This window comes from Malaclemys terrapin, chromosome 4 (assembly GCF_027887155.1).
Source record: "Malaclemys terrapin pileata isolate rMalTer1 chromosome 4, rMalTer1.hap1, whole genome shotgun sequence".
NCBI lineage: Eukaryota > Metazoa > Chordata > Testudines > Emydidae > Malaclemys > Malaclemys terrapin.
In genome coordinates this window covers 143,673,115-143,923,769 of record NC_071508.1, presented here as the reverse complement: position 1 = coordinate 143,923,769, position 250,655 = coordinate 143,673,115, and the positions used below count along the sequence as shown (strand labels likewise).

At 45.1% G+C, this 250,655-nt stretch overlaps 3 protein-coding genes across 14 annotated transcripts; 1 reads left to right on the top strand and 2 right to left on the bottom strand.

Annotated features, from left to right (window-relative positions):
• Nucleotides 1-2,989: 2,989 nt before the first annotated feature.
• Nucleotides 2,990-28,755, bottom strand: ATG14 (autophagy related 14). Its single transcript, XM_054027252.1, has 10 exons — nucleotides 28,546-28,755; nucleotides 20,036-20,098; nucleotides 19,851-19,893; nucleotides 19,357-19,438; nucleotides 15,188-15,425; nucleotides 13,183-13,412; nucleotides 12,594-12,711; nucleotides 11,472-11,562; nucleotides 11,281-11,366; nucleotides 2,990-6,182 (listed from the first exon to the last, which is right to left on the bottom strand). The coding sequence occupies exons 1-10, from the start codon at nucleotides 28,749-28,751 to the stop codon at nucleotides 5,873-5,875; spliced, it is 1,467 nt and encodes a 488-aa protein (XP_053883227.1). The 5' UTR covers nucleotides 28,752-28,755; the 3' UTR covers nucleotides 2,990-5,872.
• Nucleotides 28,756-35,102: 6,347 nt separating this feature from the next.
• Nucleotides 35,103-58,350, bottom strand: TBPL2 (TATA-box binding protein like 2). Of its 2 annotated transcripts, none has more exons than XM_054027754.1 (7): nucleotides 58,275-58,350; nucleotides 50,545-50,963; nucleotides 49,437-49,524; nucleotides 47,566-47,657; nucleotides 44,269-44,436; nucleotides 40,826-40,920; nucleotides 35,103-35,546 (listed from the first exon to the last, which is right to left on the bottom strand). In XM_054027754.1, the coding sequence occupies exons 1-7, from the start codon at nucleotides 58,293-58,295 to the stop codon at nucleotides 35,467-35,469; spliced, it is 963 nt and encodes a 320-aa protein (XP_053883729.1). In that variant the 5' UTR covers nucleotides 58,296-58,350; the 3' UTR covers nucleotides 35,103-35,466. The 2 variants fall into 2 exon arrangements, with proteins under 2 accessions (XP_053883729.1, XP_053883728.1); XM_054027753.1 differs by lacking the exon at nucleotides 58,275-58,350 and adding an exon at nucleotides 57,894-58,014.
• A 31,273-nt stretch (nucleotides 58,351-89,623) lies between these two features.
• Nucleotides 89,624-200,288, top strand: KTN1 (kinectin 1). Of its 11 annotated transcripts, none has more exons than XM_054025039.1 (44): nucleotides 89,624-89,872; nucleotides 126,101-126,683; nucleotides 128,872-129,009; nucleotides 131,441-131,617; nucleotides 133,930-134,069; nucleotides 136,456-136,572; nucleotides 141,155-141,295; nucleotides 143,828-143,934; nucleotides 145,562-145,694; nucleotides 147,110-147,197; nucleotides 147,532-147,692; nucleotides 148,403-148,471; nucleotides 149,934-149,971; nucleotides 150,567-150,657; nucleotides 155,681-155,749; nucleotides 156,468-156,505; nucleotides 156,648-156,738; nucleotides 159,611-159,679; nucleotides 162,445-162,479; nucleotides 162,622-162,712; nucleotides 164,184-164,252; nucleotides 167,132-167,169; nucleotides 168,043-168,133; nucleotides 168,285-168,353; nucleotides 171,344-171,381; nucleotides 172,044-172,134; nucleotides 172,226-172,303; nucleotides 173,914-173,951; nucleotides 175,563-175,653; nucleotides 175,760-175,828; nucleotides 176,256-176,293; nucleotides 177,486-177,576; nucleotides 179,641-179,727; nucleotides 181,722-181,811; nucleotides 183,489-183,569; nucleotides 184,866-184,955; nucleotides 185,047-185,139; nucleotides 186,732-186,803; nucleotides 187,354-187,437; nucleotides 187,635-187,718; nucleotides 190,687-190,770; nucleotides 193,446-193,538; nucleotides 198,209-198,328; nucleotides 199,796-200,288. In XM_054025039.1, the coding sequence occupies exons 2-44, from the start codon at nucleotides 126,161-126,163 to the stop codon at nucleotides 199,823-199,825; spliced, it is 4,125 nt and encodes a 1,374-aa protein (XP_053881014.1). In that variant the 5' UTR covers nucleotides 89,624-89,872; nucleotides 126,101-126,160; the 3' UTR covers nucleotides 199,826-200,288. The 11 variants fall into 11 exon arrangements, with proteins under 11 accessions (XP_053881014.1, XP_053881013.1, XP_053881012.1 ...); XM_054025038.1 differs by having other exon boundaries at nucleotides 89,625-89,872; nucleotides 126,139-126,683; nucleotides 147,532-147,698; XM_054025037.1 differs by having other exon boundaries at nucleotides 89,625-89,872; nucleotides 147,532-147,698.
• The last annotated feature ends 50,367 nt before the right edge of the window (nucleotides 200,289-250,655 follow it).

Below are 250,655 nucleotides of genomic sequence, written 5' to 3'. Positions count from 1 at the left end.
TCCTCTCTCTGAGTACCACCTCCTGGGGAGCTGGATTAACTATACCGCTGGGAGCACGTCTCCTGGCAGCGTTTTCACTAAAGTGTTACAGCAGCCAGCTGCAGCACTGTACAGGAAGACAAGCCCTGAGAAAATTCAGGTCCTGTTACACATGAGGGATTGAGTCTGGGCACTGGAGTCAAAGCCTCCATTGCAGATGTGTTCAAAGCCAGGACTGGGATCAGCCCTGTCGGTGAAGAAGCTGCTGGAAATACATTACAAATACAAAACTGCAGTTGTTTCCATGATTTTTAATGAGATCTTAATTTTCTTAACCTTAAGCTGCTGGCTCCAGCCCCAAACCCTCAATATCTCCCATGCTATCCCTCCTCCCCCTTCCACTCAAGTATTCCACTGCAATGCTCTCCTCTCTGAGGGGCCAGACACATAAACCCTCTGCTCCCCATGAAATGTCGCTGCTAAATGCGCTCTCTCCTTTGCATCCTTCTAGTGCCCCCCGCTCTCCCACCATCTGCTGGTGCATAGGGTTACCATATTTCAGCAAGCAAAAAAGAGGACGGGAGGAGCCCCGCCCTAGCCCCGCCCCTGCCCCTCCCACTTCCTGCCCCCCCCCCCAGAACCCCCAACCCTGTCCCCTGACTGCCCCCTCCTGGGACCCCTGCCCCTAACTGCCCCCCAGGACTCCACTCCCTATCTAAGCCTCCCTGCCTCTTGTCCCCTGACTGCCCCAACCCTTATCCACATCCCCACCCCCAGACAGACCCCTGGGACTCCCATGCCCCATCCAACCACTCCCCACCCCCTGCCAGCCCCCCCCCCCGAACTCCCAACCCATCTAAACCCCTCTGCTCCCTGTCCCGACTGCTCCGATCCCTCTCCGCACTCCTGCGCCCTGACAGCCCCCCCGAGAACTCCCAACCCATCTAAACCCCTCTGCTCCCTGTCCCCTGACTGCTCCGATCCCTCTCCGCACTCCTGCCCCCTGACAGCCCCCCCAAGAACTCCCAAACACCCCCCCCCGCTCCTTGTCCCCTGACTGCCCCCTCCTGGGACCCCTGCTCCTAACTGCCCTCCAGAACCCCACCCCCTACCTAAGACTCCCTGTTCCTTGTCCCCTAACTGCCCCCTCCTAAGACCCCCCCCAACTGCCCCCCAGGACCGTACCCCCTACCTGTACCCTGACTGCCCAAAACTTTCTCCACCCCCCCAAAAAGCCCCCCCCCCCCCCGTTTCTTGACTGCCCCCTCCAGAACCTTCCTGCCCCCGGTCCCCCTTACCCTGCTGCTCAGAACAGGGTGTTGGGCTCTGTGCGAGCCGAGCCGGACACGTGGCTGAGCTCCCCAGCACAACAAAACCCGGTCCCTGGCCCTGCACAGTGCTGCCGGACCGGGTTGCAGGGGAGAGAGGCCAACTCAGAATGCAGGGCGGATCCGGCTCCTCTACAGCTGCTCCGGAGTCCAGCCCGGGACTTTTCTGCAGCCCTCCCAGCTGCTCGCTCTGCTCTGCTCTGCCGGGGGAGGGGGGAAATCCCGGACATTGTGAGTGCTTTACAAATTCCCCCCGGACGCTATTTTTAGCGCGAAAAGGAGGACATGTCCGGGGAAATCCGGACGAATGGTAACCCTACTGGTGCATCAAGTTTAACCTCCCATTCCCCTCCTTCACGGCTCATTCTAGAATCTGCCCTTCCCTGACTATCCTTCCTTACCCCCCTGCTCTTGTCTGCCTCTCACCCAACCACTTCCATACATTCAGTCACATGGTCACCTATGAATGGCACCACCCCAGTGTAAGCTCACCTGTAAGGCCCCTGCCCTCTCCACTTGTAAGTCCCTCTTGCAAACACCACTGTTGTAGTGAATCAATCTGTAGCCAGTTGCCTTTTGAGTTCCTTGAGTTACCTGCCTGTCCTGTTCACTGGAGCAGGGACTATCCCTCTTTGGATGGCTGGAACACACCCAGGGCATCACAGGTGTGATTACAAACAAAAGGCTGGAACAGTAAGAGTGCAACCCTTACTGATTAGCAACAATGCACCCATTCACGGAACCAGGCACCTCAAAGCTGGGACTGGCCGTCAGGCATTTCTGGTTCAGTTCTGTCTCAGACACCCCTCCCTAAGGTTTTTATGGTGAGTTACTGACCTGTGGCGGCACTGCCTTGCGGCAACATGCAGCCAGGATCTTTGGTGCCATCTTTGTTCTTACTCAATCAGCTTCTTGGGGTTGGAGAAGATGGAAGCTGATGGATGTTGGTCTTTCTTGTCAGGCACAGATAAAGAAAACCTGAACTGGGCCGAGCTAATCTTTAGACTCACCTTTGACTTCAGTAATTTTCATATTGGGATAATCCACCAATCTAAACTATAACCGCTCAATGGCAGGGACCAGCTCTCTCTGCTTATGCTGATTCTAGCATAATGCAGCCCCTATCACAGTTGGGGCTTTACATGTTAGCATAGTAACAATAAATGCAATTTAAAAAGGTACCTACACAAAGAGTATCTGCTTCAAGTTACCTGCTAATATAGGGGAGTATTCTCATGGACGAAAAGAAAATAAACATTCATGAACAGCAATTGGCAATGTGACATATTTACCCAACATGTAAGATAGCAGATCAAAACCAGGCCTACATGAGAAACTTCCCAGAATAGTAGTGTCAACTAGGGAGGAGTTTTTTTCTTGGCAACATTTTTATGCCAGAGCCTCAGTGTAAACAAAATTAAACTGGCAAAAAAGTGCTTCTGGCAGGATAGCGCATTTTGCTCGTTAGTAGGCTATAACAATAAAAGCACTTTTTTGCTAATATAATTGTGTCTACACTAGGAGGGGTTTGCCACTCTAGCTATACCAGCAAACCATTTCTATGATAGACCTGACCCAAGTGCATAAGGTACATTTAAATTCTATAAACACTGATGCTCTTTCCCCATATTTATGAACAAAACACACAACAAATTTAAAAAAAAAAATACACCTTTGGAAAATGACTGTTAAAGATTTATTGCAGTAATACAATAAAATTTAGATAAAACATTTGTGTTTAGTTACACCAGTTTGGAAGTTGCAGAGGAAGGCCCAGCTTTTCAAAAATGACTAGTGATTTTTAGGTGCCCAATTTGAGACACCTGAAAGGGGCCTGGTTTTCAGCTGGTGGGTTCTCAGCCCTGTCCCTAAAAATCTTGGGTTGGGCACTTAAGATCACTAGTTGCTTTCAAAAATCATGGCCTAAATGGAAATTCCTGCATTGATGCTACCGTAAATCATTTAATAAATTCTCCATTGGCTGCCTTCAAATAGAATATGCATAATTGAAGGGTGTTTTCCCCCTCACGACCCCTGGAAAAAACAAACAGTCGATCTATAAACTAATCCAGTCAAGTGCACTCAAGTTTTGGACACATACCATCCCCCACCCCCCAAACTACATACGTGCAAAACACTTTTTTTTCTTTTCATTTTTTTTTTAAGAAAAAAATTCTGCATTCTGTTACAAAAGCATTTCTTGAAAAGATATTATATCCCATCTCATTTTAACAATCTTTTGGTGCCTTTGCGCACTTTGAGTGAAATGACATGTTTGCAAAGAAATTATTTTAAAATACGGAAAACATGATGTTTATGACGGTCTATGGCTTAAAGATTTTTTTGTCAAGTACCTAATTAATTTTAGTGTATAAAAGTGAATGAGGGTTCTTGCATTTACATGAAAAGAGTTTTAATAAGTAGCACATAAAATGGTGGTAGAAATGTGTACAGAAAAGGATATTTACATGGCGGGGTCCAGTGCAAAATAAATGGAGAACCGAGTAGTATCAGAAGTGACACGAAGAGCCCGAAATACAGTACTTGTGAGCACGCGCTGGTTGCTCACACACACCAAGGGATCTGATCGGTTGCAACTAGTAAAGTGCCTTTACTTAAACAGTAATGGAACCCTAGCTTCCCCTGTCCTTGGACAGAGTTCTAGTCTTATCCTAACTAGGAGTCTCTAGGGACCTGGCAGTCTTAATTCAGACTATATTAGACCAGGATTCTTGACTATTCTATTAACTCAACTGTTCCCTTTCCCAAAATGAACCCAAGTCTTGGGTTTCAACCAAAGCAGTTGTATGGACTGAGGATCAATCCCATCTAAAAGTTTACGTTCCAACATTATGGATTTAAGGGTCTTTGGTTTAAAAAAAAAAAAATCTCCCAAGTTACAAGATAGGAAAAAATAAAAGGAAACCCATATCCCCCGAGGGTTCCTTGTCACATCCTCACCCCTGAGGCCACGTGGAAAGAGCTGCCATACAAAAGAGGGAAAAGGGAGAGAGAAGAGCTTGTGAGTGGTGCCCTTGGGTAAAAGAGCCCGTCACCGTGTGTAAACCTGCGTGGAAGTATTACAAGTTGCCCTTCTTCCAGTACTCCTTGCTGGAGCGATGTGAGCCAGCACTCAGGAAGTCACACATCTCATTCTTCTGGCTAGAAGAAAAATCACTACAGAGGGAAAGGAAGAGTGAGGTGAGCAAGCCCCAGAGCCAACCTCTGACGAGTGCACACGCACAGCGATGACGAAGTAATCCCCCATAAGCATTAGCTCATCGCAATCTAACACCCACTGTTTGTACAGGAACAGAAGTGTCACCATAAGAGACCAAGAAGGTAGAATGGCTGAGATCTTCCATTTGAGGGGAACGCGAGGGGGACATGTGTTTATGCCATTTACCCCATGATGAAGTAAGATCATCTCACCTGGATAAAATGTAAACCATGTGTTTCTGAAGCCTCGCTGAGAAAAAACATTTGTAAGCAACCTAATACGTATCTGCAAGGCAGGAGGCTGCAGAGGGGTGCTTGCTAATGAAAGCATCTGCCCGTACCACACCTTCCTGTGGTTTTACAAGCAGGCTGACTGCACCATAAGCATTTCTGCAGTGAAATGGACTTCTCAGTATTTAGTGAGCAAGATAAATACAAAATAAAATAGCTTTTCAAATGCACGTAGCGTGGAGAACACACAACTTCATTAAACTAGCTTGAAGTGAAAACCGAGACCATGGCGATGTTGTAATCGATGGGTATTATTGCAGCAATGTCATCCTTCTGTATTGGCGAATGTGGGTCCAGTGAAGAGAATGTCCAGTGTTTCTTTGGTGTGTGTGTATTAATATTACAAACCCTGGGTGCTTTGAACAGCACAACATGAAACTTTTAGACAACCTGCTGATGAAAACAGAGTGAAATGAACCAGCTTTCTACCAGAAGAGCATAACCCACAACCCAATTTTAAACAAAGCAATCCGCTTCGTAAGTCACCATCCAGGCTGCTTTCTATTAAAAATATGGCAACAAAGATGAAAAACCACATTAAAAATGTTCATATCCTGAATGAGCAAAAAAGGATTTCGAAATGTACAGTTGTGCAGTAAGTTTTCTATGCGTTATGTGACACAGATCTAAACACACACAAACAAAACCCTGGTGGGAGTTTAACCAAATGTGAATCGTGTTTGCGCACCACTGTCCCGTCTGAATTTTTAGCAGCTTTCTCCCCATCCTTGCCCCTGATCCAAGTATTCCAAATCTACATTAGGAAGTAAAAATCTGGACAGTGCTGCAGGGTCCTTTTTCTTCACTATTCAACAATGTAGACCGAATTCAGAGGCAGCAAGTGCCCTTATGGAATAAGTCAGAAGTGTAGATCCAGCTAATCTACAAAATGTCACCATCACCGTCATCTTGGGTAAATAAAAAGGTTCTTCCGGTTTACAAAATTAAAGTCTGACCGTTTGCGCTCCAGGCCCTACTTAACTCAGCGTGTGAGGGTTACTACAGCATTGCTGGGGGAGATTCCTTCCGCGAGGCCTGGGACCCCGCCTAGGCGCTCAGTAGCGGTGTCCAGTGTACGCCTTGAGCCAGGACGTCACGGAGGCCGCAGCAGAAGAGATCATTCCGCCTGCGCTGCTGCTGGCGTTAGGCTGGGAGGCCTGCGTGCTCTGGCTCTGTGACAGCTCTGCCGGCTGAGAGGGGATATCGCAGAATCTAGGGCTTGGCAGGTTCTCCCAGTCTGTCCCTAGGTCAGTCTCTTCATCGCTGACGTGCTCGTCTCCGCTCTCATCCGTTTCACCAGCAGCACCGGGATCCACAAACTCCATGGAGTCTTCGAGATCAGCACTTATTTCAAATGGCCCAGACCTGTGAATGCATCGACACAATCCCATCAGCCCCCACAGTGGAAAACAGCAGCGGAACTACATCTTGGGTACATTGGGAAGCAGATCACGGCCAAGTAAGAGTGTAAATCAGCTATATTACATGGTTACCATGTCTCTTTATTAGTTGGCTGAGAGAAATACTCAGTGATGACAGTGTATGCTGAGGAAATGGTACGTGATATTTAAGTTTTGGTCTACAGAGCAATGAAGAGGGAGGAATTGCTAACAGTGCTCTGCTTTGGACTCTGAAACATTAAAAAACCTGCACAGTAATTATTCACCAACAGCCATGATGGTGGAAGTCTCTGACTGCTACAGAACAGCCTGTTTTAATTTTTAAAGCTAGCTCAGTATAAAATTAAATATACTGGGATGTGTCCAATATGAAATTACCCACTGTAGATCTCCACCTTGTACAAGAACTAGGACAAACTCATAGGTGGAACTCAGGAGCCCGTATTTATAAATGTATTTGCTCAGCCTGATTGTACTGTTCCGTGTGGCCACGCAAGAAGCATGGGTTTATTTTCTGCCCCCATCTTATAAGAACATACATAAGAATGGCCGTACCGGGTCAGACCAAAGGTCCATCTAGCCCAGTATCCTGTCTACCGACAGTGGCCAATGCCAGGTGCCCCAGAGGGAGTGAACCTAACAGACAATGATCAAGTGATCTCTCTCCTGCCATTCATCTCCACCCTCTGACAGACAGAGGCTAGGGACACTATTCCTTACCCGTCCTGGCTAATAGCCATTAATGGACTTAACCACCATGAATTTATCCAGTTCTCTTTTAAACTCTGTTATAGTCCTAGCCTTCACAACCTCCTCAGGTAAGGAGTTCCACAAGTTGACTGTGCGCTGCGTGAAAAAGAACTTCCTTTTGTTTTAAACCTGCTGCCTATTAATTTCATTTGATGACCCCTAGTTCTTGTATTTTGGGAATAAGTAAATAACTTTTCCTTATCCACTTTCTCCACATCACTCATGATTTTATATACCTCTATCATATCCCCCCTTAGTCTCCTCTTTTCCACGCTGAAGAGTCCTAGCCTCTTTCATCTCTCCTCATATGGGACCCATTCCAAACCCCTAAACATTTTAGTTGCCCTTTTCTGAACCTTTTCTAGTGCCAGTATATCTTTTTTGAGATGAGGAGACCACATCTGTACGCAGTATTCGAGATGAGGGCGTACCATCGATTTATATAAGGGCAATAATATATTCTCAGTCTTATTCTCTATCCCCTTTTTAATGATTCCTAACATCCTGTTTGCTTTTTTGACCGCCTCTGCACACTGTGTGGACATTTTCAGAGAACTATCCACGATGACTCCAAGATCTTTTTCCAGACTTGTTGTAGCTAAATTAGCCCCCATCATATTATATGTATAGTTGGGGTTATTTTTTCCAATGTGCATTACTTTACATTTATCCACATTAAATTTCATTTGCCATTTTGTTGCCCAATCACTTAGTTTTGTGAGATCTTTTTGAAGTTCTTCACAGTCTGCTTTGGACTTAACTATCTTGAGCAGTTTAGTATCATCTGCAAACTTTGCCACCTCACTGTTTACCCCTTTCTCCAGATCATTTATGAATAAGTTGAATAGGATCGGTCTGAGGACTGACCCTTGGGGAACACCACTAGTTACCCCTCTCCATTCTGAGAATTTACCATTAATTCCTACCCTTTGTTCCCTGTCTTTTAACCAGTTCTCAATCCATGAAAGGACCTTCCCTTTTATCACATGGCAGCTTAATTTACATAAGAGCCTTTGGTGAGGGACCTTGTCAAAGGCTTTCTGGAAATCTAAGTACACTATGTCCACTGGATCCCCCTTGTCCACATGTTTGTTGACCCCTTCAAAGAATTCTAATAGATTAGTAAGACACGATTTCCCTTTACAGAAACCATGTTGACTATTGCTCAACAGTTTATGTTTTTCTATGTGTCTGACAATTTTATTCCTAACTATTGTTTCGACTAATTTGCCCGGTACAGACATTAGACTTACCGGTCTGTAATTGCCGGGATCACCTCTAGAGCCCTTTTTAAATATTGGCGTTACATTAGCTAACTTCCAGTCATTGGGTACAGAAGCCGATTTAAAGGACAGGTTACAAACCTTAGTTAACAGTTCCGCAACTTCACATTTGAGTTCTTTCAGAACTCTTGGGTGAATGCCATCTGGTCCCGGTGACTTGTTAATGTTAAGTTTATCAATTAATTCCAAAACCTCCTCTCGTGACACTTCAATCCGTGACAGTTCCTCAGATTTGTCACCTACAAAAGCCAGCTCAGGTTTGGGAATCTCCCTAACATCCTCAGCCGTGAAGACTGAAGCAAAGAATCCATTTAGTTTCTCTGCAATGACTTTATCGTCTTTAAGCGTTCCTTTTGTATCTCGATCATCAAGGGGCCCCACTGGTTGTTTAGCAGGCTTCCTGCTTCTGATGTACTTAAAAAACATTTTGTTATTACCTTTGGAGTTTTTGGCTAGCCGTTCTTGAAACTCCTCTTTGGCTTTTCTTATTACATTCTTGCACTTAATTTAGCAGTGTTTATGCTCCTTTCTATTTGCCTCACTAGGATCTGACTTCCACTTTTTAAAGGAAGTCTTTTTATCTCTCGCTGCTTCTTTTACATGGTTGTTAAGCCACGGTGGCTCTTTTTTAGTTCTTTTACTGTGTTTCTTAATTTGGGGTATACATTAAAGTTGGGCCTCTATTATGGTGTCTTTAAAAAACACCCATGCAGCTTGCAGGGATTTCACTTTAGTCACTGTACCTTTTAACTTCTGTTTAACTAAACCCCTCATTTTTGCATAGTTCCCCCTTTTGAAATTAAATGCCACAGTGTTGGGCTGTTGAGATGTTCTTCCCACCACAGGGATGTTGAATGCTAATATATTATGGTCACTATTTCCAAGCGGTCCTGCTATAGTTACCTCTTGGACCAGCTCCTGCGCTCCACTCAGGACTAAATCTAGAGTTGCCTCTCCCCTTGTGGGTTCCCGTACCAGCTGCTCCATGAAGCAGTCATTTAAAGTATAGAGAAATTTTATCTCTGCATTTCGTCCTGAAGTGAAATGTTCCCAGTCAATATGGGGATAATTGAAATCCCCCACTATTATTGAGTTCTTAATTTTGATAGCCACTCTAATTTCCCTTAGCATTTCATCATCACTATCACCGTCCTGGTTAGGTGGTCGATAATAGATCCCTAATGTTATATTCTTATTAGAGCATGAAATTTCTATCCATAGAGATTCTATGGAACATGCGGATTTGCTTAAGATTTTTACTTCATTTGATTGTACATTTTTTTTCACATATAGTGCCACTCTCCCCCCCCCGCACACGACCTGTTCTGTCCTTCCGATATATTTTGTACCCCGGAATGATTGCTCTCAGTCCACCAGGTTTCTGTGATGCCTATTATATCAATATCCTCCTTTATCACAAGGCACTCTAGTTCACCCATCTTATTATTTAGACTTCTAGCATTTGTGTACAAGCACTTTAAAAACTTGTCACTGTTTATTTGTCTGCCCTTTTCTGATATATCAGATTTTTTTTTTATGTGAATGTTTATCATCTGATCTGGCCCCTACTTTATCCTCTTCCATCCTCTGTTCCTGACTGTAACCTGGAGATTCTCTATCATTAGACTCTCCCCTAAGAGAAGTCTCTGTCCGATCCACATGCTCCTCTGCAGCAGTCGGCTTTCCCCCATCTCCTAGTTTAAAAACTGCTCTACAACCTTTTTAATGTTTAGGGCCAGCAGTCTGGTTCCCCTTTGGTTTAGGTGGAGCCCATCCTTCCTGTATAGGCTCCCCTCATTCCAGAAGTTTCCCCAGTTCCTAATGAATGTAAACCCCTCCTCTCTACACCGTCTCATCCACGCATTGAGACTCTGAAGCTCTGCCTGCCTACCTGGCCCTGCGCGTGGAACTGGGAGCATTTCTGAGAATGCCATCATAGAGGTCCTGGATTTCAGTCTCTTCCCTAGCAGCCTAAATTTGGCCTCCAGGACATCTCTCCTACCCTTCCCTATGTCATTGGTACCTACATGTACCACGACCACCAGCTCCTCCCCAGCACTACACACAAATCTGTCTAGATGCCTTGAGAGATCTGCAACCTTTGCACCAGGCAGGCAAGTCACCATACAGTTCTCCCAGTCATCACAAACCCAGCTATCTATGTTTCTAATGATCGAATCTCCCAATACTAATACCTGCCTTTTCCTAGCAACTGGAGTTCCCTCCCCTGGAGAGGTAACCTTCGTGCGAGAGACAACCCCAGCACCGTCTGGAAGGAGGGTCCCAACTATGGGAAGGTTTCCCTCTGCTCCCATTGACTGCTCTGCTTCCCTGGGCCTTTCATCCTCCTCAACAGCGCAGGGGCTGTCTGACCGGAGGTGGGACAATTCTACAGTGTCCCGGAAAGCCTCATCAACATACCTCTCTGCCTCCCTTAGCTCCTCCAGTTCCGCCACCCTTGCCTCAAGAGTCCGTATGTGGTCTCTGAGGGCCAGGAGCTCCTTGCACCGAATGCACAGATACGCCACCCGCCCACGGGGCAGGTAATCATACATGCTACACTCAGTGCAATAAACTGGATAGCCCCCCACTCTGCAGCTGGGCTTCTGCCTGCATTTTCTCCTACTTAATGAAGGAGTTGTTTAAAGCAAGAAGTTTTGAATGTAGTTTGGGCTATAGGTTTTAAGGGGAATAAAGGGTATAAGATAGAACCGGCAAGGGACCCATGCTCTCTTCCTGCTCCCCTTCCAAACTCCCTGTTAGCAGCCCCTGGTCGCAAAAGCTCCCTGGTCGCTTGTGCGCTGCTTTATAAAGCCCTGGCCTGGGTGAATGCCCCGCCCACTGATTAAGGCTCAGCCAATTACCAGAGGCTTCTAGCCTTCAGACCTTCCTTTGAAGCTCACAGCTTCCAACTGCCAGCCACAGCACACGGCCCCTTCTAGTGATACTAACCATGATAAGTCAAACCTTTCGAATTTAAAAAGAAATTCTACATTATGGAGACAAGACACAAATGTTCCATCTATTTACCTGCCCAAGTTTTCAGTGTCTGGACTGACCAGGTACATAAGGTTCCTGAGCGTATGTAGTGGATGCAATAAATCTAAATTTACATGCTAGAAAAAGGGAGAGAGAGGAAAAAAAACTAGTTACTGGAGGATCCTTATAACTCCAGTTATTTTAAAATATATTCAAAGAATCTAAATATGTATTCACCCGACCTGAGAAAAACAAAGATAAAGGATATTGGCATTCAGCTTCTTCACTGCCCGAGTAAACTTCCGCCTGCTGAGGTTCTCGCTACAGAACTCACTGTTAAAAAAAGAAAACACACACAAACTGAAAAGCTGTTCATATTGTTTTGAGTCAGGAATTTGATCTTTATTTCATAGCACTCTGCCTTGGCTTATCACCACATGCTTACACATAAACACCCCCATGTTAAACATTTGTTTAAATCAATCATAGCACCAGTGTCTAGAGCATTTGTGAGAACACACATCCTCACCTTGCAAGCTCACTATTTTTTACCAGACAACACCCATTGGTTGTTGGAATCTGGCTGATTCCATTGGGGGCCAGATTCTGCCCAGCTTATTCCCGTGAATACTGCCATTGGCTTCAATGGGGGTAAGTTAGGACAACAGAAAGGCCCATTTCTCTTAGCAGCCTAAACCTCTAGCTTTAAATACTGAAAACGTCTCTGTAGCTTTTGGTTCAGACCTCTGCAGGGTTGACTGGGCCCTCACCGGCCTAGGTAGATAAACTGAACTCCATACAGTCTGCTGGATATGGAGCCCATCTGCTCTGCACAGACATTAAAGACTCAATGGCACTTTTGAAAAAATGTGGAGTTTGCATAGTGCTTCCCATTGGTTTGGCTCCCCACCCCAGAGATGGCTGCATTGTAGTGGGGCAGTGCGTATTATCCAGCTCCATGCTGCAGCCCTTTCTCAGCATGACTAGTACAGAGTCACATGACTAAGTTGTTGAATTGGGCCATAGAACTGAAGCTCTGTGGGTTCCTTTAGGATGAGAAGTACTATATTAATTCTATGTCATATTTCATTCCTAAATTGAAGTCACTGAATGCTTGTAGTGAAAAGCTGCAAATCCGACCGATCCCGAAAACTCTGGGCTCTCAAAAACATTAACTGGGCTCCAAGCTCCTATTACCCTCCCAAAGACAAGTAAGCTGCACAAAAACGTAAACGTAAAGCCATTACAAACCAGCCAGCCCAGGTAACGGCTTCCTGTAGGATCTACTCACAGAACAAGAGTGAACTAAAGTCAGGTCTAAAGTAGTCAGGGATTCAGCTTCTTAAAAATGTGGAACTACTTGCCTGTTACACAACTTCTTGGGAAGATTTACATCAAGTATATGAGACAAAATGTTAACGAGTTGAGTTGCATAGCACAATGCAGCACTGATGGTATAGGCAGGATTATTATGCTCCATATCTAAAAGAAATCAAGAAATCATTCCAATATGGCTTTAATCATATCCAGGTTGATCTGTTAATGAAACAGACCCAAGACAGTGTCATTTATGGGTATTCAGAACCTCGGGAATCCAACTCTCGGTCACAACAAGGCTGCCAGGAGTTGGTAGAAAACAGTAATTCTTGGAATAATTGTTACAATTGCTCTACAGCATGTAAACCACGTTAACAACAACTGACATTGCTTTTCTTCTATGACGTATCTCACTAGTGTCTCCCCACCAGACGAGAATTACAAAGATTTGATCCCTTTATGAGCAATCCTTCATCTCTTTAGGACTAAGGTGAAATGGCTCATTTGCAGCTACAAATCTACACAAAACAATCTGGGGAGGTCTCAGTCCTGAAGTGCCTTCTGCTGGCTGCACAACTTAAAGTTCTACAGACTGAGCCAGATCACTGAGAAAGTCAATAAGACTTTGCTTCTTACCTGGTCCTTGTGTAGTTTTTTTCTCTTCCACCCAATTGTAATAAGCTGAATAGTCTCCATTATTAGGAAGACTTATCCAAGGCCCTGCAATGCTGATGCTGGTGTCCCCATTGTGGTCATCACACACCCATCTCCCAGAGAGATACGTAGTTCTCCTGGCTTCTGCAAGCTTGCTCACAGTGCTAGAGGTCATGGCATTGTCACACTCAGAAGAAACATCTGCAGGGTCTCTGAAAAAACACATTGTTACACAGGGTTTGTAGAGCCCTTTAATACAGGCAATGGGTTTGGCAGCCATTTAGCCACATATCAAAGACAGCAAAATTCCTGAAACAATAACTTGCAAAAAATCTCTGCTGCCAGGATAACTTTTCCTTGCATCTTCTGATCAAAGATCCCAGTTTTTGGTTTATTTAAATCTTCCAGTATGTTTTATTTGATCGCTCAATAACGTTTCCTTTTACACAGTTTCAACTTTCCTTATTTTGTTCAACAGATCTACTGCAACAAACACAGTCAAACTCTTTGGGTGAACATGGGAACTTGTAGCGGCCAGCTTTGCAAAGGCTGTACTGGCCATTCCGCAACCCAGCCCATGCCTCCAGTTCAGCATGTCACTTAAGTACTTGCCGGACTAATTACATGGGTCCTCTCATTGATGGAACTATTCATGTCCTTTGGGCACATGCTTAAATACCTTGCCGAGTTGGGGCCTATGTGATGACTTCCTACTAAGGGGCGAAGCGTTCATAACTGGACAAGTATTAAAATATACAATAAGTTGTTTTGGAAAAGAAAGAAGTTTAGAATGTAATGTTAGAAAACAGTGTTACAATAGTGTACAATCCACTTACTATTTATGTTCCTGTGATGCATGGCTAGAAAGGGTTAAACATCCTGCAAAACAAATAACCCTCAAAAAGACATGTGGGGAGATAATGTTTGTGGTTTTGTGTATTTACATATGTATGAGTAGGGTGGACAATGTAATCAACAGTTCCTGTCTATGCTGTATTCTGATAATCAGAGGTCAAAAGAACATCCTATCATGTAAATGAATTGTAAACACAGGATATCTCAGTATTCATCTCTCTTTGACATGTACTGTGAATGGTGGAGGAATAAGCAAATGGCCTTATGTTAATTCGTCTAGCTAAATACCGGTGATGGACCTCCTTCAAAGTCAATTAATTTTTGTTCCCTGAGGAATTCCAACTTGTCAAAAGACATGAAATTGTATAAAAGATCCTGGGGTCCTGATTCTGTAATCTCAGATCTGCTTAGACTTCATCAGGGGAAGTTTGAGTCGCAAGACTGAGGTCCCAGTTATGCTGGTATGCCCTGAATGAGAGATTTGGAAATTGGACTATAACCTATAAACTATTTCAGAACTCTTTGCAACTACAAAGCTCACCATCTCTGCTATGAATCTGCACCCCCAATGGATTGAACTCATGTCTGTAGGTATATTGATCTTTTAGCCATACTCTCTCTCTCTCTCTCTTGTTTTTTAATAAATTTTAGTTTAGTTAATAAGAATTGGCTGTAAGCGTGTATTTGGGTAAGATGTGGAATATTCAGTAACCTGGGCGGTAATGTGTCTGATCCTTTGGGATTGGTAGAACCTTTTCTTTTATATGATGAAATAAGATTTACAGAATTTTTCATCATATTTGAAGTGGGTACGTGGATGGGGCCTGAGGCTGGATCACTTTAAGGGAACTGTGTTGTTTGGACTAAGTAAGGTAATAAAGAAGTTGTTTTGTGCTGGTTTGGTGAATACTGGAATATCCACCAGCTTTATGGGGACTGTCTGCCCCGTTCTTTGCAGTTCACCCCAATTGAGTGACCACAGCTGGCTCCCCACTAGGACCCCGGTCACAGTCCCCAATATGCCAGTTTGGTTTATTAGGACCACAAGATACAGACCAATACTTAGAAAGCAAATCTATCAACTTGGGTTCAGTTTTGTATCCTAAAAAAAAAAAAATTCTGTATTCCATACCTCATGCCAGTCTTCACTTCCTCAATGGGAAAAATGACAGACGTTAGCTCCAGTATGTGTGACCGTCGAAGATTTGCCAAGTGTTCACGTTGGCTTCTCAAATCGTAATTTTTTTTCTCCACCAGGTCTCCCAGCTTGCGGTTATGTCTCTGGATCTTCTCTTTCTTCTCCTGATGCCTCTGAGCCCTGCGGTAAAGCTTCTGGTTCTCATCTTTAATTCTGAGAAGCCCCTCTGAGTCTATGAGAATAACAGCAGGCATTATCCTTGGAAAATGAATGATGTAATGTAGCTCGTATGGAAGGTGAGTCAGAGTTTAAGGCCAGAAGTGACCACCCAATTATCTTGTCTGATCTCCTGTATATCACAGGCCACCAACGCCAGTCAGCACCAGAACACTAACCCAACAACCGAAATTACACCAAAATATTATCGCCCACAGGAGACTGAACTATTATTTGTCACAGGCAGAGAATAGGAGGGACTGAGGTGAACCAATGCCTGAGGCCAGGAATTGATTAAGTGAGATACACCCAGATAATCCCAGTAAGTGTCCCATGCTCCATGCTGCAGAGGAAGGAGAAAAATTCCTAAAGTCACTGGCAATCTCAGCTGGGGGGAAAATTCCTTCCTGGGCCCACATATTATGATCAGTTAGACGCTGGGCATGTGAGCAGGAGCCAGCCTGCCAAACACGTGAGAGAGAGAATGCTCCGTGTTACCTTAGAGCACTGGTCTACACCATCCAGTGTCCTATCTCCGATGCTTCAGAGACCAAACCCCCCGAGAATACACAGGGGCAAGGGGATCCCTTCCTGATATTTATAGAAAACCAGATATATGACAGCTTATTTTTCAAATTCTTTAACAGTTTCCCCCCTGCTAAGTGGTACAACCTATCAGTGGTACAACTTTTCCAAATGTCTATAAAGAATAGATTGAAATTGACTCTGAGCTTCTTCTATACCTTCTGTCCAAGTATTTTCTGGACTTTGAGCAGGAATGTCACGCTCTCCCAATTTAACTAATGAGCTAGTGTAAACATTTTTACTTATGTAGATTAAATGTAGAAATTAGCATGACGCTGGCCAAAATGGTGCAAACTGCTGCATGCAAAATGAGTGCGGATCACATCTTTGTTTAGAGTTTGTGCCATCCACCTTTGCATTGGTACCTATTCTTTGGCTTGTCACAGTGTGTATGCTCGCTCAGGATATGTGGATCCCAACACAACAAGCCTTTATTACTGCAAAGGATAGCACTGAACACCACCGTATACTGTCAAATTAGAACATGCTAGCATCCTCAATTACTATAGCTGCCTGTATTCAGCGTGTGAATCAGACACACCATGCCTCAGAAACTTGACTTCATGAACGCCTGTTAACAAAATCATTCACTGCAGAAAAGAGCTTTCACAAACATATGGTGATGGCGACTTAGTGATGATTATCACAATCTTTAAAGAAGAGGCTTCTCAGACATGTTTAAATTAGCTTACTAAAGGAAAAGCCTTTAATATTTAAAACAATAGCCCTCAGATGACAATGAATTTCACTGTCTATGGTCTCATTAGCAATAACATCAGCCAGGTTTTCTTTATACTGAAGCACAGTATTCATTTTTTAGTAATTTAAATAATTTTGGAGACATTTCTTAGTTTCTTGGGGAATGCTATCCTGGCGCAGGATAGTTATTTGGTCAGGACTGAGTCCTGACATCATTTTATTATAATTTATGTTGCTTGTGAAGCACAGAAGATTCTGGAGTGATAATACCGTGGGAAAAGAACAGATTCCCGATGGTGTTTATTACTAAAATTAGCTGCATTGTATTATTTAAAAAACTCTGTGTGTTAGAAAGATCATCACAAAAATATCTGAACAGACCAGTCAAACTGCTGACCTATAGAAAAATTAGAGCACAAAACAAGCAATGAGTCCAATCTTTGGAAACTATGGAATTAATCTTCACTTGGCCATCCAGTCTAGAGTGCTTTCAGCTTTACAAAATGGTGAAAAATGGACTTCTGACTGAATTGTGGGAAAACTGACTTTTTGCTCCACCAGTGCAGAAAATCTTTATTCACCACCATAGACAGTTTCCTTCAAACATTCTCATACCATCAACACAACCTCTAATAACAATTTAGATCAGATCTCTCAAACGCACCTTTTAAATAATAATAAAAACAGATGGAGAAAAAATTCCACGTTTACATATGTGCACTGCATTTTGAGAGCTACTTTCTTGTTACAAATTCAGCCTTTGTCTTGCACTAGAGTCAACAGTAAGACGTGAAAGAGAGAAGGAGGGGGATGTACCAATGTTTTTTTAGCTATTCCAACATTGAAAAAATATAAACGTTCAAAAGTTGTTAAAATGACCAGCTATAATGACTTAAGGGGAGTATCTGACTGAGCTTGGTAAGTTTATGGAGCAGATGGTGTGATGAGATTGCCCACAATGGCACATGGCCTAGCCACAACTGCTATTAGCAAATATGGCCAAAGATGGGACACTAGATGGGGAGGGCTCTGAGTTACTACAGAGAATTCTTTCCCATGTGTCTGACTGGTAGGTTTCACCCACATGCTCAGGGTCTAACTGATTGCCATATTTGGAGTCAGGAAGGAATTTTCCCCCTGGTCAGATTGGCAGAGACCCAGGGAGGGGGGATCGCCTTTCTCTGCAGCTTGGGGCCTAGGTCACTTGCTGCTTTGATAAATGATGAATTCTATGTAACTTGAAGACTTTAAATCAAGATCTGAGGACTACAGTAACTCAGCCAGAGGTTATGGGCCTATTCCAGGAGTTAGTAGGTGAGGTTGTGTGCTCTGCGATGTGCAGGTCAGGCTAGATGATCCCGACTGTCCCTTCTGGCCTTAAAGTCTATGAGTCTGTCTGTCACCTCCTGAGCCAGGTTTATACAAACATTAAAAAGTGTCCCCCAAATTATGTCAGACTAGCATGACGCCCCATGTTTGCCCTGCTTGACCAATGTAAACACAGCCACACTAGTAACTGTCCCATAGAATGTGTGTCAGGTATTTGAGCCTCCTATGACACTTGCCATCCTGACCTCCCCTCATGGGCAGATGGTCCCTGCAGATATTTTAAAAGCGTAGGGCCTGATTTTCGGAGGGGCTGATCACCCCAGTCTATCACAGTCAACGGGAGAGACAGATGCTCAGCATCTCTGAAAATTAATGTTCATTTCTGAAAACTTGAAGAATTTCATGTTCCAAGGTCAAAAGTACTTCAAATTCCGTAAGAGGCCGTGAGGACTCTCTTCCATCTGGGAGGGATTTCAAGATGGGTGCTAGATTTCATTAATAGCCCCCTGAATGAGATCCTCTGGGATCTGCGTGCAAGAATAGGTGTCAAGTTACTAATTTAGGGGTGACTATGCAAATGAGGTTATGTTAGTACAGCAGTGACTATGCTAATACGTTTTTTTAAATCTGAGCACGATCTGTGAGCTAGACATTTAGAGAAGCCTCGAGCAGACTAAAACTGAGGTGAGCACTCATAAATGTAAACAGTGTTTCACGCGGTCTCCTGAAACCTGACACACTGCAAATCTCCCATCTGCATCAAATCATGAAAATGAAAGATACAGAAGGCTAAAGTGCAGCTTTTACTCTGGCAAAATCCCCTTTGACTCCAGTGAGAGGTGTACCACCCAAGTAAGGACTACAGGATTTGGCTATGAATCAGGCACCTGATGTGGGCTAATGTTCACTGATAACTACACGAAATTTAGAGCAGCTCACGAGCTGTTTGATACTCTTTATCATAGTGGCAATGGTCAGGAGTACCAAGCTCGGGAAGCAGCCATTCTTGGAGATACAGCTGAAAGATGGAATAGGTTGCTAAACATTTACTCCATTCAAGCTGTCCCAGAAGGATTTTAACATCCACCCCGTTGAATAATACAGATCTACTTTAATTAAAACCCAAACATAAAAGTGATTAACAAAGATCACCCCACTTCCAATAGACCTTCCTGTATTGATCTCCCAAATAAGATCACACATCAGGTTTAAGAGGGGAGGGTTTGGCAAGTCACTTTTTTCTTTTAAGCTAAAACTCAATATTACATTGGTTGATGCTCTCTCTTCAAAACAATACAGGTATTACAATTGGCAGATACATAGACACTACTTACTTCTTGTCATTTCATCATTCTCTTTGCAAATGGTTTGTTTCAGCTGCTCAATCCTCATCTTGCAAGACATTATTTTCCATCTCTGAAAAAGAACATGCAGTGATTGCATGACAAAAACTAAATTGAATCCATCACCTTGATATTAACAACACCGACAGCTATAACTCAGACGGACTGGGATATTTTTAACAAAGTCAGATCCCAAGAATTTCAAATAGTCTCATCTCTGTACAGAAGAATGCCGTAAGCAAACAGAACCTTCCTACAGTAAAGTCAGGCAAAATCAAACGGTTACTGACTAAATACATAACCAGAAATGATGAATACTGGTAGTTTTGAAAATTCTGTGCGTCCAAAATCAATTTCAGTTTTGTTAGGATCACACTTTTCAGGCAGGCAGTACAACACCATCTCCAAGTTAAAATGAAATAATAATCTGAAAGATCTAGGAATACAAAGAGTTAGAAAACTACTGTAGACTTCAAATAACTCACCAGCTGATCAGTTATCCTTTTCCCTTCCATAGCCTTTAAAACACTATGGGAAAAAGATCATAATTGAAGATTAGCTGACAGTCATGATTACATGTGGCAAATAAAAGAGGTTGGAGAGAATGTTTTATCTAAAATTGTTGTAATCAACCAATGACAACACTACCAAAAACTAAACTATAACTTACTGGTTTTGGAATTCACTCTGTTTGTTTTTAAGATGCTTTAACCTCTCTTTCTTGTCTAAAAACCTGTAAGAGAATAGATTAATTTGTTTACTGATGTTATGAACAAAGTATTTTATACAATGAGATAATGCAAGGTGTCTGAAACATTAATAAGAGACCTGAAGTTTAAGAGCACCTAAATCCCAATTGTTTGTCTTAATCTCAGGAAGTTATGGCTAAATTCATATGAAATCTTACAGAATTCTAAGAGTAGGTCTACTCTGCAACCATGAGATGCAACCGCAGCTCATGCAGACATACCTGAGCTAGCTTTAATCTAGCTAGCCAGGGTACTGCAGTAGCATGTGCTTCAGCATGGGTTGTACTAGCTCGCCTGGAACTCTAGGTAATTACTCGCAGGGCTAGAGCCCACATTATTACCCAGGTTTCCGGGCAGGCTCTTACAACCCGCTCTGAAGCATGTCGCTTCACTGCTTCAGTATGCCAGCTACCTAGGTTAAAGCTAGCTTGGGTAGGTCTACACACCCAGTGATTACAGTGTAGACATATCCTAGGACACACTGTAATATGAACAGAACCCATACACTGCAGAAACATCTGCTAGTTTGCCATCGAGCCCTGTCAGCATTATCCTTAATGACAACTATTCTCAAAGGTTTATTACTCAGCAATAAGTTTTGTTAAAAAAAAAAAAAAAAAAAAAATAGAAATTTCAAAAACTCTCCAGTCACTTAAGATATAAATGGAACTCGAAGTCTTTCTGAAATTTTGAACTTAAAAAGAACACCGTTTCATAGGCCTTGAGTGAATTAGTTAAGCAAGTCTATTCTGATATTAAAAGGCTATATATGAAAAGCAAATTTTCATACCTTATGCCTACAACAACCATGAAGACACAGAACCGAGAGTTAATAGGGGAGTAGCAAGAGCAATAACTAGGGGAGTTACTAAAAAAAAAAGGGGACGGGCGGGGGGTTTAATCTCTAGTTTTCAGTTCGTGTGCAGATATTGGACTTATTCCCAGGTATCTGATTTGGCATTGTACCCATCCTGCCCCACACCACCACTGGGCACCATACGCTAGCATTCCAATCTGAAGATAATTCCATAGAGGATCAGACGTTTTCTATGTGGCCTGGGCCACCTCTCCTCCCCCTTGTGTTGGTATTTCATTGCTCTGGCAACTTCAGCAAACACATACATGGAAAAGTAATATTACTAAGCTCTTGGTGTAGATTAGCTGTCTTTAAAGCTTGGGCCTCTTCTTCTTCTCTCACCCCGTCCTTTCTTCTCTAAACACCGTATCCAGCCTCCTCCTGCTATACTACCTGATTGCCTCATTCCATTCTACCTTAAATATTCTTCTCCTGCTGGTGCCTGGCACCTTCATTCTTACTGATGTGTCCAGATCTGAGGGAGGTTCCTGTTTCCTCTCCTGCTCTTCCACAGCCCTATCCCCAATCAGAAGACTTAGATGCCACCCTCTCACAGCCAGCTGGCTTGAGAGGCCTTCTTCCTCGCCTTTACACTGAAGAATCTGGACACCTGCAGAGGCTTCTTGGAACAAAGGGAGGAGCCAGTACCATGCATCCAGACAGCTTTCTATGGCCCACAGACCACAGTTTGGGAGCCAAGGATTTATAGTAGAAAAGCAACTTTTTACTAGTTTGAGGGGAAAAAATTATGTATCAGAGGGGTAGCCGTGTTAGTCTGGATCTGTAAAAAGCAACAAAGTGTCCCGTGGCACCTTATAGACTAACAGAAGTATCGGAGCATAATCTTTCGTGGGTGAAATTCACCCATGAAAGTTTGTGCTCCAAAACTTCTGTTAGTCTATAAGGTGCCACAGGACACTTTGTCGTTTTTTAAAAAAAAAATTATGGTTACTGTTTCCAACATTGTAGTCAGGTTTCCAAGCTAGTGACAGACCTCACCTACACTTCACAAAGCTGCCCTGGTCTAAACATAGGCTAAGCACTCAAAGGATCAAGGACCAAGGGCAAGTTAATCCTTGACAGGTTAGAAAGTTGGGGTGTTTCTTTGCCTGACTACGTGGATTTGATTTGAGACAAAGGATCCGTGTAAGGCTTGCTTTAAAATGCTGAGGGTTGAGAGCTCACAGATATAGTGTAACTATGGGTTTAGATAGAGTTTATTCAGCATTCCTACTGACTCACACAGTAAAATGGCAGCAGAAATATTTTTAGTCAAACAAATATGTGTTATACTCTAAGAAAAATACGGGAGGTGCTACGGAAGCTAGAGGCAGATCATGAGTTTGAGGAATGTGGTATTACTGGCATTCAACCTGCACAACTCAGCACATTCATCCTTTCTGAACATTCCCAATCTACTAGAGATCATAAAAAATTACACAAGGTGCATTGGACTAGATTTATGTTTACCCTGGAGAAATATACAGGCCTACTGTAACTCTGACTTTTGGCTATAACTAAATGTAACTTGTCCAAGGACATGCTGCCCAGCAATCATGCATAGAGGGCTTATGGCAATTCTGTATTTTTTGTAACTAGATTAACAGGTGATGGAAAAAGGAAAACAGTGCTGGAAATCTGACAAAACTCATTGCCCTAATCATGTGTTTCACTTTAGGGAAAATGAAGACAAATGGTTAAGTATTTGGAACCAACTTCAGAGGGGAACTAACAATAGGAGGGGAATGAACAAAATGTAAGGCAGCAAAAATTGTAGACTACCACACCCACTCCATCAGTAATGTCAAGGAGCTCACACAGATTTATTTAGCAGGTTTCTTCAAAACACAAAGTGCCATCCCTTTAATATGCTCCTAATTTTAATGTATATAAAGAAAATCAGTTATATATATATACACACACACACACACACACACCACATTTTAGTTTAGAAGGAGACAAGTGTAACTTTGAATGAACAGTTATAGATATTCCTATTACATGTAACTGAGAAGATGTAGAATACCTAAAGTTGTACATTAAATCTGTAAGCAAAGGAAGGTTTTTCTAGCTTCAAGTATCAACAGACAGGTCTCTCTACGTATACGTTCCTCTGAATTATTTCTCTAGTGTCAGCAATCATTAGAAAGAAACAACTGGAAAAGAGCACTTATTAATTGGTAAGTGCTCAACAGTAATGACAAAAGTGGGAATTGATAGGGAGAGCTGTCACTGTATCCATCTGTTATAATAAAAACCTACAGTTTATAATTAGTGTGTACATCTGATTGTATCCCTCTTCATATGTCACTTTTCTTCAGGGCAAAGAAGATATTTTTGTATGTATTTTATGGCGCCTAGCACAATAGAACTCTGACCCGGATTGGCACCCACAGATATTACAGGCCCTGATCCTGTATGCACACACATATATGCTTAACTTTGTGTGCACAAGTAGTCCCACTGAAATATGCAAAGTTAAGCATGTGCAGGTTTACAGGATTGGGGCTCTAAGTATTAAATAAATAAGTAATAGACTCTTTTTACTTAATAATGACTAAGTTATACCACTAACTTCTGATGTGGACAAAATCTAATTCTTTACCTCTACTTCAACTACTGGGAAATGTACTCTCCTCTTGTTGCATGCATCCTGGAAGAAGACTATACCTACCAACTCCATATTTAATATGAGAAAAGGAAAAAGCTTTTTTGTTCCAGTCAAAAAATGTAATGCACATTTTCATTATGTTTCAGTTTTTGTATTTTCGACCAGAGCCTGTAAGTTTCCAGTAAATAGCAAATGAATACCTGCAGAATTACTGTCATAAGAGAATTTTTTTTTAAAACAAATAAACATACATTGCCCTTATTGTTTCCAAGTCAGGTAATGATAGATTATTTGACAAGCTGGCAAACAAGCATTCTAGGCTGCCAAATAGATGGTGTAAAATGAAAGGTCTCTTTTGCCAGAAAGCAATGATCATTTAGTTTCCAAAACAACAGTCAGTTGGTTGACCTATCTGCTTATTAAAGGAACTGTATTTTGAATACAAGTACAGTATAAATATTGACTGCCAGATCAGAATGGAGGAATGGCTCATCTTACTTGAGTTTCCTCCTTCTAACCATGAAACACTCATTACTTCCAAACATGCACTGTATCTGACCATAATAAGGCTGTGAGTTTGTCACGGAGGTCACGGATTCTGAGACTTTCCAGAACCTCTGTGACTTTTGCAGCAGCTGGTGCAACTGACCCAGGGGCTGCCTGAGGAGCTTGGGCAGTTCCTGGGCCAGCCTCACCGGCCACTGCCGGGGCAGTCTCGGGCCACCGCCCCCCACCCAAACAGCAGCAGGAGTTTGGGTATGTGTGGGAGGAGGCTCAGGGCAAGGGGCTTGGGAAGGAGTGAGGGCTTTGGGCGGCGCTTATCTTGGGAGGCGCCCCGGAAGCAGTGACATGTCCCTCCCTCTCAGCTCCTAGCACCGCAGGAGTACTTGTATATAGTATAAGTCATGGACAAGTCAGAGGCCGTGAATTTTTGTTTACTGCCTGTGACCTGTCCATGTCTTTTACTAAAAATACCCAGGACTAAAATGTGGCCTTAACCATAAACCATGACTTACAGAAAGTGTACTTGCTTAAGACACCCAAGTTAATTCTTGGCTTTGGCATTTGTCATCTGTAAACAGCATTGCAAAGCTATCTGATTGACAGGTCTGGTTAACTCCCAGAAAAATTAATCATCCATGCTCAAATGTAAAGGTGTTGGCATGGATTTAAAACATGCCAAGATGCCCTATGTGAATAATGGAAAGAAGGACGGTGGTGTTTATATTACTGGAGGACTTCCGGACACATCAGTCTTAATTATGATTGCACTTTAGTAATTAACCTACATAGAGTTTCAGACTCACACTCAAAATTAGGTATGACAGTTCCCATCAAGGATGAGCATTATCTTCCAGGGTGAGCTACCATTATATGTAATTTTTGCCAGACATATGAGCAACTTCAATCTTATTATAGTTTAACAATTAGTGTATAATATTCTCCAGCACAAAGCAGTCTAAAATGATATGAAGCTCAGTGCTGGAATATGAAAAGTGACTAACAGCTCATAATGCTAAATACTCTAGAGTATAGGAAAACTAATAATAATTCCACAGTCTGGAATGAATAGCGATACATTTATTTTTTAACTTCTACCCCACCAGCCCTCCCCCCGCCCCAAAAATCTCCACTAATGTGTTTAATCAATACAAACGGTGGGCCCAATCCTACTCCAGTTGAAAAGAATAGGAAAAGTGTCACCAACTTCATGTAAAGCAGGTCTGGAGCTTGTATGAGGTACACTTCTCCTCTCTCTTTCATTACACGGGTAATCCTGAAGTTGAATTACCCAGGTCATGCATAGGACTGATAGGATCAAGGCAAGGGCCATCTGTGTGTCTTGTATGGCACTGAACAAATTGCTGGCGCTACACTAATCTAGGCACTACTTCAATATAGATGATAAATTAATAATTAATAATAATAAAGGCTATGGTGACCAGATAGCAAGTGTGAAAAATCAGGACAGGAGGTGGTGGGCAACAGGCACCTATAGAAGAAAAAGCTCCAAGTATTGGGACTGTCATGATAAAATTGGGACAGCTGGTTATCCTAAAAAAGGGACACGAATTGAAATCTAGTCAATTAAAAAAAAAAAAAAAAAAGTTAAAAGTACTTCCAGTGACTGCACTGCTCTGGAGTATCTCTGCCAATTTATGTGATCACATTTTTTTAAAATCCTTCTCGCGCCACCCCATTGCTGTGTGAAAGACTCACACAAACAGCAAAAACTGAATAAAAAGAGGAAACAATGAAAGAAACAATCCACAAAATGCTCTCAATTGCAGAAATTAAAATAAAGCCTGCTTTTCTAGAATATTTCAGTTAGTCACCTTAGGTGTTACTTGTAACAATAGTAGGTACAAATTTTCAGACAGAAAAGTGTGATTTTTTTGCAGTTGATGGTGTCCCACTAATCTTACAATAAAAAAAGAATGACACAAGAATTAAGTTACATTCACACCCTTCAGTCTCCTGCTACAGAGGTGAATTCACATTAATGCTATGTAATGGATTAAGAAGAAGCTGTTGTATGGTGGCCCTATGGCTACACAAATCCTGGATTGTGAGCTCAGTGTTTGTGTAAATAGACTGGATTTATCTAAAGAACAGCTGCCACTCAGAACCTTGTGCACAGCAGTTAAACTCGAGAGTCATGCTGGTGTCTGGTAAAGCTACAAGCAGCCATAGACCCTGGGGGTATTCAGCAGGGAAGGCGGCCCCCAAAATGGAGGCTGCTAGAGGAGTAGAGTAGTGGAGATCTCTCCAGAGATGCAACTAGAAGGCAGTGAGAGAGAAGAGGAGACAAGACAAAACTCCTCCTCACTTCCAGCAGTTGGAAGGACATAGCGCAAATTTATAAGACTCTGTCTGGCCAAAGATGAATGAGGAAGATGGAACTTCCAAGTAAGGTCCAGAGAAAGCATTAGGGCAGAAATCTCAGCACCCATCATATCAAATGGGAATGGAAAGGACAGCTGGGCTTTTCATCAGAGCATTGGCTCTAGAACATCCAAAAGGGCTCCCCCCCACCTTTGTTTCTCATAGCCACTTTCAAAGAGACTGGTATCCGATAAACCTCTGAAGCCTTAGCAATTATGGAAGGACAGCCATCACTCTATAGTAAAGGCTGCAGCTGAGTTTCCTGGTCTTGGTCGAACTCTTGATGCTAGAAAAAGGATAGAAGCCCCCAAATGCCCATTTAAGTTCCAGACTCACAAAATGAGATTAATCACAGAAGCTGTGGGTAACCCCTACACAGCCTTAAACAAATGTTAGTTTCCATCTATTTTGGGAAAGCTAAAATATAGTCAGTTTGTAGTTCTATGACACTAATAAGAGCAGAGATCAGACTAAAGCCCCAGTCCTTCAAGATGGTTAACACGGGGCTCCCTGTAACCCATGCCCCACAGAATTCATTACGACTAAATGGCATACGGGTTCCATTATGTGGATCAGTTTGCAGACCAGGTCATAAGCGGACTTTCTACATTTAAGTTATATTGGAGAAAGGGTCACTTTTAGCTACATGAAAGGTCCAGCATATGATTATGCGCTAGTACAAACCTAGGTGAGTCAATATCTACAGAAAATTTTTTACATTTAAAACGTCAGTAAAACATCCTGAGTCAAGTGGCAAGTAGTGACATGATTGTGATTTTAAGATCAGTCGGCTAAGAAGAGATGCTAATTTCCTTGACCAGTTTTACATTAAATGTACTTGGTATCCTTCAGCCAAAAGTAAAGACCCAAGCATACAAACCTGTTCCCCACCTTCCCAAAACAGTTCAAGAAATCACACACAGCAGCTGCTAATGAAGCCTCAGCTAAAAAAGACAAAAATTGGGACAATTCTTCAGACAGACAGTGCTGTGCAGACTATTTCTCAGGAATCTCAGATGGTCATCTTGTAGCAGGTAGGATGCCTCAATAGTTGAAAATATATTATGGAACCATAGTTAAACCAGAACATTGTTTGCAGCCTTAATAGTTATTCAAATAACCTTGCCATCCAGCCAGCTCTTTGCAGGAAGGAACTATTGGGTCTGAATTTTTTTTTAAGTGAACAGTACAATATTTGGACAATTTAAAAACATGTAAGATAAGAACAGTTTCTATGGAAAGGGATAAATATAAGGCTCACACAAAACAAGGTGTCTGATTTTACCAGTTTACGGTAGAATTTTGAAACTCCACACATGTGTGCATTTCAAATAGGCTACTATACTTTTGTTTCCACCTCTGAATATTTTAAAATAGATTTCCATTTGTCTTAGTTTCGTAGTGGTATGTCATGGCATTTGTTAGCAGATGCATTTGTTGACAAATGTTTCACAATCTCCGCAGCGGGCGGAAGGAAGGAACGCAAGACCCCGGACACAGCCCCATCTCTCTGCAATCCCTCCCACTCTGACCCCCCCCCCCCCAATCTCCTGAGTGGGGGAAGGAAGTTCAAGATCCCAGCTGGCGTGGAAGCTGAAGAGCCCCCAGACCTCCCCCCAAATCTTCCCAGCCGGGGGAAGAGCAACTCAACGTCCTCCAACCCTATCTCCCGACCCGTGGGGAGCTCAGACCCCCACCTCCCATTGTCGCTGGCCGGGAGGGGGCAGCTCAGGACCCCCCCCCCCCGCCCATCTCCCCAGCCTGGGGAGAGCTCAGGACCCTCCCCATCTCCCCGGCCTGGAGGGGGCAACTCAGGACACGCCCCCCCCACCGCCCATCTCCCCAACCTGGGGAGAGCTCAGGACCCCCCTCCCCATCCGGGACGGGGGGAGCTCAGGACCCCGCCCCCCATCTCCCCGGTCGGGAGGGGAGAGCTCAGGACCCCCGCCCCGGGGGGAGCTCAGGACCCCGCCCCCCATCTCCCCGGTCGGGAGGGGAGAGCTCAGGACCCCCGGCCCGGGGGGAGCTCAGCCCCCCCCCCCCCATCTCCCCGCCGGGCCGCGCGGCGCCGCCGCTACCTCTCGGAGTCGCGCCCGTCGAAGAAGACGAAGTCCCCGCCGCGGACGCACTTGGCGCAGGTGAGGCGGCGGCGGGTGGTGTTACACAGCGGGCACCGCTCCACCGCCACGTACAGCCCCTCGGCGTCCTCCTCGCCCAGCGCCCCGGGCCCGGCCCCGGGCCCCCGCCAGCCCGGCTGCGGCCAGCAAGCGCCGGGAGACGCCATGACGGGCCCGCCGCGCCGCCGCTCACGTGGGACTTTGTTTTCAAGCGCGGGCATGCTGGGAACCGGGGGCGGGGCCGAGGGGAGGGGGCGTGAAGCAGGCGGGGAGGGGGAGTGAGAGTGGGGCAAGCGGGGGGGGGAGGAGTGAGAGTGGGGCAAGCGGAGGAGGGGGGGAATCAGGCAGGCAGAGGGAAGGGGGCAAGCAGGCAGGCTGTGGGGGGAGGGGGAGTGAGTGTGGGGCAGGCCAGGGGGGAGGGATGAGTGGGGCAAGGGGGAGGGAGGCAAGCAGGGAGGGGGAGTGAGTGGGGCAAGCAGGGAGCGGGGAAGGAATCAGGCAGGCAGAGGGAAGGGTGAGTGGGGTAACCGGGGGAGGGGAAGGGGGTGTGAACATGGGGCAGATGGGGGGAGGGATGAGTAGGGCAAGAGGGAGTCAGTGGGGCAGACAGGCAGGTGGGGGGAGGAGTGAGTGGAGCAAGCGGGGATGGGGGAAGGAATCAGGCAGGCAGAGGGAATGGTAAGTGGAGAGGGGGGGAGAGGAAGGGGAAGTGGGCAGGCAGGCAATGGGGGGAGGGGAGTTGGGGACTGCCAGGGATAAGGGGCAAGCTTGAGTAGGGTTACCATACGTCCGGATTTTCCCGGACATGTCCGGCTTTTGGGGGCTCAAATCCCCGTCCGGGGGGAAATCCCCAAAAGCCGGGCATGTCCGGAAAAATCGGGAGGGCTGGGTGGTGCTCGGCCGGGGCCGGCGGTGCGGGGCCGGGGGCATGGTGCCGGGCCGGGAACCAGGGGCGCAGTGCAGGGCCGGGCGCGGGGCCGGCCGGGGAGCCGGGGGCGCGGTGCCGGGCCGGGGTCCGGGCGGGGAGCCGGGCCGGCCGGGCCCGCGGGTCGGCCGGGAGCCGGGTCGGGGGTGCGCCGGGCCCCGGCAGTGCTGGGCGGGCCGGGGGTGGTGGGCCGGGGCCGGCACCCCAGGGCCCGAGCCGACCCAGGCTGGAGCCGCTGGGGGGGCCAGCCTGGGCTGCGCCTCCTCCCCCCCACACCCCCCTTACCTGCTTCAGGCTTCCCGCGAATCAAATGTTCGCGGGAAGCAGGGGAGGGGGCGGAGACTTTGGGGAGGGGGCAGGGTTGGGGAGGGGGTATGGGCGGGGCTGGGGGCGGGGCCGGGGGCCGTGGAGTGTCCTCCATTTGGAGGTACAGAATATGGTAACCCTAAGCTTGAGGGCAGCAGTCCTGTGGGGCAGGAGTGTTGGAGCAAAGGGCCCCCATAAAGGAAGGAAGGGAGGGGGGAATGGAGAGAGGGGGCTGCAGGGCACATGGGTTAGGACTCAGGCTTGGCCTTGACTAGGGGCAGTTTAGGCAACAACATGCACAGGCCAAGCCAGCTCCCTCAGTGTGATCTTAGGACCACACACTTTCCCCCTCAATGCCCCAGCTCCCGCTAGCCTTTGATTATACAAAGAATCTGTTTCCGTCAGCAACAGAACAGTTTAGCCATGCTGGTTGTGGGAGACTTACTTGAAAACATGAACACCCACAGCTGTGCCAGTGGTAGACAGAGAACCCAATGTGGTTTTTTTGAAATGTAATGGCGGCTGAACGGTGGGACTTACTGAAAGGCAGTGGGGTTAGCAATACTGGTGTAAGATACCTGTATCCGCACCAACTGGAGAATGCTCTCCCTTCCTCCATGAAAACAGAAGCCCTGTATTTACTGTTCTGCAAGTTACGTAGCCACCCCTCCCTTCCCATAACAGACTTCTCCTTTTATACCCAGGAGTTTAGTATGTGTCACGGTAGCTTAAGCCAGTGTAGGAGAGAGTCCCTTAAATTAACTTTTACAGTTTTCACACTCCATTCGCTTTGAATTGGAGCAGCACAGTCACCCTCATTGCATTACATACACCCACCTCCTTATTAAAAATAAGATGACCAGTTACAAAGGTTGGGGGTGGGGAAACGAAGAGGACTACTCTGTCTGCCCTAAGCCTCTAAAAACAGCATGATTAGAAGCATAAACTGCCCCTTTAATAAAGGTAGAACACACAGGAGTGCTGCTTACAAGTTGGTCTTTGTTTCTTAGCCCTGTTCACAACATAGCTCAGGCTTACAAAAAGTTATTTCCCTGGCCCCTGACAGATCAATACCACCACCCCACCTCATTCACTACTACTGCGGCATCCCCTTTTTATTTTAAAAATATAGTATAAATAAACCTCACTATCTTTCCTAACTTTCTGATCAGCCAGCTGCTTGTCAAAAAGAGCTCCTTCAGCAATAGCCTTTTCTGGCCTCTGGGATCCCCCCTGGAAGGCCTGCATTTGCTGGAAAATAAGTGACAGTGAGTTTGTGCATTCTGGATAGCCCCAGAAAAGCAGAGCCATCTTTGGTTTTGTTGATATGGTTTCTATCCCTGCTGTATGAACTTGATGCAGACAGTTTAGCATCAAGAGTGCCAGCCACTGGCTTGAAATCTAACTCTTGCATATACACCTAGGTTAACTATTTGGCAATTCTGTCTTCTATTCCAGTTAGGGTGACCAGACAACAAGTGTGAAAAATCGGGACAGGTGGTGGTGGTGGTGGGGGAAAATAGGATTCTATATAAGACAAAGCCCCAAATATCAGCACTGTCCCTCTAAAATCAGGACATCTGGTCATTCTAATTCCAGTTTCCTAGTTTATATAGTTCTTTTGCAACTACTGCAGGGTTACAAATCTTTGGTGCAAGATACCTTTGCCAATTTCCAGTGGGTATTTCCCCCCTGGGTCAAAGCCTCTAAAACGGGTGACCCCACTACGACATTTTGCAGTGTAATGATAGTCTAACAGTGGTCAGCATGAATCTCTTATAGTCAACAGTTCTTTTGTTTCAAGCGGTTTGAAATAAGTACTACTTTTCTGGTAACACAGTTGACTGTACATAGTAAAGTCTTGATGGGGAGTACTTGTCTTGATATAATAAAAAAATTGCCCAAATAAGTCAATCATGAATTATGGACCAGCTCATCTAAAATCCCATGACAAGCAGTTAATTTTTTTTTTTAAATAAATGGAACCACCTGTGTCCACTCACTGGACTTTCCCTCATCTAGTTCAAGCAGATTAGCACCAGCATTGGATCAGGAATCTCATTTAGTTTCAGTGGTTCTTCTCCATTCTGCTTCTCGAGTTGATTGCAGAGTTCACACTAATATTTTTTCTTCAGCATCATTCACACCTGCCCAAAATAGGACACCATGAGCTCTGTTGTATACACTTCTCAATGCAGAGCACATGCCTGGGCACTAGGCTTATTTCTGACCTAGTACTATATGGTATCATGACAGCATCCAGAACCCCCCTCATGCACCAATTTCATCTCTACAATCCCTGTATGTTTTGAGGTACCAGGGCTTCTCCCTTCCAAGCCAGCCATTCCATCTAGAATCACTCTAAAGTTCTCTAACTCAATTTTTCAAGTTAAGTGACTCAGTACTACCCAAACACAAGTGACCTTTCCAAAACAAAGTCTAACAGACTCCTCTTCCGGCCATTTTGTTGCACTATTTATAGGCATTCTTGAAAGTATTTCCTTGCTCAGGTTACAGGACATGAGTCAGGGCTACAAAAAGTTTTACCATTTCACCTGACACTGCACAACCTATCGTCCCCCCCCCCCCCCAATAGCTACTGTCATAACCAGCATGCAAATAGTGATCCATAGTAGTAATCTCAGTCAAAATCCACATACATTTCCTCCTCCACAAAACATTAAGATTAAGAATGAAACAAAAAAAAGAAAATATCAACTGCTCTGAATTAAAGATCATTCCCAAGACAGAACTTAAATAAAATTCAGTGTACAAGGCATTGGGAGGGGAAAATAAAGCCTATTGAATTGCTACAAATCCCTACCAGAACCTGGACACTAATATACTGCTTCATAAAAACAAAATAGGTAGAACCAAGACAAACTTACTAAACTTTTTAAAGACAAAAGCCGGACAATATCAAGAATTAAAGAAAACAACATACCAATTAGGCCTAATTCTCATTTATGAGGTACCTTGTCTACACCTTAAAGTTTTGCTGCCTTAAATATACGGCCATAGTTAAAGCAGTGAACACACCCTCATGTAGATAGTTATACAGATATGAAAGCGTTGCTGGTATAACTGTTGGAATAAAACTAACTATAGACCAGGACTGGGGCTGTTTTTCACTTTCAAACTCAGAATGCTTCTCCCAATGCAAACTAATTTGTAACTACTTTAAAGCTACCAGAACTTCACAAACTGGCTTTAGTGCAACCAAGAATCAGGCCTATAGTTTTAAAGATTATTATTAGAGAGAGCCAGGAAATTGTAAGCTAAGGTTAAACGGGAGAACATTTAAAGTATGGAAATTCACAATTCAAATATTGCTCCTAGAATGGAGATTTGTCACAAGGAATGGAAGAAAGATTTCATCAAGTTATCAAGAATGAGATGATTTTTCCATTAGCGATCAAAAAAAACAACAACTAACTATGCATGACTCTAGGAGATAGGAAAGGCTTCAGAAATAGCATTGTACTACATGGCAACTTGACAATCCAAATTAGACAAGTTGAAATGGAAGATAAAACTCCCAGACATGATTGTTAAGTCTTATCATGGGCAGAGGCTTGATATACTGCATCTGCTGTCTGATACAAGGGGTGAAGGGAGAGACACAGAGGGAAGGGTAGGGAAAGTTTCTTGGCAATGGGTTATGCTTTTCTTCATTTCACAAGAAGGCACTCAACAGTGACCTCTAGTGGCTCCGTAGTGTGAAAGCTAATACCAGCACAGCTTTATTCTCTTGTGGGGTTTATCCTAGTTGCAGTTCAATGAAAGAAACAGATAAAAACTCCAGTCTCTGAAACTCTATCCTGAGGGGAGCATTGCTATATTGCCTTTACCTCTGACATATAGACAAGGAGCTGACTTTTGCACTTTGATAATGCTGCTTCACCATTCCTCATGAATGAGTGTTGCCAGTTTGTATGGGGACAAGACTTGTAAATTTGCATGAAACAAAAAGTAGTAATATTTAAAAAAAAACAATGACAGAAGAGGAAAGAAGGGGCATAAAATAGATTACCTACTTGGGAAGTTATTGAATCATGAGCAAAAAGTAGTTTGACGGTGTGTGAAATGTCAATCTTGCAGAGATTGGGCCTTCCTTCAGTCACTCATTACATTTAAAAGCAGTGTTGCAGGCTCTTTGGCCATGTTGCCAGGACGGACAAAAACAACTCAGCAGACTGTGCTCTTAGATTCTCTATTGACACACAAAGGAATGCACCCCCTGACCCTACTTGGTACCACTGTAGGCCCACCCCACAGATTTGTGGATTTGCAGGATTAAACCAGATCTGGGAGCTTCACTACACAGTACCAGTGCAATGCCATCAACTGTGGTCACACTGCCTGGTGCAGTGATCTTGAGCGGACTACGCGTGTTTGATGTTGAAGTTATCGAATGTCTCAAGGATGGTGGTGGGATCTCAGCTCTGGCTAAGCCTCGACTGGTTCTCTAGCTACTTTAAAATAAATAAATAAACCCTAATAAAGTTTGTATTTTTTCTATGATTTAAAGTAAGATGGTAAAGTCAGTATATTAAAGTAGTTTTCTAAACTAAGTTGAGAAGTTTTGTTGGTTCAGACCCGATTGTACTTACATACCCTGCACTTCGAGAGAGCTGTGATAATGCAAATGGAAACATCAGATTTTAGGTTTCAGAGTAGCAGCCGTGTTAGTCTGTATCCACAAAAAGAACAGGAGTACTTGTGGCACCTTAGAGACTAACAAATTTATTTGAGCATTAGCTTTCGTGGGCTGAAGCTTATGCTCAAATAAATTTGTTAGTCTCTAAGGTGCCACAAGTACTCCTGTTCTTTTCATCAGATTTTAGGTTACCCTTTACTTGTCCAAACCCAACTCCAGATACTTCGTAGAACCCGTGTCCACTATGGCTGGTGATTTTAAGATAACAGGTAGCTTGTCAGTTTTCAGCTGACACTCACACTAGCCCTCATTGACAACTTTACCCTGACCCAGTGCCACCAAGAGTCTTCACTTATTGTCAATGAGGGGAGTGTCAACAGCACCATATGGCATAATTCACCTGATCTTGTATCATTCTCTGAGCCAGAGAATGATACAAAGATCATTTGTGAACTCATGTGTCTGGATGTTTGACAGTAAAAAGGCTCGCATTAAATTTTGTAAGATATATTATACACAAAAATAAGGTCTCAATTAACATGAAATTAGCTGTCAGAGCTACAAAATATTGATCAAAACCTTACGGATTTTAACCAGACTGATCTATGGACTAACCTCCATGGATACATCCATTCTACTGCAGAAAAACAGATTTCCATTAATTGTACTGTAAAATATTTTTTAGTGCAATAATGGTGCTAATTTACATTCCTGTTCAAAAGTAAATGTACTTTTGCTTATTGTGAATTCTTTAACAGAACTTGATACAATGACCAAACTCATTAGAAACATCAAGTTTTACAGCAAAATTGTTTCATGCTACTTACAAAAGAAAGCATCTATCTAGTCATAATTTATAGTGTGTTCAAAATGGCTTTATAGGCCTAGTAATCCACAAATCTGTATTTAGGTATAGGAATACTATTACATTGGTTCTATGCATAAACATACAAACCTATATATTCCTCTTGATTTTTTTTTGAAAGAAATTTTAAGATGCTTTCTTGAAACCCTTTAGAATAGGATAGATGTTTTCAAATGCCTCATAGATTTCAGAACGCTCCTTGGCACCTAGAAAAAACAGTTAAAAACAGTTTAAGAACTAAGACAATATTAAAGATGGCTCACAAGGTCTCATTCATTACTATTAAGTCAACACCAATAAGTACTAGTATAATAGATGATAAAAGCATTCCCAAAGATGGAAAAAAAAGGTTCTTATTTAAAATCTCTTTTAGGGGCATAGTCAAAATTAGATATAATTTAAGAAGCAAGATTCCTTTCCATGATACCATCACCACCTTATATTCTTAAAACAGTAGGTTTTTCCCCCCTTGTTCTCATCTTCGGGAGGAGGAGAGGAGGGGGGGAGCTAGACTAGTCAGTATCTGATCTTTCGTTTTGGGTTCTTGTAGTGGAATACTGCTGTGATTTTTGGAGTGGCTTATACCATAAAGGAATACTACATGTTTAAAAAAAAAAAAAAAAAAAAAAAAAAAAGAATACAATGCCCCAGGGAGCTTTTTAAAATTCCCTGGAATGGTTTCTACTAGTTAGTATTAGTCTTTTTTTTTATTATTATTTAATAGAAGAGTGTATGAATCCCATAATTTTTCAGATCAAATTTGGATGCAGCATCCCCATCACTATTAGTTGTAGGACTGACTAATTAGTCAGCAATTAATGTACAGTTACGTTATGAAACATTCAAAAGAATAGCCACAGTGGGTCAGACTAATGGTCTATCTAACTCAGTATCCTATCTTCCAACAGTGGCCAATGCCAGATGCTTCAAAGGGAATGAAAAGAATAGGTCAATTATCAAGTGATCCATCCCATTGTCCACTCCCAGCATCTGGCAGTCAGAGGTTTAGGGACACCCAGAGCCTGAGGTTGTGTCCCTAACCATCTTGGCTAATAGCCATTGATAGACCTGTCATTCATGAATTTAATTTTTTCGAATCCAGTTATACTTTTGGCGTTCACCACATCCCTGGCAACGTGTTCCACAGGTTGACTGCTATGTGTGAAGAAGTATTTCTTTTTCTTGGTTTTAAACCTGCTGCCTATTAGTTTCAGTGGATGACCCCTGGTTCTTGTGTTATATGGAGGGGTAAATACCACTTCCTTATTCACTTTCTCCATACCATTCATGATTTTATAAACCTCTCTCATATCCCCCCACCTTAGTTGGGTCTTTCCCAAGCTGAATAGTCCCAGATTTTTTAATCTCTCCTTATACGGAAGCTGTTTCACACCCCTAATCATTTTTGTTGCCCTTCTCTGTACCTTTCCATTTCTAATTTATCTGTTTTGAGATGGGGCAACCAGAACTGCACTCACTATTCAAGGTGTGGGTATACCATGTATTTAGATACTGACATATGTTCTATCTTTCCCTTTCCTAATGGTTCCTAACATTGTTAGCTTTTTTGACTGCCACGGTACATTGAGCAGATTTTTCCCAAGAACCATCCACAACGATTCCAAGATCTCTTTCATGAGTGCGACTGCTAATTTAGACCCCATCATTTTGCATGGATAGTTGGAAATGTGTTTTCCAGAGTGCATTGCTTTGCATTTGTCAACATTCAGGAGAATAGAAAGAGACTGATCAAGAGAAGTCCAGTGTTGACAGGTTAATGGGACATTCTAGTTAGAGTCAAAAATGGTACAAAATACGAGGGTAGGCAGGGCTAATCTCCCCTGGTTTTGCATTCAAGTACTCAGTATTATGAATATTGACCAGCAGCGTTTCCCAACTCTAGAGCATTTCTCCTACCCCTCAGTGCCTTGATTAAGTTTTTATTGTCTCTTGCATCATTCATATAGAATCAGCCGGCAGTCTCTAATCCAGTGACATCTCCACTACCATACTAACTTTTTAATTAACAAAACCATGGAGGCCAAGAACATTTGTTGCGGACATTAACATTAGCATGGAGGAGCAACCAGCAAACACTAAAAATAAGCAATATGCACTGAAATGGACCTCTAGCCAGACTAAGACACGCCAACATGTGTGCCTTGTCATGCTGGCAGACTAGGTGCCAGCTCATACCAAGGTCCCCCTCCCTCAACTGAACAATGCCAAATACACAGGTGAGCCAGACTGATTTCAGCTGCGTGTCAGTAATTGTCAAATACGTACAATTCTAAGAATGTGCTTAGTGTTTAGATTTTGAGTTGCTGCAGGCATTATTCTCACTTATTACATCCATATCCCATGTTGTAAGGCAGTATTTGAGCATTTGCATTGTAAGCCTTTGTAACGGTGTAAGTCACCAGATAGGAAAGGGGCTGGGACACATGACTTACAAGGAGAGGCTGAGGGAACTGGGCTTGTTTAGTCTGCAGAAGAGAAGAATGGGGGGATTTGATAGCAGCCTTCAACTACCTGAAAGGCGGTTCCAAAGAGGATGGCGCTAGACTGTTCTCAGTGGTAGCAGATGACAGAACAAGGAGCAATGGTCTCAAGTTGCAGTGGGGGAGGTTTAGGTTGGATATTAGGAAAAACTTTTTCACTAGGAGGGTGGAGAAACACTGGAATGGGTTACCTAGAGAGGTAGTGGAATCTCCATCCTTAGAGGTTTTTTAAGGCCCGGCTTGACAAAGTCCTGGCTGGGATGATGTAGTTGGTGTTGGTCCTGCTTTGAGCAAGGGGTTGGACTAGATGACCTCCTGAGGTCCCTTCCAACCCTGATCTTCTATGATTAACTATCAGAAGCTGTTAACAGAAGCTGTTATGTCCTGCCTGACAAGGAAGGCCCATCAACACCTGACAGACATTAAAGAGGACAAAACACTTTACTCTCCCCCTCCAACCACAGGAAGATGAGTCCTGCAAGTGAATTCCTTCCATCAGCTGTGTTTGCAGCTCACAGCAGAAGCGTGCCGGGGCAGGGGGGGCGGGCGGCACAGAGAGAAAAAAAAGAGGGAAAAGAAAAGCCTCACAAAATGGAGAAAGTGTATTTCATTGCTGCTTGGACTCTGGGGGGCAAGGTTTCTAGGCATAAAGCAAGGGACCCCCAGCTGCTTAGCTGAGGTTAGCTCTACAGGATATATAGAGCTTGCCTATTATAGAACCTTACCTTTTGAAACTTAAGACTTAATTTGTGGATGTTATGTTTACCTACATTAACCTTGTAAAAGAACTCTTATTTCAGTTTCCTGTTAATAAATTTGTATAGTTTATTATAGGATTGGCTACAAGCATGGTCTTTGGTGTGAGATCCAAGGTGTACGTGACCTGGGTAAGTGACTGGGATGCTGGAACAATTTTTATAGTGGGGGTGCTGATGAGGGAAGCCATGTATTTGGTGGTGGTGATCACTACTTCAAGCCAGGGAGTGCAGTAGCATCCCCCAAACCTCTCATTCCAGCACCACTGTAAGTGACGGGTCCTTTGGGACTGGAAGTAACCTGAACAGTGCTCTGCTTCATGGTGTAAGGGGCCATCTACCACAAAGCCAGACAAGATAGATTGGAGTAGCCAATGGGACTGTCCGTGACTCCATGTTTAGGCTGTTGCAGTGCCTGAGGAGTTTACACGGAGGCTATGTCTACAATAGCACTTTTGTTGCTCAAATTTGTCGCCCAGGGGTGTGTGTGGAGGGAAAGACACCCTCCCCGCCCCCCAACATACACTGACAGAAGCGCTGGTGTGAACAGCACTACATTGGTGGGAGATGCTCTCCCACCAACATAGCTACCGCTGCTCATTGGGGGTGGTTTAATTATGCTGACAGGAGAGCTCTCTCCTGCTGGCATAGAGCGGCTACGGAGGATACCTTACATCAGCGCAGCTGCATTGGTACAGCTCTGCCACTGCAAGGTCTCCAGTGGAGACATAGCCTTAGATTTCACCAACTAATCATCGAAGTATAGAACTCTCAGCCAATTTGGGGTTTGTGCCCTGGTTCTCAGTCTGCCTTGAGGTTGGTACGCATGTTCCTGAGCACTGCAGGACAGCATGATATCTCAAACCTTTTTAGTTTCCCCCTCCATCGAAAGATAAACCTCACATCACACACCCATTGACTCTGCTCCAAAACATTATTTCATGATGTTTGGATCACCAGAAAATTCTGGATCAGCCAGGGGACCATAGGAGCTCAGTAAGTCTTGATTTAGAATTGCAGTAAGGCCCAGCTTTCAAAACGGGACTTACCTGAGCTCTTATGGGCCTGCTGTATGCCTCAGCAGAGTGTGTTTTTTGTTGTGTGGTTTGTGGTTTTTTGTAGTTATGACATCCAAAAATGTATTCTGGAGGCATCAATGGAGTGTAGATGGCCAGGATGACGTCATGGGACCTAAGGAGGAGGAGATGTTTTAGCTTTCTGTCCTGAATGCCCAGTTAATTGAGCTCATTCATAATTATGATGGGAAGATCCTTTGGGCAAAGGCATGTAATTTTATTTGCCTTTAAAGTACCATCTACCCCCATGTTGGTACATTGGCACCATTCAACCTGTATGTCTGATAGAGAAACAGTTTGCCTTTTTAGTCAAGTTGAATAAGGGGAAGTTTTCCCAAGATGGTAAATGTTCCAGAAAGAATGCTCGGAAGTATTCATCCAGGAATGTTAATGTTTACTTACAGACTTGGATTCTAGGTTATTGACAAGTGTTCTGATTCTTCAGAGCACTTAATTTTAAGTGCTTTGCTGAACACGGGCCAAGATTAGGACCGACACCTTCCTTTCCCATCAGCAACTACTATGCTAACCATAAAGAAATTTTCTAATTGAGGAGGGAAAGTATGACCAGGTTTTGTTGCAGTAAGATTGAGTTCCCTGAGAGTATCAGAATACATTACAAATAGGCTTCTAGTTATGGTGCTTATTAAAACAGCATGCTCATGCGTTTGATACCTTGACATAAGTGGAGAATTTAAAAAAAAACCCCACAGGATGCACAAGTTTAGTGATGTGTAGGATTTCTTTTGAGTGGTTATTTGAATGCCTGTGGAGTGTTCTAGTAGTACACAACTATGGTACTTTTGTATCCTCAATGTTTTGCTGAAAGGGATGCCTCTAGATTTTGCTAGTGTTTGCACTATGCAAGAAACATCAGCGTAGCTTAAATGTCATCCTACTATACAGAGTGCTCCGAGTTACTGCTGTACATAAAGGGCTGGTCTACACTGGGGGTGGGGGAAATCGATCCAAGATACGCAACTTCAGTTACGCTGTGCTACCGCCGCTCGCTCTGGTGGAGTTCCGGAGTCGACGGGGAGCGCGTTCGGGGATCGATATAGCGCATCTTAACGAGACGCGATATATCGATCCCGGATAAATCGATCGCTACCCGCCGATATGGCGGGTAGTGAAGATGTACCCGATCACTTACCAGTCAAAACAACTTTTCCAGACACGAAGATAAGCAACACAATCCTTGGTTTGACCATTCTATAAATAAGGCCAGGAAATAGTTCTGGTTCATAACTGTTGAAAGAAACAAAACGGGAAAAAGGGTTAGGAGCACTCCTTGGCAATTTGATTTTTACCACCAGTTTATTTGATGAAATATAAACTGCTCCTTTATGTTCGAATTTTGTTAGTTAAGCCAATGTTTTTGATGACCTATGATTAGATCCCTGACTAAGTAGCCCAATTTTCAGATGTACCGAGCACCTGTACCTCCTACTGAAGCCTTATAGCATCTCACCTCTTGCAGCCAGTAAGGACTGTGGATACGCAGCACCTTTAAGATCTGGGCCACTTTCAAATGTGAGTGACTGAAGGTAGGTTCCCAAGTAAGTGTTGGCATTACTGTCTTAGAACAGTCCAAGGAAGGATTCTTGGGGACAACACACAAAGCTTCAGTTACAAATGATTTATAAAAATACAGCAAAGAAGAAGATAACCAAGTAGTTCTACAATCCACACTAAGCCAAGATGGCCCAAGATAACAACACATAGGGTATTAAGCCTAATTCAAACAGAGACCCAATTTGAACTTTTTAATTTCTGTTGCATTCAAGCTTCACTCTTTTCCAAGCATCCTGTGGTGTCCTTTGTGGTGACTAAATTTTGAACAAATGCATCTTAAACACGCTAAGTCAGTCACCCCGCCATGAGGTTACACATGTACTACACGTTCACTTGAAATAGTCCAGAGCATAGATCAAACCTTGTACAAGAATACGCATACAAGAACTTTTCACTTGTGTATTGTCCACCAATAGGAAGTGTTCTGTATTTCCTTCAATATTTCTCTCTCCACACAGGATTAGACTACCTACTTCAGTGCTTCTAGAGGCACATTATCCCTGTGTACACACAATTCCCATCACACCAGAGGTTTTAAGACTAGCTTAGTAAGACTGGTTCAGGCTGCTGGAACTTGATCTACACCGTGGCTCCAAGGGTTTTAAAGAGTTGGTTCAGCTGAACCAACTACGAGATTGGTTAGAATTGGAGGAAGTTTCTCCATTCGTTACAGACTTGGTCCATGGGACCAAAACCTCACCATGACGATGTGCCACATAGCAGTGGCGAGTGCCAACCTGAGACCAGTCCAGTATTATCTTGGATATGAATGTTGTTCAATCTTACTGAACACCTCTGGCATGTCAAAATTCTTTGTACACAGCAAGTATGCTGCAGCAACATTGGATATTGCCATTATCTTGCCATACATGCTCCCCAGTCAGCAGGAAAGCTGTTTAAAGAGAAGCAGTTCTCTAACCGTGAGCAAAGGAACCAAGAATCAGAATCGTCAGACTGGAAAGGACCTTGAGAGGGCATCTAGTCCAGTCCCCTGCACTCACGGCAGGACTAAGTATTATCTAGACCAGAGGTTCTCAACCTTTCGAGACTACTGAATCCCTTCCAGGAGTCTGATTTGTCTTGCAATCCCTCAAGTTTCACTTCACTTAAAAAACAACTGGTTTACAAACATCAGACATAAAAATCAAGAGTGTCCCCCAGCACACTACTACTGAAAAATTGCTTGTGCTCTCTCATTTTTACCATATAAAGTAAATCAACTGGAATATAAAAATTGTACTTACATTTCAGTGAATAGTACAGGGGTGGCCAAAGTTACTGACCCTCCAAGTCACATACGAACATCTTTAGAAGTTTGGGAGCCGGAGCGCACCTGCCGGGGCTCCAGCCTTGCAGGGAGGGAGGTCTTGGGGCTTCAGCCCCGAGACCCTGCTGGGCAGAAGCCAGAGGTGATGCATTGGGGGGGAGGGAAGGGGCACATGGAGTCGTGTGTCCCCCCTGATTTTTGCCAGGGTCTGCTGACCCCACTCGGTCACATGATGCCACCAGGCCCCCTCCCTGCTGGCGCTGGCAAGCTGGGAGCTGCAGCCATGGGGAGAGGCAGTGGCAAGCAAGTGGGAGAGCCACTGCTTTTGCTGCTGCCTCTCCCTGTGGTGCTAGAGCAGCGGCCCCTCCCTGTAGTTCCCAGCTGTTTGCCACTGCCTCACCGCAGGGAGCTAACACCTGGGAGCTGCAGGGAGGGGCCCCTGAGGGTATGGGAAAGGATGACTCAAGCTGTTGGGGGTAAAAAAAATTAAATTGTGCCCTCCTCTGCCTCCCCCCCCCCCAGGCAATCTCTGGCAGAGACCCTGAGCACTACCCCCCAACCCAGTGTGGTAGGCTCAGGAACAATTTGTATAGTGGAGGTGCTTAGAGCCATTGAACCAAACTGTAAACCCTGTATGTGATGGAAACCACTTCAAGCCAGGGGGTGCGGCAGCACCCCTAGTTCCAGCACCTATGGGTAGAAGGAGAATGGGGGAGGGCATGGGGGGCTCCGCGAACTGCACTTTAACTGTAAAAGAGCCGCATGCGGCTCGCGAGCTGCAGTTTGGCCACCCTGGTATAGTACATGGAGCAGTATAAACAAGTCATTGGCTGTATGACATTTTAGTTTGTACTGACTTCGCTAGTGCTTTTTATGTAGCCTGTTGTATAACTAGAAAAATATCTAGCTGAGTTGATGTACCCCTGGAAGACCTCTGCATACCCCCAGGGGTACTCGTACTCCTGGTTGAGAACCACTGATCTAGACCATCCCTGACAGGTGTTTGTCCAACCTGCTCTTAAAAATCTCCTACACTTGAGATTCCACAGCCTCCCTCGGCAATTTATTCCAGTGCTTAACCATCCTGACAGGAAGTCTATTTACACTTAGATTTACTACTCTCCTGTCCTTCATTCTAACTGGATCTAATATACATAAAAATTAGTCCAGAAAAAACCCTCTAGCAGGGCAAAGCATGCTTGTAACACTTTGAGAAAACCAAGCTAAGAAAATACAACGTTGAATATTTAAGTACCGAATTCCTACGACGAGAGAACTGCCAAGCACAACACTTCTCTTCCTAAAGATACTCAGGAGTGTACTTTTAAATAGCCAGCCACTAACTCGCTGAGTTAGTCACTCTCCTAGAGCGGTGGACGTTCCTGCCAACATCAGTCGTGCTGACGCACAAGCCATATTGACTTTTACCACATTAGAAACAAACACGCTGCGGAAGGTTTATCAATAGGCGTTACTGCAAAAGACAATCAAAATGTTATGGGTCTAGTCTAGTGTATGTGAAACAGACGACAGATGGCACAGAGACAGGGGTGCAGCAGACCAAGGGTATGCTATGGCAGTTAATTGCTCACTGGTACGCAGTACACAACTTACCATGCTAGCCCAGTATCAACATTTCTTCTCTTATGTCCTTTTACACATCAATTCATCCCTGTGTTATTCATAACTGAACCCTCTCTATGATAGGAGCCTGGTACCTCTCTCTATCAGTCACCACCCCCTTGCCCACATACCTACTGAATTGCTGATGAGTTAGAACCAATCCTTCCAGCCTGATGGGGAACCTCACATCACAACTGCCCACCATATTCTGTATTTTGAAGTCCAGGAACTTGGCAGGGAACCCAAGCTTCTGCACCACACGTGCATACTTCCTAGCCGCAAGCCGGGACTGCTCTTCACTGCAGGGAGCACAGAGATGGAAACAGGAATTTGAGGTCTAATGGTTTCTGGATGTACAGCCTTATCCTGAAATTTAAATTAAAACCCCCCACGCCTTGTTGGCTGTAGTCACATTCTGGCCTTGATCAATCCCATCTTGTGTATAGGAGAGTTTGGTGTCCTCAACTCAGAGAGCAGGCCAGACTCAAGATCCTGAATAGGTATAGTGTCCTTATGGTCCAGCAGCTGGAATTTACATGGGTGTTTGCTTTAAAGTGCCACAAAGATTGTGTGTTGCAACCAGTTCCTACAGATCCAGGAATGGGATCAGAGGTAAAGAGGAAGGCCTTGGATTGCTGCAGCACTAGGTTATATGACAAGTTTCAGAGTAACAGCCGTGTTAGTCTGTATCCGCAAAAAGAAGAACAGGAGTACTTGTGGCACCTTAGAGACTAACAAATTTATTAGAGCATAAGCTTTCGTGGACTACAGCCCACTTCTTCGGATGCATATAGAATGGAACATATATTGGTCAATATATGTTCCATTCTATATGCATCCGAAGAAGTGGGCTGTAGTCCACGAAAGCTTATGCTCTAATAAATTTGTTAGTCTCTAAGGTGCCACAAGTACTCCTGTTCTTCTTTTTACTAGGTTATATGGAGGGCCTTACCAAATTCACAGTCCGTTTTGGTCAATTTAACGGTCGTAGGATTTTTTTAAATCGAAGTGTCATGATCTCAGTTATTTAAATCCAAAATTTCATGGGGTTGTAATTGTAGGGGTCCTGACCCAAAAAAAGGAGTTGTGGGAGGGTTGCAAAGGTTATTGTAAGGGGGGGTTGCAGTATTACTACCTTTACTTCTGTGCTGCTGATGGCAGCACAGAAGTAAGGATGGCATGGTGTGCTATTGCCACCCTTGTATCTCCCTGCAGAGCTGGGCCCTCAGTCAGCAGCTGCCACTCTCCGGCTGCCTAGCTCTGAAGTCAGCGCCGCAGAAGTAAGGGGTGGCATGGTATTGTATTGCCACCCTTAATTCTGTGCTGCTGCTGCTGGCAGGGCACTGCCTTCAGAGCTGGGCGCCTGGCCACTAGCCACCGCTCTCTGGCCACCCAGTTCTGAAGTCAGCACAGAAATAAGGGTGGTCATACTGCAGCCCCCCTAAAATAACCTTGCAACCCCCCCCCCACAACTCCCTTTTGGGTCAGACCCCCCCAATTTGAGAAACGCTGGTCTCTCCCTGTGAAATTTGTATAGTATAGGGTTAAATATCTATATCACAAAAGACCAGATTTCACAGTCCATGATGCGTTTTTCATGACCATGAATTTGGTAGGGCCCTAGTTATACGGCATCACAGATGTGCACCGTTCCTTATGAACTTCCTCCCAGATGAGTTTACAAAGTTCAACAACAAGAGAAGAAAGGATAGGGTTAATTTTTTTGGACAATTTTTTTTTTTGGCCAAAAAAGTACATTCAGCAAGAAAGCATTTTGCAAAATCATGTTGGTTTCACGGAATTCTCCCATCCAAAAAAGCAAACATTTAGAAAATGTCAAACCAAAATATTTAAACATAACATTTCAATTTTTTTGGTTCTAAATGAGTTTAGAAATTTCATTTCATTTTAATAATAAAAAAATGTTACAAAGGCTCAGAATCTACACAAAATGTTGCGTTTGAGCTTGAACAAAAATGAACTTATTCACACAGCTCTCACCAGGTCTCTCTGCTATGGGGGTTGATCCAGAGCTAGCTTATGCTTCCCAAGAGCAGCAGCAGAATTTAGGACAGGCTGATAAAAGCACCCAGGAGCCTTTGTACTGTCCCAGGATTTTTGGAACACAAGGCACTCCTATTACACCTCCTGCACTGGAAGGGGGCACCAGAAACAAGTGGCTGTATAGGTGAATGCTAGAGCCATGTAGCGGGACTCCACAGGTCCAGCAAGACCACTGCTTAATAGCCGGAGAGGGTAAAATGTACTTTGTTGCAGGCAGGATTGGGTGGGACCCCCCACTCAAAAAAAAAAAAAAAAAAAAAAAGGTCAGACTGTGGAAATTTGCAGAAAAACGCTCATCTCATCAGTTTGCTGATATTCTATTTATGACAATGTAAAGTACATTTTTGTGTTTTTTTAAATAAAGGTTTTAATACTTAATGTGAAGTGAGGGATAATAGACATTTTCTAGCAGGAGTTAAAGTATTTTCTGCATGGTTTAAGCCAGATTTGTTTTTATTCTTTTAGTAGTAAAAATTGTGTCTGGAATTCCATTATATATATATATTTTAACTAACCTTTTAAAAATAGCATGGGGGGAATCTGTCTCTTGTGGGATCTGCGGATAGGAGCAGGATTAAAAATGCAAGAAAATGTGGGAGCGGATTGGAGTGCGCATTGTGGGGTGGGATGGGAGTGGATTTAAAGACCAGTCCCGTGCAGGGTTCTAGTGTATGCCACTCATTCCCCTGTGCAGGAGGAAAACTCAGTTGGCCATTTAAGCCAGTTTCCCCATCTCTGTGCTGGAGTAGCACTGATGATCTGGCCCAGTAAGATTAGGAAGCCCTCCGGGAAACCAATCTAGCACCTTGGTGGTTAGAGATATTACAGGGTGTAAATTATGAGTTAGAGTTTAAAGTAGAAAACAGCAATGCTTGTTCTGAAGTAAGACCCAGCGATTCCCCTCAGGAAAGAATAGGATAACAAGGGGGAGAGAAGGGGGAGAGGGAAGGGCTTAAGGACCAAGAGCATGAACTACAGAGGGCAAGGATTAAAAAAACACCCAAAACAGGCAGAATATTTGTGCTATGAGGGCACCTCAGCTAGACTTGAGCACATCTACTTAGAGACACTAGACAGCCACACAGGTTACATTGAGGCAATGTTTGGACTGAGTGGGAAATGGAAGTTACCAGTTATTAGTGATTTTCTATTAATAGCGGCTCAGCTCAATTTATAGTTCAGAACAGCAGCGTGCAGTTTAGCAATCACGAGAGCTCCCGTTACCGATGGGTAAACATGTTCAGTGACAACTCCCCGCCTTTTTGGTCTTGGGATGTTGTGTTTTGTGGAACAGGCAGGTAATGTCACAATTTGTCCCAGAATGCCATCTGCTGTTAGAGCCAGACAGAAGAAAAGTTTCCTACCTTTTTGCTCCCGTGCAGACCATTTTGCCGGAACTGAATATAAGGGCCGTTGTTCTTGGTTCTCTGATTCTCATTATCACAGCAGCAAACCTCTAGAGATCAGAAGTCAAACAAGAATACTAGTGGGGGCCTGGTTCATGACTGGGGCGCTGGCTACTACAGTAATACAAATTAGAATATTAACTTGGTACCAACTTGACACAAGCTTGGTTACAAGTTTCATAGTAAATAATACAAGCTTTAAGAGGGTTTTATTTAAAACCTTCCCTTTATATCAAAGACAGCTTCAAACATTGCTCTGAATACTACAAGTGCTGTTATGCTTAATTCTTTGTTGTGGTGCACACTTGGTAAGAAGTATGTTATTTACTTAAGTATCCCTTCCTCCAAATTAAGGCCTCCATTCTGAAACTTCAGGGGAAAACGTTGCTATAAATCTGCTGGCTTATCTACATGTGTAATTTAAGATCATGAAGAAATGCTTCTCAATAGGGAAGTCTCATCCCTCTGTGCTTAGCCCACAGTGAATTAAGTTAAACAGGAACAAGGTATTTATAATCTGGAATAAGCGTGTCCACACAGAGTTGTTCCTGATCATCGAGCCCCTTATTGGGAAGTGGAGTCTCTACTCATGATTGCAATAGGGGAAATGCAGGGGCGCAGGAACAATTTTTACAGTGGGGTTGCTGAGAGCCATTGAACCAAATTATAAACCCTGTATATAATGGAAACCAGTTCAAATTGGGGGTGCTGCACCACCCCCTGCATCCCTAGTTCCAGCACTATGGGGAAAAGAGCTGTTTTCAGTGCCGTTACAACTATCAAACATACTGTACCACTTTAAGAAATTCACACCTGAGACAGTCATGTGTTTGTTTAGCACTGAAAAATTCAACTCTAAGGGTACGTCCAGACTATCCGCCGTATCGGCGGGTAGCGATCGATTTATCAGGGATCAATATATCCCGTCTCGTTAAGACACGATATATTGATCCCTGAACGTGCTCCCCGTCGACTCCGGAACTCCACCAGAATGAGCGGCGGTAGTGGAGTCGACGGGGGAGCCGCGGCCATCGATCCCGTGCCGTGAGGACCCAAGGTAAATCGATCTAAGATACTTTGACTTCAGCTATGTTATTCATGTAGCTGAAGTTGCGCATCTTAGATCGATCCCCCACCCCTAGTATAGACCAGCCCGAAGAAGCAGCCTCAAGGGACCTATAAGCTGCGGGCCTGTCCCCTCAGCAAGGAAGGAGTGACAACACCCCCTACAGGCTGATTCAGGCCTTGAGCTTTGTTTCTTCCACATAAATCAGCATAGCACATCAGTCATCCATTTTCCCCCTGCCAACCTGGGGTCTTCTGCATTTCTACTGTACAAGCCACTTGTCTGACAGTTCTACCCTGCTCCAGGGCCTCACAGGAGCCAGCCTGCTTTCTGGAGCTCCCCTTTGACCCAAGTGCTTCCTGCCAGAGCCTCCATGCTTCTAGCAGCTCCCCCCTCCCACCTGGCCCATTTGCTGACTTTTAGCCTCAACCTGACCCCTAGCTCATCAGTGGCAGGTGAGGCCAGGCCCCCAATTCCCTTTAAAGGGCCAGGCCTCCTGTGGCAGGATCCTTCCATAAATGCTTTATTCAGCACATAGCAAGACAGAACTGCAAGGATATGAAAAAAGGCAACAAAGATGTTTGACCTTCACGGACTATATCTGAGTCTGCAAAAGCTTTTACTGACTTGAATTCAACTCATTTCTTTTTTAATGAGCTGAGTGTGCTAGTAAAGAAGGGACAATCAGGTGATTAAAAAGTGTAAACTGGAATCCATGCCTTCAAGTATAAACTCCCAACGAAATGGTTCTTTAAAATCTCACCTTTGGATTATATTCTGCATTTCTGGCATGCAGAGCTATATTCTTCAGATCTAGTTTACAAGCCAAGTTTACAGTGGACACTATATTCCTAAAGGAATAAGAAAGCGGATACATGTTTTTAGAAAATCATAGCTCAAAGTGATCTATTTTTAAAAGATAATCTGAAATCACAATACATTTAATTGTTACCTCCTATTACTTTCCTGACCATTCAGTGACTAGTCCACCACAAAACTCATATATAGCAAATTATTTGTTGAAAGTCAGTAATATAAGCGGTCTAATGCCAAAAGCAAGATTTTAAGAGGAAGTGTAAAAAGTGCCCTACTGCTGCAACCACGGAATATGCTAGTTTTTCCTCCAGTACGACAGCTGCATAGGCTTGTGTGTCTTTAACCTGTATTATTATAGCTAAGAACATTGACAGAATTACAGTTGCACTCTGGAAGTAGTCAGTGAACTACCCTCATGTCACCCTGGCCTAGAGTCTAATAGGATAGAACAGCTCAGGATTCTTTCTGCTTCTGCAGCTGTGCCCTTCCCTTCCCCACACCACCGCTGGGGTCACAGAGAGACTATTTCAGCTCCCTCAATAGAGCACTGCAGCAGTTAGACCAAACAGGAGCCTCACCAGCCAACTGGTGGCTACGCTGTAGACCCCTATGGTGACAACAGGTACTGAACACCTGTCTGGCTAAAGAGTTCCTACTTTTCAAGTACTGTTACTTTGGTTCCTGCAGTCTAGTGTGTGGGCCGTGGCTGAGGGCCCTTGGAAATTTAACTAACATTAAACTATTGTTTTCTCAACAGGAGTTTGCACAGCAGAGGAGGGTTGCAGCACCTTCAGAGGCAGGAGTTACACACAGCGCACGTGAGGAGGTCATTTGAGTCTTCCCAATGCTAAGCCAAGGACACGGCTTGCCTGGAGACCACGTGACCTCTTTTGCCTTGAGAAGCTTTCACTACTGAAGCCTGAACCACACTTCACTTATTTGTTTATGAACTATTTATATTTCTACAATTCGCTCCCTTTTCATTTTAGTCTTTAGCCCTTCTTCATGTACATGGTACCACCTCCCCCCACACCTCTAAGCTTAAGTTTACTTACTGTAACTGAGGAACTATGCCAGAGCTTTCCGAAACGGGTGTCATTGGGGTGATAGGAGTCATAGGTGTCAAAGGGGGACAGGCACCAGATGTTTCAGGTGAGGGCTGAGTTGCGTCCGCATAGCTCAGTTGTGACAAATTGCTGTCATTTAAGAACCCACTGTCCTGCTCTGTCAACTGTGACCTGTATTGCTCTCTCTGCACTTCATGACCGTCTTCCGAATGAGTTTGTTCTCCATTTTCTTGGTTAAGATCATCTGGAAGAAAGCTGAGATCCACAGAAGAGAAGTCTGTAGAAAGTTCTTTGGATTGGTCAAGATGAGAATCGAATGATGCACTTTGAGCGGCTTGAATCGGTAGGTCTGTGTCAAAGGGGCTCATGGGAGTGTATAGTTGAGGACCAGTTGATGAAAGGTCATCCTTCATTTAAAAGAAAAGATTATAGCATGTTTTAGAAGACAAGATCTCATTTACTTCAAATGACTGTGCTCAAGAAATGCATTTTCCATTCAATGAATTCAAAGAAGATATTCCTCCCCATCACGACTCCATCGTCACACAGAGCACTTCCAAGTTAAAGTGTGAAAGTTTGTCAAAAATAGCTTTACAGGCTCATACTTCAGTGACTTCTCTCCCTCTCCTCTCACAGAGGTCAGTGTGTAAGAGCCAGAGGATTTCTATGGTTTTTTCCAAACTGTTTTGTTATTACACAAGCTAGATCGAGCTACACCATAACACCAAGAGGTCAGCATTCATGAACTGTGTGTGGTGGCCAGAGGAAGACATTTATTTCAAGGGGTTATTGTGAAGACAAAAGATTTAAGGCTGCAAAGCACACACTGGACAGCAGCCTTTCAAAATTGCACTCCCACCCCCCACCCAACAGCTTCTCCGATGGATTTAAACTTGAGAAGAGTTCTCAGCTGGCAAGTTAAGTCACCGCAGTAAAGAAATACCATGTAGTTGGATTCTATTTACCTTCTTATCTTTAAGACTTTAGGGTTCACACTGGGAGGGATGACACACCCCTACCTCCCCACCCCCCAGGGAGATGACACCCCCCCCCCCAATAACCCCCTCTCACACAGCAGGGATGGGGAGGGGGTGTGACTGACCCTATCTGCCCAGTGCTCTCTGCCTCCAGGCCTAATTGGGCCCCCGGGATGGACCTGCCTCTCCTGGTACCTGGCACATATCTTCCTGAGGCAATGTGTGCGGGCGGGGGGGGGGGGGGAGGGAAGAGAGAGACATGGTCACATTCCACCCCCCGCCCAGATTTCTGCCAGGCATCAGATTCACATCAGAATTTGGCCGCCAGCAGCAGCCTTTTGGCACTGTGCAGGAGGAGAGGGAAGGGACAGGAGCTGCTTCCAGCCGCAGGGGAGCAGGCCGGGGGGGAGAGATGGCCTGGCCCAGCTCTTTGCAGAGCTCATCCCTTCCTGCCTGCACAGCGTTCAAAGGCAGCTAACACCTCCAAGCTGCTGGCCATGGACATAACCCAGCCACCTCCTGTCCCCCCCAGCTACAGTGCCCGCAGGAAGGGGTTAAGCCCTAAGGATGCATTGTGCACCAGGGCCCAGGGAACCCAACTGCAGGGGCTTTGGTGAACCGGGCCAGAGAAGTGGCTCAGCAGGGGAGGGTGCCTAGGGGACGGAGCAGGACCCAGGGTGGTGCGGGGAGAGGAGGGAAGAGGGTGCTAAGCCCCTGCCCGGGGTGCTGCTGTGGAACCTGCAGGTTCAGGGGAGAAACAGGCTGGAAATCGCTTTCCCCGCCACTACAGAGCTGGCACACAATGGGGGCTGTGCTGATCCCAGCAGGGTGCTGCAGCTTTGCCCCACCACCAGCCTTGCACCCTCACCCCCCATCATCTGCCACTGGACCCAGCCCCCACCCTCCTCACTGCTGGTGGGCGGACGGTTGGCAAGCAGGGATCCAGCCAGCAGCAGGACCCACCTGTACTGATAGTACGGGGAAGCATTTTTAAGAACGAGTTAGGACACCTGCAGGGCGGCTTAAATACTGGACTGTCCCGTTAAAAATGGGGCGTCCGGTGATCCTACTTACTGCGCAAGTTTTAGGAGTTCAGTGATAAAGTGAAGCTCCTATACTACTAGCCGAATAGGTGATCGCTTGGCTAGAAGTTTTAAAGCTAAGCACTGTGGAGTGCAGAAATAACTTCTTTCCTCAGCATCGTCTCAGTTACGCACATTTGGTACCTGGCACTAGACAAGGGTCTGTATATGTCCCATACAGCCTTTGTTTATTGAATGTAAGGGCAGATCAAGTCCAGTAGATGGCAGGGATGACCTTTTAACTGATCAAAGGGACCACTCACTGTCTTTTCACCTGTTACACGAGCTTCAAGACTTGCTAGTGATCGGGGGTCTCGGGAAACAAGGCAATGGATTTTCACAGGCGCTGAGCACCCACCCCAGCAGCTGCTTAGCACTTTGGAAAACCAGGGCCAACATGTGCTGAGCCCTGCAAGCACCCATAAAAATAAGTGACCTGATCTCCCAAGAAGATGCTCTTCCTTGACGCTTCTCACGAGGCTTTATTTAGACAGACGTTTAAACGTATTAACGTCTGTTAGAGCTGATCAACTTATTAGAAATAAATTTAAGTGAAAACTGGCTTTTTTTACTAAATTAAAAATGGTCAAAAATTCTTATTTGGGTCAAAATGTTCTGGTTTGGGGGCTGGGTTTCTCTACAAATCCTTTCTAGTATTTTTGATAACTTTTGGGGGGAAAAACCTCAAACGTTTTTCAAAGTTGCTCCATGGAAGACAATTGGCATTTTTTGACTAGCTCTAGTCTCCATTCAGTATAGATAATCTAGGAATCCATCTTCAGGTTTTCCCTGAACAGCTCACAACTGAATAAATAAATGTATTGGCCTGTGTATCACTGCTCTCTATTACACAGTACCTGATAGGCTCCACCGGCCATGTATTTGAATCTATGACTAATTTATGAGAAATAAATGCCTGAATGCTACCATAGCTAGCATTCTCCTTTAGATCAAGTGGTAAAGGCCTACGGCATTTCCTAATCACAAATTCCTGAGTTCTAGCCCTGTCCTCCATCGCCATTTGTTTGGCTTTGTATCACAAATGTATAATGCCTTATAATATTAAAAAAGGCAACAGTTTGGGGAGGAATTTAAACCCTCTTGCCTCAGCATGTAACCAACTGCTAGTTAACGAGGGCTAGGAACACACTTTCTCTAGGGGCAAGTTATTAAATAACAGCCCTCTGCACCATCCTCTGAAACAACGAATATTAGCAATTGTTGGAGACAGACAATACTGACTGAACCGGACCACTGGTCTGATCCAATACGACACATCCTGCATAATAACATATACACTTTGAATGTCAACAGGACTTACGCATCCAAGTCACTTAGACCCTTTCTGGAAATTTTACTCAATCAAAAAAAGTAGACAGGTGCCCTTTATTAGCTTTGCAGGTACAAGCAGGAACTGTGATACACTCATTAAAGGTGCCATAGGAGCTATTTTTAGAGCCTTATGAATACTTAGGGCTAAGTACAGTGTACCTAGAACTGTCCTTTAGAGATAAAAACCCCACATTCAGGTTCTGCACAAAGTTTGACAACTCATGCAAAAGTCTAGGCATTATTACACAAGGCCCTTTGCACTCTGTATCTGAGGTCCTGCCTTAAAGCAAGAGACCAGCTGTATTTAACACACCTTAGCATCATGGACTTGGGCGGCATGCAAACTATCTGAAAGTGATAAGACATAAGCAGGCATTTATACAGGAGAGCCCCTAGCAGGTTTGGCATTAGTCTCTCAATTTAAAATACATATTGTTTCATATTAGCCAGGGGGAGGGGAAGTCTTAGATTGCTACAACACCCTAAGCAGGCAGTATAAAGAGGACTCTCAGAACAGAAAGATAGCTTCCACAAAAGAACTGACACACTGCAGCAAGATTGCATACTTTGGTGATACCAGCTAAAAGTCTGTGAAAAAGCCCAGAATTAGTCACACAAAGAATATCTGCTTACTAGTGTAACCACTTATACAAGTCTGTGTCTCCACAAAAGTGAATGAACAATTTCCTGGTTATTTGCTTCTAACATTCAGGCCCATCCCGAAAATGGGACAAAGTTGTGCCCAAAATGACATACTGCCAGACAAAATGAGGCCCAGAAGTTAGATGGCAACCATACCTCTTAACCCAGTTATTCCTCTTAACCTAGTTATGTGTCAGTTCATTAATACCACCACAGCTGCTACTTGTTGGAGAGGAGAAATCAACACAAGGAACTTTAGATGCAATGCTCTTTCCTTCCCTATAGAGCATGGGAGACATTTCAGCTCCCCCACATAAGGTGAATCAAAGCAGACACTCTCAGAATAAAGTCAATCAATTAGAGGCTTAGATGGATGAGAGGAGTTAGTGGAATGTGAGAACCACAGGGAAGTATAAAGTGTGTTTTTTTGTTTGTTTTTTTTATTAAAGGGGGACAGAAAATAATGGGGTAAAATAAATGAGAGGAAAGCAATTTCATGAGAAAGGAGGATTCAAAGAATGAAATTCTTTAAGGAAAGAAGACCGAAAATTAAAGATGCATTAAATAGAAAGCTGGCCTCCATGTGTGGGGGGAGACAGACTAAAAGCACAGGGAAAGACATCCCATGCTGTGGAAGAGAAGAGGGAAAAGCAGCACAAGACAAGTTTTATACTTAACTGGCTGCCAAGCCTTACGCAATGTACTCTAGGTTAGCTGACTTGATTGATGATTATCTCTGCCATCAGCAATGCATGTTTGGAGCGTTTCCTATTGCCTCCCTGAAGAAATGAAAGCTTGGCACCTATACCCTGTCCGAGAGATCACTACAATTTAAGGCAGTTTGTTGGTAGTAGAGGGATATTGTCCATGTACAGTGTAATGGGGACAAGACTGATTTAGACCCCAGATAGGTTTGGGGGGGGGGGCTTTTTTTAGCCACAATATACCCCCAAACAATTGCTGCCATGAGTTTATCATTTGTATTGTAGTACCATCACACATAGGCCAAAAATCGAGATCAGGCCCCAGATGTTAGGCACCGTTCAGACACGCAGGAAGATTTGGTTTGTGCGGCAGAAAGTTTATAGTGTAAATCCCCCAACACTGCAAATGGATTTCTCTGCAACTGGGCAGAAGTTTATGATTTCAAAGGGGTTCTGCCTGGGCAGGAGAGGTCCTCGGGTGCAGGGGTTCAAACTGCATGGATCAGTGTGCGGATTGAGGACTAGCTTAAGACCAGACAATGAATTAGTGAGAAACAACAGAAGGAGGACTGAGAAACAACAGAAGACACATTCCATGGGTTAAATATATGCCCAGCTCTGCGATTCCAGGCCATTTAGTTTTTCCTCCTCCAGTATAACTATCAGGAGCACCTACTGGCCCGCTCCCTACCCATTATCTGTCGCCATAATTACTTCATTTAGAGCAGGGGTGGGCAAACGGTTTGGCCCGAGGGCCACATTGGGGTTGCAAAACCGTAGGGAGGGCTGGGTAGGGACGGCTGTGCCTCCCCAAACAGCCTGGACCCCGCCCTCATCCAAGCCCTCCCACTTCCCACCCCCGACTGCCCCCTCAGAACCTCCAACTCCCCCTCCCCCGCTTCTTGTCCCCTAACTGCCCCTTCCCGGGACCCCCCACCCCTAATCATCCCCGGGACCCCACCCCCCTATTCAACCCCCCTGCTCCCAGTCCCCTGACTGCTCTGACCTCTATCCACAGCCCCTGCTCCCTGACAGGCCCCCTGGGACTCCCACACTTATCCAACCCCTCCCTCCCATCCCCTGACCACCCCCCAGAACCTCCGCCCCCTCCAACCACTCCCTGTCCCCTGACTGCCCCCTGGGAGCCCCCACCCCTTATCCAACCCCTCAGCCCCTGCCCCTTACCATGCTGCTCAAAGCAACATATCTGGCAGCCGCGCCACCCGGCCGGAGCCAGACACGCTGCCCAGAGCGCTGCCAGCATAGCTGCGGGGGAAGGAGGGACAGCAGGGGAGGGGCTGGGGACTAGCCTCCCCGGCCCGGAGGTCAAGGGCCAGGCAGGCCGGTCTTGTGGGCTGGATGTGGCCCGCGGGCCGTAGTTTGCTCACCTCTGATTTAGAAGGTTAGATTTAGGTCCTCTCCACATTACAATGAGGTGTCTGTCCAAAAACCACTTGCCAACAGTGGGAGGACTATTAGAACAGTTGATGAACAGTTGAACATAGTTTAAAAATGGTGTTCGACTACCATTAAAAAAAAAAAAAATCTGAACCTTTGCAGGCACCATTACAAAACATGGAACCTGCCCCTCTGCCTGATTAGCACAGGCCAGACTCAACCTACTACCTGAACAGAGCTCGGTTCTTCAGGAGAGCTTCTTAACACAGGCCACGCTGCAGCCCAGGCAGGTCCTTAAAAACCTGCAGAACCCCGCTACAGTGCGTGAGACTTCAAAAGGGCCTCTCTAATCCTAAAGAGATTTCCTAGATGTTTTCCACCTGTTCAGTCTCACAGGTGTTAGTGGTGAGGAGGAGAGCCCTCCTGGGGGCCCCAGCACCTTGAGTAGACCTAGGCAGAGTTAGAGGACAAGGAATTAAGACACCAGCTGCTCCTCTGCCGTAGGGCTCTTGTCCCACAGCGTGGAAGTTTTAAAGACGAGCTTTTGGGAACAGAGAAGGTGAGGGTGAATCTCACTCATTTGTTTTCATTGTTGGAGCTGACTGAAGCCCAGAAAGGAGCTGGAGACTGTCTAATCCTACAATGGGATTATTTGTATGGGTGGGATGGCGTTGTTACCCAGGAGCCCCCATCACAGGCCAGCACGGCAGTGTGCTAGGCGCTGTACAAACAGAACAGATAGGCCCTGCCCTGAGGAACTTGCAGTCCAAGTGTTAAATGACACCACTCGCTGAGGACAGAATGCTCTGGGCAGGCCCCAGCTGGCAATACAGGGGCAGCCCCTTAGGTCCCTGGACCAGCTCCGGAGGGAAGGGCAAAGGACTGAAAGGGCAAAGGACTGAAAAGCCATAGCCCCCCCCCCCCACTACTGCAGTAGGGCAAGGAAACCCTGCAGGGGCTCAGTGCCAGCTAGAGGGCTCAGCCCAGCCCCTGGGTGCTCCAGGGAGCTTGGAGAGGAGCCAGATTGGGGGAGAGAAGGAAAACAAGGGAGGGAGTTGCTAGCATAGCCAGTTCTGGGCCAGCTGGGGGAGCAGCAGGGTCCCAGAGCCCCCAAACAAGGCCCCCACCCTCCAGCAGCAACTGGCTGGGGTGCTGGGCTCTGCCACTGCTCTAGCAGGGCTGGGGGGCCGGAGCGCACCCACCTGGCCCGGGCTCTGGTCCCAGTAGTTCTCCAGCGAGGGCTCCATGCGGGGCCGAAGCGGGCAGCGTCCTGCCGGGGCGACCGGGCGGGGGCATTTCGGGGGCCGCGCTCGGGCAGGCGCGATCCAGGGCGCCGCTTTCGCACCTGGCCCTGATTGAGGGAATGAAGTGACCAGCTGGGGCCGGGCCGGCAGGTGCAGGAAGGGGGGGGCGTGTCCTCTTTAAACTGGGGCCTGGGGGCCCTTCCCCCAGGCGATAAAGCGAGCCCCCGGCTGCAAGTAAGGCTCCCCCTACTTGGCTAATTGCAGGGAGGCTGGAGAGTTTCCCAGCCCGCTGCAGGTGTGTGGTGGGGGGCAGTGCCGGGGCCTGATTACAGCGCCTACCGGTCCTGCATCCAGCTGCATCAGGGAAAGGCTCCTGTCTGCAACCTTTCCAGTCCCAGCCAACGCTTCCCCTTGCGGTCTGCTTCCCCGGAGATCGTCCCATTCCAACGGGCTCTGAGGACTGGCTTGCCCCTGTAAACAGGAGTGTATGTAAATGCAACAATGCAAGCACAATTGGACAGGGTCTGGCTACTGCCTACTGAAACGTGCAGCCCCCCCTCAAGCTGATGGCTCATGTCTGGGTGCAGCAGCCCAGCGTAAAGGTGCTGCCTCTCTGTGGGAGACGCTGTGCATTTATGCAATGGTGAACCCAAGCCAGACGTTGGTCTGCCCAGCCACTCAACAAGCTCTTTAGATAACGGGGAGTAGGGTTGAATTTCTTCAAGCCTAGGCCATGTACAGCTTTGCTTTGGTGTTAAGGGGAAAGTGTCTTTTTCACATGGTAGACTTGGATTTCATGGCTGAACCTTTACACGTGGATCCCTCTAACAGAGCTAGATGCAAAAAGAGGCGTGTTGAATTCCAAGGCTTTTCACAGCCATGGGTCTAGGGCACCTTTCCATAGAGTGCTTTTAACTTAATGACCAATAACTAACGCTTCAAATTTTCTGTATCGTTTATTTTTTTTTAAATATTCTCTAATAAAATTTAAATTTGTTACCATTAGTATTCTAAAGGTAAATTGAAGATGAAGTTTCCTTAATGGGGGTGAGGTGGTCTAGACTGAAAGCTAGCATTTACAGCAACTTTCCTACCAATTAGTTAAGTGTGAAAATGTTATTCCTGTCTTTCACTGACGGGCTTTCATCAGCGGCATTGCAAGATCATTCTCTTTAGATGAAGCAGGGCTGGGGAAAACAAGCATGATTAAAGGTGTGTTTAATTGGCCACAATTAACCATCCCTCCCAGTCCGGCTGGGTTAATTAACCAGAACTGTGGATTCTAATGAGGCTTTGATGAATTGCTTACAGGTTTGTTGGGAGTGCAAGGTTCAGGTCAAGCAGGAATGGTGTATTTCAATATGGTTTAGAACCTTCTTTTCAGTGGGATGTCTGGGAACAGCAGACTGCTATCAGGAAAGTGGAGATAACTAGAAAATAGACAGCAGATTCATAGTAAAGCTGTCTGAGACCACATTATGGTCTCAGTCTTAATGAAAAATAGCTGTCTGTTAACTCCAATTTAATACCCGGGCAATCCTAGAGTCCACGGACATTTTGGGCTTGAGTTAGCATTAAGAGTTTTAATCTCCTCTCAGAACAATGTTTATAACCTATCCTGGTGCACTGAGTATCTGAGATCTTCAGGTGAAAATCATGAATAGCTATGGGGGTTTCAAGAGCTGAATCAGAGTTGGACTCTCTGGATATATTATTTTTTTTCTATTGAATGTATGTCAGTTCTGAGGCCGATTTTCATTTCAATGGAAGCAAGCATGCATCCTTGATTCCCTAAGGTTCTTCTGCTGATTTTAAGGGGCGCAACATTCTTGATCCATTAAATGTCAGGGTTGGATTAAGGCAGACGGGGATCCCATGCACCCCTTCACATGGCTCTGGCCTTATTTGATGTGAGCATGACAAGGGCCCAGGTCCACAAAGGTATTTAGGCTCACCTCACTTAAAAACTACTTGCTTACAAAATCAGACATAAAAATGTCATAAATTTCATTGAAATCAAGGGCCCCCTACACAAGAGTTGGCTGCTGGGTGGCTCATCCTTTTTGTTGGGCAGGCTAAACCCTTCCCATGTCCAGGACTACCACTCATTGCCTCCAGGCAGGCTTGTGCCTATCCCAGAAGAGGGAGGACTCAGCCGTTATCCACCCAGGCAGACAACACTGTTGGACAGGTGAGCTACTGACACCACTGCAGCAGAGCTCCCCTCCTCAGTCCAGAGGAGAAGAGCAGTAGGTTTCAGCATTACTATCTGTGACAAAGTGGGAATGTTCTTAATGTTTTCTCTGAATACTGTGTGGGTGCCTCAGTTTCCCCTATGCATTTCTCAAGTGTCTAGGGGTGTGTGATTGTTGCAGAGCCCTAGGGTGCCAGTGTGATCCTGTCTGCCCAGAGAATGGCTGACACCCTGTCTTCTGGCAACTAATGGCCTGAGCCTCTCCCATGCAAAGTTGCCAGCTAAAAGGTGTTGAAGAACAAAGAGATCAGGTGACCTCCTGACCCGGGAAAGGGACAAAGGGAGAGGAGAGGTTGGAGAGTTTTCAGTTTGAAGCTGGCTGGGAAAATGGAGGGGAGGCCAGACAGGGCTCTGGCCTCCCTGGCCCCCCAAGATGGAACTAACTGAAGGGGTCCTGTTGACAGGTCTTGCAGGTACAGACTTGGACTGTGTTCCTGTCATCTAAGTAAACCTTCTGTTTTACTGGCTGAGAGTCATGGTGAATCGCAGGAAGCCGGGGGTGCAGGGCCTTGTCTCCCCCAAACTCCGTGATGCCATCCCATTGAGATGTCTGGGACAGTTTATATCTCACAGTTATTGTTTCATGATATTGGCAGATGTTACTGTGTTGGTTACACCTGAGTCACATTTCCTATCTTTTTTTCCCAATCATGAGGGCTACAAACCTTTTTTTTTTTTTTTAAATGAAAACTTAGATATTGATATAACCACATAACTCCAGGAGCGGAGACCCTAGGCATGTTTCTGTGCCTTAATTGACTCTAGTAAATATATATGCACAATAGCGATCTGTTCAAGTTCATTTATTGGTCATGTGGAAAGACACCAACTCAAACTAAGGACCTGCCAATTTTTTGTTTTAAAAATAATCTTTTTTTTGTTTTGGTAGAAGGGAACAGTTCACTCTTCTGCTCATAGCAGGGAAGTGCTGGACTTCTTTAGTCAAACAGTATGGATCTAAAGCTGAAAAGCAGTGCTCCAGTTTTCAGCCAAAATGGAAAAGTTTGGGTCCGAAAGTAAGGTTGAATAACTGAAGTATATTTAAAAGGCTGTGATTGTTTTTTGTCATTTTCTGCTCACTGATCTAGCATAACTGTATAGATCCCTGACACTGAAATACATTTCTTTACTTACCCTGAAAACATGTATGCACCTGCTTAACTTTACCCATGTATAGTCCTGCAATGGAACTATGCACATGAGTAAAGGTAAGCAGAGATTGAAGACCTTGATCCTGCAAAGTCTTTAACTTGACTTACAAGGTACGACTCCTATTTATAATGTTAGGCATGTGTGTAAGTGTTTGCTAGATCAGGGTGTAAGTGTGTGTGGTCTTGAGGCTTATATTTTACACTAATAAACTGATCTTATGTGCAAGTCTGCTAGTGAATTAATTTCCTCTGTTAGGCAGAAAAAATTCAGCATAAAAGATAAGGGGGGAAAAAAAATCTTAAATCCAGCCCCTTCTTCCTAGCAAACAAGTAGAACCTCCCCTTGTTTCCCCTCCCCTTAAAACAAATAAACAGAGTGGGTCATTATCAATTTAACATAAAGAAGGGTCCAAGCTGTGCACTTCAGATCCCAATCTTTCCCTCCCCAGAGCTCAGGAGCACTGAACAGAAACGGCTCATTCATAACCCAGCAGGCTCCATCGGCATCACTAATACTGTGTCTAGGAGTGTGGGAAAGCAGGGCCTGGAAATGCTGCTGCCCGAGCCACAGTGTCTTTTTGTCTTTGTGCTCTTTTCCCCTGCAGATGGTGATGTAAGAACGAATCCCTCCGCTGTCCACCTGGTCTCCCTTAATAGCAACATCCATATTGTTGAGAGCACAAATAGCTGAGCAGGTGTGAAACAGATAGTGCAAAAAAAACTCTGCCATGCTTTTGAGATGGATTTCCTTGTTGTGTCTGTTAGTACTAATTGAGACTCAGAGAGTCTGACACTGCAGACACAGCTCTGCTAGGGCAGTTCTTGACTTGAAGTTGGCATCTGTTGGTACTGTTAACTTGTTCCTTTTCTCCTTGTTCTGTCCCTGCATGTTGATGAATAGATTCCCATGAAGGCACAGGTGGGGAATATGCCGTGGAGGAAGTACTGCATGATAGAATAATTCATTCACAGAACAATTTAATAAACCTGACACTTCGCCAGAGAAGTCTTTGCCTTTTGAGTTTAGATTTGGTTTCTGCTGTGAATGCACACAAATAGTTCTACCAACAGCTGGCTGTGCTGAAGAAATCCTTTGGAAGAGCGTGTCAGAGACACTGCATGCAGCTTGCCTTCTAGCAGCGAAACAGCCTGTTCCTCTTGCTCGCTAGCCCATGATAGCTGCTCTACATCAGTGGCTCTCAATCTTTCCAGACTACTGTACCCCTTTCAGGAGTCTTTGTCTTGCATACCCCAACTTTCACCTAACTTAAAAACTACTTGCTTACAACATCAGACATAAAAGTGTCACAGCACAGTATTACTGAAAAATTGCTTCCTTTCTCATTTTTACAATATAATTATAAATAAATCAATGGGAATATAAATATAATACTTACATTTCAATGAGTAGTACATAGCACAGTATAAACAAGTCATTGTATGAATTTTTAGGTTTGTCCTGACTTTGCTAGTGCTTTTTATGTAGCCTCTTGTAAAATTAGGCAAATATCTAGATGAGTTGATGTACCCCCTGGAAGCCCTCTGTGTGCCCCCAGGGGTACACGTATCCCTGGTTGAGAATCAATGCTCTAGATAACAAGAAAGGTTCTAGTAGGCTGCTAGTTTTGTGTCACTTATACTTTTTGTACTTTCTGGGTTGAGTACACAAGGATCCTTTTCTCCAAGAACCATGCTACCATTTTGGTTTGGTAGCACTTCACATCCACTTTGACTCACTTTGCCCAGGTGTTTTATAGATTTTTAGGGCTGGAGGGGACCATTCAAGACATACAGTTTCACATAGGAATTCCTGCATCTAGACCAACAACATGTGATTGGTCATCAGAGGGTTGAGCATAATGTCTCAACTAAAGAGGAAATCAAGTGACAAAGAGTTGGAGGAAAGGAAGCTTAGAGTGGTGGCATCTGTGATTCTGGGAGCCCCACAATGTCAACTGGCAGAGGGCCCCCCAAACAGTAACACCCATCAGTCCTGACACACTCATTGCCCCCAACACACTGTTGTCATTATATATCTATAGCCCAAGGGTGTTATATAAGATATCATATGTAAACTGGTGACGCACTGTTCATGAGTACCATTGACTAAAGCATGGATGGATGGTTACATATCTGTGCTGGAAATATGTTATGGGGCAGACTTGATAAACACACTTGGCTTAGACAGAGGTATGTGGATCTACCTGTCTGAGTCAAGCTTTGTAAGTCAGAGGACAGTGGAGAATACATTTACATATAAGGTAAACAAAGCCATCAAGCTAAATAAGTGGGGGAGAAGACTGTTTAACAATCATGCCGGGGTCAGAATCTGCAGCCCAGGAAGCCTTTCTGGATCTTGAGGCAGAGACAATGGACTTTGAGTAATAAAAAGGGACCAAAAAGACTTTTTGGCTATCCAACACTGAGGGGACATAGGGTACAGTACCCTTCGAGCCTGTGAATGTTGGATCCCCTAGTCCAGGGGTTCTCAAACTTAATTGCACTGTGACCCCCTTCTGACAACAAAAATTATGACACGACCCCAGGAGGGGGGACCAAAGCCTGAATCCACCCAAGCTCTGCTGCCCTGGGTGGGGGGCCAAAGCCCTGGCCTGGGCGGGGCAAAGCTGAAGCCCAAAGGCTTCAGCCCCATGGCAGGGGGCCTGTAACTTGAGCCCTGCCACCCAGGGTGGAAACCTCAGGCTTGGGCTTTGGCCTGGGGTGGTGGGGCTCAGGCTTTGGCCCTGAGGCCCAGCAAGTCTAAGCCAGCCCTGGTGACCCCATTAAAATGGGGTCGTGATCCAATTTGGGGTCCTGTCCCACAGTTTCAGAACCACTGCCCTAGTCTGAAGGGCTAGGGATGCTGGTAACTTGAGGTAAGTAAGAAAACTACTTAGGCAAAGATTATAACGTGCTAAAATTACATTTTAGTCACTGGAAAATGTGTTTTTGTTTTGTTTGTAATCATACCTGTGTCTTTTATTCTTGCTTAGTGTAGTAAGAGGAGGCCCTGAGATATAAACCTTGGTATCAGAGGCCCGGTATGAGGCCTAAGGCCTGAACTAAAGTAATGGTCAAGACTTTGCTCACATAAAGCAAAGTTAAGCTGTGAGCCAGAGGCAGGCCCTGCTCACAGAAGCTGGCAAGGAAAGGGCTGATGCTGCAAAAAGAGACATACCTAAAAGGTACTGGACACCAGATATCAGAACATTCGCACACTTGTACATTCCACACACAACAAGGAACAGGCTGACCCATCCCAATGACAGGGCCAAAAGGGTAATATGATGGATAGAGCTGTTTTGTTCGAACCAACATGTGCAAGGTAAGAGGTGGCACCTTACTACGTAGAGGGGTTGTACCTTGCTACGTAGAGGGGTTGCACCTCAATACGTCAGGAGTGATGTGTAACTTGTTGGTACCTCTGTATAAGAATGCATCCCTGAGTGGGTGTCTTCGTCCAGCCTCGGGGGCAGTGGAAACTCCCGCCACTGACTGAGCTGAGTCCATTGCCGGGGGCACATATACATAGTACGTCCTGTAGAGTAAAGTCTAGAGGGAACTATTACTGTGCTTCGTTGGACAATAAACCTGGCCGGGTGCCTTTGTGCCTTACTAGAGTCTATGGTCATTGGGGGTTCTCTTGGGATCTGCTGGGTCAGTGATCTGCACAGAGCTGGGGCAGCACACAGAGGGAACACACGCACGCAGCCAAGTGATATCAACATTGAACAGAGCAGAGCACCACACTGGGAGCGTCTGACAACACTTAGTATCACTTAAATCTCTGTTCTTTGCTAATACGCTTATTCGTGTTTTATTACAAAACCATCTCAGTGCTGTGTATTAAAGTGAAGTGTGAGACTTCAGCTAACCTAACAGGCTGATGTGTGCTCTGTCTCGTCGGAAGCGGCGAACTTAATAATTTCTGTGAGTGTCCCGTGAGAGGGACTGGATGCTGCAGGGAAAAGTCTCTGAGGTTCACTGATTGTTACGTGCAAGGCAAGGTTTGGCCTGGCAGCGTCTTGAAGAGTTTGCTGGCCAGGCAGGCGGGTTGGTGTGACAGGGAGCTGACACCCATCTTAGCAGCGGCAAAGCTCTCACACATGCTAAGGCACAGTTGTAACCATGGCTCAGAGTTCTCTGTGTCCTGAGCACGACTCTATAGTGGGTGAACCTAAAGTGTAACCATTTTTAGACAAGATGCAGAACAGCATGATAAAGCTGAGATGTTTGTTTTATCCCAGTGATGAAAGACCACGGTAATAGACCACAGCAGTGACACCAGTGACTGACCTGGGGGAAGAGAAGGCATAGGTGCTTATGGCAGATGCTCACTTCTCATTGCTGTGGTTAGACAAAATTGGAGCATTCCCTTGCTTCTTAGGGGTACAATTATATTTTCCCCTGCCTACATTAAGGCAATTCACACCACAAAACTACCCCAATGTAATTAACCGCTAGTGTTGACAGTCTGCATTAGTGCAAAGCAGGACAAGCGGAGCCCTAGTGAGATAAGAGAGCGATGCTGATTGACAGCAGCTGAGGATTTGATCCACTATCTCCATTTCACATATGAAGAAATGGAGGTAGAGAACTGAAGTGAGTTGCTTAAAGCAACGCGGGGGGCAATGTCAGATTTAAGGAATTCCTGTGCATAATTCTCTGTCAACTGAGGGGTAGCTTCTTGTACTGGAGGAGGGACATCCCACAGTTCTGACGGGGGCAGTTCTTCCTGATGTCAGTGTGACTATTCGTAAGAGTCAGGACAATTTGTCTGAGGAAAGGTTGCAGGATCAGTCCCTCTGACAACACTACCTAGAGTAATAGTGCATTAAAAGTATAGAGGATAAATAGGTCTGTGTGTGTATTTATTTTTACATGCTCGAGTTCATGGCAGCATAAATCAAAAGAGGTTCGTTCTGAATCTTTTCCAGCCATCTCCACATCAAACACACCTTCCTAAAAAAATGCCCTACTTGCCCAGTCATGTTTGCCAGCACTTACCGGATGAGTTTCTGGTATCTTTTTCTTTAAAAGCTACTTTTCTGCACATGCAGTGGGGGGGGGGGGGGGGGGGAGGAGAAAGCCAAAGCTACAACACTGATAAATATTAACCCCTATAAACACTTGGGTATCATTGTGTTTCTTTGACCCAGCAATTTTGAAAAATTAGAGGCCAAATCCTGCTTATTTTACCCATGTAAATGAGGCTGCCCTTGGGACTGAGGTGAGCAGGGTTTGGCCCTACAATGCTACTTCTATTCATTTCTCTTCAGGTCCTCTTTTTTAAGAAGGATGGTCCAGTAGTTAGGGCACCAACTTGGGCTATAGGGAACCTAGGTTCAATTTTCTGTTCTGCTAGAGCAGCGGTCCCCACATTTTTGTGAGTCGTGCCCCTCCCTTACCCCAACCATGCTCCCCTGGAGCTGGGAGTGGGGACGTGGCTCTGGGGGGTGTGTGTGTGTGGACAGGGATAAGGGGGCCAAGGCTGGGGCCACAGCTGGGAGTGGGGCTGGGGCCATGGCCAGGGGTGGGAGCGGAGCCGCAGCCAGGCCTGCGGCCAGGGCTCTGCTCCTGGCCTTGCTCCCAGCTTGGGAGCAGAGCTGCAGCCAGAGTGCAGTACAGGCCGGCAGCCGGGCCTGCGGTCAGGTACGGCTCCACTCCCGGCCTTGTCCCCAGCCTCGGCCCTGGGCTGGGAGCAGAGCTGCGCTGAGGCTGGGGCCGGGTGCAGGGCCGGGAGCTGGGGATGGGGAGAGGCTGGGTGGTGCTCCCTCTCCGCCCATGTGGGGACTGGCCCAGGCCCCACTGCGCCCCCCAGATGTTCCTCGATGCCCCCCCAGGGGACGTGCCCCACACTTTGGGGACTCTGTGCTACAGACTTCCTGTGTGACCTTGGGCTAATCACATAGTCTCTCTGGCCTGGATCCACACCAGGATGTAGGTGTTGTGTTGCAACATCTAACTTTTAGGCATCTAGAAAAATCACTGCGATCCACAGAGTCTGAATTAGGTGCCTAGACTGCTATACAATGAATGGAGAGAGATAAGCACCTCAGAATGTGATCACAAAAGCCAGCGTGCTAGGCAGGGAGCCTAAGCTAGCCAGTGGCAGATGCCAACGAGAGGGTATGTCATAAGCCCCACCCCTCTTGTGGAGATAGGCACCTAAGTCCAGGCTGTAGGGAGACACCTATTGCAACTAGCAATCCACAGCCAGGGACCCCTCTCTGGGAGTCAGTTAGCTTAGGCACCTAAGCTGTTTCTTGTGAGAATGAGTTAGGCACCTGTCTCTCTCCCCACAAAACGGCAGGAGGAAGAGTTGTAGCCCAGTGGTTAAAGCACTCACCTAGGATGTGGGAGAGCCAGGTTCAATTCCCTCCTCTGTTGGCTGGGGAGAAAGAATTGAAGGCAGCTCTCAACCCTGAGCTCTGGGATATTTTGAGGTGGGGCTCCCTCAATCTCTCCTGGTGAAGGTATTCAACTTTGAGTAAATACTTGAGTTGTTGGGCCAGGCATAGCAAGAGAAAGGGAATGATGCTATGGCCTGATGTCTAGGACACCCAGGTGGGAGACCCACAGTCCAGTCCCGCTGCTCCAAGAATTCAGTAGAACAGCTTCAACAGGAGAGATTGTAGGAGTCCCAGATTAGCTGTTCCCACAGCTCAGTGGTTGGCACCCGCTCCTGAGAGGTAAGAGACCCCTGTTCAAATCCTGTCTTCCCCTCTGCCTGAGGGAGGCAATTGAACCTGACTCTCCCACACCCCAGGTGAGTGTCTAACCTTTGGGCTTGGCAGTTCATAGCCCCAGTAACTCTGGGCCAGAAAGTAAAGAAATTGCTTGAGTCCCGGCACCTCTTTCATTACAAATTAAGCACTGCCTCTGCTTCCCACCAGACGTTGGATGGGACCTGATCTGCAAGATGGCTTCTGAGCACACCTATTAGATCGGGCCTCTCAGGGGAGAAAGGCGCTCCTCTGCCTGTCTTCCCCCCAGGTTTGTGGATCACTCTGGGGCTTAGGTGGGAGATAGGCATCCAGACGCCTAGAGGGAGGCTGAAGTGTGCATGTCCAGAAGCAGAAACGTAGGTGCATAGGGAACGTTTACCCTGATAATGTAGGCACGGGGTGAGTGTAGTTGCCTCCTGGGTTAGGTGCATCCAAGTCGGGGGGTTTGTGGATCGCAGGGGTGTCTAAAACTGGGACTATGTCTGGGGTTTAGGGGCTTAAGTACCTTTGGGATCTGGGCATCTCTGAGTCCCCATCTGTACAATGGGGAGAATATCCCTGCCCTGCCACATAGGATAAATACATTAAAAATTGGGAGGTGCTCAGATGCTATGGTGGGGAGCACATAACTACCTTACCTAGATAGGTTATGCGGTATACTTGTTCTATGGGCGTGTCCTATAGAAATGGTATGTGAGGTGGCAGGTATGCTGGGGCATGGAGAGCTTTTTTTCCCAGCAGCCCCCTCCCCCCCCCGCCCCTCCTGTAGTCGGAAATTTCAAAGTCTCCACTTGTGTCTACTGCAAGACATTGCTGCTCCTTCTTCAGCGGGAGACAGTGATCCCTGCTATGAACAGGACAGGAATTAATTTGAAATACACAGCTAAGGATTCGACCTTGCTCATGAAACTTGTCATCATCTGTTCAGCTTCTGTTTAACTTCTGACATCCCACGTTGAATCCTTTTAGATAGGGCCACTATTTCTCTCCTCTTCCCTTTTTTAAAAATAAATATTGTCCCTAAGGCCTACTTTTTGGAAAGCACCAGCAACGTGGTGCACAGGCCAAGCTGAGCCACAACTAGCTACAACTAGCCACCGTCTGCTGAGAGCATAAAACATGCTGTGTTCTGCGACTGCAGAGTGCAGCCAACAATTACACACACTCTGTGAATGGTGCAAGCCAATTAATAGCATGATGAATCATGTGAAGCGCATAGTTACCATAATGATGAATTGTCATGTGGCCCTAATTATCAAATCGGTTAATTTTATTTTGAAAGTTGATGATTAGAGCAACAATGTGGCTTTGTGCATTGTTTAAATGGAGTGATTCAATATCTGTCGTGGCTCTCCCTCCCCCAAGTAGTATTGCTGGAGAAATGTAGTAAGGAGCTTCTGCTAAGATATCTGTCTGAGGTTTTACTATAGCACTCGTCACCACAGTATCTAAGCACTGAACAAATTTAAATCTGGATAGTGTTGTCCATAGAAGATTTTGTTGTGGATTTTGCTCTTTGCCACTTTTGGGTTTTAGGAAGTTCTGCTTGGTTTTTGTTCCACCCCACCCCGGTCTTCTGTTATAGTTGGAAGCATTTGGTAAACAGGTGGGTCTTGCTTCATGTTCTCAAGATGGCGAGGGTTTGGCTTAGTCTCATCTTCTTCAGGAGTTCATTCCACAGTTAAGAACCCTTGACTGAGAATGTGCTGTCTTCTGTTCTCATTAACATTGTCCTAAGTTTTGATATCTGACTTGCCCCAGAAAAGCACAGCTATCTCACCTGAGAAATGGTCTCTGGTGTAGGTGGGACCTTGAAGTTCAACACCACGTCTATGGAGGGTGAGGTGTTCTGTTCTCAGTGATTTATCCTGCTGAAGAGGAGAGCCATTGTGATCTGCCCAAGATGTCTCCTAGTGCTACATCTTTCAAATACCCCATGGCACTGGCTTTTGTGCCATTAAGCATTTATCCCAGTGCATTCTCAGGTATACAGATAAGAACAATGTTTGAATTAAAGTGACTCACTCAATTTGATTTAGCTCTAGATTTGCCCCCTGCCTGGTGTTTGGGGTCAGATTCTGCTCTAAATCATGGGCTAGGCTCTGAGGACAGAAGGTGGCCACAAATCTTTCTTTCTTGATTTTAAAAATGCTACATTCCAGGCCTGACCAAATACCCATTGATTTAAATAGACATTGGCCCTAGCCCTGTGTCACTAAGGAATTAAAGAAATTACAGCAGCCATTAATGACATAAACTGCAAGTAATTCCACTTAAAATCATGACGTTCCATGGAGGTAAGTAAGAACAGAATTGTGCCCATTAGATCTGATTCTGATCTCACTTGCACCAGTATAAATCAAGAGTAATTCCTCCAACTTAAGTGAAGTCACACTGGTGTAGAACTGGAATGAGATCAGAAGTGGACCCATTGTCCTTGGCTTTCCTGGGCCCAAAATGACAATAATGAGAGAGCTCCCCATTCTTTGATGACAACAACATCCATCAGCTAGCACACTCTTCTCCCATGCTTACTCATGCAATCTCCAGTGCACAAGCAAGGTAGCAATCAGAACAGATTTCAGGCCTGATTCTAATCACACTGGTTTTAAAGCCATGTAACTCCACTGCCTTACATTGGAACTACTTCTGATTGGCACCAGTGTGAGGACAGAAATTGGCCCAAATTGGCTTCTATACCATGAAAAATACAAGGAACAAAAATCAATGTTTGCCCAATGGAAAGGTACAAAATCATCTGGAAAAGAGAACTCTTATTTTCTGGCTTCTCTCCACAGGTATTGCATAGATCAGAGAGTCAGATCCAACAAACAGTTCACTGCTTGATTATGTTGCCCTTAAATGTTCTCTGACCACCTCCCTCATCTCATAGCAAACAATAAGGGAAACAATGGAAGTGCAAGCCATCTGTCTTTCTACTGTCTATTTCTACAAGTCTCTCAGGCCTGGTCTACACTAGAAAATCCACACCCCTGAGCCATGTAGTTAAGCCTAAGTCCCTGTGCAGACAGTGCGAGGTCGACAGAAGAATCCTTCCACCAACCTAGCTACCATCCCTCAGAGAGGTGGAGTATCTATGCCGGCAGGGACAGCTGTGCCCCTGTAGCTCTTCAGAGTAGACAAGGCCTCACATTGAAGAGCACCATTGAAACTATACCTGAGCAAATAAAGTGTCATGAATTTTCACAGGTGCCGACTTTCTGATGTGCTGCGGGGGATCGACCCCCGGCTCTGCTCCAGGCCCTGCCCCCCTCCATCCCTTCTCTCAAGGCCCCATCCCGCCTCTTCCCACCGCACTCCAACCCCACCCCCACCCCCACCCCCACCCCCACTCTTTCTGCCCCATTCCGCCCACTTCTCCAAGTGTGCTGCGTTCTCGCTCCTCACCTTCCCCCCCTCCCCGAGCCTCCTGCATGTCGTGAAACAGCAGTTTGCGACAGGCGGTAGGCGCGGGGATGGAGGGGGAGGCGCTGATTGGCGGGATCTGCCGGCAGGCAGGAGGTGCTGGGGGGAGGGGGAGGTACCGATAGGGGGCCTGCCAGTGGGTGCTCACCCACCACTTTTTCCCATGAGTGCTCCAGCCGCGGAGCACCCACGGAGTCGGTGCCTATGGTTTTACCCCCCTTTCCTGTTTGCGAGCGGCCATGAGACAAAGGGATCAGATCAAAACCTTCTTTCTCTTGCTTGACAGATATTTACTTGCACTGGCCCAGTCATGCCTTCCAGACCCGAAGAAGAGCTCTGTGTGGCTCGGAAGTTTGTCTCTCTCATCAAGAGAAATTGGTCCAGTAAAAGATATTACCTCACCCAGCTTGTCTCTCTAATGCCTTTAAGGGAACAGTCTCACATTGCAGGCAGTATGGAGGGAAAAAAAACATATCAGTCCATTTTTATTTGTCTTTAAACATCACCTTTAAAAGCAGGTCCATAAAAAGTCTTCCTAGCAGCACACTCACTTACAAGCTTGAAACAGCTCTCATTGGCTGATGCCCTCAAGCTGAGGGCAAGACATTGTTACCTAGCTATTACTGGGAGCTACAAGCTTTTATAGCGGAACCTGTTCATGAGTTTCACAAACATGTCCCGGGCTTTAGGTCAGAAATATTCTTTCTGTGCCGAATTTTGTAAAATAAGTTTTTCCATACTTTTTTTGTCAAATGATCTGCCTGAATCTAATTGTCTTTGATCCATGTGAGTGTGAACCAAAGCAGCCTAGTGCAGACACGTTCCTTAAAAAGAACAGGAGTACTTGTGGCACCTTAGAGACTAACAAATTTATTTGAGCATAAATTTGTTAAGTCTCTAAGGTGCCACAAGTACTCCTGTTCTTTTTGCGGATACAGACTAGCACGGCTGCTACTCTGAAAACTTTCCTTAAAGTTTCAGGTAAAGCTAGGGTTACCATACGTCCGGTTTTTCCCAGACATGTCCTGCTTTTCGGCAATCAAACCCCCGTCCGGGGGGAATTGCCAAAAAGCTGAACATGTCCGGGAAAATGCCGGCCAGGCACTTCCCCTCCCGCGGCTGCTCTGCTCCTCCCCTGACTCTTCGGCTCTGTTTAAGAGCCGAGCTCCCCGAGCGCTGTGGGCTTCAGGCAGCCCCCTTGCCTCCGGACCCCAGCCGCCGGCCGGGCACTTCCCCTCCCGGGCTCCGGCGGTGCAGGGTCCGGAGGCATGGGGGCTGCCCGAAGCTGGTAGCTCTCGGGCAGCTCGGCTCTTAAACAGAGCCGAAGAGTCATGGGAGGAGCAGAGCCTCCGGCCGCGGCGGCTCTGCTCCTCCCCGACTCTTCAGCTCTGTTTAAGAGCTGAGCGCTACAGGCTTTGGGCAGCCCCCCTTGGAGGGTCCTCTTTTTTTATTTGTTAAATATGGTAACCCTAGGTAAAGCTCTATAAAACAGATACAGCATTAACTGCACCTCATTGCACTTCAAACTTGCTGCTACAGTGAAACACTGATAATTGAATCTTATCTGGAAAAGAAATGCAGCGATTATAATTCTCTGGGCATTGTGCTATTATTTTGGTAAAGAAAAGGTAGAAGAGTCTTATGCAAATCATATTAAAGAGTTGGAGCAGTAGAATATAGCTTGGTTTTCCATAGAATCCAATATTTTAGTCTATGATAGAAGATTAGTGCAATAATAACCACTAACAAAATTACAGGAGTCCTTTATATTTTAGCAGATAATTCCACTCTTATTTTGGTTATAGAACACTGAAGAAATAGCCAATTTTTTATATATAATAAATAATGTTCTTTCTTTTCAAGCTATCACATTTGCTTTTTTCCCAGTCCATTGGTACTATCCCACTTGTCTGTGACTTTTCAGAAACATTTCAGGGGATTGATCATTTTGGCTACATGCCCACACACATTTACGCATCTACTTATCTTTACTCAGGAGCTCAGTCTATTTCCAGTTGGCAAACTCAGTGGGATGCAGGTAATTTACGCGCATGTGTAAATGTATGCAGAAAAGTTAAGGACCCAAGTAAGTGTGTGCAGAGGCGGGTCCTGAGTTAGCCATTTCCTGGAACAAGATGCATGTTATCCAGATCCATTAATTTCTATATGGCCACATTAGTAAGTATCCTTTTATCCTCTGTTATTGATAGCTGCTTTTTACAGCTTTAATTACTCCCTAATTGCCCGTATTCTTGGCTTTATTTTTCTTTTTTTAATTTGTGAAGATGAATTGTAAAAGGAGTTCAGCATCTCAGGCATTTTAGTCATTAAATTTCAGCCCAAGCCTCAACTAATACGGCTGCTTTTTTCTGCAGAACAGCAATACTTTTTGCTCTGACATTTGTAAAGGACTTCCTGATTTCCTTTAGCCCTTTGGGTAATAGCAAAACAGTTTGTTTTTTCCCCGCCTTTATATTTTCCCTTCAAACTTTAACTGATTCTTAGCACTTTTCATCCTCAAAGATACACTGGTACTACTCATCTGTAGGACAGTAGCACCTAGACACCCCATTGGTGCTGGGCACTGCACACGCAGCAAGAGGCCATCCCTGCCCCAGAGAGCTTACTTACACAAGTCAGGAAAAAGATGGGAGAAAGGATGGGGAACAGAGACACAGACAGATTCAGTGGTTTATACAAAACCACACAGTGAGTTTGTGGGCATGGCAGAGCTGGGAATTTTACCTAGATCGCCTGGGTCCCGGTCATGGCTATTGTATGTTCTATGATATTTATGGGGCATCTTAGAGTGAATGATGATCAAGCTCTTTACATACATTACTTAATAGAGCCTCACATCAACCCATATTTAATGGGGACCACATCCTGAAAGAAATCTTTCCCAAATCCCCTCTTCTGGCCTTCATACAACCCCCCAACCTCATCATCAAAAGCAAGCTTTCCACAGACCCGAACATGCCAACTCAAAGCAGCACCAGACCCTGCCAGAACAACAGATGCAAAACCTGCAGACATATCTCCACTGCTTCGATGATCAATAACCCACACAACACACCTTTCAAGATCCAGGGGTCCTACACATGCCTATCATAACATATGGTGTACCTCTTCCAGAGCATCAAATGCCCCAGTAACAACCATGTGAGTGAAACCAGACAATCACTACACTCTCGAATGAACTCACACAGGAAAGTGACACAAGACAAACACACCCCATCACCTGACGGTGAGCTACAGACTAGGGACCGAGTGGCTAGGCAGCAGTTCTGCAGAAAAGGACCTAGGGGTTACAGTGGACGAGAAGCTGGATATGAGTCAACAGTGTGCCCTTGTTGCCAAGAAGGCTAATGGCATTTGGGCTGTATAAGTAGGGGCATTGCCAGCAGATCGAGGGATGTGATCGTTCCCCTCTATTCAACATTGGTGAGGCCTCATCTGGAGTACTGTGTCCAGTTTTGGGCCCCACACTACAAGAAGGATGTGGAAAAATGGGAAAGAGTCCAGCGGAGGGCAACAAAAATGATTAGGGGGCTGGAGCACATGACTTATGAGGAGATGCTGAGGGAACTGGGATTGTTTCGTCTGCAGAAGAGAAGAATGAGGGGGGATTTGATAGCTGCTTTCAACTACTTGAAAGGAGGTTCCAAAGAGGATGGATCTAGACTGTTCTCAGTCGTAGCAGATGACAGAACAAGGAGTAATGGTCTCAAGTTGCAGTGGGGGAGGTTTAGGTTGGATATTAGGAAAAACTTTTTCACTTGGAGGGTGGTGAAGCACTGGAATGGGTTACCTAGGGAGGTGGTGGAATCTCCTTCCTTAGAGGTTTTTAAGGTCAGGCTTGACAAAGCCTTGCCTGGGATGATTTAGTTGGGGATTGGTCCTGCTTTGAGCAGGGGGTTGGACTAGATGACCTCCTGAGGTCCCTTCCAACTCTGATATTCTATGATTCTATGATTACTCCCCATTAGACCCCTTTGTCCTCATCCTCAAAGGAAACCTTCACAACCCCTTCAAAAAGACAGGCCTAGGACCCTAAATCCCTAACTCCACTAGACACCAAAAATCATGGGCTCAACAACAACACTGGTTTTATTTCTCATTACAACAATCTGTAACCCGCTAACCCTCCTTTGCCCTAAAACCGCAAAGGTGTTAAATGGCCCACTTCACTTTAACCAGTCTCCTGCAACATCACAATCTGTCCCACATTGTGTTTAGCTATGACACTCTCATGAATTTTTCCCATTCTGTGAAGCTTGAAAGCTTTCCACCAGTAGATGTTGGTCCATTAAAAGATATTACCTCACCCACCTTGTCTCTCTAACACCCCTGAGAGGCAGGTACGTGCTACTGACAACATTACAGATGGGTAAACTGAGGCACGGAGCAATTAAAGTAATTTTCCCAGTGTATCAGAATGGCTGCACACAGACAACTGCTGAAGTAAGCATCCCACAGGTAGTTGTGGATACAGTGCTAAATGTTAATTTGATCTGTAATGGTATTAAGTTGAATGCTAGCCAGGATATTCCCTACTCTCTTAACAGTTAAGTTTTACCTTTGATTTGTAAAAAGAGCAGAACAGGTTAAAAGGATGTTTGCTGCACATTTCATTAGAAATTCGTTACAACAAGAAGCCCAATCATTCCCATGATGCCTTGCTGGGGTGGGGGGGTTAACAGAACACAGTCAATTACCTTCTTATTCAAAGGCAAAAGTCAAATATGCTGAGACAGCCTCATAAGTTACTTCAGAAATGGAATACGTTACCTTGATAATTGAAAGAGCTCTTTGAACAAGAAGATCTGCTAGATTGTGTTTGTTGTTCCTGTCTGATAGTAATCCTATTACATTTCAGGTGAGTTAGGGCTGCATGTTAGGAAGGAGGTAGAACATTCCCCGGTTAAAAATGCACATTTTGTGCAAAGGAAAATGTCTTCATGGTTTAGGTACTGAATGAAGATAGGCAATCATTACAAAGGGATTGGGTTAAATAAATAGGTGCTTATAGATTATTTTACTCTTTTATATAACCACTGAGATTGTGGAAAGTGAGTAGGAGAAAAGTGATTTGAGCTATTTATCATGTCATACAGAAGCAAAATATAATGACTACACCACCATAGGGAATTGTTAAGGGAGACAAGATTTTTTTTCTGCATTTCCTAATTTTCTTAGCTTTAAAGGGACCCCCCCTTTTAAAAAATTCTCTTCTTTTCACCATTATACCACCAATGAAGGGAAAGGAGAAAAGGGGAAAATATGTTAGACACATTTTTCTTACCTCTGATCTTACTATCACTCAGCACAATGCTCGTGATATGTTCTTTCCCTTTACCCCCTCCATGGTCATCTTTAGCAGGATCTGATCAAGAATTGGGGGGGAGGGATAGCTCAGTGGTTTGAGCATTGGCCTACTAAACCCAGGGTTGTGAGTTCAATCCTTGAGGGGGGGCCACTTAGGGATCTGGGGCAAAAATCAGTACTTGGTCCTGCTAGTGAAAGCAGGCGTCTGGACTCAATGACCTTTCAAGGTCATCAAGTCCAATTCTAGGAGATGGGATATCTCCATTTATAAATAAATAACTCAGCAGATCAGAAATCTGATTTCACTTCTACCATATTCCATTACTAACAACCCTTTAGAACTGGTTTTCCTTGCAATGAACTCTTTCAGCTGAACGGGATGCATCTGAGTCAAAACTAAACTCTTTCCAAATAAACCCTAATTTAGAGCAGCACACTATAGATGTAGGAAAGAATCATCAGAGAGTGTGATGATAAGATTAAGGATTTTTCTATAGAGAATGATAACGGGCCCCAATCCAGCAAGGATTTATGCACATGAATGTACAAGAAGTCAATGAGGCTCCTCTCTTGTTTACAACGAAGCACGCCCATAAGTGTTAGCGGGATTGGCCTAGTGTTCTGATGGCCCAATGTGCTTGTTCACCTTTTTGAAATCATATTTCACCTGGTTTTTACTTCATTGATTGCAACTGGTCCTCCTTTAACCATAGTGAAAGTGTACAGTATACCCTTAAAAATCCTCTGCTTTGCAAAATACTTCTAACTGGCCTGTTACAGAGATTGTGGAATGGACGGGATCTGGAAATGAAAAGCTAACCTGCAGTTTGTTAAAAATATGTCAGTTTTTCCTGGTATCTCTAACATAACCTATAACATATGCAGAATATTACTAGCTATATCACCTGAATTCGCTCCTCTGGCTTTCTGGACCTCAGGACTATTACACACCAAACGTCTTTTAATTGAAGATAAATTGTGTGTATACAGATGTATATTCAATACGATAATGCAAAGTGTTATACTGATTGTCTCAGCTTAATGATAAAAAACAGAACTAACTTCTTCTAGGAGAGGAACTAGCTACAAATGGTAAAATTCCTGATGCAGTTGTACATCAATGCCTCATGATACTTTATCTTACTAGAACACATTTTTTAGATTTTATTTTTTTAATTGATGGCAAGAATTGTGTTTATGACAAATGCTAGCTAAGAGGTGTGTAATATTATTTTTACATATGTCTGGGCTTCATTCTGATCTCTCTTGCCTGTGTAACTCAAAAGACTTCAGTGAGATTACTCCTGATTTACCACTGTAGTTGAGATCAGAATCAGGCCCAGTTGTTTCTACAATGTTAATTTTTGTGGCTTTTTTTCTAACAGGAGTCGATACAGTTTTTCATGTGTGATATGTTCATTATTAGTCAATTCCTGCATTTTGGAAGAATGCATGCTTGTAACTATTTCTAAAGCTTAATAAGAACAAATTAAACAAAAACAAACAAACAAAACCCCCTAATCCTTTCTTGTAACCATTACATGAGACTGAATCAGAGATGGGCTAAGCCAGTGAAAATATTGGGGGCATTTCTTCAATATTAATAAGGATCTCCTATATCACCTCTATGTGTGTATAATTTTTAACTAATGTATAATTAGCTCCCATGGCTTAGAACATGTTTTGACTAGTAGAGCCAAACTAAACACATGACTTGTTTCTCCCTATGGATTCTCTGGCTTCCCAGATCTAAAGACTCCTTCACTGTTTGTCAGCAGAATTCCATGCTAAAATTACGACATTGATGCTTTGGGCCCCATTCGATGTTTGAAAAGAGTTTGCCCCCTGAGTAGCAGGCTTGTATTGCTGACATGAAACAGGTCTAATTGGGTCTTTGCATTTTTTCCTCCATAAATTTGGAAATATGTGTCAGCACTACAGGCATTTCGTCATGCTGGCTGGTCTACAGAGCAATAAAGCTCAAATGGTTCTTTCACAAAGCTTCTCAATCTACTTAATTTAGATTTCTTTTTTTGTCTTCCGCTTGGACAATGGTGCATGAGGCATGATTTTAAAAGCTCTCATTTAATAGCTTTTTCATGATGTCCTATATTGTGGGGTCATGGCAAGTGCATAATATACTTTGGTGAGGACCAGAGATAGCAGAAGCCATACTAAATGACAAGATATTCTTTCCTTTCTTAGACCATAGGGATTGATATATCAGAACAAACCAGTGGACCATTTAATCCGGCATCCTGTCTCTGGGCAGTCAATGCTGGATGCTTCAGAGGAAAGCATAAAGGTCCCATAATGCACCTAATTCTGCATCACTATACTATGGGGGAAAGTTCTTGATCCCAACCAGTGATCAGCATACATCCTAAAATTTGGGGCACTGTAGCCCTTACGATGTTTGTTCTAATTAATGTAACCGCAAAGGCTCTTCCATCTAATATTTTTTAAAACAACCATTTAATCACAATATTGTTTTGCAGCAGGGAGTTCCGCTGTGTTAACTATAATTGTTCACGTCATACTGTAGTTCAAAATGTAGATGATGATGTGAGATCCTGATAGGGGCCTGGATTGTGCCTGCTAGATCCACTCACAAAGAAGACCCCCTGTGAGCTGCTTCTACAGCACCTGCCCCCGGTCCCAAATGCTGAGGTAGGCCCCATAACTTTTATCCCCCTGCCACTCAAAGTGAATAAGCCTGACAGCACTGTGTTATGGCATGGGGTCTTGGAGCCAGTGTCAATAGACCTGGCCTCCGTGGGGATTCCAAGATCCATGAGTTCTGGGTATTGAGCTATCTGTCTGTTCCCAAGGAGAGTGGGGACAGATTTCATGTACACCCCCTACCTTCCCAAGCCCCCGCCACCAACAGATCACTTTGAGCAAAAAAATATTTAGATTGGGGTTTTCAATGGGCAATGCTGCTAACTGAAGTTTTTTTTACAGTGCAACTATGTAAACACTGGGTACAGGGCCGGCTCCAGCATTTCTCCCAATGATTTCAGTGAGACCAGGATTGGTTCAGTGGCAGCGAAAGTTGCATTCTAACGAATAAAGGGAGCAGAGCGTGTGTCAAACTCGACAACTGATTTTCTGCAGTGAGGACAGTAAAAATAAACAATGGCAATTCAATTGGCTGGGGTGGGAGCTTGGTAATAGCTGCCAGTGGGAAATTCAGGTTAGGGACCAAACTTGGCACTGCTACCTTACTCATTTAGGTAGTCCCACTGAAGTCACTGGGCACAGTGAGTAAAATGAACAGATATTGGCATTAAACTTGTAGCTATCAGAGTGCTATTTTGGAAATAACATGCTAAAGCATGCGGCGCGGACGATGCTGATTACGTCACTTTTCGGGAACCCTAATGGTTGGCTCATGCAGCAGCATTCCTGATGATATCCTTGGAAGAAAGAACAGTTCAGTCAGAGGGAGACAGCACAACAAGGACAGCAACCCGGCTGAGACATGCAAAAAAGGCCAGCTCCAGAACGGAACGGCGAAATGCTGTCTCTCCAATTGATGGCAAGCTTCACATTTAGTCGGCTGAACAGCTTTGTGACTGTAGGTGCCCACGTACAAGGGCGCTGACTCAAGCCCTGCTTATCCTTGCCTATAAGACACGGAGTCTCACGAACATTAGTCTCGCACTGTTGCCGGTGTTTGCTGGAGATATCCTGCAAATCCATCAGAAGCCTGGAGTGACAAATGCAGCTGGTGAATAGGCTAAGAATGAGCCCTCAGAGAGAGATTCTATGCAAATCCCTCGCTGATACCTAAAGCAGTTGAGTTGCTCATTCCTCAAAGACTCCTTTGTTGGGAACAAGTAAACAAACTGGGTTAGTTACATGTGACGGCCTGAAAAATATAATATAGCAGGCATCTACTAGCCAGAGGCCAATAGGACCCCCCATTGTCAATAATGGTTAATTTGTGGGTATCGATAAGTCTAGTGTCAGAAGCCTAGTTCATGCTTTACATACTCAGCTCCTAGGAAGGTGAGTGTACAGGGATTTCTACTAGGGTGCTGTCCCTAACCAAACAGTTCAGATCTTTTACCAGGGTGGATTTGATTTAAATCACTAGTCAGGAAGACTCGATTTAATCCTGGTTTTCTACATAAATGTGCATTCTTGTTGGTTGTTATAACCTTAATACATATTTTTCACAACTCAGAGATAGATGTAGATTTCATTTTTAGAAGGTACACACTATATATTTTTAAACAGTGATTTATTTTGAAAACTTTTCAGATTACTTTTACAGCTATATCAGAAAATGAATGATTGTTTGGTTATTTCATTTACCACAGGTAATTGAAGCAGATATTTATGAAGTCACTGGGAGGTGAACTATCTCCAATTCAACAGGTTAATCATTAATATTTGGACGATTTTCTTGCCATCCTGTATTAGGAGGAGAACATCACCAGACAGGCATTGAAATTGTTTTATTTAACTAAAACAATAATGTTATGTAGTCTGGATTTTTTTCTTCAACAGCAAACATATAACAAGCATATGTCCCTTACTTCTCACATTTATCTCCAGATTTCTTCTCCTTGTCCAGATTTATTCCGCCCCCAACAATCTTCTATTCATTGAACTTTCTGAAACTTTGCACTTTTAGAGAGAGGTAAGGGATTGACTCTGTGTACACAAATTTGCAGAGGATCAATAGAATTGAGGTCTGTTATTTCTCACCTCTATATATTATTTATTTAAAAACATTTTTGCTGTTAACAAGCATGTTACCTCTGGAGACACAAATCCACAGTTTGAGAACTGCAAAACTAAGCATCTTTGATGGTATCTTCTAGACTGAGCCCCATTGGGTAGATAGAAAGATTAACCTAAATAATCTATAAAAAGCTTGTGGAACCCCATAAATTTGGGGCCCTAATCCATGAACTATTGGAACTCATTTACAAAACTTTTCTTAAACATTACATGAATATATTATCTTATACTACAGATTTAGCATTTATAATCCCTAGTCCATGATGAGATATCTTTGAGGTATAATGTATCTTAATTAAAACTATCTTTAGATGGTTTTTTTTTCCTCAAAAAGCGTTTTACCAAAAATTCCGATTTAAATAAAAAAAATCAGATTTTTTTTTTTAAATAATTGATTTGTATCCACCCTGCCTTTTACTGATGAAACAGATTGGTAGTTGGTGCCCCTTTTGCAACATCTCAGCAGTTGCCACATCTGTACAGTTTCCTCTCCATTCTTTCCTTTTCCCCTCCCATTTTGTCTTCATTCTCTCTTTCCCTCCCCACCCCCTGTATTTGGTTTCTTTCCTTTATTTTTATTCATTGACTCTTTTTTCTTGATTGTTTTTGGCTCCTCTCGCCTTTCCTTGCACTCCAGAAGGTTATGGGCTTTTTAGGGTGGAGACATCATCCACAGCGGGGCCAGGACCCATGCTTTCACTTGGCTGTGTGTTGTGAGAGCAGAGATACAAGCTCCGGTAGGCAAGCGGCTTCCTGAGCCTGTAGTCCTGGACACGTCAGCTGCTCCTGTGTCCAGCTATATGATTCTTGCTCATTTCCCTGCTGCCCACAGAATTCTGAATGACAGCAGTGAAAAAAAGATTTTGGTAATTTCACCCAATTGTTACTTGGTAAAGCTACAGGAAACAGCTGATGTTCTGGAGCTGGCTGCAGATGGAGACAGACAGCACTGTATGGGTTCACATCTGGAAAACATCAGAGCCCTGTCTACACTATAACTTCCACTGGTGGAGGAGAATCACAGATCATCTTCTAAAGGAGATGAGACCTTAGAGCAGTGATACCCAGGCTGAGACTTGCAAGCCGCAAGTGGCTTTATAATATATCTCCTGCGGCTCTTTGCAGCATGATATTAAAACACTGTGAGATTTAATTATTAACCAATCTAAGTTTTTAACCAATCAGGATGCTTTTACTATGTTATTAACCAACTGTAGTTGATAAAATAATAATACTTGGCTATATATATACACAAACTAAATATTTCCCCTGTTACACTGTTTAAATATGAATATATAGTATGATAGTAAATGAAACAATGAATTCACACTACTGTGGCTCTTTTGGGTAATGTTGATCCCTAATTTGGCTCCTGAACCTCAGAAACAACAAGGAGTCTGGTGGCACCTTAAAGACTAACAGATTTATTTGGGCAGAAGCTTTCGTGGGTAAAAACTTCACTTCTTCAGATAGTGATGCATATGCATCTGAAGAAGTGAGGTTTTTACTCACGAAAGCTTCTGCCCAAATAAATCTGTTAGTCTTTAAGGTGCCACCAGACTCCGTGTTGTTTTTGTAGATACAGACTAACATGGCTACCCCCTGATACTTGAACCACAGAGTATCACTGCCTTAGAGTCTTGTAGTAATGTGCAGAGCTCACATGCAGTGGTCATAACCTCTGGCTAATTGGTTAGATACATGGGTGATGCGTGAGCCCCTCTTCGGGGAAGCTATCCATGTGGCCCAGCCCCTTGTGTCCAAGGCCCCACTCCTACCCCCCGTCCATTGGAGCCCCAAGCACCCTTCCCCGCAGTTCAATTATTGGCTCTGCCACTGACCTGTGGGTGACCTTGAGCAAGTCACTTTGCATCTCCATGCCTCAGTTTCCCCATCTGTAATGTGGGAATAATGATACTTGCCTCCTTTGTAAAGCACTCTGAGACCTACTCATAAAAAGAGATATATACAAGCTGGACATAAATATTATACCAGTATAGGGGCATCCACACTAAGGCCTGGTCTACACTATGACTTTAATTCGAATTTAGCAGCGTTAAATTGAATTAACCCTGCACCCGTCCACACAACGAAGCCATTTATTTCGAAATAAAGGGCTCTTAAAATCGATTTCTGTACTCCACCCCGACGAGCGGAGTAACGCCAAAATCGATATTGTCATTTCGAATTAGGCTTAGTGTGGCCACAATTCGATGGTGGCCTCCGGGAGCTATCCCACAGTGCACCATTGTGACCGCTCTGGACAGCAATCTGAACTCGGATGCACTGACCAGGTAGACAGGAAAAGCCCCGCAAACATTTGAATTTTATTTCCTGTTTGCCCAGCCTGGAGAGCACAGGTGATCACAGATAGCTCATCAGCACAGGTAACCATGCAGGCCGATAATTGAAAAAGAGCACCAGCCTGGACCGTATGGGAGGTACTGGATCTGATCGCTGTATGGGGAGAGGATTCAGTGCTAGCAGAACTTCGTTCGAAAAGACGAAATGCCAAAACTTTTGAAAAAATCTCCAAGGGCATGATGGAGAGAGGCCACAATAGGGACTCAGATCAGTGCCGCGTGAAAGTCAAGGAGCTCAGACAAGCCTATCAAAAAACAAAGGAGGCAAACAGTTGCTCCGGGTCAGAGCCGCCGACATGCTGCTTCTACGCCGAGCTGCATGCTGTTCTAGGGGGGTCCGCCACTACTACCCCACCTCTGACCGTGGATTCCGAGGCGGGGGTAATCTCATCAGCTACACCTGAGGATTCTGCGGACAGGGAAGAGGAGGAGGAGGAGGACAAGCTTGCGGAGAGCACACAGCAGTCCGTTCTCCCCAACAGCCAGGATCTTTTTCTCAGCCTGACTGAAGTACCCTCCCAACCCAGTATCCAAGACCATGACCCCATGGAAGGGACCTCAGGTGAGTTTACCTTTTAAAATATAAAACATGTTTTAAAAGCGTTTTTTAAAGATTACTTTGCCCTGAGGACTTGGGATGCATTCGCGGCCAGTACAGCTACTGGAAAAGTCTGTTAACGTATCTGGGGATGGAGCGGAAATCCTCCAGGGACATCTCCATGAAGCTCTCCTGGAGGTACTCCAAAAGCCTTGCCACAAGGTTTCTGGGCACTGCAGCCTTATTCCGTCCTCCATGGTAGGACACTTGACTACGCCATGCTAGTAGCAAGTAATCTGGTATCATTGCACGACAAAGCCAGGCAGCGTATGGTCCTGGTGCTTGCTGGCATTCAAGCAACATCCGTTCTTTATCTCGCTGTGTAATCCTCAGGAGAGTGATATCGCTCATGGTAACCTGGTTGAAATACGGGAATTTAATTAAGGGGACAGAGGTGGCCGTTCCTACTGGGCTGTTTGCCTGTGGCTGAAAAGAAATCCTTCCCTGCAGTTAGCCAAGCGCGGGAGGGTGGGGGGAATTGGCCCTGAGCTTTTCGCGTTTGGCTAGCAGGGATCTTCCCTGATACCAGCCACACGGTGGGGGTGGGATAAAGCTATCATCCAGAGAATTGGAGGGGGGGGGTTACTTTGTTTTCTGCTGCTGAAGGTTAACAGGAAAACCGCAGCACTCAACGTGCTTTGCTTGGTATGTGGGAAAGGAGGACGCAGAAGCCAAAAGACAACGGCTTACCATGGCCGCATGCAAGCCGAATTCTGTTGCCCGGACCTGCGTCTGTGATCTCTAGCAGCAAAGCCACAGGCACTCAATATTAAGAGGCAAAATGCAACCTTGCACAGAAATCACATGTGCTATGTAATGTGAATAGTGTTGGTCACCGTGAAAGAGTATAAGCATTGTTCTGTAAAATGTATCTTTTTAAATACTTCTCTCCCTTTTTTCCCTCCCTCCAGCAGCTGCAAATTTTTCAAGCCTCCCTCCTCCGTCCCGAAGGCTATCTCAGATAAGGCGTCGGAAAAAGAAGATGCGAGACGAGATGTTCACGGAAATCATGGAATCCACCCGCAGTGAAAGAGCTCACCTGAATGAGTGGAAGGACACGGTTTCAAAGTATAGGAAAGATGCCAGTGAACATGAGGACAGGAGGGACCAATGTGAGGACAGGAGGGACCAACGTGAGGAGAGGAGAGACGCTCGAGATGAGAGGTGGCAGCAGGAAGATCAGAGGAGGCAGGATGCAACGCTGGGGCTGCTGTGTGAGCAAACAGACATGCTCCAGCGTCTGGTGGAGCTTCAGGAACGGCAGCAGGATAACAGAGTGCCGCTACAGCCCCTGTATAACCCCCCTCCCCATGTTCCATAGCCTCCTCACCCAGAAGTGTAAGAATGTGCGGGGGCAGGGGAGAGGGAGGCTCCGTACACCCTCCCATTCCACCCCAGTGGATAGCCCAAGCAAAGGGCAGTCATTTTTTTAACCTTTTTTTAGTGGTCTTTTCCTTCCCGCCGATCCTCCTCCCAAACCCCACCCGGGTTCTCTCCCTCTTTTTATAATCAATTAATAAAGAATAAATGATTTTTAAACGATAGTGACTTTATTTCCTTTGAAAGCAAGCTGGGGGAAGGGGGTGGGTGGGTTCCTTACAGAGAATGAGTCTATAAAGGGGGCGGGTTTTCATGAAGGAGAAACAAACAGAAATTTCACACTGTAGCCTGGCCAGTCATGAAACTGGTTTTCAAAGCTTCTCTGATGCACAGCGCTTCCTGGTGTGCTCTTCTAATCGCCCTGGTGTCTGGCTGCACGTAATCAGCAGCCAGGCGATTTGCCTCAGCCTCCCACCCCGCCATAAAGGTCTCCCCCTTACTTTCACAGAGATTGTGGAGCACATAGCAAGCAGCAATAACAATGGGGATATTGGTTTGGCTGAGGTCTGAGCGAGTCAGTAACGATCGCCAGCGACCTTTTAAACGGCCAAATGCACATTCTACCACCATTCTGCACTTGCTCAGCCTGTAGTTGAACAGCTCCTGACTCCTGTCCAGGCTGCCTGTGTATGGCTTCATGAGCCATGGCATTAAGGGGTAGGCTGGGTCCCCAAGAATAACTATTGGCATTTCAACATCCCCAACGGTTATTTTCTGGTCCGGGAAGTAAGTCCCTTGCTGCAGCCATTTAAACAGATTAGTGTTCCTGAAGACGCGAGCGTCATGAACCCTTCCCGGCCAGCCCACGTTGATATTGGTGAAACGTCCCTTGTGATCCACCAGTGCTTGCAGCACCATTGCAAAGTACCCCTTGCGGTTTATGTACTGGGTACCCTGGTGCTCCGGTGCCAAGATAGGGATATGGGTTCCATCTATCGCCCCACCACAGTTAGGGAATCCCATTGCAGCAAAGCCATCCATTCTGACCTGCACATTTCCCAGAGTCACTACCTTTCGTAGCAGCAGCTCAGTGATTGCTTTGGCTACTTGCATCACAGCAGCCCCCACAGTAGATTTGCCCACTCCAAATTGATTCCCGCCTGACCGGTAGCTGTCTGGCATTGCAAGCTTCCACAGGGCTATCGCCACTCGCTTCTCAACTGTGAGGGCTGCTCTCATCTTGGTATTCTGGCGTTTCAGGGCAGGGGAAAGCAAGTCACAAAGTTCCATGAAAGTGCCCTTACGCATGCGAAAGTTTCGCAGCCACTGGGAATCGTCCCACACCTGCAACACTATGCGGTCCCACCAGTCTGTGCTTGTTTCTCAGGCCCAGAATCAGCGTTCCATGGATAGAACCTGCCCCATTAATAACATGATCTCCAAAGCACCAGGGCCCGCAGTTTGAGAGAATTCTGTGTCCATGTCCATGTCCTCATCACGCTTGTCGCTGCGCTGCCGTCGCCGCCTCCTCCTCGCCTCGTTTTTCTGGTCCTGGTTCAGCATAAACTGCACGAGAACGCACGAGGTGTTTACAATGTTCATGACTGCTGTCTTGAGCTGAGCAGGCTCCATGCTTGCCGGGGTATGGAGTCTGCAGTGTTCACCCAGGAAAAAAGGCGCAAAATGGTTGTCTGCCGTTGCTTTCATGGAGGGAGGGGTGAGGCTGTACCCAGAACCATCTGCGACAATGTTTTTTGCCCCATCAGGCACTGGGATCTCAACCCAGAATTCCAATGGGCGGGGGAGACTGCGGGAACTATGGGATAGCTATGGGATAACTACCCACAGTGCAACGCTCCGGAAATCGACGCTAGCCCCGGTACATGGACGCACACCGCCGAATTAATGTGCTTAGTGTGGCTGCATACATTCGACTTTATACAATCTGTTTCCAAAATTCGAATTCTGTAAATTCGGATTAATCACGTACTGTAGACATACCCTAAGAAGGGATGTAACTATACTGGTATAGTTAAAGCATTACAACCTCTATGTGCAGACAAGCCAAGGCAAAGAGTATTGAGAGCCACGCTCTTTCCTCGGAGGAGGTGGGGTTGGGTAGAAGGTCTTGGCAGAGAATAGCATCCTTAATCTGCTGAAGCTCAGTGAAACAGTTTAAATGTGCTTCTACAGGCCTCTGATTCCCCAGGGTTCGGAACTCCAACCCTCTCACTCTGCGGCTCTCTCCATCAGGGAAAGATCCTTCCAGGGGCCACATGGCCTGACAACATCTCACCACGTTTATTCTGTGGACACAGATATGGCTCTGCAGAACACTGGGGCCCACATATGCCATAGCATGGGAATGACATTATGGGGGTGTCAGACTGGGGGATCCCTGGGAGAATCTCAGGCTGTGGGATTCCCATGGGGGTGTCTGGGGGAAATCCCCACGGGTGGGGTCTGAGGCCGTGGGATCCCAGGGGTGTCTGGGGGGGAATACCTGTATGGGGTGTCTCAGGCTGGGGGGTCCCCCCGGGCAGGCATCCAGGGAGGTATATGCGGAGAATCCCCACAGGCAGGGGCTCAGGCTGGGGGTTCCCATGGGGAGAGTCTGGGGGAATCCCGGTGCAGGGGTGTCTCAGGCTTGGGGTCCCTGTGGGGAGAATCACAGTAGGGGGAGGGTCTCAGGCTGGGGATCCCTGTGGGAGGGGTCCAGGGGGAATCCCGGTGGGGTTGTCTCTGGCTGAGGGTCCCCGTGGGGAGTGTGGCTGGAGGGAATCTCGGTACAGGGGCGGTCTCAGGATGGGAGTCCCCTTGAGGAGAGTCTGGGAGGAATCCTAGTGCAGGGGGGGGTCTCAGCCTGGGGGTCTCCGTGGTGGGTGTGTTTGGGGGGAATCCTGGTGGGGGTGGTCTCAGGCTGGGGGTCCCCATGGGGGGCATGTCTGGGGGGAATTCCAGTGGGGGGTGTGTCTCAGGGTGGGGATCGCCATGGAGGGAGTGTCTGGGGGGAATTCCAGTGGGGGGGGTGTCTCAGGGTGGGGAGCGTGTCTGGAGGGAATCCCGGTGGGGGGTGTCTCAGGCTGGGGGGGTCCCCGGGGAGGCATGTCTGGAGGGAATCCCGGTGGGGGTGTCTCAGCCTGGGAGTCCCCGTGGGGAGCGTGTTGGGGGAATCCCAGTGAGGGGGTGTCTCAGGCTAGGGGGTCCCCATGGGGGCGTGTCGGGGGGGAATCCCGGTGGGGGGGGTCTCAGGCTGGGGGTCCCCCGTGGGGGCGTGTCGGGGGGGGAATCCCGGTGGGGGGGTCTCAGGCTGGGGGGTCCCCTCAGGGTGTCGGGGGGAATCCCTGTGGGGGGGGTCTCAGGCTGGGGGGGTCCCCTCAGGGTGTCGGGGGGAATCCCGGTGTGGGGGGGTCTCAGGCTGGGGGGTCCCCTCAGGGTGTCGGGGGGGAATCCCGGTGGGGGGGTCTCAGGCTGGGGGGTCCCCTCAGGGTGTCGGGGGGGAATCCCGGTGGGGGGGGTCTCAGGCTGGGGGGTCCCCTCAGGGTGTCGGGGGGAATCCCGGTGGGGGGGGGTCTCAGGCTGGGGGTCCCCGTGGGGGCGTGTCGGGGGGGAATCCCGGTGGGGGGGGTCTCAGGCTGGGGGTCCCCGTGGGGGCGTGTCTGGAGGGAATCCCGGTGGGGGGGTCTCAGGCTGGGGGGTCCCCTCAGGGTGTCGGGGGGAATCCCCGCGGGCGGGGCCCCGGGAGGACGATCCGGATCCCGGCGGGCCTGGTCCCAGGCGGCGGCTCTCGGGGCAGGCGGTGCCCCCGGCCCGGCAGCCCTGCGCCTTTAACGGGCGGCGGGAGGGGGCCGGCAGACGCCGTGGACGTGCCGGTGCCGCCTCCTCCTCCCCGCCCCGCGCTCCCCTTCCTGCCAGGCAGCCTCCGCCGCCGCGCACGGACCGGCCCGGCCCGGCTGCTCCGCCTCCTCCGGCCGCCGCTGCGGGTTTCGCGGCTCCGCTCGGGCCCGCCGCAGGGTGAGTGGCCGGCCCGCTCCGCTCCGCTCCCCGCCCGGTGCCGCGGGGCTGGCGGGAGCCGCCGGCCGGGCTCGCCCGGGCAGCCGCACGCGCAGCGCCCGCCCCGGCTAGGCCCCGGCGTGGGGACGGACCCTGCCCCGCTCGGGCCGGGCTGCGGGGGGATCCGCGGGGCGGGGCGAGGGGAGCCCTGGTGTGGGGGGGAGGCAGCTCCCACCCCCTGCCGTGGGTTGAGCCTCTGGGGGAGGGGCGCGTGGGAGGGATCTGCCCTGGGGGTGCCAGGGAGAGGGATCCTTTTGGAGTGGGTGTGTGGGCCCCTGTGTGTGTGTGTGTGGAAATCCCATGGGGAAGGGGTGTGTGGGGGAGCCCTGTGGGGGGCTGTGAGTGTGGGGGTCTCTGTGTGGGGTTGTGTGTGGGGTGGATCCCATGGGGAAGGGATCTGGGGGATCCTGTGGGGGGGCTGTGTGTGTGTGGATCCCATGGGGAAGGGGTGTGGGGATCCCATGGGGAAGGGGTGTGGGGGGCCTTGTGGGGGGCTCTGTGTGGGGATCCCATGGGGAAGGGGTGTGTGTGTGGGGGGGGGGCTGTGTGAGTGTGCGGATCCTATGGGGAAGGGGTGTGGGGGTCCCTGTGTGGGGATTGGGGGCTATCCCATGGGAAGGAGATATGGGAGGTGGGCTGTGAAGGGGAGAGTCTCTGTGTAAGGAGCCTCATAGTTATGTGAGGAGGCCCCGCCTGTGGAGAAGGGAGGCCCCTGGGGGGATGAGGGGAGGATTCCCTAAGATTATGGGGGTAAAGGGTTGGGGCATGGGACTGAGGGGACCGAAGTCTGGCTCCAGACCTGCCCTTGTCTGTCGCACTGGGAGGAGGGGTGCTCTCTCAGCGGGGCTGTGGGGTTTAGGGTGGGGGTGGGTTAGGTGTTCCTCTAGGGATGCCATGAGGTTTTGCTGTGTGATTCAGTGATGTATTTACTAGTTCCCCCGCTCCCTGGTTGGGTGTATGGGGAGCCTGGTGTTGGGCATGTGGTCTTGTACTCTGTTGCTATTTCAGGGTCTTAGCTATGATCTCTGATGCTGTTCGTACTAGAGATTGGGGATGTAAAGTTTCCAGTCACCCAAGAATAGAGTCCCTCTGGGCCTGTGAGATGCACTGTAGCTTGGGAGTTGAGGGAGCTCAGCACCTCACATGTTCAGGCCCGAAGAGGCTGCTGTTCTGATTTTTTTGGGGAGCTTAATTTTAAAGTAACTTGCTCCTTAAAACTTGTTGAAAATGTGTTAAAAGTGTTGAAAATGAAGGGAATGTGGGGAGAAAAGGAGAGATTTCCTTGCCTCTGCCAGTGGTGCTGGAACAATTTATATAGCATGGATGCTGAGAGCCTTTGAACCAAACTGTAAACCCTTTATATGATGGAAAGCACTTCAAGCCAGGGGGTGCGGCCACACCCCTAGTTTCAGCGCCTATGGCCTCTGGATACAGTCGTTTTTGGCTATTACAAAACCATCCTTGCTAGGGATGACTTTTTGCCTTTGGAAAATACTACATTGACCCAAACATCATGTTTCAAGAAAACGTTTCCTTGGGTCCCTGAATCTCCCTAAAAGATGTTACCTGCTTCCCTTGTAAATATTTAGTTCAAGTATGGACATCTTGCTTATGAATGCCAGGGCTGTGGATAACGTGTTGTTTTTCCCTCATATCAAGAACAGCTATAGTAACAAAATTTAATGAGAGAAAGGAAACCTTTCTTGTACTAATGTAAGGAATAAATGTGATCATCTACTTAAACTGCAGGAGTAAGCTGCATAATCACCAGGTACAGGAGTGACTTTAAATGAAAGAGCGTGTGTTACTTTCTGCCTTTGTAATTCCTTATGTAAAGGAAGGAAGGGGAAACTGAGGCTTAAGAATGTCCAGCCTAAACTAAGAACTACTATTATGGGGCTCTAGCAGTAATTTGACTAAATTCAGTTTCAGATAAACTGATGAGCATATGATTTATTACAAGTAGGTGTCACTGCCATCGATTGGGGTGCACAATATAGGAAGTTTTGGAGAACATGCTGGCTAGCTGCTCCTTAAAGTTAGACTTCAAAATGCAAACACTCTGCACTTATGTTTTGCTGTATGCATAATATTATAAGGAAATCTAAAAAGCTTTTTATTCTTCAACAATAGTACACTTAGGCCTGGTCCACACTAACCCCCCACTTCGAACTAAGATACGCAACTTCAGCTACGTGAATAATGTAGCTGAAGTCGAAGTACCTTAGTTCGAACTTTGCCGCTTCCGGACCCGCGGTAGGCAGGCTCCCCCGTTGATGCCGCGTACTCTTCTCGCCGAGCAGGAGTACCGGCGTCGATGGTGAGCACTTCCGGGATCGATCCTGGAAGATCGATTGCTTACCTCCAGGTCCGGCGGTAAGTATAGACCTACCCTTAAGTAATTTTTCTAAGAAGATACTTTGAATTAGGAATTAGTGAACTAGTACAAAGTTTCAGAATCACAGATTTAAAAATAAACTTGATGTTAGAGGTTCTGGAAGCATATTTAAAGGTCTGAGAAAAACAGAAAGCTACTCTGCTGTATATTTTGGAAATAACTCTTTCTATAATGGGTCCATCTCTTGATTTGCACTGACAGCTGTACGACAAGCATGCTATGTACAGAATTCATCATAGTTTAGTCACTACACTAACATTGATAAAACTCTGCTTTAAGAACTGATGATCTTGGAGAGCTTTATAAACTGCCTGTTGTTTCTTCATAACATCAGAAGAAAGTTTAGCGTACATTCCCTCAGAAAAAGAGAAAGTCATTGTCTTAAACAACAATGACTTTAAAAATCCCTCCTCCTTTAACAATTAGCCAGCAAAGCAGTCTGGAATGCAAATCTATGGAATTAAAAAAAAAAAAAAAAATCAAAGTAAATTGAATTTTTTGTAACAATTTAAGACTTAATGTTTTTAAAAGGACACTCTTAAATCAGATTTGTGCCAAACTCATTTCAAAAGAATTTGCATAATTTTGAAAAAAAAATCCCATGGATTAACTAATACGTTGTTTACAAAATAAATAATTCCCTTGCAGTGCTAGCAACCGAAGTGCTGCAGCATTTTGCTAGTTTTGAGAATCTTATTGAATTAGACTCTATATGTGAAATAGACTAGTCCGTTTCCATTGAATAAGTTGAGAAATGCAAAATGTACTGCATAGTGAAATATAACTAATTATAATTAACTCTGGAGAGGTACAAACTACTTTCATAATCTGAGTATCAGAGGGGTAGCTGTGTTAGTCTGTATCCACAAAAACAATGAGAAGTCCGGTGGAACCTTAAAGACTAAGATTTATTTGGGTATAAGCTTTTGTGGGTAAAAACCCCCACTTCTTCAGATGCAACAATAATCTGACTGGTGCATCCAATTTCATTTTTATTCTTTTTGCACAGGGAAGTACTTTTAAAATGGAAAAGGAAGATAGGGGTTGAGGAGGATATCTTCGGTATTTTTTAAAAAAGCAAATAAGTTAGGGATGCTGTGTGACAATATACTCTTGCCTATAAAACATTTTTACTAACTCAGTTGTTTAAAAGCAAGACATAAAGAGTTAAGGACATCTTACACCTTATTGTGCACAAAATGAATGCATTTCTCTTAAAGAAATGCATATTTCATTACAGTATAACAACCTTAACTCTGTCCCATACGTTGTTGGTTTTATGTTGTAATTTTTGTCTTGATAGTGATATCGGAATACTCTGTATGTACTAGCAAATGGGAAATATCAGTTAACATCAACTGACAGTAGGGTACCTTAGAAAAATACTTACTGCTTTTTCTTTAGAATAATGTATATGTAATTGTATAGGAAAAGTGCATATATTATGAAAGTGCACTTGCATTTTAGGCTGGAGAATATATTATTACATTTCTTTTCCATATTTTGAGATCAGCAATGATTATTGGGAGGTCAGAGTACAGGCTGTTTTGTGATATACTTTTCTTTATAAAAATATTTATAATGGGCTGTGTAAGGACCTTAGTCTTAACTGTTTATCTTGTCTGAAGTGCTTGAGCTCTGTGTGATGGGCATCTGTCTGGGTTTTTTTTTTTTTTTTCCTTAGGATTTTGTAATGCCACCCATCACTGTGTTATCAGAGCACCTTCCCCATAGGCTACATTGTTGCCATTTCACATTCTAATTGCTTTTAACTTTTGTATTTATGTATAAGAATACCCCCCTTTCAGTTTAGTAAATGTTTGAAACAGATCAAGAAAAACGTTGCTCAAAAAGCTTAAGTGTTTGCCATGAAAATCAAGAAAAAGATTTGGTTGGTACACGACACCTTTCTTCAAATCTTGTTTGTGTTCCAGTTTTCTCAAAGTAGATCCCTAACATTACGTGGGTTTGAGTTGGAAGTGATTATCTGCCTTGTAGAGCTCCTGTGCCTAAATTTGGTTGCCGTTTCCATCCATGAGCAGGCTGTATAACTCGCTTTACCACATTTTTGCTGTTACATTTTATGCTTATGTTGCTTTTTGTGTGCTATGATTCAAATATAGCTTTTGCATATAACTCATGGTGAGGAAAAGTTGGGTTTGAATGAAAATGACCTGAGGATTTGTTAACTATACAATACTTTTATTATAGCTTTTTTTTTTTTTACTTAACTGTCTAGTCAGTCTTTAAAATATGCTTTAAACTCTGCTTAAAAGGTGAGGAGGGAAGAAATCTTAAATAAAGAAATCCTCAATTTTATCCTTTCCCCTCCTCCTTTCCCCCCACGCCACACAAACAATTAAGAAATGTGCAGATAATGCAGCTGGGCAGGCTAAGTTTTGTTAAAATTATTGGAAGGGAAGGGCAAGACTTGCTCAAGCCTGCATACACAGTGTGATTATTCAGTTAACTATATAACAGCTTTTTTTTAACATCATTCCTTACTCCACCTATTTCTGAGATTAGATGATCATAGGTCAAAATACTTGAATCACTGCTCAAACCTGGTTACCATGCAATAATTGGTGCTTAATAAAGCTTTTTAGAAGCTGCAATTCTTTACGGAGTTCAGTGACTGTGTGGGAAAAGTTCTGTTTAGGTCTCTGCTTTAAATGTAAGACTGTTTCTGTGCTGGAGAAAGCTGAAGAGTGAAACTTTTACACTGGCAAAGAAGTTAAATAGTTAACATATATACAACGTAGAAACTTATAAAATATTCCAAAGGAGGATAGATGAGAAATATAAAGCAGTTACATTGAAATCTGGCAACTTTTCACTCCATCAGGGTGCTTGTAGCTCCAGTTGTGGGGCAGATAATACAGTAGTAAATATTTAGCAAATCAAGTAAAATCATACTCCTGCATGTGATATATCCAAAGCGTTATCATAAATATTATGCTCAGGTAGTGGCAAAAAGTAGCAGAACTGAGCTGTTTAAAAACTGACAGTATGGTATAATTTTTGAGGGTCTCTGTAAAGTCACATGCCCACCAGGTGAATGGGGCCCTAAAAATAAATATTTCTGACTTAACAGTGCGATTGTTGAGGCCAGTAAGACTGTGAATTGCTGATCTAAATATCTGCTCCAGACAAATCAAACTTTGCTATTAATTTGTATTCATAGAATATCAGGTTTGGAAGGGACCTCAGGAGGTCATCTAGTCCAACCCCCTGCTCAAAGCAGGACCAATCCTCAGATTTTTACCCCAGTTCCCTAAATGGCCCCCCTCAAGGATTGAACTCACAATGCTGGGTTTAGCAGGGCACTCACTGCTCAAACCACTAAGCTATCCCTCCCCCAGTTGTAGAATGGGACTTCATTGTGCAAGGCACTGTACAAACCTGAACAAAGATTGTTCCTGCCCCAAAGAACTTACAAACTAAGTGTTGATTGTGTTAAATTGTGCTGGTGTGGTGAGAGGGAGGGCGGAAATTACATGAAGATCATGTTTGACAGCATTTTCATGCTTCTGTGTGCTTGTTTGATTGCTGTAAAAACAGCATCCAGCAGAAATAAATCTGCTCTTTCAGACTAGCACTGTCTTCTTAGAAATAGTTCTCGGCCACATTAAAATGCACAAGTTGATAGAAAGTAGGATTCAGAGGAGAGTTTTTCCATCCTAGATCACTCTGATTCAGGCAGAGCAGAGACTTGAGTCTGGGACTCCCACATCCCAGGCCAGTGCCCTAACCACCAGACTGTAGAGCAGGGGTAGGCAACCTTTGGCACGTGAGCTGATTTTCAGTGGCACTCTCACTGCCCAGGTCCTGGCCACCGGTCCGGAGGGCTCTGCATTTTAATTTAATTTTAAATGAAGCTTCTTAAACATTTTAAAAACCTTATTTACTTTCCATAAAACAATAGTTTAGTTATATATTATAGACTTAGAGAAAGAGACCTTCTAAAAACGTTAAAATGTATGACTGGCACGCGAAACCTTAAATTAGAGTGACTAAATGAAGACACTTCTGAAAGGTTGCCGACCCCTGCTGTAGAGTATGGTTTCAAAAGATAGATCTATTCCCCTGTCTCTCCGCCCATCCCCTTCCTGCTGAAACACGTGGTGATTGTCTTGTTTCCTGTTGGTCTAGGTTGAATGAATGACACATGCTACATTGAAATCACCTTGTACTTCTCCATGCAAAATTAAGAATCAGTTTTGGGTTGGGGAAGTGGAGTGGCAGATGAGATCCTGGCCCTGCTTAAAACAAATACAGGAAGTGCTCCTGCCTGTATCTTACCTCTAATTCCTCTATTGTGAGTTTGCTTCACTGGGGAACTAGAAGTAACTTCTGTGTTGGTTTCTTTGCACATGAACACTGGCCAGCACAATAATTGCTTCACTGCTACTGGCTGTACTCAGGAGTGCTGTGATTTAATTAGATTATATTTGAATGAATACATAAATCTTTATAAATGAGCTTAAAGGGACACTGTCAGGTCAACTGAGGCCCTAAAGATAGGTGTTAGGCTTTGTAAAAGCTTGTTTCGACAAGTACAGCATTAATAAAATCTTAAATGGAGACCCTCTGTTACTGAAGGAATTACTCTCCCTTGTAGTGTTCTCCACCCAAACATTGCAGCATCCTGTTAGTGTGTGAAATAACAGAAAGTGAAACTACAAAGAGGAATGACTAGTCTATTTTTGCCCAAGGTCACTGGAATACAAAGGGGGCGGTGGGGAGAGAATAGGTGTATGGGAAGAGGTTCTGGTGATCTAAGTTGTTAATAATATAGGTATTATGTGTCTATTAAAATTAACTTTAAACCTCCTGGTCCTTTTATTGCTCCTTCTGACCCTTAAGTGTAGGATTTTGATATTTGTAATTTCCGTTAAGGTGCCACACAAAGGGAGGTATTTGGAGTTGCTTTGTGGTGGGTGTGTGGAAAGTCTGGAAGGTTTCTTTTCTGCTTGTTTTTATACCTGAGAAATATCAAGTCTTTCCAGTCTTTGCTTGTGGTCTTTTTGGAGTACCCAGGGAAATAGACTGGGAGCTACCTCAGCCCTTATTTGTGGTGGGTTGGGGGCTTATGTGTGGTGGTTAGCTTTTGATTTGAAGTTTTAAACAGTTTCATTATAAATCACTTCCTTGCTATCTGTGATATCATAAACCTCATAATTCTGCAGTTCTCTATCTCTGCCCTGCTTATCCTAGAGGGCTAAGATCTGAATCCCTGATATTGTGGGGGAAAGAGGAGAGAAGCACGTGAAGTCTTTTTCCCACAGAAGACTTCTAAAGACTATGAAAGACAAATGAGACAAACCCCGTGTTTTTCTTTGTAGGTCATTTTGTGGGTCACTGTGCATGTTTCCTTCTGTAGGTTGTAATATGTCTATAAACTTGTAATGCTTGCAAGCCACACTTCTTATTGTGGTGTTAATCCCTTTTACCTATAATAATGTCCTCCAGCAGCATTTACAGTTAACACCCTTGCTTTCATTGACATGCCAGCAGGATTTTCCAATAAACTTTGTTAGGGTTGGTAAATAACAGTAAATCAAGCAGTGGCATTTCTAGTTGTCAGTCCTGATGACTCTTTCCAATGGGCTCTTCCCAGGGATAATTTAATAATCTGAAACTTGGTCTACACCATACTTTTTTCTTTAAACTTCCCACCACTGGTACCACTGGTGCAGCTTCATCTTAGGAGCATTAGTGGACACCAGCCTCCAGGGTTCTAGACACCCTGTATCCAGATCTACTCTGAACAGGATTATTTGGATTCATTTGTAATGCCTACATTGTCAACACCCATCCCTCAGAATCAGCAACCCTCTATTTTTCTGTAGAAAATCCATTTTAAAATATCCCTGTGAAATGTCTCATGTGATTTCCACCCCTCCCCAAATACTCTCCTTAAAGTATACAGGTGTTGCGGATGCTACAGAACCTAGTCTGAGTGTAGCTGTGTTAGTCTGTATCAGCAAAAAGAACAGGAGAACTTGTGGCACCTTAGAGACTAACAAATGTATTTGAGCATAAGCTTTCGTGGGCTAAAGCCCACTTCATCAGATGCATGCAGTGAAAAATACAGTAGGAAGATATATGTACACACACACACTCCGTGAAAAAATGGGGGTTGCCATACCAACTCTAATGAGACTAATCGATTAAGGTGGGCTATTATCAGCAGGAGGAAAAAAAACTTTTGCATCACTGTGAGGAAGCTGGGTTTGTGTTTTTCCTCAATCTTTCATGAACTTCAGCTCCTTTCTGTTCTGGATCGTACATATTAACGAAGTGGATGGGTTGAGAAGGCGAATCTGTGTAATTCAGGCCATTGAATGTATGTCCGCTAACCCAAAGAAAACAAAGCTTGACTTAGAAGCCTCTGGAACACCCATATCATTTCTAAGGACAGTTGGGAAATGAGGTCCTTTCATCTAGGTATATATGCACCCAGGATTCATGCTGCTTTCCCCCGTGCAATGAATGTGGACTGGATTGTTTCTTGGTGGCTTTCTGGAAGCAACTTGAGTAAGTTACTTACAAGCTACATTCATAAGCTTTTTCATAGGTTAGATCAATAGAAATACAATTATGCATGTATTTTGGATTTTTTTGGCCTCTTGTTTCCAAAACTCCTACAAGTTTTTCAGCATTTCTTGTACAATTGAATGTTGGTTTACAGTGGCATCAGAGCAGAGGTACTCCGTCTGTCTATCCATTGTCTCTTTCCTTGGATTGTAAGACCTTTGAAAGCTTACACTTAGGCTACATCTACATTACAGTGAAAAGCAAGCTGTAGCCACACTGTGATGTGTAGCTACATGTGTTCGTGAAAGACACCCCAGCAGTGAAAGGCTTCAGCAGCTCCCCACTGCTGGAACTTTTCACTGCAGAGCGGAAAGGCTCTGGCAGGGGGAGGTAGCGACAAACTGCTTGCCAGAGCCTTTACCTGTGACCAGAGTCTTTTCCTACTGGAGGGAAAGGCTCTGGCAGCGGGACACTACTGTGGCTAAAAATAGCGCTGTAGACATGGGAGGTAAGGCTTGAGCAAATAGAGAGCTGTGTGGGGTACGTATTACCTTACGTACCCACACCCTTCTGGCATCTCTTTACATGCACAAGTCGGCCTCTCGGTTACTCTGCTATTGATATCCATGCTGGGGGGGCTACACGGGTATGTACACCACATGCTGCTGACAGACGTGTAGTGCAGACATACCTTTCAAAGATGTGAACAAACTGGAGAAAGTCCAGAAGAGAGAGACAAAAATGATGAAATGTTTCGAGAACCTGACCTATGAGGAGAGGTGGTGTTTTATTTATTTATTTTTTAAAAGGAGGCATGTTTAGTCTTGAGAAAAGAAGGCTGAGAGGAAGACCGAATATGTCTTCAAGTATGTTAAAGGCTGTTATAAATAGCGTGCTGATCAATTGTTCTCCATGCCCACTGAAGGTAGGACCGGGAGTAATCTGCTTAATCTTTTAGCAAGGTTAGATATTAGGAAAAGCTTTTTAGCTATAAGCATCCTTAAGCACTGGAACAGGTTACAAATGGAGGTTGTAGAATCTGCATCATTAGAGGTTTTTAAGAACAGGTTGGGCAAACACCTGTCAGGATAGTCTGGGTATAATTCTTCCTGCCTCAGTGCCGGGGGCTGGACTAGATGACTTCTCAAGATCCATTCCAGCCCTACATTTCTATGATTCTTTGGGCAGGGACTATCTTTTTGTTGTGTTTGTACAGTGCCTAGCACAATGGGGCCCTGGTCCTTGATTGGGGCTCCTAGGTGCTGCTGCAATAATAATAATTTGGAGGACAGGAGTGACTAGAAAACAACTTTTCTTTTCTTAAAGACCAGCTGGGAGATTCTGGGCACAATACCAGGACGCATGTCTTGGGGAGTGACACACCAGTGTAGGTCAATCTTGTGCATTGCACAGTAACGTGTCTACTGCATTTATGCAAGAACATAGGAAGGAAGTTGTTGAGCATTTAGAAAGTGATAGTAACTATATCTTTTGACACTCCTATCACTCAGTTAAGGAATGCTCTGGCCCTCTTTTTCCCAGAGCAGTGTGCTTTTGCCTGCTCTCATACGCAAACATCTGGAAGAATATCAGCAGCATTCCATTGCTCGCAAGAAGGTTTGAGCGCAGTCAGAATCTGTTTGTGACTGCTTAGGTGCCAAGGAAGATGACTCCGCAATCATACGAGGCAAAGGTATTCTGGGATAGCTCCATGGTTCGGCTAGGTTTTGACTGATTGATAAGAGAACTAAAAATGTCATTAGTTGATAATTTGACTATTGGATTAATCGTTGATCACTGGCTGAGGCATTTTTCTCCTAACCCCTTTGCTTCAGAGTTTAAAGCCAGAAGAAAAGTTTGAAAAGAAGGGAGTCCTCTTCAGACATCATCCAGTGAGCAAAAACTTGAATCAGCAGGAATTGAACTGTCCCCGAAGTCCTTGTGCTGTATTTTCAGAGTGCCAGAAGGATCCAAGTATGGTTATGCTATCGTGGCACCCTTTAGGACCCTGTGGTTCCATTTTAGCTGTTGAATTCCAGTGGCTTCCAGATCAAATATGCTCAGTTTACAAGTAGAAGGGTGTTTTGAGTTTGCAGGGCTGGCAGATGGAAAGCAAAATGGGATCTGAAACTGAAGATGAGTTCCTGAAAGTGACTGTCTTTAAATAACCACTCTTCTGCCCATAATCACCCGTTAGAGATCTCTACTGCTTCAGTGGCTAGAGGTCAGTCCTGCTCCTGAAAAGCAGATGATGTTCTCCCTTGTCGATCCTCCCCAAAGCCATTTCAAACATTATTTTGTTATTGCTATAAAACTCAGCTTCCTTGTAAGCAAGTCATATTATCTTAGGCCTGGTCCACTCTAACCCCCCACTTCGGACTAAGGTACGCAAATTCAGCTAGGTTAATAACGTAGCTGAATTTGAAGTACCTTAGTCCGAACTTACTGCGGGTCCAGACGCGGCAGGCAGTCTAGACAAGACGCGATAAATCGATCCCAGAAGATCGATCGCTTACATCCGGACCAGGAAGTAAGTATAGACGTACCCTTAGTGCCAGACAGTGGTTCTGACTCAGATCTTATCAAGAAACTTGTTTTTGTCCTGCTGTTTATGTGGCACCTGTGCATTGGTACACTTAAAGACTCACAGCCGTGGAGGAGGGGGATAAGGCATCTCTTGTGCCTCCATGATCCCAGACCCCCGGCATACTTTAGAGCACCACTGGGGAGACTTTAAATTTTGCCCAGCTGCCAGTGGCCCCTAAAGGTCATTCCGGCATCTAGGGATCCCCTGAGCCCAGCAGTTTTCCGGCTGCACACCAGGGGCCAAGGTGGGCTGCTCTTTCCCACTGGGGGAAGCGGAGGGTAATTTTGAGGGGCTGATTGTCTCTGGCTCCTTTCCCCATGAAGTTTCTACTGGCTTGAAAGCGCATACTGCTACTGCCACTATATCCCTTTTGAAGCATAGAGGATTTCTCTAAAACTCAGTGGGAGGACCATGTCCGGTGGCATCAAGTGTCTGTACAAATACCTGTCGGGAATGTGCCGCATCAATTCTGAGGTGTGATAGGAAGGACTGTGCTACTTTCTCCCTGTTAGTATTGTAAGTAGTTGACATTCAGATCTGAAATGGATGCTCAACAGGTCAGGCTGCAGGGGAAACATTATTTCTCAAAGTCCAAAGTGTAAACTGCTTGTTCTTTTGGTGGGACCTGATAGTTGGCGGGGAAGGGCTCCTCGGTGACACTGCCTGAACTTGGGAAGTAGGGAAGAAAATAAAAAGCAAGTCTGAAGGAGCATCTCCCAGTCCTGGAAACTCTAGTTCTGTTGTCACCAAGCCATAGGTCAGGATCAACCAGTCAATTGCGGAGCCTCTACCAGTCTATTGTGATCTCCGGCCGCTAAAAGTTCGGCGGCACAGTGGAGCTAAGGCAGACTCCCTGCCTGCCTGCTCCAGCCCCATGCCACTCCCGGAAGCGGCCAGCACGTCCCTGTGGCCCCTGGGGGGCGCGGGCAAGGGTCTCCGCATGCTGCTCCTGCCTGCAAGCACTGCCTCTGCAGCTCACGTTGGCTGGGAATGTGGAACTGTGGCCAATGGGAATTGCGGGGGTGGTGCTTGCAGGCAGGAGCAGCGCGTGGAGCCACATGCGCGCCCCCCCCCCCCCCAGGGGTCACAGGGGTGTATTGGCTGCTTCTGGGAGCAGCTTGGGGCCGGGGCAGGGAGGGAGCCTGCCTTAGTCTTGCTGCACCACCAGCCAGGAGCCGCCCGAGATAAGTGCTGCCCCCGGCAGGAGCCCACATCCCGAACCCCTCCCGCACACCTGCCCCAGCCCTGAGCCCCTTTCTGCACCCCATCTCCAATCCGCCTCCTGGAGCCAGCACCTCAAACACCTTCCTGCACCCCAAACACCCTGCCCCAGCTCTGACCCCCCCTCCTGGAGCCAGCATCCCATACCCCCTCCTGCACCCCAACACTCTGCCCCAGCCCGGAGCCCCCTCCTGCACCCAAACTCTCTCCCAGAGCTTGCACTCCCTCTGGATGACGCTGCTTCTCGGTGGCATTTTGGCGGATGCTCGTCCGCTGGCCAGTACGCAGGCGCACCGCGTTGGGGACCCCTGGCCTAGGCCAATGAGTTTACACGCCCTGTATTGATTTCCCTTCTCCCACTCCCGCCTTTCATTAGGGAAACAAAATGATCATGATGAGCAGTGGAACATGAACTGGGAAATTCCAAAGCGAATGTTGCTGCACAAAGTTAAACATACTGTATTTTGCATATAATGTATCCTGTCAGATATGTAAGAGGTGTAACTTTGGTTTCAACTTGGTTTCAGCTAGCATTGTGGGAATAAATCTTCATTTTGGGAATTTCCCTAAACTTTGGAAACTTTTTACTCTATTGGCACATTTAAATCAAAGGTCAGGATATGGAAAATTCAGAGTTCCAAGAGCTTTAACTCTGTTGCATTATGTAGCCTAAGGCTTCTATCACCTTGGTGTCTAAGTACCACAGTCTTATATATTGTATAGTATATGCAAAATGAAAGGGCAGTTATACTATGGAAAAACTGAACTCTAGTGTTCGCATTTGATATGGAAATCCTTGAGAGAGACACTTGCTCAGTTTCCAAGTAAAGAGTCTTTCCCTGACTGCCAGCTGTGCAAATTCAATCTGGGATGAGAAGGCCAAAATATCTTTTCTGGCGTATACCATATTGTCAGCAAAAAAGATTGTGGTCCAAATTCTGCTCTTATATCTGTATGATTTCTTTAAACAGGTTTCATAGTGTAACAGAGGACAAAATGTGATCCAACAATCAGAATTTAATTAACAAATATGCTAATACATGAGGCAGAATAGAATTCAACTCAGTTTGTCTGCTGTGTGGCTCTGCAGTATGTTCAGGCGTTAAAAAGTAGTAAAACTCATTTTATTTTAGTTGACAATGAGTCCTACAGGAAACTGATCTGTTGATTAAGGTCCCATTTTTACATTGGCATTACTCAGAGTAGAACTATTTATATGCTTAACAAGAAAAATGGGTATAGGGAGTAGTACATAATGCAGCCTAGACAAGTTTACTCTGTTCCTGGAACACTAACTTTTGTATTTCCTGAATTGTGATTATAGGGTGCCACTTTAAAATTGCATCAACATGGTTATTTTTGCTTTTAACTTCCTAGGTTTGTATGGGCAGGGGAAGTGTGTGGACTAGAGGGTAGGGAAAAAAAATTCTAGAATGATGTTGCTGGCAGAGTTTACAGGTTTCTTCATGGGCGATTTAAATTCCTATTTCAATAATCCTATTGTGCGTGTTTATGCAGTGCTTCTGACTAAGGTTCACCTGTTGGCTGAGGGAGACTTTTCCTGCTTATGCTGAGTATGCTTTCTTCAAGTAGTCCATATCTGAAATCTAAACACGTCTTAAATTTAGCAAATACATTAGTAAATGAGAATTGTTTGTTCCTGATGGGTTTTCAACTCTGGGTGTGTTCCAAAATTTCTAACCACTTTCTTTTAGAGAAACTTGGAGAACTTTGTGTTCTCACCTCTGATAATTCAAATGACAGAAGGAATTTTTATCTGTAATCTCCTGGTCCAAGAGAACTGTCAGCCCAAAAGGTGAATGTTTCAAAAGTTGGGTCTGAAAATGGGGTTAAAGCAAAGACTGTTTTGCAAATGACTGCTGTGTTATGGTGATTTATGAAACAGACGCTTGCTGTCTCCGTATATGCTGTTTGCAGTGACTTACTTGTTAATGCAGTAATCCCGTTTTCCTTCTTCTAAGGGAAACCCAAATCTCTCTGCTACTTAAATATAGTCTATTTGTGGGGTAAATAATTTCTTTAAACTGCGTGTTGGTTCAGTAAACCATGTCTAATATGCCACACAATCCGTTAATAATTGTGATTTCCTCATCTAAAAGTATTCTTAATCACTCTTTTGTCTCTCTCCAAAGTAGCTTGGTAGGTAGGTGGGTCAGATCTTCTTTAGTACTTCAGATAGCTGGGACATCCCTCTTTCTGTAGAGGTTTGCTGTCAGTTACTCATTTCATAGATTGCTGTTTAACAATAGGATCATTGAGTCACGGAAAGGTTAACAAAGCACTTTTTTGTCAGTTGCTCAATCTTTTTGTGTGGTTGTGTGAACAGCAGACTGAGCAGAAATAATGGAAAAATCTTGTTGCTGAAATGACCAGGGTCAGCATGCTGCATTGCTAGGGCGAAGACCTGCTTGGGCTTCTGGGTCTGTGGCTGTGAAGTCTGATAGACAATAAATACTTTCCTGGTTCCATTGCAAGACCGCTAACTATTAGTTTGTGTGAAACTTTCACATTTAATAGTGTCAGCTGTCTGGTTCCGAATCCTCACAATTGCCCTTGTTGCTGTAGCTTCTAGTTCAATTTTAAACCCCCCTTTTAATAATGAATGTGTTTGGCTCCCTAAATCAAGCATTAGAAAAAGGGTGAACTTGTAATCCTTAATTGTGACGCATTGGAACACTCATAGTCAATCACGGTCAAACACAGGCAACATTCCAGCACCTCTTCTAGAGACAGTGTGATGTTTTCCTGCTGTAGAATTTGAATATCCAAATGAATGTAGTAGACTCCCTGTGTGCGTGCTGTCACGGCAAAGGACTGCTAGATTGGATTTTGGTGTTTTGTGGAGGGGATTCAAAAGCAGTTCTGGCTTAAAAATATTTATTTTGCAGTCCTTGAGGCCTCCACCTTGTTGTGCTAAGCATTATAACAGAGAGACTATAAACTCTTTGGAGCAAAGGCTAAGCTCTTTGGAGCAAAGGCTAAGCATAAGACAAAACAACAGTGGGATGCAATAAAGGTGAAAGGCGCACCAGGTAAGAATGAGCCGCTAAGCTCAACCATGTCAGCACACCAGCTGCTTAGCTGTTGCTAAGTTTATTGCAGCATCACAGCACAGTAGTTTTGAGGAAGGATTTGAAGGAGGTCGATGCTTTGTGGGCTCTTGTTGGGAGCTCCTTCCATGCATAAAGCATGGCATGGGAGATTGCCTGAAGGTGTTAAAAAGCTGGACTGAGTGGAAATGAAAGCCATTTCTTAGCAGAAAACAAACTGCCTCTCAGGACTCTCTGACGTATGTATAGACGCATGCCAAGTGTTGGTGTCTCTATTGCATTCTGGGCGAGAGAATTGGTCTGTTCTTCTTGGAGGTGGCTTCTGCATGTTTGCGCTTGACTGACGCACATCCCTCTCCCCCAAATTGGACTGCACGAGTGCCTTCTTGCAACACTGCACACTTAGAGCAGAGATGATAGAGGCAGGGTGGTTCCCAATTACCTGCCTGCCTTCTGCTAATGCCTTGGGGAAGGCATGATGATAAAAAAGAAAGATGCTCCATCTCTAGCACCAGCCAGAATTTTTCTACTAGTACAAATCAGATTAGCAGAAGCCCTGTTCAGAGCCTCTAGATCAGTGGTGGGCAAACTATGGCCCGCAGGCCGGATCAGGCCTACCAGCCGTTTCAAGCCAGTCCTCGAGCTCCTGCTGGGGAGCAGGGTCTGGGGCTTGCCCCGCTCTGGTGCTCCAGCCGGGGAGCAGGGTTGAGGGCTGCACCACGCTGCTTCTGGAAGCAGTGGCATGGCCCCGCTCCGGCTCCTACTTGTAGGGGCAGCCATGGGGTTCTGCTCTGAACACTGCCCCTGCCCCGGTGCCGCCCCCGCAGCTCCCATTGGCTGGGAACTGTGGCCAATGGGAGCTGCATGACCAGTGCCTGTGGACTGGGCAGCGTACAGAGCTGCCTGGCTGTGGGTCCGCGTAGGAGCCAGAGTAGGGACAGGCCGTTGCTTCCAGGAGCCGCTTGAGGTAAGCGCCGCCCGGAGCCTGCGCCCCTCACTCTGGCCAATGGGAGTATGGAGCTGGTGCTCGGGGGCAGGGGCAGCACACGGAGCCCCATGGCCCCCCCGCCTAGAAGCCGGACCTTCTGCTGACAGCTTACCGCGGCACAGTGCGGTGTTGGAGCAGGTAGGCGGGACTGTTAACATCCCGGTCGGCGGTGCTGACCAGAGCGACCCAGTGCCTAACACTTGGTCGTGACCTGAACTTTGAAAAATGCTGATCTAGTCCAACCCGCTGCTCAAAGCAGGACCAATGCATCCTCCTGTATGGGGTGTTAAAAATACAAGCTAGTTTTCTTTTTCCTAGTACCAAAATATATTAACTTACTGCTTTGATTAGTCATTTCCTTTCTCATTGTTCCTTTCAGACTGGGATATAAAGGACTGCATGCATACTTTTAAAATTAGACCCTAGCTATACAAAGATTTTATTTAACCTAGAGGAGGCCTAAGGTGCCGAAATTAACTGGCAAGGTCATTGTTCTGTTCCTTCATTAGTGGTGAAAGTAGATGGCTATTTCCATTCTCATGCCTATTAAATATAAACTTATGAGTGTAGTTACCCAACCTTATTTGCACCATTGATCATACTGAGCATAGATTTCCTATGTGATTTGGAAGCAGGTCTGAAACAAGCACTTGCCCTGTTTAGTGTTGGGTATAGCACTGCTGGGAATGTCTGTTTTAACATGGTTTTCAGCAAAATATGTAAAGCCCCAAGTTCATCCAAGGCTGTCACCCATCTCCTGCTTAGCTGCCCGCCTTCCCCTCCTCCCCCCCAAAAAAGAAAGGGGTTGTATGTGGCCTTTTGTAGCATAGGTGCAAACTGTTTAAAAGTGAATGGACGATATCTTGATTTTTGTAGTCAGACATACTGTTACTGTTGGACTGCTTGGCACTGCTTTGTGGTCAGGTGTGTTTAGGGGAAAATGCCAGCAACCCAGCCCTGGGTAAATGTGCCTTTGGCCACTGGAGCTGGCATAAACACTGCTCTGGGTAACTTATTAACATCTGCAAGGTCAAGTATAACCTTTGGTTCTCTACTTCCCTCTTACTTCCGCAGCCAGCAGCTAGGTAGAACCTTTGAAAGGTTGGCAATACATTTGTCAGCTTTCACGCGGTAAATAAGCACGTCGACTTTCACAATAAGCCAAAGATCAAGCTAATCCCATTTCAAAACAAGGCCAAAACAAGCCAATCCCTAAGAACCCCAACACTCTGTGACTAGATCCCCCCCGGTGTGCAGTCTGGGACTGTGGTGGGCCCGCTGTGCACCCCTGACTCTCCCCACCTTGCCCCTGCTTGCTGTAGCTGATTTAAAAAAAAAAAAAAAAAAAAGCAACAAGCAAGCTAAAAGCCAAAAACTAGCCAACAAACAACACACAAGCCAATTAAGCCAAAAACAAGCCCAATTTCTGTGTTTTTTCTATGGGTTTGGCATGTCTGGCTGGCAATCTCTTGTCCTGGGACAGAGCTCCTTAGGTCAGGAAATAGAGATTCAAAGCTTGTATTTCATGTCCTGGCAAATAGACCCCAGTGAATAGCCCAAGAACATCACAACACCAATAAAACAAACAAACAAAAAAAATCCCAAACAACCAAAAACTGTAATTTAAAGAAAAGTTGATTAGCAAACGGAGAGCGCCAAGTCAGTCAAATACAAGTGGTTAAACATAGCCACCCTTCTGTAGGTATATGGAAACCTATTAATTGCATTAGTGAGAAATTGGGAAAAAATACTTCTATCCTTAGAGTTCCTGTGTGGGGGGGTCTTTCTGCATTTGCCCTTTAGCATGGCTGTGTCTCTGTGGTCAAGTGGTGTCTCAGTGCGTCCATGCTGAAAGGTGGCATGTGCTCCCTACAGTAGGGTCACTTGAGTGAATCAGTCACTGGTGTTCATGCCACTGTGTCCTCTTTACACTGGTAAAGAGAACCTGCTCCTTGTGTGCACTGGTTCTCCCATTATTGGAGCTTTACTAGTGAGAGGTTTGTGCACAAAAACCTAGATGCAACCGTCGTCTTCCAAAGTAAACAAGACCTGCATTTCTCACAAGTCCCCTTTCTTCTGACAATTTCCAGCCCTTTGTACATTAAAGGAGCACAGGATACAAGCCCAATATTTTTCTCCTTTGCAAGCTGTCTTGACGTTAGGACTTGAGTTTAAATCTTCAGAGATGAGAGGCTGAGCCTGATACCTAACCTGCTGCCCTCCCACCCACCGCCAATCTAGCCATTCCCTGCTCTCATTAAGAATGAGTTGAGCACAAAGTTATATGGATGAAAGAACAGATCTTCATTTCTCTTAAAAGAAATTTGACACAACCAGTATTACTTGCACTTGGAATTTCAGAGTGAGGGAGTCAAATGAACAAGATGGTTAAAACCACACCTCTATCGTTACTCTCTATAAAGGTCAGTGTACAGTCAAAGGGTCACAGGTCCACTCTTCTGTCTCGGGGCTTATCTAAGCACACAAGTTGTACCTCTTTAACTATAACCGTATAGTTAAAATGATACAACCCCTCTAGTGTGGGTGCAGTTACCAAGGTATAAATGGGGTATCGCACATTCCTCTATGGGATGGGGAATAAGCTCTACTGGAGTAAGGCACCTTTATACCAGTAGAACTGTGTCCATACTAGGGGTTGTACTGGTATAATTGTCAGTAAAGAATTGCACCCCTTACTAAAATAGTCATACTGGTACAAAACCTGTAGATCAGGCCTTAGAGGCGCAATATTCAGCATCTCCTGTATGGTGACTATCAGACAATGTAAGAGAAGCCCTCAACGTGCAGTGATCTATGGAAGATCATGTCCTAAGTATGTATTCACACAGTAGACCACAACTCCTCTGAAAGGGTCATTATTGTCTTTTTTGGGGGGGGGGGGTAAATAATGGCTTTAAATGCATGTAAATGATTTTTGTGCATTCTAAACCCAAGCTGTTGTAGTTGGTAAAGTCAACTTCACTTACACTAACTTCTTTTAACTTTCCAGACAGCTCATCCAAATAAGAACATGCTGATGGCCTGATTTATTTTTAGAAGTGCTGAACACCTGCAGCTCCCATTGACTTCAGCTGGAGTTGTGGATGGATCGCATTTTTGAATATCACTCAAGAGAGCTGAATCAAATGTATTCCTGGCTTTAACTGCCACACAATTCAGAGTTGGAGCAGAAACTAGAACCCTCCCAGATACTGGAGTACATATACACCTCTACCCTGATATAACGCTGTCCTCGGGAGCCAAAAAATCTTACCGTGTTGTAGGTGAAACCGCGTTATATTGAACTTGCTTTGATCTGCCGGAGTGCGCAGCCCTGTCCCCCTGGAGCGCTGCTTTACCACGTTATATCCGAATTCATGTTCTATCGGGTCACGTTATATCGGGGTAGAGGTGTAGCAGGTAAAACTGCTGTTCAGACTTCTTTTAATCTAAACGCAGCTTTTTGGCTCTCAATCCAATAGTTTTTACTTTTATTTTGGCATATAATCCTGCGTTAATGTGGAACTTTGTGGCGTGACTCTTTCTATGTAAGGACCCTTGGAAAAAGCAAGCTTTTGTTTTACTTACAAAATTCAGAACTAGTGGGTAATGTGAAAACAAGTTGTAAAAAAATGAAACAACATGTCCCGAACAAAGTTACAGAAGCCATTTAGTTGCACAGCAGATGGACGGGACTATTGTGAGAGTAAAGCAATTCATTTTTAGTCAGTGTGGTACTTTAAAACGACAAGAAAACTAAACTGAGTGTAGGGGCTGGTCCACACTAACCCCCCAGTTCGAACTAAGATATGCAACTTCAGCTACGGGAATAACGTAGCTGAAGTCGAAATATCTTAGTTTGAACTACAAGGTACTTACCGCGGGTCCACACGCGGTAGGCAGGCTCCCCCGTTGACTCTGCGTACTCCTCTTGCGGAGCAGGAGTACCGGTGTCGACGGCGAGCACTTCCGGGATCGATTTATCACGTCTAGACAAGATGCAATAAATCGATCCCAGAAGATCGATTGCTTACTGCCGAACCTGGAGGTAAGTATAGACGTACCCTAGTCCTACTCTGGAGGCTGAGAGTAAAGGGACCGCCTTCTTGCTCAGCAGATCTGCCCTCTCTTCTATGTATCTGATTTCAGTGAAGAAGTTAGATTTTTTACAACTTCTTGCCCCTGCAGAACCAACAAAACTCTGGGGGAGAGAATTCTTTTCAGGCTTGCATATCAACAGAATTGTTAGCACAGCCAGCTGTGCAATGCCTTTGTTTTCAAATTACGCCCTCAGTTACAGTGCCTCTGTGCAGGTATACTGGGGGGTAATTTGGCCTTCAGCACTTCTCTAATGGTTGCCTGAAAAGTAGCTCAGATGTAATCCCATGGTGGTGGTGGGGGAAAGGCTCAAATCCGAGACGTCAGCCTTCACAATGAATTTCTCTTCGGTTCAAATCTGATGCGCTCTCAGCTCAGTCCCTCGGGACAGGGTGTGAAGGCAGGCGAGAGCTTACAGGAGAAACCTGGTATATTTTGAGATTGAGGCAGAGAAGCATCATTTCACAGTACCTGACTTCAGCCTTGCAGTCTGGTGGATTGAAGAGCAGACAAATATAGACTTGTTTCTCAACTCCCTTGTTTGCTAAGAGAAGGTGAAAGGGAAACAATTTAATCTCAAGTCCACCCATTTAAGTCTTGGGTGTTAAAGGTCTCTGGAGGAGTTAAGAGTTTGGAACCCTGAGGAATGGGGGTGGGAAGGATTGGGGGGGAGTTCCGGGAATAGAGGGGAATAGGAGGGTGGCCCAGGGAGCTCACGGGGGAATGCAAGGGGCGTCCCTGGTGTGTGCAGTGTGCTTGGCCTACAGAAACTATGAAGTGTGGTTAACAGTTTGGAGCAAGGCACTGAAGCGATAACAAAAAACTGAAGTCATGGGGAAAGGATGCTAAGCGGATTCTAGCACTAGCAGGTAGTGACGTTAAGGATGTACAGGATTATCGGATAGCGGTATCATTCTGAAAACTAAGATGGCTTATCATGGCTGTGGTACCAGTAGCGCTATTGCTAGTCACATTATTTACCCTCCTGGTTTCGTCCATCATCCTCTCCTCTGTCTGCCCTGAGCTCTTTTTGTCACTTGCATAAAAAAAGGCCTGTTACAGCTATTGTAGTTAAATATCTCCCTTTCATAAATATTGTAAGAGGTATTAGAGTTTCCTAGATACTGACGTTCAGTCAGAAATTGTCTACCTCTTTGTGTACGTACTTACACCTTTTTGAAATCTCATAGACTTTAAGCCCAGCCAAATACATGGGAAAAACTTCTCTGTAGTAACTCAGAGCCCTCCCCATCTAAGGTCCCCTCACCAGCCATTGGAGTTATTTGCTGCTAGCAGTCATAGATTGGCTACATGCCATTGTAGGAAGTCCCATCGTTACCATCCTCTCCGTAAATTTATCAAGCTCAGTCTTGAAGCCAGTTAGGTTTTTTGTCCCCACTGCTCCCCTTGGAAGGCTGTTCCAGAACTTCACTTCTCTGATGGTTAAAAACCTTTGTCTAATTTCAAATTTTGCCTGAGCTATTGATAAGAATGGAATTGGTAGCTTCAGCTCAGCTCTCAGAATGGCGTCCTTCTGCCCCTTCCTTGACCATAATCTTCTACTAGTAACTTGGCACTGTGTTCAGGAGATGCTGTAGATTGTTTACGGTTGTCTGTGGTCCCTCTTTACAAAACCAAGGTCATTCAGTTGTGGGTATAACTATAGGCATCTAATGCTCCTACCTGATTAAGAGCTTCAGTCCTTGGTACTGCAACCTCATTGCTGTAATGTATGTGTCCTCTAAATATGCCCTTTCATGGTCAAAGGCCTTTGCTGAAATGAAACAAACTTTTGTGGAATTTAATAAATTAGTAATGTAAAGCAACTGAGCATACCCCGACAAATGGCAGAAACAATAGCATGTTTGGAATGGAAAATATTTACCTACTGGGTATTTGCAGTGCTGAGATTATTGTGTTCAGCAAATGGTTTAATAGGATGAGTTTAGTCAAGGACAGAAAGAGGTATTAAGTCTTGTTTTTTTGTTAGTTTGTCTGTTATTACTTTTTTGCTTTAAAACACCAACTATGCTATATTGAGTAACTTTTAAGCATGTTCAGTTAAGGCTTCTAGCCTTCCGAGACATAGAGTTAAGTCTAATTTTAGGAGTCTGAGATTAATGTATGATCTGGACAGTATCATGAGTGTTGTAACAATTAACTGATTACATTTGTGATTGATTTATCACACTTCTCTTCCAGAGACTTTTCTAGTTTCAAGAGTACTAGTTCAAACAGGGCACACGTGTTGGGTGCTCCTTTTGAATAGCGCATTGCATGCAAAAGTTGTCAAGTACAGTAGGTGTATTTAGGTGTTTGTGTCAAAGCTGATGCAATAATTCCTTTATTAAAATTAAAATCACTGTTCTTGATTTCTAGATCTTTCTTTTGCACTTTTACTAATACTTGTAGAGTTTTCAAGGTGACCTGGAACTTTCTTTCTACAGCTTGTGCCCTTTTTTGCTTTCTGATGTATAAAGAAGGTGAAAGGGATTTGTAATGTGTTTTTTTCCTGTTCTTGGCTAAGACCTGGTCTGCATAGAAAATTAGGTCAGTTTAACAACATCAGTGGAGGGTGTCAAAAATCCACGCCCCTGAGCAGTGTAGTTAAACTGACCTAAGTCCCCGAGTAGACAGTGCTAGAATTCTCCCCTCAAACTAGCTACCGCCTCTCCGGAGGTGGACTACCTCCACTGACGAGAGAATCCGTATTCCTGGGGTGTTTTAAGTGTAGGTAAGCCCTTAGGCCTTAACTACACTGGCAAGTTTCTGTGCAGTAAAGCAGCTTTCTGCGGTGTAACTCCAATCAACTTAGTGCGCAGATACTGCGCAGTTGCAGTACTGTTTATATATTAAAAAAAAAAAAAGCCACCCCGACGAGAGGTGTACAACTTTCTGCGCCAAAGCTACAACACCGTGGTGCCAGTGTAGACACCCTGATAGATTACAGCACTGTGATTGGGCTCTGGGAGGTGTCCTACAATGCTGTTTCTCGCCTCTCTGCTCTCAGATGACCAGCCCGGAGCCCCACCCCTTAAATTCCTTGGCAGTCCTAGGGCTATTCTCTAACCACTCTGAAGCCTTCCTCTCTGAAGGGCTACGATCTTTGAGAAAATGAGGATTGTATTTTCAAGTGTTTCTGTTCGACAATGAGGTGTATGGTTGGTCATGTACAGACGTAAAATATATAATCAAACAGTAACTTCTGGTTGGGTACTCTAATCAGTGTTCCATCGATGACGCTATGTACTGTACCCCTGAGGTGAATCGGCTAAATACTGACTAAAAGAACCATAATCTACTGATTTCAGTTATGTGGTTACATACTATACCTAGAGTGCCGAAGATCACCTGAACATTGGAAAAACCTTGCATATGCAAGTTGATGCTTGTTTAAGTGCAGTATCTCTTCAGTCTCTGCCACAGGATTTACTGGCATGGCTCAGGCTGCTGGGTGACCAAGATGCTGTGTCATTCAGCAGTAAGAAGGTTCATGAACCCTCTTGACAAAATCCCTGGGAAAACCCTGATTAAAGGTGCTAGAGCCTTAATGAAATCTTAGTGTATCTTTTAAATATCAAAATGAAATTCTTTGTCCTTGGCAATGTTTTAATTTTTAAAGCAGCATAAAAATCTCAGGGGATTACATGCGTCTTGAGACCCCGGAGTTCATAGTGAACATACTTTTAACATGCAGGGCAAAGCTAAGAATGGCTCATGCATCAACCAGATGGAGCTATAACTTATTCCTGTCTTGCAGAGTACAAGTTTAGATCCAAGGATTAAAACTGATTGAATATCCATCTGAAGGTTATATATCAGCAGAAAGAAACTTGAGTTCTAATTACACCAGTACTTTTGGTATTGTGAAATATAATACAAAGTGAACTCACTCACAGGAAGCCAGTTGCTAATAAACGATCATGTTAGATGCAGCATTAGAAATGAAGTAATTGATTGAGCATTTTCTGTGGTGTTGTGCGAGTGCAGGTGGAAAAAAGTGATTTGGCCTGTTAATTTAAAGTGAAAATAATAAAGCTGCCTAAGTTTTGATAACTCAGGGCAGAATGCAGTTCTTCTCGCTTTGCAGAAGGGTTAAAGGGATGCCATCAAAGGTGATAGGTTTAGAACTTATATAAGGAGTATTAAAACTTTTTAGATGGGGGAAGGAGGATTGTCAAATCCAGCCCAGTTATTCAACTTAAGAAATCAGAAGCTCAACTTAAAAAGCCTCTTCCAGGGTAACCATCTGATGGATAGCATGTCAAGGGTTTGTAGCAATGCATGGAATTTAAAAGTGTGCTGGTTAAACTTCAGGGCTTTTAATTGTGCTGCTGCTTGGCAGGGAGGGTGCACGTTAAGTAATTGGTTACAGCAGGATTTGTTGTGTTTGGCTGTGGCAGTGCATTGCGGAGTGCCACAACCACTTCCAAAGTGGCTCTATCTTACTAAGGGGCACCTTGTAGTGTCTACTGTGTTTAATAAAACTGCCGTTTGCAAACCCTATTAGGCAAAAGGATTATGGTCCTTTTTTGAAAAGTATCCTTATGCTGCTATTAAAAAGAATAGAAGTGAACAGGTTAAATCAGTTTTTATTCACTTTCCTTATTTCTTCAAGTTTTTCCTGTATCTCTTGGTGAAAGTAGTTTCTCTATCCTACCTTCCCTGCTTCTTGACAGTTTCTCTACCTTCCCTGCTTCTTGACAGTTTCTCAACCTTCCCGCCCCCCCCCCCCCCCCACCGCGTTTGGTTTCCCTTTTGCTTGGGAGGCTTGCAAATTGGCCAGGAAAGAATGAATGGGAGTTAGAATGAAATTGTTCTAATTGTAAGCTAGTCACGGGTTCTCACAACAAATTTTTTAGTGGCCTCAGAGTGTGGCCACCAACTCTTGCTGGTGGCCGATCTGACAAATTTTCTTAAAATACTTAATTAACTTTAGGAAAAACAAATAAACCTGCACATATACATGCCCAAATCATTGTAATTTATTTCTGAAGGGTTTTTTGAATACTCAATAATAAAAATAATGTACAGTTGTATTTTGGTGCCCCGGTCCCTGCTCCTGCCCCCCGTGGACTCCACTGCTTCCCCCCCTCCCATTGCCCTGAGCTCCCTTCTGCAGCTTTGCACCCTGGCCTCAACCCGCTCTTTGCCTCTCGACCACGGCACCCAGTAAGACTGGCACTGCTGAAGCCTGGCCGCCCTGGGCTGAAGGCCCACGGCTGGCGCTGTGGGGGGAGAGAGGGGCTGAAGCTTGGAGCCCTGACAGCCCAAGGGGCTGAAGCCCAGAGCCCCATGGCTGAAGCCAGGCAGGGGTGCTGAAGCCTGCAGCTGAAGATTGTGGGGGGTGTGTGTGTGTGGGGGGGGGGAAGGGGGGCACTGAAGCCCTCCCTCGGAGCCCCTAGGTGCTGCAGGGAGGGGCTGCTGCTTTGTCCTCTTCCCCCATCTCTGTTCAGGAGGCGGTCATGGCCTCAGGAAAACCCCCTGGTGGCTGCATTTGAGAAACACTGAACTAGACCAAAGATAAGTACGACTTCATGCAAGGCAAAATGCTTCCCATTTGTGCTGAGAAGAATGTCATCTTAGACTCTGTATCAAAAAGCCTTTATAAATGCCATCGTTCTCATGCTGAAGGCAGTCAGCTTGTTGTTCTATTTACACTGTAACTACAATACTGTAGCTCTGGAAGTTTTCATGATAGCCTTGCTTATGCAAGGGGTTGCTAAAGAGAAATTACACTATCAGATCAGTTTTTCTCATCAGGCATATCTGTGAGAGGCTGACTCCTTTAGAGTGAATACTTTGACAAGTCCGTGGTAGAAGCATCCACTTCAAATCACATCTTAAAGCTTTTTTTTTGGAAACTTTCTTCTGTATAAGAGGCGTCCTGTGGCTTCGGAATACTGTCTCTCCTATCACACTTCCTGCATTTATTCTATAGATGTCTTATCACAGAATTCATGGTGGAAGCATGCTTTTGTTCATGCTCCTCTTGACTTTGTAGTGAGTAACAAGAGTAGAACAGGAGCAGAGACTGATTCTACTGAGATTATAGAACTAGGATCAAGTATAAAAAGCTTTTACCATAAATAGGTTGCAGATGCATCTTCTGGTGCACCTGAGATAATGGGATGCTTTCATCAGATGAGTCTGTCATTTTGAAGAAAATAATAATTAGGGCTGTCAAGTGATTAAAAAAGTGAATCTCGATTAAACAATAGTAGAATACCATTTATTTAAATATTTTTGGGTGTTTTCTACATTTTTCAAATATATTTCAATTATACCAAAATATAAAGTGTACAGTGCTCACTAAAAAACAAAAGAAATAGTATTTTTCAATTCACCTAATACAAGTATTGTAGTGCAATCTCTTTATCATGAGTTGAACTTATAAATGCAGAATTATGTACAAAAAAAACTGCATTCAAAAGTAAAACAATATAAAACTTTAGAGCCTAAAAGTCTGCTCAGTCCTATTTCTTGAGCCAATCGCTCATACAGACAAGTTTGTTTACATTTGCAGGAGACATTTGCCCGGTTCTTGTTCACAATGTCACCTGAAAGTGAGAAGAGGTGGGGGGAGGGTTAGCTCAGTGGTTTGAGCATTGGCCTACTAAACCTAGGATTGTGAGTTCAATCCTTGAGGGGGCCATTTAGGGATATGGGGCAAAAATTTGTTGGATGATTTAATTGGGGATTGGTCCTGCTTTGAGCAAGGGGTTGGACTAGATGATCTCTTGAGGTCCCTTCCAACCCTGATATTCTATGGTTCTATGGCACTGTTGTAGCCAGTGTCACAAGATATTTACGTGGTAGATGCATTAAAGATTCATATGTCCCTTCATGCTTCAACCACCATTCCAGGGATCATGTGTCCATGCTGCTGACGGGTTCTGCTCGATAACAATCCAAAGCAGTGTGGTCCGACGCATGTTCATTTTCATCATCTGAGACAGACGCCACCAGCAGAAGGTTGATTTTCTTTTTTGGTGGTTTGGGTTCTGTAGTTTCCGCATCAGAATGTTGCTCTTTTAAGACTTCTGAAAGTATGCTCCACACCTCATCCCTCTCATATTTTGGAAGATACTTCAGATTTTTAAACCTTGGGTCAAGTGCTGTAGCTATCTTTAGAAATCTCACATTGGTACCTTCTTTGCGTTGTCACATCTGCAGTGAAAGTGTTCTTAAAATGAACAACATGTGCTGGGGGTCATCATCTGAAACTACTATAACATTAAATATAGGGCAGAATGTGGATAAAATAGAGCCGGAGACCTACAGTTCTCTCCCAAGGAGTTCAGTCAGAATTTAATTAACACTTTATTTTTAAATGAGAATCATTAATATGGAAGCATGTCCGCTGGAATGGTGGCCGAAGCATGAAGGGGCATATGAATGTTTAGCATATGTGGCACGTAAATACCTTGCATTGCTGGCTACAAAAATCCCATGCCTGTTCTCACTTTCTGGTGACATTGTAAATAAGACATGGGCAGCATTATCTCCCGTAAATGTAAACAAACTTGTTTGTCTTAGTGATTGGTTGAACGAGAAGTAGGACTGAGTGGACTTGTAGGCTCTAAAGTTTTGCATTGTTTTGTTTTTGAGTGCAGTTATGTAACACAAAAAAATCTACATTTGTAAGTTGCACTTTCACGATAGAGATTTCACTACAGTACTTGTATGAGGTGAATTGAAAAATACTGTTTCTTTTGTTTATCATTTTTGCAGTGCAAATATTTGTAATAAAAATAAAGTGAGCAGTGTACAGTTTGTATTTTGTGTTGTAATTGAAATCAATATATTTGAAAATGTAGAAAAACATCCAAAAATATTTAATAAATTTAAATTGGTATTCTATGGTCTATTATCCCTTCCTTAGGTCCTGGGGGTTGGTAAGCATCCTTTAAGTTGAGCAGCATATTTTCAAGTGGTGATTCACCAGAGCCACAGAAAGTTTCTCGGATTCATGGTCAATGGATCCCACTACCAATTTGTAGTGCTGCCTGTCAGCGTGTTCCCAAAATGCATGGTTGTAGTAGCGGCGTGAAAATTGGGTGTCCATGTGCTCCCCTACCTGGATGACTGGCTAGTGAGAGGCTGGTCTAGATCTTAGCTACTCTCCAGCTTCGCCACTATTCAGACCACTTTTGATGCCTTGGGGCTTCTAAGCTTGGGGTCTTTGGTCTCCTCAGGATCTAAGTCTCTATATAAATATCAAGAGTGTTGGGCAATCTGTTTACTATGCATGGTGTTCCTTCTACATACCAAGGGGTGGAATTGGTTGGTACTTGTAGACAACACAGCAGCCAAACAAATAAGGGGTCGCCCATTCAAAAAAGTTATGCGAGAATGTGATCCTCCTTTGGAATTTCTATATTACCCGTTCCATCAACCTGAGAGCTGATTACCTTCCAGGAGCTCAAAATACTCTGGCAGACCTCCTGAGTAGATCATTTGCAGGTTACCATGAGTGGTCTCTTCACCCAGATGTGCCCCAGTCCATTTTCCAGCAGTGGAGGACTCCCCAAATGGAACTCTTTGCAACAAGAGCAAACAACAAATGTCATCTGTGTGTTTTTGTTCACAAGCAGATCCTATCCTGGGTTCACTGACAGAGGCTTTCCTCCTACCTTGGTTAAAAAGATCTGCTGTATGCCTTCCTGCCAGTTTTGCTCCTGCCTGCTGCCTGAGGTCTTCTCCAAAGTCAAGCAAGATTTCACTCACCTTATTTGAATAGCCCTTGCATGGCCCTGTCAACAATTAGTTTAAGTCTACTGCCCCTGTTGGTCAGACCTCCACTGCTGCTCCCGAGAGATGTGCATGTGATCTCCCAGGACCACTCACCTCCTTCATGCCAGCCTTCAGGCGCACTACCTGAAATTCTGCTAAATCGTAGGACGCCTTCCACTAGGACTACTTACCTTGATAAATGGAAGATATTGTCCGTTTTGGTCCATACAAAGAGATGTGCCCCCAGCTCAAGCTCTGATTTGCCATATCTTGGACTATCTTGTGTTTCTGAAATAACAAGTGACTTGTTCTCTGTTACACCTGTCTCTGAAGGTGGCTTTTTTGGTTGCTATAACCTTGGCCAGGAGAGTAGGGGAGCTGTGAGCTTTAGTGTCAGAGCCTCCGTATACAATTTTCTTTAGGGACACTGTTTTTCCTTCAGCCTCACCCAAAATTCCTGTCTAAAAGTGGCTTCAGATTTTTCACATTATTCAAGCAATTTATTTGCCGATTTTTCTTTCCGAAGCCTCATTCGAGTAAAGGGGAAGAAAAGCTCAACACTCTAGATGTTAGAAGAGCTTTGGCTTTTTACCTGGATCAGATTAGGCCTTTCAGATCTTCATCTGAGCTCTTTGTTGTGGTTTCAGACAGTGAAGGGTCACCCAGAGGATCTCTTCCTGGATTTCTAGTTGTAGTCCTTTGTGCTATTGATTTGTCTGATATTGCACCTCCAAGTAAAGAAGTGGCTCAGGCAACTTCCACAGCCTTCCTGGCTTGTGTACCCATACTGGTCATTTGTAGGCCAGCAACCTGGTCGTCAGTCCGCACATTTGCCTCTCACTATACCATCTCCTCAATCTAGAGCTGATGCCAGATTTGAATGGGTGGTCCTACAATCCCGGTTCAAGTAGATTCCAAGCCCACCTTGTTTAAATTGCTTGTGAGTCACCTACAGTGGAATAAACATGTGCAATCACTGGAATTAAAAATGGTTACCTACCTTTCCATAACTGATGTTGTTTGAGATATGTTGCACATGTCTTTTCCATGACTCCTCCTCCTCCTTCCCTTCTCTACCAGAGTCTTTCCAGTTGGAAGGAACCCAGGGGAGTCAGGGGCAGCTTGGCCCTTTATACCTGGGTGCAGTGGTGTGAGGCACCAGAGGGAGCTTATCCTGCCCCAACAGGTACTGCTTAGGGAAACCTCTCCGACATGTTGCTTGAGTCCAGACAGTGTTGTGAGTTTGAGAGTCCTGAAGGAGTTGTATGTTGGTGAGGGAGAAGACTGGCATGGTTCTGAAGGAGCATTCTTAGTAGTTGGATATTGTGAGCGGTATAATTACTGTAATAATGTACTGTAATCAATTTAATTACACTTGTGAAAAATCTGCATAATTACACATTTTTTTCCCCAAGGTTTAGGCTCTTGTGTAAATGTTCAATATTGACTCTGGCTGAGGGAAACATCAAATTCATTTTTTCAAGAGAACTAATTTGGCTCACTCACCAACACAAGAAGCTGGTATTGTAGTGTAACTATAGCTACATCATAGTTAAAACTGAAGCTAGCTTTCTGTTGTAAACCCAACTTTCAACCCCCCCCCCCCTTTTTTTTTTCCGAAGAGAGACAAACCTTCCTGAAATTTCCTATGCTGCATCTCCTGTGAGGCTTGACTTTGTCTGGGAAGCTGGATTAAAAATTAGAGAGTTTTAATTTATAGTGTCTTGAAAAATTGTCTTTAACTTTCATTATTTACTTATTTTGATGGGTGAGCTCTTTTTATAATATATGTAACTCACCTCCCCTTGTGGGTGAGGCCTCCGCTGAGCTTGTATGTGATGACATAGCATGAGGAGAGGTGGTCTTTCAGATAAGTAGACCCTACCCCCTTAGGGCTTTACTTACTGATTTTTATCTATAAAATTCTAGCTGGTTAGGGTTGCCAACTTTCTAATTGTACAAAACTGATCACCCCTGTCCTGCCCTCTGCCCCACCCCTTCTCCATGGCCCCACCCCTGCTGGCTCCATCCCCCCTCCCTCCATCGCTCACTCACTTTCACCAGGCAGCGGGTTTGGGTGCGGGGGGTGTGTGTGTGAGGGAAGGAGATTGTCACGGTTCCCAGCCAATGGGAGCTGCAGAGCCAGCACTAGGGGCGGGGGCAGCACGCAGAGCCTCCCTGACCGCCCATGTGCCTAGAGACCTGGCGGCTGTTTCCGGGAGCTGTGGTGAGCTAGGGCAGGCAGGGAACCTGCCTTAGCTCTGGACCCCCACTGCCCCGCTGACCGGACTTTTAGCAGCCCGGTTGGCAGTGCTGACTGGAGCTGCCAGGGTCCCTTTTCAGTTGGGCATTCCGGTCGAAAACCAGACCGCCTAGCAACCCTCTAGCTGGTAGTGAATAGGGAGCCAGTTTAGATCCAAAAGCACTGGGGTCACGTGCTCCTGGAAGGAGGTGCAGTGTAACAAAGACGTTGCCAAATTCTGCAACAACTTCATTGCTTAGGGCATGTCTACATTACGCGCTGGATCAACGGGCAGCGATTGATCCAGCGGGGGTCGTGATAAATCGACCGAGTACTCTCCCATCGACTTCGGTACTCCATCGGAGCGAGAAGCATAGGCGGAGTTGATGGGGGAGCGTCAGCCGTTGACTTACCACAGTGAAGACACTGCTGTAAGTAGATCTAAGTACTTTGACTTCAGTTACGTTATTCACATAGCTGAAGTTGCGTAACTTAGATCGATTCTCCCTCCCCTCCTTTCCCCCCACCCCCCGTGTAGACCAGAATGTAGTCTCTTAAAATCATTAAAACGGCTCCGCCTACAAACTCAGGTTATTTTCTCTTGGCTTTGCTGACAAGAAATTCTTTTTTCTTTGGAGGGAAAGTTTAGAAAAATTATCAGCTTTTACCCCAGACCAAGTGCAGCAGGGAAAGAATTAATGGGCTTCTTAAGGAGGGATTATAAATGAATCCCTGTACTGAGACTGTGGTGGAAAAATACTCCATATGGTTTGCCTTAAAGTGTCCGGATGTAGATGGGGTCCTTTGCTTTCCTCTCCCTTTTAATCTATGGTTGTAGCCCACACAGAATTCTTACCCAGGACTCTGTGCGTGTGTGAGAGAGAAACACTAAGACTTGTTACTGACTCCAGATACAAAGAAAATAAAATTTCCTGATAACTTGTTAGGATTTTTGCATATATTTTGACAAAATTTAGGGGGCACCATTATGGGTGAATGGGCACTGTAAAGGGGGTGGCTAGAGAGGTGAGACAAAATTATATGGCTGTAGAAACAGGCTGGATTCCTTGGTTGTTCATCTCTACATATTCTGATAATCAGGTGTGGGTTTTGTTGTAAAGGGAGTGATAGCTGGACTCCATTGAAGCGCACACTTCCAACCTTAATTATTTTTAAATGAAGTTTAAAGTTAATGAATTTGTAGTAGCATATTTGAGGCTAGAATTCCACCTGAAAAAAAAAAAATTTTTTTTTTTTTTTGAATGATTATAACTTCAATTTTTATAGGTGGATTCTTTTCTTTTGGCTTGTCTACACAAGGATGCTCAGAAAGGTTAATCCAAACTAACTAAAGTTGTGAATTAAAACTGGATTAATTTAACTACATTAAACCCTCGTGCGGACATTCTCATTCAAAAACAAAGTGGCCTTGATTCAATTTAGTTTAATCGGCCCGTGTACACCTGGCCACTAAAAGTTACCTAGGGCGCTTTAATGTAATACTGTTTCGAACACTCTATGTTAAAATGCACCAGCAGGGTCTACACAGACCAATTAATGTGAAGCATGCTAATTTGCTTTGGCAATCATAGTCCCAGAGAGTGCATTATCGCACCCTGTAGACAAGCCCTTGGAAACTAATAGTCTAAAGCAGGTTGAAATCAGGAAAATAAAATTTGTACAGAAGTCCAACTCTGTTCCACTTTCTAACAAAGTATATCCATAGTGTCCAATTCAAAAATAACATTAGGTTGTCAATTCTGGGCCTAAAATTAGATTTGTGGCTTTTTTGATGTGTGGATGCTTGCGAGTATGTTCCCTTGCATTTCTGCTTTGCTTATGTACTCCATTGTCAATGTGCATGTATGGTAATGCAATGAACTCCCATAGAATTCTCTTGCCGTCGTATATGCTTCAACTCAGATGATCAGTGTTATTACATGTGTCATAAGAACGGCCATACTGGGTCAGACCAAAGGTCCATCAAGCCCAGTATCCTGTCCTCTGACGGTGGCCAATGGCAGGTGCCCTAAAGGGAATGAACAGACTGGTGATCATCAAGTGATCCATGCCCTGTCACCCAATCCCAGCTTCTGGCAAACAGAGGCTAGGGACACCATTCCTGCCCATCCTGGCTAATAGTCATTGATGGACCTATCCTCCATGAATCTATCTAGCTCCCTTTTGAACCCTGTTATAGTACTGGCCTTCACAACACCCTTTGGCAAGAAGTTCCAGAGGTTGACAGTGCGTTGCATGAAAAAATACTTTCTTGTGTTTGTTTTAAACCTGCTACCTATTAATTTCATTTGGTGGCCCTTTGTTCTTGTATTATGAGAGGGAGTAAATAACACTTCTTTATTTACTTTCTCTATACCACTCATGATTTTATAGACCTCCATCATATCTCCCCCTGAAAAGTCCCAGTCTTATTAATCTCTCCTCATATGTAAGCCATTCTATACCCCTAATCATTTTTGTTGCCCTTTTCTGAACCTTTTTCAATTCAATATATATATTTTTTTGAGATGGGGCAACCACATCTGTACGCAGTATTCAAGGTGTGGGCGTACCATGCGTTTATATAGAGGCAATATGATATTTTTGGTCTTAATATCTATCCCTTTCTTGATGATTCCCAACATTCTGTTTGCTTTTTTTAACTGCCGTTGCACATTGAGTGGATGATTTCAGAGAACTATCCACAAGGACTCCAAGATCTTTCTTGATTGGTAACAGCTAATTTAGACCTCATCATTGTATATGTATAGTTAGGATTATGTTTTCCAATGTGCATTACTTTGCATTTATCAACATTAAATTTAATCTGCCATTTTGTTGCCCAGTCACCCAGTTTTGTGGGATCCTTTTGTAGCTCTTTGCAGTCTGCCTGGGACTTAACTATCTTGAGTAGTTTTGTATCATCTGCAAATTTTGCAACCTCACCTTTTACCCCTTTTTCCAGATCATTTATGAATATGTTAAATAGGACTGGGCTCAGTACAGATCCCTGAGGGACACCATTATTTACTTCTCTCCATTCTGAAAACTGACTATTTATTCCTACCCTTTGTTTCCTATCTTGTAACCAATCCATGAGAGAACCTTCTCTCTTATCCCATGACTGCTTATTTTGCTTAAGAGCCTTTGGCAAGGGACCTTGTCAAAGGCTTTCTGGAGTTTTGCAGTTCAGGGCAATTGCATTTGTGTTTCCCGTCAGCGCTTCAGCAAGGGCACTCACTCTCAGCCCTTTGGCTTCCCTGGCCGTCACCTCTGTTGGGTGGAGACACACAATTCTTCCCCATCTGATGGGGATGTTTCCAGGCTGAACAGTTCCATGTCTTCACTGTGTTATTCCCAACAGATACCACACAGTTCTTCTTATGCAAGCCTATTTTATGAAGGTAAAAGCACTACAGAGAAAACATGAAAAACAGTAAGAGAACCTACACACATGCTAATAAGCTTACCAGGGTTCCCTCAGCCCTAACACAGGCTGTAGTAGGAGCAGTGCTTCCAAATCCCAGCCTGTGGGATTCCTTGTGGTTTCAAATTCATCACATCTGCAGCTCAGAACACACAGTTTTGGGGGCCTCAGGAGTCCTTCTAAACCTTCCCTAAAGATTGGGGCCCTCCATGGACTAGGTCCTTTCCATTTGCTGGAACAGGAAGATGGCCCTGACCCTGTTTAAAACCAGGATATTTATCCAACAAATCCTTTCTATGTCTGGGGAAAGATTCAGGACATTCTTCAAGGTAGCCAAGATTTAGGCCTTCGTTTTCTCTCTTTCCTCTTCCCTTCAGCTCACTTTTAAGGTTATATCCTATATCTGGCTATATAATAGGCTGAAATTTGATTTATCTTGGCTAAATTAAAACTTAATAAACATGGTTTAACTTTCTGCAAAAGGTTTGGATTGAGGGGTGACACTGTCACCCGTTACCCTGTACTTATTGGTTCTTGCTGGACAGCCTTTGAAGTATTTTGTGATGTGTTTTTTGGCATTTAAAAAATGTAAATTCCTGAAAATCAGGTGGTGGGGAACCCCCTCGCCCCTAAACTAATGGACAGTAGTGTTATAAACTATAAAGCTTTCCTGGACAGACTAAGAATCTCTGAGAGGTGATTTGTCCCAGGATAACTGATTCCAGAAATTCTTATTTATGTAGATTTTCAGATTTGCACTTAAGTAACTATTAGTTTTGATATAGTAGCCTTAGAAGTAATTAGCTATAAAATATTGTAGTAATTAAGGAATCTGAAAAAAACCTGACCTGAAACTAATTCTTGTTTTTCTTTGTCCTTAGATTTTTTTTATTTTTTATTTTTTGTTTTTGTTTTTTAGGAAGTAGTTAAGAAAAAGCACAATGGAGTTTTATGAGTCTACCTATTTTATCATCCTCATTCCTTCAGTGGTTATTACAGTCATCTTCCTCTTCTTCTGGCTTTTCATGAAAGAAACATTATACGATGAAGTCCTTGCAAAACAAAAAAGGGACCAAAAGTTTCTGCCTTCTAAGACAGATAAAAAGAAAACTGAGAAGAAAAAGAACAAAAGGAAAGACGCTCAGAATGGGAACCTCCACGAGTCGGATTCTGAGAGCACATCTCGGGAGTTTAAACTGTCTGATGCCCTGATTGCAGATGAAGAGCACATACTTCCTGTTCCCTTGGGTCTGACTGAAGCTTCGAGCAGCGTTAGAGAACGCAAGAAGAAGGAGAAGAAACATAAGACTGTGCAAGAGGAGCATGTGTCTAAGGAGCCAGAAGGATCCAAACCTGCAGGCAAGAAAATTGAACCAGTCCCTGTTACGAAACAGCCCACTCCACCCTCTGAAGCGGCAGGATCGAAGAAGAAACCTGGGCAGAAGAAGCAGAAAAATGGAATCGGTATATCCTGTTACGTATATTACTTGCATGCCAAAACTCTGTTCTGCTTATTGCAAGGCAATGTTGTAATTAGTTATTTATCAGAACTGTTCTGCATTGGGCAAAAGTTCACTTCTCGTTTAAGGGTTTTTTGCTTTTTCCATATTTCATCTGGCAGTGATTCCTCCCCCCCCCTCCCCCAACCCATTTATTTACCTCTACCAAAATTGGTGAGAAGTAGAACTACTTTATCTCCTAATTCTGCTTTGTTCTATGGCAGGGGTAGGCAACTTATGGCACGTGTGCCGAAGGCGGCACGCAAGCTGATTTTCAGTGGCACTCACACTGCCTGGGTCCTGGTCACTGGTCCGGGGGGCTCTGCATTTTAATTTAATTTAAATGAAGCTTCTTAAATATTTTAAAAGCCTTATTTATTTTACATACACCTCTACCCTGATATAACGCTGTTCTCGGGAGCCAAAAAATCTTACCGCGTTATATGTGAAACTGCGTTATATCGAACTTGCTTTGATCCGCCGGAGCACACAGCCCCGCCCCCCCGGAGCACTGCTTTACTGCGTTATATCCCAATTTGTGTTATATCAGGTCGCGTTATATCGGGGTAGAGGTGTACAACAATAGTTTAGTTATACATTATAGACTTATAGAAAGAGACCTTCTAAAAACGTTAAAATTGGAGTGAATAAATGAAGACTCGGCACACCACTTCTGAAAGGTTGCTGACCCCTGTTCTATGGTTTGGCTAAATTGGTCTTAAGCTATGAAAGGCTTGATTATCTCAAAGACTGCAGAAAAATGTTTGCTAGACACTCTCTGGCATCATGCTATCCCAAAATGAGGCCCTAGGACATGAGAGACTAGATAGGTGAGGTAACACTTTTTATTGGTCCAACTCACCCACTTTGTCTCGCTCATATCCAGGGACCAACATGGCTACAACAGTACTGCAAACTCTAGCACCTAACAGCTGCTCTGATGAGAGCGAGCATACATAAAGCCCTGAATCCTATGACCATTCATTTTGCTTTAAGTTACCAGGCTCTTTATATAAGTTGGTTACTGCAAAGTCCGATACCTACGATAAGAACTCTTTCCACTGGGTAACTATCTTGGAGCTGTAAGAAGTAGAAAATTTTAAATAAAATGCTACCTGGAGCTAGAAAAGAAACTGGTACAGCCATTATAGCCAACCTCAGTTACTAGAGTGTAGATCCTTCCTGCAGAAGGCAAGGATGCTGCCTGATCATAGACTGATTTATTGGCTTGTTTTTTTATCCATATTATCGAGGTAGTAGTATGTTAAATGTGTTAATTACAATTGCTTAAATATGAACAACGGTTTAAAAATATTCCAACTCTTAAAATAATTCAAAAACAATTGGAGGTCTTGGCCTTTTTACATGCAGCTGTAACCTGTTAGACACAGGGAGTGAAAAAAATGACATTGTTGGTTTGTGGTTTAGAATAGAAAAGCAGATGTACTAAATCCTACCGTGTGGGTATTCAGATCTTTTAAGAAACTGTCTTTGTGGGCCTGGCTATGAAATGTGGTTTGAAAAGACTGTTTTGAGGGCAACCACAACTAACTTTTGTCCTTGGATTACAGAAACTACCATAACCCTATTGTGTGTTCCAGCTCTGATGGGAAGATCATGTAGTATACTCTCTCCAAAAAGAGAGCTGAATGTCTATTAAAAGCAACTTTAAAAGGAATAGTTCCATAACATGGGACGTTATTTTCTGCTTCTCACAGTTCCAGTGTTTGAGTGGGGAGAGGTGAATTGTTTAAGGGGGTTGCAGGAATATGTTGCTGAAGATGAGAAGTTAACTTTTGTAACAAAAAGACCATCAATTTTGCTTTTGTGCTGCAACGCATCTTGATTGGAATTGTTAAAACTAGAGAATGCCAATTGCCATTTGTTTCAGTCTTTGGTTTCACTGCTCTGTGTTCGGCTTGCATGTATAAATCCCAGCATTGTTGCTGCTGCTAAGTTTGCTACCACCCTGTATTGTCTTTGGGTTTAACTTGGCTTTATTACGTATGCACACAAAACTTTAAATTCTGATTAAAGTGTAGGCAAGAGCGTCTTCAGTCTGGAATGACTTTACTGCTTATTGCAGTTTCACTATTTAAATGTAGTTCTTTGTCAATCGAGAAGTGAATGTCTCTCTCGTATCCCTTTTGTAGATGACCAGGATTCAAAGAGTGAGCCATTTATGTCTCCTACCAAAAAACAAGACCCACTGCTGTTCCAGCATGAGATAAAACAAGAAAGTGGATCAGGAAAGAAGAAAGTTTCTACAAAGAAACAAAAAATTGACAATGGTGAGAAAATACTACAGAATATTTCTTAGTTCAAATATCATTAACTGGGTATTATATAAATAGGTGTACACTTGAGTAGCACAACCAATTTACATTCCCTAAGATTGGTAAAGGAGTAGCTTTTTGTAATCAAAAAGTAGGAATTTTAGAGGGTAGGGACCTTTTAATTTCCTTAAAAGAAAAGAAAAAATTATTCAAAATGAGGATTTGTTTTAGGCTTAAAAGCTACCTAGCTTTAGGCAAAAATCATTAGAAAGTCTTCAAATTTCAATTACCTCAAGCCTTCTATTCATCCTTTCTCATAATACAGTGTCTCAATGGGACATGGAGTGAAATTGAAAAGTGACATATTTAAAACTAATAAAAGGGACTAACTTTTGTTTTACACAACACACAAGCCAACGGTACTTATTTACCCACCCAATGACACTGAGACTGAGGCGCTTGGTTAGGATTCAGTAAAGAACTTTGTAGGTTTGGGAACCTCCACAGTTATGTTGGGGATAATAAACCCTCCTGTTTCGGAGAATAAGCTGATCATGAACTGGTCCAGGCGGTCATCACTTTGCATTTCGATTACTGCAACATCTTTTTTCTGGCCTTGACAAGTACTTTCTTGCCCTGCTCATATCCCTTCCAAAGGCTGCTGCAAGATCATATTCCTAGCCCATGTTTTAACCTGTCACCCATCTCTTTGGCTCTCCCTTCACTTTTGCTATCCTATCAAACCTAAGCTGCTTGTCTTCGTTTTCAAGGCCCTTCATGGTGTATCTCCGCCCTATCGTCTCTCATTTGCTATTGAGATGTCAGTTCCTGCTTCCAATCAGCCTATTATGCCAGCCTCCATCACCCACGTGTTCGATTTTAGAACAAACACTTTCCTGCTTCCCCCTCACACTTGGGAGAAGTTCCCTGCAAACATCTGCAAAACTGTTATCCTCCTCCAAAAATTCCCCTTAGCCGTGATGCCTTCAGAAAGCTTGACAATCTTTAGACTGTTGGTGCACTGAGAGAGACCACTGCCAGTCATGCTGACCAATATTTTCTTGTTGTTTCCTTGGACTTCCCTGTCTGTCTTTATTCATCTGCCTCTTGTTCTGTTTGCACAGTGCCCGGCACAGTGGTTCATGATTGGGGCTTCTAGTTGCTAATGGTAAAACAAATAATTAATAGTAAAAATAGCTGCTTCATGAGAGAACTCCTCAGAGGTATCTTATTTCATTGTTGTCCATAAGGGAATTTCTTGCATGTTCCTCTGATGCATATGTGGCTAGTCGCTGTCGGACAGGTATTGATCCTGTATGGCATTTTCTTTCTTCAGTCTGTTTCAGCCAGAGTGCTAACATTTCTTGGACTGTAGACCTTGCCCAGGCAGAGGGAAATCTACCAAAAACTCAAATAATTTCCAGCACCAGGTCAGCTGAACTGGCATGAAAACCAGTAATGTAGTCGAGTCCAACAGTCAAGCAGCTTTTACCCTTGTTTGGATTAGACTAATTTTTCAGCCAGTTTCAGTAGAACGGTGAGGGGGAGATGGCTGTAATGAGCTTGCCTGTAGTATGGCTTCCAGCTGGTTCAGCTAAACTGATTTAGGTTGGATGTAATGCTAAACTTTCCTGAAGTCGACATGACTATGTACAGGATGGTGACTTATGATTCAGAGGGAGTATAGGGTGCTCGGCTAAGTGTCAGAGCTGGTTTCTCTTGCCAGTGCTGACCTGCCGGGTGATCTTGGGCAAATCACTCCACCTCTTTGGGCAGGGACTGTCTCCTGCTGTGGGTTTATACATTGCCTAGCACTGGGACTCCCAATATAACTCAGCATGCTAGGCACTACTGTAGTACAAATAACCTGTGAGCTTGTTGCAAATTACTCGATTTTTTTAGTGAAATTGACTTCAGTCTGCAAGTATGCTAGGCCTGACTGCTGTCCCTAGTGTATTCTGCCTAAACAGTTTAGTTTGCTTATGGGAATAACCTGCTGGGTGTATTCATGTAAAGTAGATCAATACTTCACAAATGTAATAGTCATTTTCCCCCCCACCTTAAACTTCATTAACGCTGAAGGCTCCATGGTGTTACAGCCATAGGCAGTCAAGCCTCATAAGTTCCATGTGGCTATTTCATTAAAGCGAAATGAAAGTTGGAATATGAGTCTGTCAGTTTAAGTGCTCAAAGGCGATATTGACAAATGTAAATTGAGTTATTAAGTCATTGCTTTAGAGACACTCATTTGATTAGTTAATTGAATCCCTGTACTCAGGTTATTAATCTGTGGTGAATAATAGAAATGGGGATTTATGAAACTAGCTGATGAAGTTTTTAAAGGGGACCAGGTACATTTCACCCACCTCTTTCTAGAATGATATGCTTAAGTTTTGAAGTGAGAGAGAACTATTATATGACATTAACATGTTCCACGGAACTGTAGTTGCAGCTTTGGTTGACGAGCCTCTTATTCATGCAACTACGTACATTCCTTTGATGGATAACTCTGATCTGAGCCCTTTGGTGGAAAAGAGAGAAGTGGCTGATCTGGCAAAACAGGAGCTAACCGAGGCGATCCAGAAAAGCGGTGCTAAGAAACTGAAGAATGAAACTGATAAAGGTAATGTAACAAAAAGAGACAGTGTAATCAACTTACAACCTCCATTGTGTGTGGCAGTTGCATGAATCTGTTGAGCTGAAGAGATGAATGTTCAACTCCATCTTCAGAACGTCACTATACATAATTAAAATTATTCCAGTAGGAAAGCAGACATTGATTTTTCTTAATCCTGAAAAAAAACCTTTCTTCTTTCCTAGGAATACCCAGTCTTTTGGGGTTTATTTGTGACTACAAGGAATTGCTTTTACATTTACCCATCCTTTTGATCCTTTTTACAGTTCTGGGTAAGGAGCCCAGTTCCCTTATTGACTTCCTGGTCCATATTGGGAGCCCTCTGCCACCAAAAGAAAGTTCAGAGGAGACCTGCAAGTCTCGCTCCACTTAAATTCATTAGGCACTCGCTGACTGTCAGTCCTTTCCTGGAACCCACCACCAAGCTTTTTGAAAGTCCAGTCACAGGGCTTGGGGGTCCTAGAAACCTGTCTGTTTACATACTCACCACCCCGGAATTTAAGTACCGTTTACTCTGAGAAAGCCAGTGCGCTATGAGGCATAAAACAATAGGGATCGAAAGAGGCTGCCAGACACTGCAGGGCCCTGAAATGTGACCTTCACATGTTTGAGTGGTGGAAGAGGGGGATGTTGGGAATGAGTGAGGTGGTGACCCATTAGTCAAGCCTGTAAAAAGGATCAGTCTCTTGATGTCCTTATAAACATTATCTAATTAACGACTTGGCAGCGTGCTTTATGGCACTTTGATTTCTATATACGGTAACTTAAATATAGAATTGAAGGGCTCCTGGTGACTTTCAGGGGACTTAGACTGGCACTCCAGCACTTTTCCCCTGTGCTTGTAGTCCAGATGGCTGTTCTATACTACAGTGAGGCTAAAAGCTTCTCAGTTGCTCCCATCCCTTGTTTACTCCCTTGAACGTAATTCAAATGTGGCTGATTCTTCTGTCAACTGGGATTTGTCCACCTAATTTAGAAACATTCCCTTATTTCAGTTGTAAGCTTCTTGGGCACAGGGGCAAGGTTTTCCTCTATTTGCAGAGCACCAAGCACATGTTGCTTTGAGCCAAGTTCTTCTCTTCCTACAGCGTCTTAACCTACTTGACTCCTGCCAGCCAGGGATTTTGGAGTTTCGCTCCATGATAACTGCATTAGTGACGGCCTTAAATCTAGTTACTGCTTGATATGAAGGCCTGTGGTCAAGGCTAATACGGATTTATCTGCTGAATAGAGCAGATAATTAACTACAATGCTCAACATCTTTCCCTGGTCTGTGGGTTTCAGGGTTTTGTCATTCATTGGCTTGTTCTCTTTCTAGGTAATCTCTTGAGTTCTGGTAAAACAGATTCGTTTTGCCACCTGTGCTTCTACCATTTCTGTGTTAGTAAATGGAAGATGGTTTTGATTGGACTTGTATCTCAGTACCCACGTCTAATCTTAAAAAGCCCCATTTGGGGAGTGGGTTTGGATCCCTTAATGTTCTTCTTTGTATCTGCTTTTCTTTTTTCTTTCTTTCATTCGTTCCAATTTAATTAGTTCTCACAAGTTTCTCCACTGACATTCATTCTAGTGCTAATTGATGTTTGGTAGGTATATTGAATATGCCAGAACTTTATGCTAAATTTTACTGAAATTACTAAGGATGGAGTATATTTTTCTGAACTGTTATCATTCAGATACCAAAGATAAGCAAACTGGATTTGATTGGTCTCTTCTATCCACGTAAAATCAGTCTGTTTTCCTACTGCTAGATGCCTTCTGTAATTTAATCTAGGAATGAATGTTATTTTACACTGAGGCTGTTGTTGTTGTTCTTGAAAACTTCCATTTTCTCCAGTTCAGAGTCATGCTGCTTGATGAATTCAATATCCTTGCTATTTGCACATCACTCTTACTTATGAAATAATACTAATTGCCCTTTAAATTGGGAACTAAGTGCAAGTTACTGTCTCTTAATGTAGACTCTCCTACCTAGTACACTTAATTCATGTGCTGGTTTTTGTTTTCTTCAACATGTTTGATTTGTGGCTGGTGACTTCATATAATTCTACTGAGTGTGCAAATAGTGATAGGTATTCTACTAGAACTATATTCCAAAGAGTCATCTGGCAGGCTTCATTGTCATTCTGTTCTAAATAGAAGTCATATTGTCTTCACTGAATACGTGACTCTTTGCTGTTTAATTTCAGTTTGAAACATCATAATACATGTGAATGTGCCTACATAAATTTATTATTTTGGAGCAAAGTAAATGGATATGTATTCACAACAGTGTAAATGTCATTATCATTTAATTATAGAAAATGCTGAAGTAAAGTTTAAGGACTTTCTCTTGGCTATGAAGAGCATGCTCTTCACTGAAGATGAGGCCCTTTGTGTGGTTGAGCTGCTAAAGGAGAAATCCAGTGTGATACAGGATGCCTTGCAGAAGGTGAGCACTGTAAGAGCTATATATTACTATTTATTTTTAATACACAGGTGTTTCGAAGGGACACTATTAAGTTAGTTAGTCCAAAAATGTGACTTGCCCGAATAATGGCTGTCATGAAGATCTTGCATTCATTTCCAGAACACCTCATTTTCTACTCACTCAGTGTTGTTTGTGTATACAAGTCAATGGTCAGCTATCAGTATATGTATACTGGTTATTGTACTAGGTCCTGGCCTGGTAGGTTGAGAGTTGGCTTTGCACGCATGTAAAATGAACATTGATTGGTTGGGGGGGAAAAAATAGAGCCATACTTTTCGGAAGGCAAGACCTACAAGATGGCGGCACTGCTAAAGCAGCCCCATTACCTGGGCCCCACAGCAATTTTACTGTAGGTCTTGAAGATCGTTTGATAACTTGTCCTATGTGAAAAATCTAATGTACTATGTATGCAGCTAATTGTGGTCCTGAAAACAGATAATGCACTTCTGCATCTTCAATATGTTCTAGACACAGGAATTGTCATGTTAAGTCAGACCAATGGTTCATCTGGTCTAATATCCTTTGTCAGTACTTGATGCTTCAAAGGAAGGTGCAAAACCCCAATAAGCATGCTATTGCCTATCTCTCCATTATTTGGGAAGCTTTCTAATTAAACCCAGCAGTCACTGCATCGTGTGTCTCGAAGGAGTGATATCACTTACACATTTTATCTTAGCTAGTCAGCTGTCAGATGCTTATTCATATAAATATCTAAACTTCTCAAATCTACTAGGCTTTTTGCTTTCATAGCTTGTGGCATTGGGTTCCACAGGCTAATTATGCATTTTGTGGAAACTTTCCTTTTTATAACTTTTCCATTTGTTGACATCCAAAGAATTATATTTTGACATTTGTTATTTCAACTACCCTTGTGTAATCTACTATGAATCCCCAGAGTGGTCCTGATACTTTTAATTTCTCATGGATGTTTTTCTGTGTCTAAAATCACTTTGTCACCTAACTTGAACCTTTACATTCCTACTATATTCTTCTTGGGATGGGGAGACCAGACCAGAACACTGTGTGGATGGTTTTTTGTGTAAAATCAGTGTGTATAGCGGTGATATTTTTGCAGTAGTATTCTGTCTCGTTAATACAGCCTAGGCCCTGGTTTGCATGATGTATGTCTATTTGTTGCTATTGATTTGAAGGGAGCTGTTCGAAACATAGTAGAAGTCTTGGCTTCTATAACCCAGTAAGTGTTAACTTTAGCAGGTGAAAATGTCGATATTACCCAATCAATAGCACAGGCTGGATGTGCGTGTGCACATGTGTATGTACAATATGCTTTTATAGAAAAGCTCCCTTTTCACTGTGTACTTTTTCAGGGATTCACTATAAAGGTTAGTAGTTGTGGCCCTCGGACTCTGCAGAGGAAAGCAGGCAATATTGTTGTCAGTTACTTTATCAAGTGAAGAAGGTATTTGCTTTGTATTATTGAGCTGCTATCAAACAATTGGCTTACCCTACCTCTAAGTATTCACGTGCCTTCTACCTTTCTCTCTGCCACAAACACAAAATGAAGATGGAACTATTAATGGACAAATTTCAAAGAAAATGGAATATGGATATCCAAGATATTTCACCAATTATCAGACTTAATCTAGAAATTGCCACATAATCTCAGAAACATTTAGTAAGTCTGCCATGAGTCACGCTGAGTTCTAAAACGTCTATGTGCGGCAGAGGTCATAGGAATTTATGTCAAATCTAGAATTTGCCCAGTTCCCTTTTCTTCCCTTCTGTTTGCATATAGCTTTACAATAACATCTAGGACAAGTGTGAGTTTTCTATATTAACTCTCTCCTAGGATCAACGTGATTCAATCATGTTGATAGACTTTGCCGCAGAGTAATATTCTGGCAAGTACAATGTTTCTGCTGTCATTGCTATATGTGGAGGGGAATCCCAGGGCAACATTTCCTCTATTAAGTAGTAAGATGCTCTAGGAGACCAAGCGTGTTGTGTCATAGCAGCACATAACTTTTTTACTACTTCTGAAGATAGCTTCTCCCCAAACCACCACCTTCTTAGCTGACCTAAAATGTGGAGAATAATCTGCTCCAGTGCAGCTATACCTGCTGTGCTATGTGTTTTAAAAGCATCTCCTGGTCTAATGAAATTTGTTAGAGGCCTTTTGTAGCAGACTCAAAACTCCTTCTCATGCATTATGTTGCAGGTAGGAGGCTGACAAATGATTGTGTGCTGGATTGTGCAGCAGTGGGCATTAGCTGAAGGAGGAAAAAAAACAAAACCCCAGTCATGATTACTGCAACTTTCAGTATATGCCATAATCGATAATACAGTTTTAATACTTTCTGCATGTTTGATCACTTTTAATATCCTTTTGCTGTAGGCTAGTAAGGGAGATTCAGCTGCAACTATACACCAGCTACAAGAAAAAGACAAAATGCTTGCTGCTCTGAAGGAAGAAACTGTGGTTGCAAAGGATCAGTGCAAGCAACTAACTCAGGTGAATATATTGAAGGGAACAGGTATGGAATTGAAAGGAAACTAACAAGGAACCTCATGGAATTTCAGTAAAGTCACTAGTTGCTAGTTTAATGAGATCCGTGTGAATCAAAAGGAGAGATTTTTCTCTTAGGAATTTATCAAGGCTAAGTCCTTTTTTTTGTTTGTTTGTTTCCCCTCCACCAAATGCCATTATTAGTGCATTTGTATTGCTCTAGTTTCCAGGAAGCTTTCAAGATATAACTCCAATATTTCAGTTAATGCAGTATGTGATTATTTTTAAAAAGTTGTGAGCATAATGTGGTAAACATAAGCATCCTCTTCATCAGTATAAGTAGTCTGGATGTCAAGTATTGTGGTTTCTAATATTAAAGATATTCATATGCCACGATTTTCAGTTGGTCCATTTTCTGATATCCACAAGCTCCCACGTTCCTACGCACAATGATCAGTGGAATTGAGTTTGTTTTTTTTAAATGGGGAAGGCACAGAAAGCTTAGATTCTTGTTTGTTTTAGCTTGCCAGGTTTATGTTCACTGTATCCAATCTCTAACAGTTTAATTGTATGGGACACTGGTTTCATATAGCTAAATATAAAACAGTCTTCAGACTTCCTTAATTTGAACATTTCAGAAGAAGGCAAAACCTAACAAAAGTGAAGAGAATCCTGTACAACAATTGGAAGATGTTATAGTAGGCTGGAGAAGAGACTGTTTTTGCAGTAGCACTTGTGGTGGAGTGGAGGGGAATAGAGGTAGAAGCAGGAAGGCTTGAAATGACGGGTATGGACAAGGCTTTTAGTGGGAAGGACTGACCTTTAGAAATGTATAGAGGAAAGTCCAACAAGATATTGAAGTTGAGAGCCTGGGCAGATGAGTGGGGACGGGTGGGGAGTGGTATTAACAGTGCTACCAAACAGTTTGGAGAAGAGGAAGTTGGCTGTGGGGGGTATTCAGGATGAGTTACTGGAAGGGCACGTGTAAGACTGAACAGAGGGTATGGTAGAGAGAGACTTGGGAGTAATTCATGTGTAGCTGGAGGCTGAACCTATGAGACTCAATGAGGTGTAAAAGGGAGGGGGGAAAACAAGGACAGAACATTGGGGAAGGTGGCATGCAGAGTGAAAGGGAAGAACCACTGGTGGAGACACGGAAAGAGCAGTAGGAGTGGTTGAAAGAAAACCCGGAAGAGCAGAGTAATGCAAGCACAAAGAAGATGGCGAAATCGGCAGCATAGAGCAATAATGTTAGGTGGACAATGTGAGTAGAGCAGGAAGCCCTTGAACTTGAGGACTGTAACCTGGTAAAGAAAATTGACTTCTGCCCCTTCACTCTGCTGAAATGGAAGGAGAATGAAAAGAGGGATGGGAAGTGAATGCAATAGGAGTTGGCAGTCTCCAAGCTCCCGAAGCTTGCGAAAGGAGATATGGAGTGGCTGGAATGACCTGGAAGGTTTTGCACAATGGGGGAGAAATACTGGGATAGTTTTGAAAGGCAAGAAAGGGAGGGAAATGTGGCCAAGGGGACAGGTAGACTGGCTACTTAAGTTCCCTCTAAGCTGTGTGGCCGCGCTGCAGCCTACTAAGCGCCGCACAGGCACTCAGGGCTGCAGCGGGAAGAGATGCCTCTCCCCCAACCCCAGACCTGCTGTGGCGGGGAAAGGTGCCCCTTCCCAGCCCTGGCATGAAACCTGCCGCAACCTGGGGAGAGGCGCCTCTCCTGCAGTCCCAATCCAACCCTGGCCCAGACTTGCCGTGGCCGGGGGAGAGGTACCCATCCTGCGGCCCCAACTTGGAGCTGCCATGGTGGGCAGAAGTGCCCTCCACTTTCTGCCACAGCCTAGGTGCTGCCGCAGGGAGACACAGATGGGGGGAGTCCTCTCTCCCCACCCCAGAGCCCGCAGCCCCAGCCGGAGCTCTCGCCTCCCGGCACCCAAAATCTCTGCTCCAGCCTGAGCCCCTCATCCCTGGCTCCACCCCAGATCCCGCACCCCCAGCCGGAGCCCTCACCCTCCCCCTCTCCAAACCGCTCAGCCCCATCCCCGCCACATGAATTTTGTTATGTGCACCACTATGGAGGGGATGTGTGACATATGTGGTGTACATAACAAAATTTATTCTGCATGTGTTTGGGAAAAATTAGAGGGAACACCGCTGGCTATATGTTCAACGTGAGATACCTCAGTCTGACACTGAGATAAAAGAGGAAAGGGTGTTTAGTCACAGTGGCAGTAACTTATCCCATAACTGGTGCATCTCAGAAGAAATTAGCAAGATCCTGGGAGGAGAAATAAGGGAATTTTAGAGGTGGAGAAGTGCTCCTGGGAGGATGTTTTGTAAGAGAGGTGACAGAGTTGAGAGAATAAATTACTAGTGCAGGAAGTGTTTGTGTTCTCTGGGGCACGCTGCAGGGCAAGAGCAGAGTAAGCTAATTTTAAGGGGGTGCCACAGTTGCAAATTATTGGGCATAGAGGGATATGAGAGAGAATGGGGTTGTGAATACATACTTTGAATCATTGGTGGAAGGAAGATGATGAGGGAAGTTTGGATAAATATCCAGACTGTTGCTGACCCACGACTGATGCACATACAATATTAAGTTTAAAGTGTTTCTTAAGATGTGGAAAACAGAGGTCTATTATTTCCAGATGGGTAGAAATCTGTCTCACTGGTTATAAAGGATCCCCTCATTAGTGGGATGTAAATAGTAAATCAGCTAAGTGACAAAGTGCGCTTTTGTTTCTGAGTTAAGTCTAAATTTCAGCTTTTAAAAGCTTTTCTAGAGTTGAACACTGCATACAGTTTTCAATACATTGCCTTCTTCTGATTTCCTTAGCAGTTAGATGAAAGGAATGGCCTGTTCGTGCCCCCATAGATGCTTTTGAAAATTAAGCCCTTGCTGCATTTCATTACATCAGACTGATTAATTCCCATTTTTCCAAAGTGATTTAGGCCTTTCCGTGGGACATAAGATCCTAAGTCACTCTCTTGAAAACTTTACTCTGAGAAAAGCAGCATTATGAGGGTAATAAAGTTGTATCTCAGAGGAAAAGATGGCTTTTATTTAAGTTATAAAAGTTAGTAGTCCTAAGTAAATTGTGCATGTTTTTGCTAACTAATCTAAGGGCAGGTCTACACTAACCCCCCAATTCGAACTAAGGTACGCAACTTCAGCTACGTGAATAACGTAGCTGAAGTTCGAAGTACCTTAGTTCGAACCTACCTCGGTCCAGACGCGGCAGGCAGGCTCCCCTGTCGACTTCGCGGTACTCCTCTCGCCGAGCTGGAGTACTGCAGTCGACGGCGAGCACTTCCGGGTTCGACTTATCTCGTCCAGACAAGACGCGATAAGTCGAACCCAGAAGTTCGATTTGCTTGCCGCTGATCTACCGGGTAGTGTAGACCTACCCTAATAGAAGCTTGGCAGAATGTTGCAGTCAACATTATTTCCTTCAGCATGCTCACAAATGTGTGTGCTTCCAAGAAGCAATCCTGCAAATTTTGTCTGATGTTTGGATCTCTGCACCATCTAATAAACAATTAAACCAAATAAAACTTGCCTCCTTATTAGAAAATCATAAATTCATCATTTTGGTGATCCTCTCTTGGTCAGGGAATTCAGCCAGTCTGGATTGTTGAGTGTTTGCTACTAGTTTGCTACTAGCTACAGTTTGCTACTGTCGAGAACCTTAGAAGCAGGTTGGTTTAATTGCAGAATACTGAAGATGCTACTGTTGCTGACCCTACAAGACAAATGCTTTATCTCATATTTTATGACATTATAAAGTGTTTGCACAGTAATGTGGTTCTAATAGTAATATTTTTAGTTTGTATTTAACATACTGATCATCCTGGATTGGATTGCACTTGACTGATTATTTGAGATTTTAAACCTATACTGTGTGATTTAATGCTAGCAGTTATGTACTGAGCGACTCTGGCTAGTGAGGGGACCTGAACATTAGACCGAACTCCACTTTCACTTCAGCCGGATAGTTCATCTGTACTGTACAACGTATTGGATCTAAAATGTACTGTACTTTTGCCGCAATCCGATAACTGCGTTCTCCTAGCTCATTAGACAAATTACATTCTGCCCTTAGTTATAACTATAAAATATTGATTTCACTGGGGCATACAGAGGCAATTGAGGGACGAATTTGGCTTAATGTGATAGAAACACTATTCCAGTTTCTCTGAAGCAGCAAGAGACCATTCTTTTCATCGCAACACCCAATTTTACTTTAGTTGTGAAATTATAGAATCATAAGACTGGAAGGGACCTCGAGGTCATCTAGTCCAGTCCCCTACACTCATGGCAGGACTAAATATTCTCTAGACCATCCCTGACAGGTGTTTGTCTAATCTGCTTATATGTTGATGCTAAATCTATATAAAACATCAGAAACATGTTGCTGGTCAGGCCGAACACTTGAATTCTTCTGTGGGTAAAGAATATTGATAATGGCTCTAATCTGACGTATATGGAATGTAATTAGTAATTTATCGCCTTACGGTTTTTTAGGAGATTGAGGGGACGGGGAAATGAACTTTTTTTTTTCTTTTTCCTGATTTCCTATCCAAGGAACTGGTTGCAGAGAAGGAGAGAAGCAACTTGGTTACGACAAAGATGAGAGAACGCATCAACATGCTAGAAAAGGAACACGGTACTTTTCAGAGCAAGATCCATGTTAGCTACCAGGAAAACCAGGGGATGAAGATGAAGGTAAAGCTCTGTGAAAACCATTTTGATTTCTTGAGTGAAATACAAATAGATTAATATGAGAAATGAGTGTTTTAGCAAAAGGTGCAACACTTGATTTTGTTTCCATATGAATAAACTGCAGGTGCTACCCAGAATCTCTAGTGATTGAGGTGAGGAGTCTAGGATAAATTCTTTATCTAGGTGAAGGCAGCAAGCTCTTATAAATGGCCTTTGTTTTCAAGAGTCCGGTCTTGTCATATAAAGTAACATACTGTACTACCTTTCATTTGTTATTTCCCTTATCTGCAAATGACCGGGGTGAGCAGCATGTCTCCTGGCTGGAGCAAAGGTTTGGGATCTGGTGACTGCAGTTCTAGTCCAGGCTTTGCCACAGACTCGGTGACTTACCCACCCTGTGCTTCCGTTGTCTGTACAATGGACATAACACCCCCAGTTCTTCATAAAGTGGTTTGTGATCTTCTTATGTTATGTAATTGAAAAGAGCGATTCTTGAGGTGCAAAATCTATTTAAATTATCCAGCTTCAGAAAGATGGCCCTCATAGCCATACATATGGACTGGCACTATTAACAACTAATCTTCTGTATGACATGCTGGATGCAAAGCATTCTTAAAAGAAAATATGTTCATGGAGGGGGGGTTATAAAATGCACTCCGCATTGCTAAACGCCTTACTGAAAATCATGAAGGACCCTAAGAACATAAGAATGGCCTCACTGGGTCAGACCAATGGTCCATTTAGCCCAGTATCCTGTCTTCCAACAGCGACCAATGCCAGATACTTAAGAAGGAATGAACAGAATCAAGCAAGTTATGGAGAGATCCATACCCTGTTGTCCAGTCCCAGCTTGTAGTAGTCAGAGGTTTAGGGACACCCAGAGCATGAGGTTGAATCTCTGAATATCTTGGCTAATAGCCATTGATGGACTTATCCTCCACTCTGCCATAAGATTGTCCTCTGAGTCATCTCAACCCTCATTATGCTATCCTTCATTAACATTGTTACAATGTGACCTAAGAAGAACTTTAGCTTTATCAAAATCAAAGGCAAACTTGTTCCATCTACAGTCAGTCAAAGCTTTGCAGGAAGAAGTATGGCTGTATTTATATCAACTGAGTAACTAAAAACTCAGATCTTAGCATCACTCTTTTTTTTTTTTTTTTTTTTTTTTTTTTTTCCTGCGCTGTAGCTGTATTGAGGGGAACATTTTTAAATCAAGTGATACGTTTCCAGCATTTCTGCATACATCAGAGGGCACCCTGTCAGAGTTACTGAAGCAAAGTAAGCTCTCCAGAGTAAGGTCTTTTGCTATCTAGGTACAGCCCACTGCACAATAGGGTCCTGAACCAAGCCTGTGGGGAGAAATGTAAATGGAACCCTCCGTTTTTTGGCATTCTAGTTCAACTCCCCCTGCTGGTGTACTATGGGAATTAGACTGCAGAGAAGGGAATGCTATTTGGCTGACAGCCTGGTTATCTGAGCTCCCTATTGGTTTTTTGGTGCCTTTTCTTCCTGGAACTTCTAGGGTTGTGTGGTATTGAGAGCAACTTGGAGCCCATGTCAGTGTGAGCTAAATGTTGGCACTCCAGTAGCTTCTGTCTCTTTTCTGTCTCACCCCAACAGCAAATGTTTGTCTGACAGCCTTTTTGTATACAAAATCCTGATGAATTAGTCATCTGATGAAACTAGGTCCTGGAACTGGTTTCAGCTGTCACTGAAAGTTTGGCACCAGTAGAGGAGGAAAAAAATGTTTAAGCTGCATGTGTTATAGGCCCTCAACAAACTGGTAGCTCTCGCTAGCCAGCCCCTTCTGTCATCTGGCATATGGACTCTGCCTTCTTCAGTGCTGAATCAAGCATTCTGGCTGCTGGCGCAGCCTTGTGGTGGGGGTCTCAAACTCATGAGACAACAGGTGCTTCAGAGAAACTGTGTTCAGAGTGCAATAAAAGCACATGCATATCTGAAAAAGAGAGGATCTTATTTTGCTTCAGTTAGAATCTCAGGAATAAAGACAAGGCCCAAACTATTTTAAAGGGCTGATTTTCCTCCCTCCCCCACATCATGATTCATAGTCAATCTTCTCATTGTGGCTTTAAACTTCTGTGCACATTTTCAGTTTAACTTGACTTCAAACTTCCACAGAAATAAATTAACCCCTCCCCTGAATCTACTTTATAAATGTCTACTGGTGTTTATTGGATGAAGTCTCATAATCAGGAATGTTCAGTGATCTACCATTACTAGATTTGCATGCTGCATAAGAACACTGTGGCACATGCACACAAGAGGGAACACTGGTTTAAAAGGCAAATATGTCCTTAATTCAACTCCGTGAGCTTAAAATATCAATAGGCTTTTGATTGGGGTACATATTTATTTGTGTGTGGACTGCAAAACCTAAGAGCCTTCCAAATTAATTTTCTTGATCTGAGACTATTGTAAGTTTCTATTACAATACAGTAACAGTGTCTGTTACACCGCTATTGACTTCTCTTCCTCAGAGCTTTAAAATATGCGTGGTATTTATTTTAGTTCCAGCAACTTCGTGAGCAGATGGAGGCGGAGATAGGCCACCTGAAGCAGGAAAATAGTATCCTGAGAGATGCTGTCAGTACTTCTACCAACCAGATGGAAAGCAAGTATGTTCAGGAGTTCAGTGCCTCTGAGCCATCAGGTTTTTTAAAACTTATGAGGCTTTCCCTGAAGATAGCTGTTCTGGCCACCTTTTAGGTGTTCCACTAACTGACACCGTCTCCACAGCCATGGCTTTATTATACTAGTATATAACTATATTCAATTACTCCTGGAGGGAATTCTGTGCCATTGTATGCATGCAGAATTCACGTACCCCACAAATTTCTTCACTTCCCCGCAGAAAAATGACTTTCTGATGGGGAAGCAAAGGGAAGCCACAAGAACATTCATGCATCCCTCCCCAGCAGCTCAGGCACGTTATTTCGGGTTCCCGGATCAGCCAGCGGAGAGGTAAATCATTGCGGGGAAAGTAGGGCAGAGGACACCCCAGCTGGCGGCTCCTATCTTGTGCAGGCTCAGCTGCTAATCTCGGCTGGGCTGGGGGAGGATAGGACCTGCTCTTTCCCTGCAAGGAGTGACTGGGGCCGGGTGAGACTCTTCCCCCAGCTGCAGGAAGCTCTGCACTGCCTGCCCCCCCACTTCCTGCTCCCATCCCTGCTCAGCTTCAGTGAGAGGGGTCACTGTAGGGGAACTGCTCCGCTGTGCACACAACTCCAATGCATCCGGACCCTTACCCCCCATACCTGCCCCCTCTGCACCTAGACCCACCCCTCCACTGAGCCCCTCTGCACTCGCACTTCCACCCCAATGAGCTCCTCGCCTCCCCCCCCCTCCCCCCCATACCTGGAGTACTACAAGAAGATCCCCACACCCAGATCCTCATTCCTCTGAGCCCCAACCAGCTACATCCAGACCCCCCACACCACCAAGCCCCACTCCCCCAGCACCCTCAGGAGTAATGTTCTGACACTCAATGAGTTAAACACCTAGGCCAAGATCTTCAAGTGATTATTGGCTTTGGATGCCTCAATTTGAGACCCTTATTTTTCAGTGGTTGGGTGCTTGATACTTTCTGAAGAGCAGGCCTCTTAAAGTTGCTCAAGTTAGAGACCCTCCAATGGAAGGAAGCATAGAAGTGCTAAGTGTCAGTATGTCTGACACTAATTATATAGCCCTTGGCCATGAGGCCTCAGTAGAAATATTGATCTTGTAATCTTGGGAGCTGGAATATTTTAAGATTTTAAGTCATTTTAACAAAAATATTAAACATCTGCATAAAAGATGCATCAAATGGGTAGCAATAAGAGGATTATCTGTTGGTTGTTTTAGGAGAAGAGGGATAAGCAAAGTCATTCAAAGTTTCATATATTGTGACTCATATTGCTTCTGAGCCAATGAAGAGGGTTATTTGTGCTGCTGTAGCATCCTGAGATCCCAATAAGGGTAGATTCAGGGCTCTGTTGTATTAGGTGGTACCCAGACGCATGCAGTTGATATGGTTCGAGTCAGGAACGTTATTACTTTCTATGTGTAATTTTGTACATATTCTGAAATGCTAAATACTTCTGTTACTCTACGAGAGTAAATTGGTATTAAACGCGTCTTTTAGAAGTACACTTTTGACTTGATATTGATATTTGAGTGTCTACTGATATTTCATTGACTCGATCCTTGTGAACTGTAATTGCTTAAGATTACGTTATGAAAAACCAGTCATTCTTATTTCTTTAGGCAGTCTAGTGAACTGAACAAATTGCGTCAGGATTGTGCTAGACTTGTGAATGAACTGACGGAGAAGAACAATAAATTGCAACAGGAGGAACTCCAAAAGAAAAATGCAGAGCAAACAATTGGCCAGCTAAAGGTGACTTCTGTTTTCTTTATCCCTCTGCTATTATGCTGTGCCCTTAACAAAGCCTACAGTACTTTGAGTGGGGAAATCTGCCTTCTGATAGTTTAGGATATATGAGAAATTTGAAAGGAAATCTTGCTAAAATACCTATTGCCTATAAGCCTACACATTTAGCTCTGTATTTACTCTTTGGATGTCTGATAAAAATGGAAAATTGCAATTGGTGGAAAATAGCAGGTCAGCATTTGATGCTTCCTTTCTAGGTGAGCTTTGAATATTTTGCACATTTTAGTAATTATGAACACTCCTATTTAGTAAAAGCGACTTCTACGGAAAAATGTTGTCTTTTAAAAGAAACTTTCGTAACTTAAATCTCTGAACGTATTTGAACAGTCAAAAAATTGTGAATGGAATAGTATAATATCCTGTAGTAACTTACATAGGAAGCATTGTCCTAATAGGCGTTTCAAGTGATGTAAGTGTCCTTTTGTTCTTGTGGCTGGAGTAACTTATTCAGATGCATGTATCTAAACAAAATGCTATATTTGTTAAGAGTAAGCTAGTTTTTCTGGTCAGGGATGTGCCTGATTTCCCCCATTCCCTCTCTTTGATAGAACAGAAGTGCTTCTCTTCTTCCTATGTGGACATATAATAACGAAAAAAAAAATCTGTCAAAAAGAAATTCAAAATTTCAGAGAGTGCTGGTAGCTTGTTACTAAAAGAATCAATTTGCAGTGAAAGAACCCATGAATCGCTGTTGCTGGACAGGTGGTGACTACAACTGAACCAAATTTTGGATAGGAAATGCAGATTTACACAAGATCTGCCAATTCTGGATTCAGGCACTCCTTCCTGAACTTGAGGAGTGACATTGCCCTCTCTTAGTTGTAGAAACTTGTCTGCTAAAGAGCTGTGGTTTAGATTGTTTGGGATTCAGTTCAGAGTTTGGACTGCAAAGCTGTTGAAATAGACTGGATTGGCTTGGGATGACGCTTATTGAGTGCTGGATGTCTCCACTGTGGCCTTGCTGTATGTGGAAGGGAGGGACATATGCTGCCTTATATTGGATAGAGGTTTAGGAACATCGCTATGGGATGGTCTACAGTAGAAACTTACATCTGTGTAGCTACGCCTCTCGGGCGTTTGAAGAATCTGCACACCTGAGCTGTAGCTATGCCACCCTAACCCCCGGTGTAGACAGCCCTAGTTACCACCTCTCGAGGAGGTGGATTAACTACAGCAAAGGGAGAACCCCTCCTGGTGCTGTAGTGAGGTCTACACTGAAGCGCTGCAGCTGTGCTGCTGTAGCTTTTTGAGTGTAGACATGGTCTAGAAAGAAGAGATGCCCTCGGTTAAACAGGTCAGTAGGGGGACTTGAAAGTTGACCCTTTTTTTCCTCTCTCCCAATTCCCACTTTCAATTGTTAGGTCCAACAGCAGGAAGCAGAGAGGAGATGGGAGGAAATCCAGGCCTATCTCAGGAAAAGGATAGCAGAACATGAAGCAGCACAACAAGGTATGAACATATGTCGTTTCCTGTTACTACCAAAGATGGCTGTCTCTCCCCTTTCCTGTGTGTAAAAAATATATTCTTGGGCAAATAACATTGAGCTATAGAGGGTTTAAAGGAAATGGTTCATCAGTGTACTCAATACCTCCTCCAGCTGACATCTCAGGAAACTAGTGCATTTCAACATGGTATCTATGGCCTGGGTTGTTTTAAGTGTGAAGGGTTAAGTTTGAAACTACTGTGCTTGCTTAAATAAAAGCTGTCTTTTGCTCAGTTTTCCCAATATATTACAAATGTTTAAATATTTTGTTTAATTAAAACCTTGATGTTTCTGCTGCAGATGTGCAGAATAAGCTTGTGGCCAAAGACGGTGAAATCCAGAGCCTGCACAGCAAACTTACAGATACAATAGTGTCTAAACAACAGCTGGAGCAAAGGATGTTGCAGTTAATGGAGGCTGAACAAAAGAGGGTCACTGCAGAGGATTCTGTGCAGTTGCAGGTGCAGGTACTGCATTAATAGCTGAAGATCTTTCTCCATGCAACAGAGCTTGAATGATATTACCGTGTTTTTGTTTTAACAAAGCTTTACAACTGAATGCAAGAATGAATATACTTTGTTCCAATGATCAGCTGGCATCCTGTAGGAGGAGATGCTCTAAGCTGCTGCATTGGTTTCAAAAGCAAGCTGGCTTATGTTGTATGGGGTATATGGAGCGGAAGGGCAGGGAATGTTTCTCTTGTGGCACATACGGTGTTGTATTCCTTGTTGTTTTTAACTTTACTACCAATAAGATAATTGTAATAAAAAAATAGTGTTAACATAAGAACGGCCATACTGGGTCAGACCAAAGGTCCATCTAGCCTAGTATCCTGTCTACCGACAGTGGCCAATGCCAGGTACCCCAGATGGAATGAACCGAATAGGTAATCATCAAGTGATCCATCCCCTGTTGCCCATTCCCAGCTTCTGGCAAACAGAGGCTAGGGACACCATCCCTGTCCATCCTGGCTAATAGCCATTGATGGAATTATCCTCGATGAACTTATCTAGTTCTTTTTTGACCCCTGTGATAGTCTTGGCCTTCACAACATTGTTCAAGTGTAGATGCCTAACGTGCAACTTTAAAACAGTGCAGTTAATAAGATTTAAAAAATCTATACTCTTGTCCATTTAAATTTGCTTTTCTTTTTGTGTTCTCTCTCCATAAGGACCTGATGGATCAGAAGGAGGCTTTGAAAGCTCAGCTTCAGAAGTTTCATTCACAAATGGCAGCCCAGGTACAGCATGTTCTAACACTGTACATTTTGTCTTGCAGTCTTAACTGGTAAATGTTCTTTCAAAAGCCAGTTACGACAATTATATTATTTAGATCTGGATATGGTACATTGAACGTAGAAAGTTGCCATGACTCCTTGGGCAATAGAGCATGATGAAATATGCCACACATTTTATAGTTCACGTAGAAATAGTGTCTACAACATTAAGTTGTGTGGAATAATTTCTTAAATCCAATGACTATTTCAGTGGAGACAATAGATGACTTGCGATAACTTTCACAGTTTTTCATGTTTAAACGTTCTGGTTCCACTTGATTTGCTTTGACAACTTATTTCTTTGTACAGTGTCGTTAAATACTGTACATCAGATTTCAGTGCCTCATTAGAGGCTCCAGTCACATCCAGATACTTACTGGCTTCTGGGTTCCAGACAATGAGAAGTTGACTCTCTACACAGCCAATCGTAGAAATCAGCAGGTTTAAAAAAGCCCACTTTAACTTTGCCTGCTTAATGCAGGCACAAATGGAACAAGTACAAAGATTCAGAGCTCCCTGCCTGCCTACAGCTGAGTATTGAATGTTATAGTCATGCGTGGACATATTTGCTATCCCTTCATAGAGTCTAAGGCTAGAAGGGACCACAGTGAGCATCTGGCCTGACCTCGTGGATAATACCGGCCATAGGGTTTCCCTGAAATCATTTCTCTTTGAACTCGAACAGTCTTTTAGAAAAACATCCAATCTTGATTTAAAAATTGCCAGTGATGGAGAATCCACCACAGCCCTTAGCAGGTTGTTCCAATTGTTCATTGCCTTCACTGTCAAAAATTTGTTCCTTTATATCCTGTATGAATTTGTCCAGCTTCAGCTTCCAGGTAAGCTAGACACCCACATGTGGCCTGAACAAACTGAAGACCGCATTCATAATCTGGCGCTTGCCTTTTGTTGGAGAGTTTGATCCCTTCAGGAGTGAGGGCAGTGGTGGAGAGGTGACAGGTTGGGCTGGTTATTTTGAGGGAGGGGGGGTAGTGTTGGATGTCTGCCTACTCCTAAGTGGGGACTCGCGTAAATGACTGAGATGGCTTGTGCTGAGGTTGCCTGGGAGATTACCAGAGAGCGGTTGGTTCACATTCATTGTAGTCTCCTTGATGCTGTTCTCTGCCGTCTAGTATGAGTGGGGAAACTGGATGAGAAGAATCTATGGCATTGAGGCACAAAACTGTAAGAGAACTCCCACAATTACAGGTCCATATGGTTCCTTGGCTCTTGGACCAGTGTGGGCAAGGACTTCAGTACGAGTTTATACCATTTCAATGTTCTTTGGCCAGGAAACATTGGGTATTGGCCTGTGCCAGTTTCAAACATCTGTAAACAAGTCCAGCAAATGTTATTTCTGGCTCAGCTTAGAAAAGGACTTTTTCGTTTTTGCTTTACATCCAGCTATTTTTTTCCCCCTCTGTAGAGCTCTGCTTCAGTCCTGGCAGAAGAACTACAGAAAGTGTAAGCATCCCTTCTCCTATATGTTTCTGAAGAAGTTGTTTGCTTTATTGCCTGCTCAAGATGTAGAAACTCTTAACTCCTGCTCGGCACATATGAGAGAGAATTGTGAAGGAAACGCTGTCACTTAAGTATTTACTTTGCATTGTATGTGAGCCTCTTGGAAGCTGTGAAACTTCTTCCTACGGATTTCCCCTCCCCACCCCAGACTTAGAGTACATTGTGTGTAGTTGTGTTCGCTGTGCGGGAGTGAGAGCTGCCCCTCTTGCTGACGTCTGAGCGTATGGGTCAGTGGCATGTGCAGGGCCAGGAGAATGTTAGGACAGCCTCTAAAGCAGAGCTGCAGGGCACTTGTCCCATTGAGGGGGAGGGGGTTATGATGCACCAGGCTTCGTGCACATCTTGTAAACTCTTGGCAAGCGCAGAGGATTTAAAACGAAAAAGAAAAACTTTATGTCCAAAACACTCTGCCAACAGAATTAATTATAGCCGGTTTGATTTTGGGCCTGTATATTCTTTTAAGTGTAGCCTAACACTGTACATCCATTTCTGTCTAAAAGGTCTTGTTGCAAATTACTTGCATCTCTTATTTGTACAGGATTGCAGAAAAGGACAAACAGATAAAGCAGGTGGAGGACTCTTTAGTCAATGAACATGCCAATCTAACCGGCAAGGAGGAGGAGCTCAAGGTATAGGAAATGCCCCTTTGAAGGAAACTGAATGACTAAAGAGCAAGCTCATTACAGAAGCTGTGATTGTGAACTGAAACCCACAAACCCAGGGTCTTGCGTCCCCCCACTGCCTTGATTAGGGCTCCTGTGGCCGTGGGGGTCTGCTTGCATAGGTCTTTTGATGGTACTGGGGCCTGGGTTTGCTGTAGGTGTGACTTTTGGGTGGGCCAGAGTTTACTTCACTGCCCTTCTCCTAGTGCCTATAAAATAACTCCTATAGAAAAGCACATGGACACCCAGACTTCAGTCATTGAGGATTTTCAGCAAGGATTGCAGAGGGTCAGCCTCCCCACAATCAAGTCCAAAAGGAATGAACTTAATACCAACTTTATAAAATCTTATGATAAAGAAACAATAAAAAATAACTACAACTTAATTTCTGCAACATGACATGACAACTTTATAATCCACATACTTTATCTTCGCAGTTATACCTAAACATAAAGAAAACAAATGTAAACATGTCCATCCCCACAGAAACACAGTGAGAAGAAACTCAGGGTTCTCAGAAGCTCAGGTTGAGTTCACACGAGTCTCGGTTAGTCTTTGTACATAAGAACATAATAACGGCCATACTGGGTCAGACCAAAGGTCCGTCCAGTCCAGTATCCTGTCTTCCAACAATGGCCAATGCCAGGTGCCCCAGAGGGAGTGAACCTAACAGGTAATGATCAAGTGAACTCTCTCCTGCCATTCATCTCCAACCTCTGACAGAGGCTAGGGACACCATTCCTTAGCCATCCTGGCTAATAGCCATTAATGGATTTAACCTCCATGAATTTATCCAGTTCTCTTTTACACCCTGTTATAGGCCTAGCCTTCACAACCTCCTCAGGCAAAGAGTTCCACAGGTTGACTGTGCGCTGCGTGAAGAAGAACTTCCTTTTATTTGTTTTAAACCTGCTGCCTATTAATTTCATTGGTGGCCCCTAGTTCTTATATTATGGGAACAAGTAAATAACTTTTCCTTATTCACTTTCTCCACACCACTCATGATTTTCTATACCTCTATCATTTCCCCCCCTTAGTCTCCTGTTTTCCAAGCTGAAAAGTCCTAGCCTCTTTAATCTCTCCTCATATGGGACCCGTTCCAAACCTCTAATCATTTTAGTTGCCCTTTTCTGAACTTTTTTCTAATGCCAGTATATCTTGTTTGAGATGAGGAGACCACATCTGTACGCAGTATTCAAGATGTTGGCATACCATGGATTTATATAAGGGCAATAAGATATTCTCCGTCTTATTCTCTATCTCCTTTTTAATGATTCCTAACATCCTGTTTACCCAACAAGTTATATTCTTCTGTGTGTCTGACAATTTTATTCTTTACTATTGTTTCAACTAATTTGTCCGGTACTGACGTTAGACTTACCAGTCTGTAATTGCCAGGATCACCTCTAGAGCCCTTTTTAAATATTGGTGTTACATTAGCTATCTTCCAGTCATTGGGTATAGAAGCTGATTTAAAGGACAGGTTACAAACCATAGTTAATAGTTCCCCAATTTCAGAACTCTTGAGTGAATGTCTTCTGGTCCTGGTGACTTGTTACTGTTAAACTTATCAATTAATTCTAAAACCTCCTCTAGTGGCACTTCAATCTGTGACAATTCCTCAGATTTGTCACCTACAAAGGACGGCTCAGGTTTGGGAATCTCCCTAACATCCTCAGCTGTGAAGACTCAAGCAAAGATTCTTCCCCCCTCTCCCCGCCCCGCCCGACCTGTTCTGTCCTTCCGATTATACACCTCTACCCCGATATAACGCAACCCGATATAACACTAATTCGGATATAACACGGTAAAGTAGCAGGCGGGGGCTGCGCACTCCGGTGGATCAAAGCAAGTTCTATATAACGCGGTTTCACCTATAACGCGGTAAGATTTTTTGCCTCCCGAGGACAGTGTTATATCGAGGTAGAGGTGTATTTTGTACCCCGGAATGATTGTGTCCCATTGATTGTCCCCACTCCACCAGGTTTCTGTGATGCCTATTATATCAATAGCCTCCTTTAACGTGAGGCACTCTAGTTCACCCATCTTATTATTTAGACTTCTAGCATTTGTGTACAAGCACTTTAAAAACTAGTCACTGTTTATTTGTCTGCTCTTTTCTGATGTCAGATTCTTTTTTATGTGAATGTTTCTCATCTGATCTGGCCTCTACTTTATCCTCTTCCATCCTCTGCTCCTGACTAGAACCTAGAGAATCTCTATCAATAGATTCTCCTCTAAGATAAGTCTCTGTCCAATCCACGTGCTCCGCTACAGCAATCGGCTTTCCCCCATCTCTTAGTTTAAAAACTGCTCTGCAACCTTTTAAATGTTAAGTGCCAGCACTCTGGATTCACTTTGGTTTAGGTGGAGCCCATCCTTCCTGTATAGGCTCCCCCATCCCAAAAGTTTCCACAGTTCCTAATGAATCTAAACCCCTTCTCTCTACACCATTGTCTCATCCACGCATTGAGACTCTGAAGCTCTGCCTGCCTATCTGGCTCTGTGCGTGGAACTGGGAGCATTTCTGAGAGTGCCACCATAGAGATCCTGGATTTCAGTCTGTTCCCTAGCAGCCTAAATTTGGCCTCCAGGACATCTCTCCTACCCTTCCCTATGTCATTGTTACCTACATGTATCACGACCACTGGCTCCACCCCAGCACTACACATAAGTCTGTCTAGATGCCTCGAGAGATACATAACCTTCGCACCAGGCAGGCAAATCACCATACAGTTCTCCTGGTCATCCCAAACCCAGCTATCTATGTTTCTAATGATCGAATCTCCTATTACTGCCTTTTCCTAATGGCTGGAGTTCCCTCCCCTGGAGAGGTAACCTCCGTGCGAGAGGATACCCCAACATCATCTGGAAGGAGAGTCCCAATGATGGGAAGGTTTCCCTCTGCTTCCGTTTACTGCTCTCCTTCCCTGAGCCTTTCATTCTCCTTAACAGTGCAGGGGCTGTCTGACCTGAGGTGGGACAAATCTAGTGTGTCCCGGAAAGCCTCATCAACATAACTCTCTGCCTCTCTTAGCTCCTCCAGTTCTGCTACCCTGGCCTCCAAAGCGTGTACTTGGTCTCAGAGGGCCAGGAGCTCCTTGCACCTAATTCACACATACGCCACCCGCCCACAGGGCAGGTAATCATATATGCTGCACTCAGTGCAATAAACTGGATAGCCCCCACTCTGCAGCTGGGCTTCTGCCTGCATTCTCTCCTACAGCTGCCTAGGTTACTGACAGGGTTTTTGTTTAAATCAAGAAGAGTTGATTTATAGTTTAGGTTAACGGTTTTAAAGAATGGCAAGTGTACCTCACCCACTTCCCACTCCCCTTCCAAACTCTCTCTCAAAACTCCTGTTAGCGGCCCCTGGTTGCTTGCTCACTGCTTTATAAAGCCCTGGCCTTCCTGATAGCCCCGCCCTCTGACTGAGGCTCAGCCAATGAACAGAGGCTTCTGGATGTCAAACCTTGGTTAGAAGCTCACAGCTTCCAACTGCCGCGGTCCTTCAAACAGACAAACACAAGCTCAGCACACAGCAAGTAACCCCCAAACACAAACACCCACTACAGACCGCCACTTACCCCAAGGGTCACACATGTGCTCCTCCTTCACCGGGAGAACTCCCTCTCGAAACTCCCTGTTAGATTTTGGTGATCAATCTGCTGAGTCAAAAGCATTGCAACATCTTCCTTCCACTGGGTTGTCGAAACCTCCAACTGGAATTAATGCAGACTTCCCCCTCCTCTGCTGAAATCACTGTCAGCTAGCTAATTAACCAGCCAACCACTCAGTTTAAGTATATAGATTAAAAAAACCCCACCCTGCTGCAAAATGCTTCAGGTTTAGGGAAAACCGCCTGTTTTCTGCTCCTGTGGCCCGGCTTCTTCCAACCCACACTCAGGGCATGTGGCCTTTTGCAAAGCACCTCTCCTGACTCCTTGTTGTCATGGAGTCTGAGCCCAGCAAAGGGGAACCTATTGGAGCAGACCCAAAACTGCCCCACACAAGTCCAGAAACGTCTGGATGTGGAGCGCTAATTGTGCATCTGTCTAGCAACAATGATCCAGACCCAACTCATTCCTATCCCCTGCCAACAGATCTCTTCAAGAGCGGTCTCCCTATTAGGCATGTAGGTTACACAGGCAGATGAACTTCAAGGAAGTAGGGTTGCCAGGTGTCCGGTTTTCAACTGGAAAGTCGAGTTGAAAAGGGAACCGGGCAGTGTCTGGTCAGTATGGGCAAGGGGGGCGGGGGAGAGGGAAGGGGCAGCTTGTTGCCTGGCCCTGAAGTGGCGGCTCCTGCGGCAGCACTCATGCACCAGCTTTGAGGAGCAAAATTTGCGGGGCTGCAGCGGAGGACAGAGTGCAGGGGCCCATGGGCGAATGGGGTGAGGGGCTCCCAGCAGGCATGGAACGTTCCCTGGGAGGGAAGAAACGCGTGCTGTCCTGCCAGCCAGCACTTTCTCCAGCCACGCTCTCAGGCAGCTCCAGGATGGGGAAGGCTTGAGTGGGCAGGGAAGGGGACTGCTGGGCAGGCAGTTCAGAGGGATGCCTCTGTGCAGGAGGGCCATGTCCTAGCTTGCCAGCAGGGCTACCTGGCTGCTCCCGTGTGGCTACAGTGCTCTTCTGACCTGCACTACCAGGTGGCCTGCTGGAGCTGGGGTTGCAAGTCCCTTTGGGCTGCTCATGCTGGAGTTGATGGGGGAGAGCAGTGAGCAAGTGGGGGAGGAAAGGGAGAAGAATGAGTGAGGGGCAGGGCCTCAGCGAAGGGGCAGGGGCGGGGTTTTGGGGGAAGAGGTGGGGCAGGGGTGTCTAGTTTTCAGACGTTAGAAAGTTGGCCGCCTTACAAGGAAGTCCGAGATTATCTTGGTGTTAACGTTAAGCTCTTAGCAAAAGGTTTTGTGAAATATTTGCACTGAAGAATATGGAATGACTTGAAATAGTGTCTTTAAAAAGCAAATGAATTCATCTCTTTTTCTCTGTAGGTTGTACAGAGTATGAATTTATCCCTAAAAGCGGAGGTGCAAAAGTTACAGGCTCTGACAAATGAACAGGTAAAATAACCATGTTTACTTAACTCATTAAGTGCCAGATTCTGCCACACAGACACCTGAGTGGCACCGTACTTTGCGAGTAACCTCATTGATTTCAATGAAATTTCCCTTGGAGTAGGGTAAAACTATGAAGGCTACAGATCTGGGCTCATTAGTGATGACTTTTGAGAAATCAAACATCTAAGGAATCTTTTTAAAAAAGTCTGCTTATTTAACACCCCAGTTACTGCAGTATGCAGCTTTAATTTGTTCATCATATGGATTCATTTAAATGTTAAACAGCTTCCTTCAGGACACTATGCCCACAGTTGTGAATACAGAGACCATGATTGCATGTGCGGTCTTGACCACTATCTAAAATAATCATACATGCACACCACTTCCCATGTGCAGTTCTAAAAATCTGGCCCTTCGCATTTCAGTCCCGTGGCCAGGCATTTAAAATATTTGACAGTGCTTTATTTCATCGTAGTGAGTGCTGGATATCTGAGAGCACCAATGCAGAGGACCAATTGTTGAACGTATAATGTGGAAGATGTGAGCTTGCAGTCTTTAAAAATGAGTCAAGATAACATTATTCCTTCGCTTACGTTGGAGACTAATATAGTGAAGGAACCGGTGAAACTGACTTATTCTAGCTTGAATATTGGGGAATGTGGGGTTGATTGAGTCTTGTGATGTAATATGTTAAGACTCTGCTAATCCTCTTTATATCTAGGCTGTTGCTGCACATGAACTGGAGAGGATGCAGAAAAGGTAGATTAAATAAAATAAATCCAACCATATTTGGTAAACAATTATTTGTAGCTCTTTGTTTATGCCTTTTTTTAATTGAATGGATGCTTTTTGTAAGAGCAGAAAAAGGAAGCATTTTTAACTGTGTAATTTACCGTCTCAGTATTCATATTAAAGATGACAAAATAAGAGCTCTTGAAGAACAGCTACAAGGACAACTTGCTCAGGTTTCAAACACAAGGGAAGAATTTAAGGTACTGTATTCTGTGTTAAGCTTATTTGTAACATTTTCTAGATTTCTGAAAGATTCTGTTACAGTGCAAACAACTGCACTGATTTGCAGAGCGGGGCTGTGTATTTTGAGCTGTTAAGACTGTAAACAGGAATATGTAATATTGCTGGCGTCCTTTCAGGATGTCATCGTACCAGCAAGCTGTGCAACTGAGTACCTCAGTGTTAAAAATCCATTTAAATGTACTAGCTGCAGCTGTGAAGACTAATGTCTCTAAATAGTTAATGAACTCTCTGAAAGGACAAGATGTTCAGTAATAACCATGACAGGTTTTTCTGCATTTCATATTTGAAATGTGTCCTGCCAGATGTTGGTGCGTACATGGTTTGGATTATCATGTTGCTAGTGATCTGATTACAACTTTTTCTTAAACTCTAAATAAATGTAAAAATATCTGATTTTGCTTTTAACTTAAAACTTCTCATCTGCACTATGGCAGCTAAGCTATCGATTAAAGATATAGCTGTGTCAACATTTGAATTCCTTTGTGCAGAGCTATGTTTGTTTCTGTAATATGTGCACACAAGAGCGAACAGCGTTTAAAAAGCAAACAATCCCCAAACATCCTCACTTCTGGATTTAAACCCTTATAAGGCAAGGCCTGCTTCCCATGAAGGGCTTTGTTGCCTTCTTCCTAAAGGTAGTTCCTTCAGCACAAGGGGACAGCCCCTTTACTTCTCTTCCCACACAAGATTAACTTTGCTGTGAGCTGACACACAACCTCCTAGGGTAACCCATAAAGCGTGGGTAGTCAATAGGCAGACTGGGTCAAAGCTAGACTGCCAGATGCTTTTGAATGAACCCCAAAATATTTTATTTACTTAATATCATTCTTTTCTTTGGAGTCTGGACCTTGACTATACCTTGACCAAGAAATTTGGATCCTGACAAAAAATAGACTACCCCTGCCATAAAAGATGTAACAGTGCTGGGAGTTGTAGCGCTTTTCATCAGAGGAAAGACAGAACGGGATGAGTATCCTAGTCCAAAATGGATTGAGTCTCAATCATAACTAGTTGTGCAAATAACTGATCTTTTAGCTCGCTGGGAATTCTGGGACAAAATGTTTCAGGTCAACCTGAGAGAGAATTTTAAATTTTTTTTAGCAAACTGAAAAGTCAAAGAAAAATTCATTTGGGGTCCAACAGTGTTTCATTTAGATTATAAGTGCTTTGAAACATTTTTAATTGTGTTTTTTAATTTTGAATCATAGAATATGAGGGTTGGAAGGGACCTCAGGAGGTCATCTAGTCCAACCCCCTGCTCAAAGCAGGACCAATCCCCAGGCAGATTTTTGCCCCAGATCCTTAAATGGCCCCCTCAGGGATTGAGCTCACAACCCTGGGTTTAGCAGACTAATGCTCAAACCAATGAGCTTTCCCTCCCCCCTCCAATTGAAATGTTTCTACTTCTTTCGTTTTTTTTCAACACAGTTTTTGGCAAAACAGACATAAATTTTGTGAAATGTTTCGGTGTTGCCAAACTTGCATTTTTCATGGGAAAAAGGCTTTTGGCCAAAAAATTTCGCCCAACTCTAATCACAGTCCTTTTTGTTGTACTCCTTTCCTATCTAAACTTGCCCTGTAAAGCTTTGGGGTAGGTACCATGTGTTTAGAGAAAGTGCCTTGTATATTTTTTTAAGGATTCTGAAAATCACTGGTAAAAGTGGTGGAAGCTGGGATCTAAAAATACATGCTGATGGAGGAGCTAAATGTAGATTTAGAAAAAGACTACGTGGTGAATAACTGCATTTCCTGCCTTCTCCAGCAAGTGGGAACAATCACCAAGTTGTGGACAAATAGCTGTGGAATGAACTAAAGGGCCTAGAAACTAATAACGGTTTTATCTAAGCTAATGGGACTATAAAGGTGAGCAGGAAGGGTCCAGCTATGATGGTGTTGCTTTCAGTACAGAAGATAAGAATGTATTGATTCCTGGATCCTAAATTTATTATCTCCAGTCTGTAAAGAAATATTTTTACTGTTCTGCTCTTCATAATGTCAAATGGACGTTTGCATCCCAAGCAGTACTAAGTTGGTGCCAGTCTCCAAGAGAGGTGAAGTGTCTATACAGTCACCTGTGTAACTGGTGGGGAGAAAAATGTGTTCATTAGAAGCCAGCGTTGTTTCAGAAATAGCAATCTAGGCTAGATGTGCAGTCTTTTTTTGAGGTCTTGATTTGCCAATTAAGATGGGGTTCTGTTTCTGCTCCAGAGAAACTGCTTTGTTGCCTCGAGAATGATTATCAAAGGCAGAGGAGGGACCCACAGTATGATTACTTGCCTTCTCGTAGGCATCTAGTCCCAACAGCTGGAGCGTGCAGGAGACTGCAGACCCATCTGTTTTTGCTGTGTTTGTAAACATTTTAGGGTCGCTTGCGAGCATCTGGGAGGTGATATTGGAACCTTTGCTTTACAAAATGAGCATTTTGTAAAAGCCAGTCATCAGCAATAGGTTGACATGGTGCTAATAAGTGGTTTTCTGTAGGAGGATAGACTAGATTTCACTGTCGTATACTAGGTAAGAGCTACAACTCCCAGCACTGTTACATCTTTTATGGCAGGGGCAGTCAATTATTTTTTGTGTGATCCCATCCCTGGGGATGAGGACTATTTCTCTTGGCTATCTGGGGACAAAAGTCTTAGTGTTCTGAGGAAGCAAGAAAGAGGCAAAAGCAACTTTTTTTTTAGTCTTGTTTTCTACGCTACTGTATTTGTTTTTTAAAAAAAAAAAAGCTTTAGCTTCTCTATTTACGATTCATTACATGGCTAACGTTACAAAACAAAGTAATTTGGGTATGCCGTTCTGAACTGACGGCTTGCTATCTCCTTCCAGGTTCTTAAGGATCAGAACAAAGCTTTGCAATCGGAAGTTCAAAAACTGCAGGCTCTCTTGTCCGAGCAGGTACAATCAATATTCACTGATGTCTTATTCAATAGCCGGTGGGGGTGTTTTTTGTTTTAAAGAGTTCTGCTTCCGACCAGGGTCCCTAGTTGAGCTAGTTGAAAACTCAGCTGCACTGTCCATTGCTTTTAGAGCTCTAGTGTCACTACTGCGAGATGGAAGGTCCTTTGTGGCCCTAACCTGATGGGTGAGCAGCAGCTTTCAATCAAGCTGCTGGATATAAAGCAAATCCACTAGAGATCCTCAGGAGGCCCGTGGGGTATCAGGAAGCCAATGTTGAGCCAAAAGCCTGGGAACAGATTGCCCAAGCGGTTGATGAGTCAATCTGATGGGTTAAATATAACTTGGTGAGCCATGCTACACCCTCCTCCACTATGATGTGTCAAGACAGAGGACATCACTCTTCCCTTTTGTCTGTATGTCACCTGTCCCAGCAGCCAACATGGCCATTGGAGATCAGAGACATTTGGCTCAAAATCCCTGACGGTTCTTCTTCATTTGGTGCTTACTGGCCTGTGTTTTCTTGTTATAGGCTTCTCCTTCCCCAGGGGTCCTGATGACCTCTCAGGCACAGTTCATTATAATTATAACTCAGTCAGATGGGGCTTGTTGCAGCAGAGAGTATGGAAGGTCATGGTATTACAGGTGAAACAGCACTGGTAAATGAGACCGCATCTTGCTAGTGGAAGGAGCCCCGCTTCATCATTTGGATGAGGCTCGTTCTCTAGCTTGAGCTGATCAGTGGGAGACCAATGCCCCAAGGAGGGAGGTGGTATGGGGCACTTTAAAGGGACAGCTCCTGGCAGTGACATGGAGGCAGTAAACTGGTCATTCCACCAGGCAAGCCCTTGCTGTGCTAATGGGGAGGGGGGATTGCTCTGTCGCCTTTTGTCCTGGCTCACTTTACATGGATGTGATGCAAGGCTGAGTGGAGGCGGATTCTTGCAGGCAATAGTATGACTCTTCTCGTTTGCTCCATGTGACAGGTTGTTACATAAGAGCCTTGGCCGTTTGACCCAACGTTTTAGTGCAGGGGTAGGCAACCTATGGCACAGGTGTCGAAGTCGGCACACGAGCTGATTTTCAGTGGCATTCACACTGCCCGGGTCCTGGCCACCGGTCCGGGGGGCTCTGCATTTTAATTTAATTTTAAATGAAGCTTCTTAAACATTTTAAAAACCTTATTTACTTTACATACAACAGTAGTTTAGTTCTATATTATAGACTTAGAGAAAGAGACCTTCTAAAAACGTTAACATATATGACTGGCACGCGAAACCTTAAATGAGAGTGAATACATGAAGACTCGGCACCCCACTTCTGAAAGGTTGCCGACCCCTGTTTTAGTGTATTCACTCCACAGAGGGACTGGGAGGTGAAGACCGCTTGCTATCAACATTTAGCTCTGTGTGTACTTTGTAGAAGCTGTTGCGTTAGGTCCTCTAACTCTTTTACTGCTTTTGATGCTCTTGGTTTCACTGCAGCTGTAAATTGCACAGAATTACCTGCGCTTTCATGCAGGTTGTCTGCTAATACTGTTCCCTCCCTCCAAGTTTTGCGCTGGCCTCTACTCCAGACTGACCCTTTTTACCATGGTGTCACTCACCTTCCAGTTTCCAGACTGAATTGCCTGCTTGCTTTCCCTTGAAAGGGAGCGGTAGCCATTCATCTGTGAGCTGCCTCTTGTTCCGTGCCAGCGGCCTTTCCTCTGTGGTAGGGGCTCGTGACAGGACGAGGGGCAATAGTACCGTATTTCTTCAGCCAACCAAAACTCTAGGCTTCACAGCAAGCAACAGAAAGCTAAAATTGAACTTAAAAAATCCGGACCCCTTTGTATTTTTCAGTCTAACCTGATGAACCTTTTTCTAATACACTTTTTCCTCGTGTAAAGGCCCACTGACTATCATAATGACCAGTACTACTGGTTATTCTTAGTCTTATTCCTGATCTCTTACCTGGAGCACTCCCCCACGTATCTTGTTCCTCACCTACCAGACAAGTTGGTAGTGGCTGCCTGTGAAAAGCATCAGCAAAAGACATGGCTTTACCCTTTCACCACAGGTCTTGCTGCCTCAGCTTTGAAATCTGTTTGGCTGCAGTTATAGCTCCCAGTCAGCAGCTCCTACCCCTGGAACGGCTCCATTGTTCTAAGGTGTGACAGTTAGAGATTCCCAACTGGCACTTTGGAGCCTGATGCAGGGTTTTCTCCAGCTGTTGGCTTGAGCGCCTCCTCCCTTGTGGGTGGCATTAAAAAAGCTGCTGCCAGCATGCACTGCTGTTGGCCCTTGCATAGACGTAAAAGCCAGAGCCTGGTGCGTGGTGCCCCAGCTAAGTACATAGTTTTGGAAAATGTAGAAACTTTGGTTTTGATTACACTCGTAGGTGTTCAGGTCTGTGGGCTGGAAGTTCTGAGCCAGACGCTGCAGGGTGCTGGGCGTCCTCAACTCCCACCGACATCGTTGGAGTTAGGGGGCAGTTGGCACCTCATGAGATTGAGCCTGATGTCCAGAGCTCCTTGCTGTTTGTGAACTAATATGAAGAGTATAAAAGCTAGCCTGGCCCAGCACCCCTGTCCTAACAGGTTCAAATCCCACTTTCCAATAGCAGTATTGGGAGCACACATTATGAAAACTCTACCTCTTGGACTAGTTTAATCCAAAAACTCAGTGTCTAGACAAGCTGATGCTAACCAGTCCTTTCTGTTACTAAATCTTAAACCAGTGTTGATCCAATCTGTGACCAGCTTTTCATACTTTAATTTATAGGCTAACAAAGAACTGTTGGAGCAAATGGAAAGGAGGTAAGGGATTTTCAGCTCTCATCAAGGAAGCTAAAATACCTACTTGATCCTATGGCAGTAAGGTTACTGGTTTTTCCCTGAAAATTTCTTGTAGGGTTTCTTCGTGGAGAATATCTTGTAACATCTTTGTTTAATTTCTCAGTATTACTGAAAAGGATGAAAAGATAAAGACGGTTGAAGAACTGCTGGAAGCTGGACTCATCCAAGTAGCTAATAGGGAGGAGGAATTGAAGGTAAAAATCTCTTGCAATATTCTCATCAGTGGGAAATAGACTGGGGTTTCTCATGTTATGTGTAACTTTGAACTGTGGGTCCCCATGTCAAGGTGCCAGAACATTTCCTTTGAATAGGGAAAAGTGACCACCTTGAGGCCAAAAGGTTCACTTCCTGCTGCTGATGTTTTCGTGCACAAGTTAGAACAGTCTATTCTTCTTCTAGAGGAATTTGGTAATGTCCTAGTTGGTCAGGACTAAAAACCAGTGCGATCGACATGTATATGTCCAGAGTGATTAGTGACAAGATTACATCTAGAAAAAGTTATTTAAACTCTTGGGATTATTACTGTGGCTTCTGTGATTTTTCTACTCTAATGGTAGTTGGAAGGTGAAGTAAATGGTAAACAGATCGAACTTGCTTTTACTGTCCACCTAGAAGTATTTGGAAATACATCAAAATGGAAGAATGTTAGATTGATGGGAAGCCCAGAAAGCCACAGTGGCAAAAAATATCATCCACTTCCACCCGTAGCTGGCCAGCAGACTGCTCCTTTCCTATAGAACGCCAGTTTGAGCATGGAGATCTATGTACTTGTAAATGACCAGTCAGTGACTGAAACTCCAATCTAGGAATGAAACCATCTGCCATTTTAAAAAAAAAGCTACAGTTTGCACAAAAAGCAACAGTCTGGTAGTTAAGCAACCAAAGTTGCTGTGGGCACATCATTCTGGTGCTCTTCACTGCTCTAGTGCACTGTGAATTAGTGTCTAGTTCAAGGTGTGAAGGCTGGCATTCAAAGGCCAAGTGAGGACTTTCACAGTGGCCGAACGGAGGCCATGGAACTTGGTATCAGATGAAATTGCAATGATTACTAAACTCGCTGCAAACCTTTTTTTTGGACTTAATATTCCCGCAAGAAATATATTTCCACGCCCCTCTCGCCCATGCCCCCCTCCTGTAATTCTGTTCAAAGTAGCCCTTGAATGCTACTTGCTGGGAAGGAGAAGAGGAGTGACTATTGCTGGTATCTGGATGATACTCAGATACAATAGTGGGTGCCACCATAAACTACAAATGTACATATTGTGGGTAGGCAGTTTTTAAGGGGTCAGAAAGGTTGACGCATATTTGAAGGGTGTGTAAATTCCCAGAGAGAGGAGGCTTGTTTCACAGTGGTAAAAATAAGAAAAGGAAACTTTTTAGGTTAAAATAAGAAAAAAATTACTGGCTTCCCTTGACATGTAAAGCTAGACTAGATAAAACATTCTATACTGGCAGGGCATAGGGAGATTAGATCTAGGTGGGTCTTTTTTCCATCTTTAATTTCTATCCTGTTTCAGTTGGAGTCAATTTAATTGAGAGAGATCTAAAAACTTGAAGGACAATATTGCTTTTATGAGGCATCATCCAAAGAGCAGTGAACAAATTTGGTTTTGATCTTTCTTAAAACTGCATTTTTCACTTTTCCTGCGTATTTCTCTTTAAAAGGCACTGCGAGCAGAAAATTCATCCTTGAAAAAAGAAGTTCAAAATCTGCAAATTCAGCAATCAGAGCAGGTAGTACTTTAAATCCTAAATTGTATTACGTGCAAACTACATTAAAAGAATTTTAAGATTTAAAAGTCAAGCACTCAGAAGTTAGGAAATGCCATAACTGAGATTGCCTTTGTGACTTTAATTTGGCACCTGTGTGTATGTATTATGAAGAAGAGCGCTGTGTAGCTCGAAAGCTTGTTTCTTTTATCAGCAGAAGTTGGCCCAATAAGTAGGACCCTACCAAATTCATGGTCCATTTTAGTCAATTTCATGATCATAGGATTTAAAAAATCATCCATTTCATTGTTTCAGCTATTTAAATCTGAAATTGCATGGTGGTGTTGTAATTCTAGGGGTTCTGACCCCAAAAAAGTGGGGGGGTCACAAGGTTATTGTAAGGGGGGTTGTGGCATTGCTACCCTTACTTCCGTGCTGCTGGTGATGGCGCTGCCTTCAGAGCTGGGCAGCTGGAGAGCAGCAGCTGCTGGCCAGGATCCCAGCTCTGAAGGCAGAACCACCAGCAGCAGCAGTGCAGAAGTAAGGATGGCCTGGTGTGGTATTGCCACCCTTACTTCTGTGCTGCTGCTGGCGGGCGCTAGCTTCAGAGCTAGGCACCTGGCCAACAGCTGCTGCTCTCCAGCCACCCAGCTCTGAAGGCATTACAGAAGCAAGGGTGGCAATACTGTCAACCCCCCCATAAAATAACTCCCTCCCCTCCCCCCGCAACTCCCTTTTAGGGTTTCCCTTTTGAGAAACACTGGTCTCCCCCGTGAAATCTGTATTATATAAGGTTAAAGCACACACAAGACCAGATTTTACAGTCTGTGATGCGTTTTTCATGGCTGTGATTTTGGTAGGGCTCTACCAATAAGAGATTACCTTACCCACCTTGCATCTCTATGCATTGAGACAACCTTTGGTTACATAATCTTGTACAATTTTTTTGACACCCACATGGGTTATCAGCAGGGTTGGAACCATTAGATCCAGATATTCAGATATTTGCTGACTGCAGAGGAATGGTGAGACTCGAGAATCTTGGGTTCCATTCCAACTTCTGGAAAGGAGCCGGCTCTAGTGGGTATAAATTCTTCAATCTGTTCCCCCAAGTGGGACCCTCTTCTGCCCCAGCCCTTCCAACCCACTCCTGACTTCTCTTCTCCCACTCCTTGCTCCTCATTCTGGCCCCATTCTCCTTAGCTAGCCAGTTCCAGTCTCCATTCTGCAGGCATCTCATCCCAGTCTTTTTCCAGCAAGTCCTAGTCTCACCTCTCAGAATATCCCATCCCAATCTCCTTGTCCCACCATTCCCAGTTCCATCCTGTGTATCTTCCCCATTCTCACTCCCTCCCAGTCTCTCGCCTCCAGATCTTGAAATGGAACGCAGGATTCCAGATCTCACCGTTCCTCTGCTGTCAGCAAACATCTGTGAAACCCACTGGCAAAGTCTTTCTCTACTCCTCTCTAGCGCTGGCCCACATAGAGGGTGACAACCTACTACTGCTGTCAGTTACTCCATTAGCTCAAATGGCAGAAGTCTGTGCCTCTTGATCTAAAGGTTCCAAACCTACTGATGACGCCCATGGAGTCTGTATGACGCCCATGGAGTCTGTATTTAAAAAAACAAACAAACAATAAAACCTAGGAAATTACACATACAAAACCTGTGTTCAAAATATTAAAGTTGCAAAGTCAAACCTTCAAATTGGGAAATGCCAGAAGTATGGTTGCCCAGGCAACCTGAATGTAGCCCTCTGGTACATATGAATTATGATGTCTAATTATATGATCAAAACTTTGATGATCTAATTTTTTTTGGGTTGGGGGCGGGGTGTATGTGTCCATTATATAATGCTCTTGTTTTATTCTTTGGGCAGTTGCAGGAGTCTACTCACCTATTGGCACCTGGTTTCACCCAAACAGCTCATGAGAGCGCTTTTAATACTGAAAAAAGCTCACGGGGAGCCTATATAAATTTCTACTTACTGATTTTGAAGTTTATAAATGTACAATATCTATCTCCATTTTCTACTTGCTTTACTGGCTGCTAAAATGCGATCTATACAAAAGAATAACAAATCCAGCAGCAAATCCCAACCCCTTTAAACCAGACAGTTGGCAAAGAAATTTCTCTGCCTCTTGCTTCCCCCAATATCTCAGCCCCCATCTCTCTGTCCTCTCCAAAGCTCAAGGAAATACAAATCATGATAACAATCTGGTGATATCAAATACAGTCTGTTAGGCACTATGTGCCAATGATTGTAGTTTTTTTTTCTATATGTACTAATAAACCTACCCACTTAATTAGCAAAGCGTGACCTGCACTTGTACACAGAGTTATTGATTGCACTGGGAGTGCTGTCTGTGACCTAAACAATGGACTGGTGACCTTAAGGGCCAGGCAGAGGTTTTGAGTCCACTGTCTTTTTGGTCTGTGTTTGTACATTGCCTGCCTAGCCCTGTGGGCTGCTGGTCCATGCCTAAGGCTCCTACACACTGGGGTAATTCCAGTGCCTTTGTGGTATGCCTTGACCATTGTTAAGAAGCAGTGGCTGGGCTTTATCTCACGAGGCATTGCCAGTTCAATAGCTCATCTTGAGCCTTTGCTTTTGGGGAAGGTTTTTCTGGAGTGTGTTGCAATAACTTGGATGAGTTTTGTGATGATGGTGGTCACTAGTCCACTAGGGACCACCATAGAAGCCATCAAGCTGCCATCCTATGATAAAAACGTAGGGCCACTACAAACCCAGACCAAATTCAAACCAGCATCTTAGAGCTTTGCAAAGCTTTGTGTCCCATTACTGATCCCTGCGCTCTCCAGGCCCTTTCCCTCCCACTAACCACCAGTTAGTTACTTTGAACCCTTCAGTCTCTCTAAACTAAATATTTGTTTTTCTCAGATTTCTTTTGAATCAGTGGTGGAAGAACTTCAGAAAGTGTAAGTAGCATTATGAACCTGTTATCCCTCTGCCCTAAACCTCATCCCACTTTTCCAACTCCTCTTTGCTACGTTCAGGGGTATGTTGCCTCTCCTGAACATTCCATTTTAATCCGGTGCACAAAGTTTGCATGGCTGTATGAGCTTTGAGCAACACATCAAGCTACACTAATGCTTCTGTAAATCCAGTAATAGATCTACACTAAATAGTGTAGGGGACAGGAGTCGATTGACGTAGGACTCACATTAGTTTTGCTAGCCCAGACCTTGGGGGTCTAGGCCTGTCCTGGGTCACTAGATGCTGGACCATTAGATTATTGGCTGGTTCTCCTTTAATGTGTGTGGAAGGAGTGGATTTGTATTTCTTACCCTTAAAGGTTAAGAAAAACAAAAAAAAGCAGTAAATATTTTGCTGAAGCATGTTTGCCAGAACTTGAAATCTGAAGGTAGGCATGTGGCCTACTAGGACTACTGCTACTGATTACAAACCAAACTAGGTACCTACCAACTAGGGTGACCAGACGGCAAGTGTGAAAAATCGGGACGGGGTGGGGGGTAATAGGAGCCTATATAAGAAAAAGACCCAAAAATCGGGACTGTCCCTATAAAATTGGGACATTTGGTCACCCTACTACCAACGGTGCACAGAGCTAGTTATTGCAAAAGCAAGCTTGTACCACATTGCCCTATCCTCCTCCTTCCGCTACCCTGGGTGTGTGTAGAATACCCACTTGTGTGGTTCTGATATACAGATGTACAGCACCAAGCACAGAGGGGCCTGTCTGGGGCTCTTATGGGCTACTGTGATGTTAATAATGATCACTTACGCTAGTTCAACTAGCTTGTGATGTTTCCTCTCTGTTCTGTGCTAAGAATTCGTGAGAAGGATGGAAAGATAAAATCGGTGGAAGAACTCCTGGAGGCTGAAGTCCTCAAAGTTGCAAACAAGGAGAAAACGGTTCAGGTACCTATCAGTCGTGCTGTTGCCTTTCTGTGTCTGTGCCATTAACTTCCATTTATTTGTTCTTGCCTTGTATTTAGTAGTAATAAACTTGTAGAATACGTTTTGTGGTCTGTCTCCATTGTCCAATCCTGTCTGTTTTGTCATTGAAAAGGCTTTCACACAGGAAATAGAGGCTCTGAAAGAAGAAGTAGGAAATTCCCAGCTTGAGATGGAAAAACAGGTAAAATTCCTTAGAGCTGGAAGTATGGGGCAGCCTTTGAATGGGTGCTTTGTTTACTAGCATATCTGTTCTAGTACGTCGGCTGTTTCATTGGGGCCTGTCACTGGATGAGGCCTGGTTTTGTAGGGTGAAGTTGGTTCTAGGGAAGACCCTTCACTTTGGGTTATTGGGTTTAACATTTCATGGGAATTTCGGGGTTTGTTACAAAAATTTAAAAAAAAAAAAAGTGTAAAAATCAGTGCAAAAATTAACTTCACTCTTTTCTGGGTAAATATCAGGGTTAATACTGGGGGACAGGAAAATACCCCAGTGAATAGAGAAAAGTAAGAGTACTTCTGACCTGGCTCCAGCGGGAGAGATGGTGGCCCAGGTTACCAAGCCACCATCTCTCCTGCCGAAGGGGTCCCAGAAGACGTGGGGGTGGAGAGGGCACCATCTACCCACTCTGCCTCCTTTTACCCCTTCCAGGCCCGCTCTGGAAGGAGAGATGATGGGTTAGTTACCTGATCTGCCCAGGTTACCGAGCCGCCATCTCTCCTGGAGCAGGGAAATGGGTCTCTGGGGTTCCCCTTGGGTCTACCCAGGTTACCAGAGATGACACCTTTCCTTCCAGAGCAGGGAGTCAAGTCTAGGGAGTTTATTTAGGATTTGAGCACTGATGTACATGTGTGCATACATGTACATGTGTCTTACACAGCCTTACTTTAACAGCCAGTCTCGCATTAACACTTAGACTAACTTATTTTTAACCTAAACACGTCTACCTAATGTAGTGTATTGGATTTTCTTAACATCATTAGTCTCTTTGTGTTCCTTAGTGGCCCAAAATTCAGCTGCAATTCGGTAAAAAATAGCTTTTTGTAAAACCGGGAAATTTTTTTGGTAAAAATCTCTACAAACCAAAATGAAGCCCTTGGTTATAGGGTACAAAACTATAAAGATACAGTCTAACAGACGTCTTCCTCAGTGACCCCATAACAGATACTCAGGCCTGTGCTTGCTAGTGAGAGACGTGGCGAGAACTCGTAGCTCAAAGCTCTGCGCAGTTAGTTCCAGCAGTTTCACACCTTCGTTTTGTAGAGCCCTGGCACCCTCTAGTGCCTCCAGTGTTCTGTTCCCTTTGACTACAAACAGTGAAGGCGCTTCCTCTTACTGTCCTGCGTCAGCTGCTCCACCAGCTCAAAGCTACTGGGTCAAAATGGTATTTTCCTCCTGTCAAATCCTATCCATCCCCTCTAAAGCTAGAAGGCCTGTGCTCTTGGCATTTCTGTTCTCCAGGTATACACGCCAGCCATTCTTTTCCCTTAGCCAGTAGTTGAAAACAACTCTTTGCAGAGTGAGTTTTCACTCCATCCATGAGGAGCAAAGAGGTAAAAAAAATATCCGATGTCCTAGTTTATCTAGTGTCCCAAACAATGGGTCTACTGTCCCTATTTAGGATACTGTTGTCCAGGCAGTCTTCTCTATTCTGCTGTCAGGAAGTTGCTTGATATTTTGCCTATACTTTACTTTTCTTGATTTCACCCCATTCTTCCTAGTTCTTCCTAGTTATACCTCGATGCACTACCCTTACTCTTACCTCTCGTCTATGCTCATCCCCTTCAAATATTTAGAGCAGTGGTTCTCAAACGTTTGTCTTGGTGACCCCTTTCACACAGCAAGACTGAGTGCAACCCCCCCTTATAAATTAAAAACACATTTTTTAAATTACACTGTTATAAATGCTATAGGCGAAGCAGTGATGGGTGGTGAAGGCTGATAGCTCATGACCCCCACGTAACCACCTGATGGGTCACCACCTCATTTGAGAACCCCTGATTTAGAGGTTGTTCGTCAAAGTTATACATCATTTTTCTGTCTAATCTTTTCTCCTAAAGCAATCCCTCCTGGTCTTGATGTTTGCTCTGCTTTTTTCCCTTAATTCTCTGGTAGCGTGCCCAGAATTGAACACAATATGCAGCTGCAGTCTCATGAGAGCTAGATAGGACACCACCTCCTTGAAGTGCTGCTCTGGGAGGTGAGAGCTGTGCTCGTGCAGTGCATTGTGGGAGACTTTGTGAAACCACCAGGGCACTGTGGAGTGTTAGCAGAGCGCTAGTTGAACCCGTTTGGCTAGTCAGTCCACACTGGCACCAAAATGACTGAGGACCCAACACTGTCTAGCTCTGATGCGTAGTCTGCTCTAAATGGTAACTAGTTCCCCTGTAAACTGTTCGACACACCTGCGGGTATGGACATGAGGTGTTTTTATAGTGGAACAAACATTACTTCGCATGATGCATTTCTCTGCTGTAGCCAAGGCCTTGGAAATAATTCAGGTTTTAGTGCTGCACTGGAGCAGGGTACTACCTACTGGAGTTAATGGGCTTTGAGCTATTGTGATTCCTGCCAGGTCTCTTGCTAGGAGTATGGACCGTAGGCTTATAGTCTGCTGTTTTGATATAGAATTCAAATGAAAAAATATTCCAGGTAAGCTTTGTCTCTCCCTTTCATCCACCCACAAAAATTAAATACTCCATTTGGCATCCTTCTTTGAACAGAGACGTAAGGGGGCACTGGCAGTCTGGAAATCCTATTTAAAAAACTCTTGTGTTCAGATCTAAATTAATAAAAGAGATCATCTGTTTTGAACTTCATTCAGGGTGGCTAGAGGCACAAAACAGATGTCTTTAGGGTCCGTTTATGTCTCTGGTTCTCGTACATTGGCCCAGTGCTGGAGTGCTGCTATTTCTGACACTGCAGGGAGTGTGCTAAATCATTATGAAAGGTGTGTAAATGATAACATTCAGTTTTGTAACGCTTTCCTCCAGACCTAAACTACTACGGTAGACAGTGACTCTTTTCACAATCTCTGATGGCCTTGTTTTCCCATTCTTCCTCCCCAAACTAATTTTAATAGTTGTCCGTTTACGTAGCTGTATATACTGGACTTTGATGTGGATAGCTCAGTCTTATAGGAGTGATTTTAAGTACCAAATGTTTGTCTTTAGGTATCGATCACTTCACAAGTCAAGGACCTTCAGAACCTGTAAGTACTGTTACTATAACGGAAGCATATAATCTGCTCTATGGCATCCTTCTTCACATTTTGTTTTAAGAACATTTCAACTTCTCTGATCTCCATTCTGTGTGAAATGAGCAAGTAGTATTAGTGGACAAGCATCCTTCTTACGAATGCCATTGCCATAGCGGGGCTATTTGCTGAAATCGCCGAGCGGTTTGTCAGGTGTTCAGTGGGCATAGAGACCCAACTACTTGACAGGTGCTACATCCAAGTCAGAGTTGAGAAACGCTGGCAGGGCAATGTGGGACGTTTACACTGGTCTCCTTTCTGTACTTGTGTGGAAAAATACGACTTGGATCTCCATGACTATCCATTCAGCGCCTTTCATGTGGAGCGGGGGGAAATATCTTGAGACAAGGGGAAATGTGTATGGAATCACTGCAATGTAGATGGGTGCAGAATTTCAGTCCACTTTGATTTAATGAGCTGTAGCATTGATCAAGTGTGCCTTTCAAGCTCCCTGCAAAAGCAGAGTGAAATGGAAGTGTTCATACTCCTGTTCAGCTGGCATAAACTGCAGCGGAGCCTTTGATCATGCAGCCTGCTCTTGTTTGTTACGCACTCGCTGCAAAGTTTGTTTGTTTTTTTCAAATGGATAAAACACTTTTTTGTGCATAATGATACAGGTTGAAGGGAAAGGAAGAACAGATGAAAACTGTGGAGGCCTTATTGGAAGAGAAGGAGAAAGATATTGCTAAGAAAGGAGAATCGTTGCAGGTAAACTTTTTTTTTATTGTCCAGCAAAGTGTTTGATGCAATAACTATGAATATAGAATTTACAGACACTTAAATCTTTTTCTATCCAAAGAGTCAACAAGATACAATTACCCACTTAACCCGGAAGGTTCAGGAACTAGAGCAACAGAACTTGGAACAGCTACAGCAGGTATGGATTCCCGAGCAGAATGGTCTGGCGACGTCTTTGGGTTTTTGTAAAGGCATGGGCCATCCCCGGTACAGCATTGTGGGTGCACCCTGCCTTCCTGCCCCATCAGGGGAAGTTAACAGATTCACTTTCACAGGGCAAGGAGGAGCCAACACACATTAACAAAATAGCATTTCTCCTTTTACTAAGGTTTCAGGACCGTAGCAAGTACCGTACACAGTTCGTAGGGTCCTCACCTCACCTGGGTCAGAACTCCCAACTTAGTCTAAAGAACAAAGCCTCTGGTTAGGTTAAGTCTTTTAGGGCCTGAGGAAAACCACCATCACCTGCTGCTGCCTGCATGGCTTCTAGTTCCAATACACTTCCCTCTCTCTAGTTCAGCTTCTTGTTCCTGTTGAAATAGCCAGCCCTAGGATGGGGCAGGGCCTCCTTGTTTACACCCCAGTCTGACCCGTCACGCTTCTGAATTGGACAAATGCTTTTTGCTTCTACTTATGGCCCATTTGAAAGGACAGGCCCTGGTTTAATTTAGTGATTTTAAACCTATTTAGGACTTGTATACACTTGAAAGTTAATTTTGTATTAAGGTAGAGTGAATTGATAGTGCAATATCTATTCTGGAATAACTCCATATGTAGACAAGCCCTTGGTTAAACCAGTGCAGAAGGCTGTGTGGACATGCTTATTTCGATTTGCAATGGCTTGTCGTGGTTTAGCTTGAGTTGATTAAGACAAGGCTAAAGTTGCAAAAATAGCAAAAATGGAGGGGGTTTCTTACCAATAGTGGCGGTAGCAGTGATCTGAAGCCTTTGAAGTTTGTGGACTTTATCACATGTTTCTGCTTTTTGGCCCCTTGAGGCTGAACTGAAGTGGTGTGCACGTCTTGGAGTTCTTTGTGCAGACCACATGGTAATTGTAGCTAGTGCAGACTGCCCGTCTTTCAGTGTCTCAGACTGATGTGAGCGTGACATAGACACAAGACAGAGCATCCATCTCCCGGGGGCACTTAAAGCCCTGGCCTGGAATCTAAAAGTGCCTCTCCCTTTTGATTTATCACAGAAGTTGTGATGGGCTGGGGTTTTGCTCTTTGTTCCCTGCATGGGGCACCAAAGGGCTGGCATGCAGCATGCTCTCAAGGTAGGTTGCTGCTGCATGAATTAACTCTGCAGTGCTGAAATTTGGTTCATTTTTCTGAGGGCAAGAGGTGGTGCCAAACACACACACTCTGTCTTAAGTCAGTCCTGTAGCCAGGGAGTAATTTATCCCACTGGTGGCTGGAGGTGGTAGAGGCTGGTTGAGTTAGATTTGTGCCAGTTGGCATCAGTTTTGTGGGGTTTTTTTTGTTTGTTTGTTTGTTTAAAATTTGGGGTCATGTGGTTTTTGGAGCAATATAAATGTTTAAACTCTATTGACCTAAAAACCTTTGGTCTTTCCTAGAAAAGTGACACTTCATTCTCTGTAGTTCCCTTTGTGAAGTGCTTTGAGATCTACTGATGAAAAGTGCTATATAAGAACTAGGTATCATTATTCTGACTGATGTAGATGTTCACTGTTAAACTGAAGGTGTTTACTGTGCTGTCAGTATGGGTCTGAATGTTTCTGTTTGATAGGTATCTGCTGTGTCACAAGTCCAGGATCTGGAGATCTTGTAAGTATGCCTAGCAGCTTCTCAAGTGTCCTCTTCTGTGCTTTCTGGTCTCTGTGCTGTGATTTATCTTAAATTGAAATGTGTGGGACTTCATTGTGGGAATTGTTATGTGCTTTGGTGTAATAAGCTTTAGTGCTGATGGAAGTGCAGCAGCTTGACTAAATACTAATGCGCATACACAGAGCAAAAGGAAGTGATCATAGAGACTTCTTTAATTTCACTAGAATTTTAACACATGCCTAGTAGCTCTTATGTGTTCAGCACTCTCGGTATTCTGTTCTCTCCCCATCTACCTTGACATTAAGCATATGTTTGACAAAGTGGCCAGGGTCTATACAGCATCGAAGGGTACGTCTGCCTGGCCCCTGGCAGCAAGCCTTCAAGTGCAGGTTGACCGGCTTGGGCTTGCGGTACCGTGCTAAAAATAGCTGTGTCCACGGTACTTTTAAATTGGACCTTGGGTTCTGAGATCCATTTGCTACTACGGGCTGTTTAGAAGTACCCACTCAGGCAGCAACCAACTAAACAACAAGAGATACAGATGGTTAATTTACCTCCACAGGTATCAGAGGGGTAGCCGTGTTAGTCTGGATCTGTAAAAGCAGCAAAGAGTCCTGTGGTACCTAACAGAAGTATTGGCGCAGGCGTCTGACGAAGTGGGTATTCACCCACAAAAGCTTATGCTCCAATACTTCTGTAAGTCTATAAGGTGCCATAGGACTCTTTGTCGCTTTTTACCTCCACAGGACTTCTGAAGCACTCTACCACTTGATTTGTAAAGTTACATTTTCCATTGTCTTTTTGCTTTCATGCTAACAGATAGTGTTGTCACACTAACGAACATTAAGAGAGATAAGGATGCGCGTATTTGGTGTTTCATAAGAGAGTTGCTTTAAACATCTTTAGATTCCGATAGCTTAGTGTGCTTCTCAGAGAGACAATTCATAGATTATATAGCCAGAAGGGACCACTGTGAACATCTAGTCCACCCGCCTATAACACAGGCCCGTATTGACAGTGATGGAGAATCCACCACAACGTTTGGTAATGTCCCACGCCTGTTCAGCCCAATAAAAGAGAGATGGAATCGCCTTCCACGGTCTTGAAACATTGTCCCTGGCCATGTGCCTCAGGTGACATTCTAGCTACTTCCAGGCCAAACCTGGGATTCCAGGTTGAAATCACAGAAGCCAGGTTTAATTCTTCTAGGGAGCTAGCTGGAGGGGGATTTGTAACCTTTCCCCTGTTTCTGGTTTGAATGTTATGTACGTTGATGGTGACTAAATGAATTTGCTGTTAAGTGACATGTGAAAATGACTCAATAACTTCAGGCCAGTTCTTAGTAGGCAGGTATCTGCTGGTGCTATTTTTGTCTTTCTTGGCACAGAGATCATAGATTGCTTGTATGTGGAGACTACTTCGTGCTGTGGTGGTCCCTGCGGATTGACCTTGCTTGGCAGCATCTTATGTCATGTATATGCTGTAAATGTACAGGCTTAATTTCTTGACTGTTGTGAAGCTAGCCCTCTCTAGAGCATCAAACTCTCTGATCCAGAGTGATGCTTATTTTTTAATCAATGCACTTTTTGATTTCCTGAATGAACATCACAGATTGAAAGAGAAAGAAGAAGAGGTGAAGAAGATGGAGGCTGTGTTAGAAGAAAGGGGGAGAGAAATTACAAACAAAGGAAAACAGTTACAGGTGAGATGTTAATGGGGAATAAGCATCCTATGCGCTAGTGTCCTGGGTGGTAAACAGGAGTGTACGGGTGTGAAGATAATGTCATTGCTTCTCTTTATTTATACAGGAGGCACAAAAAGAAAACGACTTGTTTAAAGTGCAAATCCAAGAATTAAAGCAAGAGACTCGTAAGCAGGTATGGCTCCCACTTTGACTGTGTTAACTGACATTGATGGGGCTCATTGCCATGAGTATGCACAGCAGGCTAATGCCCATTCTTTATCAGCTGCCCCAATCCTGGAACAATTTAAAGACACATTAAGGGAATTTGTAACTGTTTCCCAGTTGCTGGATATCTGGTGCCTCTGTCCCTACTCTCCTCCTTATTTTGTGGGTCTGCATCCGTGCTGCAGTCTTGATTACCCCGCCACATTGCTCCCCTGCTTCGCATTCACTCCCCTTCAGGCCACGTGTTGCAGTCACCAACCTTCTGGCCAAAAAAGACTGGACAGGAGGCTGCTAATGTTGCTGCTTGATCTGGCAGGGAGCAAAGCAAGGCATCGCCTCGACAGCACTCCCAGCTACTGTTAATCCGTTTTAATGTATTTCTGATCTGTTTGTAGGCGTCTCTGGCCGTCCAAAGCGACGAGCTGCTGCAAGTGTAAGTATTGCTGGTAATTGTTTTTTAATACACGTGACTTCCATTATTGCACTGAAAACTTGTACCTACTACAAACCAAATGGTTTTCAAAAGCATCAGGCATGCGAGTGAGAAATGACCGTAATAAGTTAGGTGTCTGGTAAATTGGAGCTTCACAGATGTAACTCTCTGAATCGCAATCACTAGCTCAGGGGTTCTGCAAACCCTGAATCTCTCCTATTCTACGTTGAGGGCACAGTGGAAGCAAGCCATTTCTTAGAGCTTAAATTTAAATACGCTCAAGGTTAATGGGCTAGCCTTAGCCTTCTGATGGCTGAGATGAAAATTCATTTAAGGTTCCAAGCAAAGTGAATGTTTAGATCTTTGCTTCCCAGTGAATTCTTGTGCGTGTCATGAAATTGCCTGGCTGGCCTAAATATCATCTTGAGGAAAAGCTCAGGGATGACAGGGTATTACAAGCTAGAAGTGAAGCATGCCGAAAGAATTGTGTTAAAGGTTACGCAGTGCTTGCTTACAATGTGTGTAATGGTCTCTTGCGCTCGTTCTCATGCATTAAAATGTGCCACGTTTTTTTTCTCTGCTTGGTTTACAATCACTTAAATACTGCTGAATACCTCGCACTGGGTTCTACGGATCCAGGCAGACATGCTCCCTACTCCAGAGAGCCTGCAATCTAAAATAGACAGGAAGTAAAACATCCCTTGCGGAAGCGGAGGGAGTAGATAACTAAGGGTGAGCTGTTGAAAAGGGTTTCTGGAAGAAATGGGTTTTGAGGAGTGATTTGAAGAAAGGAGTCTGGCAGGCAATGAGAGAGGGGTGCTGGCCCAAAGAGAGGGGCAATCTGATTAAGTGCTTGGGGGAGGGGAGAGCGGGGGGAGGGGGACTAAAATGAGCAGTAAGACAAAAGCATTGGAAGCAAGAGGAGGACTATGAACAAAGAGGTAATGGCACAATCATGCAGGATCTTTCAGATGAGGACTAGGTGTTGGAAATTGCGCACTTGTTCAATGAGTACTGCATGATCGTGACTCTGTGCAAGATGGGTGGATCTCTCCAAAACTGCCCCGTTTTGCATGCAGACTACATTAATCTGCCTTCGCTACAAGCAAAGTGGGAGAAGGAGAAAATCTCAATCTTTCACTCTAAGTATCTTGCATGTGAAGATTTGTGACCGACTGTTCTGCTAATTCAGTATTGCAGGGAAAGAGACCGAAATCACCAGTCTGCGAAATGAGCTAGGCTCCCTGAAAAATGCTGTTGAACAACAGAGGAAAAAGAACAATGTAAGTAAATTCTTCAAAAACTCAAGGGGTAGTTCTGTGTGCGTAACACTAAACAGTGCCCGATATTCTGCTGCCATGAAAACAAGCCCTGTTCTATAGCCCTGTACCAGCTTGTGTGCTCACTTCAGTTCTCCCTTGGGAACAGCTACCCTAAGAATCTCTTAGTTTGCCAAACACTTGAGTTTTGCTATTAAATCTTTGTACGTTCTCTTAACCCCTGGGGAAGGGGAAATTGCTGGAGAGCAAGATCTAACGGCATTCTCATAAACTTAAATTGAATGTGGTTAACCGTACTGTCAAACTTAGAGTCTCACTGGGGAAAAAGATGGTTGCCTGTTATCTGATTTGTGTGTTGGACAGCACAGAGAAATAATACCATCGTGACTCAAATCTGGCTTCCCCCGTTTCTAAAAATGTATAATCCCAGTTCTTACAGTGAAAAGTGAAGGGGCGCAAGTGTCCCTTCTACTGCAGCCATGGCAGTGCTCCGATCATCAGCTGATGGGCGAAACAAAGCGATGCTTGCACTCATCTCTTCTCACACATTAACCTACTGCATTGCTTCCACAACATGCGTAATCTGTGCCAGGCTGGATACCAGGAGTCTGGAGCCCATGGATGTTATGGGTGTCTTAATAGGAGAAAATGAATATATAAACATTGACAAATCCAACAGATCAAACCTATTTATAAAGCAAAATAGCGTGTAAGAATCTCTAATGCACATGAGTCAAGAAAATTCTGGCTGCCTGATGTGAAGGGGACACCTGTAATACAAGAAAATGCCAAGAAAAGAACTTGCTAGCTTGTCTGTGGTGAGCAGCAACATAGCTTCAAAGCAAAACCAGAAATGGTGGGGAGTTGACCAATGAACATGTGTTCTCAAAGAACAGTTAGCATGGGACAGTAAATTGACCATGTCTCTTGTATTCCTGGCTCATATTCTGTGGAATGCCAGATGTACGTGCCCCTTCACTGCACACGCAACTCCAGTTAAGGCTAATCAGAGACCATGCCTTTAGGTTCACGCCACTCCACAATTTCTCTGGGACGTGCTTGCTCTTCTGTAACAACTACATTGTGGTTGGGATACTCAGGCGACAGAAGGGGTGATGCAGAAATGTTGAATGTATGTTTGGATGTCACGCTTTTTGTTTAGTAACTAAAAATGCAGTGGTCTAATCGGTAGCTTGCCAAGGACTTACTGTTAGTTTTGAAGGCTGGAAAAGGCAAGTTCCCAAGTACCAGCGGTCTTTCTTCCCAACTCAGCAACCCTTTCCAGATAATGGCGGTGCAATATTTTATCTTCAAATTGAGTTAACTAATTACCTCGGACTCCAAACTGTGAAATATGATCTATCTTGTGGAGAACATGTTTGACGACCTTGCCAAGAAAGAAGTAGGAGCACAGCAAATTACTGTGTCGTTCACAGGCAGATTGGGAATGTGCTCATCACTCTGGCAAAACTCCCAAATTAAAGGGGATGGGTTAGAAATGACGCTGGGGGTCTCTTTAATTCCATATAGTGAGGATGAGTTTTGTGTAATAATGCAAATCAAGGCCCTGATCCCAGGTTTGGGTGCAAGGATCAACCTGCCGGGATCCTATCGCAGGATTGGGATTTAAGCAGATACACTTCCATGTGTATTTAGGGTCCTTCTAGGTTAGGCAAATCCACATGCCTAAGCTTCGTTTTGTAATCCGTGGTTTGGTGTCTATGTTCCTCACTTCTGAGTACTTTCCTCTTTCCTCTCACAAGTGCAGTCAAAGTGCAGGGTTGTTAGCCCGATAATAATATGCTTGTAGTACACTAACAATGGGGACAATTCTGAGTACATGGGTGGGTGTACGTGTGGGAAATTGGCATTTTTCTTTCTTCATTCAAACTCTAACATCACACTTGTTTTTGCTAGTGTACGTCATCTTATTCAGCAAAATCATCTTGCAGTAACCAGCATTTAAATGCAAATTACTGAGTGTAATACAAAGTATACCTCTGAAGGAAAAGCAGAAACAGTTTGAATATTGGATGAACTGAAATCATTCTTTCTAAAAATGATTAGGACCTTCGGGAGAAAAACTGGAAAGCAATGGAAGCATTGGCATCAACTGAAAAATTGCTGCAGGACAAAGCGAACAAGACTGCCAAGGTTGTAATGTTAACTGGTAGAAACAATGCATTAAACTAGAAACAAATCTGCAGCTAGTTTTTTAATTCAAATTGAAGCATTTAACTTTTACTGCAATTTACATAGTCTGTTCTGAATGAGCTTTCATATACTTTCACCTCTGCTTCTACCTGTCGTCTTAAATTACTTTTATTTTTCTTAATTTGTGGGCATGCTGATTTGTTTTTGTTTGCATAATTGTTAGAATCATTGTCCTTGTGATGAACTGTCGAAAGCCAGACCCTAACCCTTACGCCTGAACTGCTTTCAGTGGTCAGTGGTGTTTCTTTTTGGTGTCAGGCTGAATGCGCTTATTGCCTAATGAATAGGAACAACTGGATTATTTTAAAAAACCTTGATACAAATCGTGCCCCCCAATTTAGTGGGCATTGATATTCCTGAAAGAATGGGAACCTCAAACTCCCACTGAAACACATGTTCAGAGTGAAATCCTGGAATTGTGAATGGGTTGTTCTGAAAGGAAACGTGGACTGAAAGTCCTGAAATGTCAAAATAGAAGAAGTGCTGCTGCTTTAGTGTGTTTGGAGGGAGGGTCAGCTAGCCGGAGGAAGGGGGAAATAGGACTGAATCTCAAGGTTGTTTCAAAAGAACGCTGCATGCTCTTAGCTCAGCCCAGCATTCTGAGAAATAAGCGTACGTAGCTGCTTCTCGCTACATTTAATTGCTCTTTCTTAATCTGAAGATTTTTGATGAAACTGGTGTTTGCTTCTTTCGGTGAAGCCTATATTGCTGAAAGCTAACATTAAATTTAACCGCGTAGCTTTACGGCCTCGTGTCTCTCCCATCTGTCTCTGACACTGGATCCCAAACTACTAAGGATGCAGATGTCACTTTCGGCTGAGTAACTGCAGAATAGGAGGCTCAGTAATGTATAAGTCAAATTTAAAAAAAAAAAAAAAGAAATTGTATTAGTGAGGAATGCTTCCCTGGAGCACAGTTGGTACAGCTTGCCTTGTTTCAAAATAAATTCAAAGATCCTGAATAAAGAGGAGTGCGTTAACTGACTGGCAAAAAGTCCATACAAACCCATCTATTACAAATACGGTAACCAAACATTTCATAGGTGGTCCTGTTTAATATTAAGGTGCCCTAAAATACTACTATGTTTTGTCATTGGGCTCATATTGCCACAAATTGTAGAACACATACAGAAAAGGCAAAGGAAACGTATAGAATCTCACCCAGCTCTAATAATTTTCCATTTCATCCAGGGCTCTGAGAGAGATGGCGGAAGGGAGGAGCTACCTGTTAAGTATAGTAAAATAAAATCTAGAAAAGATAGCATTGCTTTCTTGGCCTGGTTCAAATGTGCATTAACACAGTTTCCTCTTTGCCTTTATTTTTTTTTTTAAAATCACCCCAACAAAACCCCCTAATTTATAATTAAAGTTGATCAGAACCAATGTGGGTTCTTTCTACAGTCCAATTCCTAATTTTTTATTATTAAAATATCACTTAATTTTTATTACTGATTTGAAGTGTCTACATAATCTGAGCATAAGCTTTCGTTGGCTACAGCCCACCACGGAAGCTTATGCTCAAATAAATGTGTTAGTCTCTAAGGTGCCACAAGGACTCCTGTTCTTTTTTGCGGATACAGACTAACACGGCTGCTACTCTGAAACCATACATAATCTGAGGATGCGTTTTCTCTGCACAGTGTAGTCCATGTTCTGACAGGGTGACTGTGCGCTCCTATAAAATTCCATAGGAATGCTTTAGATTGGTGCAGAATGTTATGCAAACAACCCAAAATCGGAAACAATGTGAAGGCCAAGTTCTAAAGCAATTCAGTTTCAGAAAAATTTTGGCCATATTTGAAATAATGGAGCCTGTGTTAGTCTAAAACTAAGCCCTGGCTTAGATGTGCGATTTGAGGCCTAGAAAAGGATATTGCCATGTCTATGAAATGTATTACTTGCTTCATGAGACCCTCTGTCTCTCTCTCAATGCAGGAAAGGCAGCAATACTTGGAGACTGCGGAGATGGAAACTAGAGAATTGCTGCAGAAACTGTTCCCCAAGGTGTCTCTTCCTTCCAACTTGGTAAGATAAGCTCCAGTACACTGGGTTATAATGTCTGTATGTGTATTCCATTGCATCGAACCTGTCCTACTCTTTACGTACCCTGCCAGCTGGACACATGGTGCACACAGCTAGTCTGCAAAAAAAAATGATCATATTACTGTTGCCTCATGCTGCCTCCCCAGAATCTGTGTCAGCCACCTGTTCTGTCTTGACATTTGCCAAGATTGCAAACTTTTTAAGGCAGGTACTTGTCTACTGCCTGGCACAGTGGGCCTCAATATCTGACTGCAGCCTTTTTAGGCTCTGCTACAATATAAATCATTACTGTCCTGACTTCCCACATGGGCTGAGCATTCCCCTCAACTCCCATTAACAGACCTTTTTTAGGCTGTTTCTAAAGTAGTTTTATAACCAGTGAAGAAACTGGTTTGAGTCCAGAATGTCTTCAAAGGTACGAAAAAGTAGTGTGCTTGATTCTGAGAGTTAACCTCAGTGCGTTGAGAGGGAGAGGAATTGAGGCTACAAAGCATGGGGCTCTATTTTGTTTTAAAATCTTAGGAATATTTAAAATAAACACTTAACACAGAGAGGTGCTGACTTTCTCCTGTGCTGGGGATTGCTTGACCCCCCGCTCTGCCCTAGGCCCCACCCACACTCCACCCCTTCCCCCAAAGCTCCACCCTGCCTCTTCCTATCCCCGCTCTGCCCCGGCTCTTTCCACCATGTTCTGCACCCTCCCCAGAGTGCACATGGCCCTGAACAACTGATCGCGGCGGGTGGGAGGCGCTGGTGGGGTGAGGTGCTGATCGGTGGGCCGCTGGCAAGGGAGAGGTGCTGATTGGGGAGGCTTCTGATGGATGAAGGCACCCACCATTCCAGCCCCGGAGCACCAACAGAGTTGGTGCCTATGCTCTTACGTAGCCACCTTCCTGGTGAGGTCTTTGCGTCCGTGTGGCAATAGCCAGTTTCATGTACAAGTATCAGGGGGTAGCCGTGTTAGTCTGTATCCACAAAAACAACGAGAAGTCTGGTGGCACCTTAAAGACCAACAGATTTATTTGGGCATAAGCTTTCGTGGGTAAAAACAAGGCCAATTCAATCAGTAATTCAATAATTGGACACCACCTCATCAATTATTGAGTGAACCACATCCATCCTGATTGAATTAGCCTCGTCATCACTGGTTCTCCACTTGTAAGGTAACTCCCTTCTCTTCATGTGCCAGTATATTTTTGCTTGTATCTGTAATTTTCACGCCATGCATCTGAAGAAGTGGGTTTTACCCACGAAAGCTTATGCCCAAATAAATCTGTTAGTCTTTAAGGTGCCCCCGGACTACTCGTAGTTTCATGTACAGGGATCTTGAGAAATGATGCTCTCCAGGTCCTCAGAAATACCTGTTTGAACATCCTAGCATCTACAGCTGACATAAATACACAAGTTTTTAGTCTCTACTCCTTTGGAAACTACCACTTTGAAATGTGTCACTCCCTCTGGGACTCTAATTGTCAGGTTTGTTTGTGCACAAAACTGACTGTGCAGCTCCTGCAGATAGGAGCTATGCATTAGATTCCCACACTGAGAGCTGAAAATCCACACCATAATTTCAGGTAGGAAACAAGTGTTTCTAAAATAAGCTCCCTGTTCAGATTTTGAATTGTGGATAGTTTTAATTACATGCATTTTTCCCCACAGAGTCACAGTGAATGGATACATGGGTTTGAAAAGACGGCAAGAGAATATTTACTAGAGGCCTCAGGGTCAGAGGAGGTTAAGGTCAGTACAAATAGCGTAAGGTACCCTGTGTGTAGCACAGATCTGTTTAAACTTGTGAATTGCTTATGAGGTTCTAATCAGATAACAGGCTGCGTAAAAATTGACATCCGTAATGATATTAACAAACCAGCTATAATTAAGGGATCTGAGCAATTTGTAAACAGGCGAACAAAATCTTGTGAAATTGTGAGAGCAACACTACGTAGTGATGTAAAAAGAACTGGTGGTTCTTTTGAGAACTTGTCCATGTGGATTCCATTATTGGAGCATACGCGCCACCTGCGTGCGAGATTCTTTTGGTCATCGGTGTCTGTTCAGGCCGCACCTGCACCCTAGGTCTCCTCGTACCCCACTCACCTGAATGTGTGATGGGTGGAGTGGGCCCAACTGTCCCTCATTTCCTTCTTGCCCCCTGTGGCAAGGAGACTGAATCCCAGCAGTGTCTGCCTGCTTTTCTGAGCTACTGTTAATTAGTGCAATCTTCTGGACCCTGTATTGGTGAAGGAGTCGAGTGATAGTTGGGTCCTTTATGCCCTGGCGTGGGGGCTGGGGGTGTGAGAGGCGATCTAGGTGTAGGTGCGGCTCCAATGGACACTGCTGGCCAAAAGAATCTGATTTCACACACGGGACTTGGAATCTGTGCGGACAGCAAGCCTCGGAGGGTCACATTGACTGAACAGCAGGTTAACCATTCTTTAGTGGCTTCCAGTTAAACTTCCCCTCCCCCTCCACTGCTGCTGCAGTGTCGTGACATTAATAAACATTGAGTCTCGCTGTCGGTAATGTGCTGAAACACAGCACCAGCTGTTACTCATCCTCTGTTTTTAGAGAAAACTGCTCACGTTTATAGTTCTTGATTAACTTAAGTCAGACATCTACAAAACACTTCATTATAACCCAGTGTACTGGAACACTTTATGCAGCGTGCAGTTGCATGCTGCTAAAACCAGCATTCGTTTATATGCCCGGCACAGCATTCCCAGACTCCGTGGTCTTAGATCTGTACTATTAGAGCACGTGAGGCTTACCTCTTGTTTTCAATAGCACCACACTCTTTTATAATTACAAAGGTTAAAGACACATAGGAAGAACCTTAGTTGAATGTTGTACCTGATGTCATTTGAAGATTCCCCTTTCCATGCTGTTGCAGAATGAAGTCCTGTAACTGTGTATAACCTAGGGCTTGATAGTTCCATTAAGATGATTAATTATAGAACATAAATGTGTGTCAATTGATGTAAAATCTGTGGGATTTCTCTTCCCCCTCCCTCTTCCTCCCCCCATCCCCCCCCATAGGCTATGGAGCAGAAGCTGAAGGAGGCTGAGGAAATGCATATAATGTTACAGCTGGAGTGTGAGAAGTACAAGGCCGTCCTTGCAGAGACGGTAGGGAACCATGTCACTTTCACCCAATGACACTGCAAACTGCCAGTCTTCCTATTAACTTCCTATGAAATTAACTAAAATTCTGTGTTAGGAGGGGATTTTACAAAGACTACAGAGGAGTGTGGAAGAGGAGGAGAGCAAATGGAAAATAAAAATTGAAGAGTCCCAGAACGAACTTAGACAGGTATTTATAAAGATCTGTCTCCTGAGCCTTTTTTCATTTCTTTTGGATATTTTGTGTGTGGTTCAGACTAACACTAGAATATTTTGCAAACCTCATTTGTTAGGTGACTTCCTAACCACTGTTTATATGTAACATTAGGTCAGTCTGTAATCCGTGTAATAAAATACAGTGAGAGATACTGGGTAACATCAAGGGCTTGCCTTGACGCATTGTGATACTGTGTGTAAGACCATCCCTGCTTTGGAGAGAGACCTCTACACACTTAAGGCAGTACAAAGTGCCTTAGATTTATGGGGCAGTTCCTTACAGTAATAAGAACAAACAAAGAAAATAAATATTGTTGCCTTTTATCCCAAAGGAACTCAAATTATTTTACAAAGTACATGTACAACTGCAGTGAACTTTTTTTCACTGCTGCTGTGATGCAGCTGTTTCTGGGGTGGCCGCTGTTTAATAGTGCACAGAAACATGGCATAGCAGATAGGACAGGAAGTTGAGAATGCTGTATCTAACACATTCCAAGTGTCCAACTGACATGCCCTAGAGTCTGAATTCTTCTGCCCCAGTAAATCACTGTCCATACTACTTTCAGTCTTCTATTTCTCACTGGCAATTCGGATTATGAAGACAATGATCCATCAGTGTATACAGAGCTGGGTGGTTGTGTCAAGGTTTAGCAACAGTCAATTCATAACCATTTCTCTGAAGCTGTTAAAACATGACTGAAAAATCAGCTGCAAGCTTCCTTCCTTTAGAAAAGGATCCATTTATAGCACAAGCAGCAGAAAAGAGGCTTGTAACTCTTACACGCTTCCTTCCCTGCCCCAGAATTAAAATAGGTCAAACCAATTTTTCAAAAAAAAAAATTCTTTCTAAACTACTTCTAGGCTGAGGCCTTGGCTACACTTGCGGATTCACAGCGCTGCACGCTCTCTTGCAGCGCTGCAGTTACTCCACCTCTTCGAGGGGAATAGCTTGCAGCGCTGCGAGAGAGCGTGCAGCGCTGCACTCATTGCGCTCGGGGGGTGTTTTTTCACACCCCTGAGCGCAGCAAGTGCAGCGCTGTGAATTGCCAGGGTAGCCAAGGCCTGAGAATTTGAAACTCAGGGTAGCAACCTGGAGCAAATGTGTGGAGCTGAATTATAAACCTCTTGTTTGAGAGATTTGTAACAGGCTGACGTGTCTTTAACTATAGATGCACTACCATCTGTTGTCATAATACAGATTTTATATATGGCTAAATCTGCTGGGTTTAGCTATTTATAGTTTTGTGAATGGACACCATCTTCCCTATTAAGCAAACATGAAGGACATTTTCCTTAGTATGAATAATAGAGGGCTGGTTTAGTACTTGTCTAATGAGTCTTTTGTTTGTGATCTAAATATCTCAGGCAGAGGATTCCTTGTATTGTGATGCGGAGGGGAGGTGGTATGTGAGAGAGTGGGAGGGTAGGCCCCTTAATATACCCAAGACTTGGACTGTTTTACAAAATGTTTACTGTACCAAGATACTGTTTTTAGATGAATTACTGTGGCTCTGATAGATCTCTGATAACCTTAAATTGTGTATTCGTCTGTATTGAAAACTGCAGATGCGCTCTTCAGTCGGTTCATTGGAGCATGAAATTGAGAGATTAAAGGAAGAAATCAAAGAAGCCGAAACTGTACGTTTAAATAGTTTATCCTTTTGAAGCTTTCCTTTCGATAATATCTAAAACTTAAGTCACTTCTTAAATTTGAAACCTTTTTGGGAACTATTTAATGCAAGTAGAACAGTTTTGTACTGTCGATTGACGCTGCATTGCAGATTCAGCTCTAAAACCTTTTGGCGAAGATTTTGAAAAAGTGGGTGCCTGAAGTTTGGCTCCTAAGACTAGAGTTAGGTGCCTCCATAAATGGCCTGATTTCCATAAGTGTTCAAGTTAGTGGGAGCTACTGGGTGCTCCCCACTTGCAGAAATGAGGTCTCTTATGGAGGCCCCTAACTCTAGTCTTGAGAGCCGAACTTCAGGCAAACACTTTTTAGAAGGTTTTTTTGTTCAAAGTTCAAATAAATCTTAGGCAAAACTGAATTTAAATGGCCAACCTGTGCCAGCTGCAAGGTTTGAGAAGATAAATAATTATTTTATATTCAACAGTAATGTTTTAAGAAAAAAATAACAATGAAAGGAAGCCATCGGAAACTATTATGTTAACTCTGTTTTTTTTTCCCTAGCTTAAAAGAGAGAGAGAACATTTGGAAAATGAACTAGAAAAGGCAGAAATAGAGCGATCCACTTATGTTTCAGAAGTCAGAGAGGTAAACGTAACTGACAAAACAACGTTCCTTTTGCTTTTCTATGGTAATAAGTCAGTTGGCATCATAATAGAACCCTTAACTGTCAGAGTTGAGTTGGTGCTTGTGACTTTTGGGTAGACGGACACACTAATAACAGAGCAGAAGACAAACAGGCATCCTAAGGAGACAAATCCTAAAAACTCTAAACTTCATTTCAGCTCAAAGATCTGTTGACTGAATTGCAGAAAAAACTTGATGATTCATATTCTGAAGCAGTAAGACAGAATGAAGAGTTAAATTTGGTAAGAAACGTGTTCTCCAGTGGGCCCACATTATGCTTATATGGAGAAACCATCACAAATCCTGTCTGTCTGCTAACCTCTTCAGCTTGGTGTTTTTGTCCATTGCAGTATCATTTTTGTAGTATGACTTTTACGATTTGTCTTTCTCTGTTCCTAACTATGGCATGACTGGTTCTTTAGAAAAGCCTTAAGATATTTTCATACTCCAATGAGCTTTTTTAGGATCAGTGTTTCATGTAATGTAGACAAACAAGTGTAGCTGCATGTAGGACACATTTGAAATACCAAAAATGCGTGCGGGCCAATCAACCTAACATAGAAAATCCACCTTGGGCTTTCTTCCAAAAATATCTAGAACACAAACACTACACATAAATACGAAGGAGAAGAGTGCGGAGCACCCATCATAATTTGAGTTGTAAAAGCACCGAGGAAAGAACTCTGCATATACGAATCAGCCCAAACTTCTCTGGTTTTGTTCCCATTGCTCAATCAGTTATCACTGCTCTGAAATAGCTAAGTGGTTGTTCTGGGTATTGGCATACAAATGTGCACCAGGCTGCATTTTGATTCTGGAGACTGCCTGATAACTAATGCTGCCCCTGGTAGGCTTTTCAAAGTGGAGCTGGATGAACCCAGGTCTGGCCTGCTGCTCCATATACGTATTTTCCAGTGTGAAGGTTAATCCAACTCAGATACCTTTCTAACCCCCCGTCATTTCACAGGGAGGCTGGCATTTGACCTCTGAGAATGGACGATGCCTTAATGTGCCTGTGTGTGACCAGAGCTTGCTTTGTGCCTTCCAAGCCAGAATCAGAGTTTTCTCCCCACTCCTAGTCTCCATGCCTGTTTTGAATTTTTGCTAGGATGGTAAACCCAGCATTAATTTCCCCAAGATGGATTGCAGTACACCTCTACCCCGATATAACACTGTCCTCAGGAGCCAAAAAATCTTGCCGCGTTATAGGTGAAACCACGTTATATCGAACTTGCTTTGATCCGCTGGAGTGCGCAGCCCTGTCTCTTCTCCTCCTCCTCCTCCCCCCCCCCCCCCCCCCGAGCGCTGCTTTACCGCGTTCTATCTGAATTCGTGTTCTATTGGGTCACGTTATATCGGGGTAGAGGTGTATCATGCTGACCAGCCCTAACAGATGCAAAGCTGGTCTGGGTTAAGCCTTCTCAAGTTTAAAAATCCCGAACCTACTTGAGATTAGTAGTTCTAGAAGTGAAGTGGGATTGTCGCTAGCATGCAGACGCTCTTCCAGCTCTCAGATGTTACCTCCCCATGCTGGTGTCACCACTCTGAATACTCTGGGAGATTTCTGATTACCTGGTGTTACAGGTGCAGTGCCCTCTCTGTGGGCTTAACTTCCAGTTCTGGCTTGTAAGAACCACTTTGACAACTGCAGCCTCTGGAGAGCAAAAATTTACTTTATTGCTGTGCAAACTGCCTAATGTCCGAAGGAAACAGACCTTAAAAAATGAACATTGCCTTTGCTAAAAAAAAAAATGCACATCTTTAACAGGGCTGACACACACACTCAGGGATTCGCAGTCACAGCTCTGCCCGCCTGACCATTTGAATATCACCGGCAAAGTTCACCCCTCAGTCTACAGCTGCGACTGTTAAAAATACCAGCTTCTTAGCAAGGTAGCTGAACCAGGGCCGGCTCCAGCTTTTTTGCTGCCCCAAGCGGTGAAGCAGGAAAAAAAAAAGATAAAGCCATGATCGGCGGCAATTCGGCGGCAGCTCTTCCGCGCCGCTTCATTCTTCGGCGGTGGGTCCTTCACTCTGAGAGGCACTGAGGGACTCGCTGCCGAATTGCCGCGGAAGACCCGGACGTGGTGCCCCAAGCACCTGCTTCCTTTGCTGGTTCCTGGAGCCGGCCCTGAGCTGAACAACTACAGACCGAAGGTGCTGGCTTGGTGAAGTCTGTAGGGGCATTATCATCCCGTCACTTTCCCTGCTGCTTGTTCTTGTGCGATGAGGTAGCAAACCAACTGTATTTCTCGCATACAAAACATACAGGAATAGTCTCCCGTTTGGATGGGTTTGCACCAGGCAAGAGTTTGAGGAAGAGACAGTGAAATTCACAAGAATTCTGCATTTGGAGCACCCTTATTGTTCGTTTTAATCCCCTGCTAGTTCCCAAGAAGAGTGAGCAGCAGCACGATGTGCTGCATGACCAGGAATCCACCAAAGCTGCCCTTCAAGGCTTCTAGTGAACGTTCCCCTTTGAGAATCGTGCAGTAAGTGTTGCAGCCGCAGTCCTGGAGGCGTTGACATGCATGTCAAAGAGCAATACAAATAATAAAAGGATATACTGAAAATTACAATCATTCTTCAGAGGCTGTATTTTGGTGCAACCAACACAAAGAAATCATTCTCCTTGACTGACACAGCGTAGTGTTCGAAATAGTAAAGTCTAAACGCCATGAAGATTTTAATCTCTTATAGATGGCGATAAACCATTAGACACAACATTAGTATGCTGGTGGAGCGAACATCCTTGTAAAAAGTAGGAGCTATGCTACAATGACCAAGACAATCTGCAGTATATCGCACAGCAAATTTTAGTAGAGAGGGGACAGGTTGATCGGAGCTAGTAATCTATTGTGGCAGTATCCTTAAATGCTGGATGTTTGCTGTGAATTAAGTCAAACGTCAACCTTTTTTGGTATCAGCTTTTCTTACTGGCAGTGTAGCTTGAAGTTGAAACCATATGCGGTTGTCACACTGACTATAACCCCTACTCTCTCTGTAGCTTTTGTTCCTTTCATTTAACTGTACAGATCTGAATCTCTTCCTTGGCTCTCCTTGTAAACGTTGTAGCACATGTTGACTAATCCCCTGAGTGTAGTAATTGTTAGTCATTTTTTTCCCTTCTGCAATCAACGATGCACTGGATTAATCCAAGAAGGATACGAATTAAAATAGAGCCTTACTCTTTTTCTTTCTATTTTACAGCTGAAAACACAGTTAAATGACACGCTAGCAAAACTTAAAATTGATCAAAGTGAAAGGCAGAAAGTAGCTGGCGACTTGCCTAAGGTAAGGGGGGCTATTTAATAGATGCAGATTAAGGTATTCTAAAAGCTTGATTTTTTGTTTGTTTGTTTTGAACCAGGCACTAATAACATCTGTAGTTCCATTGTGCGAAAATACAGGCTGACTATAAAATTTTGAACTGAATGTTTGTGGAGTGGGATTGTAAATTCTAGGGCCCAAATTCTGATTTCCAGACAGTGGTACTGTATATGACCTTGGAGAGCGGACGCACTATCTGACGAAGAGACACATCTGCTTACTTGAGACTAGAACAGGGTCAGAAGGAAACTACTGAAAAGCTGTATAGCCAATGATTGTTCTGCTTAAAACTGTGTTCTGTTCATTAGCGTTCATGCTGATGCAAATGTAATAGATATGCCCTTAACAGTAACCATTAGCAGTAATGAGTTAAACAGGCATGCATATACCAAGTGTATCGCTGGAATAGACCCTATAACGTTACAAGGTCTAGAAAAGAAAAATATCTGCCTGAGATCAGTGATTCTTTACCAGCAATTGTTGCACATGTGTTTTGCAGTGGGGATAACCGAAGATGGGTGAGAAATGCTGATGTTGCTAATCAATATATAAATTGATCTCACATGGAGGGGATCAATACTTGGATTTGAGGAAGTTTCACTTGATGGCATCTTTCCGTCACTCTCAGTCCTGGGGCTGGCTGGCTGTTTGCTTTAGATTGTGTTGGTGTGTAACTTCTCCACAGAGGTTGTTGCAAAGGCCTGGGATTACTGGAGCGCAGTGCGCTCCAACCGCCCCACTGTCGCTCCTGTTCTGCTTGGAGGATGAGATGGGGTTGCATGAGGCCACTTGTCACTCTCCCATGCTGAGGGAACCCTTAGCTTCTCATTTAGGGCAGCTTTAATGCCCTTCAGTGCTGTGGGAGAAGTGCGAAAGCAGAGTGCATTAGAATAGGGCAGGTTCTAGCCCTTATTTTTCAAGTCCACATGGATATAACCCTCTTGCTCTTCCTGTTTTGCTGAAGGAGTGTTTCCAGTTGTAAGACCAGTCTTTTAATTTTGGGAAGAGTTTCATATGACACATCAGTGTGTTCCACTGAGATCCTGATGTAAAGAACAGCTCTTCTCAGTAACATTTAAAGTTGTGTGTGCTCTCTCTAGCTACTCTGAGGGTTGTAGATGATGGTTTGGATTATGGTATCCCCAGCTTTGCACCAGGACCCCTCTGTGCTGCGTGCTATACAAACAGAACAAAGAGATGGTCCCTGCCCCAAAGCCCTTACAATTTCAGACAAGGGACAATAGATGGGTACAGACAGACAGGGGAGTTCAAGGCATCAATGAGACCGTGTAGGTGAGCATGGACGGCAGTGGTCTCATTGCACCAGAGCCGAACTGTTAGGTTTTTTTGTAGGCATCATGGAAAAAGCGTGTTCTAAGGATGGTTTTGAAAGACCCTGAAGAGGTAGCTTTGCAGGTGTTTATGGGGAGCTTCTCCCAAGAGTGAGGAGCAGCAGCGTGGACAAAAGCACCAAGGTGCTTGTTTGAAAATTGAACAAGTGGGTGATGGAGGCTGGGGTCAACATCTTGTTAGTGAATGATAGGCCTTGAAAACGAAGACCAGTAGCTTAGATTCGCTGTGATAGAGAAGGTAGAACCAGTGGAGGGGTGCAAAGAGAGGGGTCAAAATGACAGGCGAGGAAATTGATCTTTGCGGGAGCATTCAGAATGGATTGCGTTTGTCAAGGTCGCAGAGAAGCATGTTGCAGTAATCGAGCTGAGAGCCTGGACAGGAATTTTCGCTAAGCGGATGGATAGGAAAGGCCGTATCTTATAGACGTTATGCAGAAAAAATTGGCAAGATTTAAGCCTTGCCTGGATAGGAGAATGTAGAGGTCTGAGTTGATGATGACACCCAGGTTGTGAGTCTGAGTGACAGGCAGGATGGTGGTGGTGGTCCAGTGATTGAGAGGAAGAAGCAGGGAGGCCTTGGTGGGGAAGATTGAAAGCTCGGTTGAGCTTCAGCTGACGGCCAGATATCCTTGAGGAGATATCAGACACACCAGGCTTTTAGTTTGGACAGATGAAGACATCTTTAGTAGAGGTAGGTCTGCAAGCCAGCATTGTTGGCAGGGTGGACATTGCAATTGGAGAGAAGGGCAAAAGACTACGGCAGCTCTGCTTTCTGGGTGCAGGGATGCATTAAAAAGATATCAGTGGTCTTATTTAACTTTTTCTAAGGTGGAAGAATACCAAAGCAAGTGATGGTGCAGTAACCATAATGTATGGGGTGTCTGTGTTGATTAATTCCCACAGTAACAGCAATAAAGTCACTCCATCCTAGAGGATTTTTATTGTATTCTATATAAATGGCAGATACACTAATTGGGTTTCAGATGCTTATTCAAGTTAGTCTTTCACATTAAACTCTCTGCTGTTGAACCTTTTTTCCTAAACTTGACACAAGGCTATTAAAATTCCCCACTAGCATAACTTTCACGTGTAGCCAGCCTGACATGCAAAATACCTGATTGTAAGAAGACCTGTCAATCTCAATGAATGGCGTGGTCCCCTGAGCGAACATGACATAAAACAGATTTTCCTCCGGAACACTTATTTCCTGTGTGTCTAACATTAGCGGTTAGACAGGTGGTTTTCTTTCCATCCTTTAATTGCTGCCTCTGTTTTTTTTCCCTACAGGCCCAAGAGTCACTGGCATCTCTTGAGAGGGAAATAGGAAAAGCTGCCGGGGATGCCAATGTTATTGAGAACAGTGATGGTTGCTCAGAGCCGGTGAGTGTTTTCTTTGAGTCCGTCTCCAAGGATAATTCAGATCTTACGCAAGTGTTAACTCTGAGAAATGAGCTGTAACTGCAGAACGTACAATATTCCACTGGCACTGAAATTGGGTCAGGAGATTTGCCTAGCCTAGACAAACGTCAGAAGTGCTTCCTCCTTGAGCTGTGTCCTCTCACTGCTCAGGATCACAAGAGTGTTTACACTTGGGCTCGGCCAGTGTTTGCACCATGACTCCCTTATCTTTCAAGTTCACCTTTGGGGGTGGGGCCAGAAGGTTGACTCACGAGCCAGGGTTTTCAAAATGGAAATAAAATTGGCGTGGTTCTTTGGGTGCAGGCAGGTGGGAAGAGTTTTAACAGCGCTTCTCCCTCATGAAGGGACACTTAAAAATGATCTTCCTGTAACTAAATAAGCTTCAAACATTAAGCATTTGATGGGCACTCTGAAGCATGTAATTCCACATGGAGACTGGCACCTTGTTCTGCCTCAGTATTGCTGCACGCATGCTTAACCCCTTCAGTCAGAGCCTACGAACCACAGGGAGGAGCGCATCACCCCACTGAAAGTGTCTTAGTCCCGCTTTAGCTGATGCCGGGCCACTGGGAGCATGATGACCCTGGTCCGGCGTGGCAGCAGAATCTCGTTGGTCTGCATTTCAGTAAGCAGTGATCCGGAGAATCCCTTTGCGCTGCAGTGTGGCAGCTTTCTGGAGTGGGGGGCTATTTTGTGATTCTCATCATCGAAAGGTTACAGCTGAAATATTTTGGCGGCTACAGAGTTGGACAACCAACATCAAGCTGTGAATGTCTGTGAAGGCCTGACTTGGTTAAACATCTTGGATGTCTATCGTGAGCCCACACATGCCATGTTGGTGCATGCAAATTGGGCTAAAGAGCTAAACCATGTCAGGGGAGGTCTGCTTCAGCTTTTGACATCCCAGCAGCTCCATTATGTCAAAGGGTGGAAGAAATGTCATACACCGGACCCTCACTAGAATGCGCGTCTATATAGCGCGAATTCGCATAGAACGTGGTTGCGGCCGTGGATCCCAAATTTAATTACTTTCATTGAAATTCATTTAAACGCGGTCTCCACTATAATGTGGTCCCCGCGTTAACGCAGTACTGCGCGTGGATCCCAAATCCCGCGTTCGAGTGAGGGTCCGGTGTATTTGACGGGACGGAGCTGCCGATGTTGATGGCACAAGCAATTTCAGTTGATTCCATTTTGCTACTGAAGGTAAAAGTGACTTCAGAAGCCTAATGGAGCAGAGCTCTCCACAGAGCACTATAGAAGAATCCTTGCTCTGCAGTCATTAGACGCAATGAATGACAGAGTAGAAAGCAGTCAGTCATTGACACTGCTTGACTGGTGCATCACAAGCTACAGAGCCCGCAGCCAAAGACACATCTGGTCCCATGAAGCTATTTAAGCTTCAGGACTGGGAAGATCCCTTGTGATACAGAGAGTTGGCAAACATACAGAGATGTCAAGCAAACAAGTCAGGAGATTCAGTCATGTTCCACGCAGAGGCCAGCTGCACTGAGGCAGGATCTTCTTTGCTCCGTCAGTTCTGAATTATGGTTGCTTAACTAAAAAGGAAACTACACTTGAACCATTGCACATTTAAACTCATTGCTTTAGCGTTATAACACCTGGCTCACTCAGATGGCTTCAAAGACGCCTCACTGAGCACTCGGGACATGCCAGGTCTGAATTCAGAGAGGAGCTGTGTGAGCTCGAATAGTGCACAGACATCTGGACACTTTCTTACCTAGCGAGTACACTCCTTTGAAAGCACAGTTGCAGTCTTACCCATTTCTAATCTCTGAATCCTAACGTAAAACCCTACTGCAGCGCTAAATACTTGAAGTGCCCTCTGCAGTCAGTGACTGAGATTAAGCACTGGGCTTGCTCTCTGTCTGGACAGGAAGATGAGAGCGGCAGGCACACATAGGATGGGAGTTTTCTTTTGGCTCCTTTTCCAACATCTTTTTATCTGAGGGCTTTTTAGAGCGTGTACAAGGGGCAAACACTGCTTCCCCACCTGCCCAGGGAGAGCTGAGTGCAGAGGAGCTGGTGGCGGCAGGCTGTGGGAAGCTTGCAGCGAGGGAGTAGTTGGCACAGATTCCCTCCTCTTCACCAGCTGCGGAGGAGAGGATGATGGTGGATGCACCAGTCAGAATCTTTTCTTCCTCGCGGTGGAGAATTACGAGTGGGGGGAGGGCACAGCAGCGAGCGTATTGCAGCCCTGAAATTGTAACTGTGGCTGTGTCGGGTTGAGCCCACGTCTAAGAGGGGGAATTGGGATTTGGCCCCAAGAGGTATGAATAATACAAGAGTTCTAGCCAGTCCCTGTTAGTGAAACGAAATTATACAATGAATATGAAAGGAAGAGAAGCAGACAGAATTAGAGAGTGAGAGCGGAGAGTTCTCCACTGGAGGGGAAGGGGTGTAAGAGCGAATAAAAAACAGCATTTACCTATTACCATAAGAGAGGAGCTGTCCCAGTTGTACATTATTGTGTAATCCATATGTTGTGCTCTCATATGCAGCTGTCAGTTAATTGTGGCTCATTAATTTGCTAGACTGCAAGTCAAACTTGGAATCATACTTATTGATCCATGTTAAACACTTGAGATAGTGCTGAGGTTCAACATACATCGATTTTAATTGTCTGATCACTTATAGTGGCTACGTTATTTAATGTAGATTACCAGTTATTTTTACAGTAGAGAAACATGTTTGCAGATCTCTTAATGTGCAAACGTAGCTCTCTCATGTTCTTACCAACCTACATGTCTTAGATTAGTTGGGACACCAGGACAGAGCTGGGAGGTTTGATTTTAGTGTCCTTCGTTGATTTTTGATGCATCCAGTCATAATCTTAGCCCAGTGGGATACATATTTTTTTCCATGGTCGTTTTCCGCTTTGGACAAACCATTTACTAAAGCTGTATATTTTAAGACTTGATTATTACAAAAATCTTACCCTTCAGTAGATTATCTAGTGGTGATTGAACTAGTTCTGATAACATAGGATGAGGACCTCTTAAAAACCATATCTTAATATTCAACACCTCTAAAAGTGGTTCTGTCTGAACTTGTCATTGTAATTTCCCCATAACTAATAGGGTGGGTTTTTCAGAAGTACTAAGCATTGGTGTAACTGTTCCCAGTGAAGTCAATGTCAAAATTCATAATGATATGGTGAGAGCAGAGTTAAGCTAATGCTGGACACTTTTGAAAATTTCACTCAGTGCCTTTCTGTATTCCAGCTGAGTATTGGAATAATTGCAGTCACTGAAGTCAGGTTTTTTTAAACTTGTGGATACTTGCAGATGAAAGCTCCCCCAGTGTCTTCCAGCTGCCGAGTTTACTGAGCTGAGTGAAAATAGTAACATCTCAATTTTTTTGTATGATGGGCTTATGTGGAATCGTCTGGTGAAAGTAATAAATATTTGCAGTCTAAATAGGGGTTTATATCCGGTTTGGTTCTAGTTTTGCCTGAGCAAGTTTGACTTCCGGAATCCAGAATAAATGGATAGTGAAGTTGAAAAACCCAGGGCATGTCACCTATTTATGCAAACTATGAATTTGGGATAAATAAATAGTGCTGACACTATTTTGATTGCGTCAGGAGAGTGACCTCTTTCTAGAGCTTGTTAGATTTTATAGTCCTCTCTTTCAGCTGTCGGTTTGAGAACCTTCTTAACTTTAGGTCCAATTGTTTTAAAATGTGGTGAGTGCAGCGAAGTGCACCGAACGGGATAGAGAGTCAGTCCATAGATTCTACCCGGGGCTGGGCTAAGAAACCATCCATGGAGGCAGAGGGAGTGTGAGCAGCCAGCCAGCAGACGGCTAAGCAGGTGTTCGGAGCCAGAATCGGAGTGCTCTCTCCTCCCTCAGTGACGAATCTGAGCTGCTGATACTAGGCCAGCTTTCTGCTCTTGGGACTAGAACTGTGCGCCGTCTCCAGCAAATAGGAGCTGGAGCTCTGTGCCCCAGGGCATGACCACCACTATATGCTGCTAATAACAAGATCCATATGGAAACCAAGCTCTTTATAAAATGCATTGGTGCCTTGTTCGCCAGCTTATGGGGAAGGGCAGGGGGCCATCACCTAATGTAAACTAGATAACCCATTTCCTCTGCCCCTCCCACCCATCACTAGCAACATGTCGATTAGAATTACACGTATACAGAACTCCTCCAGGCCGCCAGCTGGGTCCTTCTGGACACAGTTGGGTACAGACTGACTTGCCTCATGCACGGTAGTTGCTATAATCGTTGTCAGATTGCTGCATTCTGGCTCCCCTTGCTAACCATGCTATCTCAGTCCCCAATAGACATGCCTCATGGCGTGCATCCTGTACTCTGATCAGATATTCAGTGAGACCTGCTGGTTATTTGGTACTAAGCTGCCAACAGTCCGACACTGACACACTGAGGCTAACCCACTGCAATTGTAAGTCACCACTCAACGGACCCTTCACTTTCTCCCGTGTTCTCTGTGTGGGGAGACCCCTGTTTGTTGTCACAGTTGCATGGTGTATACCGGTGCGTAAGAAGGCGTCATTTTGGATGGAGAATCTAGTTCTGGTCTCTCAGTAATTTGATTGTAAATGAGCTATTAATGATTCCTTTTTTCACTCCCGTTTCAGGAATTGACTGAAAAAAGACTAAACCTGGCAGTGACTCTGAGCCAGGATGTAGGACACGTCAAGAAGCTGGTTGTGTCAATAAGCCAAATGCTCTCAAAGGGAAAAGAACACTATCAGCTAGTAGGTAGGAAATGGATACTTTAGCTGTAACCTGGGGTATGTCTACACTGCAGTAAGACACCCACAGCCGGCCCATGTCAGCTGAATCAGGCTCGTGGGGCTCGGGCTGTGGGGCTATAAAATTGCAGTGTAGTGGTCCGGGCTGGGGCTAGAGCCCGAACTGTGAGACCCCACCAGAGAGGAGGGTCCCAGACCGTGGACTCCAGCCCAAAATCAGCTGTCTACACTGCAGTGTTATAGCCCCACAGCCCAAGCCTGATTCAGCTGTCATGGGCCAGCTGTGGGTGTCTTAACCTGGGTATGTCTACACTGCAATATCTGTCTCAGACAAGCATTCTCTAACTTCATGACAAGTGGGTTTTAACAAGACTGGCGTCTGTTAAGTCTGATGTTTTAGAGAGGCTCTGTCAAAACTTGTAAGGGGTACCAGACCTATTTTTACTCCTTTTTTGGTCCCTCCTCCATTCAGCCTTCTCAGATCTCAGCCTTTTCTGCTCCTCTTTCTAGGCCTGAGGGCTCACTGCATGGTTGTGACTTGACAATCACACCTCTTTTTCTCTCTGCCTCTATTGACAGATGTTTGTCTCTTCCACACAGCAGTCTTATTTGCTTCCATAGTGCCTGCTGCAGTGCAAAAGATCATACATACTGATGTATCTTTGGAATGGGTATCAAAATAACCGAGTGAGATTTTACTGAGCGTGCAGTGGAAGTATGGAATAGTCACTGTGATATGAAATACTTAAGTTTCAGGCTGGGGGCATAGTGACACCTGTTTTTGTGTTATTGGGTTTGCATGCTTTCATACAAAGCTACCTTTTAAAAACCAGGGGCCTTCCATAGCTGACCACCTAGTGCTGACGACCTGTCAGGTGGCCGGAGCTGACAGAAGGTTGGACAAGCCTGAGGTGTTGGAACCTTCTCACAGAACCCATCAGACTTGAGACAGCTAAAAGTTAGAGAGATGGAGGACTGCGAAGGCCACAGGCTGAATGGAAAGAGCTACTATAGCAGACTAAACAGAGTTTAAGGTTCAGTTTATAAGAATTAACCATTAGTTTTTAGGTCGTGAACACAGGGGAGGTTCAGTGAAGTTAGTGTCTGAGCTGTCCCACCCTTGTATTTAGAACAGATACTTTCTTCTTCCTCCTCTTAGCATCCATGGTTTTATCTCAATGGCTTCTGTCTTCTGAGGGGGTCAGGAAGCTCAAGTGTCTTCAGAGCTGCTTTGTACCTTGGGTAACGAGGCATTATAAACAATAGAATGATGATCACTTTTTGCTATCATCCTCCCAACCCACTGGGCGTTGGCCTCCATGCTGTCCTAGACTTCACCACTGAGGTGACCACTAGCTCAGTTTTGGGGATGACCCTCTCAACTAACGTTTGCTGTACATGAATTTCTTTGAGCAGTAATTATTTGTAAACTCCTTGGCTTAAGTGGATTTTTTTTTCTTTCTCTTGCAGAATGAAGTCACAGGGGAATCATTAATTTGAGGATAGCAGAAGGCATTGTATTATATTTTGCCAAATTAAAGCCTTATTTATGTTTTCACCCTTTCTACTTCGTCAAACACTGAACAGAGTTTTGTCTTTTCTAATTCTTGTTAGACTACTGATTTAAAGAAGAAAAACTCTGTAGACACCTCCAGAATTTAGTTTTATAATAAAAATTGTTTGGATAATTAGACCTCTACATTCCTGGAGATACGGTAAATGTATAATCTTTTATCTTTTATTTTGCTCAGTAAAACTTGTTCAGAAAAATCCAGCGGGGAGATGACCATGGAATAAATATAACATTTTAATACTGATGTTGTACACTGTTTTACTTAGATACATTTTGGGAGTAGCTGCCTCTGACTTCAGCCTCAAGTAAACACTCCTTTTTTGGTTGCTAATGTAATCGGTTTTTGTAATGGTGTCAGCAATTAAAGGGATGCTTATTATTCAGAAAGTGCTTCCGTTTTTCTTGACTTATTGGCATTGCCAGGAAAGTTCCATGCCTTCCTCCCTGAAGGAATAGCACCAGGCTATATTTGCATGCTGGTGGTGGTCTGTGTCTGGTACAAGGCCCAGTCTGTTCCCTTCAGAGGTCATCTACAAACAGACACTGCAACACAAACTGGGAAACTTATGAATAGAGCCCTGCAAATCCGCGGGTATCCACTTTATGTCCATGGATATCCGTGTACCATTTCTGCGGGTACCAATGTATCCGTGCAGGGCTCTGATGGTAAGAGGCAGGCAGCAATGGGGAGCTGCAGTGGACCCTCCCCTTTCCCTGGGCAGCTCCACAGGTCTCCCCTTGGCCAGGCCAGCGTGGAGCCTAGCCAGGGAGCTGTGGCAGAACATCTGCCTGCGGTGTGGGGGAGGAGCGGTTCAGAGCCACCCTGGCCGTGTACCCGCCCCCCAGGCTGCCTGTCTGGCCGAGCGCAGGTGGAGGGTCCGTGACTCCATGCAGGCTCCCCACAGCTGCCCATGTGGCTCTCCCCAACTGGGCTCCAGCGGGGCAATGCCTTGGAGCCTCAGCCCAGCCCCCGGGATAGAGCCCTGCAAATCCGCAGACAATTTTTGCGGATTGGCTGTGGATACACATTTGTGCATCCGTACAGGGATCCACTTACGAAAGTTTTCTCTGACGGTCTCAGGGGAAAAAAAGATGGTGTTTTTAAAAATAAATTCTTATCTCCGTTCGTAAGAACGGCCATACTGGGTCAGACCAAAAGTCCATCTAGCCCAGTATCCTGTTCTCTGACAGTGGCCAATGCCAAGTGCCCCAGAGGGAATGAACAGAACAGGTAATCATCAGATGATCCATTCCCTGTCGCCCATTCCCAGCTTCTGGCAAACAGAGGCTAGGGACACCATCCCTGCCCATCCTGGCTAATAGCCATTGCTGGATCTATCCTCCATGAATGTATCTAGTTCTTTTTTTGAACCCTGTTATAGTCTTGGCCTTCACAACATCCTCTGGCAAGGAGTTCCACAGGTTGACTGTGCATTGTGTGAAGCAATACTTCCTTTTGTTTGTTTTAAACCTGCTGCCTATTAGGGTAAGTTATTCACTTCAAAGCAAAGTTGCCGGAAAATAGCATGGGATGATTGGCGGGGGGGGAAGGGAGCCTACCAGAGAACGTGACACAGTCTATTTCACAGAACTCTGTAAATGTTCTGTTCAGATGGATTGTGTTCATTGGCAATGTCGGCTTAAAATGTGAAATTAACAGTCTCTTTATGGTAAAGTTTTTGGTCCGTGTCTCCACGGGCTTGCTGCCCCTTCCCCTTGCACTCTTGCACTGGGAATGATGAAAGTGATTTCGGCAAAATGGCCACTTTAAGCGCGAAGTTCAAATGTTAGTTGTGATTTAAAGTTCAATTGTGGCTTCAGTTCGTTCATGGTGACGTGCTTAGAACTCTTAGGTTATGTCTGCAGTGCAGCTGGGAGTGTCATTTCCAGTGCGGGTAGGCAAACTCATGTAGCAGTGGACGTGGTGGTGGTGGTCTAGTCCAAGCCTGCCCCGCTCCCCTGGGTCTGAGCTCAGGCTGCTAGTGCCTCAGTGTCCATGCTGCTATTTTCAGCAAGCTAGCAGGAGTCTCTCTACCCAGGCTGGGAATCGCACCCCCTGCTGCAGCCACATACCCCGGCTGCTGGGCTGAGCACAGAATGCAAGTTCCCCTACAAGTCCAGCCTTCTAGGAGCCCGAACACGGCCAGCGCATAGGGCGGCTCGTAAACATCCAAAATCTGAACTTCCAGTGGAAGGAAGAACCTGCTGGTATTTGACCGACAAGGGGCTTCAGTGGGAGCTTCTCCACCAAGCAGATCTGGCAATAGCCTGCGTGGGATAAGAAAGTTGTTCTGTCTGTAGTGATGGGGAATGGAGAAATCCTTCCTTTGCTATACGCTGAGATTAGATGGGCCCTGTGACGATGTGCAGTCTATATGGTTTTATAAAAACATAATAAAAAGTGAATATAATGTAACTGGGATATGCTTCATGCAAAAGGTCTCTTGTAAGGTATCATTACAAAGCTTATAATGTACTGAGTGTGATCATCCTATTTGTATAAATGTACCACTCTTGTATCTAAAACTAGAAATATGAACTATAACTCTGAGGGCCTATTGTAATTATGCAAAGTGTGGGCCATTAATGGTGGTTTGGAATCTTGATGACTCCCATTGTCTGCAGATGGCTGTGTTTACCTATGAGTCTTCCTGTATAGGTGTGTGCTGGCAAGTGGGTAATGAAGTCTTGCAGTGACATGTGATCATGTCACCTGACCTGGAATCCATCTTTAACCTGGTGCTTTTCCAGTGAGGGTGGGGTGGAAACCCAGAGGGACAAAGGGTTCCCGCCTTATGCAAAAGATATATAAAGGGGTGGAAGAGAACAAGGGTGGAGAAGAGCCATCATGAAGAATCCCCTAGCTATCACCTGAGCTGCAACAAGAGCTATACCAGGGGAAAGAATTGTGCCCAGGCCTGGAAGGTGTCCAGTCTGAGAAAAACTTACTGAAGCATCTCTGAGGGTGAGATTATCTGTATTCAGTTTGATTAGACATAGATTTGCGCATTTTATTTTAGTTTGCTTGGTGACTTACTTTGTTCTGTCTGTTACTACTTGGGACCACTTAAATCCTATTTTCTGTATTTAATAAAATCACTTTTTACTTAGTAATTTACTCAGAGTATGTATTAATACCTGGGGGAGCAAACAACTGTGCATATCTCTCTATCAGTGTTATAGAGGGCAAACAATTTGCGTTTGCCCTGTATAAGCTTTATGCAGGGTAAAACGGATTGATTTGGGTTTAGACTAGGGTTACCATTCGTCCGGATTTACCCGGACATGTCCTCCTTTTTGTGCTAAAAATATCGTCCGGGGGGAATTTGTAAAGCACTCACAATGTCCGGGATTTCCCCCCTCCCCCGGAGCGGCTGGGAGGGCTGCAGGAAAGTCCCGGGCTGGACTCCGGAGCAGCTGGAGAGGAGCTCCGCCCTGCATTCTGAGCAAGTGTCTCAGCACAAAGTGCAGCCCTCCCCTTTTGCAACTGGGAGCGGTTACTGCCATGCAGCGTAGCAAAACGGGAGCGAGAGCACTTTGTGCTGATACAAGGGCTGCTCTCCCCTGCAACCCGGTCCGGGCCAGGGACCGGGTTTTGTTGTGCAGGGCCAGGGACCGGGTTTTGTTGTGCTGGGGAGCTTAGCCACGTGTCCGGCTCGCACAGAGCCCAACACCCTGTTCTGAGCAGCAGGGTAAGGGGGGGCAGGAGAAGGGGCAGGGAGGTTCTGGAGGGGGCAGTCAAGAAACGGGGGGGGGCTTTTTGGGGGGAGTGGAGAAAGTTTTGGGCAGTCAGGGTACAGGTAGGGGGTAGGGTCCTGGTGGGCAGTTGGGGGGGGGTCTTAGGAGGGGGCAGTTAGGGGACAAGGAACAGGGAGTCTTAGGTAGGGGGTGGGGTTCTGGAGGGAAGTTAGGAGCAGGGGTCCCAGGAGGGGGCAGTCAGGGGACAAGGAGCGGGGGGGTAGGGGGCTGGGAGTTCTGGGGGGGAGCTGTCAGGGGGCAGGAGTGCGGAGAGGGATCGGAGCAGTCAGGGGACAGGGAGCAGAGGGGTTTAGATGGGTTGGGAGTTCTGGGGGGGAACTGTCAGGGGGCAGGAGTGGGGAGAGGGATCGGAGCAGTCGGGACAGGGAGCAGAGGGGTTTAGATGGGTTGGGAGTTCTGGGGGGGGCTGTCAGGGGGTGGGGAGTGGTTGGATGGGGCGTGGGAGTCCCAGGGGTCTGTCTGGGGGTGGGGGTGTGGATAAAGGTTGGGGCAGTCAGGGGACAAGAGGCAGGGAGGCTTAGATAGTCCTGGGGGGCAGTTAGGGGCAGGGGTCCCAGGAGGGGGTAGTCAGGGGACAAGGAACGGGGGGAGGGTTGGGAGGTCAGGGGGGGCGGGAAGTGGGAGGGGCAGGGGCGGGGCTAGGGCGGGGCTTCTCCCGTCCTCTTTTTTGCTCGCTGAAATATGGTAACCCTAGTTTAGACCCCATTGAGAGTTGGGCATCTGAGTGCTAAAGACAAGCACACTTCTGAGAGCTGTTTTGGGGTAAACTTGCAGCTTTGGGGCAAGTAATTCAGACCCTGGGTCTGTGTTGGAGCAGACAGGAGTGTCTGGCCCAGCAAGACAGGGTGCTGGAGTCCTGAGCTGGCAGGGAAAACAGGAGCAGAGGTAGTCTTTGCACATCAGGTGATAGCTCCCAAAGAGGTTTCTGTGATCCAACCCGTCACAGGCCCTTTGCCCTTTCATGGGCTTCTATTTTTTTAAGAGAGCATGTCTATATGAATCCAGTAATGCAGGAGGGCGTAGGTAGCCTTGTGAACAGTCGTAACTGACCAGGAGCATCTCACTTCGCTTAATTTCCAATAGCACGTCCTAATATTATAATCCACAAGAAGATGAATAAAGCAATTGGGAACTGATGTGACTTAATCATGGAAGCTCGAAATGGGTCAGGGAAGTTTAGACACAGCTTTGCCCTCTTTTCTTTCACTGGCCATGTGGGAGTGTGTCCTGAGGTTCATTCGCTGGTACTTCCTCCAGTCTAGTGTAACAGAAATGGGAGTTTCTCACGTGGGCTCATTGTTTTCCTGCTGCTTGTCTATAAGATGCAAGTTCTGTCCTGAGCTGCACAGCAAAACCATTCAGGGCAGAGTGCTGAATCACAATGTTGGTAGAAAACTTGTCTGTCTCAGGGTCGGGGGCTTGGTTTACTGCCTACACTTGGCCTGCATTTTGAAAACTCCCCTGTTCCTTGGAAACGCCTTACTTCATTGCCTGCAAGATGGAAATATGCGGGGGGGGGGAGGGTTGGAGGAGGGGCCTGGGCAGTAAGCCCTAAAACACCTGCCCTGGGCTGTGGGGACCATTGGAAGCAATATTAAAAATAAAATCCTATCCGAAAGCAGTACTGAGCCTCACCACATCTTCCCCCAATCTACCACCATTGCAGCATGCTTCTCTAGACTGAGTTTCAGCCAGCTTGCTGTCATCCATGCCCTGGCTTCTATCAACCCCGGGCTATAATGCGTTCAATAGCACCGAATGGCTCAGACCTAAGATTAGCTGGGTGTTGACAGTGTAGGCTATGTCGCTGGAGCACTTAGTCTGTTCCTTCGCTAGAGGGAGACAGTAGCTAATGGATACAAAGACACTTGGTTGCAAATAACCCAACGTGAATGTTCAAATGCAGACGATGGCTTTTAATTGAAACGCCAGACTAACTCTCCTGGGCTGCCCTGTGTTGTGAGCTACATGCAATACTGCAAACATGTTTTCAACCTTATGCTGGATTTTTAATATTTTTGGGAGTACAATTCTACCACAAATCACTTCCCTTTGTACATAATCGGCCACTTAAAAATAGAAATGAGAAATGTCTGAAGTCGTCTGTTCGTTCATTGCCTCTTACGCTGGCTCCCATGCACCAGGTTGACTCTATCTCAACATTTAATAGATTCTTCCCTTCCTGCCATATGTAGTAGACCTGTTCTCCATAGTCTCTCAAAGGCCTTTTTGTTAACTTTCAAAAGCAGCCATGATTACAAAATCTTTCATATTCCACCTAGTTATTATCTTAAGGGGAAACAACCTTCATTCAGGAATTTTCTAACTTTCAAGTGCTTGACTTTGCGACCTTTATATTCTTTTAACATTAGTCTTTTGGTATGTAACTTTTACCTTTTTTAAAAAAAAACCTGAATCCTATTACGTGGAACCATATTGACTCCTCCACATGCCAGCAGCAGGGTTGGAACTTTGAGGCACAGGACAGACTGCTAGCCCTGAAGCTAACGGGACTAGGAGCAATAGTAAACTATTATCCTATATGTGGAGTGGCCTTTTGTGGGGGACGACACACACATTTTCGCAGTGTGTTTTAGATTTGTTTGCTGAAAGTGGAAGGATGTTGGGACTCATTACTCACGTTTTTGGAGGGGGAGTGATCCCAAGCAGTTGCAGATCCTGGCCCATTCTCCTCTGCTCCCAGCATCTCTCTCTTCTCCTATCTCTCTCCCCACTGCATCTCCTAGCCTGCCCTTGTTCTTGACACCCATCACCCCACCCCTAGCTGCTCACTCTAGGCATTCAAGTCAGGCTGTTTACTCCTTCCTCCCTGGGCCCTAGCAGTGAGGGCATTGAGATCACGGCCGAGACAGGCTCCCTGCTCTTAGTTTTGGTGCCCTGTGCTGGGGCTGCCCCGGGCACTTGCAGGAAAAGTACTAATTGTCCTCAGGGTGGATCTCAGTCAGCTTTTGTGAGGGATCCTGCTGCTGGTGGTTGGCATGCTTAGGGTAGAGAGAATGGTGGGATAATTTTACCAGCAGCCTGTAACAATGCACCTGCAAAGAGCTGTTTTTTCTGAGGCTTATATATTTGACCAAATTTGGATGGATTTTCCCTGGGATGGCAAAAGACACCTCTCTGACCTTAGGGAAATGCCCCTACTCCAAAGAATGGAGGCCCTAGAGCTTCTGAGCAAAACTGTTAGACAACTTTTTTTTTTTTTTAACAGCGGCGAAATAACGTATGATCTACTAGCCTCGTTCTTGGTAACAGCTGACCCATTTCTGCTGAAATCTCAAAAACGTAGCCTGTGGCGGACAGCTGCCATGGAGAGTTTCAGCTTGAATGGTTAAAGTTTGGCAAATTTATAAGCAACTGAAACCAGGGTCTTATAATATAAACTATTAGGCTACCTTAACTCTAGGTGGTGCCTATAATTAAGGATACAATTATGTCATGGAATCCGTGACTTCCAGTAGCCTCCGTAACATCGGGGGCCCCTGCAGCTCACTAGCTGGCAGTGTAGTGTGAAAAACGGACTGAATTTGCTACTTTAAGGTGTATTGAGCATGCTCACGTGAACTGAGCATGCTCCGTAACATCTGCTGAAGCCAGCAGTGGGGGCCCCCTGCAGCAGCCCAGCCGCTGTGGGGGGATCCTTCTGCAGCTCCCCAGCTGCCGCCGCTGGCAGGGCCTCCCCCGCAGCTCCCATCCCCACAGGGCGGCAGGGGGAAACCCCCCAGCTCCCAGCCATTCCGCCTACTCCAGATTCCATAGAAAAAATCTGGTCCCCACCAGAGGGAGGATGTGGCAATTCAAGGAAGGCAAGTTTGGGTGGGACCCCTGGATCTGCCAGCTACTGAGGCACAAAGCACTTACCATGCCTACCCTATCAACAGGGACTCCTCTCTGATTGCTGGCAACACTGTCGCCAACTTTGTGATTTTCTGGGGGGTGCTTGACCCCCTGCTCTGCCTCAGGTCCTGCCCTCCAGTCCACCTCTTCCTCCAAGCCCCCACCTCCACCCTGCCTCTTCCTGGCCTCACTCCACCTCTGCCCCACCTCTTCCTGCCCCCTCCCCTGAGCATGCCCCGCCTCCCCTCCTCACCCTTCTCCCCAGTGCATCCTGCATGCCATTGAACAGCTGATCACTGGTGGACGGGAGGCACTGGGGCAGATGGGAAGGAGTTGATCGGTGGGGCTGCTGGTGAGTGCTGAGCTCCCACTATTTTTTTTTTCCGTGGGTGCTCCAGCGCTGGAGCACCCATGGAGTCAGCGCCTATGGCTGGCAGACTCCACCGCTTTCTACAGCCTGGGATAAATCTGACGTATAAATGAGTCCTAGTAATCAGAAAGAAAAGTGCCAAGAAACCACTTCAACCCCTCCCAGGCCATCACCATTTTCCCAGAAACTACCTTAGAATGTCCACCAACCACGGTGGAACATCTGTGAGGACAAGCACTGCAGACTTGACTCTGCCTTGGTTTTATAGCACTCAAGAAGTCAGGACCTGAAAGCCTTAACAAAGCATGAAATACAAGTTCAGGGTGGAACCCGTCTTCAGTGTTCTCCACTTATCTCTGGTCAGAAAAATTCATACGAAACACATTTTCAATGGAAAAAAATGACCTTTTGTGAAAATTGATTTTTTTTGGCAAAAAAATGTAGTTCAAAGAAAAAAATTCAGGTTTTGACTAAGTGAAAGTGTATGAGTGTTTAATTTCCCTCATTTCCTTCTCCTTTCCCTCACTTTTCAGTGATCTAAAATGGAAAAAGTATTCCTGGTGGAATTCTGGGCCAAAAAATTAAAAATTCTGCACACCATATTTTAAAATTCTGAATATTTTATTTGTCAAAATAATAGAATATAATTATTCTGGCTTCAGTTATTTTGATAATTTATTTATATTACAATGCAATGGATGGAGAATGGGAGTGGGGGAGCATTGGAGGAAATCCCCAAGCCTTCTTGCCTAATAGTAATATAGCTAGGTTTGACCCTTATTTATTTCTAGTTATTATTCAACAAATATATGCAGCCATATGCTTAGTGTTACATCATAGGCAACTGAAGAACAAGTGAGGCTGGAGAATCAAACTCACAATTTATGTTGGCTATTGCCCATCCCCAGAAAGGGCAGGAGCAAAATGTTCATGGGACACATTTTGATAGGAAATTTTTAGACCGTTTCTAATTGCTAAAGGACCATAAGCATTCATGAGGCCATACTGTCCTTTATGCCACTCTGGCAATGTAAAGGAGCCTTAAAACTTTTATACTCCTGGGGGAATTCACAAAGACAATGGGAACAATTCACTAAGCAGGCAGGCTGCTACATTCTGCTCTGAGGGGCAGGGCTGGCTCCAGGCACCAGGCTAGGAAGCAGGTGCTTGGGGCGGCACTCCGTCTGGTATCAGGGCGGCACATCCGTGTCTCTGGCAGCAGTTCGGCGGCGGGTCCCTCATTCCGTCTCTTCCTCTTTGAGCTGCCGCCGAATTGCTGCTGAAGAGGAAGAGAGGGAGGACCCGCCGCCGAACTGCCGCAGAAGAAGCGGCGCAATTGAGCTGCTGCCGAAGTGCCGCCGCTCATCCTTTTTTTTTTTTTTTTTTTTTTGCCGCTTGGGGCGGCAGAAAAGCTGGAGCAGGCCCTGTTGAGATAGAGCTTGCCCCACTTTTACCTCCTTAGAAACTCCCCATGCCCTTCCCCCTCCATGCCAAGTGCGCTGCAATAGTGAGCGAGAGAGCCAGTCGGTCAGTGTGTGTGTGTGTGTGTGTCTCTCTCTCTCTCTCCTCCCCCTCTCTCCATCAGTGATTCACATCTCTACCAGCTGCTCCGGATGCCCAAACAAGCCTGCCTGCAATGTCAGGAATGGGCGCGTGACCGCTCTTGTGCCTTTCCCTTTGCTTTCCCGTCAGAAGGCATTTTTCTGCAGGGAAGCAAAGAAATCTGCGGGGGACATGAATTCTGCGCACATACAGTGACAAAATTCCCTCAGGAGTAAAAAAAAAAAAGAGTGAAAAAAGGAATGGGAATGAAAACTGAAGAAGTAGAATGTTGGTAGCAAATTTTCACATTTAAAAAAAAAATCTCCCCAATTGTTCCTTTTCAGAAAGCTTCAGAATGAAATTTATAAACTGAAAAAGAAATTGCAAAAAATTACTAGTATTTCTCTGCCACCGTTTACCCCAATGACTGACTTCTGATTGCTAATGGTCTTTGCTGAGTCATACCTGCTTGTTTTTTGTTTAAACCTAGATGCGTGCGCTTGGATTTTTCCATATGTCTCTTCAAAAATTGACATAAGAAGTGGTTGCATTTCTGGGGCAAATCCTGTTCTAGAGAAATCCAATTATGTGGTGTATTGAGGACTGTGTTGGACTTGCAAGCTATCCCTTTACAAGCTGTGGGTGGTCCTTGCAGGCTAGGGGTGTGTGTATGCAGTGTAAGATTTTTTAAGCTATCCAGCGTTAATCAGAGAACACCAAAGGAAAATGTGTTATGAAACATACTATGGCAGTATACTATGGGTAAGTGCTGGTATTAAAATGGACGATCTCTGCAATCCATTTTGCAGTCAGTCAGGTATGGTGCAATTGCCTCTTTGTGGGAGGGAGCCGCCTGCTTTGTGTCTCTCTCTGGTTTTGGGTTCTTGTGCGTTATTCTGAATTCTAAGAAATAAAGTGATGTTACTATTATCCCATTTCTCTGTGTGTGCTGTGAACACAACAAATTATTGCCTGTTTACTTAGGCGGGAGAATATACACTGGTGTGGCCTTTGCTACACAAAGAAGTACTGGCCTTATCCCCCAGGGGTCAAAAGTAGAGAGTCCTGCCTTATTTCTAGGCTAAAAATAAGGCAGAGACCTTTCCTTGTGACCCATGATGAATAAGGCTAGTGCTTGCTTGCGTAGCAAAATAGCTTTTTTCTCAGAAGGGCTAATTTTATCTAGAAGACTGGGACGATGTGAGGACAGCACAAGAATGCAAAACTTCTGTAATAAGATGTGTGTGACTGGCTGACTTGGTCGGAAAGTTTTGTGATGGTTACCAATGTTACAGGGAGAAATTCAATTTTTGCAAGTAAAAATCCAATGTTCAGAACTCCCCTAACAGTTTTGATTAAGCTCATGTGGGTTTATATGACCTTCCCTGAACTTGATTAGGTTATTAGTTAAGGTTTTGGCTTTTGGTGTATCAGTAGAACAATCTATGTTTGGGGCTCATCACAGCTTCTGATCTTTGGTTTAAACCTCTCGCAGCGAATCTTCTATTTTTGGATGGGGAGTTCATCTAAAAACATGTATTTGTAATCTCAGAGGAGTTGTGTCTGGTTCCGCATCATTTGAGGGAGATAATTAGACCAGAGAGGAAGCAGGTCTTTGAGAGAGCCTATTAGTTCTCAGTTGTGGAGGATGTGATTGTAACATGTACAGTTTTGGTTTTTAAGCATGTCTGTCAGTCCCCCATCACACAATCGCAAGCTAATGAAGGCTGGGTGTTTAATCTTTTCTCTGTTGGAAGCTGAGGTTTCAAAACACTGAACATTTAAAGCATTAACACTTAGCCTGGTGAAACTCTAACTTCTCGAGGCAAAGGGTTAAACAGCCCTAGCCACTGTTTAAAATCTGTGAAGAATAGGGATGCGCTTTGGCAGGGGTGTGTGTGATTCTTGGTCTACACTACAGTTAGGTCAATGTAAGACAGCTTACATCGGACTAACTTTGTCAGCGTCTACACTAAAACACTCACTGCACTGACCTAATAACTCCACTTCCGCAAGAGGCGTAGCATTTAGCTTGATGTAGTTAGGGTGACGCAGTGTCTGTGTAGACACTGCATTGCTTACGTTGCCTGTTGGCTGTCAGTCCCTCACAGGGCTCACGTGTGGAGCCCGGCCGTCCCGGGGCTGACCGCTTTGACTGTGAGCCCCAGGGTGGGGTGCGGTCTGGCTGTCATTGCCCCACAATGCCCCACAGTCAAGTCAATGGAAGTGCTCCCGTTGAGGACGCGCACTGCCAACAAAGGAGGCATCGCGTGGACATGAACTACTGCAGTAATTACTGCGGTGGCTGTACGTCAGAGGTGGGCAAACTACGGCCCGCGCGCCACATCCGGCCTGCAGGACCCTCCTGCCTGGCCCTGAGCTCCTGGCCTGGGAGGTTAGCCCCCGGCCCCTCCCCTGCTGTTCCCCCTCCCCCGCAGCCTCAGCTCACTGGGCCGCCAGCGCAATGCTCTGGGCGATGGGGCTGCGAGCTCCTGGGGCGGTGCAGCTGCAGAGCCCGGCCTGACCTGGTCTCTGTGCTGCGCAGAGGAGACTTCGTGGCTTTTAGGAGCCTCAAAGGCCAGGTAGAAGAACAACCACGGTCACAGCACATTATCTGTAATCTGTTAGTCTTTAAGGTGCCACCAGACTCCTTGTTGTTTTTGTAGATACAGACTAACACGGCTACCCTCTGATACGTGACAGCACATTGGTGTCCTTACCAATTGAAATCAGCTGGTCAAGCTTTCATCTATACCAGACAAATAGATCCAGCCTTCTAGCAATCCACACACTCCATCGCCCTGAGAAAGCCAAGATCTTAAGAAGATATTCACCTGTAATATAGGTTTCATGCACAACTGGCCCAAAACATTCCTGCATCTCTTAATTCACTCCCTCGCTATTCATTGGCTACAGCACATCATCATAAATAGTGAGACACTCCCTACCCCCACAAAATCATAGAGGAACAATCCATTCTGGTGAGATACAAGTTTATTTTAGACTCACATTTATATAACCAGAGGCCAATGCATAGATGTCTTCCTGGTGCACTCTTTTTATCTGTTCTGTTTTGGAAATTGCCCTACATTGATTTTCATTCACATCTTCCATCCCATATGTCGTTGGCTGGAATTCAGTAATTTCAGGCATTGGAGTGGGTAATAAACTACTGCCTACCAAGCTCACCCAAATGTCGCTTTCCCTTGGTGAGCCAAGCAGTGGTGTATTGTGACACCATTCCACCTTGGGATGCGGAGTTCATCACTAGGCTGTGGAGCGCTGGCCTTTCTATGGAGGAGATTCTATTGTCTCCATTCTCTTGCCTTCGTTTTAAAAATGATCTGTGCATAAGGGAAAGCAATACTGGGCAATTCTTCTTAGCTTTTGCAGTTCTAACGATTATTTGACCATAGCCCATGCCGGGGCTAGCCTATTGGAGCCCCTAAGCAAGGATATTTTGTGGGAGCCCCCACACACTATACATACTAATAATAGGAGGCCCCCTTAAGCTGCTTGGGACCCTAAGCAATTGCTTAGTTTGCTTATGCCTAGTCCTGGCTCTGACTATAGCTAGAAGCTAAGAGCACCAGTCATAGACTAGGACCCTATTGTGCAAGGCGCTGTACAAACACAGAACTGGAAGATGGTCCCTGCCCTTAAGAGTTTATATTCTAAGGCAAGCGGGGGAGCACAAAGAAATGATGAGACAATGTGGGTCAGCATGAATGGGCAGTGGGCTCCAACTAGACCCTTCAGTGTTCAGATGTGGCACTCTGTGCCTCAGAGCAGCACCCTGGAACCCCCATATTCACCCTGTTGTATAATTGATACGTAGTTTACATGGCATGCTTTGTATGTAATCACATGAAAAGTCAAGATCTGCTGAAACCCGCTGTTCTGTCCAAATATGTATATCGTTGGCGTGTATGAAGTTATGAGATTTTGCTGTATGGTTGTTACTGAAATATGTTGTAAGTTTGAGAGTCTCTAATGCTAGTTCTCCAGTGACAACGACCAAGGAGGCGACCAACACCTGGGCAGGCGCTGAATGATCACCACCAGCCATTGACCAGCTGGGGAATATTAAACAAGGGATTTATAATTCAATGACATTTGCACAAGCACCGCATGAGGGGGATTGCTCATCTGTATGAGTCAGTAAGGCCCACCAAGCATGCCTGGACTAGTGTCTTCCAGGCACATGGACTGAGCATAGAAAATTGGGGACAGTGGCATCAGGCTTTTGCCTTTCTCCTCCCCCACCTACGCTGGAAGCAACAAGAACGTTGAGAAGCAAAAGACTTGAACTGAGGAGACTGGTCCCAGGCTTAAAAGGGGAAACCTGTGTATTAAGAGCTGTGGGGTGAGAAAACTACTTGATCTAAATACTGGCTAGTGTAATAAGGTTTAAGATTTAGCCTGTGCACGTATCTTTTATTTTCTTTGGTAACTATCTCTGACCTTTTGTGCCTACCACTTAAAATCGATCTTTATATAGTTAATAAACCTAAAACAGTGTCTTTTGGTTGAAGTGCTTGGGAAATCTCAGCTCAGTTTACAAAGGCTTGTGTGTTTCCTCGTCACATCGAGGGAGGGGCGGACTGGGCAATGAATTTACCTTGATCAGGCTTCTGACCTGGGCAAGATTCATAGATTCATAGATTCTAGGACCGGAAGGGACCTCGAGAGGTCATCGAGTCCAGTCCCCTGCCTGCATGGCAGGACCAAATACTGTCTAGACCATCCCTGATAGACGTTTATCTAACCTACTCTTAAATATCTCCAGAGATGGAGATTCCACAACCTCCCTAGGCAATTTAGCCTGTGCACGTATCTTTTGATGGTACAGTTCTGGGGTGCAAAGCTGGGGAGCTGGGAAGAATTGGCTCGTGCCTTTCTCTGCATGATTCATTCGTGGCTCTGGGAACATTCAGGCAATCTAGCTGGGTGTGCGGGTCCACATGCTGTTGTGCTGAGTGATAACAGTGCCTGAAGGGGGTTGCTGGTTGTAACTAGCAAAGCATTGTGAGAGACAGCCCATCTGGAGAGTTAAGGGTGCCCAGGAGTACCCCAGTTCCAGGTTGTACCCTGGGGATCCCGTCACAGAGATCCCTGAGGTTTGGTTAAAAGGAGCCAAGCAAAGAAGAAATAACATAACGAGGATTAATTTTGGAATAAACATAATTTCTATGTCCTGTGTCAGGAGACTGTAACTCATCTTGGCGGGGGATCAATACAACGATGTTTGTCCTGTCTCTAGCACAATGGGGCCCTGATCCCTCTGGACACTGAGCTCTTTTCCCACCGCTATCTTGTATGATCCCATATGGAGGTTGTAAAACTTAGCATGAACAATCATGTAATAAATATCTGCTCTGCCCAGCAGGTCATAATGGAACAGTTAGGCCCAGATGCTCATGTGGTGTAAATCATCAAACAGCAGTGCTAGGTTCATTTATACCAGTTGAGGATCTGGCCCTGTTTTCCTTGTACAGACCTGTTAAAACCAGGTGAAAGAATTCTGCTACGTGTTTCTTTCTATTGCCCAATACTGTAGCTGCAGAGTCTCCCAGGCTGGTAGACGGCAATAGTAGAATTTTTTCCAAAGCGCTCTGGTCGGTAAATGGGGGATCCTGCTTCAGTAGTCTCTGACTGACAAGACACTGTGTCATATGCAGCCATGCTGGCAGACGACTGTTAACATTTCAGTTGCAACTCTGTTGCGATGACCACGCAATGTGATGAGTATCGTTAACCACTAACCGCTTTGAATGAGGAATGGAGGCTGGAGAAACTTTAGACTCATAAATCACATCTGATACGTTTCTAGAGATTTCTGAGATAATACCCAGTTCAAACCTGCAGAGGAACCCAATACGTTCTATTGGTGCCCAGTTCAGTGATCAGCAATTGGCTGTACTAAAACGTTACCATTTAATATTGCCTCATTCATTTAAGGCTGAGCTACGTTGGTTAGGTACCAAAGCCGAAAGACGGGCACTTGAGTATCTCGATGGGGACCATGTACATCTCACAGCCTGTTGTACTGAGCAGTTTGATCTGGTGTCTGGATTTCTAGCGGCAGAAACGAAATGCACAGACTGTAGTCTTATCTAAATGATCCGATCAGTGCAGCATTTCCTATCTTCCTCCTCATCTCCATTATCCACCTGCTAGCCTAATAGTCTCTCCAAGCGACTAGGGAGATACGCTTCACTGGTGGTAACAAGATTGATTTCGCTGTGTGGCAATTGCCTTTTTTACCTGACACTGGTGGTGGTAAGAAAATAATAATCCACCCCAATCAGTATCGTTAACCTGTAGGCTCCCTTGGTTCTGTGATTAGAGACTAGGGTTCTCTTTGTGCATTGATTTCCCATGTTTAGACGGCTTGAACAGAGTGACCTGCTCTGTGATCAACTACTTTGCCAGAGGAGTCACCTTTGATTTATTTGGTGTGACCTGTGAACTTAAAAAAAAAAGTAGAGAAATTAGCATCAGGAGGAGGCCTCCTGTGGTGCTCTCCAGGTACAAGGTCCCACAGTTGAGTGGCTCTCAGCCGCGTGGCAACGTTAAAAGAAGAGGCCTATAGAATTCTTGGTCTTGTGTGGAAGGGAGAAGTGGCTTGTGTAATAGGCCTGAGATCAATTTGCATAGCGGGGCTGTGCACGGAGGCTCCTGGGCAAAGGGTCCCTCCCCTGTTCTTTTGCAAACAGCTCTCATCTCAAGCATGACAAACTCACTACCCCAAACCCATGTCTTCATAGGCGCTGAAACTGGGGGGGCTGCCGCACCCCCGGCTTGAAGTGGTTTCCATCATATACAGGGTTCCCAGTGTGGTTCAATGGCTCTCAGCACCCCCGCTATCAAAATAGTTCTAGCACCCCTGCGTGTCTTGCAGGGTATTTATCTGTAAGGGGTCCCATGTGAGGTATGTACGGAAAGCTTGTAATTTATCGAGACTCCTCACCATTGCAAGAGGTGCGTATAGGTAATAGTTAAACGATAATGTACCTATATGGAAAGTATGCTCTGGGGTCTTGGAGTAAAAGTTAGTCAGCAGGGGATAATGCATCTCGGTGATGGCCCAATCAAGCAGGAGGGAGGTGTCACCTCTCGCTGGTTAGCCAGTGTTGTAATGCAAGACTGGGGGTTAGACTAGAGCCTTGCGGTCCTTTCTAAGCCTATGATTCTAAGCGTCAGTTGTCTAGTCTTGCTCCATACCCAGAGTATCGATGGAAAACCGTCGGAGACGACTGCAAACGATCAAACCCACTTGGGGATAAAAACGGAACATTGCGACAGCCAGAGGGTCACCCCGCCTGTGAGTAGCCGAAAGACTGTTTCTATATAACACAGGATGGGAGGAGGCACTCTGTACCCGTTCACGCCATTCTTTCTTCAATAAACCTTTGCTTGTTTTACTCCAAGTGCTGTGTGTTATACAGGAGCGGTGGTTTCAGGTAAAACCAGTCAACTGGGGCGCACTGCTCCTTTGGCTCAGGGATTTCTGTGCGTAGCCGGTGTCAGGGGCCGGATCTTACAGGGAAACGCTTCAAAAGGACTCCAGGACTGGTGTGCACCTGTTGTTAATCTGCGAGGCAAAGCCAGGGCTGGCAAGCCCCGTGGAGAGTGCTTGAGTGGCTAACAGCTTGTTAAAGCCACCGACTTAACACCCCGCCTCCTCAGGCAGGCTGCTTCTCCCTAGAGGCCGGGGGTGGCATGGGGACTCAGTCCTGGGTGCCCGGGAACTGTCACACGGTGATTGGGAGAACGTTCGTTCCCCTTTGCCCTTCTATAGGTTATGGAATGTAACAGTGTTTAGTGCAGGGATTAGCGGCGAGGACTCCTGAGTTCTCTTCTTGACAATCCTGCTGAGCTTCAATCTGGTGCTAAACACCTGTGTTCCTGCTTGGTGTGTGACTGCTTCCGTCGCCATCCTTGGGGGGCAGGTGGGAGGCTTGGGATGGAGGCAGGAGGCTTAACTCTTTGCTGATGAGGCCCTTTAAGTCCCCCAGTGGAAAGGCTCCGTGTACATGCACCCGTTCTACGGATTGTCATGCCTCTTTGGTCCTACCCTGGGATCGGCCTGGTAGCTTTTTAGCGTGACCAGGAGAAATGAGTCTCAATTCACGGTCAGACCCGTGGGGACTGCCTCCTGCCACAGCCTCATTCTGCAAACCAAGAGAGGAGGTTCTGATGGTGACTTATGGGGGACCAAGAACATCCGAATCAGGGAGGGAAAAATGAGCAAGAGGCTGAGAAATATACAGTTCTGAGGTCTAATCCCAGCCCTGCTGGCGTGTTGCTGTATGGCCATGGGTATGTCAGGTCACTGCCCCGTGCCTCAGTTTCCCTTCTCCAAAAGGGGGCAGAACCTAACTCACAAGAATCTGATGACTCTTAAAGCTTGCAAAGAGTTCTGACTTGGTAAAGGGCTTTTTTAAAAAAAACCAAACAAACCCTAAAGGATAGGAACTGTAGGAAGACTATTTGCTTCTCAAATAGTTACTTGCTTAGAGACACTCAATGTTGTGCAGCACACTCCTACTAGCGTGTAGGGCTGACGTGCAAACAAGTTACTCAGTGAGGCTCCCCTATAGTCCAGACAAGTAGCGGAAATAGTTTCAAAACTTCTCCTTGGATTCAATCACTTTCCTATCTCATGTGGACACGAAGCAAATTGGTTTGTACTAATCCGAGCATCTGGGAGTAAGCGACAGCTCCGGCCGCATCTGTCATTCCCCTGAAATTGTCAAAAACGATTTTAAATCTAACGTAGACGACAAGACCGGAGTGAGCCCGTCTGGATCAGACCGTCCAGCCCCAGCGGCATCATTAATTCAGTGAATGCAGTTGTAAATTGGCCAAGAATAGACAGCGGATGAGATTACCAATGCTGCTGCCTCCGCGCACTGGCTTGTCTGATGGATGCTTTGCAAAGATACAATTTGTTTTTGCATTGTTCAGACAAAATATGCCATCCGCATGAAATGGGCTGCTTTGCTCTTTCCCAACTTGAGGCTGCTTTAGATGCTAGACATAGGAAGTAGGCATGCATGTTTGGAAGGGCGTATATGCCTGCAGACATAACGTAACGACTGGAGCCGTTCCTGTATACCTGGAGAGCTGTGAGTCTGAATAGGGCTTGAGGGCAGGTCTTCACTATGGGGGCGGGTCAATTTAAGATACGCAAATTCAGCTACGTGAATAGCGTAGCTGAATTCGACCTATCGGAGCTGACTTACCCTGCTGTGAGGACGGCGGCAAACTCGACCTCCGCGGCTCCCCGTCGCCGGCGCTTACTCCCACCTCCACTGGTGGAGTAAGAGCGTCGATTCGGGGATCGATTGTCGCGTCCCGACGAGACGCGATAATTCGATCCCCGAGAGATGGATTTCTACCCGCCGATTCAGGCGGGTCATGTAGACCTAGCCTGAGCTATAATGAAATGACTGGCCATGTGCCTTTTCCAGCTACGAATGTGAGAAGTGTTGTGAATTGTGTTTGTGTCTATTTCCTTTTCTTCTCCTTAGCCCTGTATAAACTCCAAATCAATAACAGGTCAAGCACAATCCCCAGCCTGATCAGACCATGGTGGTGGTGTTGGGGTTATCGTCTCCTGCTCCTGCTGCTTCTGTCCCCTCCCTCTTCCCACTTTTTCTCCTCTTTTGAACAGCTCTGTGCAGCCCTTCTCTTCTCTCCCCCCATGTAGCTGTCATCTACCATTACCCAACTCCTCCCCATCAGCCCCCCCCCTTATCTCCCAATCTCCCACACTCATCCTCGGTGATATCAGCTTCCATCTCGATGGCCCGTGTGACCCTTAGCAACACGTTTCCCCCTCTCACCTCTTCATCCAGCCTGTAGCCCTGGTTCGACTCTCCCCGTCATTGAAAGGGCTACTCACTTGACTTGGTCTTCGCCAAGCACTGCTCTGTCTCTTGCAGTTACCCCTCCCCAACCATCACCCGGTCTCCTTCAGCATCACCCATCAACAGGCGCCCTGTCACTGGGCCTGCCCATGATTTCCAGGCCATCAGCATTGATCTTGTCTGCTCTCAGCCCTCTCCTCCTTTTTTTCTGGTGATTGATCTGCTCCATGCTTCACTCGCTTCCACCCGTGACTCTTTTGACCCCTCTCCCATTGCAAAATCCACCCTGCCAAACTGTGGGAGACCATATCAAAAGCTTTGTTAAAGTCAAGGAATAGCACATCCACTGCTTTCCCCTCATCCACAGAAAGGAATGGATCTGAGGGCTACTTTTGATTACAGGACTCAGGAGCTCCTGTTTATCTCTGTTGCCCTGCCTGTTTGCTTCTGGCAAAGGCAGACTACGAGAACAGGATATTTTGTTAATAAACTGTGTGCATGCGGCTACAGTGATGGATGGATGTAGTGTTACTAAATATTCTCTTTTAAAGAGACAGGCATGTGCTCTGTGCTGATCTGCTCATTACCTCGTAGCGGGGCATCTCGCAGGGTTCAGAAATACTCTCCTTGCGATATCATTTTTCATAATCACTGCTGATGTGTTCCATCTTGTACTTCCTGAAGGGGAGCGCTGATTAGGGTAATAAAGACGAGCTGTGCTAATTATTGCCATGGCTGAAATTTACAACAGGCGGCGCGCAGCGTCAGTTAAGAAAAATGGTGAGAGGTAACCCCATGACAGAAAACTCTCTGACAAATCAGGGCCTTTGGAAATGGAGCTCGGTCCCCCACAGCCCGTGTCACCAGTCAAGTGCCTTCATTAGGAATGAATAATAGACAGCAGAGGGATCACAGGGGAAGGCTAAAAGTCATGCTGACTTGTTACATGCTGACAAAAGTTTGCACTGTGTTCTCCTCTAGCCAGGGCCGGTGCAACCATTTAGGCAAACTGGGCGGCCGCCTTGGGTACCAAGTGGTTGAGGGCCCCTAAAAGCCCGCTCAGGCGAGGAGGTGGAGTGGAGGTGAGCTGGGGCGGGGGGGTGCGGAGAGGGCCCCCTGCAGTAACGGGAGGGGGGTGCACAGGGGAACCGCTCCCCGCCCCAGCTCACCTCCACTCTGCCTCCTCCGCTGAGCACACAGCCCCCGCTCTAAGTCTCCTCCAATCAGCGCCGCAAGCCTGCGAGGGGAGGAGAACTAGAGCGGCGCTGGCGTGCTCAACGGAGGAGGCGGAGCCGAGGTGAGCTGGGGCGGGCTCCCCAGGCGGGGTTAGCTTCCGCAGCGGGGGTCTCCCCAGGCGGGGTTAGCTGCTGTGGGGTGGGGGGTAGCTGCTGCGGGAGGGGGGGGGCACACTGGGTTAGCTGCCACGGGGGGGGGACGGGGTTAGCTGCTGTGGGGGGGAGGGAGGCGCAAGGTGGAAGTTTAAAGTGAACCAACCTAGAAATCCTTGGGCCAGATTTATGGAGTATTTAGGTGCCTAAACATGCAGATAGGTACCAAATGGGATGTTCAAAAGCCAACTAGCTCCCATTGAGTTGAACGGGTGCCTTTGAAAATCTCATTAGGTGCCTATCTGCATCTTTAGGCACCTAAACACCTTTATAAATCTCTCCCCTTGTCTCTGGGCTACTGTGCTGAGGCTCTGACCACAGTGGTCCCTGCCACAGGCCCGACTTCTTGCAGCTACGCGGGTTGCAAAGCTTCTGCCTTGGCTGGGTTTGGTAAGCTTAGTGTTAGTGGTAGCACTGGGTGGGAAGTGGGTTTTGTTCCCACAAAAATTATCAGTGAAAAAGTTTGGGTGAAGTTGATTGAAAATTTTCAGTTGATGAAAATTGAAATTCTTTTTCGAAAACCCTACACATTTGGTTAGAAATGGAAAATTTTACAGAAATTTGTTTTGCTGGAAAATGTTTTTTGTTAACGTTTCAGCTGAACATTCTGACCAGCTCTAATTACAAGTGAGTAAGAATTAACATGGCACTTGTCTGTGCTCTCTGCATGTGGTGTGTAGAAGTTAGCACTACTTTATTCTGCGTTTCGTCTAGCAGGGGTAGTGGACAAACGTAATGAGCTAACTTAGTGTCCATCTTTTAAAAGGAGACGCTGAGGAACTATACATCAGTCAGTCTGACCTCAGTACCTGGAAAGCTACTCGAGCAATGTATAAAATATTCAATTTTTAAATACGTGGAGGATGAAGGAGTAATCATTAGCAGCCGGCATAGATTTACCAAGAACAAATCATGCCAAACCAGCTTGATTTCCTTCTTCAACAAGGTACCTGGTTTGGTGGCTAGGGGGAATGCAGTGGACATAATATACCTGGGCTTTAGCAAGGCTTTTGACATAGCCCCACATGACAATCTCATAAGTAAGCTGGAGAAATCCAGGCTCAGTAGAACTACCATGAAGTGGATACTCTTTGTTTGCAGTTGTTTAACCAGTTATGTAACTATTAATGGAATGATGTCCGTGTGATGGTTTGCCTGCCCCTCCAGGGTGCATCCTGATGTAGTGGGGTCCCACGGAGCCTGCCCGTTCCACCAGCCTGGGCTCCCTCACCCTGTCCTGCTGAGCCAGGCCCTCAAGCCTCCTCCAGTACGCGCACGGGTGGGGTCACACCCGGCTGCAAAAGGACACAGTCACTGAGATCAGCTCCAGCACTGGTTAGGCCTCAGCTGGAGTGCTGTGTCCAATGATCCAGAGGCAAACAACAAAGATGATCAAAGGGATGGAATGCAAGTTATATGAGCAAAGGCTGAAGGAACTGGGCATGTTTAGTTTGGGAAAAAAGGAGACTGAGAGGGGACATGTCAGCAGTCTTCAAATACTTGAAAGGCTGCCATAAAAAAGATGGAGAAAAATTATTCTCTCTTGCAACAGAGGGCAGGACAAGAGGCAATGGGTTCAAACTACAGCAAAGCAGATTTAGATTAAATCTCAGGAAAAACTTCCTAGCTGTAAGAGCAGTAGGACAATGGCACCGACGCCTCGGGAAGTTGTGGAATCTCCTTCGCTGGAGGTTTTCAAAAGGAGGCTGGAGCCATGTGTCTTGGATGGTTTAGACACAACAAATCCTACATCATGGCAGAGGCTTAGACTAGATGTCCCTTGCGGTCCCTCCTCACCCTATGGTTCTATGATTCTATGGCTGTGCCTTCAGGGGACTTGGCACTGGCCCAAAGCAGGCGTCCATATGCTTTGGGAGACAGAGCAATCTTGGACAAGGCTGCAGTAAAGATGCTTGGCTGAGAAACACAAATGCCATTTGGCAAGAGGCTTTGATATTTGTTTTCCTTCCAGAGCCGAGACCTTTCTGAACATTTCACAAAAACCAAACAAACCCGGCCACCCGCCAACATACCCACCCCAGAATAGCCAATTAAAGCACTCACCTGGGCTGTGGGGGAGACAGATCTGAGTCCCTGATTTGGAGCAGGGACTTGTCCCTGGGTCTCCCACATCCCAGGGATATAACCAGTGGGATATTCTGGGCACTCCTGGACCTGCGAGAATTTCCTCTCAAAAGGGAGCTGTGTCCATGAAAAGTTTTGGTTTCAATGAATCAGCACTTTCTGACCGCCCCCCCCAAACTTTAATTGACAACTTCCCCACCAGTTCTAGCAATAAAGGTGGAACCTCCTGGGTTGTGTCTGTGTATTAACTGTCTTTGTGTCAGATACAAAATCAGGGACATTACGGAACGGTTGGCAAATGGGCAGACATTTAATCTGCTTTTCCTTCTTGAAGACTGGCCTCTTCCTTGCAGGGAGGGATAGCTCGGTGGTTTGAGCATTGGCCTGCTAAACCCAGGGTTGTGAGTTCAATCCTTAAGGGGGCTATTTAGGGATCTGGGGCAAAAAGCTGTCTGGGGATTGGTCCTGCTTTGAGCAGGGAGTTAGACTAGATGACCTTCCAACCCTGATATTCTATGATTCTACAAAGCTGCAGATAATCTGGTGGGACAAGAGCAATGTTCCTATTACAGGAGTCACATGTATCAAAGCTGCTGTGTGTGAACAATTGTGTACATAATGAATACAGAAGGCACCATCTACTGACACACAAGGATGTTGTTTGTGAATCTGTAGGGTCCCTCAAGTTGTTGTTGTGTGCTGCTGATGACTTCCAGGATCATTCTTCTAGCTCAGGTGGGCCATGGCTGAACAGGCTGTGACACATCTTCCCTGGTGTCTGACCATTCTCCCAATGTTTCACTGAAGAGGGTTGTCTGTGATCTCTGCCAAGAGCTCAGAACTAGCTGATTGTCATGGTTATCGTGCAACTTTTGTACAGGAAACAATTTTAGAGGTCTTCAACACGTCTGATGTTATGTTCCAAAACTGTTGGGCATGAAACCAGTTGCCTGAGGGGTGGGGGATCTGAGCACTGAGCCAATCAACAGGAGAACAATGGACACCCCTGGATGGAGCCAGTTTGTGTAGACAGTCTGGGCCAGCTGCAGGCTTTGGCATTTACAAAAACAAAAGAAGCCCAATAAAAGTCTCTGAGCAAGGGACCCCCTGGGCTGTGGGACGATCGGCTGTAATCGTATAAGAAAAGAACAAAAAGAACAAGGAGGGATCCATTACAGAGGAGTGACTCTGCCAGCAGGGGTTGTCTCATGAAGGATGTATCCCAGCTTTCTGGTCTGACAGGCGCTGTTTGGAACTGATGAGGGTGAGAAATACCTTATTAGACAGGAAAGAAGTGTTGAATTGAGGTAAACCAGTGAGCTGTGTGGGAGGGGCACTGTTTCCCTAGAGGCAGTGGAGCGGCATGCCTTGCAGGTACCCAGAAGATAGCGGGCTGAGTACTCGAGCATAACAGAGTGGGGTGTGTGAATTGCTAGCCTGCGGAGGGACACAGCGGGGCTTGTGGAGCCGGGTGTGGAGTTCGTGTTGCCAGCAGCCGGTGGCAGGAGGGAGTTTCCCCTAGGGGGCACAGACAGGGCCACCTCCTGTTGTGAGCAGGTGGTCGTGATTCACGCGGACATCCCCAAAAAGTGTCTCAGAGCCCGTGGCTGCACACGGCGTCCAGATTACACAGCTTTTAACCGAACCCTCTGGTCAAAGGGAGACGGAGGAAAGTTGTTGTGATCGGCTTTCAGATGTTTCACGAGCCTCCCTTGTTGCTTTTGCTTCAGAGATGAAGTTTGAACGGCAAAGAGCAGCTGATGGCTCATGTTAACAGGCCCCAAACATGTCACTGTTGCGTACTGTGGCCCTTTACTGTGTGTGTAAGAAACGATCAGTGATTGGAATCTGTTGATAATGGCGCAAAGCTGATCTTTGATGGCTTCCTTTGACAGGGAAGCTAGAACATCATTGCTGTTCGGTGACAGCCATGGGGGATTGGATTCTTCCAGTGGCGCCATCGCTTTTCACCAGGCCGGAACCTTTAGCAGGGTCACCATAGATGTCATGTCCACAGTTCTGAAGTGGCTTTTCCACGTGAATGATTTGTGAATCCTAAAGGCAAACTTGCTTCTGACAGCGCGGTTGCTGGGTGCCCCGGCCTTGGCTTTCTGCAGTGGGGTCATGACGGTAGAGCAATTTGCAAACTTCTCCCTCCCCACGTGGAACTCTCTTAAATTCGGATCAGTTTCAGGGAAGCTCCTGAATGTGAAGAGATGCCGGTGTGTATCTGTCTGAGGTGCTGAGGGTGTCAGAGCAGAATGAATCGTCATCGCCAAAAAAATCCAGGTAGCTTTGTGGGTGTCAGTCTGTGTCCACGGAGTGCAAGCTGGCTGGTCCCATGATAATGGCTTTCCTCCTTATTTCCAGCTGTTAAATTGCATTAAAAGACAGAGCTTATAGTACACGACTTTCCTAATGTCGCTTTTCTGTGCAAGCAATTGCTGTGTGTTCCACAAGGAGGGCATGCTGGGGGCGCAGGGTTCCATGTGGCATCGAATGGGAGGCCTGTTGTCTGTTGGACAATCTCTCCCTTGCTATAAAAAAGAACTCCTGCTTTATTCTGCATGTAGTGGGAAGAGAGCCTGAGACATAAGCCTTTGAATCGGAGGCCTGGTACGAGGCAGGACCTGCTCACAGAATTTGGCAAGAACAGGGCTAATATTGCAGAAATACACATTCCTGAGAAGTGCTCGTCACAAAGTACTCACGCAAACACATCCCGATATCAAGGATCAGACAAAAACATTCCCCGAGGATAACAGAAACACACTGACCCTTCCTAAAAGATAAGGTCAGGATGACAGTATATAATAAAGATGTTTTGATTGACCCAACATGTACAAGGTGATGGGTGATAACTAGCTACGTCAGGGGGCAGTAACTAACTATGTCAAAGGAGTAGTACTAACTTGTTTGTGTCAGGATATAAAGATGTATTTCAGAGGGAGTATCTTTGTTTGGCCTAGGAAAGGAACGGAAAGTCTGCCGTTCACTGAGCTGGTCCATTGTTACGGGCTGTGACGTTATTGATATGATCTGGGACCATATAGAACATGGTTGCAACCAAAGTCCTGTAGTGGCACCAAATCTTGTATAAAGGGGGTCAAATGAGGTGTCTAAGACAAGGTTAAGGTTTGCTGGTTATGATTATGCTGTCTATATGTGTGTATCGATTTTGTAGTTGAAGTTATAAATATTGGCTCTAAACTGTCTGTATTTCAAACTTACGCTATGCTTCTGGGAAACATCCCAGACAAGTTGGTGTTGGCTCTGCCTAGCCTGCCTGATGGCCCATTAAGGACCATCAGCTATACAACTGACCCATTGAGAGAAGGCAGATATGCCTTGCAACTCGACAAAGTATGCAGGGACTGGCCCGTGTGACTCCAGACTCCATTTTGCTGTATTTTTTCACAGTAAGGACAAAGAGGTGTTCTTACACCTGGAAGGACTATAAAAGGCTAATGCCTCTCCTCCATCTTGTCTTCAATCCTGCTTCATACCTCTGGAGGAACTTTGCTACGAACTGAAGCTCTGAACAAAGGACTGAGGACCCATCCCAGCTGGGGATGTTCCAGAGACTTGAGCTAGACCTGCAGTTTATGCTATCACTGCTACAAGCCTGAAACAAGAACTTTGCCATTACTGTATGTAATTTATTCCATTTAACCAATTCTAGCTCTCATCTCTATCTTTTTCCTTTCATGAATAAACCTTTAGATTTTAGATTCGAAAGGATTGGCAACAGCGTGATTTGTGGGTAAGATCTGATTTGTATATTGACCTGGGTCTGGGGCCTGATACTTTGGGATCAGGAGAACCTTTTTTCTTTTATTGGGGTATTGGTTTTCATAACCATTTGTCCCCATTACAAGTGGCACTGGTGGTGATACTGGAAACTGGAGTGTCTAAGGAAATTGCTTGTGTGACTTGTGGTTAGCCAGTGGGGTGAGACCAAAGTCTTCACTGTCTGGCTGGTTTGGTTTGCCTTAGAGGTGGAAAAACCCCAGCCTTGGGCAGTAACTGCCCTGTTTTAAGGGATTTGTCCTGAATTGGCACTCTCAGTTGGGTCCCGCCAGAACCACATTGTTACACGGGCATACATGTATTAATCGTCCAATAGAGTCTGCGGGATATTAGTACTGTGCTTCGTTGACAATAAACCTGGCTGGGTGTCTTCATCCCTTAATGGATCTTGTGGTCATTGGGCAGTTTGCTTGAGGTCTGTGGTGTCAGCCGTCTGTGCAGGACTGGGGCAGCACAAAAAGAAAACACACACACGCAGCCAAACATCTAACCACACTGCACTTTGATGAATCAGTCTGTCACGCTGCCTCTTGGTTTTCCCAATGGCTCTTGCACTTGGTGGCACCCGCGTAACCATAACGATAAACACAGGAGCATTCCCTAGCCCTTTGGGTCTGTCCAAGGCCAAGCAGCCATTGACCACACATTTCAGCGCTCTTGGAGCCTGAACAAATAGCTCCAAGAGGTGTGAACTGCTCCAATGCATCTTAACTCTGAACCCTGCTGCAACCCAAAAGAGGGCCAGGGCCAAATGGGGCACCATGTGGGGTGTACCAGGACCTCAGATTGCCTTAATTTCAGCGCTCTTGGGTAAGAACTTGGACCTCATCCCCACTGTTCTTAACATCGTGTTTGGATTTGAACATGGCACCTTGGCTCTAAGCAGCATGGCTTAATTCTTCTTGGAACTGGGAACCAGCAGGTTGCCTTGTATCTTCGTTTTCACTGGGGGCTAGAATTGACTCCATCCACCTTGTCTCGACAACATCCTGGGACCAACATGCCAACAACAACATTGCAAACAGATTTGACCCTGTGTAACTGTGCTTCCCTAAACAGTCTGCATGGATGGGGGCAGAAAATCAAAGTCAATTGTCACTTTGCTTTATAAACTAGAAGAGAATCAATACCATTTTTGCATACATTAGCAGTAGGAAGCCACATTAAACCCTCCTTTCTAGTGTTTCCTTTAGCCTCCCACTCAATCGCATGGGCTGTCGTTTCTTTAAAATCTTCTGATTAAAATATTCCATTATCATTTGACCCCCAGTTGCATAATAAACATACCATATGCATTCTGAAGATGGGGTGGGTGCATTATGAAAATGAGATGATGCATCGGATTAAAGCAGACAGGCAAACATAGTTCAACAACCACCAAGCCTTTGAACTGCAGCGTCCTTATTTTAGTCAGTAATTTATTTTCTTACACTTTCATCACCTTCCTGCTACAAAAATTCCCTTTAATCTGAAAACCAGGAGTCTTTTGTTGTTGCTGCTGACTAGTGAAAGTGGGGTATCCGGTAAGTAGAACGACTCAAAAATCTTCTGTTATCCCAGAGAAAAACATGTTCCCAATTTTTGGTGGTTTTTTTTTTAATCTTTCTGTGCTGAAACACAATACATTCGCTTATTCTAGTCCATAAAAATGTAGCAGGGCAGTTATGAGGTGACAGAACAATCACTCAACATTTTGGACAGTTACGGGGTGTGTGTGTGTTTGCTACAGCTGGGGAGGTGGGTAGTAAATGACGAGCCACTCGTTTCTATAATGGAATTAAAAGATTTACATGCTGTACAGAGCAATAATGGGGCTGGTGATACCGACCTGTCTGTCCTGCCTATCCAAGTGGGCTCAGATGACTCCCTTCATTTTATACCTGGCTCGAAGTTGCTTAGTTACCAAATGAGCTTGTGAGCAGCAGAAGAAATGCCTACGGAAAGGCTTTAACTGGCTTTGCTGGAGAGTCCCTTTCTGATACCTCCACCTCCCACTTTGGGCCTTATCTACACTAAACTTTTTCTCAAATGTCCCATTATTGCAGCTCCTCCAATAGCAGCAGCAGTGGGAAGGGCTAGTGTAGACTTGGTGTCACTTAGCCCTCTTCTGCCTGGGGTTAGATACCACCACAATTAAAATGCCAGAGGCCAGGGCTGAATTAAATCACAAGCCCTATAGATAGATGGCTAGAGCCTGACTCATAGAACCACATGGTGGGTCAAGATCTCAGCTTTCATTTAAAAAAAGTTTGTCCTCAATGATGTTTGAAAACATAACCTGAGGCTAAACAATGCCTGCCTGAGTCTGCAGAGAGCCTGAACAAATAGCTCCAAGAGGTGTGAACTGCTCCAATGTGTCTTAACTCTGAACCCTGCTGCAACCCAAAAGAGGGCCAGGGCCAAATGGGGCACCATGTGGGGTGTACCAGGACCTCAGATTGCCTTAATTCAGCCTCGCCAGAGCTGGACTATACAAGTATCCCCCTCTATTGCTGTCACTGCCAAAGGTGCATCAATGCTAATGCAGTGGCGTGTACTGTTAAGAAAAACGCTGGTGCAGATACATACTACTGGATCTGTCTGTCCTAGATTCTCCACACAAGTGGAGACAAGGCTTTTCAAATGTACTGTGCAAAGCAAAATAGGAAATGATTGCCCAGAGTATGTTCTGCGTCTCAGTCAGGAGCTCTTCTGTCATTTGAAAATGTCAGTGACAGGTCATTTGAGGCCAGGCAGGCTGCAGCGGAACAGAGGAGCTCTGGCCACTCATTCCCACCTTCACTCCAGGGACCCTGCCCCCTGCAGATGCAGCACAGGGCAATGGCTTGATTGTTTGCAATTAGCAGGTAATAAACATCATTTAAGGGATGTTCTTGTATGTGTTTATGGTGCCTGGTAAAGGAGACCACAGCCCCATTGCTGATGCTGCCTTGGGGGGCGGGGAGAGGAGGCTGTCTCTATAGTGTGGTGTCAAGTATCAGGGAGTAGCCATGTTAGCTTGGAAGTTTCTATGAGGAGAGGTCTCTGTTTTGACTTACCTGTGGGCTTTATAGTCTGCAATGTAATTGTAGCATAGGTGACATGTGATGGGGGGGGGGGGCATGCAGGGTTTAGGGCCCCACCCAATTTCTGCTCTGCCTGCCAGGATGAGAGAGAGGGACTCTATCCTTCTCCCGCTATGCCTGCCCCCTGGCACATTCAGCCCCTTTCCCTGGCAGCCAGGCCCAGGCAGGGAGTGGAAGGCGTGGTAGGGAGTCACTTCTCATGCCCCAGAGGGAATGAACAGAACAGGGAATCATCAAGTGATCCATCCCCTGTCGCCCATTCCCAGCTTCTGGCAAACAGAGGCTAGGGACACCATTCCTGCCCATCCTGGCTAATAGCCATTAATGGACTTAACCTCCATGAATTTAATAGTTCTCTTTTAAAATCTGTTATAGTCCTAGACTTCACAACCTCCTCAGGCAAGGAGTTCCACAGGTTGACTGTGTGAAGAAGAACTTCCTTTTGTTTGTTTTAAACCTGCTGCCCATTAATTTCATGATCTTAGCAACCTACCCCAGGAATGCAACAGCCTCTCCTAATTTGCATAAGATGCAGTAGAGTGATACTGCTCTCAGGTGAAATTCTGGACCCACTGACATCATTGGCAAAAATCCCTTTGACTTCAGTGGGGCCAGGATTTCATTCCTCCTCTTTAATACTGAGGTCTGGCCGAGTGGGTCCCAGACCCAATGGGTCCCAGCATGCAATACTTCATGGAGGCGCCCCACTCTCATCCGGAAAGAGCACTGCTTAAGGGCCATGCCTGTGTACTGCAGACAAGGGTGCTGGTCTGCTGAGGGCCTGCAGGTGGGAAGTTGGCTGCCCCTGCTCCCTGGGAGTTGAGTCTGGGAAGCAGCGTGTGGTCTTCGTGGCCGATCTCCTCACGGTGAGGTGGAATCAGCTGCTAAGCTCAGCTCACGTGTGGCGTGGGACTGTTGTGCTAATTACAAGCTGCTGCCAAGCCAAGGACTCCTCAATGCACTCTAGCCAGAGACAGCAGCTCAAGCTGAACATTGGCAGGAGAGCAGGTGGGGGTGAAGGATTGTCTCATTTTTGATTTTCCTAAGAGTTCTGAGCATCCTTAGAACGGGAGCGGGGGAGGGGAGAGGAGGGTGTGATGGAAATGTGGCATCTGTCTGGCAGGTTCGTTCTCCCCACTCCCACACAAGGAGATGTTTCTCCTCCTTACCTCTCAAAGGAAACAATACAGCTTTTCCAGCACATTAGCTTCTCCTTCTGTAGCGAGGGAGCAGCAGCTGATCACAGCAGGGCTGGCAGAGGAGGCATTTCTAGCGAGTGAAATGGAGAGATGGGTTGTAAGCTCTTTGGGGCAGGGATCACGTCTTCACATGCCTTTGTACAGCACCTAGCACAACAGGACCTCAGCTCCAATTGGGTCCTCTGGATCCCACAAAGAGTTAAATAATAACCATAGCAGATCCACTCCTTTGGGGGTGTTGGATCCTGTAAAAGGCATGTGCCATCTCTGTGCATGCCCTTGTGGCCCTGTGTGGTACTACAGGTATGCCTTGCCTTGATTTCCTCCACATGGGAAATGGGGCATCAGTAAGGTCACTTTAAAGGATCTGGGCAAGGAGAAGTCAAAAGAAACATAACAGACTAGCATGTCCTCTTCAATAAGGTCTCAGGGAAGCAGTAATTGTAACAGCTGACAAGGCCCTCACCCCAGGGCATTAGTTGAGAGCTCCCAAATTTAGAGTCCACAAAACAAAGTCTCTGGATCTAGTCAGGCTAGTCTCTCTCGGGGTGCAATCCATGAAGATACTTATGTAACAGCCACAGACCCCGGTCATCACGGGCGGGATTGGACCTGGGACCTTTGAAGCTTAACGCATGAGCCTCAAGCCACATGGCCCTTAGCTAAGGCTGTAGAGCAGACTCATTAATCTCTCTCTAAGTGGTCTCGGTGCCACTAGATGGGACAGAACACCACACCTAAGAGGTGGGTGGGTTACACGTATGCGTCTAAGTCCTGTTTTTAGGCACCACTCCGATGGCCAAAACTGCCACTTGGCTGCTGCCTGACCCTGCAGGCATCTAAATTTTTGCCTCCAGGCATGCGTGCCGCTGCCTCCCTCTAGGTGCCTATCTCCTGCCTAAGCCCCAGAGTGAGTCACCAGCTGGGAACGATCGGCATTCGGCTCTCTAAGTCACATGCGGGGCCCGATCCAGTAGGTGGCCTCTGAGCATTCCTACCTTATTGTCCTGCACAGGACCTATCTTCTTCCAGTTTGTCAACTGCAAGCAGAGATAGGCACCTCCCTGAGGCCCAACTTAGGTGCTTATTTCTATGGGGGGGTGGGGCTTAGCACACACCTCTCTCATCGGCTTCCTCCATTGGCTAGCTTAGGTGGCTCCATGCCTAGCATGCTGGCTTTGTGGGTAGCATTCTAAGGCACCTATCTCTCCCCATTCATTGTATGGGAGACTGGGCACCTAACTCAGGCTTTGTGGATTACAGTGTTGTTCCTGTGATTTTCTAAAGGTAGGTGCCAAGATGCTCATCATTGTAACGCCTAAGCCTCTATGTGGATATGGGCCTTGGAGCCTAAGAGAGCCACCAGCACACACTGCAGCCTGCATGGCTTCTAGTCCCCTCTTCCTTGATTACACCCAGGCTGTCTTGGTTGTAGGCTCCAGTCTATCCCTTAACGGGGTTGTACACACCTTCATGCATCCACTTTTCAAGTGGGAGTTTCACGTCATCAAGCTGAGAAGAATGCAACGTAGGCCTGGCTTGATATGAATAACTGGACATGGGGGAGGCCTTGTTTCTTGAAAGACAGGATTAGGGAGGTAAATGGGTCATCAGGCTGAAAACAGAATGTCTGGATGAGCTAAGATAAGGGGGAACACCCAGGGAACCACTTACAATGGACAAGATAACAATGGATAAGATAAGCCCGCAATATAAGATGAGGTAAAGAGTAAGGTGTCCCTGGACAGTGCGTGCTGCACAGGGATTGGTTCCTACAAAGTGACCAAGCCAATCCCAAAAATGTGATGCAAGGTATAGTAAATGCAATGTAATAGGCAAATGTATATAAAAGAAGAGGTTTGCTGTGTAACTTTGGATGTATGGCATGCCCTATGCCCACCCACTTTGCATGAGTCTGGTCAGCTCAGCGTAGGTTTGCTGTATGCCAAATAAAGGAACCTGAGTGACGAGACTGAAGCCGAACTGAGTTCTTGGGGAGCCGACTGGAAGAGGTCTCAGGGGAACCCCGACATAGACAAGTGTATTTTAGATTCCAAAGGCATGTATGAAAGATTTCAGCATAGGCCTCTCTATTTATGATAGTCTTCTCAGTGGTGATTAGGTTGTTGTGTTGCCTAATGCAGCTGGACTGGTGAGGGCATTACATCTGCTTGTTGCATAAGACCATTCATTTTTTTCATGGAATGAGCTCTCTAGTCATTGGCTTTAATAGTGGTTCATCATTGGAGCCCGAGAAGTTATCTGAGTATGCAACCCCAAATACTGAACTTTGTCTAGGCTCTTCCAAATAAAAAAGTTTTCCAAAGATTTCTGGCCTATTTTAGGTATTCCAGTTGCTACTATTTCCCATTTAGTACAATCGCTTCTCCAACCTCTGTGAACGGGAATGCAGGTGAAATTCTTGAGGAACAACAACTGATGTGTTAACCAGCTTAACCCAAAGATTAGGTGGGTTACAGCCCTGATAAAGCAAGTTAACAGAAAAGAGGTGAAAATGGACAAGCTTGTTATTTCTCCGACACCTGCACTTCTTTTCAACTAGTGTGTGCGATGTTTTTCTAAAATGCTGGAACATTATGGTGAGGGTGGCAAAACGGGTAAAGCATTGTGGGTGCTTTTTAGAATGTGCATGCTCTTTTCCACCAGCACTGCTGCAAAGTAAGTTTTCTCCCTTATAAGATGCTCATTTAAGCCCATCGGAACTTCTCATGTAACATGTAATCACTCACATTTCCAGATGTAATTAAGGCCTATTAGCTGTGTTTTACACAGACTAGTTTAAATTAAGCACCCTGATAGCTGGAGCCTTGTGATCAGTGACAGAGGTGCTATGGAGAATTCAGTCAAAGACTAACTTTTCTTCTCCAGGGTCTTCTCTTAGGACATTGGGGCCCAGATCCTCAAAGGTGTTTGGCACTGAACTTCCACTGATTTAATCTAAATCCCTTTTGAGGATCTGGGTCTGGGACAATTTGAATAACTAGCATAGGCGGGTCACTTGCTTTTAACTCATTTGCTAGCAGACCCAACTGAGAACTCTTCAAATCATTTCTCAACATGGGCATATGTTGCTTTCTCTAAAATAATACGCAAATGACTTTGAATGGGTGTTTGTGGCTTTATATACAAGTTAGCTAACTTTTCACAAGCCGTTAAAAAGCCCTCTCCCACTAGAAGTGTGGGTGAGAGTTCGTAGACAACATGTGGTATTTCCTTCACTTAGACAAATCTTGGCTTTGGGAGAATTTCAATTTCAACCTGTTTTCTGTAAACCTTTAAGTGAAACACTTCGTTTTTTCATTTAAAGTTTTCTGTGGGGTCTGCTGCCAGAAAGGATGGGGCAAACACTGAAAGAGGAGGGGCAAGGGTTAGAAGGGGCAGGTCTTAAGCAGGAGCAGATAGGGTTTAGTGAGTGATGTGGGAACGGATGGGGCTTATCTTTATTTTATTTATTAATCTCAATTTGGCAGGTACTAGGGCCAATGTACTAGGGCCAGCTTGACTCTCAGATCCCAGGGTGAGTTTTCAGTGCTAGAAGTCAGGACAAATACTGTTTTTATTTGTAAACTGAATATCTTTGATCTGGCACTTCATGGGACACAAATATTTGCCACCCATAATATCATTTGAACTGAGTTATTTTTCAGCCTACTGCTGCCCTTTAATGGCAACCAACCCCTTGAAGTGCCTCCAGAAGCAAATAAGTAGAAATAGCATTTGGGGCACAGATCTGATGCATTTGCTATAGTTTGCCTCCTCTGAGAGAGAAAACACTGCATTTGGCTCTAGAGGAAGCTTTCTGGGTGTTTCACAGGAAGAGACTCAAGCAATCAAGCTGTGAGGCTGAAATGGCCAATGAGGCAAGTTCCCCATCAAAGAGGAAACTGCTAATGGAATACGTTGATTGAAGGACTGATGCAGCCTCTCTTGTTCATCTCTCTCATCTTCCTGAGATGCAGAAACAAAAGATGTAGAAGACCCCACTCCATTTCTTTCTGAGGGAAGGCTGGAGTGACCTCTCCCTTCCACCTGCTACTTAAGTACCGGTCTTATCAGCTAAGTTATCATCTCTTAGCAACCCTGTGATCCTTTCTGGAACAGGCCAATGGGTGCTGAAGGACACAAACCAGCAGCAGCCTTGTGAAATGCAGCCTGCGCAACCCAGTTGTCTCACTTGATCCCAGTGTGATGCAGCACATGCAATCCCCCCCCCAGAGGGTGGTACTTCCCTGGAGTTATTTACCTGTCCCAATGTCTGCAGTACCTCCCAGTTATTTTAGTTCATGGGGAAAGCTTGGTAGCCCTCCCTCATGGACCTATAATACAATCCCTAGCTCACAAAGCTATATATCACATTTATAGACACAAACATTGATGACTAATCTGTGGACCCACCGTGCCTGGGACAGCTCAGTGTAATAGTATTTTGAAGTTTCCATGCTTCTGAGAGCTCACGTCTGTCACACAAAACACATGGGAATAGAAAGCAGCATTTGGAATGTGAAACCACATCGTCTTCTCTCTGTCATATGTTAGAGCTCTTTTCTGTTAGCTAATGTGACATTGATCTCCTGGAGTCCCTGTGCGGTTGGCCTTCCTGGCCATCTTAGAAGTTTTTAAGGCTCAGCTTGACAAAGCCCTGGCTGGGATGATTTAGTTGGTGTTGGTCCTGCTTTGAGCAGGGGGTTGGACTAGATGACCTCCTAAGGTCTCTTCCAACCCTAATCTATGATTCTATGATTCTTGCTCTGATTTCATGGCCGTGTGATAAAGTGAGCATGTGAGGGACAGCAGATACAGCAGCAGGGAAATTAGGGCCCTCCCAAGAAAATGACCCAGGAAACAGGCTTTTAAAGGGGCGAAACTACTGGTGACTTGGTATACCTTTAAGTAACAACAACAACAGTGGCCCTGATTTTCCACTCATGCTAAATCAGGAGGAACGCTGTTGAATTCGGCCAGCCGAGTCACCCTAGTGTACACTCAGAGCCGTGGAACACGGCTGCTACTCTGAAACCAGTCAGGAGAAGCAAGCCCACTACGGACATCATACAAAGCTTCACTAGCCAGCTTATTACTGCACCGACCACCAGCCCATCTCTGAAAGCCTCTTTCTCAAGGCTCCCTGGCCCCTCTGGCCCCTCCCCTATCATCCCTGGCAGACTGGAAGAGTCTCTCTCGTCCTCTTCCCCATACGCACGGGGCTCTAAGCTAGATGTCTGCCCCCTATTGCCAATTAAGGTGCCTAGCTGCCTTTTTCCTGGCTCCCAGCCCATAACAGGGAAATTTGCTGGCCAGCACAATGGCATAGGTCTCCCTGCACAACAAGCCCGGCCTCGTGCAGCAGGCCCAGACAGGGGAGTGGCGCGAGAGGGACTCCTTTGGTAGCAGGATCTGCTGGGTCACTGGCTGTCTGCTGCTCTATATCTGGATATGCCAGCGCTCTAGGAGAAGGGGCATCATGTGCGTTTTGTCCCCAGGTTATTTTTTTTGAGGAATGAATCATAGAATATCAGGGTTGGAAGGGACCTCAGGAGGTCATCTAGTCCAACCCCCTGCTCAAAGCAGAACCAATCCCCAGACAAATTTTTACCCCAGATCCCTAAATGGCCCCTCACAACCCTGGGTTTAGCAGGCCAACGCTCAAACCACTGAGCTATCCCTCCTCCTTGACTATCCCCTGCCTGAGTCCATAACACACGGCTGTGTAGTGTAAGGCTCCCCATGGATACGCACCCATCTAATAGCCAACATATGGCCGTTCGTAGGGCAAGATCGTTGCTTGCTGTGTGCGGTGGGTAAGGGCGCAAGGCAGGTCCCTACTCCCCTGGAGTGACAACTTGCGCCGTGGAGCTTGATGGAGGGGGGAAAGCAGCTTTCGGGTGCCACTGCTGCTATTCCTGCCCCTTGGTGATGGTGGGCAGTGAGCAGAGCGTGGGAAACAAGCTGGTTCTGGAGTACAAGAGCTGCATTAAGGCGATCCGGGGCCCACAGCCCTGATTCTGACCTGCCGCCCAGCCCCAGCCACTGGCCGCTGGCCGCTGGCCCCGAGTGTACTGCGCCCTCTTGGCTTCCCGAGCCAGACGCCATGGGCCAGACGCTGCCGATGAGTAGAGCCCTGCGCGGTTGTATCTGCATCCGGTCCGCTATCCGCAAAAACGGTCTGCGAATACGAAGCGGATATCCAGGGATGTGCAGGGCTCTACAAGTGTGACCCAGAACCCAGCTGAGACCTCTTCCATTGGATTTGTTATCATTGTACTGAATCCTCCAGCTAGAAACTGCTTTTTAATGACAGCACAAGGGGGCGGTGACCTGGATTGTGGTGTTTCGAAATGAAAAAGGAAGTTCCCACCCACTTCAAAGCTGCTGCGTCCGGCTAACAAAACGAGTGAACCCGAAGTCTGGCCGGCATCCCTCTGCAATCATCTGATTATATTCCAAACCCTTTCTACCAGCTCTTGATATTTCGCTTACTCCTGCAATCTCAGGGCTCCCTGCAGTGGTGCGGGAGAAGGTCAGGTTGGGTATTACTTTCCAGAGTTCGCTATTTATAAAGTATATCTTGAACGAAAAAGCGTATTATAGCAAATAGTAGGCTTTTGTGTGGCGCTGCTGAATAGGAGGGGTGTTCTCCTGTCACCATGACAACAAGCATTTGAATTAAGACCAGGCTACTTGGAACAATTTGCTGTCACATGGTTCACAGGAAACACTTTGAAACCCTTGTAATCTTTTCAATAGGCTTGATTGTTAACATCTTCCCAACTTAATCGTTAACTTTGTTCTGTAACAGATAATTACTGTAGTTTGCATTTTTCTGTCCCTCGCATGAACTGTGAAATTCATGGAACGTAGGCCATGTAATGTTTAGTTCTTTCTCTGCTTGAGGAGGTAAAATCAGGAGATTTAGCATTTCATTCCCTCATCACCGCCTTTTCCCCCAGCACCAATGTTCATCGCTTGGAAAGTTTGCACTACAGACACACATGTATATGGGGTTGCGTTCCTTGTTTCCCACCCGCCTTCTTTGGAAGCGTCTCTATAATGTGTGTCTAGTTTTGTTCGGGTTGAGATGTCCCTTTCTCTGTGTCTCTGCATCTGAGGGATATTTTGTGCTTTTAAAGACTTTTTACCATTTTATTCATTATTTGTCTAATAGGATAGGGGCCCCCATCATGCTAGGGGCTGTATGGACACAAAATATGAGCAAGTCCCTGTCCCAAAGAACTTAGAGTTGAAACAGACAAAGCATGAGTGGGCAGACTGAGGTGAAATGATTTCCCCATGGTCACACACCAGGTCACTGGCAGAGCCAGGAACAGAAGGCGAGTCTCTGAGTCCAGTACCCTATCCACCAGGCCATGCAGCCTCTCTATGATGCTTATGTTCCAGTCCAGTGATTTAACCACAAGACCATCGTTCCTCTCTGGTCACATAATGGAGATTTAGTGTGGATTTTTCTCTCTGATCTATCGCAGCTCCCCTCTCAGGGCGTCTTTTTAAAATCAGTTTCTAAACAACCTACTCCCGGATTTTCTTTGAGCACGCCGTACTGTTCTCCACTCTCCTTCATTGCTACAAATTGGGGAGCTTAAATATTCCACGGTGAATTATGTCATTCTAGAAGTCTAGTGAACAGATTAGATCTATGCCATGGCACCCTGAGTAGCCCCTCCGTGGGAAATCCTGCAACAGAAGGGAGAGTCTGTAAAAGTCCAGGGGCAATCGATGACTCAGCGGCAATGATAATGTTATCGATGTACATTTGCATTGTGCATTTTGTCCTGAACCATCTCCCAAGCGCTGGGCCTGATCACCCGAGGTGCAGCGTGCCCCCAGTTCCCATGGAAGTAAGTAATCCTCACGGGAAAGACTCAGCACCACTCAGCATTGGGCCTGAAATGTGGGCACCACAGCTGTGACTCTACAGCGAAGGTTGATGGAACATATAGGGGTGACTTTGTTGGTGTTCTTTCTTTATTATTTATGTTGTGGTAGCACCTAGAGGCCTCCTCCAGGGTGGGTCCCTGCTGGGCTACGTGCTGTACATTATAGCATTGGATTTTCAAAAGCACCTAGGTGGCTAAGGCCATGTCTACACTAGCGAATGTACAGTGGCACAGCTGTACCGATGCAGCTGCGCTGCTGTAAGACTGCTCGTGTAGCCGCTCTATGTAGAGCTCTCCTGTCGACATCCTAAAACCAGCTTAACCAGCGGCGGTAGCTATGTCGGCGGGAGAAGCTCTCCTGCTGACATAGCGCGGTGCACACGAGCACTTAGACCAGCGAAACTTATGGTTTTTTCACGTCCCTGAGTGACATAAGTTTTGCCAACATACGTGGTCACGTAGACATGGCCTAAGTCAATGGGACTTGTGCTTCTAAACTGCTTATGCCCTTTTGAACATCCAGCCCTCAGTAAAAGATCGTCTCTGCCCCAAGGATTTTACACAATCACATTACCTAGTATTAACACCACATGCTGCAGCACTAGATGGTGACCTGATGCAGGCTGTGAAGAACAGAATACTTCTTCCCTACAGAAATGACGGTGTTGAAAGTGGGGAGAATGTAGCAGGCCGGTTAGAATGGGGCCAGCGCAAAGATGTTCTATTCCCTCGTACATTGGAGCAGTCCTGGGACTTTAGCACTATCCTGACTCAGTCTGATTTCCCCTGGATAAATTACAATGTGAATCAGCAGGAGGACAACAGCTGGCTGTATTTGAGATGCCCCATTGTTCTGCATTAATTTGATTTTTATTGTGCGAGGGCTGGTGGTGATAAACTCATTTACAATTCCTATGCCTGCCACATGTCCTTTCAGAAGTACTGAATGATAATCGTGCATTCATTACCCCAAATGAGATCCGTGCCAGCCAATCAGATTGCTGGGATGGCTCACCGTTGTTCACTGGTAAAATAAAAATAAAGCTTTCCTCCAGTCAGAAATCAGGTTATTCATAAAAGTGTGCCCCTCCCCCCTTCAAAATGTGCTTTTATGGATAAGACGCTGTATTCTCTCATTGGCTGAGGCACATAATGCTGCCGCTCTCTAAAGCAGTTGGGTTACAGCGGGTCAATAATGCAATTGACACTCCAGTGCACCTACATCCATCAAATGAAATGATTAAATCTACATCAGTCACTAGGCATAACAGAAATAATGTCATTGTGACAGAACAGTGTTAGAGGATCTATTTCTCCTGCCTTGAAAATAAGCACTTTCGTCTTTGCCTGAGTATTTATGTAGTGGCAAGGAGACTATTATCCTGTGACAATGGTCCGTTTTGTTGACATTATTGCTTAATTAATGGACATTTGCATTTTAGATTGGGGTCAGGGTTCCTGCCTTTCACACTGAGGGTATGTCTACACTAAACGCGCTCCAGCAGATGTACTGGTAGACTTATTACAGCGACAGAAGAGGGTTTTCCATCACTCTTGTCAATCCACTCCCGCAAGAGGGGGTAGCTAGGTCGGCAGAAGAATTCTTCCATCAACCTACTGGTGTCTACACCAGGGCTTAGACTGGCTTAACTACATCTCTCAGTGCTGTTGCGAGGTCTCAGCAACATAGCCAGGTCGACCTAAGTTTTAGGTGTAGACCAGGCCTTAGGAAACCTGAGTGCAAACTTCTCAATTTTCGCTGGATTAGTAACATAGGACTTTGGAAGGCTGTTCTTCTGATCTCAGTGCAAAATCATACATCTGCTCCCTCCCACCACTGGTGGCATGTTGTACATGGAAGCAAGTTTTAGGCTTGTCAGAAGGTTATCTTGACATCAACGACAAGCATCAAGCCTTTTAAACACCCAGTTGGGTTCAAAAAAAGTCTCGGCCTTGCCTGACGTAGCTTGACTTTGAGAATGGAGCCATTTGTTGTACCATGATACAACTACGATACATTAATGGTACCATTATATTGACATACCAGTACATGTCAGCCATTAGACAATTAACTTAGTAAACTGCCCACAACCAATCATAAACTCAGACAAGGACAAGAGACTTGTGCCTTGCCTGAGATGCCATCAATGATGCATTATGGCATTAATTACGAGGGCTGGAGGAGGATTACAGAGCATCTAGGCTTGATAGAGGAGGTCTGTGATCCATCCTCGGAGAACTAGGCCGGTGATGGGTCCCAGCTCCTCCATCCCCACTGAGCTCAAATGTCTTATGGTGAATGCAGCAGGACAGGTGATACGATCACTGGCGTTCCTCTCTGAAACACTGGTGGCACAGCATGAGTGCTGTTTAGCAGGCTGGCTGTGCCTGAATGAAAGGAGATCACCGTGGAAGGAGGCAAAGGCTCGGCCCAGCCCTCACCTGCCAACATCCTCCTGGGAAGATGGAGCGTGTCTGAGGAAAGGAAAAGAGATGGGTCTCTGATTCTGCAAGAGAAGGAAAATATTCTCTCTCCAGAGGGCTGCTGCCTTCACATTCAGGCGTCATTTAGGCCCCGATCCTATGAGCATGTATTCACATGCATAACGTTAGTCATGTGACTCATCCCATGAGGTGGCTCACATGTGCAGAACTGCTCAGGTTCAGAAGTGTTTGGAGGAGCAGGGCGCTTGGGTCTGAGCCAGTCCTTACTGAAGTCAATGTAATGCCTCCCGTTGCCTCTAGTGGGAGATGGATTAGGGCCTGAATTGTACGAAGGTCTCATCAGGTGTGGAGTGCTCTCGCCTCCCAGGAATTCACTGGAAGTTGAGGTGTGGCGGAGGAAGAATCAGGGCTGGGAGGTGGATTGGCCTCCCAGGTTTTGTGTACAGGTTTAGGAAAGGTATGAAACGTCTTGTTCTACTGGGGGAAAGAAAAGAAAAGAAGAAGAGGCCGGTAAGTGCTTTAAAAGCAATAAACCATTAATGGCAAAGTGCCTGCGTGAAAGCTCAGATATCATTCCCTCAATTGCAGCCTGTACAGGGTAATAGTCCCGTGTCTTTGAGTGAAGAATAATGGGGTTATAAAAAATGCTTCCACAGGGAAATGGCCCCATTCAGGAGCTTTTTAACCATACAAGCAGCATCTTTTCAGATGCAATCTTCTCATTTTCCCGTGTGTTTGTTCTTTGCTGCTGATGAGAACTGTTGCTGGTTTTACTCTGGAATGCAAGTGTGAAGGGAAGAAAAAAAGCAACCCCCCCCCACCCCCACAACCTTTCAGCAGCAGGAGTTCTAGACAGACCCTCAAAGTCTTCTGCTATGACCCCGTTCACAATAGGAATATTAGATCTTTGGGGTGGAAGCTATTTGCCACTTGTGAGAAATATACATGTTGTAGCGGAATAGATTGTTGATTTAGAAGAATGTAGATTTCTGTGCTAGTTAGTATGGTACTGTTGCACCTGGGCCTGAGTGGTTAGCCAATATTTGGGGCCTTGCTGGGTTGTTTCTGTTAGGAGGATAAATTGATTATCTGAGTTAGGTATTTCCTTAGTGCAATCCTGTTTATTTATAAAGACTGTACATAAAGTCCCATTTCCCTGAACACAATAAGAACAACAGCAGGCAGTTTCCTTGCTCATGATTTCCAAGACTGCTTTTCCAGCCAGTCCTATGCCCCAAGGAGCTCTGTCTCTGCTCCCTCTCAGGACCATGCTCAGACTGCTTCTTTCACTATCTGCTGACTTTCTCTTGACTTTCTGCTGGTTTTCCTCAGCTTTCGGGACACTTTCTCTCTTGGACTGACACACAGACCCACAGCTGCAACCAATCAATGTCCCAAACCCTGCATTTGCAATCAGTCCCCAAGGAAACCCCTTAGCCCACATGTCTCAGGTTCTGCTCAAGCATAGCTGTGCCTTCTATTGTTTCATTGCTCACTACACAAAGGGGCATTTAATTACTCCTTCATTTAACCTGAATGAAGGATGTTTAGTACATCCCTCAGCTATCACCATGTCTGTGATTGATGGCAGCCATTAACACCTTTTAGCATAATGGACAAAAAGAAGGACTGGAACTGTAATAGTCTCTCCTGTTCTATATTGTACCTCTTATGATGCTCCATGTAAGCACTAAGGGCCAGATTTTTAGAGGTATTTAGGCACTTAACATTGCAGATGCTTCTGGGGTTTTCAAAACACCAAAGCACCTAACTCCCATTGAAACCAATAAGGCCTAAATACCTCTAAAAATCTGGCCCTGAGAGTAGAAGCTGTGTGTCAGACTCTAGGCACATGTGGGGAGGGGTAGAGTTACTCTGCTGACTCATCCTGGAAGCCAGACCGGGTGAGTTGCATTAGTACCTCTTCAGGCCTATAAAAGGCTCAGTGGCTTGGCAGGGAAAGAGAGAGTTGGAAGAAGTCTAGCTGAAGGAATGCTTAGGAGTAGTCAATTTAGGCAAGGGTTTATGTTAGTGGTACTGCCCTGTTTTAGGATTCTGTTACTTCAGTTAAAAATAATGTAAACTCTAGGAAAGGGAGGAGGTTTTGGACTATGCTGCATAGGGTGTGTTGCTGTGTGCATGTGAGGAAATGCTATGTGGCTGCTGCTGGTCCCAACGTCTTTCCCATGAATTAGGTTCAGAGGTAACTCTTGAGTAGGTCCATTGATACCAGTGATGTTACTCTGGATTTACACTGGGGTAACTCAGATCAGGCTTTTGTTTCTAGTGTTAATAGTAAAATAATACTGGACGACTACCTAGTGCCTCTACTTCAGGGATCTAAAAGTTGTGTACTAATGTTCTTAACATCACTAGCTTCACGTTATAGGTGAGGAAGTTGGGCCAGACTCTATAGTGGTGGCTCCTACTCAGAGGAGGAAGAAAATAGGGGTCAGTAGCAACTCTGCGGCATGGTTCCCAGAATCCTGCATCTTCCAGAGCTCTGCAAAACCTTGAGGGGGATACAAGTCCCTGCAGATTTCCTACTGGAAATCAAACTGAGAATTGATGCTGCTTCCGGTAGCTAATGCTAACTCCCTGGGGTCTCATCTGCAGTTGCGACTGTGCAGACAGGTAACCAGTGGCGATGCTACCAGGGAGAAGGGGACTAACAGGGAAGCGGTGGGAGTCTCAAGGGTTGTATGGAGCTTGGGATGGTTCTCTGGCTTTTAGGGCTGAATCCTGTGATTGTTCAGTAGGTGGCACCCAAGGCCCTCCCCTGACAGAACAATGATGAGGAAGCTCCACCAGTCCCTGATAGAAGGGAAGTGCAGTTCTACTGTGAAAGGTGGCTGTGCTGATGATTGCCTTGAGGGGCTCAGCATATGTGGCTTTCAGTGACTCCTGATCAAAGGGGCTCAGTTCACATGCACAACCCTGCATTCTACCTCAGCCTGGGACCTTGAGAGTCAGGTTGTCTTCTGGTTTCTACTAGCAACCAGCATCTGAGCTGGGTGCTGTCCCTTCGTAGCCTTTTTAGTGGGGCTCTAGAGCCGTGGATGAGAGTCAATTTTGTTGAATAGTTCTGCAACTAAAAACCCATCCCTGTGTTGGTGTGAGAACCCTCGTCTTGGCTGACAGCCCAAGTACCTACAGTTTGAGCTAAGGAGCCAGGCTGCATAAGCAGCTGCTACCACAGCCTTGCATTTCTGTGGCTTTGGCACGCGGAGGGGTGCGTTTGTTCTACAGAGCTAACAGAAGTAAATAAAACTAGTCTCCCCCCTCCCCCCCAATATTGCCACAAAAGTAAATGGCTGTGCCCCTGGACAAACAGCGCATTGCATTTGCTCAGTACGATGTCATTTCTCCTCAGGCTCCGTCTACACTTACAGCGGCAGGCGGAGTACAGGCACGACCCCTGGAGCGAAGGGCTGCGGAGAGAGGCTCCCCCTGTGGGAGCCTTTCACGGCGGTGGGGAAAGGCTCTGGCAGTGGGACGCTACACTGACAAAAATAGCAGCCTAGATGTGGGAGGCGCTGCTTGGTCATGCAGAGGGCCTGTGTAGGGTACATACTCTAGGGTTCAGCTGTGTAGGGCACTCGACCTGCTTCAGCTGTGCCTCACCCTCTATAGGGCAGGGCTATTTACAGCCACGCTAGCGGGCATGCAGTGTCTGTAGTCTACGTCCCCCTCCCCATAAGCATCGATGTACCCATAGTCCCTGTTCTGACCATGACTTGCCCCCGCTCATGCAAGAAGTTGGTGGCAGAGCCAAAGCAGATCCCAACAATCCTGTCTATAACCACGGGGCTATCCTTTGTCCACTGCTAAGTGCAATGTTCAATAATAGATATCTGGCTGGGATGATTTAGCTGGGAATTGGTCCTGCTTTGAGCAGGGGGTTGGACTAGATGACCTCTTGAGGTCCCTTCCAACTCTGATATTCTATGATTCTATGATTCTATGATATCACGTTCACTTTGAGTTGAAAAGGCATTTAGAATTCTCCTGGTGGAGTAGAACATGAATATCGGAAAGGCATTTGCTGTTGGATCTCCCAAGAGAGGCAGGGTATATATCTAAGCCTGAGATTGACACTGCCTTTGGATTCAGAAGTTGTCCTGACATTCAGTTCACAGCTGCCTCCGAATTCCATCACATAACTTAAGGTCTCAGAACAGGGGAAGGGAGCTGAAATTATGCTCAAAAATAGACCTTAATTACTATTTCCTAGATACAGAAAAACAAAGTGCAATTCCCCATGAGGGCATTTAGACACGGCAGCCAGCAACCAAGGAGTGCCTCAGCTGAACGTGGGTATTACCACTGAACCCATCCGACACTAGAGCCAGTCAAAAACATTTTAATGAAATGTTTTCCGGGGGGGAGGGGGAAACGCTGTTTTGTCAAGACCCAAATGTTTAGTGGAAATGTATCATTGTTGATGACAGTCTTGTTATGAATATTTCTCAGACATAGGATATTTTGGGGGGCAAGGGGAAAGCCCACTGCCGCTAGTCTGGTGGTTAAGGTACTTGTGTGGTATGTGAGAAATACAGGTTCGAATCCTTGCTCTATCTGATTCAGAGCACGGACTCGAACCTGGCCCTCCCACCTGAGGGCCCTGGCTAGTCTGGGAATTGCTGTTTTCTGGCTGGCACACTCTGTGTGCCATTTCCCTTATTAATAACCTCTCACTATGTCACCCCAAAAGTGGGGCCATGGCTAGCAACACCAGGAAACCAGCCCCCCGAGCTTGTGAGTGGAGTCCTCTTCGCTGGTCAGGCTTGTGAGGGTGAATAAACCTAACAGAAGCACAGATAATTATAACCTCAAGCCACTAAGAGGGTCAAATTGCTCAAATATAGGCACCAGTAGGTCTGCTGAAATTAAAAGGGAGTGTTCAGAATGAGATCAGGAAGGTCGTGATGGCCAACTTCATGCTTAAGGCCAACTTTCTTAATTGGGTTGTGTGTACACGTACCGGGTAAGGCATGAGAATGAGAGGGGAAAGGGGCCAGGAGTAGGTTTATCTGGTATTAGAGCTGGATTGGAGAGAAAATGCCCACTGCTCAGCCTGTGGGTTAGGCATCTCTCCCTATACAGTCCTTTACATCACCTTATGAAGTCTTCTGCCCTGACTCTGGGTTCAGTCCCAATTGTGGTGACCAAGATGCAGCCAGCACCACCATCTCCATCAGGGGTCCAACCAGAGGTTGAGGATGGTAAATACCCACAGCAGAAAGCACCTTTCCCATCAGCTGTGCGGTTTGCCATGACGACTAATGCTTAGCTCTGCTACAGCACCACCCACTGGCAGATTTTGAAATGTGCTTTACAAATGCTAATCAATTCTTTCATTAAAGCTCACCGCTGTTGGGCAGGCAGGGCCGGTTCCAGGCACCAGCCAACCAAGCATGTGCTTGGGGCGGCACCTGGTAAGGGGCAGCCAATCTTGGGGTGGCGGGAGGCAGCGCGGCGCAGCGCTCGGCGGGGGGTGTTCGGTGGTGCGGCGCTCCGCGGGGAGGGGTTCGGGAGCGCGGCGCTCCGCGCGGGAGGGCAGTTTCAGCAGTGCGGCGCTCCGCAGAGGGTGGGGGTGTTTGGCAGCATGGTGCTCGGGGATGTTCAGCGGCGCGGCGCTCGGCGGGGGTTTCGGCGGAGCGGCGCTCCGTGGGGGGCAGGGGTGTTCTGCAGCACGGTGCTCGGCAGGGGGTGTTCGGCGTGCTCTGCGCGGGGTGTTTGGCAGCGTGGCAGGGAGCAGGGGCTGTTCGGCGGCGCGGCCCTCAGCGGGGAGGTTTTGGCGGCACGGCATTCGGTGGGGGGGTGTTTCAGCGGGGCGGCGCTGGGGGAAGGTGTTACGGCAGGGCGGCGCTTTTTTTTGCTACTTGGGGCGGCAAAAAAGTTAAAGCCGGCCCTGTGGGCAGGGTATGAAATCTCGCTCCTGGACCCATTACAAGCTGATCCCTAAGAACAGCCTTAGCAGAACCATACCTCTTTGCTTCAATGTTTCGGAAACTACAAGTAAAACATGCCTCATCTGAGTCAGTGGCAAAATGCCTCTTGATTTCAGTGAATCAGGCCCTTTTGGGAATCCCAAACAGCCCCGGAGCTGAATGTCTTCAGAGTCTAAATTCACTTCTCCTCCTTCCTTTTTAAATGTTCTGCAAGAATTTAGGGCTCAGCCCCGTGAAAGTTGCTGGCCGGAGAGTCCTGGGGAATGAAGTTCTCTGCTCAGGCTACACCTGTTTAGTGGCTAAACACTGATAATGCAGATGGTCTCGTTAAATGTTCAGCAGATGATTGAATACTAAGAACTATTCTTCATGGCTCCTCTCAGAAGAGGGAATGTCCCACACTTGGGTCCTTTCTCCCCCTCCCCTGCCTGCATTCCTGTTGCCTCCACTAGTACCAATAACCCGCTGCCTGTTCCAATGACCCACTTCCCCATCCTGTTATCGCTCTGTTGCAGCAGAATCCAATGCGCTGGCTGTCCCACAGGGAAATGCTGACCAGTAAATACTGCCTGACCTTGGTAAGTTTCCTATGGCTGTCCTGCTTTTTTGCTGTGGAGCAGTACAAGCTGTGAGGCATCCGGGGAAGTGAGCCTGGGCAAAGGATGGAAGAGAGGAGGAATGGCAAAGGAGAGCAAGAACGGGCGAATCGTGCAAAAAGAAGAACCACCAGTGGAGGACAGACAGGAAAGGAGTGCTTCTGAGGCCTAGTTCAAATAAGCCCGAGGGGTGAAATCCCAGCCCCACTGAGGTTAATGGGAGTTCTGTCCGTGACTTCACCCAGGGAGAATCATAGGACTGGAAGAGACCTCCAGAGGTCATCTAGTTCAGTGGTTTTCAAACTGTGGGTCATTATCCAGAACTGGTTTGCAGAATGGAAGGCGCTGGGTCGCGGTGACTGTAGTCAGCACCACCGGCCGGGCTGTTACAAGTCCCATCGGCGGTGCTGCCCGGCTAAGGCAGGCTAGTCCCTACCTGCCTTAGCCGGGCAGCACCGCGCTCCACCCCGGAAGCGGCCAGCAGGTCCAGCTCCTAGGCGGGAGCAGAGGGTGGAGCTCCGTGCACTGCCTAAGCACTGGCTTCACACTCCCATTGGCTGGGAACTGGCCAATGGGAGCTGGGGGGGGGGGGTGGTGCCTGTGAGCAAGAGCCGCATGGAGCCACTTGTGTGCCTCCGCCTAAGAGCTGGACCTGCTGCTGGCTGCTTCCGGGGTGCAGTGCAGTCCACGGTGCCAGGACAGGCGGGAAGCCTACTTCTGCACCCCGGCTACGCCGCTGACTGGGAGCTGCCAGAGGTAACCCTGCGCGCCAACCCCGTGCCCCAGTCTCCAGCCCTGAGCCCCCCCAAACCTGGAGCCCCTTCCTGCATCCCAAACCCCTCATCCCTGACCCCACCCCAGAGCCTGCATCTCCAGCCCAGAGACCTGACCCTCTCCTGGACTCCAACCCCCTGCCCCAGCACAGAGTCCCCCCCACACCCTGAACCTCTAATTCCCAGCCCCACCCTGCAGCCTTCACCCCTGCACCCCAACCCTCTGCCCCAGCCCCTCCCACACCCCAAACCACTCATCCCCAGCTCCGTTGGGTCGCGGGCATCAACAATTTTCTTCAACTGGATCACCAGAAAAAAAAGTTTGAAAACCACTGATCTAGTCCAGTCCCCTGCACTCAAGGCAGGACTAAGTATTATCTAGACCAGGGGTCGGCAACCTTTCAGAAGTGGGGTGCTGAGTCTTCATTTATTCACTCCAATTTAAGGTTTTGCATGCCAGTAATATATTTTAATGTTTTTAAAAGGTCTCTTTCTATAAGTCTGTAATATATAACTAAACTATTGTTGTATGTAAAGGTTTTTAAAATGTTTAAGAAGCTTCATTTATAATTAAATTAAAATGCAGAGCTCCCCCCCGGACTGGTGGCCAGGACCTGGGCAGTGTGAGTGTGGCTTGTGTTCTGCAGGAGGTCAGACTAGAAGATCATAATGGTCCCTTCTGACCTTGAAGTCTATGATTGGGACTGAGAAGATCTTGGCTCTATTTCCAGTTCAACCACTGGCCTGCTGGGTGATTTTAAGCAAGTCACTTCATCTTCCCCTTGTTTGTAAATGCTTTGAGATCTACTGATGGAAAACCACTAGGTGGTATTATTATTAAATCCAAATCTCCCTAGAGCAGCACCCAGATGTGTCTTCTCCCAGCCTCTGGCTGGAATTGGCAGTTCTTTCTCTACCTTTGCTGTTTTCAGAGCTCATCAAGGCTGTCAACAGTCTCGCCCAATGGGGTCAGAAGAGCCAAAGGACTGTCGCTGGGGAAAGCTCCCAGTCATTTTCAGTGTGTGACTGTTCCATGCCAGGTTGCGAGCATCTGAAAAGGCTGTGATGCAATTAAAATAGTTTACCAGCAAGAGGCTTAATTAGCGGTGGCTTTCAGGAGTGCTAGCCACATGCGTACATTTTGTGGCTGGATATTTCTGTTCGCTAGATTTGTCGGCGTTTGTTCCCAGCTGCGAGGAAGGCCTCCTGGGACTCATTTAGGGCTGTGTGAGTGCTCCGAGCTTGCCTTGTGCATTATGCAGGGCTGGCGTAGGAGCCATTCACAGTCAATGCTGGCGCTTCTCTTGCGCTGCTGCTCTGAAGTGACAGGCACAATGGTGTGTGGGAAGGCAAACGTTTAGGCTTCAGTCAGTTTGTATCGGAAACCTTCATTCTGCCGCAGCACCAGGTCCCTTATGAAAGGAGACAAACAGTGGAACGGTTATTGACCGCAGGACCCAGTGTTGCCATATCTCATGGTAAATTTGTGATATTTTGTGGCTTTCTTAAAGCCCCAGCTCATGTGATTTTTGAGAATATGATGACGTGGTTATGAGAATTTCAGCTTCCCTGACTTCTTTTTAAGAGAGTTTCTAGACTTCATGGTTATGTAGAAAAGCTGGGGGGGGGGGGGGGGGAAAGTGACCCAACTTATCCCCCAAACCAGAAGGCAAATGTGTTTGGCTTAAAAATCATGAGATTTTTTTTTAATCTCATGATATGGGGGGTGTGGGGGGAGTGCAGAGATACTGACTCTCTGATGTGTTTTGGAATTCTTGGGGTTGGAGACAGTGAACTGAAATCTCTCTGAACCACCTGGCCTGATCTTACAAACACTTGCTTTTTTTTGTTTTCTTCTTCACTCAAGCCAGTAGTTTTGCTGAAGTTGGTGGGAGCTGCTGGTGTCCAGCACCTCTGAAAGTCACTCCCCTTTTGTTTTTGGCGTGTAAGGGTAAGTCTATTGTATGAGCTAGGTCTTCTCAGGCCCACGCTGGTCAGGTGGGCTTGTACTCGCGGGGGCTAGCCCGGGTCGTGCCTGCCCATGATACTGTGGCTACACCGCTATTTTGATTGCACTAGCTCAGAGGAGAGGTGAGTAGGCGTAAGTGAGCTGGGAATCACACCC

What these genes read in the sequence shown, in the direction of transcription:
- ATG14 (XM_054027252.1), bottom strand. Translation starts at nt 28,751, where the DNA reads ATGGCGTCTCCCGGCGCTTGCTGGCCGCAGCCGGGCTGGCGGGGGCCC. An exon ending in CAGAGTGAATTCCAAAACCA is followed by an intron (nt 19,894 to 20,035) that starts GTAAGTTATAGT and finishes TTTTTCCCATAG; the next exon opens with TGTTTTAAAGGCTATGGAAG. An exon ending in AAAAACTACACAAGGACCAG is followed by an intron (nt 12,712 to 13,182) that starts GTAAGAAGCAAA and finishes GATTTCTTTTAG; the next exon opens with ATATGGAGCATAATAATCCT.
- KTN1 (XM_054025038.1), top strand. Translation starts at nt 126,161, where the DNA reads ATGGAGTTTTATGAGTCTACCTATTTTATCATCCTCATTCCTTCAGTG. An exon ending in GAAACAAAAAATTGACAATG is followed by an intron (nt 129,010 to 131,440) that starts GTGAGAAAATAC and finishes ACGGAACTGTAG; the next exon opens with TTGCAGCTTTGGTTGACGAG. An exon ending in ATTCACAAATGGCAGCCCAG is followed by an intron (nt 148,472 to 149,933) that starts GTACAGCATGTT and finishes CCCCCTCTGTAG; the next exon opens with AGCTCTGCTTCAGTCCTGGC.
- TBPL2 (XM_054027753.1), bottom strand. Translation starts at nt 57,938, where the DNA reads ATGGAGCCCTCGCTGGAGAACTACTGGGACCAGAGCCCGGGCCAG. An exon ending in GTCTGCACGGGAGCAAAAAG is followed by an intron (nt 44,437 to 47,565) that starts GTAGGAAACTTT and finishes TGCTCCCTGCAG; the next exon opens with TGAAGAGCAGTCCCGGCTTG. An exon ending in TGGAAAAGTTGTTTTGACTG is followed by an intron (nt 35,547 to 40,825) that starts GTAAGTGATCGG and finishes TGTTTTTTCTAG; the next exon opens with GTGCCAAGGAGCGTTCTGAA.